Here is a 220,361-nt window from a genome sequence, read left to right as displayed (position 1 = left end):
AGCAGCAGGCAGATCAAGCTGTGTCATGCCAGGTTCTGGCAACACGTGTGCAAGGAGGCTGGGCAGGCTGTCCTTGGCTGAGCTGCTCCTTGCAGCTGCAGGGACCCCCACAGTCTCTGCCCACCGTGCTAAAACCTGCGTAACCATGCATAAAACCTGTTCTCCCTGCAAGCCAAGGGGAGGTGAGGACAGCAGTGGTACCGGGTCGGGAAGATAAGGGGTGGTGGGAACAGGCAGTGGCATGGGGAGGGGTAGAAGATGCTGCTTAGTTGCCTTATTTCCAGACCTTAAGTACCTGTTTCAAGGTGGTGGTGCTCTTTAAGCTTTTTGTGCCTGTTCTGGAGGTAAGGAAACCTGAATCCATAAATCCTTGGCTCATCTCTCACCTAACCACTGTGCTGCAATGCAAACCTAAGCTGTAGCCACGTGTGGGAGAGCTCACTTTCTTTCTGGCTTTCTTCCTTCTATTTTTCTCTCCCTCCCTCCTCTGCTTTCCAGCAGATCCTCCATCCTGTAGCACAGACCATCCTTGCCATTCCCCAGCACCTTCCTTTGCAGCCAGGGCAGTGAGCGTGCCGTGGCTGTTAGCATTCCATCAGCATTTGGGTCAGCCACAAATGCAAACCTTCACCTTGTCATCTCTATAATTGATTTTAAAAACTATTAAATGGCACTCGACCAAGCAACAGTCGCTGGGGGTCTACATCTGTTCCCAGCTGTTGATGTCTCCCCATTAAATCTTGGCATGCAGACAGACCTCTAAGCATAGTTAATGCACGTAGTTAATCTAAACTGAGCCTTATTAATTCTTTATAATACGTATTTTTAATTAAAATCCTACATCATTGTTGACTGCTGTAGAAAAGCCCAAGTGTGCTGCATGGATGCTCCAGTTCCTATGGGCCAGACCTTTCCTTCTGCCCAAGGAGAAGTTTTGCTCGTGGAGCCTGTGTTCTATCATCTGTGTTTCTTCCCTCCCAGGGTACAATACATTGTGTCTCTGCACATTGCTTCAGCTCTTCAGAATACCCTGGCCTCCCCGTTGCTGAGTATTTGTTCAAAAATTAACATGTCTTTCAATGAGAGCCTCAACGCTGCTATTCTTAGAATGCTAGAAGGGCAGAAATGCAAAGTCCTGTTCCCAGACTGAGCGTGCTGCTCACCGAAGGGCAGAGACCACACTGAAGAATAATGCACAAAAACTGTGTGAGGTGAAACAAGTTTGGCCAGAGTGCCAAAGACAAAATATGAGTAAGTTACAGCCCACAATTTGTTCCCCCAGTCTGTGCATCAGCAGAGGTAATCTCCCTCTGGCTATTAGTGGAAATAGATTTTTGCTGTGGTATTTAATGAATAACAATATATTGTATTAAGTGGTATCTAGTCTGATGTGATGACATGAAATTTGGGGGGAAGGATTGTGTGGACACTGGGTGACATCCTGCCCAATGGCAGTGCCTCAGAGGAGCTGGTGGGGTTGATGCAAGGTGGGTGTAGGGCATCCACAGGTCATCTTCCTGCTGCAGTGGCCACGTCTGTGTCTTCTCTCCTCACTCGTGGGGGTGGTGCTGTGGGGCATGTGGGTGGACACAGGCTCCATGCCAGGGCTTGGTGACTCAATCAAAGTGGGTTTTTGTGGATCAAGATGAGCCATAGTTTTTGCCCTTTCCTTTGGTCAGTTTTGTTGGAAAAGCTCCAGAGCATTCCAGAAAGCAGTGTGGAATATTATTGAATTGAATTGGGCTTAATTATTCCCCTGCTGTCCATCGCCTAGCAACGTCCAGCTTGACATCTGCCTGCAATGAAATGTGTAAGCTAAGTGGGAACAAGCTCAGACTAAAGCCCTACTACTCCAACCAGATCACTCCACTGATCATTGCTGTAATTCATCTCGCAGGTCTTAGGCAGCAGCCGGATACCCGATTTCCATAAACACACAGCACTCTCCTCCTTGGCTTTTTCCTGGCAGGGAAACTGCCTGATGTCGTGCTGGGCTCCTTCCAACATGCTGATACCTGATAGTATGGTGTAGGGTTTCCAAGTGACAAACCTGGGCACCGTGGCAAGCCCCAGCCTTGTCACTATCTGCCTCCGTACAACAGGTCTCTGCTTATCTGGCTCCTTACCGACACCGGGTCAGCTGCTGTGCTCGCTGAGCATGCAAGCAGTCAACTGACAGTGCTTAGGCAAGATCTGAACACGTCCAGAGTAGATACAGAGTGGAGAACTTGCTCTACCCAGCTGGAAGGCTGTCGAGGTGAGGAAAGGGGCAAGCAAGATGCAAGTGCTCGTGCTGCCTGAGCCTGCTGGGGTGGAGGCAGCTGCCTCGGCTGGGTGAGCACAACTGGGGTCTGAGCATCCTAAGGAGCCAGGGGCTGGTGTGTGAGGCAAGGGGCTGAGATGCAGCAAAGGGTGCTCGGATGCAGATCTGGCCCCTCTCCATCCCCATTGGTACCAACGATACCTGTGCGTTAGCATGGATGTGTTCAGCTTCTGCATCGTGCAGTGAGCATCTGAAGATCCCAGCAGGATTCCTAGCGGAGGACGTAGGTGGATCAGTGAGCCCAGCTACAATGATGCAGCACCTGCAATAACCTGGCACGGCTTCATTTGTGCTGAACACAAAGGTGAGGTTTCAGCTGTGCCTCAGAGGCTGTGTGAGCAACCCGGCTCCCCGTGGGCTGTGTATGTGCTCCGCTCCTCACCCCGTGAGAAGGGGCTCAGGCAGGGTTCAGCCTGCACTGCCACGATGTGTGCCTGGCACTTGGGCTTGCAACGCCACCACCCTGCCAGCAGTCCTATCCACAACACCTTAAATTCACGCGGCTCTTGACGTTTCCCATGTTAGCAGTGAATCACGCAGGATGGAAACGGGAAATCATTGGGTTTATTTGCCGCCTTGAAAACACATTTGTCATCGTGATATCTTACTGGGGCCTCCGGCAAGGCCGAGGGCGGCAGCGAGCCGGGCAGCGCAGCGCCGTGCTCACGGGGCAGGCGGAGGCTGCAATGGTGTGGAAGCGACGCTGACCGCGCAGCGCGAGTCACGCTTTGCTGCACGTCCGGCACGGCGAGGCTGCGCGATGCGATCAGGCGCGCGGGGGTCTGAGGATATTCTGGAATCGGAGAACCGCAGCGCGGTGCGCGGCTGCTAAACGGGACCGCGGAGCAGGACGGGGTGCAGCGCGGCACCGTTTTAACGCGGCGGGTCGGGCCGAGAAGGAAGATGCGGCGCGGCGCCCGGAGCGCCGATTGGCGGAGCGCCGTGCGGAGATTGGCTTCGCGCGGGGGAGAGAGCGGGGTCCGCGCACGCGCGCCACCGCCCTGCCGCAGCGCCCCTCCAGCGGCGACCCCCCGCCGCCCGCCCACCGTCGGCTCGCTGGCGCCTCCCGCGATTGGCTGTGGGCGCGGCCCCCCGCGCCTCCCCATTGGCTGGCGGCGGCCGCTATGCGGACGGGTTGGCGGCGCGGGGGCCCGCCCCTGCGCTCCATTGGCGGCCGCGGTGCCCCTCAGCTCCGCTGTGGCGGCGGCCGGTCCCGCTGCGCCGCGCCCGGCATGGCGGCTCTCGCAGCCCCGAGCCCGGGGGTCGCGGCCGGCGGCCGAACGCCCAGGGCCGGCGGCGGCGGCCGGGTGAGGAGGGGCGGCGGGAGTCCGGCGTGGGCGGGGGGGTGAGGAGGAGGCCTCGCGCGAGCCCGATTCGGAGACTCGACGCAGGGCGCGGTGGACCGGCAGAGCGTGTCTGCGAGCGTGCCCCTCCCTCACCCTGTCCTCCCTCCGCAGGTCGCGTAGCAGAGCGGCTCCGATGCGAAGATGGGACTGCTGGTGTTCATGCGCAACCTGCTGCTCGCCCTCTGCCTCTTCCTGGTGCTGGGCTTTCTGTACTACTCCGCCTGGAAGCTGCACCTCCTCCGCTGGGAGGACTCCAGTAAGTAAGGCGCCGTGCCGCCGCGCTGCCCCCCGCCCAGCCGGTGCCGCTGTCCCGGTGTCGGAGGGACGCGCCGAAGCCCGAGCAGCGCGGTGTGCTTGAAGGATTGAGTTTGTCGTCGCCTGATGTTCCTTACGGCTTTGCTTTTAGTAGCAGGTACAAGAGCAGATTCGTGCTCTGTGTGTCTGGTATTACAGCTGTCAGTTCTTGGGACAGCCCGTTTTGCTTTCTGATTCATAACTCCCAAAATAAAGAGTTAAGTGCTGAGGCTTTTGTTCCCCACTCTGTGAGTTTTGCCACCCGCTCTGCATAGCCAATGTCAAAGCCAAGGTTTTTCCCTCTGGTGGATTTTGATTCCCTTCTCTGACCTGACACGCTGGCTATCTCGCCATCTCGCTTTGTTCTTCAGAAATCCTTATCTTCCATTTATCTGCCGTGCTATTCTCTGCCAGCTATCTGTCATCTAAAACGATGTCTCTCATCCTTTTGAAGTCCAAAGAAACACTTGACCTCACTGAGTACAGTGTGAGGATTGTACTGTGCAGCAGTGCCATGGGAGGCTTTGGTTGCAATGTGATATACATTGGGATTAGCTTTGATTGCTCAGTTACTGCTTTTATTATTGCTTGTGTTGCTTTCTTGTTTGCACATGAGACCATTGACTGAGAATGGCAAAAGCAGGGACAGCTCTTCTCCTGCCCTGCACACAGCCAGGCTGGCCTTCTTTCAGGATGTTTCATACCCCTCCCTGCCCACCATTCCTTCCCGGATGAGGGCTGAGAAACACATAGAAGTGTTGTTTGAGTATCTGACAAAGCATCGGTCAAATTCCATCTTTGATGTGATGTGTTGGTGTGTGTGCTGCCGGAGGTTCCTGCTGCAGTGCCTGTTAAACTTGATCCTGTTTTCTCTGCACACCCCTTATGTTTTATTGTGTGCTCCAGGAAGTTTAGTATGGTGACAGGTGATGGCTCAGAGATTCTGTCTGCACTGATGCGGTGACTTTAATGTGAGAACTGCTGCAGTGACTTGTGCTGGAATGGGTATAAAAAGACAATTTATAGGAGGAGACAGAAGTCTTTCTGGATGAAAGTTGTTTTGTTTTTTTTTTTTTTCAGGTGTGTGCTGCAGAGTGAGGTTCATTGCTTCACTGCTATTCTATAAACCAGCACTTTGTCAGTGATGCGTAGAAAATCCTTCCCGAATGGAAATAAGAACAGAAAATAGTTAAAAGAACAGTTCTGCTGACTTACAGTGCCTTCTGTCCTTTGCTTCTCTCATAGCGTCAGAAATCGTGTTGAGACTTCCCAAAAACAAACAGTCAAAGATGAAAACCAAACAGAACCCAAGGCAAAGAAACAACAGAAACATGCACCGAAAAGCCCTTCAGGCCACAGCCTCAGAATGAACTTTGTTAAACGTGGAGGAGGAGCTGTGTGCTTACATGCTGTGTGCCAGGCTGCCGTGGTAGGGTCTGAATTCCTTCAGGTTCCGCCTGTTTGGATGTGTGACTGCAGCTGTATGTGTGACTTGTTGTTATAAGCCAAGTCACTTTCCTGGGGCTTTGGTGGTAATTTTGCCTTGTCATACAGTGTTGCAAATCTGTAGGCAAAGGTGGATCGCTAGAAACAGAACGCTTCTACCAGAGGTGAGGAGGGGTTGTACCTCCTTAGAGCAGCATGTGCTGAGTGCTCTGGCAGTTTGCAGGTGATCTGTTAGGGGTCCATCTGCTTTTCTCCACTTTTCTCTTTGAAATGTGTTCTTCAGTTGATCCTGGAAGTTGCAGTACTTGCATTAAGCATCTTCAACAGGCGCAAAGCAGTGATGTTGGTCTGAGAAGTTTGCTTACCTGATCTTCGTAGTTGTCACAATTAATATGTTCTGCATCACAGTTCCTTTTCTTCAAGAAACTTTTGTGGATTGCATCTTAGACATTTGCTGAAGCTCCTTGAAATTTTTGCATTAGCAGCAGCCAAATGTAAGAAGGGAATGTTTCTGTATGATTGCTTTTCAAAGCAGCCTTCCCTTGGTCTGTGGAGTTTTGTATGTATCAAAAACATTTTATTTATCCTGTAATTATGCACGTGAGGAACACAAGCAGACTTAAAATCCTGTGTTGGGAACCTTGATGTGAAGGGTTAATACTAAGCTGCTGTAAATAAGCGTTTGGGAGTTAACAAATGACGGAATTGAGGTTGCTCTTTTAGCCATGATGAGGCCTCCTTGAGCTGATGGGATGTGATACGATGTATAAAGTTGCAGTTGTGTTTCCTTTTTTCTAAGGGGACCTTGCCTAATCAGCACACAGGACAGGTGCTGCTTGATAGCTGCTGTGCTTTGATTTCCCAGTAATTCAAGCTGTGACCTTGTGCATTTCTTCATGACTGATACAACAGTGATGCCCTAACGAGTAAAACTAAGTTAGTGGTTTTAATTTTCAGGTGTTGAATAATCTCAGAGTATTGGTTTTATGTCATTAAATTCTTTTTTTTTTCTCATGACCAGTGTCCTTATTGGGTGTAACAGTGACTCCCTATCTGCAGCAATCACATTCACCTTCTCTCTGCCCCGTTCTTTGTGCTGGTGGAAGTACAAAACTAAGCTGATCCTGACGGCTGATGCCTCAGAATCTCTTCAGAGCCTGGTTTTAATGAACTACTATCAAATGAGAATTGCATTTGTCGTAGAGTACAGGGAAAAGCAATCCATCTGCTGCTTTGCTGCTTGTCTGGTTTGTCCCTGTAATGCTTTAGAAAACGCTTGTATGGAGCTGTAATGCATGGGTTTGAATGGTAACTATAAGAGAAGTAGTCACGCTAAGGCTTTGTTTGTATATTTAGCCGCTGGAGTAAAGGAATAGTTAAAGTGTGGTGGTTGCTGCTGCCTGACACCTCCGTGAAGGGAGGCTTTGCATCTGAAAGGATGGAAGGATGGCCGTGGGTGTTTCTTGTACCTTCTCCACTGAACTTCAGATCTGTCTTCTTTGAGTGCTGCCTCGCTGGGTTTTGAGAGATTGCTCTCCTTGTGGTGTGACATTACGCTGTGCTGAAGTACAAAGGGGAGTAGAAAATAATTAATTCCCTAAGGCTTATCTTTCCTGTAACAGGAATAGATTGAATTCAGCTAATGTGAGCTAATTAAGGTTGAATTAAGTTCAGCTGCATCTGCCATTGAAGATGAACTTCCTGTGACTGCTGCTGCTCTTTCTCCTTGCAGGAAGGGTCACGCTGGGCTGTTCTTCCCCAAGCTTTTCTTTTGTTGTGTTTGTTACTTTTTCTTTTCACTTCTGCTGCTTTGCTCTGGTGGCAGTGATGAAAGAGAAACACTTACCTTGCTTGTTCTTCCCAGGCAGGCAATAATGACAAAAGCCACTGCCCTCTGATTAAAGGTGTTGAGTCACATGGCAGTGTGCTAACACGTGGGATTGATGATGTGTTGTGGACACAGGGAAAGAAGATTGGTACTGGGGTTGGTTGTCCTGTGCATTTTTTGAAGGACCTTTCAGCAGCTCTGTTGGTTGTGTGTGATGCCAGGGGAATCCTACCCAATAACAGGAGAGATAGGAGCAGGACTGGGAGGTGTGAGACATGCACCACAGCCGCTTCCCTTCCTCTCTCCTGTCCTTCTTACTACCCAGGGGTGTTTGGCTCCGAGAGGAAGGAGGGTGATAGCAGTGCGATGGAGAAGAATGCTGTGCATGGGAAGTGCCCCAGCACCCCTGGATAGTAGGATGGGAGATGGATTCTTGCTGTCAATGCCTTGGGATTTGCTTTATCTGCTTGGAGGAGTGCATTTGTACCCATAACTGTGAAGGACAGAGTAGACTTGCATCAATGTTTAATACTGGTATTTGTTACTTAACCCACTATATGTAAAGCTGATTTTGCAACTTAAAAAATGAAAATGTTCAAAGGAAGGAGTGATTCCTTTAAAAAAATATCCTGCCTATGGAAATCTTGGACTCATTCCCCCAAGGCAGCATTTTTATTTATTTATTGGCCTCTCGAAATACTGAAATATGCTTGGGGCAGGGAGCATGATGCAGATTTTCTCCTCTCTGTTGTATTTGTATCTACATCAGCTTTGAATTAATTGAAGAGTACACACCCTACTTTAGGCACTGCAGTCGAAACTGAAGTTGGTACAGTTTGTAACTGTAGATTGGGAGCTTTCAGTTTGGATGTGGCTTTTGAAACATCCCCAGGTATTTTCTGTCAGTGTCTATATAACAAAACCAAGTCGCTTCTCTGTCATCTGTTGCTCAGTGTTGTTTCCAACTCTAATTCTGGAAAGTCAGCTGAAGACGTAAAGCTCTGAGAAGAGGTTTTCTGAAGGTATTTCAGGACCCTTATCCTTTTTTTTTTTTTTAATGTCTGTTTCTATGGGAACTGAGGAGACATAAACAGACAAAACTGACTCACTTCTGGTTGCAGGTTTTTCTTCTGCTTGCATTTCCATGGAGACCAGGCTCAGCAAGTAAGGTTAAATTAATAAAAAGCAATCAAACCTGTATATGTGATTTTTCTCCTTTAAAATGAAATGGTATTTTTGTCAATTCTTGTTCAGAGAGCTGAAATGTGTGAAAGAAATTGATCTTTTTAGGAGGGTTTGGAATGCACGTGCTCTTTCTCATCTCACTGTACGTGTGATGGTATGCAGTGTGGGTACAACTGTTGTAGCTTGAGTTACAGGCATTGCTGCCTGTCCTGTGTAAGGGAACTGGTCCCGCATACTCTGACATCTGACCTCTTTCCTTTCTGTTCTTTAAGGGCAAGTGAAAAGGCATTCAGCTGGTGTGTGAGCAGCCACAGAGACAAACTCGTGCCCTTTGGGGTCTGCAATAGCTTTGTGCTCAGACCTTTGGCTGTGGGATTACTGCACTGCTCACCTCTGCCAGAAGAGGGAAATGCAGAGTGCTCCTACAAAAATAGCATTTCAGGGCCAACTCAGCTTGGTGTTGAGAGCATAAATCTCTGATGAGAGTGGCTGGAACTAAGCTGGCTGGATTTATGGTTAGGTGCAAGAGAGAGTGTGTCCTTTTCTAGCATAGAATTACAGAGCGCTGGTGTCCATATTGTGAGGGGTGACAGACTGATGGTGATCTGATTTCAGTTGTTCTCTATCTGTGGCCTTAGCTGTAGGGGTGTGTTTGCTTCCTTACAGTAGATCTTGTTGCTGCTCTGTCGGTTGAAAAACCTGATGGCTGTTAACCTTGGGCATTAGGTTTGTGGCATTTTTTATTTTTATTTTTAAGCTTTTAGACAGTATTTTGCAATTGTTTGAGCTTTCTGCAACAGCTGCTTTAAGGCCTGTTTCATTTGCTCAGCTCTTCTGTAGTCTGTGCTAGTGCTGTGCTTCACCAGAACTGGTAACGAGGGGTTGGAAAGCTCTCGTAATTAGGTCCAGCTACAGATTTAAGGAACTTCTTTGCTGCTGTTCAGATGCTTTAGGGATTGATGTATCACAATGATAACTTTCTGAAATAAGAGTTCAAAACAGGAAGTAATATTATCGTGGCAGCAGTGAATGTTAGAAACAAAAGTGTAAAAATAGATGTTGAGACAAGTTGCCAGAATACCTTAACTTTTCTAAGAAATCTCCTATTGGACTGAAACGTGTTCAGCCTGAAATTAGAAACCTCTGAGCGTTGCTCTGCTGGCTGGTTCTCTTATCTGGGCAGAACACTGGAAAATAGATTTAATACCCGGAAATTGCTGTCGGTGTTCAGGTTACTCTGTCCTCCCTGTTAAGTTGCCAGAACAGGGAGCACAGCTGAGCTTGAATTCCCAGAGCTCATGAAGCACAGCTGTGGTGGTATCTCTGTGTGACTGCAGGTGGATGCTCCCAGTGCCCCCTGGTGAAACACCCAACAGTGCCCAGCCACGCTGTCCTGGGCTCCTTGCTGCTTGTCTGTAACATTGCTAGACAGAACTGCTGGGGCAACTCCTGAGACTTCAGGAGTGCAGGGGCAGGTGTGGGAAGGGCAGCACAGCACCACGAGCCCCCACAGGCTGAGCAGTGGCATCGCTGTGCTCGTACTCAGGCTTGTAAGGGGCTGCACTCGGTGTCAGCCAGGAGCTGAAGTTGCACCCTGACAATTCTCTAGAGGTCAAAGTCAGCAAGTGCCCATATTCTGTGAGGCACAGTGCAGTGAAAGCTCTTCACCTCTCAGCAAATGCTCTGCAGCTGGGTGCTTTCAGAGGTGAAAGGACTCATTCATCCCAGCTGCCTGCCAGCCCCTTGGTGCCGGGTTCAGCTGGAACAGTACCTCCCTGTGAAGGCCACGTCAGCCGCGCTGCTGAGCTGCTCCTGCCTTTCCTCCATCTCCTCTCTGCTTATCCCAGTGACGTGCAGATCGCTGCCGCGGCTGTTGAACCCTAAGGTATTACTGGTCTCACTGGGAGCTCCACCACAGTGCTCGTTTGGTAGACTAGATCTCTGTGCCCTGTAATAGGGGTGGGCTGGCACTGAGATTCCTTCCTGCTCATCTGGATTCTGCTTCATGTCCCATCTGCTGATGTTACTGGTGCAATAGCTTCCCGCACAAAAGGGTTCATAGTGGATTGTCTGGAGCGGGACGAGCTGTTCCTGCTGTGGTCTTCCGTCCATCGTGGCCTCAGTACTGATCCTGACTGTATCTGCAGCAGTTAGGCAAGTTTTGGAAAAGCAGTTTTTCCTCTATTGTTGCATTCCACCAAGGTGCTTTTGTTCCTATACAGGTTATTCTTCTCACATGAACTGCTTGTCATCACAGCCTCAGGCTGAGGCAATGAACTGGGCAGACCTGGGCACGGCTGGCAAGGGCAGCCCAGCCAGACCATGTTTGGTTCTTAGTGTTGTGAATGACCATACCCTGGACAGTCCAGACACCTGCATCTGAGAGTATGAATTTAGCTATTCTTTCTCTGTTCCAAAAATGACAAACCAGAATGTTGGCATTTTTGGGAGCTTAAAGGCAAGCAACATAAATGCTTTTAACTTTTTTTTTTTTTTTCCAAATGATGCTGGGGTCACTCCTACTTTAATTTACTCCTGTTACAGTGTGTCCTTTTGTTCTTTTAGCTGTCTTCCTGTTGCTTTCCAGCATTAGGAATGCTGATTGAACCTAAGGTCCATCTGAGCTGAGTCAGTATCCCCTTAAGTTCTGGAACCAACAGAGTTAACACGATGTAGCTATGGAATGCTTTATTAGGAGTGAAAACACAATGGCTTGGAAATCAGTTCACGTTGAATTTCTCAGGCAGGTAAGTAGCTGATGGCTTCCTACATACTAAGGCTAAGCAGGATGTGATTGACACATTAATGTTGTATTAGTGCAGTTGCATTTTTTATTTTTTTTTTTAATCTTGGTCAGAAGTGAATCAAATTCTTCACAGCAGTAATACTACAAAAGTATTGCTGTTCAATTGTGATTGTGTGTGGAGATCCAAATCAAAAAGATGCACTGAGGCACATTGCTTAGGATGAAGGGCAGTAGCCTAAATAGACTTGACTCAAGAAGGCTGAGGAAGCAGAGGCACGGGGAGCTGAAATTATTCCATGTCACACAGCAGCTCAAGGGCACAGCTATGAATAGAATAAAGGTCTCCAGGCTCCTGATCCAGCATCCATTTAGCCAAAGGAGGCTTGTTTCCCTGTAATGCACATCCTGCTTCTGCTAGGTGCAGAACAGTAATATGCTGAAGTCTCTGGCTCGGGGCTGAGATTTCTGCTGATATTTGTAAAAGCACGGCAGGTTTCCAAGTGCAGTGTCAGTGACACAGCTGGTGAGGGGATGGTTTGCAGGGGCAGTGTTGGTGGCTGGGTGTGAGCCCTGTAATTAGGGGATGATGCAGCTGGTTTTACTTGCTGGTGAGATGTGCGAGTGCCTGAGCAGCTGTGAGTGGTGCTGTGGGGTTATTCAGCCTTCAGGTGCACCACATCAAAGGCACCACACTTGCTGCTTTCTAGCTGCATTAATCTGCCTTCTTTTTAAATGGGAAAGTGTAATTTTTGCTCTCCATACTCAAACATGAGACTTGGGAAATAATGGAGCTGTTCAGGCGGCTTCAAGCATAGCAGTCACTGGTGCTGTAGGTATAATTAGAAATCTAATTACTGTGAATTTAGTTGCTAAGACTTTTCTGCCTTCTGAGGCTTGTCCCACACATTTCTGTCACGTTCTAAATAGAGCATCTGTGCTTCCCCATTGTGCTGCTGGGAAATTAGTAACGCTGCTTTTGGTTGCACCGTTGCTGCAGTCTCTGCTTAGAAGTGCCTTATCTGAGCATTGGAAAAGCTTTTATTATTTTAAAATGTGCTTAATTGCAACATTAATTTCTATGCATTTCAGAGCCGTTGTGTTCAGGTCCGGTGCTTTATTAGAAGCAGAAGCGTGAGTTAATGCAGCGTAAAGATTGCAAATTGAATTGTTGTTAAAGAACTGCTAATTTTGAAGGGATTCTCTGTATTTATTTCATATTCAGGGGTGATTCAGATGTGGCATGGATACTTCCACGCCTTCAAAGCAGGGGTTTGCACCTTGAGAAACAGGCTCTATTGGTGCTTAGAAGAGCTACAGCACATTGTAACATTGCTTCTCCTTGCTGCAACAAACTAACAGAGCTAGTTTTACAATTACAGTTCATTGTATCTGTGAGGAGAGACCTCCTGGCCTGAGAATAGGTGGAGTTTCTTGGGGCAGTGACTCAAATGCTTCACTAATTGAGTTGAAAATAGCACAAAGGAGGATTGGCGTTTTCCGTCCAATCCCTCCCCAGGAGCTCGGGTTGATGTGCCTGCAGCGCACAGCTCTGGTATCCCCATCGTTTCTGCCCGTGTGAGGAGATCCTTGGTCGGTGTTTTACACTTGTCTGTTCCAATAAGTGAGGATGTTTAAAAAGGCACATCGTGTCTCAGCTTCAGGAGCATACAATACTGTGATCTTTGTCTGGGGAGTCTGATTACTGCTTCGATTTCTGATCTGATTTTTGTTGTTGGTAGGTGCTTTAATCTTCCAAAGACTAAATAATGTGATAGCAGAGGTAATACAGATTGAATTCAGGTTGTGTGGGACTGGAATGCCTTCTGCCGAGCCCGTGTTTAAGCAGGTCTTCCTCTGACTCATATTCAAGTATGCTGGAAAATTCATTCATGCCGTGGATGGGAACAGGAAACTGATCTGGTGAGAAGATGCAGGAGCTGCCTATCCCCTCCCGCTCCTGCTCTCTAGGAAATGTCTCCATCTTTAGGAAATTCTCAGTCCATGTCAGCACCACTTAGAAGGTGTGCAGTCGGGCTGGGGGCCGTGGGCTCTGCGATGTGCGGTTGTGGCAGGGACCACTTGAGGGCAGCAGCTGTCTTCTGCTCGACCCTCTGGGATACCCTATGCTGTCGGAAGCTGTTGCAGGTGGAGAAAATACGACTTCAAACAAAGAAAATTACAGCATTGTTCTTTTTTTCTGCAGTTACCAAGTGGCAGCTGGCCATCCCCTGGGTAAACTTCAGTCAATGCTACTTTAAAAACAAAGCAAACAAACAAAAAATCTTCTCTGGCATTGTTTGTTCTCAGAGTAACTTCATTTGGAGACCAGATTAGTCAGCTCTTTATCCATTCAGGTTTTGAAAATCTGGAAGAGACCTCATAGCCTCTCTGTATTGCCTTATCCAGTGCCTTGCTGTCTTGACCGTGAGCTGGTTTTTCCATACGCCTGGTCAGGATTTATGTTCATTGCTTCTCTGCCCCACCATGCAATGCTTTAGGAACCAGGCTCTGTTTTCTTGATGACCTTCTTGCAGGTGCTGCAGGGCAGCTGTCTTGTCTTCCCAAAGCTTTGTCTTCTCCTAAGGCTAAGCAAAGCCTTCCTTTGTTGCACACATCAGCATCCAGCGGGGTGCTGCACAATCATCTGCACACCCCCTTGTTTGTTTGTAGGCCTCTCTAGAGATTACAGGTCTTCAAAGCTACAGGATGGGAAATGGTGTTGCTGTCACAAAGCACAAAGGCCCTTTGCTTCTGAAGAGGCTCAGTCCAAAAGTTAAGGGAGTGAGAACAGAGGGGTGATCCAAAAACCAGACTTCAGACAGCAAGCCCCCTCTCTGGGCAATCTGTTCCATGTGCAGTTCCTTCCCAGTGAAACACTTTTCCTTAATGTCCGGTCTGACCCTCATGAGTTGGCCTAAGTGACCTTTAAAAGTCCCTTCCTGCTCAAAGGACTCTGTGTTTCTAAACTTTTGGCCACTGTCTCCTTCTTCCCCCAAAGGGCTCAGAGGATGAGGTGGGCATTGGGAGTGTTTTCCACGTGTCTGCTTTTATCCCTGCAAATGTAATTAGATAGAAAGCGAAGTTCCAAAGGCCGTGTGAGAATACAGTATTCCAAGATAATCAGGGCTTTATCTTCAACTTCCAGAGCTCAACAGATGAGAAAGTTGGGGAGGAAAGGCAGTGGCAGTGCGACACTGGTAATTTAGTCTCCAAGTCCTTGGCAAGCAGCTATTTGGCAAGCTCGAACTAACAAAGAACTATTTGGAAGAAGGGTGGATATTGCAGACTGTTGTGTGATCAGCCGTCAAGGACTGGTGTGAATATGATGGCTGCAAGGAAAGCCTTGCGTGTGATAACTGCTTCCCTCTGCAGAAGATAGTGCTGCTGGAAATAGCTGGGTCAGATGCTTACACTGCTGCATTGCGCTCCTTTCACTGCTGCCAGCTGTTCATGGCAGGCACGTCTGCATTGTGAAGACAGCGTGGGGATGTTTGGTGTGCTGAAAGCAAGTTTGCTCTTTACTGACGTGACTGCAAGTTTGGGTTTGCAGCCTGCTCCAGGGAGAAAGGTGGGTGATGGCAATGTATTGCATCCAAGAAAACGGGCGCCTTCAAGGCTTCTCTTCTAGACTTGTGTTTGTTTTTTTCCAATCCTTTTCAACATTTCTGTTGATTCTTCAATAGAATCCAACAGGTTCTTCAATAGACTCCAGTAGAACGCAATCCATCTTTCTGATCTTCTTTCTACATCCCTCCAGTTCCACAGTTCCAGTTCCAGGGTTCCCCATTTAGCACAGCTGTTATTCTCCAAATAATTTTGGGATAGTTTATTGCCTTTATTCATCTACTTTCTGAGTCCTTTTAGCCAACTGTGCATGACTGTCTTAGTTTGCAGTGACCTCACTGATAGGAGTGGTTGTCTCTTTTCCACAGCAGCTGTTTGTTGGCCTTCAAAGGTGGGATTTCTAAAGCGTGCAAGCTGATGAGCCACACAAATGCCAAAATCTTCTTTAAGAGTTGAGAATGCAATATATTCCTCTCCTAAGCTGGTTTCTCTTAAAAGAGCTTTTATCAGTTCCTCAGCATATGCTTTATAAAACATTTTAATTAAAATAGAAAAAAATCCTTGTATTTCCTTTATCCGTATCCAATGGGAGCTATCAGGATGAATGTTTCCAGAAGGCTTCGTTTTGCATTGATTGCTGTGTGGTTCCCTTCCTACATCCTGTGCAGTGTGAAGCCTGCACTCTGGAATGTCTGCCTACTCCCATAAAATATTAGGGGGAACGTGGCTATATGCTATGGCGTATAAATCCCATGCAGTTGCATGTTGGACATTCTTGGACAGGATTATGATCATATGCAGCTTTGTGTATATCAGAAGTTTCATTTAGAAGACAGGAGCAAATCCAAAACCATTGCTTTTAATCTCTCTCTTCTCCCATGATGCTTTCCAACCAATTTCCAGGCAATGGTTTTGGATTTACTTAAAGGGCAGTCATACAACCGTGCAATATCCTGAGTTGGAAGGGACTCACAACAGTTTTGAAAATGCTGAAGATTTCTGGATGAATGCAGGGCAGTTGTACCATGGAGAAGTTCAGTTGCTGTGACTGTAACCATCGTGGGACTTGGGCTGAATAGAAGATGTGGCTTCTGCTACACAGCATTTATTGCTGCTCTGATGTTACATTGAAAATAGAGGTCTTGAGGAGCCGATCGGTTTTACTGATAACCCTTCAGTTCTTTCAGTATTTCTGTTGTGTTTTCCTTTTCCTGGCTCTCCAGATTGTAGCCCAGCTACTTTGCCTCACTGGCAGTAGGAACAGCCAGGAATGAGAGCTAGAACTGCAAGGTGGTTTTCTTTCCTGTTGTATAACAATTCAGTTGCCATCTCAGATACTTGAGTAAATATTTAACTTGTAAGCTGATTGTCCTGTTTTGTTTTTCTGTAGATTCATGTTTTTCACTTCCGCCAATATTTATTTTCCTGATTATCTTATCTTAAACATTGCTACTGATGTTAGAAGCTGTGTGTTTCAACAGTGGCCACTCAAAATATTTTCCTTTATAGGAAATTGTAGAAAACAGCCTTGGGAAGAGCTGCAGAAAGTCTTTCTCCAGGCCTCTAGAAATAATATTTTTAACATAATTTCATGCCAGCGTATGTCAGAAGTACTCTATAAAATGTGATTGAAACTTGGACAATTTATCCCATTGCTTAATTGTTCTTCCCTGTAGACTGATTTTTCCTGACGTCTGCCCTAAATCATTTTGACTGCAGTCAAGTCAATGAAAAGCTTTTCTGAACATCCTTTTCCTCTTCTCAGCGTGTCTTTACACGTTCTAGGCTGGTAGTCTTCTCTTTGGTCTTGTTTTCTTAAATCTTCTAGACTCTGTCCGTCTCATTGCTTTTCTTCAGACATTGCAGTTTGTGAATATGTTTCTTGGAGTGTGGCACTGTGTTAGAATGTTGTTTTTGGAAGCTTTGTATGTTTGAGCGGAGCAAAATGTGGCTCGCAGTTTTAATCTCGTTCACGCTTTTCGGTGCAAATGCGTTGGGGTTTCAGTCTTGTGGTGCTGATTCAGGTAAATTTGTCATTCTCTGTAACTCATAAACACCACTATAGCCCACACCGTGCCTATTTGCCAAGATTCAAATATTTGTGTGGTTGCCCTGTTGCTGTTGCCCTGGGTTGTATTCAAACGTGGTTCTGCTCTGATGGAAGGACACGAAACTGTTTTGATGTGTTTGGGAGGGAAAGCAAACATGCTAGCCCCAGGGTTATGGTTGGTAGTTATCACATTCCAAACAGAAGACAAATACAAGCTTTTCAGACAGGATTAATTCATAGGGTAGGTTCTTGATATGTAATTTTAGCTGTCTAAGGTAAGATTAAGAGCTCTGATAAATTACCTCTCAGTAATGGCACAGAGTCCTTCCCAGGTGCCTCGGTCTGCCCTTGCTCTGGTAGGGTTTTGTTGCAGGAATCTTGAACCATACTCTGGTAGTGCAATTGCTGCATGCTCTGTAATTCAAAGAGAAGCAGGGGAGTCTCCAGACCAGCTCCTCAAGGTTGTGAGGAGCTTTAGGGTCCAGCTTTAAGGGTCTCATAGTGTGTGGAGGGTGATAGCTGCTTCAAGAAAGCCTTGTTTCTTCATGATATTGGTTGATCACTAACAAAGTAATGGATTCTGTTTTAATGTTGTTCACTTTGAGAGCTCTGTGGCTAATTAAAGTTCAAACCTAGTAAGTTCAAGGGAAAATTTTAAACTAAAAAGCTATGAGTTGGTCATAAGTTGAGTTCTAAAAGCCAGCTGCAGATAAAGGATTGTTCTGCATGGATCAGCTGTTCCTCAGTAGTGAGAGGGTTTCTTCTCCTTTTGATACTGAGGATTTTGTTTTTTCTGAAGGCAAGTGGTGTGTAGTTCTGGATCACACACGAATGTTTATATCCACAGTTCCATATTGAGATATTGACTGTAACCTCACCATCTGGTTGAAGCGTTCACCACTTTTGTGTTTTTCCCTTCTCACTGCTTGTTCATTCAAACATTCCATGATGGATGCTTGTGCTTCAAATCAAGCTCGGGAGCCTTTTTAGCCCTATAACTCTCCTAAAGATCTTCACATCTTCCCTTGCTTTCCAGCTGGGCGCCACAAGGGCCGTGTCTCCTGAAGTTCGTGGCTTGCCTTGAGGCTCCATTTACAGTGATATTCTTTGAGTGATCCAGAAGATATTGCTGTAGTGCTGACTGGCTCTGGGCTTCTAAAGGAGTTGGTGTTCAATTTTCTCTCTCTCTTTTTTTTTTTTTTTTTTTAAAGGCTGAAACTGTCACTTTGCCAACCACAGTAAAAGGTCTGGGGAAAAGAATTAAATGGGCTTCATAACCTACCCCAAATCTTAGTGTAAAGAAGCCAACAGACTTGAAAGTTCTCCACAGGAAGCTAGATAGCTGTTACAGCTATGTAGGTGTTCTTGGTGGCTGCGTTGGGTGTCTGTGACGGTCAGAGCTGGGCTTCGTCTTCTGCTATTCGACTTTGTAACAGTAGAGGGTACTGTTGTTGTAAGATACACTTATTATTTATTATCTTCCAAATGATATATGAGCATGGAGCTTGGATTTTTTATTTTTATTTTTATTTTTTTTTGCTCCCAATATATTGGTCATTGGAACAGCTGATGTGCTACTGCACCATCCTCTTTGGTTCACCTCTCTGTCTTCATCTCAGTCATTTATGAATTTTCCAAGTGATTTTGTGGACAATCCCTTAATTTTCTTAAGTCAGCATGAATGTCTTCTCACTTTTTGCTGCCACAAAAAGTGTTCAGAAGATGCATTTTCTGACACAGCTTGCTTTTCCTTCAGTGCCACGCTCCTGATTTGTCCTAGGTTGAGGCATTCGTTACTGTGGGCAGCTTTGCAGAGAGTTGTCCTTCTGAGCATGAGAAATAATGATGGTTTGGGGACAGAGCTGCAATTATTCCATCTCTTTTGTTGAACAGCCTTACTGCAATCTTTCCTCTTCTGTTTTATTTGCCACATTCTTAGGCAGTGTCTGGCCCTTGTTCACCATAGAGTTGTGTTTTATTTGAGTGTCGACAGGTGTGCAGTTATTTAAGACCCGCTTTTAAGGAATGTTACTGCTTTGCCAGGGACCATTTGAGTTCTGTGGAAAGGACCTGAGCTTTCCAAAACTGAGTTTCTGAGGGTACAGTTACACGGGATGTTGACTTTGGTGGCAAACCTGCTGTAAGTAACGACGTGGTTGCTTTTTTTTCTGGGAGATTCTTGGTATTTTTTTGTCTCATACTTTTTCAGTGATCTGATTTATAGCCTCCACCCCGTGAGCAGTTGTCTTGGCACAGATGTGGTGGGGAGCTGCAGTGATGTGCTGGAATGCACAGAGTGAGAATGGCCTTTATTTTGCTTTGTTGCCAAAGTACTATATAAGTACACCTTGAGGCTGGTGTTAATTTTGGATTGGAATTGGTAATGCTGATGGGAATGAAACATCTGCAGTTTGGTCACAGCCATATGCCGACTGTACCATAACTGACTTACGTTGTTGGGCATCTTAGTATGGGTTTATCTGTTGTCTTGCTGGTGAGAAATGCTTCTTTACACATCATGTTTTCCACTTGTCAGAAGAGACCCCTTGTAGGTACAGATGGATCCCGGATTTGTCAGCAGAGTGGGAGCTTAAATGAGTTTGTTTCTCAAAGTTCTCCAACTGCAGTGTAAATTCATTGGTGAAAGTCTGTACAAAGACAAGCTTTTAGTTTAATCCCGAACTCTGGAGAACTGCTCTCTTAATTTGTCTTCACATACATTTTTGTGTGTTTCTGGGATGGTAGGATAGCTTTTGGGAAGACCTGGCCTCTGCTTGGGAGAGGAAAACAGGAGATAAATGTCTGGCAGGGGTTGGGCTAAGATGGAGAGGGAGCGGGTAGAAAGGTGTTGGTATGCTTCTGGGCTTTGGCTATGGGAAATGCTGCTAGCACTGGTTATAAACAGGTTTTGAAATGTCACTTACACTCTTTGAGCTTCAGCCCTAGCCCTTGTTTTTATGGCTTGCCTTGAGCCAGCATTCTCTGTCCAACTGACGGCGTGGCAGGCAGTGTCAGCCAGCTGCAAGGCAGTGGGAGACCAAAGGGAACAGCCTTCTGGCAGCTGGACCTTTCAGCCTTGGGATGGCTCAAAGGAAGAGGCACAGGGGATGTGTTTGAGGCTGTCAGCTTGGGGCTGGGCCTTCTGCGTCATCGCTGGTTGATTATGCACTGTTCTTCTCCAGTAGTAAAGATGCACATGACTAAGATTCTCCTGAGATTCCCCTCTGCTCAAGGCTAACAACCCCAGCTCTCAGCCTCCCCTCCCATGGCAGATGCTCCGATCCTTTAATCACCTTAGTTAATTGCAGTGTGCCTCTGGCAGTTGGAAGTCCAGAGCTGGTCCCAGTGCCCAGCTGGGGCTCAGAGGGATCCCCTTCAACAGCCGTGGGTTTCTGCCCTGCACAGCCCAGGCTCTGCCATAGGGATGTGGTGATGGCTCGTGTTCCACGAGTTGTCTGCCAGGACCCCCAGGTCCTTATCTGTGAAGCTGATTCCCAGTGGGTTGGCACCCAATGTGTGCTGGTGTATAGAGTTATTCCTCCCTGGGAGCAGGACTTTGCATTTCCCTTTGAATTTCATGAGACTTCTATCTGCCTGTTTCTCCAGGCCCTTTTTCATTTATTTGTTTCTTTATTTTGCCAGCAGGTCTGCTGTGTGATTCATCAGCAGTTCCATGCTGTCCTTACTCTTCCTTTTGTGGCTAATATACCTGTGAATGGGACTCTTGAAAGCAGGTCCCTGAGCAGGCTGAAATCTTCTCTCCTAACTGATGTTTACTGGTGCATATGTTTCTAATGCGTGTTGGGGTTATGTACTTGTGCTGGTGGTCTCTTTGATTCTTATTGCTGCATGCAAAATTTCCCTAGTAAAAACTCCATCTAGTTAGATGTCATTTAACTGAGACTCTTGCCAGACCCATTGCCATCCACTTATGGATGGGGATTTAAGCCTGGCGATTGGGCTTAAATTTGCACAGTGTAGCAATGCAGCGGGTTGTGCTGAAGTCACAGTGTAGCCCAGAACACTCCTTCGTGGTAAAGCTATCCTGTGTGTATCCAGAGAAGAAAAATTGGCTTAGAGGATTTGCTGCACGATTAGCCTAGGAATTATATAGGCTATTGTGTTCCTGCTGCTCCAAAATGTTTTCAATATCCACATTAATAAGTTTTATATATAGCATAAGTGTGCCCAGTTCATAACAGGAGTTTGGCAAGGGATCCAGCTGCCTTCTCAGAAGCGATTTTTCTACTCAGTGGAGTTAATCTGGTACCTTTCCTCACAAGCTGTCTTCTCATACAGTTACCTGAAGGCAGTGGTGGTACAGGCTGGTAGCTCAGGGGAATGCATGTAGTGCACTTCAGTGCTGGACCTCAGGCACTGCAGAATGATACTGCACTTGGTGTTCCTGGTCAGCACAGCTGGTGAAATGCTGGCAGAAATACTTGCCAAGTGATTTGAGAAGGCTCTGCTGGCTGTAAATTACGGCCACCAAATTAGCTTAATTAAAGCCAGCTGTGGGAAAGTGGCCTGCTGCAACTGATAAATCTCATTTCCTTCTCTCGCATGTCAGTGGGCCTGGAGCTGGTGATAACTGCCTGCTTGGATGCAGGGAGGATCTTAAGGTGCTTGCAGTTCTCTTCCAGATGTGCAATTTTGAAGTTGGCTTTTAATCCTGTTTTTGGCTCACATTTCTCCATGTGGAGACCTTGGCCTCAAAATGCTGGGGTTTTGTGTCACGCTGAATAGCATCAATGATGGCTAGGTTGCCATTGCTTGATTTGGCTTGGGAGAATTAACAGGCTTGTTTGTTTTAGTATGGTTGAGAAAGAATGTCGAGGTTATCCAGGCTGGGAAAGATGCTTTTTTACTGAAGCTTTAAAATGTCACAAAACCAAAGAAAGCCGCATCCCCCACACCTCAGCCCCAGACTTTACAAACCCCCAGCTGAAGCCATGTGGGAGCACATGGTTTGTTTTCTCTCAGAGATCAGCAATCCTTTGCATTCGGTGAGCTGGTGCCTCTGGCTTTGCAGTAGCCTGTATTTGCGGAGTGTTCTACTCACTGCTCTTCTGTCATCTGTTCATGTGTGCAGGCAATTTCAGTCAAACCTGTGGCCAAAACGTTGCCCATACAGATTGCTTGTCACACACCAAGAGGCTGTGCTCCATTTCCGATTGGATCCCGGACCTGCCAACGTGGAGCTGTTACTTTGTCACTCAAGTGAAGGTGTGGAGGAGGAACAGCTGCTTTAGAACGAAGCCAATAAAATGACTGTTGCCATTTATGAGGAGTTCTGCTCGTGAAGTAATCCAGGAATGGCGAAACTCTAAAATTTGTGAATCCCAGTGAGCCCATGAAATCCTGGCTGGGAGCGGATGTCAGCAGGTGGCTGGAAATGCTGGTAGGGAATGGGGAAGGCAGGTCTGCCTGAGCGTACAGTGGGTTTTCTTTGTGGAAACTGAGTTCGTATCAGATGGAGTCGCAGCTGGCAGCAATCAGTTGCTGCAAGTTGTAGCTTTTGGTGAGGTTGGCAGTTTCAGATGCACTTTGTCAAAATCAATTGATGTCTCAGCTCTGCTGGATGCTGAGTACTGTTCTGAAGCGAGCTGCTCCTTTGCCTTGATAGATTTATTAAAGCAATGCATTGATCTGGGGTGTGGGATTTTGTTGTATGGGGTTCTTTTTGTGTTGTTTTTTTTTTTGTTTGTTTCTTTTTTTTTTTATGTTGTTGTTTCTCTGGCACAGTATGCCCAGAGAGCTTTGGGTGCCCCATTCTGGAGGTGCCTGAGACCAGATTGGATGGAACCTGGGGAGCCTGAGCTGGTGGAGAGCAGCCAGCCCAAGGCAGGGGTTGGAAGGGCTGGGCTTTAAAGGTCCCTTCCAACCTACCTCTACATTCTATGGTTCTAGGAGATGATTCTTCCAGAGGTGTTGGAAGTCCAATGGACGTCCAGGTGGCCACCCTAAAGGGCGAGGTTAATATGGGTGTTTGAGGTTCACACCCTGAACTGTGGCACTTCTGATGATTCAGAGCTTAAAATTTCTCCTGCTTATTTGAGAGAGATGTGAAGAAAAATATGTAAGCAGATGTTTGACTTCACAAACTTGTGAAATGGAGTTAGGTGCTCAGAAGTTTAATTCCAGTGATCTTAGTCTGGAACTGATGTTTCTTACAGCTTAACCTTCTGGGTTAAATCTGTTTTCTCAGTGGATTTTTCTGCCAAGTCTTAAATTAAAGGGACTCGTTGTATTTTTATATGTGGTGTGATAGGAAGAGCACTTTTCCTTTAGATAATCTCCAGCTGCATTGTCCAGGGTCCCATCGGTGTGATGATCTGCTTCCTCTTGTGTGCTGCTGTTTGAATCACGTCGCGCTGCCCTGCTGTTTCTGCATGTGAAAGTGACCTTCTGCTTTTCCATCTCTGGGTTGTTATTCTCATGTTTTGATGAAGCAAATAATTTCCTCAAATGCTTTTGTAAAAAAAATAAAAAAATAAAAAAAAAAATAGGAAATGAAAATGTGTGTGCAGTTGTTTCGGCTCAGGACAGCATACAGCGTTTGGTACAGGTGTTGAATGCAGTGAGCAGACTGTGATCGTGGAGCTGCGTAGTGAAAGAAGCCCAAGTCACCCAAGGTGCTCCTCAAAGTGTTTGTCTTTGGAAGAGCACATGCTCGGTATCTCTTTGTGTATGGCAGTTACCTATAAAATCATTTACTGTGTTGGACCTATCAAATCCTATTAGCGTGTGTTTTGGAAACTGTCTGAGTTTTAGGATTTGGTGGGTCAGAAACCTCCTCAGATTTTGGAATCAAGCAGGAAAAAAAAAATCAATCCCTTCCTGCTTCCAAACTGCCAAAAAAAAAAAAGAAGTGGTGAAAAATGAATCCAACATTTCTCTCTGTTCAGCATCACCTTTCATGTGGATAAATGGCTTGTCTGTCCTTGTAAGTCAAACGTTGCCCTTTTCTGGCAAAGATGCCTATAAAGAGCTCATGTTCAGGAGTTGTTTTACACCCATACTCTTCCCCTTCCTGCAGTGAGCAGACACGGGAGGCGAGAGGTGTCCCTGTAAAGCTGTCCATAGGAACCTGCTGGCAGTTGTTCTGGCAGCAGGGCCAGATGTTGTCTGCTTTAAGGCTTTGGGAGGCTCTCAGCCACTGGCTCGCTATGCAGAGCAGTAGATCATTTTGAAACAAACTGAGGAATGCGAGTTTCCTGATGGAACTATTTATATTTCTGGAGCCCTGGTTATTGCTTTTGAGGAAGGAGAGGTTTCTGGGAGATAGCTCGGAAAAGCCAACGCACAGAAAAGTTTTATCCATAGCAGGGATGGGGAGGGAAAAACAATTTAATGGCTCTTATAGACATTAAAACAAGAGTGAGTAGAGCATCAGAATAGTTGTTGTCCTAATTGCCATTGATGGCACACAAGTATTTTTCTGTATGTAAAACAGTGAGGATGTGCAGCAGCCTTCCCGAGCTCTTTGATAGCCAGTGGCTGTTCATCACTGTCAGTGTCATTACAGGACTGTGCTTTGAGGTTAAAACTCCATGTAAATAACAGAAATGATTTACTCTTGTACTGTATCCAGTTCTGAATGTTTTCTGTTTGCTGATATCAAAGGTACCAGAAGAAATTTAGACCGCGCTATGAAAGCACAGAACTAACTTCCTCGTGCCAGCGCTACGCAATAAGTTTCTAATCAACACATTTATTTTTAGTTGGAGGCTGAATTTTTTTTTTTCTTATGGACAAATCTAAGGGTAATTTGCTTATCTCATAGCTTCAAGCATGTAGTAAAGAGTAATTATACTTGAATATCTTCTCAGGTTTTCTATATGGAAATTGTTCATTAGTCCAAAAGTTATGTGAAAATTATAGGTGTGAGCACTAAGCAAGAAAACTGAAGGGAGCTTGCCATTTACATTTTTCTAATGATGGCTATAAATAAATACTAACTTAAAATTACCTTAAAAGAATAAGTATTTGTCCAGCAGTAATGTCATCGTTTTTTATTTACTTTTGATTTCAATAGTTTTCTGCTGTAAGACATTTCAGTGGCTTAATTGGTTTGTTATTGAAATGTACTTAACAGTTGGATCCAGCAGTTGCACACAGGGAAATCTAAATGCCATTTCCCCCGTGCCCCTTGATATGTCCCTCATGTACCAATGTACCAGTTGGCTCTTAATTTTAATTATAGAGACACTTCAAGTGTTGTTTTGTTCCTAAGATTATCCCAAAGAGACAACAGTGAACCTGTTAAAATGAATGCGTGGAGGAATTTATGACTTGGAGCTATTAGATGGGGATGCATGTTCTGAAGAAGATAAGTATTCTGAACCTGAGGGAAATGCTTTGATTTGAGTGCACAAGTACTGTTATTTCTTGATTCCTAATAAAAACAGAGATTCGCTGAGAGACAAAACCAACTTCCCTTTGTATTGCCCTGATTGAAGTCTGGTGCTACCATGGATGCTGACAAAAACATTACTGTGCTGAGCTGGAGCTGTGTTCTTGAGCCACATTCTCTTATTTGGTCCTGTGTACTTCCCTAACTCCTAGTATCCACTTTCTGTCTTGCACATGCCTCATAAGCATAGAAGAGAGAGGACTTAACTGTTTTGTAATTCATTGCATGTTCCGCTATGGAATTTGGGTGTCTGAGTCGCTTCTTGATGCTACAGTAAATACAATAAAAATCAAAGCCCAAGTATGAGACTTGGCTTTGGGTAACACAATAAAACTTTGAGCTCCTTAAAATGCTGGGAATCTGTCTGGGATTCACTGAAGGATTTCTCTCTGTCAAGAGTAAAAAAACCTCCTAAGATGCCAACTTTATTGGTTGGGCCTGTTTGTTTTCTTGACTTTTTACAGCAGGTCTGTCTCCAGTTGTGTTCCTCCAAGCCAAGTAGAATTTCTTTGAACTTCCGCAGCATGTTAGTCTTCCCTTCTCCTCTACATGTGGGGACTCTGCGCCCATCCCTGTTGGGAAGGGCAGAGAGCCAGGACAGATCCCAAGGAGCTGTGAATCCCTGATGTTTGTGGCAGAGCACCACATTGTCCGCATGTCCAGGTTTTATTGGTCATGGTAATGCAAAGTTATGTGATGGAGTTAAACAAATGCTGCTTTTGTGAGCGAAACACATCAGCACTTCCTGCTGTCAAACTTACTTGGGCACGACTGCAGACAATAGCAATGTAATATCCTTGTGAAGTGTTGGCCAGCTGGCGCAGGACATCTTTTCATTCACTTCATTCATGGCAGAATAAAGAAAATTGACGTACTCAGAACGTTAGAAAAATACATCTGCTTGGAACATGAGCGTTGTTTCTTGCTTAGTTAATTTGCCACTTCATTACAGCCCTCCTGACAGAAGAGAAACGATGTGCACAACAAGCGTAAGAGCTGGCCCAGCTCCATGAGATCCGTGGAAGAGATTGCTGCATCTTCAAGTAGTGCCTCACTGAGCCATACCTTTGGTTCAGCAAGGGGGCACTGAGAGCTGCTGGAGGGCCACTTTGTAGCTTACCAAGTGACTGGTAGTAACTGATCTCCGGGCAGCCTAGGAGACAAGTGATAATACTTAACCATGTCTGCTGCTAAATTTCTATATCCATAGCTTTCAAGCCTTTGGTCTTTGCAGAAAAAGCAGATGGTTTATTTTTACGGATGAGAAGCACTTGCATCCCAGGATTATACAGGCACAGCGAGGTTACCCATGCTGGCTGTACTTCAGCCTGGCTGGGAGTTCACAGTGGTTGTGTCTATGCTGCCTGTGAGCTGGGTCCCACTCGTGTCCCGTTTTTGTGCCTGCTGTGGTATAATGAAATAATTAAAGTAGTTCTTAAAATAGGGTGAGTCTTTCCCTCCAGTTATGTTGTGGGAATTTAGCACTAGCCTGCTCCTCCATCTCTGAACCAGGGCATACAGGCATCAAATTTACTGTAATAGAATCAGGGCTGCAGCATAGTCTCATTTTAAGCCACTTTAATGAAGTAGAAAATTCAGAGTTTATTGCAAATGTTCTTTACAATCAGATGTTTCCTGTTCCTGAAGATAAGTCCTGTTGCAGAGTGACTGTTCCCTTCCCATAAAGGGAATAAGTTTGAACTCTGATCTCAGGGCTCCCATCAGTTGGAGATGGCACTGGGTTGAAATTGTTCATGGTTTGGTGCCAAGATCTGCAGCCTTTGCACTGGCTGAGTTCTTGTCCTGATATATCTAATTGTGGATACTGAAAAAACTATCTACAATTGAAAGTGTTGGGCACAAGCAGTATGCTCGGAATTATAACTTCTGTGGTCTGCTAGTATGGGAACACAGTGCTTATATAGGAGCACAGGGAGTGTCAGAATGACTGACTGGAGTAATGGGCGGCTGAGAGCATCCTTGGGGCTGTGGCATTAGAAGTGCTCCAGTGACAGTGTAATTAGGACAGAGCCATCTCAGAGCACTTGGAAAAAGGTGGGAAAGTGAAGCTCAGTTGAAGTAGAATACTTAATAGATTGATAGGATGGTATTTATCATTAGACTGAAAACCTGACTTAACCCTTCCCTATATCTGCCTTTAAAGAATGAAATGAAGGATTAGGAATAGAAGTATAACCTCTCTGGTAAAGTTCAAGTAGTGTTGTAAGGAGAAAATAATCTCTGAAGTCTTTCTTATGTTTGGGAAACCAGAGGAACATACATGTCATCTGTTTAAAAAAGAAAATCTTATACCAGTTGTCCTTTCTGTTTTATGTCCTGCCTTTACGTTTATATCTTCTTAATTGGGTGTTTAGATACAGTGTGTTTGTTGTTGTTGTTTTTTTGCCTAATAGTTGTGTACTGCACAGGTTTTCTTTTTACACTGGTATTTTGTTTTGAACAGGAGGTGGTCTCAGACAGATCCTCTGCCCAATGAATCCCCACTGTAATTTGTGCTCTGAGACTGGCACTGCAGTTTTGAGCTTTGTTTTCTGAATAGGCAAAATATAACAGTATATTTCTTTTATTACTGACATCTTTTGGAGAGTTCTGTGCCGTAAGTGTAGGAACTTTCTGTTATAAGCTGTGTGATAGAAAATTGATCTCAAATAGGAAATAAACTGTGAAGGTTAATAGTTTTTCTGATCCTATCCTTTTCATTGCTCACTTGAGAGAGCTGGATGACTGTTCTCAAATTAGTCTTCTAATTCCATGGTAAAAAAGCAGCACAACATTCTTTTCATTCTGACTTAAATAAAATTTTTATTCTTTAATGTTGTTACTGCAGTCGCCACCCCCAGTGCAGGTGATGGAGCTCTGCAGGATATCTGGTCTCAGGTCAGGCTCTGGAGGTAGAAATTACATTGCCCATGATTAACTACGAGCTGCAGTTCTGTAGGAGTCTGAAGTATCTGGAGAGACGGGGAATGAGAAAGTGAGCAGTGAGCATGCATGCAAGAAACCAGCACGGACCTCAGAGCTGTGTGAGGGGATGGATGTGCCAAATTGCAGCCTTATGCTGCGAGGTATTACTGTATTGTTCCCTGTTTGACTTGGGCTGTGGAGCATATTACTGTAATGCTGTGTGATATTGAGGCTGTGTTAAGCCTTTATTATTAAACTCTTATGACTCCTTCGGGACTAATGGTTTGTGGTTTCTCAGGACCATTTCCAAAGCAGCTCACAACCTTTCTTGCTCATTTGTTGTTGTTTTTTGTTTTTTTTTCAACCAGGGAAGTCAGTTTATTGCTTAAGTCTGGAGATGGTTTTTTGTTTTTTGTTTGGTTTTATTTAATAAAAAAGAAAAAAGAAAAAAAAAAAGGAAAAGAAGGATGACAATTTTATTGGTTCAACTTTTTTGGTTTCCAATAGGATGAGACAATTACGTTTTCCGGCATCTCCTACAAACCCTACCATTTGTTGGTCAGGGTCATAACTCTTACAAAGACTCAGATCTTCATTTATTTTCCTTTCATTGCAGACATAGCTGTTCAGAGACTGCAGTAGCAGAAGGCACTGTGAGGAATAGTAGCTAGATGGTTATGTGGTGTCCAGAAATGCCTGGGCCTGAGGTGGCAATCTGCAGCAAGTTGAGTGATTTCTTCTAACTGAGGATGGGACTGTGGCATAGAGTTATCCAGGATGTGGGAAAGCTCGTATTTAACCAAATGAGGGATTTGCAGGGGGCATATGATCATGGATTCCTTAAGGTTAGAATGACCACTAATATCATCTAGTCCAACAGCCAGCCCATCCCCACCATGCCCACCAGGATAGAGGATGCTGGGCTGGAAATGATGTGTGCATATGTGGAAGGGAGATGAGGATCAGGGACTTCTGAAGGCCAGTCCTTGCTCAGAAACGCAATCAATCCTGTACCTGAGTGACTTACTGGGTCTGCATGGTAGCTGTGCTTAAGTGCAACAATGCACGGATCCATCTCCAGGTTGTAGGATTTTCTTGACTTCAGGACAGGGCTGTGCAAATGCAGTTGTGTTCCTTCAGAGGCGAGTCTATAGGATTGCTGGAATAGAGTTAAGTTTGTTCTTGGAGCAGAGTTGAGTCTCTGCAGTTTGTCTTGGAGCTTCTTTCTTCCAAACTGAGCTGAATCCTTGTGTTTCAGCCCTCCTGCAAGAGGGGTTTGCTGGCTCTTCTTGGCCTCAGGGTGACCCAAGGCTGATGAGGTCTCAGATGTTGTTATTCCTGGCACTGAGTGCCCTGTGTGTTTCTCCTGATGGACTGGATCAGATCCAGGATGACATTTGGTTTGTGCCGTATCTTGATTTTTGGTTTGTGCATTTGTTTTTGCTTTTATTCTTTTTTAAACTGCTGTATCCAGTGAAAAAAGATGGTAGGTAACATGAAAACAGATGTAAAAGCTTGACATTGTGGTGCACACAACCCTAAGCTGTGCATTATTGCGTGATGGCTTTCTCAGCCCTCTGCACTTTTATAGTTTCTCCCTTTTAGAAGCGTTAGTGCCAGAAATAAACATGGTGCTTTAATAAAGATCTGTGGTTTTTGAAATCACTCACACTGTAGGGAGCTGACCCCAGTGCAGGCTCAGCTCTGTCAATTTGGTGTCAAAACTGGGAACCTAATGGTCTCACAGAGAGCTGGACTGGAAAGGGGAGCTTGCACACTTACTGCTTGTCATTCTTTTTGCTTGTGGAAGGGTGATAATGTTCTCAGTGAAGGGACTGAAACATTATAGCATTTCTGCAGGTGGCAAGAATTAAATTAATTTAGTGCTTGCAACGCTTTTCAGCTGTTCTTAGATAAGACCTAATATTTTATGCCCAAAATATATATTGGGGAAAATGAATGATGTTTAAGATTGGCATAAGCTACAAAGCAATATTTTATGTTGATAAAAATCTCAACAGTTTTTTACAAGTAGAGCCCCACAGAGATACTTCAGAATTAATTGATGGCAGATGAATTTAACACAGTTAAAGTGAATTAAACCCTTCGCTATTTAGAATAATATAAAAATGTCTGAGTTTTACTCCCAAAAGAGGAAATGCAGTTGTTAAGCCCAGATGGATTTTTATTTTTATTGGAACAAGTTTTGAGACTAGTAATCTTTTTTTTTTTTTTTCCCACTATTTTTTTCAAAACTTTACTACCACATTGTTGGATCCGGGACAGAGCAGACCTAGTTTTCTATGATTATTAATTCTTTAAATAGTTTTAAAACCAGTTAGATGAGTAGTTTGACTATATTGATTTTTAAAAACTTCCGTATTACATTTCTAAGATTTGGAAATTAAGTGCACGGATGATATAGAAAACCCAGTGGGATGGTCCTCTGTCAAGTTACTTTCAGCTGAGCTGGGTAACTGACAATTACCCTCACACAGCCTGTGATTGTCGCCTGCCCAAATGCAGTTAAGCCCCACCTGTTTTTGGCACAGCGACTGATGGTGATTTTTGCCTTGTGCTGCGGGCTTACATGGAGGCCACTGCTGTGATGCTGCAAGTGACGTGGTCAGGTGATCTCCTCTGAGGCTTAAATTGCAAATAAACTTTGAGGAATTCAGTCCATTCATTTAGCGGGAGGCAGGAGGCGGCTCTACGGTCACACGATCCATCACATGAGCCAATGGCTAAAAGTCATCATCAGCCACTGATGAGCGATGGCTGCCATTGTGACTGTGATTAGTATCTGATGTGAACCCCACGTGGCACAATAAGTGGCGTCAAGCAGAGGCTATATTTGCTTGGCTCTTGGCACCCTTCCTGCAAACAGTGCGAAAGTGAAGGGTGGTGAATTGAAATGTGTTCATATGGGAGTCGCTAGCTCAATTAAGGATGTGGAAAGCAAGCTTTATGATGAGGACGAAACATGCACAAAACACTTGGCTTAGCAAACAGCACCAGGGGAAGAGCTAATCTTAATAAAGAAGTGCCTAAATGGGGACAAAAAAATGATAATATATATGATAAGAATTCTGCAGTCAAACAGGAAAGTGTTGTGGTTCAGTTCTGGCAAGATCAACGAAACATATTGAAAATAAAATTATGTCTAAGTGAATAAATTATAGCTACTTTGTTGGGTATTGACCTCATCATTTGTTACGTTCTCCAGTGTTCTGCCGTTGCTGGATGACTGCTGGTTGGCTGGCTAGTGAAGAAGTTCTTTTGTTTCCTCATGCAATGAAGCATAAGGGCATATTAAAGAAAAATAGCAAGAAAATATTACAGCAAGAAACAATACTAAGGAAAAGGGGAAAATGAACTTGTACTCTTGTGTTACAGATTCAGTGGTTCTTTCCTTTGACTCCGTTGGACATACAATAGGCTCAGGTACAACATTGCCTTTTTCTCTCTCTCCCACCTCATGACAAGGCTTCTGTTTGATAGGACACGGTAGCCATGTTGGGAGGCAGGTAACCCACAGTGGATAAATAGGTCCTGGAGGAAGTTTTAACTTAGTCCTAGTGTGAAACAAGGGCTAATGTGTGGAACCACTTCCTCTGCCCAGCTAGGAGGATGACCTGGCCGCGTTACGTGCGTTAGTGCTGCTTTTCTTATGTGAAAGGCATGAGGATGATGTCACCTGCCAGCTGAAGAAAAACTGTTCCAGCTACTGGGAGAGTTTCTCAGTTAAATAAACAGTTGAGTTATTTGGGGAAAGAAATCAGGAATGCTTCCAGGAAGGAGAAAGCAAAAGAGTCGTAGCTCAACAAATAGGGCTGGAAACTTTTTTTTGGTTGGAGGATGACCAGCATTATCAAACCTCAGGGCCAATGCTGCCCGATCTGACTCCTTTTGGAACCCAAGCACGATCTTCAATTCAGCTGAATCAGAAATCAAAAATTCTTTTGTGTTAGAGGCATATGAAATCAGTAACTATTCTTTTGGCTATCAGTAATACATGAACTGTAGCCAAGGCTGCACAATAGCGGGCACCATACTAGATAAAATTCAGTTTACAGTGTATGCATAATAACACGTGAACTGCAAGGGAAAAGCTAAGAATTACTTTCACAATATAAAAAGCCCTTAACACTCAAAAGATGAGGTTATTCACTCTCTTGAAGAAAAGAAAATATAATCCAAGCAAACGTTTCACATTGTATCTTAATTATTAGCCTTAGGCTCATAGGAGGAACATGCTGCCTTCCAACATAGCACCTGTCGGCTGCCTGCACGGTTTGAAAGAGAGCCTGTTGCCTGACACTAACAAAGCTTGGATGCAATTCTGGTTTACTAACCCCAGAGCTAGTGGTAGTAACTTGCTTTGTTGACAGTACCCAAACGCTTTGCTGTCCCTGCACCACTCTCTAAAACTTGTAGCTGGAAGTTGGTCTGCTGTGGATGCATTTTAACTCAGGGTGTAGAGTGGGCATGTTGCCATGCCGATGGGGAGGAAGAACCTCTCTTACTTCCCTTCTGCTGATGTGTAGCAGTCACAACTGAAATGTGTCGCTGCCTTCTGTATTGGATGATAGCTTCTTCCATCTGGGAGGGGGTGAAGTTCTGTAGGTTTGAAGTAAGAAATCTGGGAATAAAATTCAGGGTGGTATTTTATTTTGCTTACAGCTGAGTAAGCCTGAATCAGCATATCTTTACTGGCATGATGCTGGATTGATATTGGTACAACTGAGACCAGAATATGTCCTGGAGTAAAACTTTGAAATATTACCCACTGTGTTTTTTTTTCTAATACTTTTTGGCTTCTAACTGATATCAAAGCAGTTTAACCCTGTGGAGAGCTTCCAGTGGAGGGTATCTTTGGAATTAGTCACATACGTTGTGCTCTGATGTTACCAACAAAGTGGGAGATTTATTTATAAGAAAGAAATTCAACTGCTGCTCCAACTGCTCCATGTTTCGTGGAGTGCTGATAGGAGCAGGGTGGGACACAAGGCTCATATGAGCCAGCAAACTGTCTGAGTCTCTTTGAAGAACGCTGCTCTTTGCTCCGCTTGTGCATTGCAATGCAAGCTTGGGTTGGGTAGGAATAAGACCGTAAAATTTGATCTTCTATTGCACTGCAACCAGATTGAATTTCTTCATTGAAGAAATATGAAGAAAACTCTTATTTGAGAAGGGAGGCTGAAAAACGCCCCAGAGAGCTGTATGTTTATTGCCTTCATATTGAGCATTCTGCATCCATTGTTCTGGGAACGAGCTTGCTCTGTACTGATATGTGTAATAAAATGTGTGATGTCTGTCCAACTGAGGGATAGCTTTCCTTGTTGAACAGGAAGGAGAGAGAGAAAAGCTGTGGCCATTGTGCTTCCGCTGTCCATCCCATCTCACCTTGCTGCAGACCCAGGAAAAGACAGAGCCCAGAAAGAGCCCAAAGAGACAATGGCAGCTGCAGACCCAGCCATTCCCAGTAGGTGACGTTTCAGGTCGGGGTAAGAAGGGGCAAAAGTTGCATACTGTGTAACATAAATACATATGCTCTTTTCTTTATCAGTCACAATTAAACAGCTGCGAATAATATATTTGCTGTTTAAAATAGTCATGCTGTTTAGAACTACTACACTTGACCTTTATTTGCATACTAAACAGCTTTTAGAATTGTTCTTTTGTAGTTGTTAATCACGCTGTGTGAAGGGCAACGTCTTGTTGCAGTGTCTGTATTTATTGGAGCTGGCTGTTAATCTCCATCTTGCTTTTCTGCTTAATTTTTTGTTCTGTGCAAATCTTGGTTTTCACTGAGGCTGGGAATTTGGCTACTCTGCATAAAACTTTCTGAGCTCAGTGTTCAAAAGATCACCTGGCTGTTAAGCCTTAAATTATCCTTCATGGAAGGATGCCTACAGACATAATAGTCAAATGTTGTGCGGTGAGCCTGAGCTCTGTGAGCTCCTGCCTTCTCGTACCCAGGTGCCTTTGTGATTAGCTGACAGATTGCCCCTTCCTTTGAAAGACAAAGTTTGAGCAGCAAAGGTGAATGTTTGATGTGATGTGCAGGCTGATGTTTCAGCTGAAACTGATTCAGAAAAGGTTTTCATGCCCTGATCTTGGGAAGCACTAAGAAGGACGCAGTGTTTGAATAGACCTAGATTTCATCTGCTTACAGCAGAGAGCAAGATCTCTTGGCCCCAGTTGCTAGCATATCAAACACTGGATGACCATGGAAGCAAAATTTATGCTCTCGCTGTGTTTAAGACTTTTCCTGCCTCCTGTGTATGAGATACATGTGAAATGTTACTTTGCTAAACCTCAGTAGAACAATTACATGTCCTCTGAAATACTAACCCAGAGTGAACATAGTGACTGTTTTCCTACATTTTGGGTGGAGAGTGGCGTGATGGAGGCTAGGGCAGGCATACAGCTGACATTGTTGTGTGTCAAGCTGGCGGAATTGTGACAGGTGCCCAGAGTGAGAGGAGAACATTGGTGACCTGCAGAAGATGGTGTGCAGTCCTGTGGCTTTCCCCGTGCAGGTCTGCCAGTACCAGTGGATGCAATTATAAGTTCTGTCGATCAGTTTCAGAAATATCCTTAAATCTGCTCATTTTGATTTCTTCACACAGTATCTAAGTTAATTTCATTAAGTTTGAAGAATTTATGAGGCTCTGGTAGGTGGTCTTGGTTTGAGGAGAACAATTTCAATTTACCTTTGGAGCTGTTGGGGTTTGATTGTGTGTTGGATTGTTTGTTTGCTTTTGATCTTTTCCCACATTGCGTGTCAGAATCTCTCTCAACACTGCTGGCGCTGCTGGGAGAGAAGAGTTGGACTTAATATGCTGTATTTTTCTGTATTCCTGTAAATCAGAGAATAAATAGAATAAATAATCTTTTTTTAAAGTCCTGCTGGACTTAGTGGCTTTATTTGGCAAAAAATGTTTTTCTCTTTTCGTTTCTGATTAATGATGTTCTGCTTCATTCTTTGCTTCTTTGAGCTGTAGACTGTGGGAGCTGCTTGAGACTGTGCCAAGGGCTGTCATGTATTAGTTACACAGTCCTTATGTGACTTTGCCTGCATGTTCAGCATCATTATCTATCTTACTCTCATTTATGCTCTTTTTCTCCAATTGAAAATACAGCTGTGAATGAGCTGAGGTGCAAATGCCAAGAAGCGGCCTAAAAAATACCTTGAAATACAAATACTTTAATGGGATTTGCCTCTATCATGTGGCATCTCTTTCCCATCGAGTCAGTACATCCTGTAGGTCAGTAAAAGCCAATAGATTACTGTTTTGTTAATATTGTTCTTGACTTTTATTAGGAAATACGATACAATTTCTAAAATAAAGAATACCTCAGAAGATTCAGTAGGGTAGCATTAACTCCATTAGCCACATGAATACATGACAGTAAATGAAACAACTGCTTGTTTAGCAAAGATTGCAGTCTGGCTTTAAATAGATGACTCCCTAGGAAGAGAAAAGGGCATATGTAGTTCATAGGAGGAAATATTTCATCTTCCTATTGTAGTCTTTCATTTTGTCTTAGAGTAATCCACTGCTCTTCTATCCTTGGAGGTTGCTGTGGGTTCATTAGGAAAAAATTGTCAGCAGATATACAGTTTATGAAAGGCTTTGGTTACCCTTAGTGTAATGTGCTAGAATGTCATCTTTTTTTTTTTTTTTTTGCTTTATTATACCTTTTTTGGAGGGAAGATCAGCAGGCAAAAGACCTGCAAGTGATTGCTTATTTGTTCTCCATGTGCCTGGGGGATGAGTAATGTAGTCGCAATTCCTAGCGAAGGAGACCTCTCTGTGTATTGCTTTCTTCAGGCTGTAAAGCTGGGCCAGGTATCTTTGAGGGGCCCCAATCAAGAATTACAAGAGGGGAAAAAAAAGCCAACACAAAACACTGAAGATGTAGGCACAAAACAACGTGAAAATGGCTTCCTTTTGCTGCTAGATCTGAGAAAATAAGCCGTATTCTCAAGAGTTTGGGTGTCACCAGAAGATGCAGGGTTTGTGACTGAGGAGAGATTTCCCCATTCTCCTGCTTTGAACTCACAGATTTGAACTTCTTTTGTGCTGATAGTGCTTGCAGTATCTATCTCCATCAGATTTTAATCAGTTGCAGTATCTAATGAATAAATACTGAGCTTGGTGCAGCGGAGTGGGTGTCTTTAGATCAGTATGCATAGTTTGAACCGTTTTAATAGATCTGAACTACCAAGTTTTGCTGCCTGTGTTGAGCACTGCTCTACAGTTCCTGCCTTTTGCTGCATCAAATATTGTCCAATTTTAACCATTTGGGCTGAAATCTTTTATAACAGAGAGGGGAGACCGCATTTCAGTTATGTTTCCTAAATGTTTAAGTTAATCTTTTAAATAATGTAAAAATAAATAAATAAATATCAACATCTTCAAAATATTGTACCAGTAATTAAGGAAATACTCTCCATCTCTCTCCATATTTGTCTCGATCCTGTCTATATGCAGAAGAGTAAATGGGATTAGGGAAAAAGTAGAACACAGGCTTTTAGGGATGGACATGCAGTCTTTGAAAGGACAGGGCTGAGGAGCCCAAGTAGCCTCAGTTCTGTACCTTCTTTCCCTTACAATCCATTTTTTTTTTTTTGTAGTTACTCAGCCTCAGGAAATAATGCTTTCATCAGGAAGATCTTTCCCTGAACAGGTTAAAGTGAAAATCCTAAGGAAAGGATGCAGTGTTAAGCCCTTGTTTGTCTATTGTTGCTCATTAGTCCTGCGAAGTATTTTTTTAACCCTGAAGGAAAACTTTTCCTCCTTTCCATTACAGTTGATCCATTGCAAATGACCTTTTTTTGTCAATTGATTCTTGTTTCTTGAGGTCTAGCAGAATCGCAGCTGAACTTTCCTCACTGCCCATATGTGCTGTCTTCATCCAAGGTCAGTGTGAGGTGTTGGGCCCTTTTTCATCGCAGGATAAGTCATTTTACCTCGCCTTTGCCACAGATGTAGAGCATGTGAACAGTGACCAAGGCTTAGTTCAGCTCAAGGCCTCGATTCCACCGAGACTGAATTGCACTGGGCAGGATGAGAAGTGTCGGGGTGGTCTGAGTTGTTCTTCAAGCACTTCTGTCTCCTGAGTGTCATACAGATTCCTCTGGTGAGCACAAGCAGCTTGAATAAAACAGCTATAATTGAACTTTCTGCCTTCCCTCCTCTATTTGCATTACAGGAGAGATCTAGTGCTGCATCTAGCCCATCTTTTTAAAAAGTTTAAATTAATTTTCTGCTTTTGTAGACAAAGTTATTTGTACCTTCTAAATAGCTGAGTGCTACAGGGACAGAGTTCAAGTGTCGGTGAAATCACAGTGGTTTGGAAGGATAAAACAAGTGAGCCAAGTTAATGCCTGGAATGTTGATTTCAATTAGTAGCAGAAGTGGAAAATTTTGCACGTTTTGCATGCATATAGCTATATGGTTACAGATGCAAAATGCAAATTGAAAACTTGATTGGTATCAAAGCTGTCTGGCTTTTTGGGTGGTCTGTATGGAGTTTCTAGACATTTGACATTGCATTTCATACTTGCTGCCTGGTACTCAGATTTGTGTTGGATACTTTGAAGAAATTTTCACATTATACAAACAGAATTCGGTATGCAATTAGCATCATTTGTCGAAATTGCTATGGTTTGTTGTCAGTTATTAAACTGTTATTCAATGCTGATCTTCCTGGAAGTGTAAACATGCGTTTTTATCTCTGACCTAAGCAGACCTCTTACTCATATGGGCATGTGATGAAACTTTCTCCCCATGTTCATTGATTTCTGTGCTTCTGCACACCACTTTTTCAGCTGAGATCTGTAGCTTCCTAGCACAAGTGAGGAAGTGTCCTCAGATATCCTTGTTTGCTTGTGATACTGTTATTTTTATCACATATGGGATTTAGAGGCTCAGCCTCATGGGCTGAGAAGGCGCAGTCTTGTTCTAACTCATCCATGATGTTCTTCTTGTGGAAGGGCCAATGTCTCACCTCGGGAACATGCTCATCAGGGCCGAGTTAGGTGGAGATGCTGGAGCATTTCTGTCTCATACTCTATGGCTGTATTTTCCATTTTCTTCTAGTAGTCTTTTTCCCACTGCAGAGGAGGAGGAAACGAAGAAGAATGTAAAAGAATATTGTTGCTTATCAACTAGCTAACTTGGTGAGTAAGGCTTTGAACAAGGTGACGAGAGGTGGCAAAAACCTTCAGGTTAGGTGCAGGTTCTTGCAGCTGGTGTTTCCATAGGAGGAAAGGACAGGAGTGGTGGGACTGTCCCCTTCCCCTAACATGGCTGTGTGATGAGCACAGCCCATCTGTTGTCATCACGCCCTGATCATACTGTATTTTCAATTCAGTTATATTTTGATTTAGTGGGTCTGTGTTTCATTGTGTTTTAAATTACACACATAACTCCAGACAAGAATTGCCTGTTCCTGCAGCTGGGCTGTGTGCATTTTGGCTTTTTCCATGTATTCGGATTTTTATCGGTCTTTTGCGATTCCAGACCACTTCCTGCCAGCACATGGACTGTACCTCTATGTGCTGTGGTCATTAGGAGCACAAGGGCCAAAAGGGACACAGCCATATAGCACTTGGCATCTGTAACAGCTGATTTATGTTAAAAATAAAGCTTACTTTGAATCCATAACTTCCAGGCTCCTAATGTTTTTCTTTGAGGAGAAGCAAGATGTAATGGAGATGCCTTTCCCAGCCAACAGCGATGCCCTGACTTCACGGAATTACAGAATGGCGTAGGTTGGAAGGGACTTTGAAGACCATCCCATTCCAACACCCCTTCCATGGACAGGATTGCCAACTGCTACATCAGGCTGCTCACATAAAGGCCAGGCTGTGAGCGAGCAGTGACCGGTGGTGAGGGCAGTGTTCCTTTGCCTGCCTCAGATTGCACCACTCTCCAGCCTGGGGCAGGGGATTTGTGCTTCTCGGTCTGGTTTTACAGCTTGAAAGGACAGAATGTGTCCTTCTGAAAGCAAACAGTGCACCTGTGCTTCTACTTTGAAACCAGCAATGTTTTGGTTTTTTTGTTATGCTTACTTAATCTTGGTAACTTAATCTTGGAAAGTGACTTTTCTAAGATAGATGACATAAATGTTATAAGGTTACTCCATATCTCTGTTAGTATAGTCTTTACTGAACAGAGAATCCTAGAATCAGTAAGGTTGGAAAAGACCACTAAGATCATCCCACCCCACCATGCCCTCTGACCTCATCCCCCTCAGTGCCACATCCCCACATCTTGAACACCTCCAGGACAGTGACTCCCTGAGCAGCCTGTGCCAGACCATCACCACTGTTCTTGAGAAGAAATTTTTTCTCACGTCCAACTTAACCCCCCTGCCACAACTGAAGGCCATTACATTAAAAACTTTAAACTGAGGGATAGAGAAGAGCAAGCGGCAAACAGAAGGTAAATCTTACAGAAGGTTGCAGTGGAGGTATGTCAGCTGTATGTGGAGTTTGGAATGTGTTTGTTTTCTGGTGCTTTGGTGCTTGTAAAATGCTGAGCTAGCAGAAAGCCCAGGATGCTGTTATAGTTACGAGGTGATGTATCTCTTATTGCTTTTCTTCTATTTGTATTTCCTGTTGGGAAGAAGAGAATGTTAACTGGAGTTGGGGTAAGAATGATGACAGGCTTGCCAGTGATTTTCCTTTGTAAAAAAAAAAAAAAAAAAGAAGAATAAATCTCTATTGCTATTTGCACAGATGGATGTTTTTGGACAGAGAAAGGGTTAATAAAAATTGAAAGCATGATTTTTCCCAGACCTTCCTTTGGCGGAGGGAGGGTTTGACAGGAAATGGTTTCTTCTAGGTGGAGTAAAGTGGGAGAAAACTGGGAGGAAACAACATCTGGGGGCAGCACAAGTTTCAGGATGTGGGAATTGGAGGAGGGAGGCACAGGTGCATTTCTCATACTGGGTACATTGGGAATGGTGGGTGGCACAGGGGTGCTGGCAGGGAATGGATGGGACATGCTGAGTTGAGTGCATGTGTTCTCCAGCTTCTGTTAGCTAAGTTATGTCATCTGTGATTCTTCCCTTAAATCTGGAATTAAATTTTAACATATTTGAAACCATTGATGCAATTTCTACTGACCTGTCCAGAGCAATCATTTCATCTTAGATACGTGGCTAGGCTTTCCCCTTCTGTAAGTGAGTTTGTCATCTTGGGTAAACTTCTGCAGCAGAGATTCCTGTGTTGTTTCATGAGGAACACAAACAAAAAATATGAGAGTTTTTTTAATTTGTTGGTCTATTTTGTCTTGTTTGTTTTTTGTTTAATATATCCTGAGTGCACAGGGGATTATCTGTTACTTTTGTGTTAATTTTCATCTTATCGTAGTGGTCCTCAGTGTGAGGAATCCCTGGAGCACATATAACCTGATAGAATAAGGATTCTGCACCTTTTTGACTTTTTGAGGGGGATCTAATGTGAATTCTCAGAGCTTAATCTGTTGTATGGAGTACTTGATTTAAAGATAACTGTACATTCAAAGATGCTGACTACAAAGCTTACTTTATACAGGATTTACAGAAACAAAGTTTTCACCCCGAATATCTCTGACCCTTTTGAATATCTCTGACTGTTCCCTTTTGGATCCTGTAGCACAGACTCTGACTTTACAGTTTCTGTTGAACAACATCATGTGAACGTGATGCATTTTTGCCTCTCTGTGTGACTGCCTTGAGGAAGGATGCTTGACTATGAAATCATGTGTTGGAACATGCAAGGAATCAAAAAACATTTGAGAGATCCACTGCTTCAGGACCTAGGAGGAGTATTTGTCATAAAATTACAGGCTCTGCTTTGCTATTTTGACCAGTCATTTCTGGTCATTTCTAAGTTAATCATGGCCCAAATGCTGCAATATTTTGTGGGATTTAGCAATTATAGTTTGGGAATACTTTTATATAACAATCTGTTACAGCAGCTGCTAGCAACTGGAAATTCTAATGCATCTGTTTTCAGTTAGAAATAATTATTGCCTTTCTGTAAAGGTATGCTGCTGTTTTGTTTGGGGAACTTTTGGAAAGGAGGCAGTTGCAGTTTTTATGATACTGTCCCTTGCTTTTGTTTTCCAGAGTATGACAAACTGGGCTTTCTCCTGAACCTGGACTCAAAATTGTGAGTACATCTCTATCTTCTTTGTTTCTGTAGTTATGATTTTCTTTTGCAAGCAACTCTTACATCACATGGGTGGTTGGCTTACTGAGCATATGGGACTGCCACGTCCTATGGCAGCCTGGCAATTAGAGCTTCATTGCTTACACTATGCAGGCTGCCTTGGATTGAGGTTTGCTACCATTAATTTCTTAATGACTGATCAAGAAGCTATGAATGTCCACGTGAAACCATGCCTGCCAGTCTGCTCTAAGTGTCCTATCCTAGATAGACATCTTCCAAATGAGAAGAAATGTATAAAAAAAAAATTGAAAGCAGGAGGAATGTCTGTCCTCCTCTGCAATTTACTTGAGATGTTTTTAGAACTTTATGATTCCTTTCCATTTATTTATTTAAAAAATGGGTACTCCTGTTTTTGTTTGTAAAATGGACCTCGATAGGAGTTAGCAGGAGTGACAGAAGAGAGCAGAAGTGCTGAAGGATGATGTTTTTTGTGGTTTTTGCCCTAATCTGTCAAATTGAACTGAACCTCCTAACACTAGGGGTCACCAGTGACTCTGTTTCCGAGGTCAATGGAGAAATTTTGACATCAGGAGCAAAAAGACTACGAGAAACTTGACTCTACTACCTAAATGACATTGAGGCAGTCAGTGGCTTTTAATGCCTTGAGGATGCGTCACCCATACTATGGATCAGGTTAATATGAAAAACATTCTTAATGTTCTAAGGAGCTTCTCTGTACTCACTGGGCGTAACATGAAGGTTTTGAGTTTAGTGACGAGGGTAAGTGACTTCTGAAGGAACATTTTGGTGTCAGTAAGAGAAAAATGGCTCTGGGTTTTTTATTAGTCTGGTTATTGTTATTTTTGGTAATGACTGATGTATTGAAAATGCAACTCAGTGACTTCCCTCACATTTTTTATATACTCGGTTTGGATATCATCAGCCTGTGCTGTGTCTAAGCTACAGTTTCTGTTCCTTCTTCATTTCTTCTGTCTTCACTGTCCTGTTCTCTGTTACTTCCAGCAAGTCTCATTGAGCCTTTCTTAACTTCATACATCTGTTACAACTTCTCTTCTTTGCTGACTTCTCTGCTTAAGTTACAGATCTTAGAGATGCAGCCTGTTCCTTCTTACGCTTCAGTACGAGGTCAAGTGAGGTTTTTATCTGCTGGAGGGCTTCCAAAATCTAAATAGTTTTATTTAAAATAAAAAAAACTCCCTCTGATAAAGGCTGTTATCTTCAATTAAAAAAAAAAAAAAAAGATTTTTGTGGACTGCTGTGTAGGTGAAAACACACAGGTGGATTTTTGTTTTCCTTCTTCTTCAGAAGTGAATATGGCCCTGCTTTGGGAGTGGACCTGCTGGCCTGCAGGGATGCCTTCCAAGCAGAATTGTGCTGACCGTTTTCACTGGCAAGAGAGCTAGAGAAAAACTGATAATACCATAAAACATACTAAGTAGATGTCGAATAAAAAGTGAGTGATAGAAGCTGAAGCCTAGAGGAATTTGCTGCCATTCCACAAGTTCACCACGTAGTCATGATACCAAATGCCTTTTTGAAGTACATACTTAAAAGTCAGAGAAACTTAAGGGTTAAAAATGTGTTATCGCTTTCTGTGACTTTTACTCAAGATCATACTATGACAGAATGACTTTCTGGTTAACAACAACTTACCCAGGGAGTTAAAAGGGATAATAAGTTCTGCACTGATGACTTTACTGGCAGAAATAATTCAATTATGTCTGTTGTGATATAATTGTTCTGGTGGAATTTTGCCATAGATCATAATTTTATAGAGTTCACTTAATTGACAGCGAATGAGAACGTTGTGTGACTTTGAAGCACTTGGGGCAACAATTTGTTTTGTTTTGGTTTGGTTTTGGCTCTCTTAATCTTTCATTTGTTCAAAATCTGTTCCTGGCTGGTTGTGTTACTTAATCTCGTTTAAACCAATGACTTGGAGGAGTAACGCTTTCTACAAAGCTAGATTTGCAATAAAAATTAAATGCTTCAACCTGCCTTTTAAATCACATTATACGGAGGAAAGCACTTGTCAGAAATAAATAGTAATATGTCCATTTGCTTTTTGCATCTTCAGTTTTTTTTCATTTATTACTGCTTCAGTGTCCTTTACCTTGTAGGTACCCAAGGCATGCTATTGAGATGCAGTGCATTTTGTCATCGTTACAGCAGTGTGATGGTTCTGTTCAGTGGCTTGCTTTGAGTTTGTGAGTGTGGTAAGGAAGACAGATTTATCTGCTTTGGAAAGAAAGTGTCAGAAATACATGTATGTCTTCTTTTGGAAGTGTTTGTCTGATGCATGCGTTACTGCATGCACTCGGGATCCCAGCTGCTGTGGCCAGGAATCTCACCTGGAAGGGGATGGGGGGTTCTTAAGAAATGGAAAAGATGAGTTCTTACCAGAAGTCTTACTGCTCTGAGCTTGTCAAGAGAATGGCAAGAAGAAAGCCTCTTCCTTTCTGCTGCCCATCCTTAGGCTAACTCTGGATTGGGAAGTCCTTTCTCTTCTAAAAGGGAGGATAGTAGATTGGTAGTGGATGAATGGAAAGCTGCAGACATCTGCAGGCAGGATAGTTTCTGAATTTTTTTTTTTGTAGTCAAATTTTGACTAAAAAATGAGCCGTGAAGCTCCTCAGGACCAGATTAGTAAAAAAATGTACTGCAAAAGGAGCTGATCTTTGAGTTTTGTTTGTACCAGCCATAGTGTCACTGCCAAAACTAGAATACCAAACCCAAATATGCTCAAAGTATATAGGTGGGCCAATGGCATCTTTTTCTCCCAGGTGAAGCAGTTTCCCAAGCAGCAGAGCCACGTACTATTTTAAAAGCTTTAAATCCAATATTTACTGGTTGTGTAGGGAAATGCACTTATATAGAAATAAATACATTACAATTCACAGGTCTTGATTCTTTTAGGGGTGACTGGTTTCTGAACAACTTAGGGACATCAGTCACGTTAGTGAGTCAGCCAGAGGATTACTGGGTGCCATCAAAATTTGCAGTTGCTTTCTAACATCTGTGTTTGGCAAAAGGGCTGCATGCTTTTAGTACTATTAAATATTTGTATTGTAGGAGTTCTTTGAGGCTGGCCAGGTCCAAGAAACGAGAGCCTCATTCACTGTGGGCTCTGAGTCACGCTCTGAGCAGGTTCTATATTTGCACTGAGTGGAGGGAGAGTGCTGCAGGAGGATCAGTGTATGATCATGAAGTTAATTATAGACAGTGTCTTAATGCTCATTCAGCGACGCCTGGCTTAAGATTATGTGGTCCTTCTTTGGTTTATCACTTTTTGTATTTGGTTTAATGCCGTTAATGGTTGCTTCAAGTATGCCTTGGCATGTTACAAATGTAGATTTGCTTGCTATGGCACTCAGATCTTTTTTTGTCATAGCCTGTGTGATCTATGGGCTGTTCCCTTGCGTTGTTGCCCTTGTGCTTCTGTACTTGTTTTGCATGCCTGCATGCCATTCTGTTACTCAGTGCAATGGAAGCTAGCATCTGATCACACTGCCACTTATGTCCTCATCTCAACTTCATCCTTCTAAAGCTACTTCCAGAGATACTTTATCCAGAAGAAAGCCCAGCATGGGTGATGGCCGTTCTCTCCACCTGCTACCACAGTCAGCTCTCAGCGTTAAAATCTTAGCTGATGAATGGTGGAGGAAGCATCCCAGGCTTTGTTTTGTTTGGTTTTTTTTTCTGGGTAAGAATTATTCCTGAGTGCAAATGTCTTGCAAGTGATAGAGAATGTTTGAGCTTATTGCTGCCAATTGGGATCACTGGAAGTAAAAAAGTGTTCAGTTGGTTAGATAGTGATATTATAATGTATTAACTTGAGAAGGCTCACTTTTATAATAGGTAGAATCAAAAGGAAAAAAAAAATAGCCCCTGCAATCAGAAAAATGATCGAGATGATTATGATTGATCACAGTAGCATAACACTAACACACCTACTATATAGTGTTCTTACAGTATATGGCATACAGTTTATATTGCATAGTTCTGGGATTTGTACATGATAATTAAAGTGACTGTTGTTTTTCATCATGCTCTGTGCACAGTACTATCTTGTGATACTGTCCACATGTTTTTCCAGTATTACAGACTTGAGAGATGCAACAAAAACTTTTGAATATTTGTGATAATTTGCAGGCTGTCCTCAAAAGCGAAAGACAAAGAAACGGAGTCTTTGTAAAATAAATAAATAAAAACGAAAGCCAGAAATAACAACTTTCACCCTGCAAACTCAAATGAAACTTAATCTGGTCTTTGAAAAGACCGTGAAAAAAGGGGGAGTTGGGGTTGGGGGAAAACACAGATTACTTCTGTTTGTTGAAATTTCTTTCCTTCGGAGCTTTAATAATGAAGAAGTGAAATAGAGCCCCTTCCCCTCATTTTGTTTCTGGAGTGGGAGGTAGCTTTGAAACTGCGTGTGTCTGTGTGTGCTACCTCGCCATTAAGCGCTGTAAAAATAAGCAATGAACCTGTTGGAATGCTGGGCTTTCGCTGTGCCCAGTGCTGTGGGATTTTTCTGTGCCCAATTCCCCTTCCCATTTATCTTTATGCATTTCTGCAGTCCAAGGTGTGGGGGGAAATGTCAAGTGAGCAGTCACCAGTGAAGGTGATGGGTGCATTCTGCCAACCATGAGTGTCCCTGTGCTGCTTCTGAAAAACGATTTCAAGGCTTAACATACTTCACAACATTGGTATTTTCCTGATGCTCAGTTATTTATTTCTTCTTCATTTCAGATTTTTTTTTCCTTGACTTTCCGTTACTGCCTACTTAATCTCCTCCAATCTGTACCGATAGTTGTAGTATTTCAACTGTTTTAAAGTGAATCTTAGCTATTCGCATTGATTCAATCATTGGGCTTTTTGTTCACCACATCAAACTTCATGTGTGGTTGGGATCTAACTGCTTTCCCAGTTTTTTGTTTGTTTTTCTTAGCTTATTTCATTTCCATTTCAATTTTGGTACTTTGAAATTCTCATGTGAATTCCTAACATGTGTCTCTTTTATCGGACTTTGGGTTTCTTGTATTAGATGCAACATCAGGAGATGAAGAAAATAAAGATTGTAGGAGTCAGAATTACAGATAAAACTGAATCATTACTTGGCTTGCTATGTCCAAGCAAAGTTAAAAACTTAACATTTGGTGCTTTTCAAAGAGCCTGTTTCCTGAAGCTGGAAGTAATTATGAACCAAACTATGTGAGAAAAGAATGTAAAGCAAAAAAATATGAATGGCTGGGCATCGCTTTGAGCAGCGTGCCCCAATAAGTTCATGAGGAAGAAAGTTTTGTAAGAAAGAAAGAATAATGTTCACAGAAAGCGAGTTTTACCTAGAGGTTAAGTGAAAACAATGATAGTGTATTTACAGAAAAGGTTGAAGTGTTCAGTGAATACATGGGCTCTTGTTCTGTTTGGATGGAAAATGCCTTCCTCAGGCAACAAGGACAAGGACAGCAGCAGGTACGTAAATGTTTGCACTCCAACACTGTTATGTCTGGACAACATTTTTGCTAAAGCCTTTAAAGAAGTAGTTGAAGACTTTTTGGTCAGCTTGCGATGATTAATAAATCTTGCAGCTCTTGGGGAAGTCCATATTCTTGGCAGAAAGTTGATATTTTAAAGGCAAAAAATGATGACTGTAAGCTCTTCAGCCCTTTCTTAGCACACTAATGGTTTCCAATATGAATTTCCACACACAAAAAAAACCATTTCACGTAGTTCAAATTAGTATGCATTTCTTTTTTTTGTTGAATGGACTCGTTCTTAAGATGAACATCTGCAGAGATAACTGGTATAGGCATGAGATTGGTTCTTGTTACATACTCCTCTTAGGACTGGGTCTGCACATTTCGTTCTTTCAACTAGACAGACTGGTTGCCTTAAAACTGGGAAGCCTACAGAAAAAAGTCTCCGTTCTTTTTTTCCCTCCCTATCTGTGACATGGAACACTTAACTTTGTAGTTTATTAGTGCAGCAGTAGTAATCTCACAGAGTGCAGGTTTTTTTCAGGGTGTGATTACAACTAGTTAACTCTACAAATTTCTGTTCAGTGTTGTTTGAACAAATGTTGTTGGAGTTGTTGCCATCTCAGAAAGGTAAACTTACTTCAGATGCCATGCTGAATTCAGGCACCACCTATAAGCTCACAAATTGCTAGTAGTCTTCCTATTTCTTTATTCTCTTGGAATAACATTGTATGATAAACCACACTTCACGTTCTTCTTCCAAAAATCTTCTAAGCCTCAGAGAACAGACCAGTTCAAGCAATTACTTTTTGCTAACGTCTGCCCTGGCTGCTAAATATCTTCCTACTGAGGTGTTCTCACTCTTGGAATATATTTCAGAAGTTGAATAAATGCGTATGACTCTAATGGATTGGGCTGTCTATGCACAGATCGTTCTCAAAACTCAGAAAGGTAAAGAAATTAAGTATTCTGTGTTAAAATTAAGGGAACATGCCATTCAAATTCTGATTAGTTATACAGCTTATTGCAAGGAGTTGATTTCCATAGAAACATGGGTTTTGGTATGAATCTGCAGTGAAACTTTAGGGTTCATCACCACGTTTTTGATGATTGGTTATAAAGGAGCAGTGTGGAAACAGGTTGCTGCCTATTCCAGACCAAAGCAGTCATGGGCTTCTCGTTAAACTGATGCAAAAGTTGCCTCTGTTAGAAATCCCTAAAGCATGGATGTGACTGAGCATCTTATCTTCTGCATCTGCTAGATTTGGTGTAGGCAATGCTCTCCTTCCAAGGAAATCTGCTTCCTTCTGTTTGCCCTGGGAAATGGTTTGGGGAATCCTCATCTGCCCTCCCTGAACGGCTGACTGGAAATCGTGTGTATTCTGTCAAGGGAACACTCTAATGTTTATCAAGCCTGCCTCTGAAGCATGTCGCTCTGAAAAGCACTCTTGCTGTGGTATCTAGACACACTTCAGTTGTCAGCTCATCATTTATATTTTTGTGTCTGGCAGTGAGGAGGCTTTATGAATGGGGTGAATGGGAAGAGACAGCTTTACTTGATCTGCCTCTGAATTTGTCTTCTGCTTTGCTGCAACGTGACCAGATACGACAAAGCTGTGCTGTGTGTATGTGCTAAAAATTAAATGTTAAGAATATGTAGCAGATCAGAAAGGCAGGGGGTTGGCTTGGTAGAACAAACACACGGATTTCTTGCATGTTGCACTTTGTAGCTTTCCTCTTCTGAAGAAGTCAGCGTGGTGCTTAGATTACTTGGTGCACGTTTGAGTTCATGGCATGTCTTTGATACAGGTGAGTGAAGACAGCTTTTCTCAAAATCTCTTCAGAAAGAAGAGTGCAAAAAAATTCAGGGCCCCATGACTGTATGAGCATTTTGTAAAACTAGGGCTAAACCACATTCCCCAAGTGTGACGTCGTCTCTTCATGCCATCTGAAGTAATTGTTCACTGATGAGCTTTTTTCTCCTCTCCATTTCAATCCAGATCAGAAAAGAAAAAGAAAAAAAGGAAAATGTTTATTTTTGTTTAAATGTTTATTCTGTTCTAGTTCTAGTTCTAGTTCTGACAATATGGAAATAGTGAATAATGCATCACTATTGGTCTTTTCCTTACCACTCTGCTGCGTCAGGGTGCTTTCGCACCAGCTAAGCACTGTAAGTTTATCTGAAATTAACTGCTCCCTAGGCTGGTTGTGTTACCAAATGAAATGAATGGAGGAGCAGTGATGCAGTGGCACAGCTCCCCAGGGAGGTGATGGGGTCACCTAGAGGTGTTCTAGATCCGTGGGGATGTGGCACTGGGAGATGTGGTCAGTGGGCATGGTGGAGCAGGTTGGGGTTGCACCTGGAGATCTTGGAGGCTTTTTACAACCTTGGTGATTCTGTGATCGTAGAGGTCTTTTCCAACCCTAATGGTTCTGTGATTCTATTCTGTGAAATTTTTCAGAAGTAAAATTTGGTGATTAAAACCTTAGTTTAACTGATTTCCTCATTTGGCAGTTAAGTCTGCTAACCCACTGCGTTTTGACAATCAGATCTTCTGAATTGTAGTATCCACAAACTTAAAACTGTGATTTCAGCTGTGGTGCTTCAGGAAGTGTTTTTTTTTTTCCAGCTCTAAGCTTTGGAAAGGTATCTTTGTTTGCAGAGGTACCAACTCCTAAGAGCAGGGGATTACTGTGTTCTAATTGGATTTGAGTTATTAATTTTCATCCCCATAGCACTTCTTGGTCTTTCCTAGACCTACACTGCTGGATTCATTACTCTGCAAATAGGAAAACACAGTTCCTGATCCAAAGAAAGCATTGCCTGCTTGTAGATGTAACAGATGAGGAGTGATGATGAAGACTGAGAGTTATAGCAATAAAATTATGACATTCACATTTATCTTCCTGAATTCCTTCAGCTGGACAAAAATGGTGAGCTTTTTTATTTTCCATCAGACTTTTAATTGGCTCATCTTTTATGGCCATTGTGCAAACTGTGAGTTTTTAGAGGAATTTAATTGGAGGGCTACAGCATTTAACTTGCTGAAGTTCGGAAATTGCATGTTCTATTATTAGGAAGTGTTATTTCTGAGTTTGGAGGAAATTCAGAGTACTCTTTAGACAGCTATTTCAGACATTTATGTAGGAATTCAAAGATTTATGTATGAACATCTTTGCTTGCTATGTCTATTAGAATACAATTCTGTTTTATTTTCTCTGCCGCTAGTCCTAAAGGTAAGCTGTAGCAGAAGCAGAAATTGTTCAAAAAAAAAAAAAAAAAAAAAAAAAGACAGAGAAAATATGTTTTAAAAAAAAAAAAACCATAACAAAACAAACCAAAAAAAAGAAATCAGGAGATCAGGAAATCAGTGTTTATTGCTCAATTTGTTGAGGAGCACGCTGCATAAAGTCACATGCAAAACATGCCATGGACTTCTTTTGGATCTTCACCTGCATTCTTTGACTCCAGGTTTGTAAACTCACCATTTAGTTTATTTACTGGTTGAAAAACTCCTTTCTAGCTTGGCTGTTTCTGACTCTTGTCTGCATGAATCCTAACATATTGGGGTTTTTTTGGAGCTGAGAAAGGGTTATTTATCCAGAAGCTCCAGACAGGCTACTGGATTCTGCATCTGTAAGAGATGATGCGGTGATACAAGCCTTTCTGAAAAATAGATGACTTGTTGCTGTAAGGTGTTTATGTATTTAGCACTGTTGAGACACACAGAATTGCAGGGGTTGGAAGGGACCTCAAGAGATTGCTGAGTCCAGCCCCCTGCTAAGGCAGGTACCCGACAGTATCTCACAGAGATCTCTTCTGAGATTCCTCCTTCTGCCTAGTGATCTAATTCCAGGATGGGATTGACTTTTTATATCAAATATATCAAATGGAATTCAATAAGGAATTAGGATCCTTGTGCATGTTTTATGAAGGGAGAACTTGTTTGTCAAAGGTTGGCACTTCACAAAGGGTGGATGACACTGCTGCTTATGTATTTTGCTTTCGGTGTCCCTCTGTCTAGTGGATGTTTCCCAAAGATAGCACTGATGTTGTGTCTTGCCTTCGTCCAGGGCAAAGTAGATGGGCTGTGGGTTTTCGTGGAATGCCTTTAAAATGTTGTTTTCCTGAGACAGTTTAATGTAACCTAATCTTCTTCAGCTGGTGTTCTTGAATAGCCCAAATAAATAAATAAATGTGTTTTTTGGTTATCTGTGCTGTTAAGAAATTAATTTCACAAAAAGCCACAGTTCTCAGTGGAGAAGCAGAATGGGACATTTTTTTTAGTGTGCATCATATCTTCTTTAGATAGAGGGATTTGAATCATCTCTCTTCCTATTCAGTCATACAATCTCCTTGAAGAATTTGCTTACATACTGGAGTAGCATTTGAAAATATTTACATCTGTTTAGCTGGCTGTAGTGATAGATGCATTTCCTGTCTCTTTCAGTGTAAGCATTTTGCTTTTCCTCTTCTTTCTATCTCCTCATTCCTTCTTTTTGTTTGTTTAGCTTTTCCTCAGCTGGACTAGAAAAACAGCAAGTGTCACATGATCCATCCATGTAATCCTTCTGAACCAAAGTTTGGAAACTTCTAACAGAACTACAATCAGGATTCCTCAAACTTCTGTTTGTTTCCTAAACTGTGCTGCCCTCCTGTTGAACAGGGAGCGCTAGGAAGGTCTGTCAGCTCCCCTTCCTTCCTTAATACCTTGGGCCCAAGGAGACGTCACTTGTCAAAATGATGTGATGATCATGGCTCTGCTTATAGAACTCTGATGTGCAAACATGCTTTTCGGTCCCCAGATCTTACTGGTGCAGGGGAATTGGCTGCTATGTACGTTAAACCTGCTTGTTATTGCTAATGACCTCTCTTCATCTGGGACTCAACAACATTAGCTGAAGGAATGCAAGGGAAGCTGCTTCCCCAGCCATGCTGAGGGTGTCCTCCCTTGCCTTTACTTGAACTGTAATGCTTGCCATGAGGCTGGCGATCTATAATGGGAGAGTTGATGGCATACTTGCTTTTGTAGGCTGTATCTTCATCAGTGTCTTAGTTTGGAGCAGCCCTGTAATTTTGAAATAAATCCCCTATTGTACTGTGTGCTAATTGAGTTCATAAGCTGGTCCTGATGTGTAGCTCTGGTCATATCTAGGAGAAAGTAAACTGAAAGTTTTATTCCAAGTGCCTATGAAATACACCAATATTTATCTGGGACCCAGGGGTTCACAGGGATACTTCTGGCCAACGTCGTGCCATGTCTGTGATGGATGCAGCTGGCCCAGGGAGCCTGTCCTTGGAAATCCTATTTGAGGAAGAATGCTCTGAACTTTGGGTTGTGTGGATATGGGATTCTTAGCATAAGCTGCTTCAATCTGCCATTTTAATGTGATTTGCCCTTTTTATGCCAGTTCTTTATCAACTGTTCACTTTGTGAATCTGTTATGATGGTATAAGACTCAAGTTATTTTGGACCAAGGAGAGAGAAACCTCAAGGCGAAGAGTTAGCATGTTGCTCAAGAACTCCTTTTCCTTGTTTCTTATTCATACCAGTACATATATCTTGTGTGCAAGAGTTAATCAGGAAAGTTGATCTCAAGCAGATGAGGTTTTTCACTATTCACAATTTAAAGTTCATGTGGAAGATGAGGCAAAACATATCTCTTAAACTGGATTTTGTAATATTCAATTATGTGAGCTCAATTGCAGACCTTTTTTTCAGTAATTCAAACAGAGTTTGAATACTCATTAATTTTTTTAAAATGAATTTAGATTCCAGCCCAGTGAAGATGACATGCTGTCTCTGATCAGGACATGATGAAGGAATTAACCATGGTGACACTTTCATATTTGAGATTAAAAGATGACACGCATCTGCCAAATTCAAGAGCAGAAGGAAAAATCTTGTTCCTTTTTCTAATCCTCTGAAAGCAGCTGGATTTTTAACTTATCCAAATTGTGAAATTTTGTTAAAGATTGATGGCCACATAACATTGTAGAGAAGCACAGAAAATTTTAAGGAGGAATTCAGGATGTGTGCTGTTCTCATAGGAGAAAAGTTAAAGGAAAAAAAGAAAGAATGAGTGTGGTTTCCTTTTACTGGAAAGAAGCCAATTGCTTTACTTTAGCATCACCCTCATGCAGGCACTTGTTTAAAAAATGCAGATGTTTACAGTTACTGACTATGAATTGTTTTCTTCATTCATTCTTGAGAAATGTAGTATCTTGCTGGGCTTTTTTCCCTGCACAAAGCCTGAGGAAAACGTGAGGGTCCGTAGTGCCGTCTGATGGCTTGCTTTCTGCCATATCCACCAGCTCTTCACTCACCTGATGCTCTTACTGTAATGAGGAGTACGAGAATCAGGAGTTGGAACAGGTGTGCTTGGACTTGGGAGATGTAGAGAGGATTTCTGCCTTCATTCAACAGCAGTCATAGTAGCCATGGCTCACCTACCCCAGCTGCTTCTGTGGCACTGGGATCTCCTTTGATTCCAGGCACAGTAACAGAGCTAGTGTATTGAAACCATTTACTGGTAAAGCACTGAGGAAAGAATATTGTTTGGTTTGGAATGTAGTTCTTGGCCCCTCTGCTGTAAGCAGCAAGCAAGATTATAAATGAAGAATCAAGCATAAGCTTCTGTAATGCCATGCACCATGTTTTGATTTAGAAATAAGAAACGTAATCACAAAAGTAGCAGTATAGTAAGTACATCATCATCAAACATGGGAGATGCTTATTCATGCATTTTAGTTCTGCATCCTATTTTTGTTACAGAACTGGGTACTTGCCAACAGGCAGTGTGACTTTGGAAAGCTGGGTTGTTTGTCTGGGGCTATGTAGGTCTCTCCCTCGTACCTGCAGCTTCGTAGTTTGGGGTGCTTCGCGCCAGGTGTTCTGCAGGCTAATTTATAGAAGTGCAGTCTGTGAGATCATGGAATTGTAAAGGTCAGAAAGATGCTAAGGTCATCTAGTCCAACCATCAGCCCGTTCCTGTGATGGCTCTAAGCCACATCTCTCAGTGCCACATTACCACAGTTCTTGAATGCCTCTGGTGATAGTGACTCTACCACCAACCTGGGCAGCCTGTGCCAATGCAAAACAGCTCTTCCAGAGAGGAAATCTTTCCTAACATCCAACTTGAACCTCCCCAGGTGCAACTTCAGATGTTAGTTTGGATAACTTCATGAAGCAGCAGAATAGTAGGCATCAAGGCTGTATGTGGCCTAATTCCAAATATTTGGCTTTGAGTTATACACTGATATCGTCATTATGAGCATACCAGCAATGGCAGCATGGCCTCAAAGTGGAATCTGAAGATTATTTAAAACAGTGCCAATTTATCATTTTCTGTACCATTCTGGCTTACCGTGTGGCTACCAGAAAGGACATGGATGTACAAGGCGCCAGCTACAATGGGCATCCAAGAAGCATTCTGCCTCTGGCTGCCTGGGTAATAGACTTCACTGCATCCAAGCAATGTGAGCGGCTCTGCCCTCAGGCTCTGAGAGTTTTGTGGGCTCTGTGATGGACAGCTTCACCATCAGTATGCTGCGCTGTGCTGATCGTGTGTGCAGGGCTTTCAGCCTACCATTCTACAGAAACACCATGATGGGCATCTGAGTGACATCTTAATTTGATAATGAAAGCACCATTAAATCAGAAGAGAGAAAAATGCCTATGCTTGTGGCATAAGGTATTCTGTGTGACCACTGAGGTTGTTTGAGAAAGGACTGCTGTTGAAATAGTTATACAGGTTTGCCAGCAATGACTCACTGCAGTGGTGGCTATGGATAAATTCCAGTTGCTTTGAGCTTGTTTTTGAAGATTTTTGTATTAAGGGTTTCTGTATTTTCCTTAAGCCAGAAAAATCCAGCAACACTTAAGTTTGCTTAATAAAAGATTAAAATTTCCCCCATTTCTTCATCTCTGAAATGGTAGCATGCTGCAGCAAGCTGTGATCTGTACCCCATGCTGTCCCTTTGGAACACATCAGAAGGGGATGTATTTCAGCACTATTAAAAGGTTTTGTTTTGTCAACAACACCTTTCGTTCCTGTGCCTATTTATATAAAGGTCCTGACTGAAGTCTGAACAGATAGTTCACTGCATGTCTTTGGGATCCAGCTTTCCAGATGCTCACTTCTTGGGTACTTTCTCATTTAGAGATGTGTATTAGAACGTCACCTGTGGAAAGTGAACAAGTAGGTTGGTGTTCTAGGCAATATCAGTATGTTTGTCTATATGTATAGAGAGAGAGAAATATAATCTTTGCTGTAAATAAATGACAGTATAACCAGTCAAGTTGCTCTGTCCATCCTATGGATGAGGATTTGCAATAGTAAAAGGTGAAATTTGTTTGACCAAAATTACGTGTGAAATCTGTGACAGAATTAGAATTGGGTCAATGCTACCATAAGTTTCTTCCTGTTCTTTTCATCTACAGAGGTCTTAACAAATGAAACGCTTACAGTAATTTTTATTTTCCCTAGCTTATATCCTTTTCTAGTTGTTGAATACTTAGAGTTTTATTCATCAGAAATAGCCTATTCTTTATAGATCTAGGAGACTTTGTGGTATATGTGCCTGACTGTAAATGAACTCTCTGCACCTCGATTATCCACTTGGAACTGGCCACGATCTCTTGGGAAGTGATCTCAGTACCAGTACAAGAAGGAGAGTTACTGCCTGTTCAGCATGGAGTTATTGACATTCAAATACAAAATTTGGCCAGCCAGGGTTCTGTTTGTACTACTGCTCACAGTCTCTGCAGGACCCTGTGCAGCTCTGTATTGTGCACTCAGAATGCTCCGAATCCAGGCCCGTTACCTCTAGCAGTAGTTGGTTAGCCAGCAGATGTTGGTGATGCCTACAAAAAAAAACAACACTGTTGCACTAATAACAGGCTGTTCAAAATTATTTTTGTGGATCCATTTTGCAATATTCGAACAAATTATTTTTTTTTCCCAGGTTACTCATTAGGTCTGTAGTAATATCTTAAATATATTTCATTGAGTTGCTAAATGCTGAACAGGCCCTGTTTCTCTACAAAAGGTAAATGGAGAAAAACATGTACTCTGTATTTGGCCCTGAAATTGCTAGCTAAGCTGAATTATTAGGCACATCTCAACAGAACAACAGCAATGTTGTCTGTCCCAAATGCTGAATGCATCCCTTGATGACAGCCTTTCAGAACTCCTTGGCAATTTGTTTCAAGTGTTTGAAAAATATCTTCCAAGTAATACTTTTCTGTAATTTTAACTTTGATCATACTTTAGAAAAATAGCCAAAGCAAACTGCTGGTTACACTTTGTTCCTTCTGAAATGCTGGAGTCTAAAATTATGTTGTAATATTTTTCTTCCATGAACTTTCCCTTCCTAGGTATGAAACTCTTTCAGCAAAAGTAGCAGTTCAGTGGTATTTCAAATATCTTTAACCCTATCCATTGTTCATTCTTCCGTGATGCTATTTTGCAACAATTGAATACTTTCCTATGTTGGCTGCTATTCCTCATAGCTGATATTTGGAAAATCTGTAAGGAACGAAAAATGGCTTGGATGATTGCAAAAGCCAGTTCATAGCAGGAGAGTCTTGACTCTCTCTTTTTTTAATTTTTTTTTTTATAGGCCTCCAGAATTGGCATCAAAGTATGCGAATTTCTCTGAGGGAGCGTGCAAGCCTGGTTATGCATCAGCACTCATGACTGTCATCTTCCCAAAGTAAGTAATTTCCATACTTTTCCCAATAAATTCATCACGGTTCATGGGCTAGTTGTCTTGACTTAAAGATTTCAGTCGATGGAGAATCTGGTAATCACGTGCCAGATTTAAACTCATTACTGCAAATACATTCATCTTCATTTTCAATTTGCATAAGACTTTTGGATTCACAAACAAGTTTTTTTCCTTGCTAAAATCCAAAATATTTTCTCTGCTTCAGTGGATACTTGCAGACCACTGTTCAGTTACCTGCCCCCAGTAGCTGATTGCATTGAACTAATGCCATGCAAAGAGGGAGCAGCTCATCTCTGACCTTACTAGCTGCTTGATTTCTTGTTCAGACATTGAAAAATGAGATTTGTAGATGGCATCTTGCTGGGGATTCTGTGTTCAGTTGCTTCTCTAATGTGACCCCTACACCTTACTAAGGTCAACAGTTTTTTCCAGGGTTTTTTTCCTTCCTTATTAGTAGAATTCAACATCAGATATATCATTATTTTATCTAGCATTGATGTAAGCATGGCTGACTAGTAGTTCTGCAAATAATTCTCTTCTGAAACTTCTCTCATATTTAAAGAACTATGCAAAGTTAATGTTACCAAGCCAAATATTATAATTTAATGTATTTAGAATTCTTAATTGCAAGTTGTCTTGCTCACCAGATTTATGAATTGGAGCTGCGTGATTTGTTATTTTAGCTTTTGTTTTCAGTTTCTTATATCATTAGTAGAACATGATCTCTGGGGCTGCCATGAGGCTTGGTCCTCGCCTTAAAACATAGGGGTTTTTTTGTTTATTTGTTTTATTTGGATAAAGTGGGTTTGGCTGTTTTCAAGCATGAATAAAATGAATAAATGTTTTCCCATTCTAAAGGTTCCTGACTTTTTTGTGCAATTTTAAATGTAAATAGGCAAAATATGATGGAAATAGTTAAGATAGAATAAATATTTTTCAGAGGATGTAACTCTTCTTGGTAAGTGCTTCTTTCATGGTAAAAATGTGACTTCTGACTTCATCAAGCATGAACATGCACAAGATGGATTAAAGAGCAATGCCCTGAGAAATCTCAAAATGCAGTTGCTGGTAAGGAAAGACTGAATTAAGTTATTTTCATGGGGTCCTCAGTCAGTCGGTTCTCATTGGAGCAGCACTTACTGTCTTCATTAGTAATCCTAGCTGGAAAAAATCCTAGGTTAAGCATGCATAGTACATTTATTGGGTTGTGCTCAATAAATGATTGCGTAGTTCCAGAGAACAGTCTGGATTGCCTGATTTAGATGGCCACAGTCCAACAAAATGTATGTTAAGATGTCCAAGTATGAAGTGAGACATCTGGAAGGAACAAATGCAGATTATACCTTTAAGATAGAAAAACTCTGTCTTGGAAGCAGACTAAAAAGGTTTCCTGTAGTCTTAACAAAATATCATAGTGAGATGCTGTTTCAGGGTCTTGTGTACATGCGTAAGTTGAGAAATTATGTTTGTGTGTCAAATTCATTACAATCTTAACAAAAAAAAAGGAAAAGAAAAAAAAAGCGAAGAACACAACTCAAGTCTGTAGTACTGTATCCAGTTTCAGTGGTGAAAGTCTGATTTGGGAGGGGAAACAGTAACGTAAACAAGGCTCCTTAGAAACAAGTCATCTTTCTTAAGCAAGAGTCTTATCCGAATGAATAGAATAGGAAAAAGCATTAACTTTGGCAAGTTAAATATAAACCATAATGGAGTAGGCCAGAAAATGTTGAGGAACAACTTTACAAAGGCATGAAAAATAATAAAGCTTTTTGTCTGTCAAAAGCAGAAAGCGTGCCAGAGATCCTGATGGGCTGATAGGTGAACCTAATATTCCGTGTGAGCTAACGGAAGGTAAAGCCATAGCAGGGAAGTTATTTGCATTGCTATTCACTGCAGAGTAGTTCCCATGTGGAGGTTGCCTTTATGGGGGACAAGCTGGGGAAAGCTGACAGAAGGTTGACATTTTGGAGCAAATTGGCACATTGAATTGCTAGGAAAAGTTCTTACTTTGTGAAGGGCTCAGTGATGAAGTTGCTGAGTTACACATGGTTGTGTACAATCGTTGCTTAAATTGGCCTTAGAATGGAAGAATGAAAAGCAGTAAACGTGTCAGGCTTTCAAAGAGGGGCCCGTGGAGCATTTGGGAAACTGGAAACTCTTAGACAGCCTGGTTTCTATATTAGGCACCTGGGTAGAAACGGTTAAAAATAAAAATAAAAATAAAAAAAAGAAAGAAAAAGAAAAAAATACAGAATTGGTGTTCACAAGAATAAAGACGATAGGAGAGAGGAGTCAAGTTGTCTTCTGTGGCAGGAAGTCTGGCCTTGTAAATCTGCTCATGTTGTTTGGATGGCTGGATGAGCATTTGGTGAAGGTAATTTAACTAGTACAACATGTCTGGATATCTTTGAAAGAAAATAAAATGCTTAAGGACTCGAGGACAGTTGGGAAATTAAGCTGGTTTAATCCTGCAGAGATTAGGTAGTGACTTGGTAAAGGTTGAAAACCATATGGAAAAAAAAAAATAAAAAAGAAGTTTGGACAATGCAGCTACATTTCTCCTGCTGTTCTCTGGAGAATGTGTGCTGGGGTCTGTGCTGGTCCAAGTGCTCATAAAATATTTGGAACAGTGGGTGAGTAGTAAAACGCTGACGCGTTTTTCCAGGTAGGAAGACCAGGAGCTGAGTAGGAAGAATGTCACAGGGATTTCACAGCACCAAGTGATGGGACAACAAAATGTCAGATGAGGTTCAGTCCTGCTAGATAGGATGCAGTGTTCATTGAGAAGCTGCAAATATCTGACAGTATGTCTACTGATGGACTCAGTTATGCCTTGCAAATCAGGAGAGAAATACTGAATTACTGTGGATGGTTCAGTGACTTACTGGACATATGAGAATAATAATGCAGGAAAACCAGGAATGTGTTATCCCACTGCATCTCCCACCTTGCACCTCCACCTGCAATGTTAGATCTAAGCCTCTTGATCTGATTATGAAACAGATGTAGAAGAATTAGGTATATATGTTGAAAACAAGGAATAAACAAACAGCTATTTCCACACTCCAAAAAAATTGAATAGATTTCATCTTTTCAGACTGATGTAATCGGAGGACAGAAGGTGTTGGTAGCTGTGTGTAAAGCGGTGAACTCTGTGGAGACTGTTTGGGTGATTGCTGCTTTCATTACAAGATTTGAGATATTAACTGAAATCAAGTTCTGTTGACCATGACAGTCATGGGTAACAGTCTATGGCAAGAAAATCTCTTGTTACAGGAGGCTGGAACCTAAACACATTTTGAGGATAGCTTTACATATATGCCACACATGGCAGATGGGTGAGAACTGGGTGATTTTTTTAGATCCCTTCCAACCCAGGGCATTCCATAATATGCCCTGTTTCTTAGACTTCATACCAAAGTAATGGCCAGAGGACAATGATGATAGGGCTAAATGAGTATTAGGTCATATAATTTGTCATGTCCATACCAGTTTTTTGTTGTTGTTCTTTGAACTTAATGTGTTTTTGGGTGTAATTTTTGAATACTAGTATGACTTAGAGACAGACTGGCATAGCACATAGAAATGTGCTGCAGTGTGAGTCATGACAGCCATTGTCCAGTAAGAGAGATGGACGCATGCTCTCAGTATTGCATCTCAGTGCAGGAGCTGGGTTGCATCTGGTGCTCACTGCACCCAGAGCAGTTCTGCTGCTGGAATGTTGTTAGATAAGTCTTCATTTCACCAGACAGTCTGATGCTGCCTCTTAAAAATGGGTCTGAAGTAAGGTTATTGGTTTCTGAACGAGACAAAGGAAATGGCAAGCATCTTCGGTAAAATGGCATCACTGGGTCTTTATTCAGTGAATTAGACTATTTTTAGTAGGTCTGAGGTCGCCTACAAGTCTGGAGCTGGTGCTTTGACCTTTCTGTAGAAGGCACTCACTTGTGTTTGTGTTAACACTGCAGTCTCCTGCGTGTCTGGCCTTGCTGTGGAAACGATGCTGCCTGTGTGCAGTTCTTTTTCTATGCCCTATTCTTTATCGAATGAGAAAGGAGACCTCTGCCCTTGGTTTGTGGTTAACATGCCAGCCCGGGACGGTTCAGCTGATAATTTTCCAACCACAAACTCTTGTAAGTTGGCAGTGAACATTAGAAATTCAAGGAGGCAATAAACACAGGGATTGCGGCCTTTCAGCCTTGTGAATCTGTGCTTGGTTCGAGAAAATGGGGAAGTGGTATTTAAAGAAAGGAGGAGTATCTGAAAGGATTTCAGAGTAACGGAGGGCAGGCGAGCTTGATGTATAACAGCACGATAGCTGCTGTGACCAGAACAGTGACTTCAACGTTTGTGATTCAGATGTGTAAGACTGTATAGCACTAAGGATATAAGAGTAAGCATCTCTTTCAATTGAGTTGGTACTGGTAAATACTTCTATATGCATTAATAGAAACTTATTTAAGTCAGTGCAGTAAAAAAAATCTATTTCATTTGCTTGGTTATTGCTGGTGCAAGCTTTCTGTGGATTACTAACTGGCGTATTCTTCACATTTTTCATCTTTGGGTTCTTTTTAAATACAGCAGCCTACTCTGAGGAAAAACAGCTCTCTCATAAACTCTGCTGGGTTTATATTTTCATGCTGAACTGTTTCTTTGTACATAAAGTTCAAAATGCTTTAAGCTTTCATATTGGTGGTGAATACATAACGGAGATATTCTCCAGACATAGATTTCAGTGGCTTTCTCTCCAGTCATTCTTCTGTATTTTCTGCTGCACATGTTCCCTCAAGAGACTTCAGGTCTGTAGGTCTCAGACTCCGAAGCCTTTCTTTGCTTACCCAGCCCAGGCGTGTGCAGCTGGCGCAGCCCCAGAGTGCCTTCTGCATCACAAACAGAGCCTGGCAGATTTGCCATTGCTGTAATGCAAATGTAGTTTGTGCAGCTTTTGTTCTTCAGGTAAAAGCATTTGTACATCCAGAATTCTGCGTAGCCTGGGGCTTCAGGTGGAACTGGGGTGTTAGCAGAGGCCTTAATAGGGATCAGCATGACTGCCAGTATGGTCCCCTCATCCCGAATAGTTCCTTATTCATTTCCATATCCCATTCCAGGAACTTGTGCCTCCTAAAATCAGCACACAGAAACACCTTTCCATTTCCCACTTTCTTGCTTTGTTGCTATTCAGAAACAATTACTACTCTGCTACTTAGAACTGTCCTCTAAGGCTCTGCTTTTGCTGGCAACTCAAACTCTGGGCTGAATTTATGTGTTAAAGACCTAAGGACTGCTAGCAGATCAAATCTAATAGGAAAATATTCTTCTACTAAAGAGCAGTGGTGCGCTGGCACAGGCTGCCCAGGGAGGTGGTCACCGTCCCTGAAGGCATTTCACAACTTTGGGGATGTGGCACTGAGGGATGCGTACTGGGTGGACATAGTGGGGTGGGTTGGGGTTAAACTGGATGATCTTTGAGGAATTTCCAATCTTTATAATTCTGTGATTCTGAGACTTCTCTATCTGTCCCAGTACTTCATGAATTGCCGCTGGATGCAGCATGGCTTTGTATTGAAGTGGCATGGCACAAGCACAATTGCTCAGCCACTGCCAGGGAAGGTGACTGCTGTTTCCTTTTGGATTAGCTGCTCAAAGAGAGCAAGAATCCAAAGGATGGCAGCTTCATGTGGTTCTGGAGAGCTCACTGAAGAAGTAGGCTGGGTAGTTAGTTTGCCATTGATGTCACTTTTGGACTGTTCCCTGACTGTAGCAGAAGCTGCCTTCTGCACGATTTTTGGTCTCTTCAGGTGCAGTGGGGAATGCTCTTAATATTATAGGGTGCATGCTATTATATATACATTTACGTGCTGAATTAGTTATGATCTATGAACAGCACCTTGCTTACGCTGCCTGTTCTCACAGCAAAAACTAAGGAAATGTTTGTTGCATTACTGAGGTTGGAATTTTGTCAAATAGTGCCTTTTTTCCCTGTGTGTTTTGCTTTTCTCACTCTTTCACCTTCATGGTTAGTGTGCTGGGTATTATACACGGTTTGAAAACACAAAGGGGATGACTTTTTTAAAGCAAAATGCTTTGGAAAATACTTTGTCACAGCTGACTGTGCTTCAGAGCATGGGCAGCACAGTCTGTTGGAAGATGTGCATTTAATGTTTAAGCCAGAATTGCTGTCTGAGCTGTTGTTGCCTTTTGTAACCATGGCAATTGGATTGCCCTTTACAGTGCACTGACTGCTTCAGATGGTTCCACCTGTATGGGCTCCAGGAGGAAGCTGGCAGTTAAGTGGCAACGTTTGATAACTGATGTGCAGTTTGTTGTGAACCACTGGTTCGGGTGGCAACCAAAGCTGTGTTTAAAGAGTGTGGTCAAACAGCTCATCTGTCTGTGACAGTTTCTCCGCATTCATTTTTGTTGTAGGGGGCAGTGACAGTGATTGCAGAGATGAGCACATAGCTGTGCAAACTTTAGTGCTAGCACTTGAGTTCTGATGAACCAGCTGGGAGCTTGTACTTGAGAGCAAACATACGTGGCAACAGCTCCCTGCTGCCGTTTGACAGCCTGTGAAGATGTGCATGTTGCTGCCATCAGGTTCAAGGAGAGGGGGTCCAAAGCAAGAGTAGATTTTAAAAAGATTTAAAAAAAAAAAAAAAAAAAAGTCAGGTTTTGCTTCTGCATTCTCTTTTCATCTTGGCATTGGTAGTGTAAGGGTCCTTGCTGTCCATTGTGCTGCTCCACGTCCTGAGCTAGTAGAAATGCCTATGGATAGTGCCATAACCTGCATAAGTGAAATAATCCTTATATCCAAACATTGGTCTTCTCCCCCATCCATCTATTCCTTTTGTGCAAGATTATTTTTAATCCAGATTGGTTCACTGATGTTGTTTATGGAATTACCAAATCAGTGTACCAAACCAACCAGGGGTGCAGCATGAGAGCGAAGAGCCCAGGTGATGACACTGCAGTGACTCTACCAGCATGGACACCAGATGGGTGTCCAGTTCCACCTCTAGTTTGTGCAGGTTGTCCTCTCTAATCCATGTTGACTGTTTTTAACTTTCAAAAAAAAATGTTTCAAAGTGGCATACGTATATTCTACTCATTGGTATATGCACTGATCTTGACAGAAGATTCTATGTAGGGATCCCCATCCCTGGAGATGTTCTAGAACCATGGGGATGTGACACTGAGGGGCATGGTGGGGTGGGATGGGGTTGGGCTGGATGATCTTAGAGGTCCAGCCTTTACAATACTATGATTCTAGGGTGTGTGTTCTTTTCTGACTTTGAAATAAAGGTGCTGAGCGTGTGTGCTCTCACTCCTATGTGAACCCATTTCATCTCATGCCACATAGTTATGTTGGAATTCTGAACTTTAACCAAAAAAAAAAAAAAAAAGGACGACTTTGCAAATGTACAAATAAATAGCTGTAATTGTGAACATGCATGATAGTAACAGAAACAATTAATTTAATGTATGCCACCGACCAAGCATATTTTATTGTGGGTGAGTATTTGGGCTCTGTTGCTGTGGCCTGTCTACTCAAAAGCTATACCAATAATATCTCACTCCGGAGAAATCTTGGGGCAAAGATTGCTTGAGGATCTGAATGTGTGAGAATCCAATTAAATGCTTATTTCAGTTATCGATGTAAATTCCATTTAAATGCTTTCTTCACTTACCCATGATCCATACAACACTTTCAGTTTTGTTCTGATAACTTTATGTAAACAATACTAATAACATACAGTTAAACTGAAAATATCAGTGTGTAGATTGAGCTCTTTATTATCGTGCTTTTTATATATGCATGCCTTGACTTCTTTTCTATTACTCACAAATCCCCTCGGGAAAGCTTTCCTGTGAGTTTCTTGTTTTATTAAAACTCCAACTCCAGCTCTCCAGTTCATCGTTACTGGCACAGCCCCTCATCTTCCCAGAGCCTCAGGAAATTCCCTGGTGTCTCTGATGCTCTGTGTGTCACCAGTGCTTTCTCCTCACTGTAAACAAGTGTGCAGCATCTCTCAGAGTTTTCTGCATTTGGTTGCAAAGAGGTAATTGATCAAAACCACAGCAGGCAGTTGAGAATGAGCAAGTTTCCTATTTGGGAATAGATTTCAAATCAGTTTATTTTCTCTACTACCTTTCCCTCCTCCTCTGTTGCTGTCACACTTTGTTCTATTATTGAAATGTTTCAGGATCCAAATGCTGTCACCGAGCCAATGTACACTGGCTGAGAATATGGATGAAAAGCAAGCCTAATTGATGCAAGATTATTAGGCTAATTTACAGGGAGTCTGGGGAGCCCCCTAACTCTACATTCGGCAAATAAAGATAAAAACGAGAAAGATAAAAAATTCTCTTTTGACTGCAGCAATGTGAAAAGTCACTGGAGGATATTGTTCAGATAATTTTGTAGCAGCTCTGACTTCACTGCAGCACAGGCAGTGTAAGTTGTTTCAGCTGTTATTTTCTTGGTACCTTTAATTTTAATTTTAGGGTAACCGTGCACCTAAATAAGATCCACAAATGAATTGCTATTTTCCTTTTTTTGTGATTTGCCATCATTTCGAGACCTACTGTAGTCTTTTTCTCTTAAGGTACTTTGAGTCATTGTTTTACAAGTTAGGAAGCTTCCTTTGAGTGCCCTAGCTTTCTCCAGTGCTTCATTCATAAACCAGAACAACTGTCCAGCTCTCTTAAGAGAACTGTTTCATTGTCATTTTCCTGAAGATCATTGCGTCGACAGAGCTGATTTGTTACTCTTTCAAGTCTAACCAGATGATGAAAGCTTCAGAACTGTGTGTATTTCAGATAATACATATTTTCTGTTGCAGAAACCAATCAACCAATTGAAAGGTGGTCATTTTATAGGGTTTTATGTGGACTACTCGTACTTTCTAAATTGATATGCCACGTGTTTCGGATTGTTTCTGATCTGTGATGTGTTCATGTTTATACCACTGCATACTCTGGGATAGAAGCAGAATTGCACGGTTGGCAGCGATGTCAGTATCATAGACAGACTCCTGAGAATTTAACTAATTTATGTAGGAATGAAAAGGTTTACACCGAGACTTGCCCATGAGTGAGCAGTTAGAATGCAAGCACTTCCCAAATGCTTCAGTAAAGGTGGAATTCCCTGTCCTGCAGCTGCCATGGGCTCTGTGCCGGGGGTTCTGCATTGCAATAAAGTGCTTTGGACAGCAGCTGTTGTGGTGGGAGCTCCATTTTGGAAAGAGAGGGCCGACTGGGGGATGGTCTCAAGGGAAGCTCAGAGCTGCACCAGCTGCTTCACCAGGCAGTGAATTAAGGATAGCAGCACAGCTATCTACTCTGCAAGCTTTGTTTAGATTTTAAGAGTTTGTTTGTAAATGTATAACTTGATGGCTGGGTTGGTATTTTAAGCTATGATATCCCGCTCCAGGCAGTCTGAACACAACCTTTGTCCAAACAGGCAGCCCTCTGGAGCAGGTGGGGGCCAACTCTTTTTTTACTTTTGATTTGTTTCTTAAACATTGTCTGTGGACTTGAGGCATTTGTAGAGGAAGATGTTGGCCCCGAGGCCCTGCTGAGCAGACTAGCACGCAGTCTGTGGTTGCTGGACTTGTCTCCTCTGCTCTTGGAACTGTGGAGGAAGGATGTCCAGTATTTGAAGGAGGCAAAGTATGCTTACAGGTTCTGGCTTGAGCAAAGAAAACTAAAATAAGAAAACCACTAACTTTTCTCTGTTGTTTTTTCCCTTGTTGTGGATTTTAGTCAGCACACGTACCAGGCATTTCTCCTTTGCACAGTTCTGATCTCCTGAGTAACAACAACTATTTATGGAACAACAGGATACCAAACAGTTTATAAATGCTAGGCTTGTTTACTTCTGCTCTGTAACTGCTCATTTCATGTGGGGTTTCCTTGTCTATCAAGGGTAAAGAAATTTGGCTCAGTAAAAACATCTGTAGAGAAGCTGTTGGCCTTTCTTGGCTATGGTGTCCTGGTAAAATGTCTGCTCAACCAGCAAAACGCTCCACCTGGGCTCAGTCAGGAAGGTATGTTAGCAAGAAAACAGTAGGCTCCTTTTCTGAGAAGAAAGACAGAATTGTTCTGTTCTCTCCTCCTACCTCAGTGATACATGGAATTGTGCTTGGTGTCTGCTCCTTGCTCAGTATATAGGGGAAGGTTTGAGGTGCCTGTCTCCTCCATCTCTTCTTTGTGAAGCGTGTTCTTCGTTCATTGGTGTTGTATTATTAGGAATTGCTATAAATGAGGGACTTCTAAACAACGTCCAGACAGGAAATGAGAGGAAACTAGAGTTAACAGGTTTTGTTGTTATTCGTATGAGTAGAACCTAATTTCCTCAGAAGGAAACTAAATTAAAGCCATAATAGCAAATCGGGCCTTACTGGAGTATGAAGTTCAAGACCTCCTCTTGCAGATAGCTGCGTTCCTAAGCTTTCAGTCATCCAACATAAAAGAAGGGTAAGCTGACCTTGATAATGTAAAACGTGAAATAAATGATGGAAATGTAATGGGGAAAAGATAAATTGGTGATAGTGAAATGCAGAGATTTTTGAACTATTACTTGTTGCTGGCAATAAGGTTAAGAGTTCAAAAAAAAAAACCTCACTGAATGTTTACCTGATTTGTTGCTGGTTTGTAACAACTTCTGATCACTTATTTTTAGTACTGGGAAAAGAACACAATCAAATGTAAGTAATCACCCTTCCTTCACCTTCCCCACGCTCAGTTTAAGTCAAACCCCTATTTACCCCCTTAGCTCATCGTGGGATATGCTGAACCACTGCAGTCCCCACCTATCCATTATGTCACTGAATGAAGACATTTGGCTAGCATGTTTCCACTGTGCCCGAAAACATGCATAGTAGATGACCAAGCTGGCTGAGCGAAGTTGGCTTGACCAGAACTACAAAAAGCCTAAAGAACAGTCCATGCTTGCCCACAGCAGAAGTTTCACATTCTCAGGTAATAAGGTTTACCTTTAACTCAGGACATTGCACCCTCTGAGAAGGAGGGAATAGTGACAGGTTCTCCAGTAGGACATACCATTGTTAGAGTGCTCTAAGATACCAGAATCATGGAATCATTAATGCTGGAAAAGACCTCTAAGATGTTCCAGTCTAACCCCAAATAACCCCAACCCACTGCACCATGCCTACTGACTACGTCCCTCAGTGTCACATAGAATCACAGAATGGCCAGGGTTGGAAGGGACCTCAAGGATCACGAATCTCCAACCCCCCCACCACAGGCAGGGCCACCAACCTCCCCATTTAATACCAGACCCGACTGCCCAGGGCCCCATCCAACCTGGCCTTGAACACCTTTAGGAATGGAGAAAATCTGCATGGGTGTCATTTCTCCATGTTTCTTGGACACCTCCAGGAATGGTGACCCCACCACCTCCTTGGGCAGCCTGTGCCACTGCATCACCAAAATAATATATATATGATTCACTTAGAAGTTGAGAGCTCTGTGAAATATGCAGTGCTGCCTGTTGCAGGTTTTCTTTCTCCATTCCAGCCATTGCTGTGCACTGAGGAATCACTGAGATATTTTGACAGATGCCAATCACAGTGATGGTTTTCACCAAATTTTTGTAATGATTAATGTCAATCTATGCAGTTGTTTGCATTTCTGAATGTTTGCTTTTCTTCATCTCTTATTTGTTTCACTTTCGCAGCAGTGCCCAGCTTACTGTAATGAGATTCAGGAAGCTGGAATCCATCTCAATTAGTGAGTCTCCTGTAAATATTTTCACTGACAGAACTGTCTTTATTCAGTTAAGGTTTCAAAATATTTGAATGTTGTTTTATGATAAACAATTAGAAGATCAAGTAATTCAAATAAAGTGATACCAGGAGGGCCGTTTATTCTGAGATAATCCTCTCTTTAGCTAAACTAAAGAAATCTTGCTCTCTGAAGATGCAAGAGCTTCAATAAAGGCAGAGGAGAGGGGAGAAGCATAAGAAGAAAGCGAAGAGGTTCCTGCAGGCTTTGTCTAACAGGATTGGGCTGCCTATCTGAAAATGCTCAAGGGATTGTTACATGTGGTTGATGAACTGAGTAATGATCAGAGTTACTGATGTTTGGAGAGCATGAAGCAGCATTCTGCCTTCTAGGGGATATAATCCAGAAAGACACAAGACATCTGGTTTAGGAACAGCCCTCAACAGCTTAATTAATACTCTGTGGCTGTTAGGTGGTAAAAAATTAAGTGGGAAGGCCAGCTTATAACAGGTGCTTTAAGCACTATTGGGACATAAAGTTTTGTAGAGTTCTGGGAGTTTCACTTCTGTACATTCGTTTTTTAGCAAGGCACAACTACCAACTGCTGCTGAGTTTCCTTCCTAACACCTCAGATCTGACAAATCCCATTTTAAGAGTTAGGTACACAACAGTGGAGATTTCCAAGCTTGTCCCACTTTCCACATGTTAAGAGTGGTTGCCTGCTACATTTTCTGTAGATTTGTGATTGTGTGTTGTTTTGGTTTTGTTTGTTTTTTTTTTTTTTGTAAGTTGCAATGCAACTTTTGCTCATCAGACCACTTAACAGAACAAAACATAAGAGCAATTTTTCTAAGAAATCACAGTTTAAATTCTGGATCAGTAGCTTGTAAGTAGCTGCAAAACAAACGCATTAAATTAAGCAGATGCAAACTTTTGAAAAAACCTAATATCCATCTCTTTGTTTCATTAGCTGCTTGAAGATTTGGGAGGCTGTGGTGAAGAGTCAACTCTGACTCTGCAATATTGCTTTTCATAGCAGTCTCAGAATCATCGGATCACTGAACTATTAAGGTTGGAAAAGACCTCAAAGATCATCCAGCCCAAACTGCCCCAGCATGCCTACTGACCACTGTGGGCCGCATCCCCATGGTTCTTGAACACCTCCAGGGGTGGTGACCCCCTGAACTTCCTCTGGAGCAACGTAAGGCCATTACCTCCTGTCCTTTCTCTCCCATGCAAGATGAACTCTTCCATTGCTCTGCAGCTTGTCCCCAGTGCTCTCCTTTCAGCTCCATCAACCTTCTTGTGCAGCTGGATCCTACTGCATCAAAGACAAAGAAGAGGCTAAGGACAGTCTGTACTGGTGCTCCAGAAGTTTCTTGCTCTTGGAGGGATGCTTTAAAGGAGCAAAGGGAGCAGGGTACTGCTTGTTTTCTGCGGCCAGCGCACGGCTTTGTGTCCCAGGCTGTGGAAGCTCTGTCAGTTCCATCTGGCAGGTGCAAACTGGTGGACTTCCAGGAAGGGTAGCTCAGTAAAAGACATCATAGTTCACATCGTCCCTGGAGCCCTGCAGCCACCTTTACTCTGAAATGAAACGAGCTAATTTGTTTCCCAGCAGACTAATTGCTCTTGGTTTATTATAGAGACTATTTGGTGCCCTGTTCTGAAGACTGTTTGTTCCGGACAGCATGTTTTAGAATATGTTTGTATGTGCTGGCAAATTTTTCAGGTTTTTTTTTTTTTTTTTTAAAGGTCACCTTGGGTTTAGGAAAGTTTAAAGAGCTGCAATAGCTAAATAGATACAAGAAATTCAAACAAATTCTGAAGGTGGTTGGACTGTGGAATTCTTTTCAGCTTTTCAATCTGAACTTCCTTAAATTTGCCACGTTACTGAACCGGCTCATTTACATCTGTATTCTAAGGCCTTGCTGACTCTGTTGCCCACAGCTGCCTTAGAACTTTCCAGATTTCCTAAAATCACTGTATTTCATGCAAGTTATGCCTTAGTTTCTTCATACTGCATCATTTCATTCTTACCTAAACCTGTTTCTCAGATTATGGAGCTAAAATAACTGCTGCCATTGTCTAGTTCCCTTGCTTGTGGGATTTGTGTTGCCTTTTCCTCATCTGCATGAATGACAGACGTTTCCTTCAGTGCAGGGCTGGTCAGTGGTCTCCGTTTTGTAGTGCTTAGCACAACAGGACCTCAGCTTTGGTCTGATTAACGTTGTGATTGACATTGTTGGTAACATTCCTAGAGGCTACTAGATTATTCTGCTGGCAAAAGATTATTCTGTCCTTTCTGTACTGAATGTTTCTGCCCATTTTGCAGTTCTGCATGCTGTCCTCCCTGTGTTGCCTTGAGGCTATGAGCTGCTGCCTTATCTACCTTTTTCCTTCATGCTAAAATACTTCTGTCCTATAAACCACCATGTCTCTCGCTATGCTGGGATACCATTTTGGTGAAAACACTTGTCAAACTCCTTCTGGTGCACCACAGTTTGTGATTTCTCTTTGTCTCTGAACCTGGAGGACCTCTTTGGCAGTGGGATGATAATCTTATTTTAACATTTGGTGTGGTGCCAACTATTTTTGTTTTGGAACGTACATTGGAAATATCAGGAATGAGTTTTGGCAAGAGTGTCAGTGCAATCTTGCAGGCAGTAAATAATGAAGACTTTAACAGGAAAAGAGAACCCAAACACTTCATGATCTGGGTTGGCTTGTATGAATCAGCAAGTCCTGAATCTGTGTTGCTAAAAAACACGTCCCAATTGCTAAATGTGACCCAAATAGTATACCCATGTAGAGGCATAACCCGTGGGATTCTGCTCCAGAATTGTTCTATGAACAGCATTAAGCTGCCTCCTCTTAACATAGCTGAGCCCTGACCTGGGACTTTCTCTTTTTTGGACTCATTACAGTGATGTGCATATTTCTCCTCTTGTTTACACTTGTATTGCTCCTTCTAGTCTCTTGTAAAACTGCTATTAAGTTCACCCTTCTCATTTGTCATACTTCCAGTGACAAGATCTTTCTCCTTTCACTAACTGTCCCTCTTCCACTATGTTAAATTCAGGCTTATTGGCCTCCACAGGGCTCTGTGGGCCGTTAATGCCAACCACTTAATTCTTAGCTTAGTTAAACATAAAATCTTTTTCCATGCGAGCCTGGGAACGTTCAGACAGCTCTTACAAGCTGTTTGCAAGTCTGTAGTGAATTTAATTGCACAGTGGATGATACTTTCCTGTAAAAGTATTCAAAATTATTTCATCTTTATGTCTGGATACCTGAGACGAGGGGGAAAAAATGCAAGACAAGGCATACGATTGCTCATCTGTCCGGCAGGAGGAATATAAACTGGATTTAAATTGCATGGTCTTTGTCAGTTGTTTCCATAAACTACCCTGTGAGTTCAGATGTGCTAAGTTTCAGCAGCATGCCAAGGGGTACAGGCACTGGGCAAGGGATGATGGAGGCGAACCTGGCTGGAGGTGAACCTGACTGATGGCTGTGCCAGAGCGAAGAGCTCTCTTGGGTGGTTTTGTTCTCTCTGACATGGCTCTGCTGCTTTTAGGATGAAGCTTTTGCCTCTGCATGGTGTGCCACCACGTGCATCCCAGCTTGTCTCAGCGATAGCTTGAAGTCCTTGTGCAATGTTGTATTATATGGTGTGAATGTGCAGTGCTGCCTCTGAGCTCAAGGTCGGTTAGAGAACCCATTTGTTTTTATGCTGTATTTCTCAGTTATGTTTATTAATTGGAGAAGGATGGAATCTCTCTAACATGTGGCCATCGTGAGGGACATCTCTGTATTGCAGAAGAGCGGAACCACATTTTATTAACAAATAACAGTAACATGCCATGATGATGGAAGTCACTGTAAAGTGACCATATAACTAACATAATAGAGGTTGTAAAGGTTAAGGATTAGCTTCTAAATGTTGATTCCTTTGCTCCCTTTTTTATTTTGTAGTTTTCAGGTGCTGTGAACTATGCTGATGAAGAGAGAGGGCGGGCACTTTCTTGCCTTTAGGTACACAGACAACTGGCAATGCGTTTTATGTATGGGGAAAGAGAACAGGTTTTCTTTTGGCTTGAGCTGATTATACCTTCTAGTGTTTAGACCTATAGCTTGTAACCAGGCAGAAAAACTAATAGAGGAGATAACAGAGGTGGAACCTTCCCACCAGTATTCCATTAGATTTTGTTACCATGTGACAGATGAGAGCAGATGGGCAGCCTGACAAAATGGCATCTGACATGGAAATCTCCATTAAGCAAAGGTATAGAACTGCATTCCTCCATGTGGGAAATTCATTCCCTGACATTCACTGACACTTACTGAGCACTTACGAACACCAAATGGTGAGGGGACAGTGAGAGGTGGATGTGCATTTCAGCAATGGCAACGAGCCACACTCCAGACAGTCGTGCAGATTTTCATGAGCAAGGCATGTAGGCTCCTGTTCATCACAGGTGAAAATGCATAGCTAGTAGCGTTGACTGTGTTGAAAAATAGCATTTTGTACCTGAGAATTTTCTCTATCAAATAGTGTTATTGTGCTCTGTTGTAGTTTCCATGTAAATAAATATGAGGCATTACATTTGGAGTGACCGACATGGAAATGACACCTCAGCCCAGATAAACTGAAGTCTGCATTATTCCCATGGTGTGCTTGGGATCAGGAAATGTGTTGTTCTGCTGGCCAAAATAGTACATGGGTACACGTTGTGAAACCAGATCATAGGTCTGAGCTGCATCATTTACAGTTTGCCCATCTCTCTGCTCCTCTCAAGATATTCCCTATGGTTGTTGGGAGCTATGACTAATAGAGGAATTGACAGATTGTTGAAATATTAATTTGACTTGAGGACAAAAGCGAAGCAGCTTTCCTGTTTATGCTCATTATTAGCGTTCCCTGTGCCGTTGCATAGTTTCTGTAGTTTGTCAAAAGGCTGTTCTGAAGACTAGCTTAAAAAAAACATTGAGGAGAAGTTGTCATTTTTACTATCTGTTTCCCTTATAACAGAACTTAACAGTTTGTAGCAATGCCATAATGTTTATGCTCATTGGACGTGCTGGGCATTTTTGTTCTTTTAATCTCTGCTCTGTCATTGTCCTTTCGTCCTTGCCTGCAGCAGCACTGTTGGCTTCATTGTAGTCCTGCTCTCCTGGCACTATACTCAGTTGTGTAACGGTGCTCTGATGTTGATTTACTTATCATCAGTTCTTCTACCTCATCTCTTAAACTGGGAAGGTGTTAAATTCTGTGTGTGGACTTTGTGCATTTACAAATTTAGGAGACCTCAGACTAAACTACAGCATTGAGGCTCACTTTTCCTTATTTTGGTTATTCTCTTGCTTATCCTCAGCATCAAATGAATGGAGTAATCCTTTGCTTTCCTTATACCTACTGTGCAGCAGGCATTACATTTGTATGGGCACTCATTTCAGAGTCAGACTCTTAAGGATTTATAAAAATACAGGTACTGATTGGTCAAATCACCTTTGTGTGTTTTAAGACAGGTACATTAGGAAAGGGATGACATTAACACTCACTGATTTCCAGTTTTGTTCATTGGCAAATTTTGGTGATGAATTCCAGTGGATGATATTCTGTAGTCACAGGCGTTCATCCCATTTTCACAAGCTCCCTCTCATCAAGCATTAGCTCAGTGGAATAGCTACTCATTGATCAAATTAAATGCCTTTTTTTTTACCATTTTGTAATCTGATCAGTAGGTTAGGCTGATGGAGGCAAGAGCTGCAACACTTACTGCCAATGGAGGTGTTCAAGAAACATGGAGATGTGGCACTGAAGTCAGTAGGCAGTACTGGTTGTAGGTGGATGTTGGACTGGATGATCATAGTGGTCTTTTCCAACCTTAATGATTCTATTTATGAAAATGGAGTTGCACCAAACCCTTGCTTTTGAGATTTGACCACAGTAGGATTTGAGGTTTTGTACTTCAAGTTCCTTGCACTATGGGGGGAAGAATCGCCGTATCACCGCCTTGAGGTGAGTGTGGACCTCTGAGGATGCCCTCATCCAGCTCCATGCTCAAAGCAGGGAGCCTGCAGCAGGTTGCTCAGGGCTGTGTTCAGGTAGGATTGAATATCTCCACGGATGAAAAATCCACGACTGCTCTAATCAGCCTGTTCTGATATTTGACTGCCCTCACAGGGGAAACAAAATTCTTACTTTGAATGAGATTTCTTGTATTTGGGGATTTTTATTTTTTTCCTGCATTGCTTCTTATCCTGTACATCAATCACCACTGTGAAGAGTCTGTCTATGCCTTCTGTATTCCCCCATCAGATGTTTTTACACATGACTCAGATTCTCCTGATCCCCTCTGGTCAAGGCTAACAACCCCAGCTCTCAGCCTTCCCTCCCATGGCAGATGCTCCAATCTCTTAATCACCTTAGTTAATTGCAGTGTGCCTCTGGCAGTGGGGAGCCGGGTGCTGGCCCCAGTGCCCAGCTGGGGCTCAGAGGGATCCTCTTGAGCAGTCCACAGTAGGGCTCTGCTGTAGAAATGCAGTGTTGGCTCTTGTTTCACCAGTTGTCCACCAGGAGCCTCTCCTTTGCTCATCTTACTGTCTCTGCTCCTTCTCAGACAGGAAGGAGGTGGAGGATAGACTGTATCCAGTTCAAGCTTCTGCCCTCCTCTGTGTTGTGGGTTTGTGAATCTGCCTTCCTGCCTTTTGGTTTTGAGGCTGAACGCTGGGAACAGCAGCTCCAGCACTCTATGGAGCAGCGTCTGTGGTCTCTCTCACTGCAAAACTAATGAGCACTAAATCACCCGCCCTGGACTGTATACATCTAGGAATTTTAAAGAGGCTTAAGAACTGCAAACCAAACTGTGCGATCTCTCATTAAATCAGACTTTCAGCTGCAGAAACAAAAGGAGCAAGTGTGTTATCTAAACTTGCAAAGGGAAATTTAGAAACCACAATGCAACAACCTTGCTTACCAGGCAAACTCTTTAAAAGGGAAATTAAACATAGACTTCTAAACTTTTAGATGACCACTGTGTGATATGGCCCAGCACAGCTGCTATGACTGAAGATCGTGCAATGTGAACCTGTTGTCATCTACATCTGTTGAATCTACACAAATAGGGTTGGCTGAAACTTCACAATGTTGTCCCTTTCTTTTCTGTGACTTCTGTTATGTCATTTATAGTCTAATTTGTTGTTCTTATATTCCTTTATATTCACTTTTCCTATGTTAAGTTTTTTTGGGTTTTTTTTTTTGTCTTGCTTGTGCTCTTTAGCACAGCAAATAAAAGTAAACTTGCTATTTATTCCTTTGCTGCTTATGTCTGCCATCAGGTCTATCCTGGCCAGCCCCACAGTGTGCTGCTGTTTCTTGCAGATGGCTGCAAGAAATGCGGGGCCTGTCTGAAATCTCCTGTGCTTAAAACTTCAGATCTACTTCCAATCTATTCCAAAATAAAATCTCATCCTGTCTCTCTGAGAAGGCTGGAGTCTGTGTATGCAAAATCATGATGTGTTTAGTTTGCAGAAGAAATACCTTAGGTGTGTGAAACTTAGTAGATGACAAAGAAAAAAAATCCAGCAATTTTAACCCTTCTCAGCTCTTAAACAAATGGAAATAGACTGTATTTCAAACTGGTCTTAGCTTGTAGACTTTACTGAGACAGGATCTGAACAAGCTGTGAACAATCGTGTATTAATATGAGTAGTAGATATATTACTATAGATACAGATATTTTAAAAAGTAAGGATTATTTTGCTTACTTGCCTTGACTTTCAAGCAGATTGAGATGGGAGAGAAACTGTGTCCCAGGTCAGTTTATTCCACTGTTGCTTAGTGGAAAGTTATTTTACTTTTGTGGGAGGTGTGCTGCTGGTTTTTGTTTTAGTTGGAACTGCTGGCCTGATGTGGCGTAGCCTTTGGTGCCTGATGTAATACATGTCCTACTGTTACATGGCTGAGAAAAAGCACGTGTGGTTGCACACATCTTATTTGTACCATTTTTCAAAACTAATCTAATCTTGGTTAATTGGTTGAATGATTTCAGTGTCTACCAGAGGGAATTTGTCAACACTTCCCACACAAGACTGAGCTTTAAGTCAGCATTGCTGTACCAAAGTGTACATGCTGCTGTACTTCCTGCAGGTCGATGGAGACAGCACAAGAAGCTCTGGCTAAGCTGTGCTCTCCCTTAACTTCTCCTGCATGAAAGAAAGAAGGGAAAAAACACTGATAAAAGCTTTCGGCATAACCTGTTTCTACTTAAATGCATCAAAAAGAACCCCAACGATTCTCTTCTTTGTGCATCAGGTAATATACCTGGGCAACTCCTTGCCAAGGAATGCAGTGGCTGCAGAGCGTCTGTATGGATTCCAGGGGAGTCTGGACAAATATTTGGAGGAGTGCTCTGTTTCTGGGAGGGATAGGAGTTGCTGATTAGACAAACCACATCAAGCTCAGGAAATCCGTTGAGCTGAAAGGGTTTGAAAGCTATGTGAAAGTTAAAGAGAAAATATTGCCCTTTTCTTTACTTCACCTTGGACATCCACTTATTGCCATTTTTAGAGAAGAGGTTTTGAACCCTGATCTGCTCCTCTTGCTTGCATCCTCAGGTAGGATTTTCCCTACTGCTGTGCAATCAAGTTAATGAATCCTTCAAAAAAAATTCCAAGCTAAAAGTTGAGCAGAGCTTTTTTCCTTCCTCTGAAGCACAGTGACTGTGATCCCCAGGCTTTGCTTTGGACTGATTTTACTGCTCTCAGAGCCCAGGAAATCTTGCCGTAACTCAGTATCTGTCTAACAACGAGCAAAACAGGCAAAGGTGGCTTAGATTTTTAAGCACACCTTGATATCAGAAGAAGAAATTAAGTAACCAGTGAATGAAAGCTCACACTATCTGCTATGGATAACTCAAGGCTGTGCCAGCCACCGGCGTGTTGGGAAGGTTTTTGTTGTTACTGCTGCATATCTGCCTACCTTTATTTCAGATAGAGCCACTCTTGTATTTTTACTTCTAATTCCAATAGGGGAGATCCTAATCCCTGCAGTGAGTGAATCCATTTTTCCCGAGTTAGCTGATAGAGACTATCAGGAGCAGACCTGCTGTGTTGCTCTGGAGCTCGGGGTCTCCAGCAGGGCTGTCCGTTTGAGACACTCTGTGGCTAAGATGAAAGCCAGTGCTGCAAAGCACCTATCAGACTGTCTGTGCAGAAAAATCTGCACTGGGGCGCTCAGAAGTAATGACTGGAAGATAATTAGGTGAACACAAATGGCCTCATTTGGTGAGAAGACACATAACTGTGCAGTTCCTGTCGAATTCGACCAAGTGCTGACTGCCCCTGAAAGACTTTGGTGATGTGGATGCTTAAGGTCAGGCAGCGATGTTCACACAGCGTTGACGTGAGGTTCTGCAGGTTTTGTCATTGGGGTGCTTGTGAGCATCACCGCCAGCTGCACTGAGGAAAAGGCAGAGCAGCTCATAGGAAGGAGCAGAGCAGCTCCGGAGGGCCGGGCGTGAGCAGAGTGGAGGTGAATGATGTAGGGTGATGCTGCCGTGTTTGCTTGTGCAGTGGTTGTCTGTTTTCAGTCTTCTTCAGCATTTGCCTCAGGAGCGCCCATAAATACTTGTGGGCCCACCGTGCTGCTGCTTTGCTGGCTAATGAAAATCTGCTCTTCTCCTGTCATCGAGATGAAAGGCTCCTCAGATGAAGCAGCCCTTCAGCTTTTCTGTTTAGACAGGGAAAATTAAGAGTGTCCTGAATTAGATGGGCTTGCATGCTTCGACTTTGTTTTTTAAACTGTGTTCAGCTAATAGAGTTTTAGAGCAGTAGCCTTTTGGGGAGGATTGGGAAGAGCAGTCAAAATGTGTTCTGGGATCTTATGACACTTTGGATAATAAATTCTTATTTTTAAGGAATATTTTTTGGTAACTTGTACCATAGCTTTCTTGTTACTTCTTGTTATTTCTTCTGTTGCACTTCAGTAAGTTCCAACGAGTGAGTTACTATTTGTTGATTTATTGGAGGGTAAAAGTACTTAAGATGATAAGGCATTAGAAATAGCTGGTGATTGAGATAACTCGCTATTTATATAATGCTCTTCATCTTCTTTGCCAACGCATTCCAAAAGTTTTGCTTTTCAGGCTGTGAGTTTTCATGACTTTTTTTCCAATTTTTCTTACAAAGGTGATAGTTTTGTTAAAAGTAAGATTAGAGGACAAGGAAATAGCTGCAATTTGTCATCGTAAGGGCAAGATTTCCTGCTCTGTGATGCTGAACGTGTCTAATTCCAACATGTCTGAAGCGCAAAGTTTAATACCTTTATGGAGTTGGTTTTAAAACTTTCAAGAAGTGGAATAAAAACACGAAAACCTTCTCTACGACAGATGTAAATTGTCAATAATAGTTTGTGAAGCCCCTGCATGCTGCAGTGGTTGTGAGGCCCATCTGTGTGGCTGTACAAACACAGGTGGGCAAAGAAAAAATGAGAAAGTAAACCCAAAATGGGTGACACCAACAAAATACAGGGAAGAAGTTGAACTCCAGGCTCAGGCAGAGAGTGCATTGCTCCCTTTGTGACTCCATGGTGGATCCTTGGAGATGTGGTGCTCACTCTGTGCTTTGTGCCGCTTTCCCATTTCTTCCCTCCTTCCCTAGAATGCTGTTGGTGGGGCATGAGTTGTGTCAGCCAGCCCAGGAGTGAAGCATTTCCATGCTTTGGGACCTGGGTTCGCTCAAGCTGCATTTTGTCCATGGGCCATATCACCCTTTGATAGCAGTCAAAACGTGTAGCTTTAACTTTCACTATTATGTCTTGTTTTCTTTCCCACAGCTCTAGAAAAAGTGCTTTCTTTATCAAGAATTTTGAAAGAGAAAACATGTCTGTTTTTTTTTTATCCCCTCATCTTCACCATAACCATTTCCTTTAGTAGCTAATAATATTTAGTATTTATTTCGGTGACTTACATAAATCTTAAATGCATAAACCAGCAGCATCCTTTTTTACTACTGGCTTCTCCTGTGGGAACTTGTTGGAATGAAGAATCTCACTGAAAAGCTCCATTCCTGGAACGAGGAGGTCTGTGCTGTTCTTCAGGTGGTAATAAGGAAAACGGAAAGAGTCCTTCTGCTTTAAGTAGTGAATCAACTGCACCCACTTACTCCTTTAGTCAGTGAAGCTTTTTGTTTTTGTCAGGTGGCCCCTTGGATAGAAGCTTTCACTAGTGCCCAGTCCCTGAGCCTTATCTATGGAAGCAGCACTGAGAAGGAGGTTTTACAAGCACAGCATCTTAGCTTTGTTTTGTTAAAATTCTTGTTTATTTTTAAAACCATGGGACCAAAGGAGGGAGGCTTAAATTAAACAGCGCTGATGTTATCTGGAAGATTTTAATGCATGTTGCTGTACTGATAACTCGCAGGCTAAGGGCTGGAATTAATAAGGTGTGGAGATAGAGAATGACACGAAACTGGGTGTAGGGGGCATATCTCCCATGTCAATCATTCTGTGCAGTTAGAGGGACCTACTGGCACCTGGGGTGCATTGCTTTGGTCTCTTTTGTCTGGGCTTCTAATCAGTGCCTGTGGGATCCTAAAATTCTTGGAGGTTAGAGGAAGTAAAAGCCTCTGTCTGAACTTTAAATAGGAACATCTGACTGCCACCAATCCACTCTCCAGTACAACATGAAGACTGTTGTGCAGCGAAGGAACAGAAACACAAATGGAATTTTTCCTGTTAGGATATGGATCTCATCAGTAGCTTTGTAATTTTGTTGTAGATGTGTGTCCATATGTGATACATACTCTGATATTAGTGATCTCCAGAGGTCCCTTCCAACCCCTACAATTCTTTGATTCTGTCATGGTGCAGATACACATCAACTGGGTGTTGGTTTCTTTTTGTGTACTCAGATAATGTCACCCAAAGCTGTATTACCCTGCGTGGTACTTCATAGAAGAAAAAAAGTTTATTCTCTGAGCAGCTGAATGGCGCTTCTTTGACTAGAAAGCAACCTTGAGAATCTTACCATTGCTTCTTGAACAACTTTGTACATGAAGGAGCATGCCAGGGTAGATTGTTCAAGAAGTTAGGAGTTTGTGCAATGGAGATCATTTCCATTCTTTGAGTTAGGATGTCCACCTTCTGAAAGGTGCAAAATTATGATTTCAACTGGAAAGCATTATCCAGTTTCAAGAAGTTAAGAAATCATTGCTTGCCCAGCCTCTCCTGTGAGTTCAGGTTGGATGTTAGGAAAAATTCCTCCTCCAAAAGAGCCATCAGGCACTGGAGTGGGCTGCCCAGGGAGGTGGTTGAGTCACCATCTGTGGAGATGCTCATGAAATGTTTTGAAGTTGTGCTAAGGGACATGGTTTGGTGGGGAAATATTGGCACTAAGTGGATGATTGCACTGACTGATCTTGGAGGTCTTCTCCAACCTTGGTGATTCTGTGGATTTATTCCCTTTTTGTTTTTCACTGCAGAGCTCTTTTAAGGTCTTTCTTGTTTCTAGTTCTTATCTTCCTGTTCTCTCTGTGAAACTGTAGACTTGATTGTCATTGCTGTGCCGCTTTTTTGTGTCAGACACAGATTGTGATGACTAAAACAAATCTTTTTGGGAAATGGCAAAAAACATAAAAATTCTAAGCAGCATCACAATGGGCTATCTGCACGATGGTCTGAGTGTCAATTTACATTGTATACAAAGAAGTGGAACAATTTACTTTATTCTTGTCTTTGTTTCTTTGCATTTTATCATCTGGCTGTCTGTGTGCTGTAAGCTGCTGTTGGCAGAATAGCTTCTGTGGACTCTTTCTTCCACTGTTATTGTTTTGCTTTCTTTTTTTTCCTTTGGGTGCATTTTCATTGGGGATGCTTTCTCTGTACCACGTGGACGTCACTGCTGGAACTTGCACCGATGAAAACTGCAGCCTACAAATATTCAGTAATGATGAGTCAGAACAGAAAATGCAAGCAGTTTGGAAATAGTGATTATTTTGTATTTTTCCTCAGGTTTCAGAGCCTCTACCAGCTATGAAAATCTCATTTCCAACTTATAGTTGGCTAGGAAAATCCTTTTTTTTTTTTTTTTCTTTCTAATTTATCATTACTTTTTTACTTATGTGAAAGTTGAGATTTTTCTAGGGAACTGGGTGCTGTAAAACTTTTCAGAATGTTGTATTATTTATAACAAAGTCCAAAGAGCCAACAACACCTCTGCTAATGCCATGCTGTGTACTCTGAAGCAAATTAATATTTTCCATATAATCTTAATGGGATTTTTTGTCTAGGTTCTTAAAGGGCATTGATCGTTCTGGAAGAATGTGACACTGTTCTTTCTCTGAACAAACTTTCTGTTTCAAGAATGGTGATTTAAACATTGACATTTATTCTACCAACATCATTGCTCCAGTATGACTTATGCAGGAAATTTTTACTCTACGGAAATTTTTGACCTGAAAAAGAGCAATGTGCCAGATGTGAAGGATTACCTGGCATGCAGGAACCAAATGAATTACAAAGTCTAGTCTCCTGCCTGTGCAGACACCAAACATGCAACTCCTTTTGTAAATTCATGAAGCTTCACATGAGTAATCTGTTTTGTACTTGCCTGTCTTCCTCAGCTTCCATTGCAAGGCTATTTTGGAGCTTGCCCATTTTAAACATGAGTGACCTTCTTTTTGTCTTCAGTTTGGCCGTATCGTTATCTGGTCATGATTGTCTCTTATGCCTCTTTTTTCATTAGCATCCCTACGTCTTTTCCTTCTTTGCTTTATCCCCTCTGCTGTATGTTGCAGAGCAGTCACATCTGTTTTGTGCTTGGCTGTTCTAGGTGGAAGAATTAGGTATTCCGGTCTCCTTCTGTAATGGCACTATTACTCGTCATGGAGGCCACTAAAATTCTCTATGCCCTCCAGTGCTTTCAAATTGAAAAATTATTCTGGTACTGCAGAATAACATCAGTACAGGTATCTACATCTGAAACGTAGCCAGAAACAAAGCCAAAGGATTTTGGAAGAATGAAATGCAATTTGGTGTGTTCTACCCTAAGACTGGTGGGTAGGAGAGGATTGCTGGCAGTGGCGCGGCCATGGGTTTGCTCTTGTCTGCAGGTAGGATAAAAGTGGTTTTATAAAATCAAAGTGCAGTCGTTTTAACTGATCAGGTGATTAGCATCTATGATGAAGGACAGTAGGTCAGTGATGTGAGCTGTGGCCATCACCTGCACTCTTCTGGTATGTGCGTTAGATCTTCACCGCAAGGATCTGACTCCCTGCTTTTTGGTAGAGCGATGTTGCGCAGCAGCAGTGAGCCAAGACAACTGCTCTGCCATGCTTTTTGATTAGAAACAGCAATCTCCTTTCTGTTCTGGTGAAACATGAGCTGGACCATAATTGTGCTGAACTTTGGCCAACTGATAGAGTTGCTGGCTGGCATCTTCCATGTGAGCGGAGTCTTTTTGTTGGAGGAAGAACCGGATCCATTCTTCTTCCCTTCTCATCTTCTTCTTTTCTTTTTTTTTTCTTTGCATGGAGGACTTTGAAAGCTCAAGCAGCAATTACAGTCTGTTTTTGCTCACCTTCATCATGTTTCCAAATACCATGTAATCTCATCTATTTGGCTCGGTTCTCCCTCAGAGGCCACAAACACCCCACCTGGCTTTTGGTTGGAAAAACCAGCTGTAATTCAATCTTGCATCTTTGACAATAAGTCATGAAAAACAAACTATGTTGCTAGAAGACTGGTTTTTAAACTAACATTATTCTGTGCTGTCTTGAAGCCAGCTTTTCACCCCTTACCTAATTGTGCCTTGGTATTAGAGGGTTGTGTGAACAATGACAGGTTTTCCACATTGTCTTATGTGCTGTGCCACGAGGCAGGTCAGGACAAAGTTTCTGCCTTGTGTTTGAGTTTTACAGCTTTTTTTTCTTTTCCAAAAGGAAGTGAACCTTTAAATGAAGCATCTTGTTATTTCTGTGTGCACACGTGTGTTTTTTGTTTGTTTGTTTGTTTGTTGTCAGAAGCATTTGGAGAATCTGTAGCAGAGTCTGAGGAATTGGTTGGATTAGGCAAACTGATTTCTTGCGGTTTTTAACATTTATGGTTTATCTTAAAACTTGACAGTCTCATTGTTGTCATTATAAAGAGATGCTCCAGGTGAGCTCACCAGGGCACAGTCTTAGACTTCATCCATGTTATAACATGGGGAGGAGACAGGGGAGACAGACGATATTAAATCAGTCTTTGATTTTGTGTCCTGGTGGTGCATAAGCACAAGGTATTAAATGACTGCAGAAAGGTTAAACTTTACGTGTCTTCCTGTTTATCACAAAGGTACTGGGTACAAAAAGAAGGCAGTCTTGGCAGGCAGCAGGCTTACAAAATCCGTGTGCTGCTTATCTAAAGCTGTGTTTGTACTGAAATTTGATTGCTGTATATAAAGGTAAATACTTGAGAGTCCCAAGGAGTCTGACGGGTAGCTCTTGATGCCCCACTGCAGCAGACTGTGGCTTAGGTACTCTGACACCTCCTAGCAACATTGCACAGTGAGAAAGTGCTTTTAGAGGAAGTAGAATAGTGCAGCGCTTCAAAAGGTCATCTATTTAATTTTCCCACTTAAAAGTGGGCACAGCTATGACTCATTCATTCTTAATAGATGCAAACAGAACAATACAATACGAAACGAATGTGGTTGATTCAGGTGCTGTAACGTATCCAGGTAATAGATTTCAATATGTGATAATCTCAAGCATAAGAAACATTTTTCTAATGTTTATTTCCTTTAAAGCATTTTAAGCTCCTACTTCTACTGGGCTCCTACTTCTATTTTCCAGAGATAAGGAGATACAACCTTTCTCTTTTGCAGCAGCCTTGCAATATTTAAGGGCTTATCATGTCCTCTTTCAATTTCTATTCACCAGACTAAATAAATTCACTTCTTTCTAATTTTCTTCAGTGATCATATTTTCTAGACCTTAGATCTTTTTCATAGCTCTTCTACAGCCTGTTTCCAGTTTGTTCATGGCTTTTTGCATGAGGCCCAGAACTGGAAATGGCTCTGAAGCTGATGCTTTTTGATCCTGAATACAGTGGAGTGCTTAACAGGCTTTACTGCTGCAATAGGAAAAAAAAAAGAAAGAAAGGGGGGTTTCAAATGACCAGGATAGGTGATGCTGACCCATGGTGGCTGTTCTTCAGTAATAAGTTGTCTAATTTATTTTAGTCCTTTTCTACAGTTTAAGATCAACTTAATTTTTTTCCCGATCTCTGTTGTCAAAGATTTCCTCCTTGCAGCCATCCATTTTTGACTCATTTATTTGCTGATTTAGGAAAAGAGGTATGTAGGTTGTGGGATGGGTTTAATCCTTATTAGTGCGATTTCTTAAATTTTTCAACTGCTTCAGGAATCTCTGAGCTGCTTGGATTTCTGACAAAGGATTACTGTCAATAAGAAATGTGAAATCAGGACATCACAAGCCTTCTTGTTCGCTGTGCTGTCAAACCAGGCTGCTTCCTAGAGAAGGGAGGCAGGAGAGAGAGCATACATCTAGGCCTCAATAGGGAGAAAGGAAAAGGTTAGTTTAGACTTTCTCCCTGTGCTCTTATAAATCTCTCAGTGCTAATTACTGACTGCTGGAGTGCTTTGGTTTGTATTTCAGCCATTTTATTAATAAAGTTGGTAGATTTTGTTCCTTCTGTCTAACCGTGGATGCTTTTCAGCATAAGCAAACAAAAGAGAGCATGGAATTCTTGCCAGAACACATCAGTCATTTTTTGGTGGTTTTTTTTTAAAACCAAACAAAACACACACCTCATGTTGGAGGCTTTCCATGTCCTTTCAAGAACGTAATGTGCAGTTATATACAACTCTAGGTTCTAATGCAGTTGGATTTTCTTTCATCTTGCAGTTTCCTCTTCTGATTCTCCCTAATTAAAAAAGAAACAAAAAATGAAACAGCTGAACTCCTACTAGGGAAGCAGTTGGGAGATAAACACACAATGGAGCTTAGTGGGTGCCCAGCTGTCTTTTCTCACTATCTGATTCCTAGATGTGTGGTGCCATCCTGGCTCTTTCAGGGACTTGGCCATGTCTTCCTTCCTCTGTATTATAGCAAAAGACAATTAGCTGTTCTATTTATTTTGCTTTCACTTTGGTTGAGCTTATTCCTTTCTACACACTTATGTATTTAATTGCCTTGAAAACAGCAGCTAGTGATTGGTAAAGGATTGTACCTGAAATTAAGTATCAGCAATTATTCAATGGCTATTTTTGTCTATTGGGGCATCCTTTGCTGGGGTATGCCATTCAGACTAGAGATTTTGAGAGACTTGTGTTTGCCTCCCAAATCACGAAGGTTGTAGCTTTGTGCCATGAACACTCAAATTCCTCACCCTTTCGTGGCTGCTGTGATACAAAATGGCATTGTGTCAGTTTGGGAATTTAAGGTGGAATAAAAGCGAAGTACTTAATATTTGAATGTGGAAAATAGAAGCTGTTGCTTCACATGCTGTCTTCCCATGGAGCACAAACCTCTTTCGATTCTGACGCTGTGAATGTGACCTGCCTTTTGGATAGCCATGGTGGATGACTTGAGGTTGGATATAAGGAACAATTCCTTCTCCTAAGGAGCGGTGATGCAGTGGCACAGCTGCCAGGGATGTGTTGGGGTCACCGTCCCTGGAGGTGTTCATGGAACGTGGAGATGTGGCACTGAGGGATGTGGTCAGTGGGCATGGTGGGCTGGGGTTGGATTTGGTTATCTTAAGGGCCTTTTCCAACCTCTGTGGTTCCATGACTTAGGAGAAAAGCTGCATCCCATGTGTAAGATGCTCAGTAAATACAAAATTTAGAATTGTTCAGAGGCATTTCGTTTTTCTGTTTGACAAACTCCCACACATTCCTTGGAATGTATTTTAGGTGCTGAGAGCATTCCCATGGACTGTTTGAGGCATATTCTGATATTTCTTGAAGGGTCCTAGAGTATACCAGACACACTTCAGAGCCGAGATAGAGCAGCCATGCTCCAGGAGAGCTTTGGCAGACAGCATTTCCCTGTCACTGACGGACATCGCTGCTGGCCTGCTCTGATTTATTGGGGTTGCAAAGTGCTTTTCATAGATCATGTGCTTATGGCATTCATGATCTCTTAATATTTCCAGAATGGGATTACCTTCAGAATTTATGGCAGCTAGATAACCTTTAATTGCTCTTTTTTTTTTCCCCACACGGCAATAATATTTTTCCCAAACCTGTTCCCCAGTGGCCTTAAATGAAGCAGAAATATGAATTAAAAGCTAGTTTCCCTGGCTCTGAGTAAAATAGTGTTACATACTACCAGATAACAGTAGGTGGCCTAAGGCTATTGCAGCGCTTGCTAGAAAACTTCCTTTTCACTTGCAGCAAATGCAGTAAGATGGGCAGTGGGTGCTTCACCCTCCTGTTAAGGTACCACAAAACCAGAGACATTTGATGACGTGAGAAAGTCAGCTTGACACTGGTGGTGCCCTACAAGCACTGCCATGGCTCTGCACTGCTTGGGGAACACGGGGACCATTCCAGAGCACCATTCTGCTGTAAGCTCTAAAGGGAAAGCTCTGACATCTGTCCTGCGGCCATCTGGGTTCTAAGCCTTGAGAGCCTGCATGAGAGTCCTGCAAGAAGTCTTCCTGTTGATGTTGCCAGAAGGCAGAGAGAACTCCTGGGAGACTCAATAGTGTTACACAATACTTACATTTCGGTGCATCAGAGCTTGAAGAATCAGCAGTGCAAACAACAAACTAATTTGTCATGTTATTGAAGTTCTTAGAGTGTTGTCAGGGTATTATTGGATCCTGTTCGTTCTTGTTGTTGTTGTTTTGCTTTGTTTTGAGTAGGGCTGTGGAGTGTTGTTGTTTTTCTTCTTTTTCCTTGAGGCATTCAGAAGCTGTGAAGTATCTAATGCATCTTCCCTAGTGTTTTCCAGATAAAATTATACCAATCCTTTCATTTCCTCAGCTCTCATTTGGGCTCTGGAGAAACACTCCTTGTTTTTAGATCAGCCAGGTAATCTGTGCATCCTGCATTTATGGCTATAGGTTATCTAACTAAAGACTGCATGACTGCGAAGCAGTGCACAGGGGTGAGTTGCAGTCTTCTGTTCTTTAGTTAAACACTCCCACATTCCCAGAGATTTCTGCAACCTCTCATTGGCTCAGGTTGGGCTGTATTTTGCAGTTTATCTTCATTCCAACATTTCCTCACTGTGCCGCTATCTGATGTTGTTTCTGCGTGCATGACAGCAGTGTAGTGTAAATGAGTTTATCTTAAATCAGATGGTTCAGGTGCAAGAAGTTAAGGGATTGCAGTAGCATGGATTTGTATGCTGAGTGCACAGACAGCCCGAAGGAGCAGCGGTAAACCCTGCTTTCATCCCACCTGCTAGTGAGATCTAGGTTAGTCAAGTTCCATCTTCGTCAGATATCTGTACTTTGCACTTGATGTGTAATGAACTTTCTGACTCCCAAGGCACAGTACATTCCCATCTTCATTTTGCAGTCTGATCCTGATCCAGAACATCCCCACTGCTGTTCTTGTATGACTGACTGAACAGATTTTTAACAGTTATTAACACCAATTATTATAGCATTAGCACTGATCTCAATACACTCAGAAGTGGTCAGGAATGGAAGACAGTATTCTTGTAGCTTCGTTGGCAAAGTGCTAATTGTTTTGTTTCTAGAAGGGACAAATTTTTAGTAGCTGCTGTTTTTTTTTGTTGAGGATGTAATTAGGCTAATTGTATTTCCATAATGACATGGTTAAGAAGAACTAGTTCTCTCTTTCTAAGTGATTTTGGATAGATCACAACTGTTTGGTTTGGCAAGGATGTCTCTTGAATCGTTTACATGATAATGAATGCAGAAGAAAACACCTACATCTGTACTGAATTTCTGTCCTCTATAAACCAAGTACTACTTCATGGTCTCCTGCTTCGCTTCCTTTATTCCTTTGTGATGAGAGCTGCTGTGTACCTGCATATGAATGAGGCAGAAGCAGCCATTGGAGCAGCTAGCTCCTGCCTTGAAACTATGCAGGTCTTCCCTGAGCATGCACACCTGCAGTGCTAGCAGTGTGTGTAATGAACAGTGTAAAGGAGCTCTGAGGCCCTTCCTCACCCGCTTTCACACGCTGGCATAGACAGCGCATAAGTTGGCTCATGCCTACAGGGCTTGAAGCAAAACCACATAAACTCTGGTTGCAATTTACAACTTATTGTAGCTAAATTAGCAGCAAACAATAGCGTGGACGTTCAGCATGTTCTTCTAAATTGTTGAAGTGAAGTGAATGTCAGGCTCGGGACTAGAGGTTTTTTGGTGTCTTCATTAACAGATTCACAGGCACCTTTGGTTAACAGTAAAATGTGGTGTTGTGATACTGCTGGTGAGACTGTAGAGTAAGCTCTTAGGTCTGAATTCTCTCCAGCTCCCTGCAGAAATTGGACTTTCCTAAATAAGAAGCTAATTTCTCTCTTTTTTTTATTTCCTCAGGTTCTCAAAGCCGGCACCAATGTTCTTAGATGATTCCTTCAGAAGATGGGCTCGTATCAGGGACTTTGTACCCCCCTTTGGAATTAAAGGACAAGGTAGGAGAGATCTACACAGCTGCTGAATCAAGAACGTGGTTCTGCAGATGCTTTGCTTTCTTCTTGAAACGTTTGGTCGCATCTTTATTTTATAGTTGTTGCCACTTGTGTGCTTGTGTAACAAATAGGAGAAATCTGTTTGGATACCTTGGTGGTGATGTGCGATACGTCCCGTCCTGCAGCTGAAATATGGCAGCAGGGGCTGCATCTCAGGTGTGCTGTGGGAGAGCCAGCAGACTGCAGCAGAGGCCTCGAGAAATAACCCTGGCAGCGCTGACTGCAGGAGGGCTCGCCCCCTTCTAATGGGCACACGAGGTGCACAAGGCTGGGGCACACTGCCTGACCAACGTGGAGGTGGGATTTGCAGATTACACACGATGTCAGCCAGACTTAATAAAAATCATTCCGTTAAACTGGATCCAAATGGAGAAATTCACCAAAAGGGGATGACGGAATGGCTCTGGCAGCCCTCATCCTGGATTTGTTGCCAGCTTGTATCACCACCGCAATGTTATGTAAATCTGGTGTTTTATATTGGATTTCCTCAGTTAAAGAGAGAAACAAGAAATTGCCATTATTTAAATGGCTGAGAGCTGAAGCCATGGGACGGAAACAGTTGAATGGGTTATTTTTTTTAATGCCCTCCTGGGATTGAATTTTGTGCCAAGTTTCAGTCTGGAGCAAGTTGTGTGTGTGGGAGGGTTGAATTATAAACTTCTGCAACCCGGGATTTCTAATGGCTGTGCTGACAGGCTGCGAGTCCTAGCGATGCGAAAGGCGCCCTTTCATGTTACACATCACTTGGAATTCTTGCATCAGTCTTTTCTGGCCGGTCCCAGGGGACGCCTCCCGGCTCAGCTGAGTGATGGGATAATGGGATCAGCACCTCATTAGGGCTTTCAGTCGGAGCGATCTGCTGATATCCAAACAACCTCGGCAGGCAGCGCGGAGATAAGTCACGTGCTGGTGTGAGATGAAGACAGTCCGAGCGGGATGTGCATGGGAAAACGCGTGGTCAGGGGGGCTGAGAAAGCGTAGATGGACATGGCTGTGTTGAAACAGATGGGGCAGGGTTTTGCTGGGTGCATGTGTGACGCCAGCAGCTGGGATTGCCGATGTGAATCAACTGGGGAAGGTGCTGGTGTTTACAGAGCCCCATCGTAGCTGGTGTGGTAACGGGAAGATGTTGCTGAGAACTTTGGTGAATATTCTGTTCCCCAGTGTTTTCAAGTGACTGTGGTCGAGTCCAAGTGCAAAAGCTTTCTGTGTGAAATACACTTAGAGGATGAGCTCACTTTCAGTAATGCTGCATATTCCAAGAAACTTAGAGAAACTTCTCTGTAGAGGCTTGGAAGTACCAGAGTTATGAAACTGAGAGACTCTGAGCAGCTTCAGAGATAACATGTTCTGTTCTCTTTTATTAAAGTTTCTTTCTGTTCTTTGGGCTTTTACATAAAAGGTCCTCAAACTCATAGCAGCATTTTTCTTTGCTTTGTCTCTGGAAAATAAAAAGTCCTTTTCTATCCATTACTTGGTATTAACTGGTCCAAGAAAGGACTATTCTAACTTGCGGACTTTATGGGAAAGCAGCTTTTGATGAGCATTGTTTACTGAGCTGCACTAATTTGGAGTCACATATCTGGATAAATCACATGCAAAAGAGTAGAAAAAGGTCAGGAATTTTAAGGGTGGGACTACTGCTCTGTAAAGGCGGTCATGTCAAGAAGGCAGCATGCAGATCATTTTGACAGTTCTTTAGGGATCTTCATTTTCTTCAGAAAGAATCCGATTGCAAAGATGATTTTTCCATCTCAAGCTGATAAAAAGCATGCGGTAGAACTTAGAAAGCTTAACATTTGACATTCGTCAGGGAAGAATTCACCTTTAGTCCTTTGGCCATTATCTGATTTGGCTATTAGTGTGTGCAAAGGGTTTTTATGATCTAGATTTCACTCTCTCCAAGAAAAGCATTTGTCTTAAATAGACATAGAGTTCTTGTTGACTCCAATCCCTCTGTTCACCCAAGATTAAGGCCTGCTTACCTGATCGCAGTCCCCAGCTACTTGGGACAGAAGCAGAGCTGAGAACTTGTCCCAGTATGGGAGCCAATACAGCAGATTTAAGGCATCATTTCATTCATCACAGATGTCTGTAGCCCATTTTGGGAACTCTTGCTCTCTCTGTGTGCAAATGTGTCATATTTTTTGAAAAAGTGTGATGTATTTGCTTGTAGTTTTTAACCCCAAACGATCTCTACAGGTATCTGTTTGACCTTTAGTGAAACGATGCCTCTGGATTTCACACAGTTGTGACTTCTGCAGCTGGCTATGAATGTGTGAAGCTGATCTTCGGAATCTAAATCAGAGTTTTCTAAATGACAAAGAATGATTGCTTTGTTAAACAGCCCACTGTCACATTCGACTGCACTTACTTTATTACTCAGCCTACCAGTGCCATGTTGGGCTTTGTACTCTCCTGCTGTGTGACTTGGCAGAACCAACAATAGGATGTGCCTCTGTGACTGCTTGGTTGCATTTCTATTAATAAAAAAGCCCCAGAAGCAGATGATCTCTTTGTACAGCCAGGTTAAGTCCTTGCCCTTTCTCCAAAAAAGAGAGCGAATGTATTTTGTCTTCCTACCCAGGAAGGTCACCCACCTGTGTGAGCTTCTGAACCTTTGAATGGATTAGGAATTAGAGGAGGGTGTTTTCTGTCCTGGTGGTGAACGCAAGGACTCTGCTAACCAGAGTTTGATAGGAGATGCTTGTGGGACGCTGTGCTGCTGCTTGTTTGTTGGTTAGCACGTATTCAACTCAAATAAAGGCTATCCTTCAGAGACGCCATGAAATTACTCAGCTTTAAGAGTTGTTGAAAAGATCAAACTGTAACAAGAAGTTGGAACTCCAAAAGCTGGATGGTAAGATGTCCCCTGGAGGACAGCTCAAACCCCAAGCACCCTCCTGTGTCCCAGGCTATTGTTTCAGAACTGGCTGCAATGTTGGAGTGCCTCCCGCATTCCACCATGTGCAAGGCTCTCATTTGCTTTTTTGGAATGATTCTTTCCCAGCACTCCCCAGGCCTGTTCTTCCAGCTTTTTTTTTTTTTTCCTCTGAAGAACAAGGAGACTGCAACAATCTCAAGCTGTTAAATGAGTTCCATGGAAGGTTTTGACGGAGGTATGAATACGCACAGGCTGTCCATATGGTTGCAGAGTTCCTCTGGCAAGTGCACGGTTTTCAGGGTTAAGTTTGTCAATGAATAAGCAATGGAAAATTGTTTATAGTGTTAGTGAGCTTATTTATCCCAGAGGGCCTCCTCCCCAAATTTACCTCTGTAGCTAAAGCAAAAGGAAAGAGTTATTTGGAGAAGGGCAACAAACAAGGCTGGAGAAATACCTGACTATTAATAGAATTTCTCAGTACATGTGGCTGAAGGAATATAAAGGGCTTTCATAAGAAAGAGTAGCTAGTATCTGGCATCATCTCTGTGTAATGAGGATGGGAGTTGCTGCAGGGCTTTTTAAACTTAAGTGAAAACATATGGCATAGCATACACTAAAAAACTAAGCAAACATGAGATGTGTAATATCTCCTTCGTGCCTTCAGTCAGTAATGGTGTCGTTGCATAGCAGTAATTATAGGTCTTCTACCTTTGTTCCTGCTAGATTGTTTTAAGCAGAGAGGCAGCTTTGCTGGCCCTGCATTGGTTTGGTTTTGAAGGTGATGTTTATTTCTTAGGGAGCGGCTGTCGTGTTACCAGCTCAGAATTTGCTTTCACCAGCAATCCAGGAAGCTGTTTCTTCCCCACTGGAGTATGAGAATATTAAGAACGTATTTGAAGTGCTACGGATTTACTGACTGTAATATGCAGCACAGGCCAGTAGACTTCATATTTTCATCTGATACAAGAGGGACATTTACTAGAGCACCAAAACTAGTAGATATATTGTGCAAGGATTAATTGTTCTCATGCTTGGTTTTATTTGAATGTTTTCCTTTGTGTGAATGCTGCTGGGAAGAACCATGGTTCAGTGCTGCTTACCAGTGCTTTCATTAGTCTCTCGAGGAAGAGGTCATTCATCTTCAGTGAAAATGTTGTTTTTGAGTGTGCAAAGATGGCATATCGAAATTTTATCAGGGAAAGAAGTATTATTATTTTCTTTTGGTTTTTTTTTTTGTTGTTCTTTCTTTTTTCCCCCCTATGGAGAGGGAGGGATGTCATGTGATTAACTCTTCATATCATGAGGCTTCCACTTCAACCTTCTTGGCGTGAGCTGTGTTTTATCTTTGAGCAAACATATTCGCTTGGTCATCATGACTGAAATTTACAACTGGCCCAAACTAAAGCTATCTGGAAAATCGGTCTTTCCCAACCTGCCCTTCCGGCTCTTTGCAGAAGCTGAAGTACTGCATGCAGATGCCTTTCCTACTTTTTGGCTGGATCCACCTGATAGTGAGATGTCTGTCTTCTGCTCTAATTCTCCAACTTTCTCTTGATTTTCTTACCTACACTCTGTTGAATGTATGGTTTTCCTGCAGTGAGCATTTTCTTATTTTCCATGTGTTCTTAACTACTGAGCAAGAAGCACAGGCATGCATGGCTGTTAATTCTGTTCTGAGTAGTATTAACACAACATTTTCTTCTTGAGTTTGATTGAAGCAGAATTCTGAACTGTTTCCCACTAGAATTTTACACTTGGCCAATATTGGTAATTGTTGCCATTATCACATGAGAATGTATCTGTAAAAATGTTGCTGCTTCCCCAGGGAATCTAGCTGATTATATAGCCTCAAGAAATTAAACGGGATGTTGTGGGGACGGGAGGAATGTTCAAGTTTCAGAAGAGGTAGAGGGCCATCTTTTTGTTACTGAATAAAGCCTGCAAAGGGAAGAAATCCTGAGGGTTTTGAGGTTAAATCAACCTTCACTCTTGAGGTCTCTTGAGGAAAGTATAACCCTCTGGTGAACTCCCTTATTTCAATTAAAAAATGGGTACTTTGTTGTTGAATGTGCTTAGGGAATAGCTCTTCTCCAAACCACTGACAAGCAAAAGGTGCTTGAGGGGGTTCTTGAGCCCCACGTTTGCAGTTAATTGGGTGATTCCAAAGTAAAGTTCTTCTCAGCAGTATTGAAGTACAGTTGAGAAGTGGACGTTATCTCTGTCTTTCACCTCTTAGAGGGAAGAGCAGGTGCTCTCTGGTTGTTTTAAGTGCTGTATTGTAATGCTTCTGCAAGGCTTGGGAAAATTAGAAATTGCTGTAGTAGTTGTTGTGGAGGTTTTTGGCCTTGAAGATGTTGCTTGTCCACCTGAGAAGTGGCATCAACAATGCAGCAATGAAAGGCAGAACAGTCCACTTTTACACCTATCTCTGTTTTTCCTCGTATCTTTTTGATAGCACTTAATGAATCCTTCAAGGTTCACTTTCGTTTGGTGTGGATTAGAGGCTGTTTGTGCAGACTTTCTTGCTACCCAGACGTCAGAGTTGAATATGGCTCAAAATGGTTAACGCGCGGCTATTGCAAAATGTTGCCCATTTTCTGGCATAATTGTTCTTTAAATTAACGTTCCAACTTTCCGAGCCGTGGGATTATGTTGGGAACTAAGCTTGTACTCTGAAAAAAACAAACTTTTGGTTGTGAAGAAAAGCTTGGAAAAAAAAAAATCCCTGAAGGCTCTAAAACTACGATGTAAATCAAGAGTCCAAATGTTATGTATTTTATTTATATCTTGTTATAAAAAAAGACCTTAAGGGCTTTCTGGAGCTTACATTTACCACATGCCAGGATTTCCTAAAATTGTTAGGGAGGCTTTTTTTCTGTCTTTTGTTTTGTATTTTGTATCTATACCACACTAAATACGTGTCTTCTACTATGATTAAAAATCATCAATGGAAGTATTGTGATATTGGAAGCAGGGGTGGTTTTAAGTTCTATTGTTAAGGTCCATGTCAAGCAAACCACCTAAATCTGGCACAGCTATAACCTTAAGAAAACACTGCCTTGTGTTTACATACAAAAGCTGATCTGAGGACAGATTCCTGCAGTTTGTAGCTAACAGTGTTGGAGAGCCAGTTCACGTGTTAGCAATGTGCTTTGAAGTTCTGGAGCCTTTGCTGCTTTCTCTTGCACGGACATCACAAAGTTAGCCGATCAATAGAACGAATCGCTGCAAGGAATTTCACTCTCAATGATTCCTGTGGTGTTCCCAGATTCTCTAAAATACAAATCGTGTTCTGGATGGGGTGTTCCTGGGACCGAGTATGTGGTGGGACCCGAGTCTGTGGCCTCATGATGGGTGCCAGGATGGCAAATCCTTCTGTAAAGCGTTCCTCCATCTCCCATCCGTGCTGTTCCGTGACCTTAATCCTTGCCCTTCAGGTTCTTATTGGTGGCAATAAGGGTATGGAGACTTGCTGATTTTACAGGAAGGTGTCTGGCGTGGTATTTATGAAACATTACAGCCCCTTCTTTTGGCCATTTGAGAGCAGTCCAGCGTCCTTGCTTTTAGGGCAGGCAGAAAGTAGGCCCTGTGAGATGGCCACAGTAAACTCTGTGGAGTGAAAGGTCTCAGGTTTTTTAAATGATACCAGCAAGAGGCTTATGCATTAGAAACAACAGTGCTAAGTGTTGTTGACATTTACAGTGAAGGTTTCCACTCTTCCACATAAATAACAGATAAAAATGATAGAATTCAGACTCAGGCTGGCTCTCACTGTGTGGTCACTGCCCGCCTAATTTCTAACTATTTACTTTTAGTTTTTCCAAATGTCTGAAAATTTCAGGGTCAACCTGAAGTCAAGATGTACTTTAGTTCAGAGAAACCGTGCAGTCCTGAGTTGCTTTTGAATCTTATGCTGTTATACAGAAAAGCTGATAGAATATGTCATGATAACTCAGGATTCTTAGATAAATGTGGTCAACTCCTCCTGTAGATGGGAGGAAAATGTGCAGAGTCCTATGGCTCTGTTTGTATAGTAATAGTGCGTGCACAGTGGTTGATAGACAAATGGGTTAAATAACCTCCCTCGGTCCCCAGTAACCTAAATTCTCCATGACAAGAGAAGAAGTATAATAAACAGAAACTTTAGCTGTGGAAAACTGTCACAGATTGCATGCCCCAGTGATGTGTTCATTATTTAATACTGGGAGAAAGTGGAGGCTTTGGTGACTGTGCGTGCCCTCCAAGGAGCTGCAAGGACACAGCAATGCCCCACTGACTCATTTGGAAGGAACACAAAATGATTCTTACCTGGCTTGGTGCTGGTGGGAGCCCCAGGAAGGTAACTGGGAAACCCTTCTTTTGTACCTTGTCCTCCTTATTTCTTCTTGCCAAGCAGCGCACTCTGCTTCTCAGGGCAGGAGGAAGAAACGCACTTTGCAGGCTGCTATGTAGAGCTGAGGATGGCTTGTGTTATTTTAACTTCTCTTTCTATACAAAAAAAAATTGGCTTAAAAGCCGTGTTTATAGGAAAAATCATACGAATACTAATAATTTGAAGCATTCATGCCCATGTCACTTGTAATATCTAGCTTGTTCTTGTATATGGGATTTTGATCCTGAGAGAAGCCACGCTGAGATGCATTTTGCTTCCAGGAAGTCTAACATTTGTAGCACTAAGGATGGCTATGCTGCCATTGCCCTTTTAACCAGAAATGCCACATTAATGATTCAAGGAATGGAACACATACCTGACGAGGAAGGGTGAAGTAGTTGAGGCTGTTCAGCCTTGAGAAGAGAAGGCTTCAGGGAGACCTGAGATCAGCCTGTCAGTATCTAAAGGAGGGCTGTAAGAAAGAAGGGGACAAACTCTTTAGGAGGATCTGCTGTGAAGGGACAAGGGGAAATAATTTCAAACTAAAAGAAGAGATTTAGATTATATATAAGGAAGAAAGTTTTTACAGTGAGGTTGGTGAGGCTTTGTAACAGGTTGCCCAGAGAGGTGCTGGCTGCCCTGTCCCTGGGTGCACTGAAAGTCAGGCTAGATGGGGCTCTGAGCACCTGATGGAGCTGCAGATGTCTCTGTTCACTGTGGGGGAATGGGACTAGATGACCCTTAGAGGTGCCTTCCAATTCAAACGATCCTATGGTTCTATTATCATTGTTTTCCTACAGGCTGGAGGAAAGGTTTAGTATTGGCAGCGTCTGCCTTGAATTGCACAGAAGGAATAGAAAGAACAGTATGTGTGTAGTGATACTGCTGTTGTGTTTAGTGAGGCATCTGTGAGTTCTACTGGGTCAGAGCTGGCCCTTCTCTGAGCCCCTCTGATCTCTTCACTATGCCCCTCAGTTTTGCTTCTCCAGGCATGCACTGCTGAGACATGTCTGCTGGGCTGGCTGGGGTTCTGCACCAAACAGAAGTAGCTGAAACGTTTCCAGATGGGAAATGTCTCTCAAAGAGTGAGACTTGCCTGAATGGGGATGTGTCTGAGCTAATGAATTCTGTTACACCTCAGCTGGCTGTGTACCTTGGCCCTGGAAGCAGGAGGTGAGTGCACGCATACCTGTTGCTTGTAACAGGAAGAATTTTTATCTTTTATCTTTTGTAGTACTGACAACATGTATACTCAGGCCCCTCCTGGCTCCTCCTTGGTGCACTCATACACCTCGTACACCTGCCAGTGTTCCATTCCTCTCAGGTGCCAACCAGAAGAGAAGATACGCCGGCACCGTGTCTGCATCTGTGCCTTGCTGGCACTGAGGGCATCTGGGCAGCCTTCATGGCTGCCACAAGCCAACGCTCAGCAGTGAAGTACCTTGTTTTGAGTTTCAAACAGCAGTTTTGAATGATAACACTTGTGATTTGTGCATCATCCAAAACTCTTTGGATGTCATTTGTTGTTAGACTGTGGGGTTTGCTGAGGAAGTATCTCGCATTTAGCTATTTTTATCTGAGCTATTTATCTGAATGTCCTATTTTGTTTAGTTTGTTTGTCTTTTCTCACTGGGTGATGGGAATGGGGAACATCCCCATTCCAGATGCTGCCATATCCAGTCCTAAAGTAGTCATATTTAATTCCTGAACATTTGCTATGAAGGCATTTCTAATAAGTTGGCAAGATGAGAAAAACCACATTAGCGGTTCTTGATACAAAGGGTGGCCTCTGAGAAGTGCAGAGTGTTGACCTTTGGGATGGTAGACCAAACCTGGCAGGAAAAAAGCTTGGTAGATGGGAGGTTGCAGCCTTGACTTTGGATCTTTTGATCTCTTTTTTTCTGAGACTGTGGGAAAATAACCACTGTAATGTATACCATGTAGTAAGAGTCAGTGCAAGAGACAGGCCAAGGAGAGGGCTGTGGCGCCGTGCCATTGGAGGTCGTGACAACCTACTGCTGTTGCAGAAGACTTTGGGAAATAGCATTCCTGTTGGAGAGGGAGTTTGTTGTCAATGTCAGAAAGAAATCTTCAAATGCAGGAAAACAAAAACTGTTTCTGTTAGCAAAGGAAGTAACTTTTACCCTACAGATTTTTCTTTCCTTATTCTACTCCTGAATATTGCCTTCTTCTGAAAGTAACCCTGGCTCCCAGCTTGCAGCAGTTGGCAGGGGCTGTCAGTAATGCCGTGGCAGAAATTCACTAAATTGAGAGGAACTGTCTGTGGTTTTCTATTCTTCACCTTTTTATGTCTGTCTTGTGTCTCACCAGTTTCTTGTCAGGCTCCAAGTTGTTTGGCACATAGACTGCCTAAGTCTTACGTGTTTGTCCTACACCCTTGTCCTGCAGTTTCTGCAGATTAATAGAGTGTAACTAGTACATAAGAACAGAAGTCCTTGCTTAAAGGAGATGCCCAAACTGTGCCAAATGCCATGGTCTATCTGGAAAATAATCGTTTATGTTCACTGTAAAAAATCACTTGATGTCAGTCTTTTCAATGGTACTTTGTCATTTTTAATCTTTCAAGAAATGAGACTTATTTACTCCTTTTGTCTAGTTGTTTCCTAAGCATTTTTGAACCAATTGACCGGTAGGGGGAGGATATGAGAGAAATTTGTAGTCTCTTAGGGAAAGTGCAAGGGGACTGATTGTTCACAGCCTTTTCCAGTGTAATTGAAGGTAAGAGAAGCCAGATTCAAAATCAGAAAATGAATGGGTCCCTATGAATTCAGGAGGACTGTGAACTCATAGAAGAGAATTTACTGATGGCTGCCAGATACATAGAACCTATACCTAGCATATGAAATCCCTGATTTGAAAATAATTGTATTTGAGAGAAATACTGCATCTATTTGCTGGCCCTACATTCAGTGCACTGCTCAGCTGTGTAAAAGCTTGAATGAAAGCAAGCATTGACAGTGGCATTGGCTTTGCATGGCTGAAGTGTTTGTGGAACTGCAATTCCAGGGAAGTGGGTGTGAAACCACTGCCTTAAACTGGAGTGTGTCTGTTTCCTGGCACTTTCTCTGTGCAAGTCACTCGTGCATTACATCAAAACTTGGCCCATCATGTCTTCACAGACAGTTTGTGAAGATCATTGTTCAGAGAAAATAGGTACACGCAAGTAAAAGCTGTTGTTCCTGATATGAACCTTGTTTCCTCCAAGTAACTGCTTCAGATGCTTTACATCACTTTGTTTTTCATTTCTGTTAGAACTGAGAACTTCTTCCTAATGCCTTCTTCTTTCTCCCTAGATAATTTGATCAAAGCCATCCTGTCAGCAACCAAAGATTACCGTCTAACTCCAGCTCTTGACAGGTAAGATGAGACCTTTTAGAGTAGTAACCACTGAAGCAGTTATTTTCCATGTCCTAAATAAACTTTGCCCAGAGATTGGCTGTGCTTTGGAGGTGGATCAGGAGCTGGAAGCAGTACTTTTTCCAGTAAACTGTAAACTGTGAGAGGCCTTTTAAGTCAAACACAAGTGGGAAAAAGCCTTTACCTTTTGACTGTTTCCTAATCTTTTGTTTCCTATGGTGTCACAATACACTCTCTTGACTATTTTTCAAATAAGTAAATAGCAAGTTTTCTATAAACACATTATTCTTTTTCAGCCTTGCTGACAAAGCAATAGGATCACAAGAACCTCTTAGAGGGAAAGAAGGATCTGGCTTGTTTTAACAAAATGTTTCAAGAATTCCTTACTCTTAAGGCAGGAATGTGTGATTGTCCAAGCCTGTGCCAGGATGCGATAGCAGTACTCCAGGGTCCTGAGGTATTTGGATTGATGCCTTTGCAAGAAGTTCCTTTGATTCTTCAGTCCTATGGTAGAGCTTGCTTCTGAGACTGACATGTTTATGATCAACTTCCCAGCATTATTCCTGTAGTCTTTCCTATTCTTGTTTTTTCTGTCATTCCTTTTCTTTGCCCTGCAGTTTTGGTCTAGTGCTAAATCCTGGGTTGGAGATACTTTCTTTCAGAAGCTGTCATAGGTTTTCACTGGGGCACAGTCTCTTTTGAAACTCCTGTAGTGCTCTGTTCCAAGTAGCAGTGCTTCCTTGAACCCAGTCTAACAGCGCAGCTCCTGCTTTCTAAACACACTCGTTTTATTTCCTGGCCCAGCAGCCTTTCTCCCAGTGTGACAAAGTTCATGAGTTTCTCCAGCTTTTCCACAGCTCTCATGTGGACTGTAGATCTTGCCAAATGTAGTTATGGTTGGGAGTTCATCTTTGTATTGAAAGTTTATTCTATTATTTGCAGTCCCTCTGCTAATTTAGGTTGCTTTGAAGTTTGCCAAATGAAGATTTGGGTATGCTTCCCAAAATGTTCTGCTGGTGTGATCATTAATGAATTTACAGTCCTGGCAGCAAGGAGCATCTGCTATTTTGGATTTCAGAAGCGTTGATGGAGCTACTGTTGAGGGAAGACTAGCTGCTTTTTCATCTTATCTCAAGGTCAAAACAGAGCCAACAGTTTCTTTCTGACACAGCTTCACTGTGCAGGGAGCAGGAGCCTGAGGTTTGGGTCGCTTCCTTACTGCTCACCATTCAAGGAGAAAGTCTCCATCTTCACCCTTTACTCTTCTCTTTGCAGCAACTGGAACAGGCCTGATTTATGGGCTGAAAAAATGCTCTGTTGTGACAGAGCTGGGTAACAGATAATAGAATCATAGATTAACAAATGCTACAAAGATCTTTGTGTCCAATACCACTAGATGTATCTAGTCTGTGATGTACAAGGGGTCAAATCTTTCAAGTCCCTCCACATGTAGGCTTTCTGGAGCTTAGTAAGGTGATTCTGGGAGTAGGGAAGATGCTCCAAGTTCACCTTCTCTTTAGAATGGGGTTGCATTAACATTTTCTCTGTTGGCAAAGACAGTACAAGAAGCTATCTTTCCTTCTGTGACCTGCTCTGTTGTTCCCTTCTCTCTCCTTGTACTGCTGATGTTTAGAATAGAGTAGTTCTGTTGCAAGCAACCTACAAAGATCATTGAGTTCACCTGCCTGAGCCCTTCATGGCTAACTGAAAGTTGAAGCATGTTATTAAGGGCATTATGCGAATGCTTCTTGAACAGATAAGCACAGGACATCAACCACCTTGCTAGGAAGTCTGCTCCAGTGTCTGACCACTCTCCCAGTAAGTATTGTTATCCTAATACCTAGGCTGAGGGCAGGCTTTAAAGTAAGTTTTTCTCTTAACCTAGGTCATTTTAGTCACCTCATTTGCAGAGCTTCCCTCCCACTGAACAGTTGTTCAGGCACAGCTCTGGAGCAGCAGCACGAGAGGCAGAGGAGTAGGGATGGGTGGGGAGGGTGAGCGCATCTGAACCTATTGAAACAAGCATTCATGTAACCACATGCTTTCCCAGGGGAAGGGTGGGAGAGGCAGGGGAGATGAGGTCAGAGCAGTGCGTGAGAGCATAGGAAGGAAAGAGGGGATTAGGGCTGTGCGGTGGGGGATCTACACCAAGCCTGCAGTCTTGTCCCCACCCAAGCTTCTCCATTTCTGTCCCCCTTCACAAAAAATATCCCTTTGAGATGTTAACTTCACATATGTCCTAGAAGCCCTGAAAGTGAACTTGTTTGTTTGACTATCCCTGTGTCAAAAGGGCATCCTGATGTACCTTTCTGACACAATGTACTCGACTTGGTGCTGAAATGAGGCAAACTCAATCCTTCCGGGTATGCGTACACCTTTCATCATCCCAGAGCAGCTTTGTCAACTCACTCCAACTAATCCCTCCATTGTGAGCAGAGGGTTTTGTTAACAACTTGCAGCAGCTGGAGGGCATGTGAACAAATGCTATAGTTCACTTCTGTAACAGTGCAAGTGATGTCCTGCTTTCTTAGTTGTTCTCCATGTCATCCTTATTATGGCACCTTTGTGTTGTAGAGCTTTTGATGTCATGCTTCTACTCCAGGGCAGGAGGTAGGTAAAGTTGCAGTTGTCTCTGCGATGGTAGTTGGAACTCTGCTCTGAGTTTTCCTGGGGAAAATTTGAGTTTATAACACAGTATTTACCAATGCAGTATATGAAGTAACGAGGAAGGAACTTGATGGAGCAGAAGTGCCTGTGTCCCTCCAGGCTGATAGCACTGGTAGAAGAAGCAGCAGCCGGATCAGACAGGCATATGCTAAGCCTCCCTAAGCACCAGTTGCCCTCAAGATGTTTTTGTTTGGTTGTTTTTTTTAAATTACTGTTACATCTTTCCTCAAAGCATTTGGTTCCAAAGTTGCGTAGAGGAAGGCTTTGTGGTCTTTTTCCTTTTACAAATCCCTGAAGTGCTCTGACAAGGGAGGAAGGGGAGGCAGGAATGGTTACGATGCATGCATGCGCTTACAGTACTGTATTGTTCCAGAATGTTGACGTGAATCCTAGTCTTGGTATAGATGAACTCAAGCTCTGAGCACATGTGTCAGAGGCTGCACATCTGGCTTCAGCTCGCAGCTTGGGGCTTTAGGGAATGCCTTTCTGCTCTAGAAAGTCCATGACCCTCCTTCATACCACCCGGGTAGCAAATTGGAATAGGGGCTCCATTTGATGATTCAGTACATGAGCTGTTCTGGAAAAGGCATATGGGATGGACATGATATGTGAGCAAACCAAAAGGTGTTTGCACACCTTTTTAGGAAAACCATTGAGCTATGTAACTGATGCTGCCTGCACTGTGTGTTTCTTTAGCCAGAGACTTGCCTGGAACCAGCAGTTCAGCTGCACTGATGCAAAGTGTCCAAACTACTGGTCAGAATGTGGGGTCAGGTGCCCGACACTTCCCTGCCCAAGGCTTCTCTCTCACAATGCCACTAGGGTGGCATTATAATCTTCTCACTGTCCTACAAGATGGCTGGCATTGCAGGGAAAGTGTGGAAAACACTTCTCAAAAAAAAAAAAAAGAAAAGCCATTAGGAGATCAAAGACTAAACCTTCGGTTCTAGGGGGAGAGCGATGAATAAAGAGAGAATGATGTCCTGTACTGCAGTGACAATGAAATATGTTCTATACTTTCAGTTAGTAACTGTGAAGGTGTTAATTGGCAATTATGTCTTTTTAAATCAGTAAGCCCTGGATAGTGTTTAAAGAGTTAAATGAGGCGTTCTCTTCATTATTACTGTTTGCTTTTTAACCCCTCTTGGAATGTTGAGTAGGACAGCAAATGTAAGAGATATGGGGTGACAGTATGTTGATGAGCTTGGTTTTGTAGGAAAAATGCTGGCAAGTTTGATCTAGACCAGAGCTAGGCTGGCAGCATAATTGATGTCGGTTATCTTGGGTTTTGTGGAAATAAAACCTTTTCATGTAAGTGGGATATTTTTTAGATAAGTTGGAAGCTAGATAAAGGTAACCTTTGTAAAGACAGGCATTAGTTATTTATCTCTGTCCAGCATTATGTTCCATGCAATGTCTTTGTAGATCTATCAGCTTTCTAGGAATGGAATATGACACACAGCTTCTAAAAGTCACTGTCAGGGCTGAGAATTAATTTGTTAGTGAACTTCCCATGCAAGTCTGCTGGCAGGTATTCCCAGTGCCTAAGGCTGATCTGGAGGAAACGTGAAATTGCACTAAACATCTGCTGCAGCCAAAAAGTGGGGTTGTGAGGAATAGGAGGAGTGAGTGAGACTCGACCTTCCTGTAGAGCTCTCTTTTGAGCAGTGCTCCTTTACTGGAGCCAAACCAAAAATCAGGCATTGCAGAGGTGACGACGCAGAGTCTGCTTGCAAGATGAGAATTGTGTTCCGCCAACCAGTGACTATAAAAGGAACACTGAAACAATGTACATATACATAAAATCTCTGTACAAAAGGGATGTTTTTGAGCAGCGTTAGCTCCGCATGCTGGTGTTCCAGAGTCAGTGCTTCAGAGGTCTGGGGAGAAGCTGAAAGCAGTTCGGAAAGGTAGTGCAAATGTGACTCAAGATCTAGGAGAGCTGCCATAGCATGAAGCATGTGACGAACTTGGTTCAGTTTGTATGGTCAAGAGAAAATTAAGGATGGGCTTTGATCAGTCTACAAGTGCAGTGTGGGAACGGGGCCATAACGAGAGGCTGCTCGGACAGCTTTGGCTGATGGAACTGGTGCTTCCCTCGTGTGTAGCTAATGCTCACCAGTCCGACCCAGGGCTGCTAATCCACCTCCAGGCAGTTGTTTACACACAGCAGTCTGTCAGGAAGAGCATCACGTGCACATGTGGAAGGGGCTGCTGACAGTAGATGGTGCTTTAATTTAGCAAACGTGGGAAGGATGTGCTCATGTAGTTTGAGGCTGGAACAAACACATCTGTATCCGAAATTGGTGAAAGCAAGTGGGTAGAGGGGAGCGTGTGTAACTTGTAGCTTTTAGATTTTAGCATGGTATTTTTCATGAAAAACTAAAAATAAGACGAGTCATGGCTTGGAGACAGCTGGGGAAAGAAGTTACTGTATTTCACTCAGTGCTCTGTTGGTCAGGAGGAGAAACTTCCTTATCATAATCATCCAACATGCTTTTTCTTATCTGAAAGTTTACCCCTCCAGAACCAAGCTGTTTTTGTTTTCCCTCTTGGACCATCTTTTCCTTACAGGTTGTGACAAAAATGTTCCCTTTGTCACGTAAGTGCCTGTTGTTGGGACAGGCTCATTCTCTTGCTTCCCTGCCACAATATGCCTCCTGAACCAGACCTTGCTCCTGCTTTCTCTTCATCACCAGAACTATGCCAGTATCTGTAAAATTCTTCCTCTGCTGTTGGATTTGATCATCACAAACATCTCCACTTCCTTGGCCCTTAGGGACACAGGCGTGCGTCTGTCTTCTTGAGGAAGTGTTTTCTCTGGGAAAGACAGCTGTTCCTGAGTGCTTTCTGGGTGCTGCGCTGTTAATTGTGTGCAGATCTCCAGCTAATGGCTGTCAGCAGGGTAACCCTCAGTGGTTTGCTGAATCTTTCAAGTGCTCTCCAGCCCCGCTCTGCTGAGACAGACCCCACATCAGCAGAGCTTTCCTCATGCTGACTCTTCAGACACATCTCAGTGGGGCCAGGAGACAGCCTGGAGGAGACCATTCAGCTGTGCCTGGGGTAGGACGGCCCCCCAGCAGAGATCTGCTCTAAGCAACTGATTGCCTTGGACCCTTTCCTAAGAAGGTTGTGCAGACACGTATTCCTGCAGTGAACTACCAGAGCTGGAGGCGCGGTGCCAGAAGAGCCAGCTGTGTTTGGGATTAGATGGCTGGAAAGAAGTCTTCTCCCTGTCTTCAGAACGAAATCACTTTATAACATCTGCCGCAGAGTTCTTGTGACTCATGGTTCCACGAGAAATCGTTCTCTTCCTTCTCTTTCTGTGTCTCAATTAATTAAGGTTATTTTCCTTCCCGTTCTGTATGCGTTTCTTCCTGGGGAGAGGACGTGGGCAGGTCCTTTTTCTGTCCATTAGTGTTTTTCCATTGCTTGAAGTTCTCATGAGAACAGTGACAAAAAAAGCACTCAGCAAGGTGAGCACAGCCCAGATAACCTGACAAGGATTAGCTAGGAAGAGGACTTCCTCACCGAGCCTTTGCCTTATTGTTTTTTCAGTGCTAAGTGAATAATGAGGAGGTTTAACTAAACAGATGGGTTAGATTCAAGCCAATCTACCAGGGGTTTTGGGGAGAAGACATGCTTGTCCCAATGGCCCATCTCATCAGACCACACTTGGGGGGGAAGTGTTGAAAGCAGTTTATCACGTGTAATGCTTGGGCTTGATGGGGTGAGATAGGGATCGAATGTATCCCTGTCCTCTCCTTAATCCTTCATATTCCAAAAAGTTTCCTGGAGTTCTCAGATAGATGCAAACTAAATATATGCAGCTCTGTGTTTGAAGTCATGCTATAAAAGTCATCTCTTCCCTCTGTGCTTCCTCCACAGTCTCAGCTGCCGACGATGTATTATTGTGGGAAATGGTGGAGTACTTGCCAATAAGTCATTGGGGTTAAAAATTGATGACTATGATGTCGTTGTCAGGTGAGTCTGTGGCATCACGGTTTTCTTGTCACGTATATAGTTCCTCTATCAGTTGATATGCTATGCAGGTGAAGGTCTAACCTGCACTAGAGGCAAGATCCAATGGTGTAAAAGTATTAACTGACATGAGGAAAATAGAAGACATAAACGTTTAAGTTACAAAGCATAGAATCATAGAATTGTTTGTGTTGGAAAAGACCCCAAAGGGTTGAATGGTCCAAATTCACTGCAGTGAACAGGAACACCCACAGCTTCATGAGGTGCTCCGAGTCCCGTCCAGCCTGACCTTGAATGTCTTTTGGGATGGGGCACCCACCACCTCTCCAGGCAACCTGCGCCAGTGCCTCACAGTTAGGAGGGGAAGAACTAGGAACTGTGCAACATAGCATCTCGGGACACAGTAAACAAGTGAGGACCCAGTAATGGTGCAACAGGAGTAGATGTGCCTTGGAAGCTGTGAATGCTTTGCCTCTGTTTCACTGTGGGTAATGATGTTGAACAAGGGAGCAGAAGCAGAGTGGCATCAAGTAGAGACGACTGCAGTCAGAATTAGGACTTTTTTCTTTTGCTGAGAACTTGGGTCACCACCTGAAAAACGTGCTGATATGGGAAATCGTAGGTCTGGTCGTAACTCATAGTAATTAATCTGTCAGGTCAGGGAGGTGTTCTGGGTGACTGGAGATTAGCAAACATAATACCTGTACTAATGGAGAGTGAGAGAGTGTGTGTGTGGGAGGGAGGGGGATGCACTCTGGGGAGCTGCAGACCCATTTGTCTGACTGGGGAAAAGCACAGAGCTTTAGAGCAGGTTCTGAAGTGTGAGTAACCAAATATTATGATGGAAAGTAGGAAAAGTGGGATAAACTGCAGTGTGAGTTTATAAAAGGAGGTTTAACTTAATCTAAGGTGGTGTCATTTTTCCTTAGTAAGATAACCGATTTCATATCAAAGGGAATGTAACTGATCTCAGAACTTTAGACAACCATGAGATGTGGTGAATGGCAAATTCTTAGCTAAGGTGGAAGAAAGAAAATGATTACTAAAAGAATTTAAGGCAAAGAAGTAATTTTGCACGGTGCATGTGAGGAATGAATAGAACATAGTATAATAAATACCTGCTCGACTCTGGACAAAAACCAAGAAGGTCCTTTTCAGTCCTTTGTTCCTGTGAACCGTTGTTTTCCCAGCATTGCTGTGCACAGGCCGAGTGCTGCTCAGAACAGGACAGAACTTTCACAGCCTCAGTTCACTCTGCTATTTGTGGCTATCAAAGAGCTTGTACTGCTCGTCATAGTCTGGTGACTTGCAGTGATTTGAGCTGAATTAATGTTCAGTTACAGCCCCTTCTTGCGCTCAGGCTGTTCACAAAGTAACAAGAGAACAGTTTCAACCCGTCTCTACCGGGCCACCCACTAGAATTTATATCTACTGTTTAATTTCAAAATGAGAAGTTCAACCCTTTCTCCCATGTCAATAAATCTGAGTATTTGCAAGCTGAGAGGATAAGAGGGCTGCTGAGCACCTGTACTGGTTGCAGGTTGGATAAAGGAGAGAAAAGTCAACTATGAAGGTTAAATGAAGCCAGGTGGCTGGAAGTGGGACTGGAGGAGGTGAGAGCAGACTTCTTCTTAAACTTATCCTCCTGCTTTCCTTGCTCCTGAGTGCAAGGAAGCCCTTTCTGTACAGCATCCTTTTTTTATGGGTTGCAAAGCTCCTTTGAAGAACCAGATTTTGGAACCCAGGAGGTGAATTTTGAGGGGAAAAAAACGTAATGCCTTTATGGACAAAGGAGTGATCCAGCAGTGTATGGAGATTCGTGATGCATTGCATGTTACCACGTGAGGAGCACTAGTTGCAGCAAGAATTTTTTTATCTGGTGGTAAAGAGAATCAAATCAGCGTTGACAGTTCTAGAACAGCTTGAGGTGAGTTTCTTGCTGCTTTACTGATGAAGTGTTACAGTGTAGATATTACCCCCAGCTGTTTTACCTGGCAAGAGCTTCTTGCAGCACTTACCAGTGCTCTGATGTGTTGAGATGCCTCCTCACAATAGACTGCAGAGGAGAAAAACAAGTGTCTCTCAGCAACCTGTGACTGAGATTCACCTCATGGTGATGCATAGTGATGTTGGTGCCTCCGTTAGTCTCTGAGCCAGAATTTTTCTTGCTCAATTGCCAGTTCTGCCCCAGGGGCATGGACCCTGTGTGATGGTGCCGGCTCATTAGCAGGGCTCAGTGCTAAGCTTCCATCAGCAACTCACCTTCTGGCCCATTGCTGGAGTTCATTTTACTTGGGGGAAATGGTTTGTTTTGTTTCCTGTCTAGATACAATGTAGGGGTTCTGAGTTTGGGGAGATTTAGCAAGGCTAGCAGCAAAACAGCTAACCCTCCTTAGTTCTGAACTGAATTTCAGATTTTATGTAAGGATCTTCCTCCACTAAAATGTTTCCCACCTAAAATGCTTATCCGGGCTGAAAAAGACAAATCCAGATCCTCGTTAACATTCCTACATGAGAAAATCCGCAGTCCGTAAGCACTTTCCAGTGTACCGAACTACCCCAAGTCAAGAAAGCTGTAATAATTCAAGCAGGCAGCGCTATCCCATCAGGGGCTGCTGTTTGATGTCAGCATGATTTGCTTTCCAAAATGCTTGAAATGTCCTCAGCTTTGGGCTTCTGGTGTTGAATGGGCTGGTTGGCACGCACAGAGGAGTGCTGTACAGCAGCAGCATCTCCTCCGAGTTGCTGAGAGCAGGGTGCTGCTGCACCTTACCCCAAGCACAGCCCTGCTTCTTCCTTCTGCTGGCGTTGCAGGGCACTTTGCCTTATGCATGGGGAATTAAACCAGCCAGATATTGTTCCTCCTTTTGAAAAGCATCACCTAGCTGAGTTCCCTGCCTAGTCTTGCTGCAGATGGGATGAGCACACGCTCTGCACTGGAGTAGAAGTATGAGATCGATTTGTTGTCTTAAAGTTCCAGAGAGCTGCAGCCTGTTTCAGCTCAGCTTCCAATCCAATTTAAATCACATGAGTGGATGTGCGAAAGTGATTTACATTGTATTAAATCAAGTAATTTAATAGCTTTTAGTTAAGCCGTTGCCAGTTGGTGTAAAGTTGTATAAATGTTTACAGCAAAGAACTGCAGGAGCCATGGCAGCTATGTGCATCATCGATGTGTGTTGTGTGTGATGGGGATCTGTGACAGCATCTTCTATGCTTCCCTCCAGGCTGAACTCGGCTCCAGTGAAGGGGTTTGAAAAAGATGTGGGTGGCAAAACAACTCTCCGGATCACATATCCTGAAGGTGCAATCCAGAAAATGGAGCAGTATGAGAAGGATTCCCTGTTTGTTCTGGCGGGATTCAAATGGCAGGATTTCAAGTGGCTGAAGTACATTGTTTACAAGGAGAAAGTGGTAAGAGCACTGGTAGCTGACACTGGGGAGGTCACCTAATGAGAAATGCTGGGCAGATGTTATATCCCAATCATATGTGCCATGTTTTGCTCTGAGGAGGTTTCCTCAGCGTGCCTTCCCAGATTTACATCCATGGACTTTGGTTTTAATTAAGTATGTTTTACAAATACATCTACTCTCTGTAACCTGAGCTTGCATTGCAGATGAGATTTTCCATTAAGTAGTATGCAGCGTGTGGTATGAACAATGAATTGAGCTTTTATTTTAAAGAGTACATGAAAGGAACAGCTTTTGCATGGATTTGGTAGCAATGGCAATGGGAGGACGGTTGGACTAGATGATCTTCTAGGTCCTTTCCAAGCTTGTGATTCTATGATTCAATGATTTTTTGCACCCGTAGGATTTAAGAGCAGAGGAAGGAAGAAAAAAATGACAACAGAAGGAAATGAGCTTTTGGGTGTAAGAGTGTGATGGCAGTGAATGGGTGGAGGAGGCAGCAACAGCACGATGTGTTGAAAAGGCTACAATCCATGGGTGTGATATGATCTCCTGAATAGCACCAGCCATTATGCATTGCTAACTTGCTGCTAACTGAGATTCGTAATTTTGGTTTGCCTAACATAACCATCTAGAAGAACAATATCACATTTGTTTTAAAACCACTGAAATGGAGAAGACGTTGTTTCCCCTATGTAAATATTTTGACCCCATCAGTTGCATTAGTGCCCTTCTCTAGTGCCATAGGCCTGTTACTTGTTGGTGCTGTTCTCCATAATTCTCCCATCTAAAGTGGAATCAGGTTGTGTTGACTGGCTTCTCCTTCTGTGGGTGGCTTCTCTGTACCTGTTGTTATGAAGTCCAGAATAAGTCGCTTCTATTTGGCCATAATTCTTCTTCTACAAACTGTATTTCTCTATTTTCACATGTTCTTTAATGACTTCTCAACAAATAACCAAACCATCAGTGTTTGGAGGATGTTATATTGTGTGTTTAGAGATAAAGAGAGGAGCTTGGCGGCTCACCTTATGCAGAATGAAAACAGTTTGGGAAAACAGTTTTATTTAGCTCTCACTATTGTCTCACACTGGCACCAATTATTTTTCTATTACCAGGCAGGAGAAGTTACCTGTTAGCCTGTGGGCAAGCACCAGTGGGATTTGGTAGCATGAATAATTGAGTCAAAAGTTTTCTTTGTGGTTTGTGTCATGCTCTTGTTCTTCATTCTAGGCAAAGGAAGGATTTTAATACCTTGATGGCATCAGTGCTCTGTTGCCTGAATGCACCATTAGGGATCTATAGTTCTAAAGGTGGTTTAGTTTGCTTCAAATCCAATTGAATTTCCATGTGATGCCTGTAGTCATGGAGCACTGATTGTGAAACTGTGTCCCTGGTTCTGAAGAGAGATGGTGAGCAATTCATTAGAACTGGCAGGGTGATTGCAGTCATCTTCTTTGAATGCTGCAGCACTCAGTTTGTCCCACAGGAGAAAGAGCTTGAGCTTCTTGCACTGTTGGTTACTCTTGGAGTTGGCTCATTATCATTCTGTCTTTGGAATAAACTCCACTCTTCTTTCAGTTCTTGTAGTGGTATTTCCCACGTCTCTTACTTTCTATTGTTCTTTCGAAAGTCTGTAGTTGATTCATATTTTCCTTGAAGAGCAGTGTCAAAAAAGTATGAAGAACATCAACTGGAGAGGAGCAAACAACTGTTTAATCAGCCTTGCACTCCTTGCTATACTATACATCGCTTGCTGTGTCTGCTTGGCCAGCATGGCACAGGGCAGCCAGTGAGTGTCCTGGTGTTTGGGTGAGCCAAAGAGCAGCCACCTCCCAGCTCCAGGGCTCTGTAGTTGGTTCTTCTTGCCAAAAGAGGCAGTGCTGTGCAGTTGTTCCTATTGATTCTTTCTTCCAGAGCGCTTCTCCAGTTAGCCAAGTTCCTTTGGCAGAGCTTTCCTGCATACCTGCCATTCTTTCCAAATTCATGTCTTCTGCAATTTAATAAACATACTTTTTGCTCCATCGTCCAGGTTGGCAATAAAAACACTAAACAGAGTTGGTTCCTAGGCAGACCCCAGTCCAATGTGTCTTTCATTTCACTGAAAACTCCTTCTGAATAGCTGTTTTTATGGCCACTTCTGAGCTCATATCACAGTAGTGTTGTTAATAAAGAAACGTTTGTAGCGTCTTTGTGGAGGAGAGACATCAGAGGTGTTACTGAATTCCTGTTCATGCCTTGCTTCTGCCCTATGGTAGTTCTTTTACTGTAGGAAGAAATAATGTTTTGTTATAAGTAATGATTTGGTTTTGACAAATCCACCTGAATTACCGCACATCTTTCTTTTGGGTGTTTTTTTCATCTTTGTTTTTTTTTTAAATAATTAATCTTGTTATTCTGAGAAATGCAATCATAAACTGAGTCCCTTCCCTTTTTTGCCTCCTTAGGGACAGGAACTACTTCTGTCCTCTTTTCAGCTGTCTGACACTCCACCTGTTCCACCAAGTTCCCAAAGGGAATCGTTACTGTTTTTGAGGCCACTGGGTGACCAGTTCATTGAATAGTCCAGGACAGAGTCCGGGTGACTGGAAAACATCTGTCTTGTCCTCCCTGGTCTGCTCTCTCTGTGTTTGAGCTGTGATCATGCTGTCGCTGGCTCTGGCTGCGAGCAGGTGGTTTCACAGCTGTGTCTTCCAATGGAGACTAATGCAGAAAGAGCTGTGTCTGCTGGCTGGGAGGAATGGCCCAGCGGAGAGCTGTCAGTGCTGTGGGAATAAGGCGTGGGTGTCTGTTTGTTCTGGTAGTGATCGTTGGTATTTTTATCAGTGGCAAGTTCAAAAAGACAGACACTTGCCCCACAGTTTCTGTGGAGCATTTCTGTTTCTCTCTTGGCTGATCATCTGGAGAAAAGGGAGATTCTCCCTTTCTTGGGTTCGTAGAGGTACTCTGTCCACCTGCTGCTTATTACTTATTTGAGATTAAGCCTGTCCCTCTGCAAAGCAGTGCTTACAGTCAGGAGTCTGACCTCAGGACAGAGATAAGGGAGATGGAAGCATCCTGCCAAAGAACGTGACTGTTGTGGAAATGGACACAATCCTTCAAAAAATGGGCCAAACTCAAACTTCTGATGTTTCCTTTGTCTCTGAATTTTGGTGGCAACTACATATATCCACGGCACGGTCATGATAAGGTATGAGACTTCCTGATTTCCTCCAGGTGTAATCAGCCCCAGAGCTGCTTGGAGTTGTGTGACTGGATGTTCTGGGCCAGGTACCGTCATCCTTGCATGGTTCTCTCAAGCAAGTGAAGTCAAAGGGAGTTTATCTGTGAAAGAGTAAATGAGAGACGAGTGGCTATTTATTACCAGGGTCAGTGGTTGGATTAACTTATTCTCCATGCAGCTGAGAAGGATTTATTGTGTGTTATGTTAGTCTTCGCACAACGCTTGCACGCTGAGAAAGGGATAAGTACTTTATGCTGTAGAGAGAAGGATTTTCAGGAGATGTTAGGAGGAAAGAATCAGTGTGATGAAATAGCAGCATCAGAACAGTGAGACAGAGGATAAAGGAGAAAATAATGGCATGTATAGTGAGTAAATGGAGAAGAAGGGGTATGGGATGGAGCAAGGTGACATGTTTAGCAGAAGGGAGTATTGCGCCATGTTGACCCAGTGTGTAGGTGTGTACAGGTGGGAAGGAAGCAGACTGGAGCCCCACAGCTTTTATGTTTATTGCAGAAGGATCACAGGTGTGAGTTGTTCATGCAACTTTGGACTGCAGTGCTGACTTGCAGTCTCTGCTGACGCTCCTAGGCACCTTCCTTCAATGAAGAGCTGCTGCCGTGCATCCCCAGTGGTGGATTACTCATGGACAGTCACTCAGAACTTTCTCCTGGCTGATTTTTGGCCAAAGGATGTTACCCACACATATCATGATTCACCTGGTTCCTTACCACTGCTGCACCACCTTGCATCACCTGTGTCTGTCCATCACAGAAGCTCATTCTGAAGCTCATCTAGAGTATCGGGGGAATTAGAAGAGATTTTTCTATGTGGTTCCCTTCTCTATTCTGCTGGAGAAGAATTAAATACCGTTGCATTCAGGGTGGTAGATGCTGTGTGAAACAGAGGAATTTACAAGCAGCAATTATGCAAACCAGCCATCACAGACTGGCACGGCGGCTGCTTCCAGAGTGCTTTTTTGCCATCATTAGTGAGTCAGAAAGAGCTCTTTTGTTTGCTTAGGGCTCAGTTCCCTGAACATCTGGCACACGGTGGTGAAACAGCCAAGTGAGGGCAAAGGTTTCACTAGCAATTGGCAGCCCACAAGCTTCCTTCTCGTGCAGTAATGAGCCCGTGGCTGCTTTCAGCAGGAATCTCTGCAGCCCTTGCCAGGAGGAGTCCCGTGTATAGTAAGCAGTGGCAGCACCTTGAAGCACTTTGGTAGTGAAAGTCATGGAAGCAAGTGAGCAACTGCCTGCCAGCAAGGCCAAAGTGTGGCTGTCCCCTTCAGGGGTGTGCCTCTGAATCCTGCACCCTGCAGCAGTGCCACCCGAAAAGCAGCCAAGATGCAGCAGTGGGCAGGAGATAAGCCTTCTGTTTGCGAGGGCATTGCCTTCTTGCTCTCCTTGGACTCTGATAGAAGAGGACAGAAGCTGAGCTTGCTGCCCCATCATCAGTAAGAGGAAGCTTTTGATGTAGGAAGTCGTCTTAAGGGCTGTCATATTTCTTTCATTAATCTGAGTTTTCCACCAAATAGCCATTTATGAATAATCCTTCCAAAAGTGTAATGTAGGCAGGCATGGCTGGTGAGTAAGGCACGAAGGACACGATGGGGCTTGTGCTGGGGGAGAGGCAAGGAAGCCTTCCCAGAGATACATGTCCCAGGTCCCAGCAGACATGGCCAAAGGCCACTGCCACTCGCAGGGGATGTATGGAGCACCCAATAGCAGAGTGCCTTGTTTCCTCGTCGTTCCTGGTTCAGAGCCAGGGTCGGGGCAGCTGAACCACTGTTGATGTTGAGGTGAAGAATAGAGTTGGAACTTGAGGCAAATTCTTCCGGCCCCTGTGAAGCCTCTGACTGAGGAAGAAGTGGAACTTTGCTTTCTGGAGAATGCTCTGTATTCCTTTAATGTAGAGTCACTGGGATTTGGTTTGTGTTTCTAGAATGATTCTTGGGACTTCTCTTTCTTAGGTTTTGATCGCATTCTACCCATACAAAAGACTGTGCTGCTTGAGAGGTTGTACCCCTATGGTCAGGACCTTCTCCCTCAGTGAGCAGTAGTGGTGGGCATGGCCCAAGGGGACCAAAGAAGACTTACAAATGCAAAAGTAAATCTTTTGCTTGAGCAAAGGAGTTCAGAACCATTTCCTGATGACATAAGAGTAAGCATGAGCACTGGTGCTCTGTTGGAGAAGGTGAGCCATTTTTTTCCAGTCATGGTCAGAGAAGAGGTTGGAAAATAAACGTGTATGCTATAAAACATCTTTCCCCTGCTGACCAGTAAAGGGAGAAGATCTTTGTCCTGTACCATGTAGCTTTAACAAGCTTTAGATAGCAGTGGGATGACAGCCTGATGGGGACTTCAGTAGACAAATGACCCAGTTTGCAACATGGACTTTGGGGTAGACATCCTGGCCAGATTCCCAAAGGAAGGTTGTTGGTATGGAAGGTGCAGGCTGGAGCTTGCCCTTGGTACATACTTGCACACAACAGCATAATAAGATTAGACAGGTCACTGCATAGCTGAGAGCTGCTCCCACCCAGGCATACTCTGTGTCTGTAGGTATACTGTCAGCCGTCAGCTGGTGATGAGCTGCTCTGCTGCCACTGCAGCATGCCTGCACAGCATTTAATAATATCAGGTGGATTCATGCTGGACAGTAACATTTATTCATGCTAGTCTTCGGTAGTCCTTAAAGAACCTTTACCCCATATCTGCCAAGACAGCATCATCTTCACTTCTGACTCAGTAATCCCAGCTGAGACATGAAAATCAAAGCTCTTCAGTTAGATTTGTACTCCTCTCCAGTTCCTCTTCAGATCATTCTTAAATGAAGACACCAAAGCAGAATTATCGCCTGGAAAGACTCGATCATTGCCATCCTAGGGCACCCTTTCTGCTGGTTGCCTCACTGCCCTGCTTTATCCTGAGACTCTTTTCCTAAAATTCTCATCTTCTAAATCTCTTCTGATGTCTGCTGCCATCCAGTTAACAATTGCTTTTTCTGGGTATTTCCTGCTCCTGCCTTCTCCATCCATGGCTCAGATGAAGTAACAATAATTATTTTTAAAAAGAAGGGAGAATTTAGAAAATTGCTTTTTCTTTCTTTTTCTTTCTTTTTTCTTCTTCTTTTTTTTTTTTTTTTAAACCATTTCCTTCTGTTGAACAGCCAGCCTGAGCAAGGGCCAACTCCAGAGCTAATGCAGCTGTCTTGAAAAAGCATCGAGAGGGTGCTCATGTTGTGCTCTCCCTCGCTGGCAGACACCAGCAGTATTTGGACATCAAAATTACACAGATCCTGGGAGATGCATTTCAAGGTCATAGTGCATGTAAACCCAGGTTACACTGGTAGCTGCACTGATCAAACACAGATTTGGAATATCTCAGACGGTGGAAAGGATTTCATTCCAAGTCTGATGCTGATACTAACGAAAGACATGACTCTATAAACAGCAGAGCTAACAAAATTGCCTGATCGCCTCTGGATTTATGTCTTTCTCCCTCACGCCTCCCTCTTGCACCACAATACTCTCGAATTTCTCCCACTTCATGAATCCTCTCTGTTCCATTTGACCCCTGACTACTGCGTGCTCCCATGATGGCCAGGCCATGTGCATTTGCTGTGCCATGCACGTCATTGGGCACCCAGCAGACCAAACAAGCAGGCAAGTGCTGTTCTCGCACAGCACCGTCTCCTTCTGGCCCCACATGCAGATGTGTGGGTCCCCTCCATCCAGGCTTTGCCCCCAGTGCCACCCATGCCTGCTGTGGATACTGAGTTGCCCACATGTGCAGCAGCTGTTCCTCAATGCAAGAGCAGTGCGTTGTGAATGCAGCACGTGGGGAGTCAGAGAACATCAACAGCACCGAAATGGAGACATCGCCCAGAGGGGTTTCAGCCCTTCGTGCGAGCGTGAGTGGAATAAAGATGTTCTGTGTTAAAACTTGAGTAAGGACAAGAATCATTTGAAGTCTGCAAAGCCTCCTTTCTTCTAAAAGATTTCAGTTCAATTTATTTACTTTATGCACGAGATTTTGGGGAGATTTACTTACAATCTTACTGTACCTACATAGAAGAAACTTCTTTATCTCAGTAGACTTCAGTTAGAAGAAGTATACCTGAAGCTAGGCAAACAACCAAAAAAGGCAGCACGCTGATATCAGTGCTATTATTTTTGCTACATCTGCCCTACAGGCTTGATAAATTTACTCTTATTTCAAATCTTAAAATCAAGACTGGATGTCTTAGTAAAGTTCTGCTGAAGCTGCAGGAGAGTGAAGGTCTGGTAGAGGTTGTTGATGGAGGAAGGGAGCATTGCTCCCTGCTCTGCAGGATGTCTGAAGGATGTCAGGAGGATCTCTTGGCATTTTGCACAGTACTGTTACAAAACAGTACCTACCTAGTGGTAGCTTGGAGCTGAAGTGAGTTATCAACCTGGACAGGTGTAATTTCCTAGAGATGTGAGCTTATAGTACTCAAGCAACATACCAGTGGAAGTGAGCACTTGCTACTGACAACTACTGAAACACAGATTTCATCAGTATCTGGGAAAACTGTGTTGCTTGAGTGTACCCACGGTTGAGCTGCACTCTTGTGTTCCCTTCTGGCCTTCCTGTTCTGTGCCTTATGGGAAGCTCTGTCTTCACTCTCTGTGACCCGTTTGTTGACTGAGGAGCAAGACCGCAAGCCAGTAGAGCCCTTGACAGCCTTGCGTTGAAGTAAGTTAATTGCTTCATCCAATTTTCTTTTCCCAGTGCTTACTTAGCCAGATCTGCCTCTGTGTCCTGAGGGAGAAGGCTTCACAAAATTCCCCAGCAGAGCCCTTCAAAAAGCATTGCAACACCACAGGATGCTGTGATTTCACCCATGTGAAGACCCACTGAGGAAGGAGAAGCATTAATTTGATTTTGTAAATAAAATCACATGCTTTCTATCAGTGACTGAATAGAGGCTCCCTTTCACAGCTCTAGAGTTTTGGTATCTGCATGTTTTCTTTAAAAAAAAAAATAAAAAATTCTGAACAGTAAATATTTATCCAAGATGTGTGGTTGTTAATATGATCCAGTCTTCAGTCATTTTGAATGGTGTCATGATGACAGATGTTAATTCAGAAAGGAATAGATTGGACGATTTATGCCTGAAACACATGTGTTCCTTGGCGGCCTCAGTGGATTACTGGCATAGTTAGTGCTGTCTGAGCAATTTGTAACGATGTCTCTGCCTCAAAGCACTGAGGGTCCAGGATAAGGGAGTTGATCTATATCTCTGGTTAGCTATAACGCACTGTGAGGTAGCTAAAGTCTCTGTTTGCTTTTATCTTCCTACATTTATCTCTCCCCTTTTGCTAGAGAGATGTGTGGTGCTTCTGGCTCTTTTCTAGGCCACAACTCTTTTCTGCAAAAGAGGAAGATGTGTGTGGGGTGCAAAGCTCTGACTTCATCCACCAGAGCTCACCTCTAGGTTCAGCTTCAATCCTGCCTCTACACACACTGTTACTTAATGCAGATAGAATCGCAGAATCATTAAGGTTGGAAAAGACCTCTAAGATCACCCAGTCTGACCCTACCATGCCCACTGACCATGTCTCAGTGCCACATCCACGCAGTTCTTGGACACCTCCGGGGATGCCCACCACCTCCCTGGGCAGCTGTGCCACTGCATCACCGCTCTTTTGAAGAAGAAATTGTTCCTAATATCCAACCTGAACCTCCCCTGGTGCAACTTAAGGCCATCACCTCGCATCTTATCACTGTTACCTGGGAGAGGAGGCTGACCCCCACCTCACCACAACCTCCTTTCTGGCAGTTGTAGTTGCTTGTCTTGATGACTGAAATGAAAATAACCCAAACCGTGTGAAGGCTGTAAGCAAGAGAGACTCTGGGAACGTTTTGCTAGGTCAACTCAGAAGGTCTTCTCAGCTGTTTGATTTGCCATGTTCTGGCTCTTTTCAGTGAAAAGAATTTTGCTCACAACTGGCAAGTACAGCAGATGGTGGGTCTGGCCCAGGTAATCAGCACTCTGTTTGGAAAAGCACTCCAGAATAATGTTCTGTTTAGATGACAGTTTATATAGGTTCTCATCTTGTAAGAATAATGTTGCTAAAAATGTCGTCTTTTGTAAAACACCTATTATTAATGCAAGTCTAGAAAATAGAGTAGGGCAGGATCTCCCTGGCACCTTCCCAAACTCTTGCTGTCTTGACCTTTCTGCTTTCCCCTCCTAAAAGATGCTGAATAGTTTGTATATATTCTATAGGAACACTCAGTGAACATAGACAGTATTTGGCTTCTCATTTCAGTGAAGATGCCAAAATGGGAGAGGACAGCTTTTTTGTGTACTCTTGTTGTAAAAACAATGTAAAAATTTTCCCTAGGGACTCGCTTTAAGATAACTTCAGAGAGCAATGAGGGTTTCTAGGCCATAATTCTTAGCGTGGTGATTCTTTCGCCTTTTTTGCAGTGTGCCAAGATTTAGTCTAAATATGTGATTTTTAATGAGAAGTTGTTTGTATTCAAACTTGTGAACCAGTTCAGCTCCCTAAAAAGACTTGGCTGATGGGTTGTCCTCAAGCGCCCTGGGGTACCCTCATGCTTTGCCACCAAAATCTGCAAAGACAGCACTGTTTTCATTCTTTTTTTTTTTTTTCTTTTTTTGGAGAAGGTTCCAGCATATTGTTATAAGTAGAGCAGGTAGTTGTGCTTCTAGTTGGGATCACCTCATGTTTTCTTTTGTCAGTAACCAGGAAAATGGCTCTGTCACTTCATTATGCTGTCACCTTCAAGCTGATGTTTTCCATGTTTGGCTCAGCTGGGAACTTCAGCTGAAGTAACTCAGCTGTCTTTCAGGATGAGGCTAGTGAAAATATATGATTTTCTACGTGTTGAAAACAAACAAGCTCTCCCACCCCATTCTGAGAGACTGAAATTCTGGAATTTGGTCAGGCTGTTACCATGGCAGCCTGCTGGGATTCTTGCTATTCCTCTAAAATCCCATGGCTCGGTCTGTTCCCTGAGGCTAATCGATGCTGGCAGCTCAGTTCCATGTGCACTGAGCATGGTCCATCCTACCAGGCTTCCCTAGCCTGTGCTGGCCAGGTGTCCTTCCCATGCCCTCATTTGGGATGCAACATCTCCAGGATATAGGAATAAAATAGGATTTTCCTTGCAATTGCTTCTCCAAGTGAAATTGGGGCAATTGGAACAACAGAGAGCAGGGGGTATCCTTGGGACCTCCTTTCCAAAATGGGACTTGGAGGTGGAGGGGGGTGAGTATAGGAACAGAGAGAAAAGGTTTGTCACCAACAGGGATCTCTTCAAAAGTTTGCAGGTGGGTTAGGAGTGAGTAGTTCGGAAGTCCTGGATTGCCTTAAGCCCTAATGGCTAATCCTGCAGACAGTAGTCTACTGGGGCTTATATTTGCACTTATAGAGCTGTACTGAGGTTAATTATTCCATTTGGTGGAGATTTTTTTCTTGAGTTGTTGGTTGTTTTTTTTTAACGTATTGAGTTACGCTGTAAAATTTTATAAAGAGCTCCACGGTAGTAAAATTCAGCCATCAGAAGCTAGGAGAAGCAAAATTTCATGTTATGTTTTCAACGTTAATTCAGTTCTTCTCTGCAGATGTTATCCATTATTATATCCTCACTCTTTTGGAGCGGTGGTGTCTACCTGGTGGAGTGGGAATGCTGTGATTTAATCTGATTTCCATAGTGGAAGGAGTTAAGCCTTGGCATGTGTAGTTGCAGAAGCCACAGGACATGTGGATAGGAAAAAGAATTGCTCCCTGATGGCGGATGCTGAGACTTCCTCTGGAGGAGGTGATTTGATAGGGTGAGAGTTGATGGCCTGAAGTTGCACCAGGGGAGATTCAGGTTGGGTATTAGGAACAATTTCTTCTCCAAAAGAGTGGTGATGAGCTGGCACAGGCTGCCTGGGGAGGTGGTGCAGTCACTGTCTGAGGTGTTCATGGAGCATGGAAATGTGGCACTGGGGGACGTGGTCAGTGGGCAATACTGGCGGTAGGTGAATGGTTGGACTAGACAATCTTAGAGGTCTATTCCAGCCCTAATGATTCTATGATTTAGCCTTTAAATGACCATTGTGGTGCTGGGGAAGTTAGATGAGAATTTCCCAAACGTAGTTGAAGTCCCCTGGGGTGGACATACCGAAAAAGTGTGCCTTCAGAAGCAGCAAAGCTAATGGAGCTGTGTTGTGAGCTTCCCAAAAGTTCTGGAAACTGAGGAGAAGGAGTCTGAATTTGAGCATCGGGAGGCAGTAGAAATTGGATGTTTGTTAGTGCATTTTCTCCCCTGTAAAATGGTGTAATACATGCCAAATGTTGCAGGGATGTTGTAAATATGAAAGTATTGCTTGTAAAATACTTATATATATGGCAATATTAGAAAAAAATCTTATGGGAAAATTAGAAAGTCAATGTTCACAACAGAAATGCTGAAGTTCTGAAGTCGCAGGGCTGTCCTGCTTCAGCACTTCCTAACATGTGGTTTTGGCCTTTCAGCCATGATATTCTTGTAATAGATGTTATATGAGTATGACATTTCCTAAACTATGTAATAAAAATTATGGTGAATTAAAGGGACTGGTCCCTGATGGATATAAAATATCCCATAAATAGTCGTAATATTACTGGGCCTGTTCTTTGGGATTTTTCTGAGACTGTATTGCTTTAGATATTCTTCTGCTGAAAGGTTATTATTAATGGACAAAAAGACACAACGCAAACATAAATTATCTAAATCCATTGTTTTTCTTCTAAAAACTTCTGTCTTGAGGTATTTCAAAGCACAAAAATTTCATCAGATTTTGGCTCAAAATCCAGCTTGCATTCTGAGCAAAAGAATCTCTAGTACAGCCTATCCATCACTCTGTTCACATAGGACAAACACATCTTCCGACACCGTATGCAAGCTATCATTTACACTTTGACTTGAGAAATACAATATTCATCAAAATAATCTTAGGTTCTCTTTGCAGCTCATCTGCTGTGTTCCAAGTTCCATTTTTGTCACAGGACAGCCTTTTGTTACCTTACAACTGTGAACTGGATTTCACTCTCAGTTACACTGATAAAGCTGTAGAAATACATTAAAAACAAAATAATTACTTTGGATTTGCAGTGTGCATAACACAAAGCTAAAAATTTGCACTCATGGCCCTTTAAAGCTCTAAGCCTTCTCAACCCAGTTATCAAGCCTTAATGGAAGTGATCTCTAAGCCTCCATAGTGAAGTATTATTAGCTCAACTCTTCCATTGAGGAAACATAAATTTTTGCTAAAAAAAAAACCCAAAACACAATGCCTCTAGTAGTATCTTGTATTAAAAGGTGGTTTTGTATCCATCCTGCTTTGCTTCTATCTTTGCCACTGAAAATCCTGGGTAGAAAATGTATTTGGGTTTCTCATTGAGAAACAGTAGTAAAAGCTAAATTTGGGGGTTTGCAATCTATTGGGAGTTCTCTTGGCCAGTATGTTAGCTGATGGTGCTGTTGGGAGATGGAATGGCCTGGGAAATTGCAGCCATTTGATTTTAGACTTAGTAGAATTTGGAGAGATTAAATAAATATGATAAAAGATTAGAAATGTCATATTATTGGATGCTCCAAGAGCTACATCTTGTTTCGTAGTCAAGATGAGAGTGGACAAGATGAGGGAAAGGTTCGAGCACCCTGCTTCAGTCAGAGCAAGAGAGCTTTCAGTGGGTAGATAGGAGTGGAACAAAATGCAGACTCCAGAAGGTAAAGATAGAGGAACTCAGAATGAGTGCCAGTCCTCAGAGCTGTGTACAGAAAGTTGTGAATGCTTCTCTGTCTCCTTGAGAAAGTTGGCTAAACATACCTGAAGTACGGGATAGTGTGGCTAGCAGTTGACCATCAGCCCGGATTGCAGACTCTCAATACCTCTGTCTCGTTGCTAAAAATTCCTCTTTGCTTTGGTAATTGGTGGAAATGATGAAACTTCATCATGATTACCACTTGTAGAAGAGCATTTTCAAGGTCTCCACGTCTGCTTGACCACTAAGAAATGCCCTATTGGCTGATAAGATGCTTATTTTCTAGCAAAAACACACCTTCCACATCTAATCCAGTTACACCTGAGCAGAAACCTTTCGAAGGCCTCTGCAGATGGATTACAGCAATTTTGCTGTGCCCTGTGTTTGTGTGACAGCAAGTGCCTGTGGATGACAGGTATAGAATAACACATTCCAGCCCAAGTAGGGGCAGAGATCTCATAGCTATGTGCTTCACGGCACTTGCAGTCCTTGTGATTGCCTTGTCATTCCATTGCTTTTGCTTTCCTTTCCTGCCCTCCTTCCTCTCCATTCCTGGTGTTATGAGGATAGCAAGAGCAGTCATCTCCATTTACCACAGGTTCTCTGTCCAGCCTTGTCATCTTTCCTGTTGCTCCGCAGCATAGTATTGTACACCTGGACTTAATAGTACTACCCCCGTTTTGGAGAGATATTAGAAATGTTCTGGGAGACTTAGCCTTCTCCTAATCATAGAAACAAGGTTGGAAAAGACCACTTGGATTGTTTAGTCCAACTGCCCACCTACCACCAATATTGCCCACTGATCACATCCCTCAGTGCCGCTTCTCCACAGTTGTTGAACACATCCAGGAACGGTGACCCCACCACCTCCCTGGGCAGCTTGTGCCACTCTTGCAGGAAAGAAATCGTTCCTGATAGCCAGCCTCCTCTGGAGCAACTGAAAGCCATCACTTCTCATCCTATCTTTGCTCTTCCATTAAGTTCCGCTTCTTGGCTGAGGGCCTGAGTTTCTGTATTTTAGTTTACACTGTGATCCACTTTAGTGAATAAGAGATAGAAAACTGAATGGAGACAAAAAAAAAAAAAAAAGCCTGCAACCATCTGTCCCTGTTACCCTTCTGCAGATAGACAGAATGAGGACTATAGCTCTAGGTGAGGTGTGCCATTCCTCATCACTTCCCCTAACCTACCATCTCTGGTGTGTCTGAGCTGCTGGATCTGCCACATGCCTCCTTCCTATGCCTGCTGCTCCATCTCTCCTCCCAGCATCAGAGGGACAGAGTTCCCCGACGGGAAGTGATTGCTTTGGAAACTCCCTGAACATCTGTGTCCAATCAGACCGCACATCTCCACACAGCAGAGCAGCGGCCCGCAGCCGAGCATCAGCAGTAGCAAGGAGCCTTGGCACAGGCTGCACTTCCGAGTGTGCAGCCCCAAAGGGGTTGCATCAGGGGAGCAGCCGGGATGGGCTCTGTGCTGGAGCTTGCCAGTGACAAGCTGCACAACAAAACCACAAGGCTCGAGATGGAGCTTGAAATTACAGAGTTTGGAGAGCCAAAACCACAAGGCTGCGAATTTCAGTAATTATAAGCCGGGAAAACAGTTTTTAGTTCTTTGTGAGGAGGGAAAATCCCAGGGTTTTGCCTACTGTGTAGGTAGAAATCTGAGAGCCATCTGCTGAGACTCTCCATCTCTCCCTTGAATTGTTTTAGAAATGAGACGGTGAACATGCCACAATGAGAGATCACCTGAGATGTCCTTCTGTAGGCAAAGGAGATTAGCACCAAAAAGTTACAGGGACGAAAACAGAATGAGCAGAAATTAACACTGAGAGGACAAAATAGAGCAATCTGAGATAGCTGAGGAAAGTGGCCAGAGAATCAGTCTGGATGAATGACAAGAGAAACAGCCACCAATGGTACTGAAGTGGGCAGGTTGTATTCCAGCTGCAACCAGCATCTGTATTTGTGTCACGCTTGCATTAAACTAATCAGCAGGAGGACAGGTTTGGTCCTAGCGGCTCACACAGCACTGGGAAAGCAAGCCTCTGTGGTATGTGTTGTTTAACTTTTCTGGACAGCTCAAGCAACAGTAAGGATGAAAATCTGAAGCCTTTCTAAGCTTTCTTTTTACTTCTTTAGCATTTTATGTGCAATGTAAACTCTCTTTAAAGCCCAAAACTTCTGTAGGCTCCCTTTCGAAGTTCGGATCCAAGCAAAAAGCAGGTTTTGTCCACTTTAAGTAGTTTGCAGCCCTTTCTTTTTTTTTTTTTTTTTTTTTTTAATAGTGTGCAAAATTTAAGCAATGCCATATTTAGCACTGCATGTGAAGCCTTAATTCAACATATAAATTTATTTTAGTTTCGGGGTCACACTCTATTTTTCCAGGGAGTGCCTTCTTAAGCCCACAGTAAGATGGTTTCATTGAGTGAGAAGCTATGCAAGATTTTTGTTTATGGTCTTCATTTCTGTGAGATGGCTAACATGCTCAAGTGGAATCTGCAATTTCTTTTTTTCTTCCCTGGAACTGGGAGACCTTTGCTTTACATGTGCCTTTCGGAAATTCCGAAGGTTTAATATTTATCCATTTTTAAATGAATTTTCACAAGGAGGCAAAACTCAGCTGAGGTACCAAATCCCTCAAATCCATTGGTTAAATGGATGTAGGACTTTATTAACATTTGTGAAGTTGGGTTTTTTCCCCTTCTTTTTTTTTTCTTGGAAAATGCTAGGATCACTGAACAACTGAAAATATGTTATATTGGAGAATGTTAGACCACTCTGACCTCAGGCATTCATGATAATTCAACTGTGATGAAAATAAATGAGTGCTAATTAGAATTTTTTTTCCATCTTGGGTCCTGAGAGCACTTTGCAATTGTCAAAATGTGAGCTTTAACTCTCGGGATTCTTGTTGTGGTCAGCAAAAGTGTATTGTGTTTGGGCAGCATTGAGATGGGATCAAAACAGACATTTGGCTGTGTTAGACTGTTGGTTTGGGTAAGAACGTGCATTCTGTCCTCAAGGAGAGGACTCGAATTTCCTCGTTGAGTTTGCTGAAATATTGCCTTTTTAAGGTAGGAAGCATCTCCCAAAAGTTTCATTCTTCAGGATCTGAAACTCAGTATTGGGAAAACATAAAGAACATACTGAGTTGTTTTTTCTCCTGCTCTGTCATCACAGCTTCCACAAGTCAAGATGGACCTTTATAAGCTCATGACTTAATTCACCAAAAACGCAATGAAAGGTAACAGATCTAAGATAAAGCAGGAAGCATGCAGCTCATACGCAGCACTGTGTGCTCGTTTTTAGCTCTTTGAAAGTTCTTAACAACATTTGTTTTCCAAGAGTGCATCCCCTTGTGGGCAGGTGGGACTGATCACAGCGTGTGCTGAAATGCTTAAGCCATTAATCAAACTAGCTGAAGTGCTATCAAGAGTGAAATTGTGGCACCAAAGTGGAGGTTAGCTACGCTGAAGCCCAGGCTGCTCTGTTTTCCTTGCACTTGTCATCCAGACTAGTTCAAGTGCATCTGCACATGATGCTGTCACCCCTCCAGGGTGTACTGTCCCACTGTAACCTTATACTGGTGCCTTGTGGCAGCGAGCAGTGACAGCAGGAACTGTTGCCAGAGGTGCATTTTTGTAATAATAGCAATCTGCTATTTTTTGTGTGTTGTTCTTTACTGATATTTTCTCTTTCCCTTTTTGTTACCAGAGCGCCTCTGATGGCTTTTGGAAGTCAGTGGCGACCCGTGTTCCCAGAGAACCTCATGAGATACGTATCCTGAATCCCTACTTCATCCAGGAGGCAGCTTTCAGCTTCATTGGACTGCCTTTCAACAACGGCCTGATGGGCAGAGGGGTAGGTATAAAAGAGAGCAAGCAAAACCAAAGAGGAGGATGAGAACAAGCAGCAGAGTTGGCTGCCATAACTCTTTTCCATTCGACTTCCTCTGTTGAACATTGAAGGGAAGGAACTTTGGCTCCATTGCCTGCAATGACTAATATCACTCATCCTGTACTCTAGGCTTATAGTACAAGAAGGTGAATGTTGGTTTATGAGGCCCATGGTAGGAAATTCTGATATCACAGTGACAGGTTTTAGTTACAGAAGCTTGCAATAGAAAACGATGTGGCGGTTTTATGTCCTAGTTACAAAACACCTTCATGATTCTTCTAGTATCCCTAGCCTCCAGCTTTTTAGAGTATTAGTGTGGAGCAGGGTTTTCTAGAGTTCTGATTCCTGGACATTGCGACTGTCCTCAGAGCCTGTTTAGACTTGCTCTATCTAATATACAACCATTAGAAAAAGCATTACTCGGGAAATTGCCCCTGTACACACGGTTTAGTTCTTGGTTGAGACCACACATTATGTTTAGGGGCCCGTTAGCATAGCTGACAGACCTGGCTGGGTGTCACTGAGGAACACGGTTAGTGGGCATGGTAGGGATGGGCTGGCAGTTGGACTGGGTGATCTCAGCGGTCTTTTCCAAAATTTATGGTTCTGTGATCATCCCAAATGTTCCCCTTAGCTAGGAACTAATGTATTGCACCTCTCTGCATTCTCCAGTACTGATCTTTAGAAGGATGTGGTCTTGATTTGTCTTACAGAAAATCAGGACTGATGCCTTAATGATGGACAGAAATCATCAGACCTTTGCCTTTATTTTCTGCAGATTTGGTTTTATTTTTAAACACGTTATTTTAATACACAAGTTATTACTTAAGCTGAGAGGAGAAGAGAGAAATCCGGAAATGAAAATGCTGTGAACTGAAGTTTATGAGGTTTTGATAGGTTGTTTAACACAGATCAGATTGGGAAATGAAGGCAGCTTAATTGAAACCTGATGTTTCACTTCATGAAAGTCTATTTGAGCATTAAAAAATAGTTTATGGAGCCCTAAGACAAGCAGTCTTTACCCCTGACCCCTGTTAGATTGTGTAAGTTGTAGTTTGCTCCTTGAGATGGGACAGAAAGAGCTCTGCAGGTGCAGAAACGTGTGGAGCTGAGACTTGAACATAGCCTGTGCTGTCTGGGCAAGGATGGTCTGACACAGCGATTCAGTGGGATGGGGCAGGTTGGTGCCTCCACGTCGAAATACATGGTGGTGTAATGGGCAGGCTGCACGCAGGGGGCTCAGGGCTGGGGATGCCTTTAGTAATCGAGACCAACATGAAATCCTCACAAAAGGCAGTAATATTCCACTCCTTTTTGGTTCTGATGCCTAAATAAACTTCAGTGTTCCTCCTGCACACCACATATGGTAACAATGTGCTGCCAATTAACTTTGTAATTTGGTGGCTTTTTCAGCAAGGTTGAGGAGAGCTAGTAAAATAGCTCAGGGCTGATCTCAAAGCGTTTTTCTCAGGATTCAATAAAGAGTGAATGTAGTAACAACCTCTGCTTTGATAATGTAATTTGGGCCAGATGGTTCTGGAGGACAGCAGTGGGGTGCAACTCAGATGTGCATTTAGATTGTACTTGTGGTATTGGTATGTGGCAGTCAGCAAGGAGCAAACCCAGTCACCCACAGTGAGCAGTGACTTTTCTCTGGGACCAGCAAAGCTTGTCAGGAGTTTCCTCAGCCCATTTACTGAAGTTTTCAGGAGAGAGATAGATATTTCCTACCATGCATGGGCTTCTATCCATTGGGATAAAATGATGATAAAGAAAAACTTCAGTTTAGGACTTTAGTAATGCCTGGGGAAAATTAAAGATGTGTCTGTCCCTGAAGCTGGTTTAATGCAAGAGAGGTGAGCTAGTCTCTTTGCTTACAAAATCCTCTTAATGAGCAGGCACGAGCTTGGCTGTCTAACTGAGCAGTGGGATATGTATGTGGTTTGTGTTTAGGTGAAAGTTCTCTGTATACAGGTCTTTGGGACATGAAACCAAACAGCACTGATACTGCAGCTAGTAATTCAGGCACATAATAACCTACATTACCCTGCTGACAGGTTACTGGAGGGCAAGTACGAACATCAGTTCAACTGTGCCTTTGCCTATTGCATGTAAAACAACAGCATGGCTGTTGCTGAGGTACTTTTTGCCCTGTATTGAGTAGTTCTTCTCACTCTGTAGTGCTTGGAGCCATTCAAGCAGTGACTTTCTGGCTGCTGAGGAAGCCTGGAAGTGTGTAGGTGGCTGACAGGGCATTTCAGGTGCACCCAACCTTCAACTTGCTGAAGGAGGAACCAGGAGCAGCACACCATTGTAAGCCCTTGTGCAGGATTGTTTTTGGGCACCCCACCTCTGCAGAGTGCTGATGCTGGAGCACACGTGTCATGCCCCAGGGCATCTCCTTGGGAGCCCTTTAGTCTGGTAGGCAGCTTTGCAGCTACTCTGGCTGGTCGTAAGACCCTTTCTTGTTACCAGCACAGGGTCGGAAGGCACATCTGCTGCTGTACTGGCTGGGCTGTGAACACTGCAGTGTTATCAGCCCACAAGCTACAGGGGAATGGGCACTCAGAAAAAGCATTTACAGGGTAGCAGGCAAATGCACACCTCAGCTACTTCTTAGTAAGTGCCCAACTGCATGCTCCTACACGTGATGGATGGAAAGTATCTGAAGGGAGTTCACTTTTCAATGAAAGAGTTGGCCACGAACTGCTATTTAGTGTGGGATGAAGCACATGTGTGGCCACCACAAAGCAGCAGCTAATGTAGGGAAGTCACACCCTTGCTTGCCCTCTGTTCAACTGCTGGGTCCTTGAGAAACACTGCATAGCATGGGAATCTGCTTTATGGCAAATGCTGAATCAGAGCTCATATGTTTAGGTTAGATGTGGTCAAAGGTGCTGGCTCAGGCTAAGTTACACAGGAGCTTAGCAATTAAATGGCTGAGCTGAACTGAAACCTGCTGGGCAGCATGTCACATCTCCAGGCTCGGGTCCCTGGCCCTTCTGTCCTACTCTGCTGCAAACTGCCAGCTCTGGAGGCTTCCCTCCAGCTCACAGCAAGGGGCAGATAGGGGCGGTGAAGGAAAAGTGCTGGAGATGCTCTGTGCTGTCTTTTGAAGCCCAGTATTGCAGCTGTCTCTGTGCATGGATAGAGGTAGCTATAGAAGCTCCTGTGACAGGGACCACTCTGCAGAACGACAGGCACTTGTCTTCACAGTAATGCTGAATTGCTTTTTATGGTATATTTCCAAACCTGCCAGCTAAGGGAATCAAAGAGTAGGTTTGGGGTTGTTCCTGTGCAAAAACAAATGAACAAACAGAAGATGTGGTCAATGTTCTGTGTATCATGGGGTGGCTCTTACAGTTTCACTCTTTTGTTTGTATTTTGTTTGTTTGTTTTTAAAGCTTTATTGCTATTAAGTGATCAGGTCTACAACTGATAAAAACAAGGTATGAATTTTTCCCAGATCAGTGGTTTTTCAAGTTTTCCCTCAAATAAATTAAAGTAGTAGTCAAACCAGTTTGAATATCTAGCTGCAGTGTTGTTTGGGGGATTTTTCCTTAGCAACATTTACCCTTTTTGTAAAAAAGTTAACAATTGGAGTTGTCTGAACAACCCAATATGCCTTACCCTGAGCTAAGTGAAATCCCATAAATAACTGGAATTCATTTAACATATTAGGGGAGTCAAATATTTCTAAAAACAGATTTACAGCAGTCATTTCCTTCCAGTGCAGAAGGCAGTGACACAGGAGTGACCCAGGCGTGGAATGAAAGTCAGCCGGAGACTTTTCACATGCACAGGCAGGGAGCAGTCACAGCCCCTGGATCTCCAGCACAGGGCCGTGAGGTGATGCTCGGTCTCCATGAAGCCCAAAGGAGGGCTGGTGTTTCTTATGCTCAGTGTTTTCTACAGACATGTAGGCTAACCATTTTTAAGCATGAACAGATTTGCAGGTATACTTCTTGGTTACTGCCAAGCCGCTTGGTTGGAAGCAGTGCTGCTTGGTGATAGAGGAGAATCTGGCGTGCACTGAGCAGGATTATAAACCCTGAGGGATGATGCTGGGATTTCATTCTTTTCCTCTTAGCAATGGCCTACAGTAGCAAGAAGCCTATTCTGTTATTTGAGAGAGGATTTTTTTTTCATAACTCAATGCAAGAGGTGTGGTGGTTGCTTTGGTATTTCTTTGGGGCACGGCACAAGGGTGTGTGTGCTGAGAGAGCACTGACGCACCGTGCAGGGCCTGGTAAGCCAGGTTTGGTGCACCATGTCCACGACGCCTAACTTCTTTTGGAGTGACCTGTCCCCCAGCCTGCCCCAAAGGTTGTATCTGCTTCATTGGATCCAGAGTAGAGCTTAGCAACAAACCAATCAATATGTCTGCAGACAGTCAGAAGAGATGTGTCCCGAGATCCTACAAGGCCTTCTCTTGCTTGTGCCAGCAGGACGTGGGGGAGCACTTCATTTCCAGCAGAAACTCAGCAAGCTGTTACGGGAGAAAACTGCTCTGTTTCTATTGTTCAAACCAACCCAGGACCAAAGCATTCTATTGACTTAGTAAAGACGTGTAGTTAACCATCAATCATGCTTTTACACCTCTCATACTGGCTCCTTTTTATTTTTCTCTTCTCCCAAAAGTCTCCATAATTCCCTAGTTACTGTTTAATCTGTCTGATGATCATTTGCTTTTTAATGCAAGCAAATGCCCAGTTTCGTGTATTTGCCCCATATGCATGTGTGCACACAGGTTTTGTACTCGTGCTCTCCTCTTAACAGGCACTGTTATCTGTGCCATTTGCTAAGGGGGGGCTGTGCCTCACTGCATTCACTGAATAGCAGAGGTGATAATTTTGGCAGAATTTTCTAGGTGGTCCTCGGTAGCCCTCAGGGATCTGACAGCAGGAGCAGCGCATGAAGCTGCATCTCAGCAGTGAGAGTGTGATGGACACAGATCCTGGCCCTCAAGGGGAATATGTGCACCAGGCTGTACCACCGTGACATTAACACAGATAAGGTGTAGCTTAATTAAAAGCTGCCATCAGTTTCTGAATGTGATTCTAGGGCAACACAAAATTATTTTGCTAAGGGCACAATTTGAACTTCTGATAGTGTACGACCCAGAGCAGATGGATTTGCTGCAGCTATGGTGGTTAGGAATTCTTTGGTATTTCAATCATTCTACAGAGGAGCAGGCAGTGCTGAGATACTGTGATGTTGGGAATTATTAAAGACTAGAAACAGATTAGAAAGTTATCTCCTGCGTTTCCGTAAAAGCCATTGGAGGATTTATACGTAGAATAAAGTGAAACAGGTATTTGGTGAGCAAAGGGAAAGTTCACTTTTGATTTGCGTTATCAGTTGCTCCCCAGGCAGAAATAAGACTATGCTTGAGAGAAAGTTGTGGTGGTTTGGCAGTTCTCCCATAAGGTTGGGTAGTATGATTAATTCTCTGTGGTTTGCAAGACTCACATTAGAAAGTCAGCTCTTGAACGTTAACTTGGCCAATAAAATTCCCTCCAGGCAAAGACCCTGCATGTCCGCAGAGCTGTACCGTGGGAATGGGCCCAGTGCAAGTGTGGGTGGTGTCAGCGCCGTCGTCTTCCCCAACAATGACCCTTTCTCAAAAAACATAACCGTTTCTTTGCTGTGTTTTGGACACTGTAACTACAGCTCAGCTCGGGGGAAACAGTTCTGTGGCACATCCACGTATCAGCTGATGCAATTCAAATGACATCTGAATGTCATCTCCTAAGTAAAACATAAAGCTGACAATATCTGCCTTTGAATTGCCAGGCCTGGGAAGGCAGGATATTCTTGTGCATTCTGAAATTCAGTGGACTTTTCTTATCCTTGCCCGTTCAGCTGTTTCCATTTTTTAAAAAAAACCTATCCTTGAGATTTTATGACCACCGGTGAATTAACAATTAACTGAAGCAACTAGAATAAACACAATATTGTTTGTGGTAGAAGCAGCCAGTATCGATTGATGTCAAACAGCAAAATGGCTCTGTCTTTTCTTCCTGACATCTAGAGCTGGCTCAGAAGCCAAGTCGTTCCAGTTCAGATCTGCACAGTTACAGTTGTACTGCAAATGTTTGGATTTAATGGTAGTTTATTTAGGCACGAGGGGTCATTGCATTTTTTGCACACTTGTCTTCAGATTAGTGTAATTTCAATGTACTGTAGTGCACACATAGGTTGCTCTCCCAGCTCTGCTCGTCTCAGTTAGGGTATGGATGGAGTTCTCTGCTTGGAAGACACCGGTCTCAGGACATGATCAGGCAATCAGATGTGAGCACGGGAGTGTGCTGCTTAAAGCTGGTTCCTTTGAGTTAGAGGGAGAAATTCAAAGCATGTCCGTCTCCAGAGTTCTGTGAATGTTGGGTGAAATGCAATGGCATTGCTCACTGGTACCAGGAAATCTCTGTTACTTGCAAGATGTAAGCTCATGTTTGGTTTTTGCATCTCAGCTGAGAGGCTGGCACCCCCAGTGACTGTCTGAGCATGTCCTCTGTGTTCGTGATACTTTTGATACGGTGGCGTTGGATGAATCTACAAGTGAAGATAAGATATGTGGGTGGATTTCTCAGCCTCTCCCTAGCCCCTGGGGTAAAGCTAACTCAGTGGATTGATCTGGTTAAAGGGGAGTTAGAAATGTCTGTGAGCTAGTGTTCAACACTGGAAACACTCATCCATCACCGCTGTCATGTTCATCTGTGCTTACAAGAGCAGCTGCAGCCATCCAGTGGCACTATAGGAGCAAGATGAAATGGGAACGGTTGAGGCTGGCATCTGCTCAGGGTGCTAGCAGCCCTCTTTGAATGGCTTCTGGCAGTCCAACCATTTACATTTGTCCCTCTTTGCTGGAGAGTCAGGTCTTGGAGTCCCAAACAAGAGCCACTGCTTTTGTGCTAGATGCTTTGCAGGAAGCTGACTAACACTGGATTTTCTTCGGAAGCTGGGAAGATATTGACTCTGCAGGCCGGCACTGAGCAACTTGTGTGCAGATGTAGCCAAACGTTCTATTCTGTATTTTGTGCCTAGTAGCAGTATCTTTTGAACAGAGACAATGAAAGGGAATCTTTGATAACACAAATGACAACCTGCTAACGGCTTCCATTCCTGCTTTCTCTCTTCTCAGAACATCCCCACCTTGGGAAGCGTAGCAATAACCATGGCGCTCCACAACTGTGATGAGGTGGCGGTCGCTGGGTTTGGCTATGACATGAGTTCACCCAATGCACCGCTGCACTACTATGAGAACATCAAGATGTCTGCCATCAAAGAGGTAGGAAGCTCCCATTAAGCACGTCTTCCTCCCAAGCCCACAACCACCTTTACTCCAGAGACCAACTGGGATGGTGATGTTGACTCACAGCTTTCCTGTGCGGGTCAAAAGACAGCTCCAGCCAGGCATTTGGCCATAAAATTCTAGACATTCTCCCAGGCACAGTGTGTGTTTAAAACAGTTATTTCTACTGGGAAAAGTTCTCTGGAATGTGTGTATAATGTGATTCCATCTTCTTTGCCCAGAGAGCTGTGGGTGCCCCATCCTTGAAGCTGCTCAAGGCTGGGTTGGGTTCGATCCTGGGCAGCCTGATCTGGTAGGTGGCAACCAGCCCATGATAAGGAGTTGGAATTAGATGATCTTTAATGTCTCCTCTAACCTAAGCCATTCTATTATTCTCAGAGTGGCAAGGAAATTTTTCTATAAATATTACGTCAGATAGGATGAAAGGGAGCAAATCTGCTCAGGGGTTAAGATGTGACCTGTTACAGCTTTGTGATCCATTGTATTGCTCTAATCCACAGGCTTCTTTTGCTAGATGATCCCTTGCTCAGCCCCTGTGAAATGTGGGGGAGGTGAGATCAGCTTGTGCTGGCTCTCAGCTGACTGAAGTAGCAGTTAGCTAGTGTAATCACGTGGAGGCTGCTTCTTAATGCCAGCTCTACCTTAGAAACACTTTCTGGTGCTGTCCTAGTGGAACAGAGGCTTGAGGAACAGAAGCTTGAATGTTGTTATAATACAGCAGTATTTCAAATATGACCATTTCATGTGCTGAATTAGGGCAAACTTTGGTACTGGCCTCAGCTCCTTTTATACTGGGAAAGTCTGCAGATTTTTTTGGTTGAGCCCAGTTGTTTCCAGCATACATGTTGCACAGGTCATTCTAAAATTGCTTCCTGGCCTTCAATGTCTCCTAGATAAGAGGAACTTTCTCAGTCTTACTCCACATTGTGCATTCAAGAAGGGGAAATGCTCAGAGGGAGGGAATGCTTGTGTTGTTCATTAGCAGTTGCTATGTCCAGGCACTTATATTTGTTCACCTCAACCACTGTGCCATTGATCCAGGTCAGAAGGGAAGCCTGGAAGTTGTATTTCTCTAATTCATGAGGCTGTACATGTCTTGGGGCTCTCACAGACTGCAGGCTGCACAACCTTAGGCTCACTGGGAGGAATTAGCAATCAGTGCCTAGTCAGCTTGAGAAAGTAGAAGATCATATCATTATAATAGCAGTGATGCTTTGGAACAATTTGAGTTTGAGAAAAGACTGTGAGGAGGTCCCCATATATATTAAGTGTGATCCTGAGGTATTTTCTGCACCTATAGAGGGAGCACGAAAATCTACCTTGCTCTATGGAATAAGCATAGATTTAATCTGTCTTGGCAAGTGTTCATTTATGGGATTTAAAGGGTACATCCAAAGAGGAGAATCGTGTTTAGTCAGTACATACAGAGATGGCATCTTGTGAAATCCCTGAGCCAGCAATATCTGAGGAATATCTTTGTTGCAGTAGTAGGAGAGGTATCATGTTGACTTGCCCAGATCTGATTCTTTGCTGGGCAATTTGCTTATGGCCATAGTAAGGAGGACTGTAAGGAGAGCCCTTGTGCCAAATTTCTCTTACCCAGTTGTTCTTGTATCTTAAGGAGGCTATTAAGTCCCACGGTCAGCTCTTGAATGTGGGGGCACTCACAGCCTGTGTCCTGTGCCAAGACTGTTTTGCAGCCTGGAAAGTGTCGCTGATGTCAGAGTGGGAGCTGACAAGGATGAAGTCTTGCTCTCTTTGCATGGCTTGGTGGGAAAAGGAGTTGGATGACATCTCTGCTCCTCTGCAAGGGAAGAGTTAAAATGCTCAAGGGCCTCACCTGGGAGCCACTGATGCAGTAACACACAACCAACAGCATACCAGAGGGAATGAGGGGGCTGCAGCACCCTGTGTTACTCTTAAACTCACCTGCCCCCTTGCTTCACAAGCAGACAGACGTCAGCAGGGAGCAGAAAAGCTCTTAGAGGGAAAAGTCAGGAAGCACCACTAAGAGGAGTCTGCAGTGAGAAAAAAAGCACAAGCTCTGCTGTGAGTGAGCTTCCCATTTCTCTGCCCCTTCCCTGCCATCCCCTGCAGCACTATCAGTTCCTGCTGATGTGAGTATGCATGGGACCCTGAGCCCTGTCACACATGTGCAAGCTGCTTGGATCTTTGATTCTTGAGGCCAGCACCCTGAGCAAGAAGCAGAAGCCAGTGGAAGACAAGACAGGAGGGAGTCACTCTTGAACACAGCATGTGGTCTCAGCACGGCACAGTGCAGTATGTGGGGGTGAACATGAGAAATGCAACCAGTAAGGTCTCCTAGAGAGACCAGCCTGTGCTGGGTTTGACTGGGCTCTGCTGTCTGGAAGCTGTCAGTCGTCGTGCCCTAGATGTTCTGTACGGAGGTGAGGGAGCGTTGAAAGGTTCTGCTGAAGTCTCACTAATTCAGATGTCAGCGGGTTTGTTTCTACAGCCGAGGCCGTTGATGAGAGCTCTGCAGGGCTGGTTCTAGGAGGAAGGTTCCTGTTCCACGTGAAGGCTGGTTATCTGATCTGTTTCTGCCCATCTAATCCTCACATGCTCGCCCACAGTCTCCTCTTATATTTCGCTGTCCTGGTACAAGAAAAGCCATCTGTTCCCAAGTATCAATAATTAATGCTCCTCCTGCCCCTGCCCCTCCCTATATGACAAATTGTTTGTGATATTGTGGAATGTGAAGAGCAGGAAGAAGATTGTATTTCTTTCTCTCCCATTTAATATTAATGGTAGCTGGTAATTGTTAGTCACCTGAGGGTGAAGTTGAAAGGTGAAGGGCATGACAGCTGAGTTGTCTTCTGCAGTTGTCCTCAGATAACTCACAAATGCAGATTTGCCCCACTCTAGATTGGACATGCTCTGCACGTTTTGCTCAGAGACAGCCCTGCGTGTGGTTTGCAAATCTGGAGGCTGACCTTGTTGGCACCTTGTGCCAAACCTCGCCATCAGTACAAGTGAAATGAGTCTGACCCAGAGCCAGGCTCCACCAAGGCGTTCATCTGGTCCATCTGCTCCTATACCCAAAGGCCCATCAGTCTCCATAACGTTTTTCTCAGTGTTACCTTTGGACCTCCAGAACTGTATCTAGGTCTGGTTCATCTCAGACTCTGGGGAAGCTGGAAGTGTTAAACAAAGGTGGAGATAGCAGGCGTTGTGGCTCACTGATGGACCAAATACCTACAGTTTCATGAGAAGAGGGCAGTCATGGCCCTGGATGGCTCCTGAAGCACAACCCCATCCCGCAACCCGACCGGCGGGCTCCTTCAGCCCCAGCTACTGAGCAGTATTCAGTGTTTGAGTCTCAGGAGCAGCTGCAGGGAAGCACTCCAGCTCCACCCTGAAACCATCACTGTCTTCACAGAAGAAATGTAAACAAAACAGCATGCTGGATCTGGAGATGCCACACGTGTGGCTTTGGAGATCCTCCCGGAAACATCCGTCCATCCCCATCCCTTGCCCAGTGCCCGCAGGGGATGGGTCCCATGGTGAGGTGTGTCACTGAGTTCTACTTGAAGCCCTCTTGACATCTCCCCGGACACCCCCCGAAACCCTGTGACTCATCTCTAAGGAATTTGTTCTGATTACATAAAAAAAGCCAGCAAAATGTGCTCGCTTGCTCACAGCTGGGCGGAGATGCCTCTCCCATGCCAAGTCTGAGGTGATAAAATCTCTGTGGAAATGAATGTGATTTTTCCTGTTGCTCTGTGGCGGGTTGCATTTCCAAGAGTCAGAACAGGCAGCCTGAATGTATGGTTTTGCTTAGTCTTTGCTTTCCCGGCTGGGGTGAAAGCCCTCCAGGTCCAGAACTGTGCTGTTATTGCTACTGCAGGAGGCAGCTGCCTCCAATTCTTCCCACATCTCAGACTCTGAAGCCTGAACGGTCGTTTCCTGCTCTGGAAGAAAGGAGAGATGCTAAAGTCCCATCTAAAGAACTTCCACAGGGTTTTATGAGCTGTGTGGGCCCACTGCTTTCCCATCTATTACTGGAAAACCACTATGTGAATTCTTGCACATTATTTTTCAGTTCTGATCCTGCCTTTTTCTTTCAACTTACAAAATGTGGAAGGTTTAAGCTTGTTATCTCCTTTCACTTCCTATTTTCCCTATTGCCAATAACTTGTAACAGCTTTCGACCCTTGTCTGCTTCCCTGGATGCTGTACAGAAGATGAGCGAGCCCTTGCCAAGGTGTATGCTCACTTGATTCTGTTCGTATGGTGATGAGCTGTCGAGCTGATTTTTTTATTTTTTTATCATTTACTGCATTTTAATTTCTTGCTCAGGTCCCCTGGTGCTTCCTGCCTTAGCGCTCCATAAAAGTATGTTTCTGTCGCAGGTCACTGTCTGTTAATGTAGGAGAAGTTTCAGATCCTCCTGGAGCATAAAGAAAAGTAACGTGGACATGGAGGTGAGGCAAGGAAGGAATCATTTTAGAAGGGAGCGAGCAGGAGGCTGTGTTAAATCAGCAGAACAAAGCTCCCAGAACCCCTCCTCTGCGAGCACTGCCCTGCACCCTGCAGCACACCCTGCCTTCCCCAGGCCCGGAGCCGGGATCTGCCCTTTTGTCGGCACAGATCCGTCGGTGGCTGCCCACTGCTGTCCCTCTCAGCGCGGTAGCAGATCAAGCAGCAGTGCCGCCGCTGCGGAGGTGGCAGTCCCTTTGATACAGCTGTGCCCGGCACCTCATGCCTTGCTGCCTGACCCAAGGGCAAGGCCACATGCCGCCTTTGATGGCTCCTTTCTGATGGCAGCAGGCTTCCCCTGTATTGTGGGATGCTGGAGGACACCTAACACTTCTCATTCAGTGTGTGCAAGGGCTGTCACGAGGCCCAGGGAGGTGGCCTGCAGCACGCAGTGACACACAGCTTTGTCTCTGTCTCTCCCCACCTCTCAGAATGATCCACAAACATCACGTTTGGAGCCTCAGCCCATAGAGACACAAACAATAGTGCTTTATTATCATCTGGGCTCTCTCTGTGAAGCTGTCTTTTGCATTTTAAATGAAGGAAAGTTGCTTGGGAGGGGGTGACAAGGCTGCTCCTGGCCTCCGAGCACCTAAAAGTTTGCGGTAGCCAACAAGAAGAACAAAACTCCTTTGAAAGCAGGGCAGATGTCTGGCCTAGTGATTTATAGACTGAAAACACAGCCATTCGAGCCCGGCTGATGAATTGCCATTGGAGTACAAGGAATGGTGCGCACTGAAATGGAGGTCAGCTCTGGAGGGGGAGGTTAGAGGCTGGGGCAGGGGGACCTCTGAAAAGGCACCGCTTTTTCTTGGGGCCCACAGTGATGACTGATGAGGTTTATACATTTTTGTCTTTGTTTAGAAGCCACCTGTTTGACAGCGTTTCGGCGGAACGAAGGCCTCATGTGCCGTTCGTGTGCGTAAGGGCTGTGTCTGTGCAATAGAAGTCTAGAAGAGATTGGTGGGATAGCAGTCACTGCTGCAGCACAGGTACTGCACTGTTAGGTGGGACAAAATATGGTGATGCCTTTGGGGCATCACTGAGCCCTAACGGCAGGGAAGAGAAGATTGTGGCATGGATAAAAGCAGAACTAAGTTGTGATGAAGAGAAAGACAATGAAAGATCTACAGGAGTGTGTTGGAGCACGGCTGCTGACCCCAGCATTGAACGCAGCCCTCTGTGATGGGTAATGTCACACAGGTACACCAAAGCCAGCATGTTTGCCAGAGGGAGCCCAGGTATCCCCAGATTTCATAGTGCTGCTTCTGTCACCAACCACAAGGGGACAAGAAGAGCTGATATCCTTCCAGAGCTGATTTTAGCAAGCATGCAGAGAGCCATTGGAAATAACCCTTGATCAACACCATCACTGTGAAATTAAATGGAAAGGCAAGAGTGGATGCATCAAGCAGCTCAACAATTCCTTGTAGAGGGGATTTGAAATTTTCCTTTCCTTTTCCTTTTCCTCTTTTCTCTTTTCTCTCTCCTCTCTCCTCTTTCCTTTTCTCCAAAGTGCAAAAATTGTGATTCATGTTTGTAACAAAGAGAGAATTGATAGGAAAAGGTTTGAGATGAAACTTGGTAAGTTGCTTTGGAGTGGGGTTGGAGGAGCAAGAGAAAGCATGAGGAAGAGAGAAGACTTCAGCTTATTGGACAGAAAGGACAGCAATAAAATGGAAACTAGCCAAAATCAGGCTGAATTAGGTCATGCAAAGGAAAACGATATGGAAACAAGGAAAGAATTATGAAGGCTGTGGCATCCAGGGAGGTGAAAGCAGCAGAAGGCACAGGGATTACAGAGCCTAAGCAGGAGCTGTGCAAATGAATGTGTTACCTCTCTAAAAGTGATGTGGTGAATGTTAGGGAAAGGGTGACTTGTGGTGAGAAGCTCATAGGGACAGAACGTGACTGGGTCAGTAGTGAAAGGCAGAAAGCTGGTGGAGGCAATGCTGTGGGTGAGGAAGCCTGGGGCATCTCCATTCCAGCACTGCATTGCTGAGCCAATTAAGCCACAAGTCCAGAGGAAAAGGTCTTTCTATCAGGTTACACGTGGTTCCACAGGATTAGATTATAGTGGACATAATACCTGTATTTCCTTTCTTTTTTGGGGGGATGGAAGTGAGGTGAGGGAAATTTCCCTGTCAGATTCAGACCTCTCAATCTGACCTCAGAGGTGCTATTCAGAACTTCAGAGCAGAGTTTGACTGAAAGAATAATTAAATCCCGAAAGCAAACACAACATGGATTTACCAAAGGAGGGTTACAAAAACTAATTTAATATCTTTATTTGATTAAAAAAAAATCATTCAAGGGACAGAGGAAGTGTAGTAGATCAGTCATCTGAAGTTCAGTTGAGCGTGTGAAACTGTGCCACGTGAGATATTATTAGTTAAGCTTGAGAAGCTACGGGTTGGTGCAACACCTGTATGTGAATAGTCCCTGTGAAGGAGAAAACAAAGAGCAGCACTCAATGGGAGGCTGGGAGTTCCCCCAGAGGAGGTCATGTGTAGTGTTTGCATTAATGGTTTTTGGCTCCGAAGGCAGTGGTGTGCGAGCGGAATTTATGATGATACAAAACCAGGTGTGGTGAACAGAAAGGGAATCAAAAGATCATCCAGGAAGACCACGGTTACCTGAAGAACAGGAACAAATGGGATGAAACCTGGGAGTATGAATGGAGGCTCATTCAGTGTGGGACAAGAACAGAGATTCTGGTTCTATTTGAGAAAGCATTATTTGGCAATGACACAACAGAGGAGGGAAGTACTTAGATAAGTACTAATAAGTGCCAGGACAATTCAGGATTGAGGCTATTGATGTAGAAAAAAGGCAGATGCAGCTCTGGGATGACTCAAGGAAGGGAATTCTAGAAAGAGTGAACTGCTTCTGTGTGCGTTTCAGGAATAAATGCTGCTGAGCTGCAGAAATACAGAGGATGTAACGAGTGAGAAACCTCTGCCTTTAGAATCTACTCTGTTCCTTGAGTGCATTCCTTGTCAACTTTACTCTCTCTTATTTAATCTTCCTGTATTTTGTGGTATTGCAACTTATTTGATAAGACGTACTCTGAAGCCCAGCCATTGCCACAGTTGTAATTGATTGCAGATGGTGACTTACCTTCCTGCTGAGGTGGTTTCTGAAATGTGTTCTTAATCTGAAAATACTCTCCTTGGCTTCATTGGAAAAGACAGAGGATGTTTTGGGCTTCCTCGTGGGATCATCACGAAAAAAAGCAGTGGTTCTGGTGCTGCTGTATTTCCATGTAGTCCTGAAAGGCAGCTTTAACTGATGACACATTTAGATCTAATGACTGTGAACAAACGATCATACATCAGTCCGAGTGCAGCCCCTGTGGAACAGACAGCCATAACGGGGCCATGTGCCCACAGAGCAGCTCTCCACCTGCTGCTGTCGCAACAGAAAAGAGCAAGCATCCACTAATCAGTGAAAGACCCAAAGCAAAGGAAATCCCAGCTGGTCCCCAAACAACAAGGGCTCTGGAGGTGCAGATTCACAGGGAAGTAGCTGGAGTTTGCTACTTGTGATGCTGAGGTATGGCTTCAGGAGTTAGGGCAAGAGCTCTGGGAATACAGGAATAGGAAATGAGTGCACATAGAAAGAGAGGGACAAAGCCATCAGAAGGGGCAGTGAGCATCTTGCCAGGGCAGCCCAAGCACAACTAGCATTCAAGGGCAGAAAAAAAAGGCTTAGTTGCAGCAATGCTATCAGGAATAAGCTGCTGTCATCGTGACCGCTTCATGTAATCCTCCTCCAGGTGTGGATTCTGCTGTGCTTAAAATGTCAAAACAAGCACTGCCAGTACTGTCCTGTCTGTGGAGTCACAGGTGATCAAAGCATTGCCTCTCCCTTACCACCCTGCTGCAGCTCAGGACATTGCATCAGCTGAAAGAAGACCAGGACAGCTTGAGCACCTTATCTTACCCAACAAGTGGTGGCAAATACTCGGTGTGATACAGAGAACTTCCCCTACAACAGCCCTAGTGTGGTCCTGGCCCCAAAGTAGACCTGTGCCTGTTGAGGGCTGGCTTTCATGGGACGTTGCTGGCAGCACCATGCTTGGGGTTCTTTGGACTTTGCTGCGCGCAGCATGGATGTGGAGCATGGTCTCTCTGCATCTGCAGCACTCAGTTCCCAGGCAGGTTTTGCAGTGCAATTTGTTGCCTTTCCCCATTCAGTGGTGATGGGAACAAGGTGCCTGCCTCTCACTGGCAGGTTTGAAAAATTTGCTCCAGATCTTTCTCCCCCCGCAGCCACTCACACTGGAATGCAGTCTCCTTCGCCTGATTAGCTCTGTCTGTCAGTGGGGTGAGTCCCTCTCCTGCAATCAGTAACCTGAGCTGGTGTTGAAGACATGCTGCATCCCTCCTTCCTGTGGTGCTGTTGGGTGCACAGCACTGCACTGTAAGCTCTGCGGGTGCTCTTTGCGGGGGACAGAAGCCCGTTCTCTGCCTCTGTGGTCATATGTTCAACCACAAGGCATTGCCACAGATATCAGCGATAGCCATGGATCAGGTGGGAGGTTGAATTTCCCTTACATGTGGCTTTCTGCTTGGAAACAGGCTTGTGGCCAGGGTACAGAGCAGCCCTAATGTTGCTGTGTACAAACCTCAAGCTGTGATCAGCTTGAGGTTTGTACGTCTGGCCAGCAGCCTGGTGTGCAGTGCAGGAGCCAGACCTGGCTGTGGTATAAAGCAGTGCAGTTGTATCACCCAAAGCTTTGTCACCCACCTCCCGTACTTACATTCCTGCTCTGCTTGTGCCTTTCACAGCAGTTTGCCTCCTCGCTTTGTGGCCTGAGCTGATGTTTGAAGTTTGCTCAGAAGTGGCTGCTGCTCCACTTTCCATGTATGTCACTGTGTAGCACAGGATGTACGGAGGTCATACTGGGTAAAACCATTGGCTTCTCCCCCTGTCTGATGAGAAAGAAAGACATGAGAGAGGGATGAGCCTGTGCCGACAGGAGCAGTTGGGCTCCTTGATGCTCCAGGTGGGCTCTGAACAAGCCCAGCCGGATGCAAGGGAAAGAGCACTCACTAAGCTGAGGATCTCACAGCACAACCCCTGTGCCAGCAGACAGCCACTTGCTGTGCATTGGCAGCAGCACACGCACACTTGGCTGCCTCTGCCAGTGCCGTGTGCTCGTAGCAAGGGGCTGTGCTGTCAGTGCAGGTGCTGCTGCATGGCAGGCACTGTGCACGAGCCCCCAGCTGACCAAGTGCCCTCTCTCTGCTGGTTGAAGCCGTTTCTAGGGAGTTCTCCTGGAGGGATTTTATCCCAGGTCTTACTTAGAGCCAGTAGTACCTGCTGCCCAGAGCACCGTGTTGGAGACGTGAATCCTTTCCCTGGCATTCTTGTCTCACAGGAAGATTTTGGGGAAAGTTGCTTTTCCCTGCTGTCTGTCTCCCCAGGGGACAAATTACTCACTGCTTTCATTAAGTGCTGTAACAGTACAAGCGCAGTGGGGTGGTGGCAAATGCTGTGATCACTGCTAAAGCCTGCTGCAGGGAATGCATCTGGGTGGGCTGCCAACAGCCATAGCGATCACTGCTCCGAAACGCCTGGCTGGGAGATGTGACCATTTCACCCTTCTCATTGTATTAGCGTAACCTTTAGCATGCAATTTCCTGTTGTTAGGGCTGGCGGAGGCAGGACAGGGGCTGCTGCCCTGCTGTAGAAATCCAATGCTGAGGAGCACACAACACCAGGAGAGAACTCCGTGAGATCAGGCATGTGACTAACAAATCTTTAACACTTCAGGATAAGCATCCTCCACACACAGATGGGTCTTAATGCTGTGCTGTTGGACACGTGTTGATATGTCTGCCCGAGGTGAAGGTACCTGAGGTGCCCAGATCTCACAATGTCAAAAAGGTTCACCCAACCCCTGCCTCAGATACGCAAGTCTGACTGCTGGCTTTATCTGCTTTTGGTCAGGGAAGGTCCTTGGACTGCAAGGATTCTTCTGTTGGCACCAGGGCCTGTCTCCTTGCCCTGCCCCAGCTGAAGCCTCCCACGATGTGAGGTGCGGAAGCACACATGGCTAGGATAGCTGGTGACCTCTGTCTTTCCCATTTCTTTCTAGTCCTGGACGCACAACATCCAACGGGAGAAGGAGTTCCTGAGGAAGCTGGTGAAAGCCCGAGTCATCACGGACCTGACCAGTGGGATCTGAGTGGCTGCAGCCCCTGCCTCAAAGGGAGGAGAGGAAGACGCACGCTGCGGCTCTGGAAGCAGGCACTGGCAGCCCCCCACAAGAATCCCACTTCCCTGGAGACACACAGAGATGCCCGGGTGCTCTGGGAAGGCCCTCTCGCATCGCCGGGCTGCAGGAGGGTTGCATCTGCTGCCTCCAGTTCTGGGTCTGGCAGGAGGCGGGCGAGGGGCTGAGTGGGCAGTTCTTGAACTCTGCATCACAGACGGATCTTCTGTGTCCAGAATTAAACAGGAAAGACTCAGGAGAGAGAAGAAAGGTTTGTGAGTAAAGCGATTTGTGCCAAATGGGAGGTGACGCTGCTCCGAGGCAGCAGTGCCTGAATGTACAAAGTATTATTTTTTAAAAGAAACTCTGCTGAAATCATCCTAGAATTACCAAGGTGCAAAGCAAAGTCTGCTTGTGCACAGCCCTGCGAAAAGCTCAGCCTCTCCACGCTCTATCTGCATTCTCACTGCCCTCAGACCTTTCGCCAGGAAAACAAATCCGTCCAAAACGTCAGTGTTGTTGGTGCTGCTATAATTTAAAGGGAGGTTGGCTTTCCCTCGTTCTCCATTTGGAGCTTCTCATTGGAGATGAGCACGGGTTTGTTTTTCTGCACTTTTACTCGCTTCCTATGTAGAAGCGGCAGCAGCAGCCACTCACTAGGCTGCGTTTTCCATAGCTGTTTGCTCTGCCCTGACACGGGAACTGGTGGCTCTCTGCCTGCAACAGACCCACCATCCTGCCCGTCACAGCACTGCGGAGTCCACCTCGTTGTGCTCAGGGCTGTCAGGTCCGTGCTTACTGTGCAGAGCCCTTGTGGAGTCCGAGCAGATTGGTGTCACCATTTCTGGACAGCATCCTGCTTTGTTTTTGTGGGGGAGATCAGTGGTTTGTTTTTTGGAAGGAGGTCAGATGCTGTGTGAGGATCTGAAGCTTTGCGTATGAAGAGCAGGCCACCGAAGATGTGTTATGTTCCGGACTCGATCATGTTCCCTATTTAAGTGACTTGTGACCTCAGCAATGATGGAGCTTGCTGGCAAGTGTGGGGGCCTGCTGGGAACCCTCGCCTTCTACTTGGCCCCAGCTCACTTCATGTTCAAGCTCCTCCTGTGCTGCTCAAGCACTGCTGCTCCTCCTGCTCTCAGGAGCATGTCCCTTCCTTTGCTGTCTTGGTCCCAAGATGCAGTATTTGCACATTTGATTTGGGTACGTATTTCAGAGGGGCTGGAATAAACTGAGCGCCGTGGCTGAGTGCAAGGACAGCAGGATGATCTCATCCACCTGGAGAGTGTGGGCAGGAGGGGGACTGCCGAGGGAAACTGTGCTGTACCCTCTGAGCCACGTCCCTGTGTCAAGGCCACCTCTGGGGTTGGTGGAAGTGATCCTGCAGGGATGCTGGCTGGGTCATGGTGCTGTATCTGGCATAGTCCAAGGACTGTAGCTTGCCTTGCTCTGAGCTGAAGAGAGAACATGTCCCCAGTATGAACAGGAGATGCTCAGAGAAGGGCTTGCATGGGCCTCTTTCCCACTAACTTGCCAGGGCTAAGACTCAGGGGTGTACAGGAGAGGCAGGCAGGGACCCAGGGATTTCAAGCTGCAGGAGGCAGAGGGATGCTGGGAGTTTCACCCTTCCATTCTCCTTCCAGTTTCCCTACTCCTGTCCCCCTCCCCTGCCAGGCAGACACTCCCTGCTGCCTCAGGTACATGCTCACCCCAGGATGCTCCATGAGGTGTCCAGCCCAAAAAAGATGGATTTTCCAGCAGATTTAGAGCATCTGCTGTGGCAGATAACTCACTTGGGTATTCTCCCTCCCTTAGCAATTCTTCTGTGGCAGCCTGGTCTCAGGAACCATCAGCAGCAGAGGCTCTGCCACAGCAACAGTGCAGGGGCCTGGGCTGGACCAGGCTCTGAGCTGAACCTTAATGCTTGAACTGAGTCTTCAGCTGCTGTGGGAGCCCCATGGTGGTGCTGGACCCCATCCACATGCTGCAGGAGCTGAGATGCCAGAGAGCAAGGAGCTGCAGCCAGGAGGAGGGTGAAGAGCCTTTGGTGTCAGTGCTGGGTTCCTCACTACCACCAGAGGTGCTGTGGAGGGAGCCCCATGGAGACCTGTGATAGCATCAGTTCAATTCAGTTGTTTTTATTAAACACTACAAAGCTGTGGGGCACCATTACGTTCCAGCTCGCTGGCTCCAGGCCCATGGAGGAAGCTCTGCTTTCCCTGCCATCCCAGCTCCCCACCACACCTGGGGACAGGTCCTGATGGGAAGCTGTGCCTGCTGCCTGGGGAGGTGACTCTGGGCACCCTGGTGGGGCACCCAGGAGCTGAGCACATGGCTCAGGGCCACCTGCAAGAAGAAGGAGAGAAGATCCATCTCACTGTCTCGTTGACATTGGTGAGACGAGGGCAGCCACAGAACATCCTCTGGCCAGGCACTGGGGGTGCTGCTGGCCCGTTCCACCTCCCATGCAGGAGTTTCACTCCTGGCAGCTGCTCCTTTGGCTGTCTCCTCGCGTGCACCTGCAGCCACCTCCTGCCTTCCGAAACGCAGCAGTCCTGCCAGCTCCGAGCGGTGCACGGGTCAGGGCAGGGTCAGTGGGACGGATGTGAGTCTCGGCCTCTCCCTCACCATGACTCACCTTTTTCAGCTCGGAAAGGAGAGCCCAGGGGAATTCTCCAAGGCCTAAATATAGAGCGGGGTTGCCTGACAGCTCTGCCACGCTGCCGTGCAGAAAGGCCATTGAAGTGGCAGGGAATCTGCCAGGGGAGAGGTGGGGACAGGGGAAGCCCCATGCCTGTGGCTGTGGCTGTGCTGCTGGTGCAGGGCTGGGGCTGAGGACTGCATCAGGGCCGGAGCCTGGTCCTTTGATGCAGGCCATGCAGCCACCTCCCAGTTTTGGGCTCCTCTGCAGCCCGAGGTGACACAGGGACCTGCTCTGAGTGCGGTGAGCTCGCCGGTACTGTGCCACACTGAGGTACAAGAACTCAATGAGTTTTTAAAACTAGTTTTAGTTTCTGCAGGTTTTTGTTGTTTGTTTGTTTGTTTTTTTTAATTTCCCCTCTAGGCAGGGAGGTGGGAGTCTCGCAGGCTTTTCAAGCCGGCTTATGTCACATCAATTCAATCATATCACAGAAGCAATAAAGCTATCAAACAAGCTCCAGTGGCCTCTTTCTTCTGCTGCCTGTGGTGGGCAGAGGGATTCCCCGGCTCAGGCTGCACCCATTGCCTTCATTGCTACCTTCTCTTCCTGCCTTGTGACTGACGGCATAGGAGAGGGCTCAGCATTGGTGCACATCATGTGTGTTTCAAAGCTGTTTGGTGTCCCAGCTGCCGCAGTCCTTCAGCTGAGTCCTTTGGGTCTCCTCACACTGGGGCTGCTCCCAGCCATGCAGCCATAGGGCTGGGTGCAGCATATTGAAGGCAGGTGTCCAGCCCGCTGACCTTCTCACCGCAGCAGAGTCCAGGAAGGAAGCAGTTTAGGAAGCCGGGGGCCGATCTTGTGACCGACTCCAACACCTGCCAGGGCCCAGAGGGAGGATGTGACCCCTCCTGCAAATCCTGGTGGTTCTGGGGAGCTTCCAGAGCCATGGGACAAGTCTCATTGCTTGGGACGGCCGCTTCCAAGTGGGTGACAGGTCTGCCAGATGCAGGCGGTGGCTTCCTGCCAGCAGTGGTGGGACAGTGCAGGGACAGCCGGCTCCCAGTGTGCGGCTGCAGGACACAGATCCCTTCCAGTGAGGAGACGCACAGATCACTCCTTCCTGTTCTGCACTTCCTGGCCCTATAAGCAGAGCCACTGCTGCCACCAGCCTGGGGCAGCCCAAATGTGCTCCCAGGAGCACAAAGCCTGAGAGCGGGGCGTATGGGGTCAGCCAGGTTGGCAGAAACAGATGCTCCTGGTAGCAGACGTCCCCAGAAAAGCCACGTCGCCACCAGACAGGGACGATGCAAGAGTCCAGCCCATCTGCGTCACAGCTCTCTGCCACATGTGTTCTGTCACACTGCGTCGTCTGCTGGAGCACGTCAGCCCCATCTGCCTCATGCACGGGTGGCACCTGCAGGGACAGACGTCAGAGCAGAATGGGGACATGGGGACAGCCCCAGCCTTGCAGGGCCGACGCAGCGGTGATTTGGAGGCAGCTACTGGCAGCAGTTGGGATTTGGGCACAATGCTGGAAAGTGCCACCCCCTGCCACTAGGGTGTGACTGGGCTGACATTTCCAGGGGTTGAGCAGGGAGCCAGTACCCCTGGTTTCTGGGATATCAGCCACAAAGGGACAGGAGAGGACAGAGGCTGGATGCTGCCATTCTGTTACAAGGGACACCATGGGCACCATACAGGTTCACTGGGCACCCCTCTGTTCTACACCCATCTCGTGGGCATCTCCCCAGTGTGGACACAGCTCTTGCCCTACAGACACAGCCAGGCACCCCAGAGCACAGCATGCCACTAGTGAGCACCATTTCCAAGTGGGCATCCCCATCATCCCACTCTCCATCCCTGCAAAGCGGAGCAACCCATTCCCTGTCCCCCATCCCGGAGGGATGCTCCTGCACCCCCAACCCTGCTAAGAGGCAGCCGTACTCCCCGCCACATGCTGGGGGCAGCACCTCCGTGCCCTGCACCGCGTGGCCGCCTGCAGCAAGAACAGCTTAGCCCTCACACTGCTCGACGGGTGATGCCGCAGAAGGGAGCGGAGCTGTCATCCCCGCGCGGGATAATCCGAGCAGACGAGGCCGGGGCCGAGCTGCGTCCCATCGGCCCGCTCCGGCCCGGGGAGCACGTGCGAAGCGGGGCCGAGCGGAGGCGGCCCTGGGATTTGGCACGTTCGCAAGGAGCACTCGAGAGCCCCGGGATGGACGTGGAGGGCCCTGGGCGGTGACGTAAGGACTCGCACGGGCTCGGCTCGGCTCGCCAGCCGGCCCCCATGTCCCCCGGGCCTGCGGCGGCCCCGGCGGAGGGAGGCAGGGAGCGGGCGGAGGTAAGGGCCCGCGGGCGGGCGGACTCCTCCTCCGGACGCGCACGCGAGGCACACGGTGGCCCGAGGTGGCTCGGGTGCGTGGGACGCGCCGTAGGGACGGTCCCCGCTTGCCTCCCCCCGAACCGACGGGCCGCCCTTTCCGAGGGGTCCCCGAGTGCGAGGGGCCCCCGCGGGGCTGCTGAGCGTGAGGGGGATCCGCGGGGCTCCCCCCGACGCCGTGGGGCTGCGGCCACCCCACGCGCGGGGCTCGGTCCCCACCTCCCGCAGCGCCAGGGGAAGGGCTGAGTTCTGTCCAGGGCTGTCCGTGCGTCCGTGCAGCTGGCAACGCTCTGTCGAGGCGTCCGTCCGGCGGCCCGTCCTGGGGGGGGTCCGTCTGCCCGGTGATCCCAGCGGGTCCCGGTGCCGGCTCCGGCGGTGCGAGTCTCCCTCCCAGCTCGGGAGCTGATGCGGATCCCGGTACCGATGCGGGGTGCGACTCCTGCTACCGGCGGGGTCTCGTCCGGCGCGGGTCGCGGTCCCGGTGCCGGTCGGGGCGCGGTGCCGGTGCCCGCCCCGCCGGTCAGGTGACGGCCGCTGGAATTTGACACCGGCGGCTGCGGCGGGAGAGGGATGGAGCCGCCGCTACCCCGCACTGCGCGCCCGCCCGCCGGGCCCGGCACCGCACCGCGAAGCGCAGCGGGACCCGCGTCGCGATCTCCGAGGCGCAGCGGGAGCGACACTGCGAGCGGCGGCGGGAGTCGGTGCCGGTGTCGGCGGGGCAGCGCCGGCCCCCGCCCGCGCCCCGCCCCGGCGCGGCGGCGGCGGGCGGCGGGGGGCGGCGGGGAGCGGAGGCGATGCGGGGCGGCGGCGGCCCGGGGGATGGTCCCCGCCGCGGGCACGGTGAGTGCGGGCCGGGGGGCGGGCGGCAGCGTCCGTCCCAGCCTGCCGGCAGCGGCGCTGCGGGAACACCGGGGCGGAGGGAGGGTGGGGGTGGGGGGGAGCCGCTCCGCCGCCCGCCCCGACCGGTAAAACCCGCGGAGAGGCGAGAGGGACCCGGACCTCCGGGCAGGTCCCGGCCGGACGGCTCCCGCGGCTGACCGATCCCCGGCCCCGCGGCCAGAGGCGCTCGGGAGCCGCGGAGGGGAACGGGGCTCCGTGCCCGGGCAGGGGAGAGGCCAGGACCCCTCTGCGAGTGGCCGGGACACGGGGCTGGTCTCAGCCCGCTGGGCACATCGGGCAACCCGGAGTCAGCCGGTTCCGGCGTGCGGTCACGGAGTGGGGCAGCTCCCTCTGTGACCGCGCGTCCCGTAGTGCCGGTGGGAGCACCGGGACGCGGGGCCCGGCGCTGCCCGCGGGTCGGAGGGTCGGAGGGTCCGCTTCCACGGGGCTCGTGGTCCCACGTGTCCGGCCCCTGTCTCCTCCGGACCTGCGGACAGGTGCCAGCCGCGCGTCACCTGTGGACGACCCCTTGTAAGTCCTGCTCTGGACAGTGAGGTGGTGCCCGCAGGTGCCCGAGGAGGTCTTAGAGCGCTACTAGGAGACCCGGCGTTATGCACGGCCCCGAGCAGCCCCCGGGATGCCGGTACGCGCGCTCCCGGCGCTGGGGCTCCCCGGCGTGGGCGGCGAGAGGTGCGCAGCCCCGGGGGTGGGATGCGTGTTGGAGGGGACAACGTGAACCGAACGAGTTGTGCATCCTCGCTTGGATCGCTCTGATCCCGACCTGGGAAGAGCTGCGGAACCCATTAGCGGCCGGGGCTCTTCCAGCCGTGCCGGGGGCAGCTCCCACCCAGTCCGCCGTCAGACAGCCGGGGCTGCGGGGCTGCCATCCTTTTGCGCTGCCCAGGAGCCCGGCTGAGCCCTGCCCGCGCTCCTCACGAGAGTGCGGAGCCAACGCGGGCCGCCGAGAGGAGCGACCTTCTCTCTCCCGCTCCGTTCGGCGGATTTCGGGGCCGTGCTGCCGCCGGATGGCAGAAGCCTGAACTGCAGCCCGGCTCCGCCGCACGCCCGTTCCCTCTCCCGGGGCAGATGCTCCCGCTCGGACCGGGGCGGCAGAGCGCTTTACATCTCCGGCGGTGCTCCGCTCCCGACGGGGCGGGCGGTGCCCGGGCCGGGCCGGGGCCGAAGGGACGGCAGCCCCGCACCGTGGGCCCCAAGGCTGTGTCACCGCCTGGCTCCGGGCCCGCCGCCTGCGAGGGCCCCCGTCCCGTGCCGATGTGCTGCTGGGGCCGAGGGGCCGCGGCGGGGCGGCAGGACAGGGACGGGGGCCCAGGTTCCTCCCGACGGGGCCACGGGACCCTCGCATGGCCCCTCTGGGGGCGCCGGCCTGGGAAAACCATGACCTGGCAGCAGTGGCTGGCAAGGGGCCACGGGCCGCCATGGGAGCAATGTTCTGCGTGGGTCGTGCTTGGCCAGGCTGCGGCTACGGAGGGGGCCTGCTGCCAGCCCTGCCCGGTGCTCGGACCCCAGAGTGGGTTGGAGGCCTGGCAGTGCCCATGGCAGCCCCTCAGCATGGCACGGCTCAGTGCCACCCATGCAGCAACGGGGCCTGGAGCCTGATGAGCATCTCCTCAAGGGCTAAGGGAGTTTGTCTCCCCACCCCGGTAGTGCCCTGGCTGCTTCTACCCATCCTTAGGCCAGCAACGCTCTCTGCAGCATGTCCCATCCCAATGCTTCTCCACCACAGAACACCGGGGAGAAAGCCAAGGGGAAGTCCTTGTTGCAGGATGCCAACGAGCTTCAAGGGGACAGCCCTGTCCCTGTGTAGTGGGGTCAGCAGGCAGTGGGTGGGAGCACAGGGCTGAAATGGCCTTGGAGAGAGCAGTGTGCTGAAGTGCTGTGTCCCCAAGGGACCCAATCATCCCACCCTTCAGCTGCACTGCTTGGGGCTCTGTGCCTCAGCTTCCAGACAGCATGGCAAGAAGGCAGTGTGGGGCTTGGGGGTGGCTCTGGTACCAGGGGACTCTGTGCTAATGGATTTGGAGCTCCCAGGGTCAAGCTCCCACTGCCAGGAAGAAAAACATTCCCAGGGAAGAACCCTGGGAAAAGGGCCCCCCCTCTATGGCGCTCCCAGCCACTGCCTTACAGCACAGCCTGGCATCCTGGGCTGCTCATGTGAGGAGCCAGTCTGCATCCTCCCAGGGAGAGGTACCGGGCAAAGGCCCTTCTACCAGCATCCCTGAGGAGAGATGCACAGGGGATGTGGGTGTGTAGCCATGGGGCACTGGGAGATGAGGGAAGGGATGGCACGCTTGGTAGAACAAAGGTGTGCCAGCTGCTGGGCCGGCTCGATGGCCTCTCTGGGATGCCACCAGTATCTGGGTGGGCAGGGGTGGGTGTACCAGCGTCCACTCCATTCCCACTGCACTGACACTGACACACTTTGCTTGCAGCCAGCATGGAGCAGCAAGCAGGACCACCAAAGCCAAGACCTGCAGGATCCAGCACACATCCACAGCCCAAGGTGAGCCCATGCCTGGCTGCCCATGGTGGTCGGGACTCCCCGCTCCCGTCTCCATCCTTGAGGCCGGCACTCACCCCACCACGCTCTGCTGTATTGCAGGAGGGGATGCTCTGGGGGGTCCTCGCCATCCTGTCACTGCTGGCCGGGCTGGCGGCAGGCACCGTGCGAACCCCGCACTGCAACAAGACGTTGGATGCAGCCCCCACACCGCGGGGCACGGCCACTGCCAGCGTGGAGGACGGCGTGGAGGTACCACTCACCTGGAGCCAGCCGCACGGTGCGTGTTGGGGACAGCCACTGCGGGGCTTGGGCACGGTAGCATGTCCATCCTGGGCACGGTGGCCTGAGCACAGGCGGTCACTGTAGGGGATGGGAGGCTCAGTGGTGCTGGGAATGCAGGAGCTGACAGCGCTGTCCTGCTGGCCTGCAGGTGACAACGTGACAACAGGAGCCCCGGGTGGCGTGGAGCTGGCAGAGGACCTGTTGCTTCGTGCTGAGCGCTCGCCACCAGGCACCGGCAAAGCCAAGAAGGGACAGAGGAAACCTTCGCGTGGCGCCCGCGGGCGCAACTGCCACATCCGCAACCTGATGGTGAAGGTGCGCGACCTGGGGCTGGGCTTCAACTCGGACGAGATCGTGCTCTTCAAGTACTGCAGCGGGTCGTGCCACCGGGCGCGCAGCAACTACGACCTGACGCTGGGCAGCCTGCTGCGGCAGCAGCTTATTGTGCCGGGGCCGCAGGAGCGCGTGCTCAGCCACCCCTGCTGCCGGCCCACGCGCTACGAGGCCGTGTCCTTCATGGATGTGCAGAACACGTGGCAGACGGTGGAGAAGCTCTCGGCGGCCGAGTGCAGCTGCATCGGTTGATGGGGAGCTGCCGGCTCGGCCTCGGCTCGACGCACGCTGCCGATCCCCAGCCTGGAGGGAGGCAGAACGGTGGTCCCGATGTGATATGGCCACGAGGGACCGAGGTGATGTGGCTGTTAAGGAGGGGCGGTTCTGCAACCGAGCTCCTCCGCTCAGTGCCAAGCAGAGAGCCAGGGGGTGCACCCCAACCTGGGAGAGGTGGAGGGGCTGGAGCATCCCTGTGCCGGACTGCTGCTCCCACATCCCCGCGAGCATTGGAGGGGACAGGAGTAGGACAGGAGGGGGCACCCAGGGGAGCTCTCCCTGAGAGCATGGGCCAACATGCAGCAGCATGGGGCAACACCCAACCCCAGCCCTGGGTCCCTGCCCGGCTCCAAGGGTCCCCGCGGCGCTGCGGCACTCAACTATTTATTGCTCTAAGTTATTTATTTATTGTTCTCGAGCGGCAGCTCCTATTTATGACTTTGGGCCCGCGGGGCCGGGTGTAATGCAACCCCAGCGCTGATGCGAAGCCCCGGCCTTGGGCTCCTCGTGCCCGCAGCGTTTTTTGTTTTGGTTTGGTTTTTCTATTATTTGTTTTTAAAAAAACAAAAACAAAAAAACGGGAGGATAAACTCTATTTTTGTACAGCCGCCTTTTCCTGTAGCAATAAAGCGATGGGCCGCACGGCCGACCCCGCATTGCCGGGCTGCGCGTATCCCGCGGCGGGGCGGAGCGCGGGGCCGGGACTACCGCTCCCGGCGTGCGGTGCGGCGGGGCGGGCTGCGGGGCGGGGCGGAGCGGCGGGACGGGCGGACGGACGGACGGAGGGAGGCGGGGAGCGCTGCTGCCCTGCGCCCGCTGCCGCAGCCATGGAGCGGAGGGCGGAGGCGCCGCCGCCGCCGCCGCAGGGCCTCGACTTCACCGTGGAGAACGTGGAAAAGGTGAGCGCGGGGCTGGGGGCGGCGGATCGGGCGCGGCGCGGTGACGCTGTCACCGATGTCGGTCTCCCGCCGCGGTGTGGCCGCGGCGGGGCGGTGCGCGCCGTGCCCGCTGCCCGAGGGAGGGAGATGATGAGGCAGAAATGGGAGCGGGAGGCAGGGCTGTGCCGAGCATCCTTCGGGGCTGGAGCGCGGGTTGGTGGGGGAGAGCTCTCGGAGGGTGCGAGGCGCGGTGGTGCCATCCGAACCCCGCTCCGTGCGGCCCCGCTGCGGCTGCGCTGCTTCCAGAGAGACCGGGGCCGCTGAGACTGGGGATGCGGGAGGCTGCTGGGAACCCGAATCTGTCTGGGGACCGAGCAGGGCGCCCGGGGAGGAAAGGCTTCCCATGGGCGATGCTGGGAGTGATGGAGGCTGAGGGCGTAGCGGTGAAGGGCGCGCAATGAGGAACGCAGCTCCCCGCAGCTCCCCAGCTTTATGGGCGCCCAGAGTCTCGACCCTCTGCGGGTCCCCGGGCAGCGCGAGGCAATCCCGGGGCCCTCGTTTTGCCTTGATGGGAACGGAGCTTCCTGCCAAAACGCTGCCCGCTGCACGGTGGTGGGAGCATCACAGGGGCTGGCCCCATCGCAGCTGGCCTGGGGATGTGTCACACCGGTGCCGGGTGCCTTCTGCCTTTGTGGCTGCAGGTGTCACAGCCCGCATCCCCCTGCTAGCAACACAGAGCTCAGCCCCAAGCGTTAGCCCCTGTGTGCAAAACGCCACAATAATGCTATGTTCTGTGGCTTAATCCGTGTGCAGGCAGGGCTGCAGGATCGTTTTGCCTCCAACCTCCCTCTGCTTCAGCAGGCGATGACTGCGCCTTTGTCTGCACTGGCACGGGAGGGTGGGCAGTGCCGGGGGGTAAAGAGGCATGGGAGCGGGCAGATATGCCCTCTAGGATGCTCTGCTCCCATCCCCCTCCCTGAGCCCTCACAGCCTCAGCTTTGCCATCGCCTTGACATCTGCAGGAGATGCAGCTGTTGGTCGTGGGGATGGAGAGAGAAAAATGCAGGGTGGGAGCAGTAGGAACCCAGAGGCCGAGCATCAAGGAGCCCTCCCTGTGTCATTTCAGGTGGAGAGTTCTTGTACAAATAGGGCAGAATTGGGCTCTTGCTGGGGGCTGGGCTGGTGGGAGGGTGGTGGGCAGAGCCACGTTGTCAGAGTTGGTACTGACAAATAAATGATGTTCTGCCGGCCTGGGCTTCTCTGCCTCTCAGATTTTGTGCACGGCTCTATTAATAACACTGAATAGTGATTAAAGTCAGGGTTTGGCTCGGCGCTGAGTCAGGCGCTGTGAGCACTGGGGTGGGAGCGGGGTGAGGGGTGGGTGAGCTCCCATGGCAGAAGTCAGAGCATCTCCAGGTCTCCATGATGCGTGGCATCCTGCCATAGGCAGAAGGTGACATGGCCCCTGTGCCCAGGGATGGCTCTGGTGGCTGCCCCTGGGAGATGCTGAGGCTGATGGGGCAGCAGTGCCTGTGAGGATGTTAGGGGCTGAGGGGGGAACGTTCCTGTAAAATTGAAGGAAGAAAGGAGTCGTATTGTTGGCTGTGAAAGCAGATCTTTGCTGCAGACAGTAGGTTCCCCTCAGAACCAACCGTGATTGAACACTTTGCTCCTTCCTGTGCCATGATGTTGGGCAAACAGAGGCACACTGTGCTTTCCACCGCTCTGCTGTGTTGTGCTTCACTATCACAGAGCTTCTGGTCATCAGTGACCTGCAGTGCAGGGGTGGCACAGGGACTGGGAGCCTCTCTAAGTGCTTATGAGCTGGTTCCTGGGGCAGTGAGAAGAGCTAAGAAGTGAAGAACAGAGTCCATCCTCGCAGCTCAACCTTGACTCTGCATTCTGAGTCTCTTTCCAAGTGCTGATCAGCCATTGCTCATGCAACCTCAAGGCCCCACTACTGCTGGCGGTGGCAGCTGCCCCGGGGTTTTGCACAGAGCAGGGTGAGCTCAGGGCTGCCATGTTTGTATCTGGGCTGGGGACCACACAGCTCTCTGCAAGGAGATAACTGCCACTAAGCAGCAGGAGGACAGCCCAGACTGCTTTGAGGCTGCAGCATCGCCTCTTCTGCCAGGCTGGGGGTAAAGAGCGGCCAAAGCAGCAGCACGTTTATACTGGGAGGGAGGAACACACACGGCTTTATTTCCTATCTGTTATCCTCCATGCTTCAGCAGGCGGCTGCTTTCTGCTCAGGCTCCCCTGCCATTTTGGGGGGAGGATGGCGGCTCTGCGGGGGGAGGCGGGCTGATGTTCCCTGCGCTCGGCAGCGACAGAGTAATGGCTGTGCTGCTGCAGGCCTGGAGCGAGCGTATGGCTGGAAAGCAGGGCAAGAGGCTGCAGAGGGAAGCACCGCGGCTGGAGGAGGCTAAGAAATGATGATGCTGCCCTGGGTGCTGGACACCGAGCATGTGCATGGGCTGTTTTCATTGCTTGGTTACCTCTGCTGGCAGCAAATCAGCCTCTGGAGATGCAGTGTCTCTGCAGGGGAGCAGCAGGCGGCACACTCGGTTTATGGGATCCTGGCATCCTGCACATGGTGCTGATGGCACCTCTCTGCTGGGCACCAGCTCCTGGTGAGAGCCTGTTTTCATTTGGCACTCTGAACTTACAGGGCAACTGCTTGGGCCTACACTGGTGCTGGGCTTGGAGCAGCTGCTGCAGCTTCTCTTCCTTGCTGGTGCCACGGTGTGAGCTGATATCCATTGTCTGTGCTTGGCAGGAGCAATGCTCAGGCTGCTCCCCACCGCGCCTCCCAGAGGGACCAAGCGGGAGCTGTGATGCTGTGGGCAAGCTTCTCCGGTGGCTGACACCACTCTGGGAGCTGGAGTCCAACAAGGCTCTGACCACTGCTTTTTAGAGCAGGGAGGGCCCATAATAACAAGCCTGAATTATTTTCAGCCAGGCAGAGATGGTGTTGGAGAAAGCTCATTCTCTGGCCAAAGGGCAGAGCTGACAGCCTGACTGTTTACCAGGTCTCATGTTACAGGTCTAATTGCAGAAAAGGCAGGTCTGGTGTCAGCCAAGCTTCCAAATCAGAATGCACAAAGCCTTCCCATTAGCTGTCGCTGCCCAATTTCATGCCTTCTGCTTCTCTCTCCTGGCACTGAGTTCCCTTCGTCATCTTCAGTGCTTCCTTATGGGCTTGAGTGCTGGCTGGCACAGTGATGTCTGGAGTGCAAGTCAAGCAGCAGCTGGTGCCAAAAGCTGCTGCAGAAGGAGGTCTCTGCCTTTTTTTGCTGGGGATGAGCATGCTTCATGTTCAGATGCCTCCTGCAGAGCATGATTTTAGTCTTTACGCCCATCCTCGAGGATCCTCTGGGGGTTTCCTTGCACTATACAGAGCCCTACAGAGCATACAGGGGGGCATCCTAAGCCAGAGGCCACCCAGGTGAGCCACCATACTGCCTCCTGTCTGTGTAAGGGTGCTCGGGGACAAGAGGAGGAAGTGAGGAAGCCAGCAGGGATGTTCTTCCAGAATGTTCTTCTGCCCTCCAGCAGCTTGCAGCATGACACCCTTCATAGTCTGAATAATTAATATGTTGCATGCTTTGAAGCCTCGTACTGAATTGGAGGTCCATGAGGCACGGCTGCAAGTTGTACCTCCTAATGTAATGTCTCTGTGAGTCTCAAGTGAGGTTGCTGGGAAGCAAGCTAGCAAGCTTTGACAAAGCAAACAAGACAAAGACAATGTGAGGAGGAGATGGTTGGGAATGCAGCCCTGCTGCAGGATGATTCAGGCTGCAGTGGGGGAGCAGGATGCTGGCTTATGTGTAGATGGGGGCCAGGTTCCTGGCCCCAAAAGCAGCTGTTCTTTTAGCATGTCTGCAGGTCCTGCTTGGTAATGAGGTGAGTTGTTTCTGTGATGGGGGGCACTGCTGCCAATGGCTGGCCTTGTCCTCCGGACTATTCATAACCTTCTGCTTTCTCATGAAGAGGTTGTCCTCATTTTCCCCCTCCTAGTCTTAAAAAGAGATGTTTCACAGTGTCCCAGGCAGTGCATTTCTGCAGTGCTCCTGCCATTTTGTCATGCTCTGTGCTCTTGTGCTGGGAAGCAGCATGAGGTACAAGCGCTCGCTTAGGAAGTGTGTTCTTGTGCCCTAGGCTGCCAGCTTTGCATGCTTAAAAATAGGGCTTAAATCCTCTCCTGGGTACAAGAACCACACAAGAATTTGAGAGAGCTTTCAAAGGGGGAGGAGGAAGATATTTGAGATCTGGAGCCAGGATGGGGCTACCAGAAATCCTCTCCACCTGCTGAACTCATGCCCTGGCTTATATTAGGTGCATGGTATCCTGATGAGTGCCATCCCTGCTCCATGCTCCTGGGACGTGCAGTTGATGATTTGAATTGAGCAGTGCTGTGCTGAGCAGGAGAGCTCACTGCTAGAAGATGGAGTTCTGTGAGGTGTGGTTTCTGCTCCCTTCACGTGCTGGTCCTTGTGGTGGCACTGCCTGACTTCTGTCCCTTGGGTCCTGCTACTGGAGGAGCGAGGTGGGACTGTGCTGTGCTGTGGTGATGCTGCTGGGCAGAGACATCTCTTCCTGGTTTTTGCAGAGCTGTGTAGAGGAATGCTCTTCTGCTCCAAGCCATGCACCATTCTCCTTGCTCCTTTGTGCCCATCCTGCCCGCTCTGTAGGATGGCCCTCTGAGAATAAAGCCTCGTGGCTGATGCAGGGCTATGCATGTGAATAACTGAGCTCTGCAAAGCCATAACTAGATCTCTCACTGGTAAGTGCTGTTCTCTTCCATGCAGGGAAGCTGAGTGAGCAGCCTCAGACCATCCCAGGTGGCAGCTATAGGGTTTGATGCCAGCTCCCAGCTCAGCTGTGGCTGGGCGGGCTTGGGAGCACTTCAAAGGGACTTGGAGCAGAGATTAATCCCTGAGCTTATTGACTGTGGTTTTCCAAGCCTGCATAAAACCTGACAGACTGAAACTTCGGCACTGGTGCTGCAGCTGCTTGTGTTGGCAGAGGCAAGGAGGGCTTGGCCACCATTGCTGTGTGGCTTCTGGGCTGGCCTAGCACAGGCACCCCCTGGCAGCCCCAGCAGGGTGAAGGAGAGGATGGAAGATGTCTCATGAAGAGAAATTTCCAGAGTGGGAAGGAAGGGAGGACATTCTGTGGGTCCTGCTGCTGTGGGTCTTATCTCCACCCAGCCTCGTGGTGGGCTGCTGGCTGCCCTGTCCTTGTGCTCCTCTGGGCCCAGGACAGGGCCGTGCTCCTTGGCTGTCCTGAGGTGCTCGCTCTCTCTTCCAGGCTCTCCACCAGCTGTACTACGACCCCAACATCGAGAACAAGAACTTGGCTCAAAAATGGCTGATGCAGGCGCAGGTGTCCCCGCAGGCCTGGCACTTCAGCTGGCTGCTCCTCAACATGGACAAGGTGCCCGAGATCCAGTACTTTGGCGCCAGCGCCCTGCACATCAAGATCTCCCGCTACTGGAACGACATCCCGGCCGACCAGTACGAGAGCCTCAAGTCCCAGCTCTTCACCCACATCACTCGCTTCGCCGGTGGCTCCAAGATCGTGCTGACCAGGCTGTGCGTGGCGCTGGCTTCGCTGGCGCTCAGCATGATGCCCGAGGCCTGGCCCTGTGCCGTGGCCGACATGGTGCGCATGTTCCAGGCCGAGGACTCCAACGTGGACGGGCGGGCACGCTGCCTGGCACTGCTGGAGCTGCTGACGGTGCTGCCTGAGGAGTTCCAGACCAGCCGGCTTCCCCAGTACCGCAAGGGCCAGGTGCGCAGCGTCCTGGCGCAGGAGTGTGGCTCCGTCTTCCCCTTGCTGGAGCAGCTGCTGCAGCAGCAGGACTCTCCGGGCTTCATCAAGCAGAAGGTGTTGAAGTGCTTCTCCAGCTGGGTCCAGCTGGAGATCCCTCTGATGGACTGCGAGAACCTGATCCAAGCAGCTTTCACCTCCCTGCAGGACCCGGAGCTCTTTGATACAGCGGTAGAGGCGGTTGTCAATGCCATTTCCCAGCCGGATGCCCAGAGGTAAGGGCAGCTCTTCCTACATGCTGCTCCCGGGCATCTACAGGGGAATGGAATAAGCAGGAGAAACCTCAGTCATTTTCTAGCTACTGTTGGCCCTGGAGATAATGATGGTTTGGAAGAGGGAGAGGTTATAAGCAACTGTATTCTGCTGGTCTCACATGGTTGGTGCTGCAAGGCTTTGCACCACAGCTGACTAGTGGGCATCTTTGTGTTTTGCATGTTATTGCTCCTGCCCACCATGCTAGAGAGCTTTCCCAGGGGTATGGGCTGGGCTAGTATAGCGGTGCTGCTCACAGGTTGCCTGGCATGCTGTGGGGACCAGAACATGTGATTTGAGCACTGCTTGTACCAGGTTTGAGCAGCAGCACCCAGGATCCCCAGCCCTCCTTCAAGCAGTAAGGGCGCAGTCACAGCCCCTCTCCAGCAGGCATGCTCGTTTCTCTGGCTCCTTGTGCTGGGCTCTGTGGCCCTGATGTGGGGGCGGCTGCCCTGGCTGCAGCCAGAGATGCTTCTCTGTCTTGTGCTTCAGGCTGAACCAAGGAGCATATCTGATGCAGAGATAATAAAACCATACCTGGCTGTCTTCTCCCTGCCTCTGACTCCAGCAGCTCAGTCCAGCTGTGTGCTCAGCCTTTGTTTGTGGCTACCCAGAGGTGGTCCTTCAGCTCAGTGCAATGGGACTCTGAGCTCGTTGGCTTGGCTACATTGTCCAAGTTGCTGTTGGCTCCTAGGACCGATGCCCATAGAAGAGAAAGTGCATCTCCTCCTGCTCCATCGGCCACATCTCCTGGCTGCTTAGCAACCTTTTCCATCCCCGCCAAGAGGAGGGCTTAGCTGAAGCTGTGCTGAGTGTTGCATCACGCAGACTCCAACCCTCTGCGGCGGTGCGGATGCTGCTGCAAATGCCGGCACTGAGCCTTGCCTTGGCTGACTGCCTCTGGCATCCATGGAGGTGTGCTCTGCAGTGGTAGAGGTGCTGCTGCTGGTCATGACCAGTGTCAGCGTGCAAAGAGGATTTTGATGCATTGCTCTGTGTCGGGTGCTCACCCCACCACTTCCTCCTGTCCTCCCCCCAGGCAGCTCTGTCACTGATGGCAGAGCTCCCCCCTCTCTGAATATGGGGACAGTGGGGCCATTGTCACCAAGCTGCCCTGCCAGGCAGCGTGTGGTGCGGCTGGCCGCATCAGTGGGGGCATTGGCTGCGGGGGGGCTGGCTGGAGCAGGGCTCTGCTCCCTGCTGAGGTCCTGGGTGTCTTTTCAAGACAGAGCCAGGGGCAGGGACCCTGCATTTCTCCTGAGCTCACCCCGGTGCCAGCAGTCCCGCCTTCTGCCTTTGTTGCTCAGCTACAACATATCCAGCTCCTCCTGAAGCCCCCGAGGGAGGCTCCCGACCTTTCTCTCTCTTTTCTTGACAGTCTCAGAGGCTCACACTGCTTTTCAGCTGCTCTCTTCCTCCCCAGTCTTTTGCCTGCTCCCTGCCACACAGAGCATTCTTGATGCCATCCTGCTGCCTTGCCCCCTGCCACCCAACCTGTGCTTTGGGTTTGTCCCTGGATTCCCCCTTCGTGCTCCTGCAAAAGAAGGACAAGGTTTGTTTCCCTGCCCACGGGGTGTTTGTTCCAAGGCTGGATGCTGTCCTTCTGTTGTGATGCACTGGGAGCTGGCAGCTGCAGGCCCTTGATGCACACTATTGCTTTCTGGAGCAGTAGGGCTCTTGAGTCATAGATGGGCAGGCACCAAGATTTTGTTGCATCTCTTTGGCAGAAGAGACTTGGGCTGGATTTTCTGTCTCATTTGAAGATTATCCTCAGGCTAAGCGGGTCAGAGAGCCGGGCTGCACATGCTGGAGCAGAGCTTCAGCACTGGGTGGTGGTGGAGAGTGGGGAGGGGGCTTAATGGAGGGGGTAAGTTGTGCAGCACCAGGCACCACCTGCAAGAAGCAGAGTGCTGCTCAGCATCTGGCACTGGACCCCTACAGAGGGGTTTCACTGTAAGAGTTTTCTGAGAGCCTCATTAGAAGCAGATGCATAATAGGTTGTGGATTTTCTGGGTTGTTTTTTTTTTTTTTTTTGTGAGGACTTGGCTTAGATTTGGGTCATGAGGAATCAGGTTGTTCCACATGAGCTGCCCATGTCCCCCCTCAGCTGGTCACAGGAGCTTTTCCCCATGCACCGTGCTGTGGTCTCTCTCTGATAAGGGTTGGAGAGGGTTGTGGGAAGAGCAGGAGTTGCTGGTCCCAGAGAGGAAGCACAGGTTTGGGAAATGACCGGGCAGACTCACATAAATATCAGTTCAGCTGCTAAATACAAAGATAGCAAATCTTGCCCAGGAGAACTACACAGATGGCAGGAAGGGAAGGGGAATAGGTAAGGAGATGTCACTGTGTGACTGACATGTTCTCCATCCGCACCATAGCACTGTGTTCCTGCACTGCTGTGTACGTCATTCACAGTGCTCCAGAGACCTGGAATTGATTAATGCTTCAGCAGCCCTTCCCCAGGAGCTTTTTCCAGGAGGAGGGGGGCAGAGAAGGAGGAGGTGGCCCTCGCAGTACAGCCCAGTGCAGGAGCTCCGGTGGAGATGTTCTTGCATCTTCTGCTGGCCCAGAGCTGTGAGCTGCTGCCACCAGCATGGCTTTGTCCCTCTGCCGGTGGCAGCTGATAGATCCATTTACTGCTAATGAGCGGCAGGAACAAGGACAGCCCGCTGCAGTGGGATGGACGTGCAGCTCTTAGTGCCATCAGCTGCTCCCCAGGGGAGGGCTGGCACTGCAAGCTGCAAGTGCCTCCTGCTCCCCGCAGCCTCGCCCCTGTGCGGCAGGGAGCTGCAGCTCCAGATAACACGCCTCGCCGGGCAGGTAACTGACAGCCGGCTGATGAGCCTCCAGCACAGCCGCTCTCCGGGGGCCCTGGGCTGCGTTTCACCTTCCCTGCCTCCTTGCTCGTTGCCTTGGTTACAATCGCTTAGGAGGGGAGGCTGATGTGAGCGAGGCTGCCTGGAAAGGGAGATCAGGGGAGCCCTGTGGGATGCAGCCAGTAGAGGGGGCTGGGGCCATGCGGTGGGGCTGGCATGGATCCTGCAGCAGGAGGAGCCCCTGCTGGGGTCACACAGGTTCACAGTGGCAGCTCTGGATGTGAGCAAGGAGGTGACAAACCCAAAGAGCTGCCCAATGAGCTGATTGTGGCAGTGACAAACCACTGCTGGCCCAGGTGTGCTGAGAGGAGTGTCGTGGAGCCTTGGTGTGACGAAGGATTTGCACGGGGCTAATGCAGAGTGATGGCAGAAGTGATGCGGAGTGATTGCAAAGGCTCCAGGAGCTTCAGCTGCTTGTCTTCTCCCAGCCATGCCACCAGTTGGAAGAAGAGGTCATGGAGCAGTAAAGCCTCGCGGATGTGTCCTGCTCCACAATGCAGCTTTGTGGCTGGGAGCTCTCGGAGTTGTCAGGCGGGGTGACAGACAACACCTGGCACTGATCAGGCTGTGCTTGCAGGTATGTGAACACCCTCCTGAAGCTCATCCCCCCAGTGCTGGGGCTGCAGGAGCAGCTGCGCCAGGCGGTCCAGAGCGGGGACATGGAGACGTCGCACGGGATCTGCCGCATCGCTGTGGCCCTGGGGGAGAACCACTCCCGGTGAGTGCTGTCCCTCTGCCCCTGGTGTATCACCACACCTGTAGTGCTGGTGTGACCGTGCTCTCTGCTCCCCAGGGCACTGCTGGACCAGGTGGAGCACTGGCAGAGCTTCTTAGCCCTGGTCAACATGATCATGTTCTGCACGGGCATCCCTGGGCACTATCCTGTCAATGAAACCACCAGTTCCTTGACACTCACCTTCTGGTACACGCTACAGGTCAGTGACCAAAGGCTTAAGCCAAAAGCAGGAGGAAGTTCACGAATATTGGCCTTGGGGCTCGCTTTACCACCCCTGGTATCCCTTCCACACTTGACTTCTCCCCTCCCACCATAGGATGACATCCTCTCCTTTGAGCCAGACAAGCAGGCTGTGTACCAGCAGGTGTACAGGCCTGTCTACTTCCAGCTGGTGGATGTGCTGCTGCACAAAGCCCAGTTCCCCTCCGATGAGGAGTACGGTTTCTGGTCGTCGGATGAGAAGGAGCAGTTTCGGATATACAGGTGCGGTTGCAGCCAAGGCCCTTCTTTATTTGGGTAGCAGGAGCAGGGCACAGACCTGCCTTTGGGTTGTAGCATGTCTGGGCTTGGGCAGCATTTGGTAACCTCCATGTTCTCTACAGGGTGGACATCTCTGACACGTTGATGTACGTGTATGAGATGCTGGGTGCTGAGCTCCTAAGCAGCCTCTATGACAAATTGGGACGTCTCCTGACCAACACAGAGCAGCCATCCACGTGGCAGGTGAGCAAGTCGGGCACCAGGCTGCTGCCTGCCTGCCCCATGGGGAGCATCATCAGAGGGGGCTGTTCTTTCCACGGAGCAAGAAGGAATGTGAATAGAGATGAAAAATATGATCTCCTTGACATGCAGGCTCTCAAGAGCCTGTTGAAATGGTTCTTCATTTGCATCCCTGTCCTTAGAGCCAGAGGCAAGCTGGAGTTTGACCTCGGTCCTTTACCACTCTGTGTCTTGTGCCGCTGTGGCACAGCAGAAATGCTGGATTCCTATCCTTTCTGCATTGCCACTCTGCCGGTCACCATGAGCCCTTGACCAGAGGAGAGGCTTGTGTGGGGTACCCAGGTTTGCTGTCAGTGCCTGCAGAGTGCAGTGCTGAGATATGATGCAGAGCCTGGAGCAGAGTGCAGGGGAAGCACAGGGTCCTCTGTCCCGCAGGCTAGTAGGCATGTGTCTGTTCATCTTGGCATCCCCATCAGCTAGCCATTGCTATCAGACTCTGGTGGCTAAAATACTGCCTTGTTATACCCTGATGACACCCTGGTCTGGGGTGGGCCATGTCCCCTGTCCTGAAGCCTGGTGTGCCTATTGGCTCTGCCCGTGCAACTATCTCCCCTCTCCCAGCATCCTTGGTCTCTGCTGCTGGTTCCTGAGCAAGTGCCAGGGCAGGGGCTGGGGGATGGCTCTGGGGTCTAACAAATGGCTCTGTCTCTCTCCCTCACCCCAGCACACGGAGGCCTTACTGTATGGTTTCCAGTCCATCGCCGAGACCATTGATGTGAACTACTCTGATGTGGTGCCAGGGCTGATCGGCCTCATCCCCCGTATCAGCATCAGCAACGTGCAGCTGGCCGACACGGTCATGTTCACAATCGGTGAGGCTCTTGCTCATGCGCAGGTTGGGGTGGGAAGAATCCATCCAGGGTTGCTTTTGCATAGCTCCCTGCCTCCCCTGCATGCCCATCCTTCTTGCCACAACAGTAGAAAGCAAACTGAGCAGCCCACTGTATGAGGACCGAGGGTCTGGCTGCTGCAACGTGGTCTGACCCTGTCTGTGTGCACAGGAGCCCTCTCAGAGTGGCTGGCTGATCACCCTGTCATGATTAACAACGTGCTGCCGCTGGTGCTCCAGGCTCTGGGCAACCCTGAGCTCTCCATCTCCAGTGTCTCCACCCTGAAGAAGATCTGTCGGGAGTGCAAGTATGACCTGCCGCCGTATGCCGCCAACATCGTGGCTGTGTCGCAGGTGAGAGCTGGGAGCTGACAGCTTTATGGCAGCCCTTTCCTCTGTTTGGATTAGAGGGAGTGAAGCAGCAGCTCAGGATATCTTGCTTGGTGTGGGGAGCTGTTGTCTGTACTGTCCCTGGGACGCTAGGAACCCAGTGTCCTCCTATGAATGCACAGTTGTCCCATGGGCTTTCTTGGCTTTGAGATCTGGGACAGATGGGGCTCAGAGTCCCATGACATTTAGGAGGCATTAGGAGGTGAACTGGGCTTGAGGGAGGTGCTGGATCTGCATGGGAGCAGGGAGGTCTTGAGCCTGAGGGACACTATTTCCTTCCCCTGTGGGCAAACAGCGAGGAGCCTACAGTTCAAGATGGTAGGTACTGGGCAAGTACAAGGGGAGAGGGCTGTGGAAAGGGGTTTATTTCACACCTTCTTCAGGAAAACTTCTTTTGCCACTGCTGGAGACTGAGCCCCGGGCTAGAAGACCCGCTGGCCTGATCCAACAGACCATTTCCTGCATCTGTTGCAGCCTGGCTGTTGAAGTCAGTGAAGGGTTAATTCTGGTGGGTCCCCTGCTCCTTTCTGCTGGGAGAACCAAGCCCTACTCGAGTCATCCTGCTGCAAAGCCTGCCTGATCTCAGGGTTTCCCTCCCAGACAGTTGAGCAAGGTGCATGGGGAAGAGATTACTGCAGGATGAGAATTTTGCTCCCTGCCTGTGCATAGCTGTATGCTGCTTGTCCTCCAATTGCTGCTAGTTGTCTTCTGTTTCAGTCCTGTCCCTGGTAGGGAGAAGGCTTTCTGCAGCACTCATTCTCCTTTTTCTTTCTCCTTTTCCCTTTTGTAGGAGGTGTTGATGAAGCAGATTCACAAGGTAAGAGGCACTTTCTCATACTCCTGGATGTTCTGCTCAACTCCATGCCCTTTAGTTGTGCTCACTGAGAATATGTGAGGGATGCCACCATTTGTTAGGCTGTCCTGGAGGAAAGCTCAGCAATGCAGCCAGCTTGGCGTGGCCAGGAATACCTGCTGGCAGCCACCCACTGCTCAGCTAATCTTAGGGCTTTCTCTGCATGTGGGCTGTAGGGGTATATCCTCAAAGAGGGAAGCTCCCACAGAGATGTAACTCTAGCAGTTCCTTCCAGGGATACAGGGTTACAGCTGCAGGCATGTCTCGGAGAGAAAAAGGAGTGAGAGCATGGGGACATGGCCCCTGCAAACAGGAGAGGGGGGATGCTTGACTTCACAGAAGCTGAGACAGCTCTGTGCAAAGAGTGGGTGGTGCTGGCAGGGATGTCTCAGAGCAGTGCCTGCAGCAGGGTAGTGACGTGCTGCTTGTGTCTCTTTCTGACCCAGACAAGCCAGTGCATGTGGCTGATGCAGGCTCTTGGCTTCCTGCTCTCTGCGCTGCAAGTGGAGGAGATCCTGAAGAACCTGCACTCCCTCATCACTCCCTACATCCAGCAGCTGGAGAAGCTGGCTGATGAAACAGTGAGTGCCCTTGTGCTGCTGCCTTCCTCCTGCAGGGCTGCTTCTGTTGGCTATGTCCTTGGGGTGGTGTGTCAAAGCAGCACTCCTGAACATGGGTGGTCTTTCCCCTCACCCCAACACAGGCAGAGAAGTGACAAGCAGTATCCCACTAACCAGACTGAGTTGTGGGCTTTTTGCCCCTTACAGCTAGTCGTCACCAAGAGCTCCTTGGCTCTTGCGAGCTGTGTGTTGTCTGGATCAGCAGCTGCCACCCTAGGGTGGGGCCCACACTTTGTTCCTATGTTGTCCTCTTTTGTGTAATGTCCTACATGCCACCCCAGTGATGGCTGTCTTGACTTGCTCTCTGTTGGAGTGAGCGATGGCATTTGTGAGCATCCTCCAGCATTTCTCTACTAAGAAGTATGGGTGGAAGGACTCTTGGTTCATCCAGGAGGTAGAGAGGAAAGACTAGGACTCAGACTCATTGCAGAGAGCTTCTCTCTAGCACTTTGCTTCTGCAGACGCTGCTCCTCAGGATCACAGGGGCATGACCAGTGCTGAGCAATGCAGTCTGTGTCACACTCTGCCTGTATTTTCTCTGGCAGCCCAATCCCTCCAACAAGTTGGCCATCATCCACATTCTGGGGCTGCTCTCCAACTTGTTCACCACCCTGGATATCAGCCATCATGACGACGACCACGAAAGCACTGAGGTCAAGAAGCTGCCAGTGCAGCAAGGACCCAACCCAGTGAGTACAGCAAGGCTCTTTGCCAAGTCATATGCCCCACTGTTGGTGGCTGGTGGCAGGAGAGTCAGTAAGGGGAGTGAATGGAGAATGCATTGCGTGTCATGAAGATGGTAGTTGGTGCATCCAGGCCGTGTATAGATAGCACTGGACCTCCTGTCCCCAGTGCTCTGAGACCAATTCTTTTCATCCTTCTCATTCTTCCCAGGTGGTGGTTGTTCTGCAGCAGGTCTTTCAGCTCATACAGAAGGTCCTGAGCAAGTGGCTGAATGATGCCCAGGTGGTGGAGGTAATTGGGATCCTCATTGTTACTGCTCTGCCTGTGCCTTCCCTTGTCTGAACAGAGGATGGCAATGGATGGAAACAGAGTGATGAGACCCCTTTGTAATAGGGGTCACTTTCTGGGTTATTCAGGCCAGTGCTGCTTGTTGCCATCAGCATCATCTGGCTATTGTCCATCTTTTTCCCCAGTGAGCCCTACTCTTCTCCAGTTTAGAGGCTGTGCCATCAACAGAGGAATGAAAGCTGGGGCTACCAGATGCTTATGTTCCCTAACGGAGGAGCTCTGCTCTGACCTGGGACCTGTGTCATCTCTGCTGTCATTTCTCTATCTCACTCAGCCCAGTAAAGTCCAGATAAGCAACTCATTCCTGGCACTGGGGGAAGGCCTTATCGCAATATCTGAGAGCAGCAGTGGAGCGTCCAGTGCAATCTGCTCTAGGTGTCCCTGGTTGGGCAGAGATGTTGAACCAGATGACCTCCAGAATTCTTTTCCAACCTCAAGCATTTATTTGATTCTGTCATCATGTGCTGCAGAGCAGGGTGTCATTTACTAGAGCAGATACGAGCCCTCTTCCTGACTGTTCTCCATGCCTGTTGCTCTGCCAAGCCCTGCCTCATAGGTAGAGGTCTTCCATCACTGTTGCTCATGCTGTCTCTCTTCTCCCACCTCAGTCTGTCTGTGCCATCTTTGAGAAGTCTGTGAAGACCCTCCTGGATGACTTTGCTCCCATGGTGCCCCAGCTGTGTGAGATGCTGGGGCAGATGTACAGCACTATTCCCCAGGCCTCTGCCATCGACCTGACACGACAGGTAAGGACCACGTGGACATGCCAGGGCTGCGGGTCCAGGGAAAGCTGGAAGGGTACAGAGCAGCTTCAGTCCTTCTCCATTGTCTCTTGCAGCTGGTTCACATCTTTGCTCACGAGCCTGCCCACTTCCCCCCCATCAAGGCCCTCTTCTTGCTTGTTACCTCAGTCACGCTGACCCTCTTCCAGCAAGGTATGTGTGATTAACTCCTTGTTGTGCTGGGGCTGTTGTCAGGCTGTTGCATGCATGGATTCTGGAGGCGTCTTTCCAGGAATGGCTGTTCTCACTCCTAGCTAAGCTAATGGGGCCATCTCTTTGTCTTGGATTCATCCCAGCCCTTGGAAGGTGGGTTCCTTCCCTGCAGGGCTGTGGAAATGGGGATCCCCAGTGCGGGGCTGGCAATGCAGGTGGCAGCCCCACTGCTGCACCAGGGTTGGGTGCTGTGTTCCAGGCTAGAGCAGGAGCCCAGGCCCGCTTGGCTGCATGTTTACCAGAAGGTCCTGGGGTTTGTCCGTGGACCAGTGGTGCTTATAGTTGCCAGGAGTCAAGGCCTTGCATAGGCAGCAAGCCATGTGGATGAACGTCTGCAAAACTTTTTCAGACCCTGCTGTGTCCAGTATTTTCACTCAGGGCAGGGCCTCGTGTCTGGCTCGCTGCCTGCATTACTTCCTTGCTATGGAAGGTTAATGGGGTTAGGACAGGCCCCTCCACACTGCAGCTCCAACCAGCCTCCTGGTGACTCACCCTGTGACAGGGATGAGTGCCCTTTGGAGCTGCTGGCTTAGGTCCTTCAACATCCCAGTTACGTGAGCTTCTCACGTTATCAGTAGGTAACATGATGCCTCCCCAGCCCAGGGCTCAGAGTGGGGAATGCTGGAGGCCCTCACTTCCTTGGCACACCATGCTCTGAGCACATCCTGCCATACTCCGGTGTCACTTGAATGGATAACGAGTGAGCCAGGCTTACCCCAAGTTCAAGTCCCTGCTTCTGCCAGTGGCATGGGTGTGTGTTCGTGCAGGTCCTCCTGCCTTGCATTTGAGCAGCAACAAGAACACTGGCAGGAGGAAAGGTTGAGGAGGGCAGCCTGCTGTGTGCCCCAGGCTGCGCTCCCACTCCTGGGCTCCTCTCCATACGGCAGGAGAGGGTGAGAGGCATGAGCCTGCAGGGGCTGAGACGTGTCCATGCAGGGAGTCAGATGGCAAGGTAGGGCGAGTGGTGCTGGCATGGACACCTCTGGGCACCGGTTGGTCTCTGGATGTGAGTCTCGAGGAGCATTGGGTAACGGGGTGGGAGAGTGGCTGTGCCAGGGGTTCCCGTGCAGCTGGCGCTGATGTCGAGCATGTGCACGCCTGAGCCCGGCTGGGCCTGCCGAGCATTTGCTGAGGTGTTGTCGTTCACTTGCAGTTACCTTCCAGGACCAAACGGTGCTCTGAAGACACCCGCTCAGTCCCCACAATGCAAAAGCTCTAATTCTCCTTGTGGAGATGGTGCCCAGCTAGCCCCTGCTCCTCCTCTTCCTCCCCAAGGACACGAAGATCTCCTCCTTGGCTCTGCAGCACCCAGGTGCTGGCTGGAGACCCTGGGGCTTCAGACCCTTTCCTTTGCGGTTTCTTTCTGTTCTTGGGTTCTCCAAGTTTCATGATTTTTTTGTATGTTTTGTTTCTTTAACTTGCTTCAAGCTGCTCATGTTGCCCATCCCCTCTCCTACACACCCCTTCTCCCTTACACTCCTGTTTTCACTTGTAAATTCTTTCTGTATCACATAACTATATGATGTTGAGTTGCTGTTTGTATGATTTTTCTCTTAAGTTACATCTTTATTATATTTTAGGGCCCAGGGATCATCCTGATATTGTTGATTCATTTATGCAACTCCTGGCACAGGTGTGTTTTAGTTTCTTATTCATTCACTTTCTGTTCTCTCTCTTTCTCTTTTTAATTCAATTTAAACCTATTTTTAACTTTCTGTTGACAACGTTTTTTTTTTCCTTTTAGTTGAATATCGAGTTTCTCCATCTGTTTCCGTGGAAGTTGAAAACAAAACATTCTCCTTTAGTTCTGGGTTCGCACCATCCCCAGGGCAGTGCCCTCCTTCAGCCCCCAGCTGCCACCCCCTTGCCTGGCCTGGGGGCACAGCAGAAGCCAGCTCCAGGGGCTTTGGGCTGCTGCCACGGTCATGCTCGGGGGGGGGGGCAGAAAATTAGAGCATAAAGGGGTTGTGGTCCTACTGATCTGCCTGCCCTGCGATGCATCCTGCAGAGCTGGGACAGGCGGACCTGGCTGGCTGTTCCTGCAGCCTTACTGAGCTTGGCACTGTGCTGTGTGGCCACCAGGTCCTGCTCTGGACCATCTTTTCTGCCGGGACGAGCAACCTGCTTGTGGTGGCACCAGAAGCCCGGGTGCCACCATGCCCTGGCAGCGTTTCGGGGTGGTGGCTGCAGCTCCTGTGCCGCCAGTTTGATGGCGTGCAGCCACGGTTTGTGTCGGGAGGAGTCGCTTGCCAAGACCCCTTTGGTGCAAGGGTGATGGCAAGGGGACAGTGTCTGTGGGGCTGTGGCTGTGCAGCTGTGCTGGGGCTCTCCATGGGGCTACAGCGTGGAGCTGCTGGTGCGAAGTCCTGTTTGCTTGGCAAAGCAGCAGTGGCACTTCTGATGCTGCTGGCTGTGGGTAGTCAGGGTCTGCATTGTGCTGCGTGTGTGTATATACACCTGTTTGGGGTATTAGGAGCCTTGTGTGTTCCAGAGCCTGGTGTCCTTGAAGTCATGTCCCCTATAAGAGCTGCTGGTAGTGAAATGGGAGCTGGCAAAGTCACTTTCTGCTTCATTCCTATAGTGTCCACATTTGACTGTGTGAAGCATGTTAAGTTCATGGGAGATAAACTCCTTGAGGGTATGCAGTGTCTGACCACTGTCCAAGACAGGCTGCTGGGCTGGGTCCAGCTTGTTTTGAGAGTGAGGCTGTTGCTCTGACTCCTCTGATGGCTGCTTGGCCATGTGCCCATCCTGTAGAATGGAGCAGGCCTGGGGCTGGTGAGGGGACAGCTCATCACCAACCCACCTGTGTCCATACATCACACTTTGAACTGCAGATCCTGTTTGTGAATCTCATCTCACAAACCATATTGTAGCATTTTCTTCCCCATTTTTCCTGTTAATAGACATAAAATAATTGAGATCATAGGAAGCATTTGCATATTTTTCTGGTGCCAGTCTTGAGACTTTTAACAAGTTTTTGAACATTATTTGAGGATCGGTGAATGGGATTTGAAGCTCGGTGAATGGGATGTGAGGTTTCTGAAGATGTCTTTCCCCTGCTGCTCAGACAGGTGAGGCCTCAGCTCCAACACAATGCTTCTGTAGATCCAGACTAGAGAGCACAGGGAATGGTATCCAGAAAGATCAGCAGAAGGTGAGAAGGAAAACTGGAGGAGATGCATGAGTCTTCAGATGTGTAAAACATAAGGCCACAGGCATAGATAAACAGCACTTTATTTTGAATGCAAGAAACAGTAATGGGAGGAGGTCATGGAAAAGGATTTGGGTTAGACGGTAGGAGGTGTAGCTAACAGCAAGGGGAAGCACTGACAGGTCGCCTGGGGAGCTGCTGTAGGAGGGCTTACAGGATTCTCAGTAAGCCCATTGCTCCTGGAGGGCACCAAGAGGTGATCCTGCCTTGGGGAGTGAGGGACTAGTCACCCCTCCAAGGTTGTTTGCTGTGTCCTTGGGAGGTACTGAGTTTTTCTTTAGCTTGGGATCCTTCTCCTTCTGGTGACAATCATGCTGCCAGTCCACCATCTCCAACAGCAGCCCAAGACCCCATGTTTCCTTGGGCTTTTTACTCCAGCAACCTCACAGAGACCAAAAACTCCCTATGCCCTTCCTCTCCACTCACATGTGGGACTCCTTCTAAGGTTTCCTTCCCTCCCTGAGTCTGTGGCTCTCCCAGGGCTGAGCACCCAGCAGGGTACTGTGAAACACAAGAATGATAAGCAAGAAATGAAATCCTGGCTCTCAGGACTTCAGGGGATGCCTGATAGCAGAGGTGCATCCAGTCTCACCACAACACGTTCTGCTTTCATAAAGCTGTTTCTAGAGTCTGTCCTCCCTAGGTCTTGCATCACTCTGTGTCTTTTTTGTGAATTTATGAGGTGGATACTGGAGTTCCAGCCAGTTACTTCCATCTTGCCAGCCTTGCGAAGAAAAGGGACGTGTCCCTCTGTCTCCTGCTTGCTCGAACTTCTGATACCTGCACATCAGCCTTCAGTCATGAGTGTGCAGGGAGCTGTCAGTGTGTGACTTAAGATCTCAGCTGACTTTTTGGCATATTTATCTGGGCTCAACTGCAGCCTGAGTCTGCCCAGTTTGTGCAGCTGATGACTTTGCCAATGTGTTAATTTGTGATCTGCTCCCGATGATGTCTGGCAGATCACAAGACCATGCTGGTTTAAATCAAGTGTCGTATGGATACTGGAGTCCCTGGAGTTATTCTTAGTACTCATAACCAAGTATAAATTAACCAGCCTTCCATAAGCCTTTGCTGAGCTGTGCTGGCACCCTTTGGGGTGGCCAGGCTGAGTGCAGGATGAAGCGAGGAGCATCAGTGATGTGTTTGTGAGTTCTTGCCTGGCTTCCACCCAGGAGGTACCACTTGCGCATGCTTGTGGTCATCCTGAGACAGGATTTGGTGGAGTGCACACCGCAGCCTGGCTCTTCCTAGGCTGCACGATCTCCAAACCATGATAGCTTATGTTGGCTCTTGGCTCAGGACAGTTTTCATGTCCAGCAGGAGCTGCTGGCTGGAGGCAGTGCCGCAGGCTGTGGGAACAGCACTCTCCAGTTCACCTCCCAGTGGCTGCCAGTGCTTCCACCCAAAGGCATGCAGTTCACCACCATTGTGGACCTCCGTAGCACCCTGGCAGTGTCTCCAGGGGCAGAATGTGCCTCGCTGGGCAGAAGATGTGGGACTTTCTTTGCCTGCCCATGCACTGTCCTCCAGCTCCTCCTTGCCTGTGCACGGTTATTACCTCCTGAGGCAGTGTTCCTTCCTAAGCTGGAGGTTCTACTCTATCAGGTGTGTACTTAGGGAAGATATGTTGGTCCTGGACGTGAGGAGAGTGCTCTGGAGCACTGCAGGAACCAGCTGTGCAGCACATACTATCCCTTGGCTGTGGGAGGAGCGCAGCTTGGTGGCCTCCCATGTCCCCAGGTACAGAAGAGCTGCTCTTCAGACCTCTCTGCAGGGTGTCCCAGCTCCACAGAGGAGAACCACGCTGTCCAGCCTGCAAGACCTACCTCCACAGCACCCGCTGCAGAGGACAGGGGGGATGTTTCCAGTGTGAAACATCTGCAGACCTGTCCTCATCCCAGAGCCGCACTGGCAAGAGACGTGGAGGACAGACGAGCTGTTAGAAGCCCCATGAAGAAGTGAGATTCTGCTGAGAAGAAGTAGCTGTGCCTACCCAGTGTGGCTTCCTCGTGGAGCAACTCCACAGGTTTCCATCTCTGTCTACATTAGATGTGTACACATGCCTGGATTGAGCTCGCATGCTGTGCTCCCTTGGTGGAGATGTCCTGCAGGAAGGAGTCCTCTTGTATCAGAGCACATTCACTCATGGTACTCACCAAGCCAGGAGCAGGTGCTACAGAGGGCCCACAGGAGTGCCTGGACACCTCTGGCTACTGAAGGCCAACTTGGCTAGGAGAAACACCATGCAGGTAGGTGGATTTGGTAACCTGAGCATGTTGGAAGACTTGTGCCAGCTGAACAGCTTTGCAGAATGGAGGAGTTGATGACTGCGTGGTGGCACCAGAGCCAGGCACCCTTGGCAGTATGCTGCTGGGGACAGCCAGGTGGCTTTAATGGATTGAAATGACAACATATCTTGTGTGTGTTTGTCCAGTATGGGGCTGAGCAGACTGCAGCAGAGCAGGGAGTGGGTGCGCAGCCAGCTAGCAGGCTGTCCTTGCAGTGAGCATGTGGGACAGGCTGTATATACACACACAGGCATAATGCAGCCCCTCGTCTCTCCAGTGAAGGCCACTGCTTGCATCTAGCAGGCAAGCAGTTCCCAGTGGCTGCACCACCTCTGTTGGGTATACAATGACTTTTGCGCCCAATCTGTCTCATCTCTTGCAGCGTGTGATGCAGAGTCAGAAAGGAGAAGGGGTAACCCTGAAACTTGCCAAGCTTCCTGCTGTCCAGTTATGTTCCCTGCAAGGGGTCAGTGGCCAAGGGTTTTCCCTAGAGGAGAAGGGGGACATAAGTCTGTTTGGCTCCAGGAGGGCTGGGTAGCTGTGGGCAGATGGCACTGAGCACTGCTGGCTGATGGCTGTCCATGCTTTCACACTGTGGAACAAGTTTGGAGGGCAGCATGCAGCTCAGCCCATGGAACAGAGACTCCACTCCTGGCTCTCAGACTCTTGGGAAGAGCTGTGGCTGCTGTTCCCACTGTTGCAGTGACAGTGGGAGAGGATGTATGATTGTCGTCCCCTGTGCCAGCCAATAGCGAGCAGAAACCCACCCAAGGAGCAGCAGGAACAGGCTGAAATGTTTTTGTCCTGTACTGCCCTGTTCTGGCATAGCAGGGACCAAGCCCAGCAGTGGTCCCATTGTGCCAGAGCTCAGGTTGTTCCCAGCAGTGGTGGAGTAGCTAAGCCACAGCAACTGGTGGGCTCACCAAGTGGCAGAATAAACCCAAAGTTTTTGGTCTCACACCGGCTGCTCGTGAATTGCCAAGCAGTTTCAGCATCTCATTCCCTCTACTGCTCTGCAGCAAGAGCAGAGCAAGTTGTTGGCCTAGGCTGGAGTCAAACAAAATGTGTGTCATTGAAATTGATGGCTGTGACCTCATGAACACTGGCAGTGAGAGGACCAAGCCAGCAGGGGCTGTTATATGCTGGGACTGCCTCCGCCTGTTCTGGGACAGGATGCCTCTGTCTGTGTCTGAAGCATTTGTGCATATACCACCTTAGTATCTATCCTCATGTCTTGGGGTCAGAGCTCCCCAAATGCAAATGGCCTTTGGATGTATGATTGGTGTTTTCTTGGGGAGAAAAGCGACCGTTTTCCTTCTGTACTGTGTGAATCTGCTGTTACCATGTATGTGCCCAGGTAAGTGTGCATCCAGGCAGAGGCTGTCTGGGGCGCCTGGATCCTTGGAGCCTTCCTGGCTGCTGCTGCAGAGCTGTGTTTATTCTGTCTGTCTGTGTGCCTTGCAGGCTCTGAAAAGGAAGCCAGACCTTTTCCTGTGCAGCAACCTGGACGTCAAGGCAGTATTTCAGTGTGGTGAGTACTGGTTCACACAGGCACACGTGGTTCACACAGGCACCTGCTCACCATCCCTGTGCAGAGTCCAGCCTGCTGCTCCTGCAGCTCTGTGAACACAGCAGCCAGGGACTGGGAACCGGTGCTGGTTTGGGATGGTGTCTGAGAGCTCTGGCCACTCACCTGAGTGCTTTGTGTCTGCAGGTGTCCTTTCCCTCAAGTTCCCTGAAGCCCCAACAGTGAAAGCATCCTGTGGCTTCTTTGTGAGTATCTTGGCTTCCTCAGATGCATGGGGACTGCATATCATAGGGATACACAGAGTGGCTACAGCCCACCAAGCAGAGCAGGAGCAGGGCTGCGAGTTGCACTGGGCAGCAGCTGCTCAGTGCTTTGGCACTGACTGGGTTGGATGCTGTGTTGCAGACAGAGCTGCTGCCACGCTGCGGGGAGATCGCCCCTGTGGGACAGGTGGTACATGAGAATGGCAAAGTGCTGCTGCAGGCGGTACTGGAGGTGAGTGGTGCTGGCATGGGTGGGTGCACTGGGCGTGATGCTGGGGCAGCAAGCACTGAGCTCAGCTCAGTCCCCTGGTGCATGGTTTAACAGGATCTGTGTGCTCTGTACAGGGTGTCGGTGGCCAGGCCTCCCGCAGCCTCATGGATCACTTTGCAGAAATCCTCTTTGCCTTGAACAAGCATTGCTTCAGCTACCTAAGCATCTGGATCAAGGAGGCCATGCAGCAGGATGGTTTTCCCTCAGCCCGCGTCAGCCCTGAGCAGAAAGAGACCTTCAGCCAGCAGATCCTTAGGTTGGTGTCCCCAGTGCTGTGCTGCAGCAGCTGCAGTATCTTGCACTGCTGTCCCTCCCACCTGCCTCACATCTGTCCCCTCCCTCTGTGTTAGCAGAGAGCGTGTGAACAAGCGGCGAGTGAAGGAAATGGTGAAGGAGTTCACGCTGTTGTGCCGAGGGCTGCATGGCACAGAGTACACAGCAGACTATTGAGCACCCAACCAGGAATGCGGATGGTTTGCCTGGACCAGCTCTTCCCCACCAGGAAGCCCCCGTCTTCCCTGCCCTGCTGCTGCAGTACAGCTCATAGAATAACCTTCCACCTAGACTTAACCTACTCGGGACGCTCCCCAGCTAGACTTGGTGGCCGCATCTCGGTGTCAGCATCTTTGTTCCCCCAGCATGCTCCCCCCTCACAGGGGATGGGAATGCCGGCTGCAGGAGGTGGGGAGGGGGGGCCCAGAACAGGACTGCCCCAGCACAGACTGCCCTTTGCTGCACTGCAGCCAGGCTGCCCACTCCTCCCCGGCACGGCCCTGCGGAGGGGAGGCTGCACAGCAGGGACTGGCTGGGCAGGTGGGCTCGCCCCCTGCTCATTTGTATGTGTGAGGTTGGGAGGGGGGAGGCCCCACACCTAATTATATTAAGGATATTTCTATGCTGTGGCTGTCATCACTGTTGTTACCTGCACTCGGGGACAGCCAAACTGAGGGTGTGGGGTGGTTACATTAAGGTTGATATGCCTACAGGCTCCTGTTCCCCTCTGGCTGGAGCAGGGATGGCAAAACTGGGAGTCTCTACTGTGTGCTGTGCTCTGCTGTCCAGCATGGAGCAGCTCTGGGTTATGCTCCTGCAGTGGGAACTGCATTCCCTCCACACATTGAGGGGCCTTCTGGCAGCACAGAGGATGTGCATGCCCTTTTGGCCTCTGCTCATTTTAGTTTCCTGTTCTCTTAGACAGGCTAGTGTGCAAGGCTGCAATCCCAAGGTAAGCCTTGTGATATGTTTTTGCTCTGGGATTCCAGCTATCACCTCCACACATCCCCTTCAACCTACACTTTATTCCAGAAGACAATTCGCTCACAACTCCTTCTCAGTTCAGCTTTAGTTAAAACCAGTAACCTATACAAGTCCCCAGTACCAGTGTTATCAGCTCCCATGAAGCTGTGACCTCTCCTGGTAGGGACAAAGCTCTTACTGCCCAGGCAATGTACAGAGCCTTTGTCAGCCAGAGTTGGACCAAGCTTCTTGTCCTTCCTGACCCTGTTTCTTGCCCTGGCTGCAAGCACAGGGGTGCAGTGGGCATTTCCAAAAACCCATGTACCTCCTGTTCTTCCCCTGCAGTCCATATTCAGCACAGGGCCAGACAGCAGCAGCTCCTCATCCTACTTGGAGCCAGCTATGGACCATTGTGAGATGTTTTCAGGTCTAACATAAACAGCATGCAGGCTCCTACACATCCTCTGCTCCTGGCTGAGAGCCAATGTTGCTGCCACATCACGACTGTTCACGGCCCTCATCCTCATAGGCAATGGCAATCCCTCGCCGGCCCTGCACAGCCTTGGAGATGGTTGTCTTCCCCAGCTGCTGCTCCAGGCCCCGCCAGCTGCGGGACTCCAGGAAGGTGGCTGGGAGGAGAAAAAAAGGGGGAGCTGTTTCTGGGGAGCAGGGAAGTGGCACTGCTCCTGTGCAAGCACTCAGCCCCACCACAAAACCAAACAAACCTGCAGGGCTGATCTCTGCCAGGGCCCGCGTCTGGTCCCTGCAGGCCAGAGTGGTGCTGGGGGGTGGCTGAGGAGCCAGGGAGTCGCAGAGGTAGGCAGCACGCATCTCCCCTGTGATTAGCGAGACATCAGGAATGGCCTCTGCTGCAGGCACTGCCGGTGGGAGCTCAGTGTAGGCACAGGCACCTGCCAGAAAAAGACAATGTCAGACTGCTGCTTGCGTCTCTCCTTCCCCAATGCCAAGTCAAGGCAACCTCCTGGCAGAGGGAGACACTTTTCAGAAGGGTATTGGCAGCTGATTTTCAGCTGTTACCTGGCAGCAGGTCTCGGAAGTCAGTGAGGTAGTTCCCTGTCCATTCCCGAGCTGGGTTACAGGCAAGCTCCAGCTCATAGGGGGTCACTATAGGCCGGTAATAGTCACTGGAGTCCAGCAGGGAGTTCTGAGCACAGGCCACCAGCACAAAGATGTCCACCTCCAGGAAGTTAGCCAGCTTAGCAGGGTTGGGCTTCCCCACACACAGCGTGTAGCTGCGCTTACCAGCCCTGCGCACAAGCTGGCGGAGGTGCTGCAGCACATCCAGGTAGCCAGCCACACCCAGGGTGCCCACCAGGATGCCCACCACACGGGCATCCCGCGCCCGCTCCACCAGGTAGAGGCGCCGCATCAGCGCCCGGTTGACATTGAGGGTCTCGCGGCGGCCATGCCCGGTGGCAGGGTCAAAGGAGCTGAAGGGGCAGCGGTTCCACGTCAACATAAAGCTGGTGAGGGCTAGGCCCTCGGCTCCCACATAGAACATGGAACAGTCTTGCAGCTCTGCCGCTGCCTCCATATGGAATCGGCGGCCAAACTGCCTCACTTCCCCAGGCAGTGTGGGGCTGGGGGGGTCCCCATATACCACCTGAGAGAAGATGATGTTGGGGTACTCGTGGCACAGCTGCTTTTGCAACTCACCTAATGAGAGAGGAAAGCAAGAACGGAACGTAAGCACCAATTTGTCAGCAGGACTGGAGGTGAGGAAAGGGCAGAAATGATGGTACCTGGGAGCACCCTCAGAACTCTCCCTTCCTCCCACACAGCACTCACCCATGGCGTGGGCATACACCACATCACTCAGCACCACCACACGGCTGTGCCGCTCAGGATAGAGTTCCCGGAAGACTTCAGCGCAGCGCCCAACATCCAAGGGCTGCCGCCCAAAGATGTGCAGCACCGGCAGCTTTCTGCAGGGACTGAGGCAGGCAGGGCCATAGTGCACCACGGCCTCGGCGCTCGCGTGCTCGGCGGCCACCTCGTCCACGCAGCAGCTGCGGGGAGACCCAGAGGCGTCGGTTGGAGACACTGAGTGCCCACCGAAGGGCGCTGTGCGGGATCTCCTCTCCGTGACACCTACCTGCCGTACGTGGTGTCTCCCAGCACGTACATCTCGGCTCCCGTCGCCTCCTCCATCCGGGCCGCCACGGCCGCCGCATCCGCCAGCAGCGCATCGGGGAACTGCAGGGCGACCTGAGGGGAGAATAGGGTGAGAAGACGAGGAGAGGAGGCTCTCAGTCCCCGCCCCGCCGCCTCCACACACCTTATGGAAGCCGCCGTCCCGCACGAAGGCGGCGGCGCGGTCCACCTCGTAAAATTCGTCTTTGTCTCCCCGCGGGGACGCTGCCGCCGGGTCCAGCGTCCGCCGCAGCACGGCCGCCCCATCGGAGCTGAAGGCCGCCGCCATATTGCGGGATGCCTACTCCCGCTCCCAACGTGCGGCGCGTAGCCGGCCAATAGGAAGCCGGCACCGCCCCTTTCAGTTTCCGGAAATCCCGCCCCCGACGGAGAGCAGCCAACCGCTCTTCGCGATGAGACGAAAGGAGGAAAGGGCAGTCAATGGGAAGAGGCGTCCGTCGCGGTGCCTTCTGGTCTCTGTAGTTCGTTTCAAGCTGTCAGTGTGAGCAGCCAATCAGCGCGCGCGGAAGCATCACGTGCTTTCCGCCGGGGCGCTGCGGTTCCGCTCCCGTGTGCGGCGCGGGTCAGGTGACGCGCTCGGTCCTGGCCGGTGCCGCTCGGTTTCGCTCCGCGCCGCCGCCGCCATGACGGGGCTCGCGCTGCTGTACTCCGGGCTGGGCCTGGCCTTCTGGACAACGCTGCTGGGCATCGGTGAGCTGGCGGTCTCGGTGGCCGCGGGGTGCTGGGGATGGAGGCTGTGCACCCTGTGCACGGGAAGCCCCGGGGAACGAGAGCGCCCTGTGCTGTGCGCGGCCCGGAGCCGCGCATTGTGTCAGGGCTTTTCGGGGGGAGGCCGAGCAAGGAGCTACGGGTGTTGAGACCTCGCGGTGCCGCAGCCTGAGGAGCCTGGGGCCGCCGAAGGGCTCCCTGTCCCCATTGCAAGGCCTTTATTAGGGAACGACCGTGCTGCACTGCTGCTGTTTGCTGCAAGGTTGCGGAGCCGGCAGCCAGAGCTCGCAGGAAAGTCTCCTTCACCACTGTATGAGAGCCCAAGGCCGTGTGTGCTGCTGAGGAACTGGAGGGTGCCCATTGGATCCGCCCTGAGCTGGCTGCAGCTCCTCTCTGCCACCCCGGACACGGGGCAGCTGGGGCTGACTGTGTTTGGTTCCTGCACTGTGAGCTGAGCAGTGAACCCACAACACAAACAAGTGCCCTGGCAGCACTGAGGACCTGAAGGCTGCAGGCACGCAGCAGGGTGCGGCCTTGCTCCTTGGCTACGGCTGTTCCTCATTTCTGTGTGTTCCTGGGTGGGAGCAGTGAGCAGCATGTTACCACTTCCCATTTTGGGTCGGTGTGACCTCCTGGTGTGTTAACCAGCTATCTGACATGGTGCAGCAGTGCCCTGCTGCCTGCGCTTATCCCTTATATAGGGCCAAGTCACAGCCTCTTTTCCAGCTGAGCGCTGTGAAAAGAGAAAATCTCTCTTCTAGCATGCAGCTGCATTTCCCACGTGGGTTTAGAGCATGCCAGGTTTGGTGCGAGTGCCTTGGTGTGCAGTCAAGGCTGCCAGTTGCAGCTACCCACCATGGTTTGCTGCAGGAGAGGGTCCTGTGTTGGATGGAGCCTGTGGGTCAGTGTGCAAACTTCCCTGGAAGTAGCTGGCCCTGGAGGAAACTGTGAGCAGAGCATATGTTTCCATCATCCCAGCTGTGGAAAAATGGGAGTGGAGAGGCAGCCACAGCTTCTGTGACTGATGGAGCAGCATGTGATGATGGGTCAGGGCACAGCCCCATTCCTTATCCATGCTGTGAGACAGAGCAGAGCTCTCAGTGCAGTGCTGTGGCTCCTGGCAGGGCTGAGCCCTTGGGTGATGCAAATGAAACATGCTGGGGTGCAGGGCCACTTGAGAAGGACACCACAGGTCCAAAGCATTCCCTCAGAAGTCCGCTTGTGTGCCATGCTCTTCACCTCTGCCTGGGCTGTGTGAACTACAGGGCTCCAGTGCATGGGAAGACAATGGCAACGTCAGGCTGGTGCCTGCCTGCAGGCTCTCATGTCACTCTTGCTTTCCAGGAATCTGCTACACAATATTTGACCTGGGCTTCCGCTTCGATGTGGCCTGGTGAGTTGCCTGAAAATACTGGCATCCTCCCTGCCAAGTGCAGGATAGATGCAGCCCGCATACATGGCTGGCTCCGTGTGTGGTCCTGGTGCAGCCATTTCTGCCCTCCCACCATTATGCCTGCCCAATTTCTCCTAGCCCTGATTTCCCCATCGTGGTGAGGGTTTGGGAGGAAAGTCTCAGCCCATTTGGGTGACAGCCCCGGGTCACTGGCTGGCAGAGAGAGGCTTTCAGTGAGAGAGTCTGACAGTGACCAACCCATCCTGGGCTGCATGGTGAGCACAATGGGCTGGCTGGCTGGTACCTGTTGTAGGGCAGTGTGATATGGGATTCTGCCTGTGTGTTGATGCAGAGTGCTTCTTCCTGCCCAGGTTCCTGACGGAGACCTCACCTTACATGTGGTCCAACCTGGGCGTTGGCCTGGCCATTTCCTTGTCCGTGGTGGGTGCTGCCTGGTAAGTGGAACTGGCTCTTCATCAGGCTCTTGTGCTTTGTTGCAGCAGAGCAGGGGAAGCACAGTGTGTGTACACAGGGCTGTGGGACTGTATGCGTTGCTAAAGTGGGGCTGGGCTACTGGACTCCAGGGAAGTCTGAACAGACCACTTTGCAGGATACAAGGGTGATAGAGAGTTAGGGACATCCCATTCTTACCAGAGGCTATGCCCATGAGCCCAGCTGTTCTGCTGGTGTAGGTGGCAGTGGCTGGGACTCCTGGGGCCCTAGGGGAGAGCAGGCTGAGCCAGCATTGTCTCACAGCGGCATGCCCAACTCTTTGCTTAGCCAGAAGATCCTACTGAGCACTTCAGTAATACCAGATCCTCCACCAACCACCCTTCTCTGTCACAGGGGGATTTACATCACAGGCTCCAGCATCATCGGTGGTGGAGTCAAAGCCCCTCGGATCAAAACCAAGAACCTAGTCAGGTAAGTGCAGATCTGGAGTTGATGCTGTGCCTGGGCAGGCTGGTGTGGAGGCTGCTGTCCTGTCTCTCACTGGGTGCTGCTGGCAGGCTGTTCCTTGCTGCTGCTGCTGTTTGCTTTCAAAACAAAGAGCTCTGAAGGAGCCAGAGTACTGCTTGGAAGGGTCACAAGTGGTATGATATCATGCAGTGAATGAGTCCAGTGTGTTCAAAACAAACACCCTGAGATTACACATCCTGCCCTAGGCAAGGGCTTCCCAGGGCAGGCCTTACACAGCCCTTTCCAGAAGGGGCTGGCATATGGGAGGGCTCCCTGGATTTGCTTCCCACAGGGCTCTCACGGGTTTTTAGGTGACACAGGATAACCAGCCTTCATTGTGCTTAGCAGCTCTCCTTTGAGAGGAAAAGTGGTGATGGGTGTGCTGGGCTGCTCTTCTGCCCCTGGCAGCAGTGGAGCAGGCATAGATGGGGCTGTGGAGGGATCTGGCTGCTGATTGGCTGGGCATGGATTGTTAAGGGCTGCTCCATGCACAGCCCAGGACACTGGTCAGATTTTGCCTTTCTTCTACAGCATCATTTTCTGCGAGGCTGTGGCCATCTATGGGATCATCATGGCAATCGTCATCAGTAACATGGCTGAGGTAGGAGGACTTGGGCTGCCTGCACTGGCCTCAAGGCCTTGGTTGGACGGGCAGCTGTGCATGGGCTTGCAGTGTGGGAACGTTGGATGCTGTTGTAGCTCTGGAAGCACCTTCGCTAGGGGTCTGTGGTGTGGCGGCTCTTGTTCAGACTGAAGAGTTTTACTGGGGGGCATACAGCAGGGGTTGTGTAGCCACCTGAGAACATGAAGCTGGGGATGAGCTGTGGCCATAAAGCCTTGAACTGAATTGGGAACAAGTGCCTCCTGGGCACCCAGGACTTGCTGCTAACCCAGGCCATGTGCTTTTCTCAGCCTTTCTCTGGAGTCACCCCAGAGACGATTGGAGCCAAGAACTACCATGCAGGTAAGGACTGCTCAGTCCCTGGTAATGCTGCTGTGAATGCCACCTCCCTCCAATCATAACTTGTTTTGCTTCCTCTGCCCCTGGGAGCAAGATTGCAGGACCCAGCTTACCTGGCGGATGGCCAGCGCTGTCAGGCTCCATGCAAGCTGAGCCCCTCAGCTGTGTCTGAATGATGTGTCAGTGTCCTTCCTGTAGCTTTGGATGGCAAACACAACTCCTCTGTGAAAAAGTGGCTTTAGTTACTTTCTCAGAGCAGCGGCCAGCACTACCCCAGTTGTTGTCATCCCCTGCTCTGGTGCAGTGGGAGCCTGGATGCACTGTGCTCCCAAAAGGAAGAAGTGCTGGTGATCAGCACTGTTGTTTTTTTCCATTGTCTCTGTACAGAAATGCCACACTGCTGCAGGTGGAAAGGGTTTACCCCCTGATCTTGCAGTGTTCCTCTTTCACAGGTTTCTCCATGTTTGGTGCTGGCCTGACTGTGGGGTTTTCCAATCTCTTCTGCGGAGTGTGTGTGGGTATCGTGGGCAGCGGGGCTGCCCTGGCTGATGCCCAGAATGCCAGCCTCTTTGTCAAGATCCTGATCGTGGAGATCTTTGGCAGTGCCATAGGGCTGTTCGGGGTCATCGTTGCTATCCTGCAGGTACCTGCCTCTTGGGGTCATTAGGCGTATGTGAGCACAAGGCATCTGCCATGCCGAGTGCTCTCTAGTTCCAGGTGGAGTCACCTGAGCCCCAACACAGTCTTGTGCATTGTGAGGTTTGGGGTTGTACAACCATCTCCACAAGGTGCTGTGCCTTTAAGGCTCTTCTAAGCAACATCAAGGATGTCAGCTTGGGTGCGCCCTGTACCATGCTCACCTCTTATTGGTGCAGCTGCCTGCAGCTTTTGGACTGTCCCAGGGTGCTTGGGGATTGCTGGACTGAGAGGGATTGGGGTGCTGGGCTGGAGTATGTGGGGCCTGGCCTAACCTCTCTTCTTTCTTCCTAGACATCTAAAGTAAAAATGGGCAATTGAGCCATGTCCCACCCAGCCTGTTCCAGCTCGCCCCAAGAGGTGCTGTATATACTTATTTAACGTTTCTATCCTTGGTTGGGGCGGAAGCTGCCCAGGAGCGGGAGCCTGGCTATGGAGCCCCATCCCGCTGATTGGCCCCTCGGAAGAAACAAGTATCCTGTGTGAATTCTACCCCAGCAGCCTGGCCCAGCAGGGCCGCGCTGCTGCGTGTTCCCGGTGTGCGTAGAATCGATCACCAGTGCAATTCTGTGTCCGTGAAATAAATATGGTTCTTGTCCAAGGATGCAGCTCTTCCTGTGCCCTGTGTGTGCTGGGGAGGCTGGGGCTGAATTGATGCTTGGAGGTCCCCTAACTAGGAAAGCTGCTGCTCTGCTCCAGGTGGCCTTTTCCCTGTGTGAGGTTGTGCCATACATCCCCAGCTATGCTGCCCACTCAGCCTGCAAGAGGCCTCCCTTGCTGTGTTGTGGGAACATAGAGCTCTAATGCAAGCAGGAGGCTGCTGGAGCAGGCTGTTCCACACTGGCTCTGCCAGGCTTCTACCAGTGCTGGCACTGCCCCATGCAGGGCTTGGTGGAGGCACAGGCACAAGCCCTTTAGCTCCCATCCAGGTGCAGTTTAGCACAGAGAGGGAACATCTCACTGTTTCTGCCTGCAGTGCCTTTAATACCACTGTGCAGCTGGGGAGCACCAGAAGGGCAGAGGCTAAAAAAAAAAGTCTTCTAGCCAGTTACCTTGTGTGAGCCTTGTCTGGGTGCCAGGGGGCTGTAGTGGAGGTCTCAGGGGTGAGGCAGGCTATGCTGGCTTTGCTCCCTTCTTCCTGCCTGCAGACTCAGCATAGGGAAGCCAGCTGTGGACAGCTGGGCCCGCAGCTCTTCTGTTTGGGGGAAGGGAAGAACAAGATCTTCCTGCCTCCACTCTGCAGAGAGCTGATGTTTTTGCAGTCTGTCACATCTGATGCAAAGCCCTCAGCCTGCTGTGCTGTGAGTACACTTTGGTAGGGGGAGCATCCGTCCTCAGTGCTTAGTGCTGCTCTGTGGTGCATGCCTGGAGCTACTTGCCTCCCTTCCCACCTGGATGCAACAAGCTGGGGCAGCAGTGGGGCTGCTGGAGCCAAGAAGTGTTCATGCTTAGTGATTGTTTCTGCCCTTGGACTGGCTGCCTCTGTGCAGCTTCTCCAAGGCCTGCTTCTCTACTGGCTCTGCTCCACTCTGTCCTATGTGCTGTGGGACCTTGAGCTCACCTGGGATCTCTGTGCTGTGGGCAGATGGTGGGGCTGGTCCTGCTGTGGCCTGGCTCAGCATCCAGCACATGCTGTTGCCTGCTGTGCAAGCTGTCTTTGCTGTGATACACTCTAGCCTGATTACAATGCGGCACAGAGAGGCTGCTCTTTGGCTTAACTTTAACACTTCGGGGGCAGGAAGACTGTGGGGGCAAACCTAAGTACTGTATTCTCTCCAAGCCCTACCCACTTCACTGTAGGGGTCCTTGTGCTGTGGTGAAGCCCAGTGCTTGCAGAGAAGGGAGAACCTCTTTGTGCTCTGTGCTCACTCCTCATTGCAGAGAGTGTGCTCCCACCAGCTATAGTAGACACGCTTTGGGGCTGGGGGCTCCGGAGCTCTGTCTCCCACGTAATAGCAGGGACATAAACTGGACCGGCCAGAAGGATGTCAGATCTGTGCAGTATTTTACTCTTTCTGCTTGAGGGTTGTATCTTTATGCCTTGGCATTGCTGCTGCTGAGGGAAGGGACATGCAGAGTGCCTCGGAGCTGTGCAGCTGTCCTATCAGAGCAGGCCAAGGGCTTCAGGAGAGTAGGCAGCCTGAACTGGGAGGAGAGGAGCAGCTCTGCAGGTGAATCACCTTCCTTGCTCTTACATGACTCATCCACTTGATCTCTCAGTGACGCCTGGCCTTATCTTGGTTTGATGGAAGTCAGCTATCAGGAGTCTCCTAGCTGAGATGCTCTTCTACCCTCTTAGTCAAGCACATGTGCACCATGGTGTTGGCAGGGCACCACACTGCAGGCTTGCAAGGTCCCCGAGGACTGACATGGCAATGGTAGGGGCAAGGTGAGCATGCCTTGTGCTCTGCTATTCTAGCTGCTCCACTTTATACTTGTGCTGGATACCTGCTGATCAAGCATGGAGAAGAAGCTTAAGAGGGACTCCACCTTGCCTCACGTAAGAGCCGCATCAATTGGGTGACTTGCGGAAAGAATGCCACCTGCTGAGGGGCCACAGGAGAGGTGGAGGTGGGAGCAGGACAGCTGTGCCCTGGCTGGAGTGGGCTGCTGGGCACGCAGGGCAAGAGCTGTTGGCTGCTGCTCCGATCGCTGTCTTTTCCTTCAAGAGAGAAGGGCCTCACTTGAGCGAGCAACCATGCACAGAGCAATGGTAAGGAAAGGGACTGAAATACTGAAATGTAAGTGACTTGGGTGGCTGCGAGGACGGAGAGGCTCCAACCCCGTGGAACAGCCGGCGGAGTGCTGAGCGCTCAGGGGGCGCATCCCGAGGGCCTTTAGCAGCACCGCTACGACGCGCGGCGCAGGGGAACAGCCCCACGGGGGGGGAGGGGGCGCGGGGCCTCAGGAGGCTGCTAAAACCCACCGGGGCCGGGCAGAGCCGAGGTCGGAAGTAACGGCGTTGCCCCGAGCCGCCTCGCGGCTCCTCCTGCACGGCCCGGCGCTGCGGGGCGCCGCTGGATCTCGTCGGCCTACGAGGCCCTTCCCGCGGCCGCCTCGCCCGGAGCGGCAGCGCAGGCCCAGCCCGGCCCGGCCCGGCCCGGCGGAGAAGGGAGGGGAGGAGCGGGGCGGGGCGACCCCGCCCGGTGCGGCGGCGGTGGGCGGAGCCGGCGTGCGGGGCGCGGCCCGTCTCCCTGCGGCTCTCGGCGGTGCGGCGGCGGCGGCCCGGCCGGCAGGGCCCCCGCAGCCCCGGCATGGGCGCCCGCGGGCCGGCTGCCTGGGGAGGCGGCGGGGGCCGCTGACCGCGCCGGGGCCGCGGGAGGAGGAGGTGGTGGAGGCGGCGGCAGCGGCGGGGGACGGTGCGGGGCGGCCGCGGTGAGTGGGGCCTGGGCGAGCGGGGGACGGCGGGGAGCCCCGGGCCGCGTAGGCCTCGCGGCGGGTGAGCCCCGACTGCGGGTCTCGGGGCGCGATGAGAGGCAGCGGCTGCGTGGGGCCTGCGGAGCCTCGTCCCCGCACACGTGTGTGCCGCCCACGGGCTGTGCCGGCCAAGCCTGGGCCCGGCTCCGCGGGGGGTGGGAAGAGAGGGGCTGCAGGGATGCCGGGTGTCGCAGAGGAGTCCGCCCGCACCGGTGCGCGAGTGGTGATGGGCACCCGGCCGGGCGCGGCGGTGGGCGCTGATGGTGGTCAGTGTGGCGTCGGGCTGAAAAGCGCCGCTGGCATCGAGTGGGGCAGGGCGGTAAAGGCCTGATGCTCCGTGCTTGGGTATGGAGTAATGCGATATGAAGGCCTCGCCGCTTAAGAGAGCTTTTTGAAAAGCTGCGTGCAGCGGTAATGTCCATCAGCGCTCGGCTCTAAAAGTCTCTCTGAGTCCATTCCAGGAGAAAATACACTGCTGTAGGCTTGTTCCTAGCCTACCAGGAAGTTTCTGCGTTCCCTGCGGACCACAAGATTGAGGAGGGCTGGTTCACTGAGTGTTCTCTGTGCAGTCCCTGCAGCACCAGGACATTCGGGTCCCTCTACTCCTCCTCCCAGCCTGGAGCTGCAGTTTGAGCCCTTGGGGTGCTGAGGGGAGAGGACTGGAGCCCTCCAAATCCCAGCAGCACCTTTTGCCTACAGAACAGGCATATCCTGCAGCAGGTGTGGCCAGCCTCATTGCCCCAGGCACTGGGGTGTGTGCTGTGAAGAGGTGTGAGGGCAGGTGTTTGGTACAGACATTGTGTTGAGAGTTACATCATGTTTAATAGCCCCAGTGGACCTTCACTCCAGGAATTTGCTTGTGTTTTTTGCCTATTTGTGCTCTTGGCCTCCACAGCATCCCGTGGCTATGGTTAAATCAAAAGCTTTGCTTTTGTTTGCACTGAATCAACTGTCAGCCCTTGTAGCATGGGGAGCGTCATGCTCCCCTCATGGTGTAAGCTCCCAGGCAAAAGGGAGGGCTGCCCTAAAACTTGTCCTGCTCGTTCCTGGCTCTACCTGTTCCTCTCTGCTTGGCTGTGGAGGTGCTGCTCTGTGCTACATGGTGCCAGTCAGACCTGCCTTCCTCAGGGAATGCTTTGGAGAGTTTTCCAGCAGGCAACCCTGTACTGCAGTGAGGCTCTAGTCGATGTGGGGCACTGTGACCGTGGGAGAGATTGGGAGCTAACAGCAAACTCAGCAAAAAACTTCTTGTGTCCTAAGCCCACAGAGTGATTTCCTCAAAAGTGCCTGGCTGTCAGGTTAGGGTCCTGTGCTGTGCATGGGAAGGAGTGCACTGGGCTTGGAGCCTTCCTGGCTCCTCTGCTTCTTGTGCTTGTTTGCACAGGGTGCATTAGGGTCAGGAAGGAACCCCTGCTTCACACCTTGGCTCTACTCTGCACTCCCACCCTGTGTCACCGTCACCACAGGCTCTGTGCCTGTTGTTGCCCTAAAGGCTCCCCAGCTTGGTCTGGCAGCTGCTGGTGGGTTGGCCCTGAGGCTCTGGGCCAGTTGCCAGCACCCTCTAGTCCTAATTGCATGCGTTCTGGGGGATCTTGCCACAGCTCCCCAGCTGCTGGGTCCCTTAGGGTCCATGCTGTAGCATTCACCTGGCCCAGGGTCCCTCTTTGTGATGTTCCTGCCTTAGCGGTTTGCCCAAGGGAGGATTGCAGGCAGGGACTGGAGATCACTGTCGGCTTGGTCATTCCTCTCTAAGGCATGTTGCTGTGCTGCAGGTCCAGCCTCTGTACAGGACTGGAAAGGGCAGGATGGGAAGGCTCATCTCAGCCTGAGTGCCACCTTCCTAGCAGAGCTTTGGCCTGGCTCCAGGTGTCATGTGAGATAAGGAAACCCTGGGCACAGTGTCCCAGGGATCCCAAGCAGCGGGAGCAGATGAGAGGAGCCACAATGCTGCTGTGAGTTGGACTCCCCTGGAGGTGACAAGGACCCCTTGGGGGCTGCCTGCCCAGCCCTGTTCCATCCTGCCTGTGTCTGCCTGCAGCTGCTGACTCTACTCAGTGCCCTGACAGCTGCTGCTTTCCCTCCCAGGGGCAGCTCTGCCGGCATGACTTCTGTTGCTGGCCCTATTTTGGAACCAGTGCTGGGGCAGTCGGGAGTGGGAACAGGAGGATGTGATGTCTCGGGCAGAGGGGGCTGGTGAGGGTATCCGCAGTGCCCTGGGGGCACCTCAGACCTGCTGTGTTTTGGAGTGTGACCTTCTGCAGGGACTCAGCCTCTGTGGGGGCTCTCTGCAGCAACTTTGGGGAAATCACTGTTCCCTGCCGGAGAGCTGACAGTGGGTCTGTCCCTTGGAATCAGACAGGACCTGCTGCTGGGGAACACCTCTTTGTGCTCCACCTCGCTGGGAGAAGGCACTGGATGCTGTGCTTACATGAAGTCGAGATGGGGGATTGCATGGAGACTTGACACGAGTGCAGGAGTGTCCACTTTGACCAGGAACTGGACAAAGCTGGGGTCTCTGCTGCTCACCTGGCTGGGCTCTCCTGCCTTATGCTCAGCTCTGGTTCTTCTTGTGCGTTCACAACTGTGTTTTCAGAGCAGAGACTCTGAGCAGTGTCCTAGTCTCTTCATCAGGCTTGATCTGCCCTGCTGGCACTGGAGCTGAGGTCAGGTTTCACCAGTAGAGTGGGGCAGTGGCTGGCCGCAGCCTGACCATAGGGTGTCTCAGCAGGATTGTAACCGTGGCTGGAGCTGCCTGCCTCCCGGTGCCCAGAAGATGACCAGGTTGCTCTTGGGGGTGACCCTGGAAAGGATTTGCAAGGCCGTGCTGCTGCTCTGCCTGCTCCACTTTGTCATCATCATGATTCTCTACTTTGACGTCTACGCGCAGCACCTGGACTTCTTCAGCCGCTTCAATGCCAGGAACACCTCGCGCGTGCACTCCTTCTCCAACTCCTCTCGGCCCAACAGCACGGCCCCCAGCTATGGCCCAGCTGGCGCTGAGCCCCCATCCCCCAGCGCCAAGCCCAACACCAACCGCTCTATCACAGAGAAGCCCTTGCAGCCCTGCCAGGAGATGCCCTCCGGCTTAGGTGAGATGTGCAGGGTGAAGGAGGGGGGAGGTTGGGTGCTGGTGGGGGATGTCCCCTGAGCGAGGCTTTCCGGTGGTCCCAGGGTGGAGAAACCCAAGGCTAACATTGGTACCAGCACAGTTGATAGCAAGTGCTGTTTGGGAAAGGTTTGGGGAATCCTTTGTCCTCAGCAGTGCTGGTCCCCTTTGTGGGTCCCCCTTGTTTGCTCTGCTGACCCAAGTGGGAGCAGCAGGTGACCATGACCTGTCTTGTGTCGTTGTCCTGCTGCCATCGCTCTGCCTGGGCTCCTGCAGTCGGGCGCCTGCTCATCGAGTTCAGCTCCCCTATGAGCATGGAGCGAGTGCAGCGGGAGAACCCCGATGTGAGCCTGGGTGGCAAGTACACCCCCCCAGATTGCCTGCCCCGGCAGAAGGTGGCCATCCTCATCCCCTTCCGGCACCGCGAGCACCACCTCAAATACTGGCTGCACTACCTGCACCCCATCCTGCGCCGGCAGAAGGTGGCTTACGGCATCTACATCATCAACCAGGTGAGTGGGGCAGGGGCTGTAGCGGGCAGCGGGGCTATAGTGGACAGTCTGTGCATCGCTGAGCTCTGTGCCATGTGTTCTTGTCCACAGTATGGCGAGGACACTTTCAACCGGGCCAAGCTGCTCAATGTGGGCTTCCTGGAGGCACTCAAGGATGACGAGGAGTACGACTGCTTCATTTTCAGCGATGTGGACCTCATCCCCATGGATGACCGCAACCTGTACCGCTGCTATGAGCAGCCACGGCACTTTGCTGTTGGCATGGACAAGTTTGGGTTCAGGTGGGTGCCTGTGCAGCTGTGATGTTCAGGGCAGGGCTGGTATGGCCCTTGTCGGGTTAAAGCCAGGGATGCCTGGTTGTTGCCTGAGGTGTGCATGGGGTCAGTAGCTTAATTTGAGGACATGAGATGGCTGAGGTTGCAGAGCCCTCAGAGTGTCATGGTGAAGGGCTGTTGCTTGTCTATGGATTGGGGGTCCCCAGTGGGACTGGTCCTGTTCCTCACCTGCTCCTGATCTCTTTGCTCTCACTCTGCAGGTTGCCTTATGCAGGGTATTTCGGTGGTGTCTCTGGGCTGAGCAAGTCCCAGTTCCTAAAAATCAATGGCTTTCCCAACGAGTACTGGGGCTGGGGAGGAGAGGACGATGACATCTTTAACCGGTAGGTGCCGCTCCTTGGCTCAGAACTTGCTGGGATTTGCTGGGACTCCCTGCTGAGAACAGCCCTGGCACAGTAAGCAGCCAGGAGCTCCCTGTCTGCTGGGAACATGTATGTTGGCTCCCTGCCATGTAACAAAGAGGAGTTTAATTACCCTCTGTGTGCTCCAGGTTGCCAGGACTGGGAACAGCACGCTTGTGCCATGAATCAAACTAGCCGGTATGGGGGTATATAGGAAGCATTTGGAGCTGAATATGTCTGGCATGGTGGAACCCAGCCTCCCCCTCTTGCTCTTTGTGATCAGTATACTGTGATTTCAAACCACATGAGCAGGAAAGCCTGCCTGCAGGCGCTGTTCCAGGCCGGGATCAGGATATACAAAACTTGAAAGTGGCTCTGTAGTGGCTGCTCTGCACCAGAACAGGCACTTCTGCCTGCAGCCAGTAGGCTGCAGCAGATCCATGTGTAGATCCTTCTGTTTAATGCAGGAGCCAGAGAACTTCAGAACTGTTTCTAGCATGGCCTGTGACACTGCCAAGCAACAACGCATGTGAGCAACTTGTGGCTCGTGGTGCACTACAGCATCTCAGGGTAGCATAAGCTGATAATCCTTAGCAAGTGCTGTGTGGCAGAGCATTTGTGGTTCCCTTCTGGAAGTAAGCAGCCCAAAGACATGATCCCAGATGAGGCAAAGTGCAGCATGCTGAGCTTTCTGGGAGATTTAGGCAGCCATTAAAATGTGTGGAGGGCCCTGAGGGAGCTGTGTCACCACTTGGCCGCTCTAGCAGCGGAATCTCAGCTTGCTCACTTATCAAGCTATAGGTGGTTGTGTGGCTGGGATGAGGAGAGGTTTCTCTTCATGAGCTGGGCTCGCTCCAGCTTTCTTACTCCCACTTGGCCTCTCAACTTCAAATGAACTATTCTAGGCGGAGAAGATCTCTCCCCACCTGCTGGCTGCACAGGCAGAAAAAAAGCAATTGAGGCTGGAGCTGTGCTGCATTAAGGGAAGGGTAGGGCTCTGGCATTTGGAGAATGTAAACAGCAGTGGCTTCAGAGCTATGGAGGAATAGTGGTGTTTGCTTAGCACCAGCTGACTGCCTGAAGTGCTGAAGGTCTCCTGAAGCACTAGCTTTGGTCGTGGCCTGCTGTTGAGTGAGGTACATCCTTGGCCGTGGGCACTGTCATAGCTGTGGCCTGGCTTAGCACAACCGTGTTTCTCATTTAGCTATGGACAGGTTTATTTTTGATGAGGACCCTTGGGAAAATATCCTACCCTGGTGTCCTGGTGGCACACTGATCCCCATCTGCTTGCATCCTCCAGGATCTCCCTGAATGGCATGAAGGTGTCGAGGCCCGACATCCGCATCGGGAGGTATCGCATGATCAAGCACGAACGCGACAAACACAACGAGCCCAACCCGCAGAGGTGAGCTGGAGGTGCCCAGCTTTTGCTGTTGTACCTGTGGCTATCAGTTTTGCCCACGTCCCTGCGGCCCTACTGTGGGCTCACAGGCATTGCTGCCCTTGCAGCAGGCATCCCTCTTTACCCCCGCCTCATCCCGCTCCTGTTTCCACCAGATTCACCAAGATCCAGAACACCAAAATGACCATGAAGCGGGATGGGATCAGCTCACTGCAGTACCGGCTGGTGGAGGTGTCACGCCAGCCCATGTACACCAACATCACAGTGGAAATTGGCAGGCCGCCCCCACGCTTGGCCCGGGGCTAGTGCTTGCCCTGCAGGCGAAGCTGCATGGAGCTGGTGCTCTGTGCCAGGGCTGGCTGGACGCTGTGGATGTTGCCCCAGCCCCCGGGCAAGGACTAAACGGGGATGTTTTCTGCCTACTCTGCTGCCTTTTGGAGACGGCTGTGCCCTAGCCCACCTGTTGGTCCTGAGGATTTCTTCAATCTGTTGTCCCCCCCCCCCTTTCCCCATCCCTACAAGTGTGTTTCCAGAACCCCCATACTATGCGTGTTGGCTGAAACACCCATCTGCCCTGCGCGCAGCTCCCAGACACAGGGAGGGGACAATCCCAGCCTCGGTGAGGAGCCTCTTGCCCATGCCAGCTCCTGCCTGCACCCTACGAGGGAAGAATGAGCCCCAAGGTAAGCCTAGCACCCAGTCCCCACCGGTGCTGCGAGAAGCGGGGTGCAGGCTTCCCCCTTCACCAGTGCTGGAGCTGGTTACTACTCTGGCTGAAGGTGTGGGGAGTTGCCCACACAACAGGCAGGATCAGACACAGATGTGGCTCGCTGTCTTCCTCTGCTTTAGTCTGGTGCTCAGGGCTGTGTCTCAGCTCTGCTAAACAGCGACCTCTGGTTAGCAAATACCCCTCGCTGTGCCTCAGTTTCCCTGGGACTGGCAGCCACGTCCCCTTTCCCCTCTCAGAAGGCAGATGCTGTGTGCGTGTCCCTGTTAACCCACACGTGCGCCAGCTCTCCGCTCTTTGGGCAATAGGGTGATGTGAAACCTCAGAGCCCCTCTTGGCCAAGGGGCTGCCCCGGGGCTCTCTCCACCCAGATGCTGTTTGCAGGCAGTGGGGACTGGCTGGCTCTGCCCTTGCTGCTCTCCAACTTCCCCTCTCCAGCTCTGGGGCAGGGAGGAGAGGACAGGGCCATGCGGGGCAGGTGCCCCATCTCTCCCCATTTCCCCTCCTTGGAGCTGGGGGCACAGCCACCCCCCTGCAGCCAGCTGGAAGAGCTGGGCAGCAGGGGCACTGGCAACTTTTGTACATTTGAATGTCTGACCCTTTTTTTGAGCGTACGTTGAATGCAGCATTCGGTCGTAGAGACCTGGGTTTTTGTATTTAATAAAAATTTCAAAAGTTCACAGGATTCCTAGTGGGAGATCAGCGTGGGCAAGGGGTAGTTTCTATCAGCTGGTGAGGTAGGTATGCCATGCGTCTGCTGCATGTGCACCAGGCAGAACACCTGGCTGGCCGTATGGTGCTCGCTAGGCAAGGAGGTGGAAGAGCACAGCCTGTAGCTGCAAGTCAAGGTGGGCACAGGCTCTGCAACCCTTCAGCCAGGGGCTGGGGAACAAGGTCCCCGCTTTCTCCCTTCCCAACACTCAGAGCTGGGCCCTCCTTGGTCAGCCCTGGACTGCAGAGGGCCCTGGTCCTGCAGAGGGCCCTGCTACCCATCTTGGCTGCTCAGTGTCAGCCACCGGAGGGGGAAAAGGTGCACCTAAGGGAAATGATCTCCCGCTCCTACTTTCTTCCCTCCCCGGGTCCCCAAGAAAGGGCACAGCAGGACACGGACACAGGAATATAAATCTCATTAAAATCTAGGATACTTTAGAAGTCTACACCGGGAGAGACACTGGCACAGGCAGCGCTACCCAGGGACGCGCGCGTTATTGCTAACAATTAGAGGTGAACAGTAGCGTCGTGACACATGGGGCAGGGCATGGGCACCATGCAGGAAACCGCGCCTCTCCGCCACACCTGACGGGGGAGCTCGGGTCGGGGCCACGGGAGCTGGAACATCCTTGCCGGGGCTCAGCGCCCTGCTGCCCCTCGCCATATCCCCACCATGCTGCATCCCTGTGCAAGTCTCAGGGCACAGGGAGCACGGTGCTGGCTGGCAGGGGAGCGGCTGGGGTGGGAAGGGTCCCATCCTCCCCCAAACCGAGAGCTACAGCACGTTGGCTGTAGTTGGAAGACAGATAGAAAATCGCCTGGCCTTCCCAGTGCATCCTGCTCCACTAATACTGGTTGGGGACGAAGCGTACCCAAAAGATGGCTCGGAGCGAGTGAGCTGGCTCAGCCCTCCACACCTCCCCTGGTACCCCTCGCTAGCAGCAGCTGAGGGCCAATCCACCCTGCTCCCCCTTAGCACCATGGAAGGTCCCCAACGCGCACCAGGCAGCGGGGCCACCAGGCACCCACGCTGCCCACGGCTGCACCCAGCTTTGCTGGGACACCTGCAGCCCCCAGCACAGGGTGTGCTGCATGGACGGGGTTGTGCACACTGTGTGTGTGCGCAATGCACAGTGTGCCTCCTGCACAGCTGCAGGTACTGAGTGTGCGTGCCCTTGTGCGTGGGGTATGTGCTCGCCCACACGCACGCGTGCCTAAGTGCTTGTACCGTGTGCTGCTGGTGCAGGCAGCGTGCTCACCCCATTCCCCCTTGTGCTCCGTGCACTGCTGGGGGGTCCCTGCCACATCACCCCCTGCCACCATGGCCCTGTGGGACCAAGCCCAGGAGATCCGTGTCTCGTCCCAGGCACGATGCCCCCACAGTGTCCCCACTCCCACCCGGTGCCCTCTCCACCTGCGTGGCCTTGAGGGTGCCGGTCCCCTGCAAAGTGCCTCTGGCTCCCGGCCCTCCCAGGGCTGTGCCCTCTCCTCTCTCGTCCCAGCATCGCACATGAAGGTTACCGTAAACATGGGGGTTAACAAACACCACGGAGGGGAGGGGGTTAACCGGAGAGGAGGTTGGGGGTCTCGGGGACGGTCGCTGAGAGCCCCCCGCCACCCGGTGTGGCCTGGAGCCAGGCTCCGCCAGCGGAAGGTGCGAAAGTGTCACCGCGCGGGAGGGGTTAGAGGGGGTGCGGGGATGGCGGGGGGTCACAGTCTGGAGTCCTGGCTGTGAGCCGAGCCGTTGCTGCCCTGAGCGGGGGACGCAGCCGCGGCCTCGTTCCGTGCCTTCTCTGGGTGCAGGGGCTGCACCTCCAGGTGGGACTCGGTGGAGGGGCTGAATGCCGGGGCGTAGCGCCCGCTGCGGTGCTCTGCCAGTGCCGGGCCCCAGTCCTTGCTTGCCTTGGTTGCATTTTTCAAGCGCTGGAGAGAAACAGATGGTGGGGGACAAGGTCAGTATCACCATCACACCCTGCCCCAGCCACCCCCAGCCTCCATCCATCCGATGGGTGCTGCCTGCACACAGTAGGGTGCTGAAAGCTCCAGGGTAAGGGACAACCCCAAGGTGGGACACGGGGACTGGCCTTGATCACCCACCTCCAGTAGCGTGTCCCCCTCGGAGTGGCACACTTTGTAGATGGCATAGATGGGGATGCAAATGACGGAGGAGAGCGCCATGAGGAAACCGATGCTGATGGCCCAGGTAGGGTAGACGTATTCGTTGTAGGAGATAGGTCGGTACTGGATCACTGTGAAGACCAGGATGAACTGGGGAGGGACAGGCAGGATCAGCTGGTGGGGAGCAGCCAGCCCTGCTCTGTGCCCCCCACACCTGTGCCCCACCTCCCACAGCCCCATGCCCCTTGGTCGCGATGCTCACAAAGATGATGGCAGGGGAGATGAAGCGCCAACAGATCTGGAAGAAGAGCGGCGGTGGGAAGCCCAGCATCATCTCGATGTCCTTAAAGTAGTTGCGGTGCCCTGTGGGGACAGGTGGCTGTCAGCCCCTATGTGAGACTCTCGTGCCTGGCACACCTCAAGCTGCTGGCACGCAGAAAACCACTAAGCGGGCAGTCATGGGAAACCTACCGTAGATGTACATGATGGCAACACACATGATGCAAGAGATGACAACCAGGGAGAAGCTGGCAGCATAGTTGTCCATCAACAGCAGCCAGTAGATGCCCGCCTGTGAGAGGGATGCGTTGGAGTGCCACCTCCATGGCAACACCCTGCCTGGGTGCCACCACAGTTGGCATGGCAACAGCAAGCCTGGGGTGTCACCACCACCATGGGCTGTCATGGCAACAAGGCAATCACCAATAGCATCGTTATGGCAATGGCCAGTTGCTACAGGTGGCACAACAAGCCAGGCAACACTGGCTATACTGTAAGCTCTGGTGTGGCACTGATGCCATCATGGTCACACAGCAACACCAGGCCACAAGAACCAAAAGGAGCGGTTATGGCAATGGTGCCAATTTGGTTCTCTGAGTGAACACAGTAAGGTCACCATGGCAGTGGCATGGGCCCCTGTCCCTACTGGCACCCAAAAACACCCTACCTGTGTGGTGAGTGGGATGCCCAGCAGGAAGCCTGCCACAGCCACTCCCAGTGTCACAAAGGTCTTCCTGCGGATGATCCACTCGTTGCCCACCTCATCCACAATGGCTGTGACCAGAGTCTCCAGTAGGCAGAACTGTGTGTGGGCAGAAAGGGCAACATGTCAGCTGGGAACCACCACCCCACCCCCAGCACATCGCCCTGGCCCCATATCATGTCACTCCATCTCCACTGCGTCACCCTGGCCCCATCACGTCACTCCAGTCCCACCATGTCACCTTCACCCCACCACCCTGTGCTCTACCTGTGTGCCCAGTCCTAGGAGGATGAGCATGAAGAAAAAGAGGATGGACCAGAGTGGAGAGATAGGCAGTAGGGTGAGGGCCTCAGGATAGGCGACGAAGGCCAAGCCGGGGCCATGGTCGGCCACCTTGGAGATGTCCACGCCCAGGTGGTTGGCCATGAAGCCCAGGATGGAGAAGATGACAAAGCCGGCATAGACGCTGGTGGCGCAGTTAGTGATGCTGATGATGATGCTGTCCCTGTTGGAAGAGATGGGTCAGGGCCAACGGAGGAGCTGGGGAGCAGCAGAGAGCCTGGTAGCACTCACCGGTAGCAGTTGTTGTGGAACTTGTTGTAGGAGGCCATGGTGATGAGCCCACCCCAGGCGCAGCCCAGCGAGTAGAAGATCTGCGAGGCTGCATCACCCCACACCTGCACCCAAGGAAAGGGTCAGCACCACGTCACAGACCCCTCAGCCCCACTGTCCCTCGTCCCTGCTCACCTTGGCATCGAGGATCTTGTCCCACTGTGGGGTCAGGTAGTACATGATGCCGGTGAGGGCCCCTTCCAGCGTGATGCCGCGCACGAAGAGGATGGTGAGCACCACATAGGGGAAAGTGGCTGTGAAGTACACCACCTGTGGGGAGGGATCTCAGTGGGTGAGGCCACGGAACAAAGGATGGGGCTCTAGGACAGGGGTTGGTGGGGCTATGGAAGGAGTGCTGCCCATGACCACATGGGAAGAGCTTTGCCCAGAAGGGGCATGGCCATATCTACAATGGGAGACATGTTCCCAACAGGGGAAGGGCTGAAACCAAAGGATGAGTGGCCAAGCACATAGGAGTGTGGCCATGTCCACAGGGCGGCATGGTAATACCCAGGAGGAGGCGTGGCCTAGAGGGGGAGCAGCTGATACCTTCCCCGAGGACTTGACGCCTTTGATGAGGCAGAGGAAGACGACGACCCATGAGACGCCGAGGCAGCCCAGGAGGGGCAGCCGCACCTCGCCCAGGTTCCCGATGTCATCTGAGAGGTTGAGCACGTACCTCCTGCAGGGTGGGACAGTGGGTTCAGCAGTGCTCTACTGCTACTGCCCCCCGCCCTCTTCCCATCTAGTACCTCCAGTACTCCTTGCTGGGGCTGGTGCGCTTCTGGGTGGCGTTGAAGAGGCGGGTGAGGTTGACAGCAGCATGGCTGGAGAGGTTCCCATCCAACACCCCCACGCAGTCGGGCGTGTTCCAGGCGTTGCTGCAGTACGTCCAGGGCAGCACACGCGTCATGGACACAAAGAAGTAGTAGAAGGCAATACAGATCACCACGTTGTAGTAGATCCCGATGTATGTGGACACCACCATCATCCCGTAGCCCACGCCTGGGAACAGCACCGGGGAGGGGTGAGCGGCATGGCGCGGGCAGCATGGGCAGTCGCGGCTGGGGGTGGGTGGCAATAGGGTGAAGAACATGCAGGATGCAGGGTCTTCCTTAGGGCATATAGGGTGCAGTGCTCGCAGGGCTGCAGGCAACCCCTAGGGGTCTGCAGAGCTGGGGGCTGGAACAGCCATGGTAACTTAAGGGCTGCAGGAACCTGGTGACAGTGCCATGCTACAGCAGGGAAATGCACCGTGAGTTGAGCACACCGTGATGGAGCAAGTGCCTCTATGGGGATGGCACGTGGCAGCCACGTGTGGCGTGTGCAGGGATGTGCGTGTAACGCTGCAGGGAATGGTAGAGCTGGGCAGGGGTGTTCCTTGTGTGCAAGGTGTGCAGGAAGTGCCAGGAAGACTGGGTGTGCAGGCGGTGCAGCATGTCCTGGGGGTTGCACAAGAGACTTGTGTGATGTGAGCAGCCTGTGTATGTGTGCACAGGCAGCGCCGTGCAAGGCACGGAGGGCTGCAAAAGCTGCAGGTGCCTGTGGGGGCTGTATACCGTGATGGAGCTGTGTGCAGGGCACACACTGGTGGGGACAGGCAGCCTCTTACCTTTGAACATGGGGCTGACCCTCCAGACGCCGAGGCAGCCCTGGCTGGCGAATTGCCCAAAAGAGAGCTCCATGAAGAAGAGAGGGATGCCACAGAACACCAGCATGATGAAGTAGGGGAACATGAAAGCACCTGGCAGGCATGAACCGCAGTGTGAGTGGGCAGCACCCTGCACCCCCCAGCATGGCTCAGCAGCCTCAGCCCACCTTGGGCTCTCCAAAACCCATCCCCCCCATAACACCCACCTCCCCCATTGCGGTAGCAGAGGTACGGGAAACGCCAGACGTTGCCCAGCCCCACGGCGTAGCCCACGCTGGTCAGCACGAACTCGATCTGGTTGCCCCAGTTGCCACGTTTGACGCTCTTGTCCTGCTTACTGCGCTCCCCGGGCACGGCGCCGTTCTGCGGAGAGATGCCATGGGGAGCCTCAGCTGGGGGGGGCACCGTTATTGGCCCCATTGGAGGGGCGACAGTCGCCAAGCGGGGCTGGGTGGTCCCCTGCATCCTGCCCCATCCCTCCCCAGCGTGGGCTGCCCTGTGCCGGTACCCCCTCACCACTCATGTATGGTGCCAAGGAGCGGGGGGGCAGCCCCCCTGCCCCAAGCCAGCCCCGATGAATAGCTCTCCCTGGAGCCCGGCTGCAGGGAAGGAAGAGCCTGCAAGTCATACAAAGCAGGCTCGGGCGCCTGAGCACAAAGGGACCTCTGTTCCAGTTCCCCCACCCCTCGCGCCTGACAAGAGGGGCCCCGCTGGGTGGCCACTGCCCGTGGCCGGGGAGGACCAGCAGACCCCCTGGGCTGTGCCACGAGGCAGAGCCCCAGGATGGGAGTGGGGTGAGGTGATGGCAACACACGGGGGCTCCCCCCACCCCACCCCAGGAAAGGTGTTCTGGAGCAGCCGCCATCCTGTGCAGGATGGACAACCTCTGGACCCCGTATTCCTTACCATAGGGTGCTGGGAGGAGGGGGGAGGCACAGTGATGGGGTGCAAGAATGGGAGCTTTGTGCAGGCTACGACAATGCCAGCTCACACCGGGGATGATGACAACAAAGGGAACAACAAAGGAAATGGGTGCCATCACACTCAGTGGAGATGGCACCCGTGGCCCTGGGCTCACACCAACATCCTAGGCTGGGGGCAGGCGATGCTTCGGGAGACCGCTATGCACCCCCAAATCCTCCCACCTCACCCAAAGGGGGACAGCGGGCGCATGGGATGGGAACAGCGCACGGTGCCGGGTTCTGCAGACCCCCCCCGCCCCGTGCCCACTGCCATCTCCAAGCAGGGCCACAAATGGAGCCGTCGCTTTGGATCTGCTCACGCCGGCGGGGCGCGGGCAGCAGGCGCAGTGCAGCAAACCGTGTCATTCGATTAGGGCCGGCGCAGGCGGGACGTGATGCCCGGCGACTCCGGCACCGCGCTGCCAAACAAAGCCATCTGCTGCGAGCGGGGCCTGCACGCGCCGGGGGCGGCGGGGGGGCTGCGGAGGCAGTGGGATGTGCGGGAGGGCCGTGGGGGTGATGTGGGGTCGGGCTATAGGGGCGATACGCTGGCTGCGCATATCGGAGCGCCCGTGCCCATGGTACCCCTCAGATGTCCCCGCATCACCTATTGGCACCGGGTGAGAGAACCTGGGCTGCCCCAGGGTGGGGCTTCTCTCATTGGGTCCTGGGGGTCCTCAAGTGTGGGGTGGCACTGTACTCATGCTTGGGTGTATTCGAGCAGGTTGATCCCATTGGGAAACTGCCAACGCTGCCGAGATGCCTGCACTTAACAAGCCTTGCTCAGCTTAATGAACAGCACAGCTGGCAGAGGGGGAGCAACACTCCAGCTTCAATGGGAACATGTTTTTGGGGGGGTGCTGCATGACCCCAGTACAGCCAAGTGTCCAAAGGGGACCTCAGCCCCATGCAAAAGCTGGAAGGTCCGTCCATTCTACTTCCTCTGCTTGGATGACCCCCACCTGCTGCCCCCATGGGGCACCCCAATGTTAAGGCACCTGGCACCAGTGCGCCGAGAGCATTGGTCCTCTGGCACCCCACTCTGCAGCACAGGGCTTGGGCATGCGTGTCCCCAATAAGAGGATAGCCACACGTGTGCCCATGCATGCACACGTGTGCACACGCATGCATGCTCACCCATCAGCCCACTACAAGCCCCCCCCCAGTCTGGGAAGGTCATCCCGTCCTTTACACTCATTAACTGCCCAGCTGCACGGCATAAAGGGGGGACCCAAATGCCTGGGAGATGAGCCTCCTCCCGACTTCACACTGCAGGTTTGGAACCCTACGTGGGGCAAGGATGCAGGATTCTACTCCCACTCCCCACATTTGCAACCCCAAGTGCATGCACAGAAGGGACCCCAAACATTTGGGGTGCACCCTTCTTCCTGGGGACATATGGAGAAAGCATTCCTGGGTCCCACAGCGTGGGCACCATCCATCACGGTGCCTGGCACTGCAGTCTTTTTCATGCTAAGCAGTGCTGCCGCGCACAATGGCAGCTTGGGCGGGGTGCCCAGATGCCCCCCACTTCCCAAAGGGGCCATTCCTTCCCCCTGATTTATGGCTGGGAAACCAATGGCTGTGGGGGGGTCCTTCCGGCAGTGGGGGTCACATGGGAAAGGGGTGTCCCTGTGGGGAAACAAGTGGAGGCAGAGCACCTGGGGACTTCACTGTGTCTGCAGGGTGGTTTCCCCCAATTTATTAACTCGTCTCCATGGGGGTATGCCAGTCCATCAGAAGTACTTATCAAGAGCCTTATCAACCCCACCTGGATCGGGATGGGAAGGGGGGGCAGTTCGTATCTAGGTGCCCTCATTGGGTGCCAAGGTTGCTTCAACGCTAAGCAGGGTGTCAGTCACCCCCCTGATGTCGTCTGTCAGACGTCACTGCCAAGCTGTGTGGGGCTGGAGCTGCTAGAAGGTATACATAGCTCTTGCTTGCAGCAGCCATAGCAGCCATCCTAAGGTTTCCCCCAGGGATAAGCAGGGCAGCCCCTGCCAGGGGAAGGGTCTCTAGGGATGGGGTGACTCAGAAAAGGGTCCCAGGAGCTGAGGGATGGAGCCAATAGGAAAGAGATGTTCTTGGTGCCTTCACCTACCAGCTGGGACTCCTGCATGCTGTGGGAAGAGGGGCACCCTATAATCACCCCAGGTACCCAGGCCCTGCTCTCCCCTCCCCACTGACCTGCTGGCAGGGATGGGGGGTTCTCACCTGCCCTTGGCTGTCACCTGGGGGGCCAGGCAGGCCGGCTCCATGCGACTCTGTCTTCATCAGCACTTCTGGCTCCTACACAGCAGCAGCTGCTTGCCTGCGTCCCCTGCCTGCTGCCTCCAGTGCTTGGCATCACGTCCCGCTTGGCCCCTTTGCCCACTAGCCGTGCCCCCGCCAATCAGGGGGGGCAGGAAGGGGAGGCACAGTGTGCAGCTCACATCCTGCTTAATGAGGCCTCATTAGTGGGGTCCAGCTGTTTGCAGCAGGCACGCTCCAGCAGGCAGAGCTGCCCTCCCTGCGGGATTCATCCTGCCCACGCAGCCCCTGGCTCCTTCTCACACCGCAGCACTGGCCGCATTCCCTCGCTGTCCCTCATGTGCTGGCTTGTTCCCATGCCCCCAGCCCCACACAGATGTTCCTGCCCCATTTCCATCACAGGGATGCCATTCGGCCTTGCACCCCGACCCCACGTGTGTGGGGGTCCCAGGGTATGCCTGGGACCTGGCACAGCCCAACATGGGGACAAGGCACTGTGACAAGCCCGCCCGGTGGCACAGCCCCAGCCTGCTCCCACGCCACCTCATCCAGACGTCATCCAACATCATGGGGGCTCTGCAGCCATCGTCACAAGGTCACTGCCCTGCGGGGGGACCATCTGCCTGCTAAGAGGGCTGCACCACAAGTCTCCCTATCACCCAGGCACTCCACAGCCCCACTGCTCAACCCTCAGCCCCACACTGTCCAGGGTGGGCTGGGATCCTCAGCAGCGCGCCATGTCTCGCAGGGAGCCCCACGGCGATGCCCAAGCTGGTCACAGCCCTGCGCCACGGCTGGGAAGCACAGCCAAGGCAGCAGCAAGGCGTGATGGTGTGCTGAAGGCAGGGGGACTGGCGGGCTCTTTCAGGAGACCATCTGCGGTCCGGGCAGCGGCAGCTGCAGGCGCACACGTGAAGGGCACACGTGTGCGGGGCGGGCACTCGGCTCCCTGCACTGCACCCTGTGTTTGCCCCATCCCCCCATCCTGCTTCGGATGCTCCCAGGCCATGGGACACCCCCTGGTGCCAGCCCTGGTGGAAGGGACAGAGCAACTCTGCCAAGCCCTCCACACGCAGCTGAGCATTCCCTGCAAGGTGCCCACAAGAGCAACCCTGTCTCTGCTGCGAAGCCGTATGCAAGCCATCTTTGTGCCATCACACACGTCCTTCTCTGCTCACAGTGTCCCCCTCACCCCATACAGAATTCCTCAGTCAGTTGTCACCAACACATCCCCATGCTGAGCCACAAGCATGGCATGTCATGACAAGAGCAGATAACTGGTGGTACCTGCAGCCCTGTGTCAGCAATGCCAAGCATTGTACCAGCTGATAGGTACCAGCAATCAGGGTCCTCCTGAGCCCATAGCTCCTGGTCACCTCGACCCCGAACCAGGTACCAAGGGTAAGGACAGTGCCTGGGGACCAACCAGGTGCCACCATCCCTTAGCCAGGCACTCCGCATTGGAGCTGCCTTCCTCCGGCCCCATTCTCATGGCACGGACACGATTCTCCTGGGGCGCTCAGGCAGAAAAATCCCCCGCCGGCCCCCCCACCGCTGCCCCTTGTTATTCCGGGAAGGGCTCCCGCAGCCAAGAGCCACTTCCGCGGCTCCACACGCTGCTGGCCCCCCTGCTTGGGGCTGGCGGCACTGCGCTGCTGGGGGTGTCTGGGATGGGCAGGGCCCCTCCAGTTCCATCACCCCAAGGAGCATGGTGCCAGCCATGCCCCCAACATGTGGGATGAGAGATGGCAGGAGCCCACCTGAGCCACATGCCCCCGCCCCCAGCCCAAATGCTGCCTGGCCATGCCAGCAAAGCTGCACTGTAAGTCAGGAGCCACTGGCACGGCTGGAGCCTAAACAAAGTGCTCCAGCAAGAACAAAACAAAATGTCCTTAAATGACAGCCGAGGAGAGGCTGTCACCCCCCTGTTTGGCCACACAGGGACTGAACCAGCTGCTAGAGCTGCCCTGCATCCTACTGCCTGTTGAGCACCCACTACCCAACAGCATGACATTCCTGTTGTACCAGGACTGCCGAGTAAGCACCGACCCCAACCCACAGCTGGTGAAACTTAGGCACTGCTGTATATCCTGCAACATGGGTATGGAGAGCTTCGGCCATCTCTGTTACCCTGTCCCCCCCCCCAGGGTGGGCACCCTGAGCCCCATCATGCACACTCCAACCCCGGAGGCTGTGCATGGTATGGACACAACAGCAGGATTGTGCCGTGGGACCCCGTCCAGTCACGAGAGTTGCACCTGCTGGCAGGGATTAGAGGGCAGAGCCGGGGCAGTGCTTTGCCAGGCTGTTTGCACAGTGCTGGAGGCAGGCCAAGGAGATTAGCTCCCTTCCCCAATGACCCAGAAAGCTCTGCAGCCAAGGTCCTGTCCTGTAGCACCTCACCCCAGGGCGCTCACAGCTGGTCCAGCGCAGGGATGCTCTGGCAGCAGGGATGCTCCCATGCTCCCTGTTATCTTCCCAGTACTGCACTCTGCATCTGCCCAGCTAGGGATGCCCCTTGCTTCACAAATAGGGGAATAGTGCCTGTGGGACAAGGCTGCCAGCACAGCATGTGCCATGCCCTATGGTCACCCCTCTGTCCCCAGCACACCCTGGCCCTGAGGTGAGCTGTGCAAAGACTTGCCAGCAGTGAGTCAAAGATTGATCTGGAGCAGGTGGGTGCTCCTGGTGCCAGGCTCACTCCACAGTGTTACTGGGGCTGCTCCAGTGTGGGCAAGGGACACAGCAGTGGCACAGATGCACAGGGCTTGTGGCAAATGTCACCCACAGGCAGGAGCACCGATGCAGCACAACAAGGAACAGCAGAGTCCTGACTGAGCTTCGTGATGTCTTCCGCATCTCTCTGTTTCTAGCTGTGGCACAGCAGGAGGAGAACTGGGGTCCTGCTGAGGGGCCACACTGGGACAAGCAGCATGGAGCCACACACACACACGCGCTGGAAGTGCCTGCTGGAGCACGCCGCTCCCCTGGCTCTGGGCTTCCCAGGGAAGTGCTGGCTGTGGGCCCTCTGGCTGGAGCGTGCAGCTATTTCGGGAAGCCCCCCGGGAAGGGGAGGGCTCCGCGATCATGTTGGCACTGCAGCTCGATTCTCATCAATTGTGGAAAAGGCAGAAGCCCAGCCCAGCGTGCGCTCACCTGCCAGATGCAGGATGCTCGGGGCAGCAGAACTCCAGTTCCCTGTCCTCATAATCAGGCAGGGACAGCAGTGACGGGCATGGGGCCACTGCACCGCACACATCTGCACCCAGACACCAGAGCTGTGCACGGGGCTGAGGATGGAGGATCGGTGCCTAGCTAGACCTGGCTCTGCCTACATCCTATCTCACCGTGCGCACTGCCATGCAGGAAGACCAGCAGGGAGGATGCTCAGGGTAACAGCCCCACTCCCTGCTCCTGTAGGACCATGTGCCTGGCACAATGCGCTGTGGGTGCTCTTTGCTGGACTCAGAGCACGCACAGCTTTCCCGCCTTCATGCAGAGAGCTGGGGCGGCTGATAAAGTAGCAGAACGCCTGAGCTGGGCGATAGCATCTCCAGGCACAGCGGGACACCACACCCGCAGCCTCACAAGCAGCGACCGATCGACCCCCAGCAGCTGCTCCAAGGAGCACCCCCGGCACCAAACTCCATAGGAGCCCTGTTGTCCCACTCCCTCACTCTGGGTCCGTTGCAGGGGCTCCCGGTCCCCGTATCGCAGCACTTACCAGCAGCCCCTCGCTGCACTTCTCGGCCATTCCTGGAGGCTGGAGCGCAATGCCAGCTGCCCGCTGCAGGGTCCCTGTTTCTCCGTCAGGCTGGCACTCGCACGCTTCAATCCACTGTCAGAACAAGCTGCGTAGAGGAGGGGAGAGAAAGCAAGAAGGACGTGACTGGTGGGGTGGGCACTTCCCCGCCCCAGGCCCCCCCCTCCATCTGGAAAGCTGTGTGCCGGGGGGCTGCCCCAAACCTGACTGCAGGGTAGGCAGGAGCGGGGCTGGGGTCCCTCCTCGCTCTCACCCCTCCAGCCTCTCCAAAACCCCCAGCAGCTCCCAGGTCTTTGGTCTTTCCCAAGAAGCAGTTTAAAGATTTACCCGTTGGGACAGACGACCTTGTGGGCAGCTGGCAGCCAGGTGGGCGCTGGGGGCCCCGCACGCTGTCCCCCAGCAAGAGCCAGAGCCGAAGTGGCTCCGGTGGGTGGCAGCGCCAGGACTGGGTGCTGAGCGGGGCCAGCACGGGGCTCAGCTGCCGCAGAGAACACAGATGGGAACCGATTGCCTTCTGCCCCGGTGCGTCGCGGGCACGTGCAGCACAGGGGGGCCGAGCTGCAGGCTCTGCCGGGACCAGGTGCCGCTGCAGCGGGCGTGGGAGGGGGCTGCAGAGCCGCAGACACTGCTTCAGTCCCATTCTTGGGGTGCTGAGGCTTGGGGGCACCTTGGTCAGACCACCCCAGGTCACTTATCCATGCAACAATGCCGATCTGTGCAGATCTCACATTAGCACCCTGTGCCCTTGCTGGCTGAGAAAGGACCCCCAATCCAGGGGTGCCCGATGGGGGATGAGTGCCCCATACTGCTGCGGGTCTACAGCAATCAGCAGAGGGGCACACGGCCCTGAAGCCATCGAGAGAGAGAATGGATGACAGAGATAAAGGGCAGGAGGCCAGGGGACGTGGGGCAAGCCCCCAGCCCCAGCTGCAGCCCCTCAGGCACAAGCAGGCTGCAGCTCACAGATACCACTTCCAAACCCCTCCCAGGGTGGACAGCATTTCCCTGGGGGGCGAAATACACTCACTGTATAAGCAGGGCAAGCCCTGCTCTCCATGTGCCATGGGAATCTGCCAGAAGCGGGGGGCCAGTGGATAGATCTCCTCCTCACCGTGCATCTATCACCACAAGCCAAAGGCTGCCCACCCCGCAGCCATGAATGCACCCCGGGAACCCGTCACCTGCCAGTCACCAGAAAGGGCCCATGGGAAGGGCTGCCACTCCCCCAGGGGTCTGCCAGGCCCCGATAAGGCTGAGCTGTGTGCCTGTGCAGACGCTGCAGTTTGCTGCCAAGCACCCCGCTAGGCAGGCCGGCAGGGATGCAGGTCTCAGGGATGCTAACGTGCAGCATCCTCTGGGCACAGGATGACCCAGGATGCTGTGACAGCCTGGAGCGCCCATATCCCGAGACGGGATGGTGTCACACGGGGTCACATCGTGTCACCGCAGAACTCGGGTCACTCTCCCACGGGATGTGGCACCCGGGGGACCCAGCACAGCCGCTGCCACCTGCGAAGAGCATCCCCATCGCTGCCGGGACCCAACGGCGGAGTACAGAGGCAGGCTCGCCCCGCACCCCTCATCGAGCCCCGGCCGCGATGCGATGCGCCCGGTGCGGCACGGCGGCGGCGGGGGGGGCGCCCGGTTACATCAGCCGCCACGTGGTGGCTGCTCCGCCGTTCCGCCGCCCCGCCCCGGCACATGCCCGTGGAAAATTACCGCCAGCCCCCCGGCCCCGCCACCGGGCCGGTCAGCCCCTCTCCCCGCCGCCCCCCCTCCGGTCCCCGGCCACCGCGCAGGGCGGTCCCGCGCTGCCCCTGCTCCGGGAAAGCAACAGATGCGGGACCGCCCCGCATCCCGCTGCCGCTATCCCGACGCCGGGGCCGCTCCCGGTACCGATCACGGCGCCCCCACCCCGCTCGGCCCCTCCGCCTCCCCCGGCCCCACGGCTTCCCCCGGCCCGATCTCCGCCCCCGGCCCCGCAACCGCCGGAGCGCCGCGCCGGCGCAACCCCGCGCTCCCATCGCGGATCTCCCGCTGCCACCGGGCCGAACCGAGCAACCGATGCCGGAGGTGCGCGCCCTTACCGTGCCCATGCCGCCGCCCGGCCCTTCCCACCACACCGGGTGGGCCCACGGAGGCGCCGCCGCGCCGCGCCCGGACAGCAGCCGGTACCGATACCGGTGAACGCCAGGCCCAGTGCCCAGTGCCACCGCCGGTGCTGCCGAGTTAATGAAAGTTTGGAGGTCGGTGGGGGCTGGCACCGCCTCTCGCCCCCGCCGCCGCGCTCCGCCTCCCGGCGCCTCCGCGCTCCCCAGCGGTTTGCTCCGGTACCGGCACCGGGGGCAGCGGGGGCACTGGGCACGCATAAACACGAGTGCACGCCCATGCACAACAATGCACATACATGTAGAAGCATGCACACGCGTGCACATGCAGCCCACAGGCTCGTGGGCCCCACGCAGGCTCACGCACGCAAATGTGGGCATGTGTGGGCCACACAAGCTCAGGCATCCTCAGATGGGGCATGCACACACATGCGTCTGTTCACACCCAGCAGCAGCACGGCACAGCACGGCACACAGGCAATGCTGCACACAGTGTGCACATGCATGGATCCCACACTGCCAGGGCACGGCACAATGATGACACCTAGGAATGGCTGTGGAGCTGGCAGGGATATGTGTAAGCAACGTGACCGTGGTACAGATGTGTGTGCACATACATGTGTACATGTGTCCCCTTGGTGAGTGTCCATGCATATGTCCATGCAGCAATTGTGTGTGCACATCTGTATGTGTGTACTTACGTGTGCATGCGTGTATATGCATCTAGATGCACGCATACTTAAGTGTGCTTCTGCACACATGCAAACCTCTCTGCGCATGAATACATATGTGTAGAAGCACATGAGTGTGCACACATGTATCTACTGACAAATCTTTCCCTATGCATGGGTGCACATGTGTGTGCAGCCAGCACTCGCCCCCGCAGCCCAGGCTCGCCAGATGTTTCCAGTAAGGCATGACGGGTGCGCCTGGGGCCGTCCCTTGCCCGGCCCCTCATAGAGGCCTCCCCTTCCCTTCCCTCCCCTCCTTGACAGCTCCACTTATGCTGGGATGGGTGCCTGCATCCCAGCACCCTGCCCTTCACCCTGGATCCCACTCGGCTTGCAGGGCCCCATGGAAAAACCCTTGGAAACCTAAAGCCATTGCCTTAAGCCACAGCTGCACCACCCCCACATCCCCATATCCCCACATCCCCACTTCCTCATGTCCCCATTTTCCTAGTGGTGAGCATCCCTTACCTGACCTTGCATCGATCTGTGCTATTCCTGCAGGTTGCTTCCTGCTTAAGGAAATCCCCGGCACGGGATGGGGCAGAGGCACAGCATCAATGGGATGTGAGCAGCAATGGGAGGGGGTTCCAGTGTGTCCAGTGTCTACCCAGTGCCCTGTACCCACATGCTGCTGGGGGCTGCAAGGATGGGAGACAGCGCGTCACTTCGTCAGTGCTTTCGTTTTGCAAGCGCAGCAGAGCCAGACCCACAGCACCCATAGCAGGAAGGGGAAGGCGGCAGTGAAACCAGCGGGTGCTCAGGTCCTCCCACACCCTCACAGCACCTGCGCATGGCTGCTCTGCACCAGATACCGTGGAGCCTGCAGGCAGCCTCACTCCTGACTGCACTGGGCTTCTAAATGCAGCATCCCACATCTGGCATCCTACGTCCCAAATGCAGCATCCTGTGCCTGTCATCCTGTCTGAAGCAAGACCAAGCTACAGCTCCCCACCCCTGTCCAGTGGTGTGCAGGATGGATCCAAGCCCTGGCCTCTGCTCACATCCTCTTGGCTCATCGCTCTTCACCAGGCGGGGATTGTCCTCCAAACCCCACTTTCTCCAGGCCCCCACTCCCTCCCACCTTTGCCATCCATCCTCTGGTCTGACTGGTGGTGGGAGTGGCTCCTCTCCTATTTCTTCTCCTCTTCTATCTCCTCTCCTATCTCCTCTCCTTTCTTCTCCTCTCCTCCATCTCCATGGGTGCCGTTTCCTGGGGAACTGTGGGTGAATGCGGGCAGACATCCAGAGGGGTGAAAGGTGTGGAGGAAATACCAGCTCTTGGCACCCATCAGCAGGCTGGACTGGCCAAGAGTACAGCAGCTGTTGGAGATTTCCATCACACCAGGCCTGCGGCACAGGGCTAGAGAGATCCCCTAATGCTTGGAGCCATGGTGTATCTGGGAGCTTCTGCTTGAGTTTTTGGGTGCTACACATGCAGTGGAACAGAGCACAGCCCTTGTGTGCTCAGCACAGAGATGGGCTGTGCATAACTGGGGCTGTATCCAAGCACACTCCCCTGCCATGATGGTCAATCACCAAACCCAACCCCATTTCTTTTCAACCGAGCCTTGGAAAGGGCTCCCAGCTGCCCAGGATGCCGGCTGGTGACCACACTCTGTCATCCTGGTCCCCCAGCTTCCTGGTGGACCCTGAAGAGGGACTGGGCAGTCAAAGAATGCACTCTGTCATTGGGGATGGGAGACACCCTCCCCACCCCCAGGAAGTGCAGACCCCATATGAGGCTGCAGCAGCAGCTGACAAAGCTCTGCAACTGGATGCATCCTCTCTGATGATTACACAGCCCACTCAGCATCATCAGGAAGGACCCAGCTAGAGGGACAGGAGAAGCCCCAGGGAAGACCCTCCTCCTCATTTCTTTCTTCTCATCTTCTATTCCTGCCCTACATGTCCTCCTCATCCTGCCCAGCACATGGAAAAGAGGCACTGGTTTGTGACAGCTTGGTCCCATGGCTCCAGCGATGGGATCAGAGCTGCCAGAGAGCATCTGAACCATCCCTGATCTGCCACTTGGTGGGAACACTCCCCTAAAGGAGCTGACATGGGGGGCAATGCCATTACCCTGAGCTGCCACCTCCTCACACCTCAGCCCCGTGTCCTCACTCTGTTACGCTGTGTTTTGCTCCCCTGCCTCGCCTCACCCTGCCTCAGGCTGTGCCAGCAGCTCACCCCCCGGGCGGCTCGATTCAGCCAAGTGCTGCGGTCTGGGCAAGTGCCAGGGCAGGCGAGTGCCGCGGGGCTGGGAGGAAGCACCACGGGCACCCTGACGCCGTTGGTGTCCCCAGCAGCGCAGCCACGGCTCCTGGGGACTTTCCACTCAGTGTCTGACGGTAGCATGGAAAAAACCTTCGCAGAACGTCCAGCCTGCTCCAACAAGCAGGGAGGTGTTTGAGCAACCCCCCGTGACACTCCGGCGTTGATGGTGATGAGAGAAGGAGCCGTCCCACTGTGCTGCCCCGTGCTGCCCTCCCCACCTTGGCAGCACGCAACAGCCAGCTTGTGTTTCACTCTGCAGACATGTGCACCCTGCGGGACTGCCCCAAGCGCAGACAAGGGCTGCATTGCTGGGAGCTGAAGTTTGGCTGTGGGTCCCACAGCTATTGTTCCTCCTTCTGCCCAGCTGGAAGGGACAAAGCTGAGCATCACCCACACCAGCTGTGATAATCTGCCTTATACTTGGGACGTGGCTGTTTGCTGGGTGCAGGGTGCTGGGGACCCCCGCAACCCAGAGAAGCAGCCCTGTCCCTGCTCCCGCCCGATCTCTGCACTGCAGTAAGCACGACAGCTGGGGTGCCTTGGGCTGCCCAAAATAGCTGTCCCCTCTCCCCCCACTGCCTGGCCGCTGGCAGCTCTCCCAAGACAGCGCCCTGCGGACCTGGAGCAGCTGGAGACGGCTGCTGCCCCGCTGCTGCACTCAGCTCATCAACCCGCTGCTGGCGGTGGGGCACCCCAGGGTGGGATGGATGAGAACTGTGCTGAGGACTGAGCACCAAGCAAAGCCCTGCCCCAGTGCACCCATGGGTGCTCTGTCCAGGAGGATGCGTGAATGCCTGGCAGAGATGCAGCCATGGAGGTTGTTCAGCGGCGCAGGTCTCTGAAGATGCCCGTCTCCTCTGCATCCTCGAGGCAGCTAGGAGGAATGCTCCTCCCATGGTGCTCCATTTCGCATGACAGAGGGCTTTCACTTCCCCAAGGGACAGGATGAAGAGCAGATACTCACGCAGCCCTCTCTGCCATGTCATGCCTCTGACCTGTGCTGAAATTCCCGGTGGGGAATTCGGCCAAGAGTGCTTGGGGCTGGAGCACGGTACAGAGCAGGGGGGATTGCAGACACAAAAGGAAGGCTGGGAAGTAGCTTAACTTCCAGTGATTCTGAAACCCTGCTCCAGAGCGTGTGCTGGCATGGTCCTGCCCAGGAGATCTTCATTCCAGGAGTCAGCGACCTGTGTACCAGTTGCCCTGGGCAGGCTCAGGCCCGTGCTGTGGGTTTCCCCTGGCTGTGGGATAGGCTGGGCCACGTAATGGGAACGAGAGCATGTCTTGAGCTCCCTCTCAGCGCCTGCACGTGTGTGCCTCCCTCTGAGCAGTCCTGCGTGAGCATTCTTCCCTTCTGTGGTATAAGTGATAAACAGAGTCGTTATTTATTTCTTCTAAGAAAATTCTGAAACAGCTGAAGTGACCTGAAGCACAGGTCCGGAGGGGCGGTGGGGCTGCAGAGAGGATATGCGTGCTCACGTCTCTGCCAGCCTTATCCCACAGGAGGACTGGGGTCCGTGATCCTCCCGGAGTGGGGCCGGATGCCCCTGGCGCCGGAGGGCAGCGCAGCAGCCGAGCTCCCCCTGCGGACAGCTTCTGCTCACTGCACCTGGTGGACGAGCGGCCGAGTCGGCTTTTTTTCTCCCTTCAGGGCTGGTCACAGCGGATAACATCCAAATGTCCCCACTTTGTGCTGCTGGATGTCCACAAGCATGAAAACAAATGCCTTTGCCTTGTGCCCAAGGACAAGCACCCTGCGGGGCACGGCCATGCTCTGATCTCTGTGTCCCTCTGGCCAGCCCAGATGATCGGCTTCACAGCTCCTGATGTGACTTGGCAGCAGTAGGCAAACGGGGAACAGAGGGGAACAACCGAGCTGGGAGGGATGACCCAGGCTGTGGTTCACCCCCGTTTGCACGGTCCCTGCAGGGTGAGCAAGCAGAGCCCTGTAAGCTGCTCTAGTCTTGAGCTGAGAAAGTGGCACTTTGGGGGGGATTTGGTAAAGGAGGCAGGGATTGTAGGATTGCCTCGTGGCAACCAGACGTTGCCTGCCTAAGATACGGAGTCCGTTTGTGGACGAGGAGTTCGCTTGGTGGAGGCACCGGGAGATGTCCGGCGGGATGCTGGGGCCGTGGCACGGCCGCGGAGCCGGCGCTGCACCCGGTTCTGCGACCAGCAGAGGGGGACAGACACCGGGCTGGGATGCTCCTCGCGGCTAGGCTCGGCTTGGCACCGATCGGTTCTCCCTAAGCATTGCTTCCAAGACGAGCAGGTGAAAGGGACGTAAAGCATATCTCGAGGTGATTTGGGGTCAAGATAGATGCAGATCTGAAGTCCCTTCCCCTGCTGGCACCCCTGGCAGCCCTGCCTGTACACAATGCCAGCTGCATCCTACTCTCCTCGAGAAGTGCCACTGTCCCCACACCCACACCTTGCACCCTATGGCGTGTGCCGATCCCAGAAGACGGCTGGTGTATGCCCAGTGTCCAGGCTGACACAGGCTGTGCCAGGAGCCCAGCCGCCAACTCTGGATGGTGCTGGGTGTGTCCGCTGCTAAATTTAAAGGACTCTGCAGTATAAATATCCTCAACTGTAAATAAACACAAAGGCTAGATGTTTATCAGGGCCTTCCTGGCAGCCTCTCTCCATCCAGCGTGCCGGGCATCCCATGCTGTCACCACGGTCCTCCCCGGGCTATCCCCTCAGCCAGCACGTGGCCAGATCCTGCTGAACCTGATGAGAACTCAAGGATAGGGTCCTGCCCCTTGCCATGGCCCTGTCCTGATCCCACGGGACCCTCAAGGAGAAGGTCAGGAGATGCTGACTCTGGCTGTATGTCAGCAAGGAGCAGAGATGGCCTTGAGCCCTGTGCTGCTCACTGTGGAACTGTCACCCAACACATTCGCTGTGGCTGGTTCAGGGCACTGCCTGACTGCAGGACCCCCTGGCACAGCCATCCCTGGGAACTTGTGCCACTGCCATGGTAGTGGCTGACCTGCCACAGCTCTCCATTCACCCAGATCCTAGTGCAGCCCTTCTCCAAACCCTCTGCCTGAGCATCCCTTCACGAGAGCCATAGGGGAAGCTCTGATGGGGATGCAGCCTCGAGCAACACCCTCTGTGCCATGCCATGGGGTGGCAGTGGGGAATGCCAGGCACACCTGGCTGCACCTTGCAGAGGTGTGAAGGAAAACTGCTGATACGTCAGCACCTGGTAAAAGTTCACCAGAATTTGCCTGTAGCCAGTCCTTGGCACTGGAAAACTGTTCCTGGCTGGCTCACTGCTGTCTTCCTTACCATCTGCAGCCCGGGGTTAATGAGTAGCTGCAGGGTACACAACTGGAGGGTCATTAAACAGCAGTTGAACAAGATGGGGCTGCCAGCAGCACTTGAACAAAGGGGGCTGATTCACTGTTTGCCCTGCAACAATATTTACCGTGGACGGGAGTGAGGGAATGTTTGTGTGGGGCAGGACGGCGAGGTGACACAGGGACCTGTGGAGGAGGATGGATGGACATGCTGGGGACAGGGCTGTGTGATGTCCTCAGTCCCAGCCCAGGCTCCAGCAGTGCTTAGCATGGCACCACAGGGGGGTTGGAACTACATGACATGCTGAGTTCTGCTCTTTGGTACCCACTCTTTGCCTGAGGCATCCTCATCCACCTGCCTCTGCTGGGATCAGGAGCCCAGAGGACATAAAGCTGTCATTACCTGTGCCCAGAGCCAGACCTCTGCCCTGCTAATCACACAGCTGGCCACTCTCATTCAGCCCTGCTGAAGGGGAGCAGCGGGGGATCCCATTAGAGCCAAATGATAGGTTGGGGTGGGGGGCCACTCTTCCTGGCTGGCTCCAGGCAAGCTTCAGTTATTATTAAGGTGAGGGCCTTGGTGGGACAATGTGGGGAATAGCAGTTGTAGGCTAATTGGGGCCCTTGTGCCCTGTGTCGGCCTGGTTCCATCCTGACTCTGCCAGCGCATCCAGGCTCACCAGTAGCCCCAAAGTCTTGGTTTCTGACTGCATCCTCATCATCTTGATGCTGGCAAGGAAGGGGTGCCGGGCAGGCCATGGGGGGCTGGGTAGGGAGAGGTTATGGATGCAGTGGGATGCAGTTCCGAGGGCCTTCCCAGCAGGAGTTGGGGCTCATAAACCCCACAGAATGACAGGTATGGGAGAGACAGTGTTTGGAATAGAGAGCTGAACTCGCCTGGGTTCAGACTCCAGACACCACAGGGCTCTATCCCTCCTCTAGCAAACAGGGTCCATCCTCACTTGCTCAGGAAGAAGACCCCGAGGTAAAGCTTGGCACAGCCTGGGAGGGGACATTCCCAGAACAGCCACCTTGGCTATTGAGGACACTTCCTGTGTGATGCCAGGGGGGGTAGCACCAGACAGGGAAAGAATTTGGCCAAAAGTCCAGAGAACGAGCATTCTTGTGCAGGGCAGCTCACCCGCAGCCATCCCAATCCAGCTCCTAACCCCTGTCTTCCTTATAGACTTCTCTCCTGTGCTCCAGCACCAGGCAATGCCCATTAAAGAGCAACACAGATCCTCCCAGCACGTCTTCCAGCTGCAGCGGCAAGTAAACGGCACCCGCTGCCCGCCTGGGCCTGACTTGCTGAGCCAGTCTGGCTGCCCCAACCACCCCTTGGAGCAGCAGCGGGTTTCTCCCTGCACCTCCTGTGACTCACTGCTTCCCCAGAACCTGTGCTCATGGTCCCATTCCCCTACTGCCTCCCCAGCATCCCCCAGCTGTGACATCATGCTGGGCAACACGGGCACTAAGATGGGATGCTAGAGCATGGTACACAGCCAGGGAGAGGAGCAGGGGCCAAGTTGATGTGTTGCCACAGGAACTGGCCCATCCGGATGGGGAAGAGGCAGGTGCCAAGCAGCCATCCGGGAAATCACAGCAAGACCCAACACGACTGGCCTGACAGGCTGGGAAACTGCCGGAAAAATGACAGCCTGTGTGTCACGGCTTGGAGCCACCGCTCCTGGGAGAGGCACCAGGAACGACTCGGGGTGCACCCAAGTCACCTGCTTGCACGAGAGCCTGCAAGCTGCTGCAGAGCACACACTGTGCACCAAGAGCAGCCACGAGTGACATTTGCCCCTGCATTCACCCAGAGCAGATGGAAGTGCACCGACAGCTCCTTGCACTGAGCTGTGCTCCCCTGTGCACACGTGTGCACACCTCCACATGTCCTTTCCATGCTTACCTGCACATCCCAAGCGTTCTGCACATCCATACATCCCAGCACATGCTCCCCATGCACACATACCTGCACACCCCTTGCTCAGCTTTGGACATACCACATACACGGATGCTGCATCCCTGCAATGCACACCCCATGGACACCCCCGTGCTCCCATGTGTTCCCTGTGCATCTCTTACCCCATTGTGCTCTTTACAGGGCAGTCAGGTGGGTTGCTCTCATGCTTGAGGGGTCCCAGTGCCGTGCCAGGCCTCAACAATGACCGTGTAGGTTTGCAGGGCAGATTTGGACAAATGGTGGGAAAAAGCTGGAGGAGCACGTAATAGAGTGCCCCAGGCACCATGCTGGCTTGAGGGAGATCCCCCAGCCCTCAGTCAAGGCGCAAGGCAGAGCTGTGGCATCAGAGCAGGGCAGAGCTCTGGGAACATCCCCAGCTCCCTTGTGACCCCTTCCAGGCATCTGCTCTCTCCGCACCTCCTCTCTGAGGCCACCATTCGTGCACTTCATGTACGACCACAAGCACTCATCCAGCCCCACTGCCAGGGGCTGAGCCTGCAGCCTATGGGAATGAATTAAGGATGCAGGTGGCCCCAAGCGGGGCTGGGCTGGCTCCCAGCAGGGTGAGGTTGCTGGCAGCACCGCCGTGCTCTTCGAAAGAGTCAGGTGCTGTGAGCCAAGGCAGAAAGTGGCAGCAAGGATGGCAGAGGGTGCAAACCCCATCCCCAGGCTGTTCAGGGCTAAGGGAGCTCCCTTGTTCCCCGCAAGGCTCTTGGCATGTATGGCTGTGGGGCGAAGGTCTATTCCATGGGGTAGCAGGATCCCTTCCCTGACCCAAGGCATGGAGCCACAAGGGGCTGCTGGCATGGCCAAGGCTGGGCGAAGGCTTTGGCAAGGGCCATCTCAGTGACTCAGAGGTGGGAGGAATGTGGAAAATGCAGCTGGGCCACCGGGCCACGTGAGCGGCAGGCAGGGCCAGGCCTGCCAGCGCGGTGTGGCTGCCGTGCCGCGTGCGCCAGGCCATGCAGCCATGCTCAGTGGGCTGTGAGTGCTCTGCTGACGAGGCGGCACTGGGCCTCATTATGTGCGTGGGTCGCTGGGATGGGTTGAGCTTGTCCTCCTCTGCTGCATTGAGCAACCGCATGGCACAGAGTGGCCGCCCACGCCGGCTGTTGGGGGACAGAGTGGTGATGGCAGGTCCATTGGGGGTCCCTGGTGGCTGAACCAAACCCTCTGGGCTTGTAGAGTGGTGAGATGTGGGGAGGGAGGACACCAGCTTCAGAACACGCCCTGGCCCTGGTGCCCATGGCCCCACCAGGCTCCAGATCCTGTTCCCAGCTCTCTCCAGCCACCTTTTATTCCAAGCACACCTCATGCTGCTTGGAGCATGAAGGGCCCAATCCTCCCAGTATCCATTTGGAGGTGACACAGCTTCCCAGCTTCCAGCCTGCATAGAACACAGCAGG

At 48.8% G+C, this 220,361-nt stretch overlaps 7 protein-coding genes across 21 annotated transcripts; 5 read left to right on the top strand and 2 right to left on the bottom strand.

Moving 5' to 3' along the window:
• The first annotated feature begins 3,534 nt into the window (after positions 1 to 3,534).
• ST3GAL3 (ST3 beta-galactoside alpha-2,3-sialyltransferase 3) lies at positions 3,535 to 145,852 on the top strand. 10 transcript variants are annotated; one of them, XM_052666134.1, is made up of 13 exons: positions 3,535 to 3,630; positions 3,781 to 3,925; positions 31,520 to 31,567; positions 33,474 to 33,608; positions 41,258 to 41,300; positions 56,424 to 56,516; positions 88,807 to 88,901; positions 99,529 to 99,592; positions 106,148 to 106,243; positions 109,468 to 109,654; positions 126,378 to 126,524; positions 133,705 to 133,851; positions 144,482 to 145,852. In XM_052666134.1, the coding sequence occupies exons 2-13, from the start codon at positions 3,811 to 3,813 to the stop codon at positions 144,569 to 144,571; spliced, it is 1,260 nt and encodes a 419-aa protein (XP_052522094.1). In that variant the 5' UTR covers positions 3,535 to 3,630; positions 3,781 to 3,810; the 3' UTR covers positions 144,572 to 145,852. The 10 variants fall into 10 exon arrangements, 9 of the variants coding, with proteins under 9 accessions (XP_052522094.1, XP_052522096.1, XP_052522098.1 ...); XR_008202238.1 differs by lacking the exons at positions 3,535 to 3,630; positions 144,482 to 145,852 and adding exons at positions 138,249 to 138,320; positions 139,240 to 144,470; XM_052666136.1 differs by lacking the exon at positions 31,520 to 31,567 and having other exon boundaries at positions 3,541 to 3,630; positions 33,474 to 33,630.
• Positions 145,853 to 149,417: 3,565 nt separating this feature from the next.
• Positions 149,418 to 154,603, top strand: ARTN (artemin). Of its 2 annotated transcripts, none has more exons than XM_052666152.1 (4): positions 149,418 to 149,580; positions 152,949 to 153,019; positions 153,119 to 153,296; positions 153,450 to 154,602. In XM_052666152.1, exons 2-4 carry the CDS (start codon positions 152,954 to 152,956, stop codon positions 153,884 to 153,886), a joined length of 681 nt encoding a protein of 226 aa, XP_052522112.1. In that variant the 5' UTR covers positions 149,418 to 149,580; positions 152,949 to 152,953; the 3' UTR covers positions 153,887 to 154,602. The 2 variants fall into 2 exon arrangements, with proteins under 2 accessions (XP_052522112.1, XP_052522111.1); XM_052666151.1 differs by lacking the exon at positions 149,418 to 149,580 and adding an exon at positions 150,414 to 150,459 and having other exon boundaries at positions 153,450 to 154,603.
• A 65-nt stretch (positions 154,604 to 154,668) lies between these two features.
• Positions 154,669 to 178,448, top strand: IPO13 (importin 13). Of its 3 annotated transcripts, none has more exons than XM_052666117.1 (20): positions 154,669 to 154,809; positions 160,102 to 160,838; positions 164,329 to 164,469; positions 164,545 to 164,686; positions 164,804 to 164,970; positions 165,090 to 165,210; positions 165,932 to 166,079; positions 166,269 to 166,450; positions 167,277 to 167,303; positions 167,786 to 167,920; positions 168,505 to 168,648; positions 168,854 to 168,934; positions 169,600 to 169,737; positions 169,830 to 169,926; positions 171,567 to 171,619; positions 176,953 to 177,019; positions 177,203 to 177,261; positions 177,422 to 177,511; positions 177,625 to 177,806; positions 177,904 to 178,448. In XM_052666117.1, the coding sequence occupies exons 1-20, from the start codon at positions 154,738 to 154,740 to the stop codon at positions 177,998 to 178,000; spliced, it is 2,880 nt and encodes a 959-aa protein (XP_052522077.1). In that variant the 5' UTR covers positions 154,669 to 154,737; the 3' UTR covers positions 178,001 to 178,448. The 3 variants fall into 3 exon arrangements, with proteins under 3 accessions (XP_052522077.1, XP_052522076.1, XP_052522078.1); XM_052666116.1 differs by having other exon boundaries at positions 177,901 to 178,448; XM_052666118.1 differs by lacking the exon at positions 154,669 to 154,809 and adding an exon at positions 159,608 to 159,980 and having other exon boundaries at positions 177,901 to 178,448.
• A 380-nt stretch (positions 178,449 to 178,828) lies between these two features.
• DPH2 (diphthamide biosynthesis 2) lies at positions 178,829 to 181,262 on the bottom strand. The gene is made up of 6 exons (XM_052666131.1): positions 181,086 to 181,262; positions 180,903 to 181,015; positions 180,596 to 180,816; positions 179,825 to 180,463; positions 179,512 to 179,697; positions 178,829 to 179,415 (listed from the first exon to the last, which is right to left on the bottom strand). Exons 1-6 carry the CDS (start codon positions 181,227 to 181,229, stop codon positions 179,285 to 179,287), a joined length of 1,434 nt encoding a protein of 477 aa, XP_052522091.1. The 5' UTR covers positions 181,230 to 181,262; the 3' UTR covers positions 178,829 to 179,284.
• A 228-nt stretch (positions 181,263 to 181,490) lies between these two features.
• ATP6V0B (ATPase H+ transporting V0 subunit b) lies at positions 181,491 to 186,283 on the top strand. Its single transcript, XM_052666153.1, has 8 exons — positions 181,491 to 181,651; positions 183,014 to 183,062; positions 183,434 to 183,517; positions 183,909 to 183,986; positions 184,554 to 184,623; positions 184,935 to 184,986; positions 185,436 to 185,626; positions 185,974 to 186,283. The coding sequence occupies exons 1-8, from the start codon at positions 181,585 to 181,587 to the stop codon at positions 185,998 to 186,000; spliced, it is 618 nt and encodes a 205-aa protein (XP_052522113.1). The 5' UTR covers positions 181,491 to 181,584; the 3' UTR covers positions 186,001 to 186,283.
• Positions 186,284 to 188,939: 2,656 nt separating this feature from the next.
• On the top strand, positions 188,940 to 196,197 carry B4GALT2 (beta-1,4-galactosyltransferase 2). Its single transcript, XM_052666145.1, has 7 exons — positions 188,940 to 189,054; positions 191,825 to 192,185; positions 192,479 to 192,714; positions 192,805 to 192,995; positions 193,250 to 193,372; positions 194,691 to 194,795; positions 194,948 to 196,197. Exons 2-7 carry the CDS (start codon positions 191,870 to 191,872, stop codon positions 195,096 to 195,098), a joined length of 1,122 nt encoding a protein of 373 aa, XP_052522105.1. The 5' UTR covers positions 188,940 to 189,054; positions 191,825 to 191,869; the 3' UTR covers positions 195,099 to 196,197.
• Positions 196,198 to 196,629: 432 nt separating this feature from the next.
• SLC6A9 (solute carrier family 6 member 9) lies at positions 196,630 to 212,123 on the bottom strand. Of its 3 annotated transcripts, none has more exons than XM_052666120.1 (14): positions 211,876 to 212,123; positions 208,530 to 208,656; positions 201,800 to 201,956; positions 201,555 to 201,686; positions 200,695 to 200,947; positions 200,492 to 200,624; positions 200,078 to 200,212; positions 199,904 to 200,007; positions 199,598 to 199,835; positions 199,295 to 199,429; positions 198,820 to 198,919; positions 198,611 to 198,711; positions 198,328 to 198,498; positions 196,630 to 198,153 (listed from the first exon to the last, which is right to left on the bottom strand). In XM_052666120.1, exons 2-14 carry the CDS (start codon positions 208,557 to 208,559, stop codon positions 197,941 to 197,943), a joined length of 1,902 nt encoding a protein of 633 aa, XP_052522080.1. In that variant the 5' UTR covers positions 208,560 to 208,656; positions 211,876 to 212,123; the 3' UTR covers positions 196,630 to 197,940. The 3 variants fall into 3 exon arrangements, with proteins under 3 accessions (XP_052522080.1, XP_052522079.1, XP_052522081.1); XM_052666119.1 differs by lacking the exon at positions 211,876 to 212,123 and adding an exon at positions 210,656 to 210,830; XM_052666121.1 differs by lacking the exons at positions 201,800 to 201,956; positions 211,876 to 212,123 and having other exon boundaries at positions 208,530 to 208,630.
• Positions 212,124 to 220,361: the final 8,238 nt, after the last annotated feature.

This window comes from Tympanuchus pallidicinctus, unplaced genomic scaffold (genome assembly GCF_026119805.1).
Source record: "Tympanuchus pallidicinctus isolate F22 unplaced genomic scaffold, pur_lepc_1.0 scaffold7, whole genome shotgun sequence".
NCBI lineage: Eukaryota > Metazoa > Chordata > Aves > Galliformes > Phasianidae > Tympanuchus > Tympanuchus pallidicinctus.
The sequence above is the reverse complement of the archived record's forward strand: the minus strand, read 5'-3'. Positions and strand labels throughout refer to the sequence as shown.

Coding starts and splice junctions, on each gene's coding strand:
- ST3GAL3 (XM_052666134.1), top strand. CDS start 3,811: ATGGGACTGCTGGTGTTCATGCGCAACCTGCTGCTCGCCCTCTGCCTC. Junction 33,609..41,257: donor TGCAGACCCAGCCATTCCCA/GTAGGTGACGTT, acceptor TTTGTTTTCCAG/AGTATGACAAACTGGGCTTT. Junction 133,852..144,481: donor AGATGTCTGCCATCAAAGAG/GTAGGAAGCTCC, acceptor ATTTCTTTCTAG/TCCTGGACGCACAACATCCA.
- ARTN (XM_052666151.1), top strand. CDS start 150,414: ATGCGGGGCGGCGGCGGCCCGGGGGATGGTCCCCGCCGCGGGCACG. Junction 153,020..153,118: donor GCACACATCCACAGCCCAAG/GTGAGCCCATGC, acceptor GCTGTATTGCAG/GAGGGGATGCTCTGGGGGGT. Junction 153,297..153,449: donor CACCTGGAGCCAGCCGCACG/GTGCGTGTTGGG, acceptor GCTGGCCTGCAG/GTGACAACGTGACAACAGGA.
- IPO13 (XM_052666116.1), top strand. CDS start 154,738: ATGGAGCGGAGGGCGGAGGCGCCGCCGCCGCCGCCGCAGGGCCTCGAC. Junction 166,080..166,268: donor CACGGTCATGTTCACAATCG/GTGAGGCTCTTG, acceptor CTGTGTGCACAG/GAGCCCTCTCAGAGTGGCTG. Junction 167,304..167,785: donor TGATGAAGCAGATTCACAAG/GTAAGAGGCACT, acceptor TTTCTGACCCAG/ACAAGCCAGTGCATGTGGCT.
- DPH2 (XM_052666131.1), bottom strand. CDS start 181,229: ATGGCGGCGGCCTTCAGCTCCGATGGGGCGGCCGTGCTGCGGCGGACG. Junction 181,016..181,085: donor GGGACGGCGGCTTCCATAAG/GTGTGTGGAGGC, acceptor TTCTCCCCTCAG/GTCGCCCTGCAGTTCCCCGA. Junction 179,698..179,824: donor CTTCCGAGACCTGCTGCCAG/GTAACAGCTGAA, acceptor TTTTTCTGGCAG/GTGCCTGTGCCTACACTGAG.
- ATP6V0B (XM_052666153.1), top strand. CDS start 181,585: ATGACGGGGCTCGCGCTGCTGTACTCCGGGCTGGGCCTGGCCTTCTGG. Junction 183,987..184,553: donor AAAACCAAGAACCTAGTCAG/GTAAGTGCAGAT, acceptor TTTCTTCTACAG/CATCATTTTCTGCGAGGCTG. Junction 184,624..184,934: donor TCATCAGTAACATGGCTGAG/GTAGGAGGACTT, acceptor TGCTTTTCTCAG/CCTTTCTCTGGAGTCACCCC.
- B4GALT2 (XM_052666145.1), top strand. CDS start 191,870: ATGACCAGGTTGCTCTTGGGGGTGACCCTGGAAAGGATTTGCAAGGCC. Junction 192,186..192,478: donor GGAGATGCCCTCCGGCTTAG/GTGAGATGTGCA, acceptor GGGCTCCTGCAG/TCGGGCGCCTGCTCATCGAG. Junction 193,373..194,690: donor GACGATGACATCTTTAACCG/GTAGGTGCCGCT, acceptor TGCATCCTCCAG/GATCTCCCTGAATGGCATGA.
- SLC6A9 (XM_052666120.1), bottom strand. CDS start 208,559: ATGGCCGAGAAGTGCAGCGAGGGGCTGCTG. Junction 201,687..201,799: donor CTGCTACCGCAATGGGGGAG/GTGGGTGTTATG, acceptor CATGCCTGCCAG/GTGCTTTCATGTTCCCCTAC. Junction 200,213..200,491: donor GCGTCAAGTCCTCGGGGAAG/GTATCAGCTGCT, acceptor CCCTCCCCACAG/GTGGTGTACTTCACAGCCAC.